The 273,018-nt window shown below is 41.8% G+C and overlaps 39 protein-coding genes, 1 long non-coding RNA gene, 1 other non-coding gene and 2 pseudogenes across 56 annotated transcripts; 21 read left to right on the top strand and 22 right to left on the bottom strand.

Moving 5' to 3' along the window:
- The first annotated feature begins 1,051 nt into the window (after positions 1-1,051).
- On the top strand, positions 1,052-5,362 carry LOC115683752 (asparagine synthetase [glutamine-hydrolyzing] 1). Its single transcript, XM_030608355.2, has 13 exons — positions 1,052-1,199; positions 2,023-2,161; positions 2,366-2,461; positions 2,765-2,906; positions 3,005-3,195; positions 3,274-3,435; positions 3,522-3,602; positions 3,725-3,946; positions 4,034-4,168; positions 4,270-4,350; positions 4,442-4,528; positions 4,649-4,756; positions 4,851-5,362. Exons 1-13 carry the CDS (start codon positions 1,120-1,122, stop codon positions 5,094-5,096), a joined length of 1,770 nt encoding a protein of 589 aa, XP_030464215.1. The 5' UTR covers positions 1,052-1,119; the 3' UTR covers positions 5,097-5,362.
- A 447-nt stretch (positions 5,363-5,809) lies between these two features.
- Positions 5,810-8,920, bottom strand: LOC115683931 (protein PMR5-like). Its single transcript, XM_030608594.2, has 5 exons — positions 8,518-8,920; positions 8,248-8,419; positions 7,656-7,834; positions 7,351-7,509; positions 5,810-6,306 (listed from the first exon to the last, which is right to left on the bottom strand). Exons 1-5 carry the CDS (start codon positions 8,856-8,858, stop codon positions 5,970-5,972), a joined length of 1,188 nt encoding a protein of 395 aa, XP_030464454.1. The 5' UTR covers positions 8,859-8,920; the 3' UTR covers positions 5,810-5,969.
- Positions 8,921-11,435: 2,515 nt separating this feature from the next.
- On the bottom strand, positions 11,436-20,731 carry LOC115683758 (uncharacterized). Of its 3 annotated transcripts, XR_004006047.2 has the most exons (12): positions 20,425-20,731; positions 17,300-19,939; positions 17,034-17,163; positions 16,859-16,947; positions 15,944-16,188; positions 15,523-15,609; positions 15,305-15,404; positions 14,228-14,435; positions 14,007-14,142; positions 13,360-13,426; positions 11,980-12,043; positions 11,831-11,892 (listed from the first exon to the last, which is right to left on the bottom strand). XR_004006047.2 is itself a non-coding variant. In XM_030608365.2 (11 exons), the coding sequence occupies exons 1-11, from the start codon at positions 20,530-20,532 to the stop codon at positions 11,749-11,751; spliced, it is 3,951 nt and encodes a 1,316-aa protein (XP_030464225.2). In that variant the 5' UTR covers positions 20,533-20,731; the 3' UTR covers positions 11,436-11,748. The 3 variants fall into 3 exon arrangements, 1 of the variants encoding a protein (XP_030464225.2); XM_030608365.2 differs by lacking the exon at positions 13,360-13,426 and having other exon boundaries at positions 11,436-11,892; XR_008816120.1 differs by lacking the exon at positions 11,831-11,892 and having other exon boundaries at positions 11,979-12,043; positions 13,360-13,487.
- A 17,075-nt stretch (positions 20,732-37,806) lies between these two features.
- Positions 37,807-39,926, bottom strand: LOC115683757 (gibberellin 2-beta-dioxygenase 6). Its single transcript, XM_030608364.2, has 3 exons — positions 39,392-39,926; positions 38,509-38,833; positions 37,807-38,413 (listed from the first exon to the last, which is right to left on the bottom strand). The coding sequence occupies exons 1-3, from the start codon at positions 39,880-39,882 to the stop codon at positions 38,192-38,194; spliced, it is 1,038 nt and encodes a 345-aa protein (XP_030464224.2). The 5' UTR covers positions 39,883-39,926; the 3' UTR covers positions 37,807-38,191.
- A 10,898-nt stretch (positions 39,927-50,824) lies between these two features.
- LOC115683908 (uncharacterized) lies at positions 50,825-52,683 on the top strand. Its single transcript, XM_030608558.2, has 2 exons — positions 50,825-51,025; positions 52,376-52,683. The coding sequence occupies exons 1-2, from the start codon at positions 50,911-50,913 to the stop codon at positions 52,519-52,521; spliced, it is 261 nt and encodes an 86-aa protein (XP_030464418.2). The 5' UTR covers positions 50,825-50,910; the 3' UTR covers positions 52,522-52,683.
- Positions 52,684-53,873: 1,190 nt separating this feature from the next.
- Positions 53,874-55,816, bottom strand: LOC115683918 (selT-like protein). Its single transcript, XM_030608570.2, has 4 exons — positions 55,570-55,816; positions 55,407-55,486; positions 54,560-54,878; positions 53,874-54,212 (listed from the first exon to the last, which is right to left on the bottom strand). Exons 1-4 carry the CDS (start codon positions 55,747-55,749, stop codon positions 54,096-54,098), a joined length of 696 nt encoding a protein of 231 aa, XP_030464430.1. The 5' UTR covers positions 55,750-55,816; the 3' UTR covers positions 53,874-54,095.
- Positions 55,817-60,759: 4,943 nt separating this feature from the next.
- Positions 60,760-62,001, bottom strand: LOC115683772 (uncharacterized). Its single transcript, XM_030608380.2, has one exon. The coding sequence runs from the start codon at positions 61,999-62,001 to the stop codon at positions 60,760-60,762; it is 1,242 nt and encodes a 413-aa protein (XP_030464240.2).
- Positions 62,002-66,457: 4,456 nt separating this feature from the next.
- On the top strand, positions 66,458-71,535 carry LOC115683790 (U-box domain-containing protein 43-like). Its single transcript, XM_030608397.2, has 5 exons — positions 66,458-67,127; positions 67,269-68,057; positions 68,697-69,003; positions 69,201-69,644; positions 70,229-71,535. Exons 1-5 carry the CDS (start codon positions 66,687-66,689, stop codon positions 71,338-71,340), a joined length of 3,093 nt encoding a protein of 1,030 aa, XP_030464257.2. The 5' UTR covers positions 66,458-66,686; the 3' UTR covers positions 71,341-71,535.
- Positions 71,536-73,768: 2,233 nt separating this feature from the next.
- LOC115683793 (uncharacterized) lies at positions 73,769-75,486 on the top strand. Its single transcript, XM_030608400.2, has 2 exons — positions 73,769-74,983; positions 75,087-75,486. The coding sequence occupies exons 1-2, from the start codon at positions 74,212-74,214 to the stop codon at positions 75,425-75,427; spliced, it is 1,113 nt and encodes a 370-aa protein (XP_030464260.2). The 5' UTR covers positions 73,769-74,211; the 3' UTR covers positions 75,428-75,486.
- A 6,986-nt stretch (positions 75,487-82,472) lies between these two features.
- Positions 82,473-84,905, top strand: LOC115683791 (putative serine/threonine-protein kinase-like protein CCR3). Its single transcript, XM_030608398.2, has one exon. The coding sequence runs from the start codon at positions 82,473-82,475 to the stop codon at positions 84,903-84,905; it is 2,433 nt and encodes an 810-aa protein (XP_030464258.2).
- A 2,277-nt stretch (positions 84,906-87,182) lies between these two features.
- Positions 87,183-92,458, bottom strand: LOC115683792 (phosphoinositide phospholipase C 4). The gene is made up of 9 exons (XM_030608399.2): positions 91,586-92,458; positions 90,814-91,010; positions 89,904-90,039; positions 89,594-89,827; positions 89,222-89,457; positions 88,957-89,074; positions 88,492-88,644; positions 88,298-88,384; positions 87,183-87,761 (listed from the first exon to the last, which is right to left on the bottom strand). The coding sequence occupies exons 1-9, from the start codon at positions 91,898-91,900 to the stop codon at positions 87,468-87,470; spliced, it is 1,770 nt and encodes a 589-aa protein (XP_030464259.2). The 5' UTR covers positions 91,901-92,458; the 3' UTR covers positions 87,183-87,467.
- Positions 92,459-93,776: 1,318 nt separating this feature from the next.
- Positions 93,777-95,292, top strand: LOC130137533 (uncharacterized). The gene is made up of 2 exons (XR_008815947.1): positions 93,777-94,302; positions 94,390-95,292. It is a non-coding gene; the product is annotated as an uncharacterized LOC130137533 (long non-coding RNA).
- A 1,357-nt stretch (positions 95,293-96,649) lies between these two features.
- On the bottom strand, positions 96,650-97,837 carry LOC115683928 (pyridoxal 5'-phosphate synthase subunit PDX1.3-like). The gene has a single exon (XM_030608591.2). It carries the CDS (start codon positions 97,721-97,723, stop codon positions 96,791-96,793), a length of 933 nt encoding a protein of 310 aa, XP_030464451.1. The 5' UTR covers positions 97,724-97,837; the 3' UTR covers positions 96,650-96,790.
- A 3,738-nt stretch (positions 97,838-101,575) lies between these two features.
- Positions 101,576-104,193, top strand: LOC115683878 (peptidyl-prolyl cis-trans isomerase CYP19-4-like). Its single transcript, XM_030608518.2, has 7 exons — positions 101,576-101,727; positions 102,347-102,422; positions 102,897-102,944; positions 103,051-103,074; positions 103,214-103,396; positions 103,498-103,573; positions 103,880-104,193. The coding sequence occupies exons 1-7, from the start codon at positions 101,590-101,592 to the stop codon at positions 104,016-104,018; spliced, it is 684 nt and encodes a 227-aa protein (XP_030464378.1). The 5' UTR covers positions 101,576-101,589; the 3' UTR covers positions 104,019-104,193.
- A 1,402-nt stretch (positions 104,194-105,595) lies between these two features.
- LOC115683877 (inositol 3-kinase) lies at positions 105,596-109,075 on the bottom strand. 2 transcript variants are annotated; one of them, XR_008815946.1, is made up of 3 exons: positions 107,975-109,075; positions 106,965-107,727; positions 106,040-106,885 (listed from the first exon to the last, which is right to left on the bottom strand). XR_008815946.1 is itself a non-coding variant. In XM_030608517.2 (2 exons), exons 1-2 carry the CDS (start codon positions 108,842-108,844, stop codon positions 105,843-105,845), a joined length of 1,089 nt encoding a protein of 362 aa, XP_030464377.2. In that variant the 5' UTR covers positions 108,845-109,075; the 3' UTR covers positions 105,596-105,842. The 2 variants fall into 2 exon arrangements, 1 of the variants encoding a protein (XP_030464377.2); XM_030608517.2 differs by lacking the exon at positions 106,965-107,727 and having other exon boundaries at positions 105,596-106,061.
- A 2,257-nt stretch (positions 109,076-111,332) lies between these two features.
- Positions 111,333-113,727, bottom strand: LOC115683880 (uncharacterized). Of its 2 annotated transcripts, none has more exons than XM_056309061.1 (5): positions 113,565-113,727; positions 113,284-113,432; positions 113,115-113,163; positions 112,696-112,838; positions 111,333-111,635 (listed from the first exon to the last, which is right to left on the bottom strand). In XM_056309061.1, exons 1-5 carry the CDS (start codon positions 113,611-113,613, stop codon positions 111,489-111,491), a joined length of 537 nt encoding a protein of 178 aa, XP_056165036.1. In that variant the 5' UTR covers positions 113,614-113,727; the 3' UTR covers positions 111,333-111,488. The 2 variants fall into 2 exon arrangements, with proteins under 2 accessions (XP_056165036.1, XP_030464380.1); XM_030608520.2 differs by having other exon boundaries at positions 111,333-111,618; positions 113,565-113,725.
- Positions 113,728-118,312: 4,585 nt separating this feature from the next.
- Positions 118,313-121,463, top strand: LOC115683875 (vacuolar cation/proton exchanger 3-like). 2 transcript variants are annotated; one of them, XM_056310240.1, is made up of 11 exons: positions 118,313-118,684; positions 118,858-118,925; positions 119,024-119,052; positions 119,182-119,378; positions 119,476-119,697; positions 120,204-120,317; positions 120,441-120,557; positions 120,692-120,745; positions 120,858-120,974; positions 121,078-121,168; positions 121,267-121,463. In XM_056310240.1, the coding sequence occupies exons 1-11, from the start codon at positions 118,394-118,396 to the stop codon at positions 121,323-121,325; spliced, it is 1,359 nt and encodes a 452-aa protein (XP_056166215.1). In that variant the 5' UTR covers positions 118,313-118,393; the 3' UTR covers positions 121,326-121,463. The 2 variants fall into 2 exon arrangements, with proteins under 2 accessions (XP_056166215.1, XP_030464374.2); XM_030608514.2 differs by having other exon boundaries at positions 118,314-118,684; positions 120,201-120,317.
- Positions 121,464-121,606: 143 nt separating this feature from the next.
- LOC115683876 ((S)-8-oxocitronellyl enol synthase CYC2) lies at positions 121,607-124,486 on the top strand. The gene has a single exon (XM_030608516.2). The coding sequence runs from the start codon at positions 123,019-123,021 to the stop codon at positions 124,138-124,140; it is 1,122 nt and encodes a 373-aa protein (XP_030464376.1). The 5' UTR covers positions 121,607-123,018; the 3' UTR covers positions 124,141-124,486.
- A 204-nt stretch (positions 124,487-124,690) lies between these two features.
- LOC115683872 (protein DAMAGED DNA-BINDING 2) lies at positions 124,691-129,960 on the bottom strand. 2 transcript variants are annotated; one of them, XM_030608510.2, is made up of 11 exons: positions 129,507-129,960; positions 129,298-129,388; positions 128,735-128,862; positions 127,961-128,083; positions 127,777-127,865; positions 127,574-127,694; positions 127,327-127,418; positions 126,438-126,567; positions 125,966-126,214; positions 125,682-125,878; positions 124,691-125,183 (listed from the first exon to the last, which is right to left on the bottom strand). In XM_030608510.2, the coding sequence occupies exons 1-11, from the start codon at positions 129,750-129,752 to the stop codon at positions 124,958-124,960; spliced, it is 1,692 nt and encodes a 563-aa protein (XP_030464370.1). In that variant the 5' UTR covers positions 129,753-129,960; the 3' UTR covers positions 124,691-124,957. The 2 variants fall into 2 exon arrangements, with proteins under 2 accessions (XP_030464370.1, XP_056166052.1); XM_056310077.1 differs by lacking the exons at positions 129,298-129,388; positions 129,507-129,960 and adding an exon at positions 128,954-129,289.
- Positions 129,961-131,123: 1,163 nt separating this feature from the next.
- LOC115683874 (non-specific phospholipase C1) lies at positions 131,124-134,382 on the bottom strand. Its single transcript, XM_030608511.2, has 3 exons — positions 133,184-134,382; positions 132,132-132,308; positions 131,124-131,683 (listed from the first exon to the last, which is right to left on the bottom strand). Exons 1-3 carry the CDS (start codon positions 134,280-134,282, stop codon positions 131,364-131,366), a joined length of 1,596 nt encoding a protein of 531 aa, XP_030464371.2. The 5' UTR covers positions 134,283-134,382; the 3' UTR covers positions 131,124-131,363.
- A 1,201-nt stretch (positions 134,383-135,583) lies between these two features.
- On the bottom strand, positions 135,584-146,424 carry LOC115683870 (villin-1). Of its 2 annotated transcripts, none has more exons than XM_056309709.1 (23): positions 146,206-146,424; positions 145,438-145,526; positions 145,060-145,159; positions 144,662-144,730; positions 144,022-144,258; positions 143,417-143,594; positions 143,197-143,329; positions 142,506-142,671; positions 141,949-142,099; positions 141,776-141,861; positions 141,509-141,664; positions 141,296-141,364; positions 140,920-140,988; positions 140,666-140,803; positions 139,753-139,881; positions 139,516-139,663; positions 139,370-139,380; positions 138,282-138,422; positions 137,824-137,949; positions 137,671-137,733; positions 137,273-137,393; positions 136,523-136,701; positions 135,584-136,127 (listed from the first exon to the last, which is right to left on the bottom strand). In XM_056309709.1, exons 2-23 carry the CDS (start codon positions 145,491-145,493, stop codon positions 136,014-136,016), a joined length of 2,640 nt encoding a protein of 879 aa, XP_056165684.1. In that variant the 5' UTR covers positions 145,494-145,526; positions 146,206-146,424; the 3' UTR covers positions 135,584-136,013. The 2 variants fall into 2 exon arrangements, with proteins under 2 accessions (XP_056165684.1, XP_056165683.1); XM_056309708.1 differs by having other exon boundaries at positions 137,174-137,393; positions 146,206-146,421.
- Positions 146,425-147,919: 1,495 nt separating this feature from the next.
- On the top strand, positions 147,920-151,288 carry LOC115666184 (zinc finger CCCH domain-containing protein 25). Of its 2 annotated transcripts, XM_056309694.1 has the most exons (5): positions 147,920-148,102; positions 148,263-148,567; positions 149,328-149,437; positions 149,567-149,754; positions 150,460-151,288. In XM_056309694.1, the coding sequence occupies exons 2-5, from the start codon at positions 148,395-148,397 to the stop codon at positions 151,033-151,035; spliced, it is 1,047 nt and encodes a 348-aa protein (XP_056165669.1). In that variant the 5' UTR covers positions 147,920-148,102; positions 148,263-148,394; the 3' UTR covers positions 151,036-151,288. The 2 variants fall into 2 exon arrangements, with proteins under 2 accessions (XP_056165669.1, XP_056165670.1); XM_056309695.1 differs by lacking the exon at positions 147,920-148,102 and having other exon boundaries at positions 148,165-148,567.
- Positions 151,289-153,423: 2,135 nt separating this feature from the next.
- On the top strand, positions 153,424-156,749 carry LOC115666185 (putative receptor-like protein kinase At3g47110; annotated as a pseudogene).
- Positions 156,750-157,106: 357 nt separating this feature from the next.
- Positions 157,107-159,962, top strand: LOC115666186 (zinc finger CCCH domain-containing protein 25-like; annotated as a pseudogene).
- Positions 159,963-162,301: 2,339 nt separating this feature from the next.
- LOC130134623 (LRR receptor-like serine/threonine-protein kinase EFR) lies at positions 162,302-163,511 on the top strand. Its single transcript, XM_056309657.1, has 2 exons — positions 162,302-163,415; positions 163,504-163,511. The coding sequence occupies exons 1-2, from the start codon at positions 162,302-162,304 to the stop codon at positions 163,509-163,511; spliced, it is 1,122 nt and encodes a 373-aa protein (XP_056165632.1).
- A 333-nt stretch (positions 163,512-163,844) lies between these two features.
- LOC115666183 (probable LRR receptor-like serine/threonine-protein kinase At3g47570) lies at positions 163,845-165,801 on the top strand. Its single transcript, XM_056310168.1, has 2 exons — positions 163,845-165,028; positions 165,176-165,801. The coding sequence occupies exons 1-2, from the start codon at positions 164,512-164,514 to the stop codon at positions 165,586-165,588; spliced, it is 930 nt and encodes a 309-aa protein (XP_056166143.1). The 5' UTR covers positions 163,845-164,511; the 3' UTR covers positions 165,589-165,801.
- Positions 165,802-166,281: 480 nt separating this feature from the next.
- Positions 166,282-166,990, bottom strand: LOC115683881 (pleckstrin homology domain-containing protein 1). Its single transcript, XM_030608521.2, has one exon. It carries the CDS (start codon positions 166,918-166,920, stop codon positions 166,489-166,491), a length of 432 nt encoding a protein of 143 aa, XP_030464381.2. The 5' UTR covers positions 166,921-166,990; the 3' UTR covers positions 166,282-166,488.
- Positions 166,991-168,389: 1,399 nt separating this feature from the next.
- Positions 168,390-170,651, bottom strand: LOC115683879 (probable NAD(P)H dehydrogenase (quinone) FQR1-like 3). 2 transcript variants are annotated; one of them, XM_056310286.1, is made up of 5 exons: positions 170,537-170,651; positions 169,591-169,618; positions 169,371-169,464; positions 169,022-169,287; positions 168,390-168,899 (listed from the first exon to the last, which is right to left on the bottom strand). In XM_056310286.1, exons 2-5 carry the CDS (start codon positions 169,614-169,616, stop codon positions 168,659-168,661), a joined length of 627 nt encoding a protein of 208 aa, XP_056166261.1. In that variant the 5' UTR covers positions 169,617-169,618; positions 170,537-170,651; the 3' UTR covers positions 168,390-168,658. The 2 variants fall into 2 exon arrangements, with proteins under 2 accessions (XP_056166261.1, XP_030464379.1); XM_030608519.2 differs by having other exon boundaries at positions 169,591-169,664; positions 170,537-170,646.
- A 1,494-nt stretch (positions 170,652-172,145) lies between these two features.
- On the bottom strand, positions 172,146-177,429 carry LOC115683871 (anthranilate synthase alpha subunit 2, chloroplastic). Its single transcript, XM_030608509.2, has 11 exons — positions 177,092-177,429; positions 176,395-176,579; positions 176,053-176,242; positions 175,650-175,801; positions 175,233-175,348; positions 174,865-175,111; positions 174,728-174,784; positions 174,454-174,606; positions 173,736-173,816; positions 173,131-173,217; positions 172,146-172,634 (listed from the first exon to the last, which is right to left on the bottom strand). The coding sequence occupies exons 1-11, from the start codon at positions 177,276-177,278 to the stop codon at positions 172,311-172,313; spliced, it is 1,779 nt and encodes a 592-aa protein (XP_030464369.1). The 5' UTR covers positions 177,279-177,429; the 3' UTR covers positions 172,146-172,310.
- Positions 177,430-180,064: 2,635 nt separating this feature from the next.
- Positions 180,065-186,507, bottom strand: LOC115683759 (cell division control protein 6 homolog B-like). The gene is made up of 17 exons (XM_030608366.2): positions 186,120-186,507; positions 185,608-185,710; positions 185,294-185,514; positions 184,699-184,773; positions 184,521-184,624; positions 184,221-184,327; positions 184,042-184,101; positions 183,636-183,709; positions 183,192-183,242; positions 183,033-183,082; positions 182,517-182,649; positions 181,809-181,898; positions 181,539-181,601; positions 181,365-181,460; positions 181,166-181,255; positions 180,916-181,039; positions 180,065-180,727 (listed from the first exon to the last, which is right to left on the bottom strand). The coding sequence occupies exons 1-16, from the start codon at positions 186,336-186,338 to the stop codon at positions 181,007-181,009; spliced, it is 1,569 nt and encodes a 522-aa protein (XP_030464226.2). The 5' UTR covers positions 186,339-186,507; the 3' UTR covers positions 180,065-180,727; positions 180,916-181,006.
- A 1,067-nt stretch (positions 186,508-187,574) lies between these two features.
- LOC115683778 (cytochrome P450 86A1-like) lies at positions 187,575-189,585 on the bottom strand. The gene has a single exon (XM_030608385.2). The coding sequence runs from the start codon at positions 189,311-189,313 to the stop codon at positions 187,769-187,771; it is 1,545 nt and encodes a 514-aa protein (XP_030464245.1). The 5' UTR covers positions 189,314-189,585; the 3' UTR covers positions 187,575-187,768.
- Positions 189,586-193,873: 4,288 nt separating this feature from the next.
- LOC115683754 (biogenesis of lysosome-related organelles complex 1 subunit 1-like) lies at positions 193,874-195,215 on the bottom strand. Its single transcript, XM_030608357.2, has 2 exons — positions 194,822-195,215; positions 193,874-194,728 (listed from the first exon to the last, which is right to left on the bottom strand). Exons 1-2 carry the CDS (start codon positions 195,200-195,202, stop codon positions 194,639-194,641), a joined length of 471 nt encoding a protein of 156 aa, XP_030464217.1. The 5' UTR covers positions 195,203-195,215; the 3' UTR covers positions 193,874-194,638.
- Positions 195,216-198,227: 3,012 nt separating this feature from the next.
- On the bottom strand, positions 198,228-199,685 carry LOC115683890 (formin-like protein 20). The gene has a single exon (XM_030608531.2). The coding sequence runs from the start codon at positions 199,599-199,601 to the stop codon at positions 198,471-198,473; it is 1,131 nt and encodes a 376-aa protein (XP_030464391.2). The 5' UTR covers positions 199,602-199,685; the 3' UTR covers positions 198,228-198,470.
- Positions 199,686-202,318: 2,633 nt separating this feature from the next.
- On the bottom strand, positions 202,319-216,017 carry LOC115683921 (phosphomethylpyrimidine synthase, chloroplastic). Of its 6 annotated transcripts, XM_056310199.1 has the most exons (15): positions 215,043-216,002; positions 214,188-214,253; positions 213,974-214,108; positions 213,794-213,859; positions 213,120-213,305; positions 212,949-213,035; positions 212,754-212,867; positions 212,552-212,676; positions 212,336-212,448; positions 207,196-207,505; positions 206,948-207,075; positions 205,487-206,313; positions 204,381-205,063; positions 204,137-204,240; positions 203,617-203,983 (listed from the first exon to the last, which is right to left on the bottom strand). In XM_056310199.1, exons 1-13 carry the CDS (start codon positions 215,904-215,906, stop codon positions 204,383-204,385), a joined length of 3,702 nt encoding a protein of 1,233 aa, XP_056166174.1. In that variant the 5' UTR covers positions 215,907-216,002; the 3' UTR covers positions 203,617-203,983; positions 204,137-204,240; positions 204,381-204,382. The 6 variants fall into 6 exon arrangements, with proteins under 6 accessions (XP_056166172.1, XP_056166174.1, XP_056166171.1 ...); XM_030608581.2 differs by lacking the exons at positions 203,617-203,983; positions 204,137-204,240; positions 204,381-205,063; ... (1 more) ...; positions 206,948-207,075; positions 207,196-207,505 and adding exons at positions 209,756-210,398; positions 210,588-210,711; positions 210,848-211,171; positions 211,834-211,959 and having other exon boundaries at positions 212,340-212,448; positions 215,043-216,017; XM_056310197.1 differs by lacking the exons at positions 212,336-212,448; positions 212,552-212,676; positions 212,754-212,867; ... (4 more) ...; positions 214,188-214,253; positions 215,043-216,002 and adding exons at positions 202,319-202,665; positions 207,771-207,835; positions 208,034-208,192 and having other exon boundaries at positions 203,757-203,983.
- Positions 216,018-218,736: 2,719 nt separating this feature from the next.
- Positions 218,737-221,349, top strand: LOC115683771 (sugar transport protein 6-like). Its single transcript, XM_030608379.2, has 4 exons — positions 218,737-218,973; positions 219,147-219,466; positions 219,938-220,564; positions 220,770-221,349. Exons 1-4 carry the CDS (start codon positions 218,841-218,843, stop codon positions 221,208-221,210), a joined length of 1,521 nt encoding a protein of 506 aa, XP_030464239.2. The 5' UTR covers positions 218,737-218,840; the 3' UTR covers positions 221,211-221,349.
- Positions 221,350-222,032: 683 nt separating this feature from the next.
- On the top strand, positions 222,033-226,908 carry LOC115683922 (uncharacterized). Its single transcript, XM_030608585.2, has 9 exons — positions 222,033-222,387; positions 222,615-222,819; positions 223,165-223,255; positions 223,760-223,905; positions 224,366-224,609; positions 224,806-224,910; positions 225,001-225,183; positions 225,471-225,672; positions 226,134-226,908. The coding sequence occupies exons 1-9, from the start codon at positions 222,219-222,221 to the stop codon at positions 226,616-226,618; spliced, it is 1,830 nt and encodes a 609-aa protein (XP_030464445.2). The 5' UTR covers positions 222,033-222,218; the 3' UTR covers positions 226,619-226,908.
- A 1,743-nt stretch (positions 226,909-228,651) lies between these two features.
- LOC115683925 (uncharacterized) lies at positions 228,652-229,687 on the top strand. The gene is made up of 2 exons (XM_030608587.2): positions 228,652-228,862; positions 229,060-229,687. The coding sequence occupies exons 1-2, from the start codon at positions 228,829-228,831 to the stop codon at positions 229,512-229,514; spliced, it is 489 nt and encodes a 162-aa protein (XP_030464447.2). The 5' UTR covers positions 228,652-228,828; the 3' UTR covers positions 229,515-229,687.
- A 2,247-nt stretch (positions 229,688-231,934) lies between these two features.
- Positions 231,935-233,536, bottom strand: LOC115683923 (protein OCTOPUS-like). The gene has a single exon (XM_030608586.2). The coding sequence runs from the start codon at positions 233,534-233,536 to the stop codon at positions 231,935-231,937; it is 1,602 nt and encodes a 533-aa protein (XP_030464446.1).
- Positions 233,537-238,412: 4,876 nt separating this feature from the next.
- On the top strand, positions 238,413-247,626 carry LOC115683920 (alpha-glucan phosphorylase, H isozyme). The gene is made up of 16 exons (XM_030608579.2): positions 238,413-238,648; positions 239,227-239,466; positions 239,744-239,923; positions 240,317-240,493; positions 240,579-240,664; positions 240,812-241,001; positions 241,205-241,297; positions 242,865-243,049; positions 243,204-243,321; positions 243,396-243,524; positions 244,127-244,345; positions 244,451-244,654; positions 245,235-245,393; positions 245,543-245,806; positions 246,503-246,693; positions 247,278-247,626. Exons 2-16 carry the CDS (start codon positions 239,254-239,256, stop codon positions 247,402-247,404), a joined length of 2,535 nt encoding a protein of 844 aa, XP_030464439.2. The 5' UTR covers positions 238,413-238,648; positions 239,227-239,253; the 3' UTR covers positions 247,405-247,626.
- Positions 247,627-248,514: 888 nt separating this feature from the next.
- LOC115683919 (DExH-box ATP-dependent RNA helicase DExH11) lies at positions 248,515-265,002 on the top strand. 2 transcript variants are annotated; one of them, XM_030608573.2, is made up of 23 exons: positions 248,515-248,863; positions 249,904-250,155; positions 250,370-250,630; positions 250,734-250,799; positions 251,051-251,129; positions 251,813-251,970; positions 252,104-252,211; positions 253,212-253,313; positions 253,579-253,779; positions 253,908-254,018; positions 254,232-254,299; positions 254,461-254,851; positions 255,638-255,793; positions 255,981-256,091; positions 256,312-256,365; positions 258,382-258,639; positions 259,676-259,785; positions 260,958-261,111; positions 261,564-262,026; positions 263,154-263,368; positions 263,480-263,718; positions 264,372-264,498; positions 264,580-265,002. In XM_030608573.2, the coding sequence occupies exons 1-23, from the start codon at positions 248,729-248,731 to the stop codon at positions 264,790-264,792; spliced, it is 4,032 nt and encodes a 1,343-aa protein (XP_030464433.2). In that variant the 5' UTR covers positions 248,515-248,728; the 3' UTR covers positions 264,793-265,002. The 2 variants fall into 2 exon arrangements, with proteins under 2 accessions (XP_030464433.2, XP_056165402.1); XM_056309427.1 differs by having other exon boundaries at positions 248,516-248,863; positions 261,570-262,032; positions 263,139-263,368.
- Positions 265,003-266,170: 1,168 nt separating this feature from the next.
- Positions 266,171-266,242, top strand: TRNAG-UCC (transfer RNA glycine (anticodon UCC)). Its single transcript has one exon. It is a non-coding gene; the product is annotated as a tRNA-Gly (tRNA).
- A 715-nt stretch (positions 266,243-266,957) lies between these two features.
- On the top strand, positions 266,958-269,023 carry LOC115683882 (protein GRAVITROPIC IN THE LIGHT 1). The gene is made up of 2 exons (XM_030608524.2): positions 266,958-267,964; positions 268,060-269,023. The coding sequence occupies exons 1-2, from the start codon at positions 267,271-267,273 to the stop codon at positions 268,827-268,829; spliced, it is 1,464 nt and encodes a 487-aa protein (XP_030464384.2). The 5' UTR covers positions 266,958-267,270; the 3' UTR covers positions 268,830-269,023.
- Positions 269,024-269,060: 37 nt separating this feature from the next.
- Positions 269,061-272,510, bottom strand: LOC115683883 (mitochondrial uncoupling protein 2). Its single transcript, XM_030608525.2, has 9 exons — positions 272,254-272,510; positions 271,228-271,446; positions 271,063-271,141; positions 270,804-270,937; positions 270,455-270,553; positions 270,245-270,349; positions 269,982-270,056; positions 269,561-269,647; positions 269,061-269,401 (listed from the first exon to the last, which is right to left on the bottom strand). Exons 1-9 carry the CDS (start codon positions 272,332-272,334, stop codon positions 269,372-269,374), a joined length of 909 nt encoding a protein of 302 aa, XP_030464385.1. The 5' UTR covers positions 272,335-272,510; the 3' UTR covers positions 269,061-269,371.
- Between the last annotated feature and the right edge of the window lie 508 nt (positions 272,511-273,018).

Raw genomic sequence — 273,018 nt, 5'->3', positions numbered from 1 at the left:
GGGACGAAAAGAAAATGCTATCGACCTTCCTCAATTACATACATTGCTTAAGCCTTTATGGCATGGTCATTAAGTAGACATTTCCCCACCACTCACGTCTCAATAACTTACTATCAAAAGAGGATTTTTTTTTCCTCTGTCCAAAAGCATCGAAACGAAACGTAACACCACCTTATCTTGAAGATTCTAAAACATTTAATGCTACTTCATGTCACGATACATTAAATATGCACATCGGTCATAGAACAAGCATTTAAATTCGACGTCTACCCCATATTTACAAAAATATCCTCGATTTTCCCGTCTTGTATTATTTGGTCCAAATCTATTTATGTAATCAAACTCTTATCACCCTTATCACCCGTGAAAACTGATCAAAACTTTAGAGAAATGCATGTGGCCTATCCAGTAATTCAAAACAAGGTAACTACCCACCCACGAATTTTATATCTGTTTATCGATTAATCAGCGCCTGTTATACACTAATTTTTACAAGATGATATTTGTACACCAGCAACCTCTAATTCGTCGTCATGGAAATTTAATTTGATTAATCGCGCTGACGAGAGTAATCATGCCCGCGCTATGGGGATCTTAATATAATACAAAATTTCGTACCGATTCCATCAAATCGATCGCCACGTGATGACGACGTGACAAAGAATCTCGTCATGCAGGACAAAAACGGAGGATCGACAGCGAACCAGGAGCGCGCACGTGTCGCGCGACGAAGCGACGCCGCTCGTTAGTGAGGAGGGGGGGCGCACAGGGCGCGCGCGAGCGCAGATGGCGCGGCGACTGGGCAGTATAAGTAGGCGGTGGGGGGAGGCGTGGGGAAGCGGCGTCGCCACCGATTTCCACCGTTCTTCTTCTTCTCCTCAACGCCGTTCCGCTTCCCCGCTCCTCCACCTCCATACGTGTTGCTCCCTCCCCTCATCTCGCTCCTCCACCACAACCACCACCACCACCACCACCACCACCACCACCACCTTTCCCTTCCCATCTTGGGAAAGATCTCTCCCCCGTCACCCTCCCCGCCGCTTCCTTTTTCTTCCCACCCCCCCTCTCTCTCTCTCTCTCTCTCTTTCGAATTCTCTCGGTCAAAGCCTGTAAGCCAGGATGTGTGGGATTCTTGCCGTTCTCGGTTTCTCCGGCGACTCTCAGGCCAAACGGGTTCGAGTGCTCGAGCTCTCTCGCAGGCAAATTCCTCCTTCCCTTCCTTCCTTCCTTTCACTTTCTTTTTGTCTTGTTTCCTTATTCGCACGTCACATCAGCAAATGCACGTCGGACTTTCGCTTCTTCTTTTTTGTCCCTTCTCCCGAAATCTCGCCTTTAAAACTCGGAGGAAAAGACCGACCGGTTCGCGTCGCGATCCGAATCTGTCCTTTTCATGTCGCACGGCGAGGACGGGCGAGGGTCCTGCGGTCAACGGGAGGATTTGTGGTTCCGATCAAATGCTTCGAGGGCGGCGGTGGGACATGATGCTGTACGAGCGCATCGGGTAGTGCGAGTCCTTTAATCTTGGTGATCGTGATACGGCGTGAACTCGATGGAACGAAGAGAATATTTCAGTCAATCCGGATATGTGTTAATTTTTCTCTGGCTTTTTTGGCTGATTAAAGAATTTTGAAAATAGACTCTGTTCTCACAGTCTCCCCCATCAGCGTCTGGATCTCCAACTTCGGAGATGCAGACGTGGCCGTGGGACCCCTTAACTTGACCAACGTTATCTGTAGTGTTGGTATTTTTATTCCTTGGATCTTTATTCCTCGTTGTTTGATTGATTGTTTCCATTACTGTTTGGTTTTTCAAAACTGTAACTTTCGGTGTAATTATTTAATATTAATATGGAAGATGATGAATTTTCTCTCTAGGCCGAGTCGTATTGCTTTGGCCCGCACACGGGATCGTGCTTTTTAATGAAGGAATCGGGACCCGGATTACGGGTGGTTGGTTCTTGAATGAATTTGGTTTCGATCACTGAATACGAGTTGTAACTTGAATTTTTTTTTACCTAAGCAGATTGAAGCATCGTGGTCCCGACTGGAGCGGGCTGTACCAGCATGGAGACTGCTATCTGGCCCATCAACGGCTGGCGGTCATCGATCCAGCTTCCGGCGATCAGCCTCTGAGCAACGAGGACGAGACGGTCGTTGTCACTGTACGTTAAGCTTACTGTTGCGCATAATTATGGCTTAGGAATAGACACGGTGCATGCTTCCAAATTTCTACCCTTTGAAGGAAATGTCCTAGACAAAATCAGTACTTTCATCACGACACCGGCGGTCGAACTCGATTTTTGGAATTACGGTCGCATTCTTTCTCTGGCTTTGCTAAAACCAAATATTTTCGATCTCAAATTCAGGTGAATGGAGAAATATACAACCATGAAAAGCTGAGGAAGCTCTTGCCTAACCACAAATTCAGAACTGGTAGCGATTGTGACGTAATTGCACATCTGGTGAGCCCCTTGGCAAACTTTCACTTCCTTTATCTTTTTTCCTAGAAAAGTAAGCTGTTATTTAATCTTTACCAGATATCTCCTTATCACTTAATTGTCTATGTTACCACGTTTAAATGTTGACTTATCCCTTTACCTAATTTTAAGGCTTTAAGAGCAGTTACCGGTGGTTGCACGAAACTCTTAGCCTAAAATTTTGTTTAACTTGATAGTTGAATATCTTAGCAGCCCCTAGTTTGATTCAATGTAATGCAATAACAGACCTAAAAAATTACCCTTTTTACTCTTTATTGCCTCTGATAGTATGAAGAATATGGGGAGGATTTTGTGGACATGCTAGACGGAATGTTCTCCTTTGTGCTGTTGGATAGGCGAGACAACAGCTTTATCGTTGCCCGTGATGCTATCGGGATCACTTCCCTCTATATCGGATGGGGACTCGACGGTAACACCTCATAGAGAGACCTTGCGATTTAGAAACGAGTAACAAAGCTTTCTAGAAATCTAAGTATGGTTAACATTTCTTTTGCTGTTCACTTTCAGGCTCGGTCTGGATATCATCAGAACTGAAAGGTCTGCATGACGATTGCGAGCACTTTGAGTGCTTTCCACCCGGTCATCTGTACTCAAGCAAGCAAGGAGGATTTAGGAGGTGGTATAATCCACCTTGGTTCTCAGAGGCAATCCCCTCGGTTCCTTATGATCCTCTTGTTCTCAGGCGTGCTTTTGAACATGTAAGTGATGTATTCTTTGTTCCTATCATCCAAATTGGAGATTTTGACGGGAGACCTAATCTGTGAGTGAATTCATAGGCTGTGATCAAAAGACTGATGACTGATGTACCCTTTGGAGTTTTGCTTTCTGGAGGCCTAGATTCTTCACTCGTTGCCTCTGTCACTTCACGTCATTTGGCAAGCACGAAAGCTGCCAAGCAATGGGGGGCACAACTTCATTCATTCTGTGTTGGTCTGGAGGTATTTCACAGATTATTATATCACGGAGATCAAAAATTGAGTAGATGCTTTTCTAGATGTTGTAAGTGCTTCAATCTGTTGAGCAGGGTTCACCCGATCTAAAGGCCGCAAAGGAAGTTGCGGATTATTTGGGCACAGTCCACCATGAATTTCACTTTACTGTGCAGGTACTTGCGCTAAACCTTGAATCCATTTCTATTTTTTTTCTTTTTGTTTTCTTTTTAAATTTCTTGACATGGTTGGATAATATCTTCACAACCTGAGATTTCCTCTGTATGACCTCCGACAGGATGGTATTGATGCCATCGAAGATGTTATATACCACATCGAGACATATGACGTGACGACAATTAGAGCAAGCACCCCTATGTTTCTAATGTCTCGTAAGATCAAGTCTCTTGGTGTGAAGATGGTGCTTTCTGGTGAAGGAGCTGATGAGATCTTTGGTGGATATCTATATTTCCACAAGGCACCCAACAAAGAAGAATTTCATCGTGAAACATGTCGCAAGGTGACAAAAAGTTTAATTAGAAAATCCTTGTCTATGTAAGTTTCGAGGAAAAGAATAGATAATTATACATGTTTTAATTGTCTGCAGATCAAAGCCCTCCACCAATATGATTGCTTGAGAGCCAACAAAGCTACTTCTGCGTGGGGTTTGGAAGCCCGTGTTCCCTTCTTGGATAAAGAGTTCATCAATGTTGCGATGTCAATCGACCCTAAATGGAAAATGGTAAATGACAATCCCATCAATCATGTTACTGTGGTTCTTGTCCGTATTGTTCTTGAGAATCAGTTGCGCACCGAGAGATTGTGATTGGAACACATATGCAGGTGAAACCTGAAGAAGGACGTATAGAGAAATGGGTGCTTAGGAAGGCCTTCGATGATGAGGAGCATCCATACTTGCCAAAGGTTTGAAAACTGTAGTCTGAAATTTGTTTCTACAAAATCTGTTAATGTCTTTGGACCCTTCAGTTGATGTGTTCCATATGATGCTCTGCAGCATATACTGTATAGGCAGAAAGAACAGTTTAGCGATGGTGTCGGCTACAGTTGGATAGATGGCCTTAAAGAACATGCGGCCCAACATGTATGTCTCTTCCAGCTAGTTTTGCAATGATTTTCTCTCTTCTCGACCTTTTCCCCATATTCAACATTGTATAGGATCACATTCAACTACTTACGATCGCCCACTTGATATTTTTGTCAGGTCACCGATAAAATGATGCAGAATGCTTCACATATCTACCCGCATAACACTCCCACAACAAAGGAAGGCTACTACTATAGGATGATTTTCGAGAGGTTCTTCCCACAGGTGTGCTTTCTGAACTTTCTTAAGTTCACTCATAAGCAGCTAGCCAGTCCATATTAGCTAATGTTGGCGAGATCATGTTTTTTTGATCATGCAGAACTCAGCAAGATTGTCTGTTCCCGGAGGGCCGACTATAGCATGCAGCACTGCAAAGGCTATAGAGTGGGACGCCGCGTGGTCGAATAACCTTGATCCTTCTGGCAGGGCTGCACTCGGGGTTCACCTTTCAGCTTATGACAAGCATGTGGCTGCCGTTAATACTGGAATGGTGCCATCGGAAATCGGAGGGGATGTTATGAGTATGATGGAAGTTACTGCTCCTGGACTCGCAATCCAGAGCTAGTATTTGCTTTCTACGGACGGCAGTCCTGCGTTAGCTTCATTTTGCAAAGCTTTGCTAGTCAAATCACGTCAGCATTGTGTGAATAGTTGTGTTCTAGTTCGGATTCAATGTAATAGAATTCGGTACGTGTTATATTCTCTAGCTTCTTCACGTTAGTTTCAAAATACTGTTAAGTTTGCTTTAAGCAAGAAATGACTTGTGTCATGGTATGGTCAAAGCTTGTATTTGAACTTCAGTATAAACTATATGGTTCCTGTTTACCCCGACTAGCTCACCAAATTATTTTTTCTTTTCGGCTAACCGTGTTCTTCCCCTCCTGAACATGTAGTTTTGCATAATGATTCCGCTCTTAAGTTTTGCTTTCCAATCTTCTGTGATTTTTCCTATATATATGTTTACTATTAACCAAGGATAAGAGAAGAGAAACTAGTTTCAGCTTGTAAATTCGAGTCCTACCAAAACCAACAAGCTGAAGACTCGCACCATGAAATTGTGGAACAGACAATATAATTCTTTCATCATAAAAAGGAAAATCTGCCAAAGATCCAACATAAACTAACTAGATAAAGGAAAATCTGACACTACAATTTTTTTTTCCAACCAAAAAAAAAAAAAACTAGGTAGATGCTAGTTAACTAGGTAGATGCTTTCGACCAAAAAAATACAAAAAACAAAAAACTAGGTAGATGCTAAGTAGAAATGAGTCGGCGCACTTCTCAGCAAAAACAGCTAAAACAATATAAGCTCTTAGCCTTCTTTACATGACAAAGGAGACATTTTCATCTTCGCACTCCCCCATAGAATTGTAGGCAGAGGCAGAGAGAAGTAAATTGTTACAATTGCCAATTAGTGGACATCATAACAACAGAAAAATTAGTAAAACAAAGCCGTATAAAAAAGTTGGTTCCAAGTATCAGGCAAGCCGGGAAGGCACCAATGGCTGCAATCAGCATAACGATCGGGGTGAGCCCTTTGCGCTTGACTCAGTTCGCCGCTGTAGATAGAAGGGTGTCCATCTTTTCGCAAAGCCGAGAGCATTGTTATGTCGAGAAGATATGCAGGGTTATGCATGTCTTTAAGTACTTCATCTATGACTCTCATCTGCTCTAGGTATTCACCTGGATATGCAGTTCCGCTCATAGGCACTGTCTCGCCATAACAGTTTTTGGTGGTTGTGATGGCTGTTGCTCCAGCGCTCCATTCAGCCGGGCTGTACATGTCATGCGGTCACTTGAGTCAATCATGTGTCTTACTCAAAGAAAATCTCAGTGTTCTTGTTTAGTTTTTGAACTAAGTTGATCTAAAGCCATCTCTTGGAGATAAGAGCAGTGTAGGCAAGAGTTACCTATATTCCTTCAAACACTAGCTAAGAAACACCGATTGCAAAAGGCACAAAAAGTAATGCAGGTCTGTCAAAAACATATATTTCTTCAGTGCAGGACTCTGCTGATGAGTCCACTGATTCTTATGCTAAAATTTTAGGTTAAAAAGCTCTATAATTGGCAGCAATCGATTGCTAATTTTTTAAGAAAAGAAACAGCTAAAAGGAGCTAGACAGATGTTCATGTTTTGCCAGTCACTTTTCCAGTTGGAATTTTTCATATCAAGATGGAGGAAGCTGGCCTTCAACCTTACCATGAATGAGTTTAATTCCTCACACTCACCAACATTTTTAAAGTACAATAAACCTCAAAATTAACGAGTTAGGTATGCAAACTCCGAAAGTTGATGAGCCGACTTATGTTAGGCAACAGATTATAGACTTATAGAAACGGGGAATGAGGGCTAGCCTTTTAGGACACAGACAAGCCTAATACAAGCTCATGCTCAACCAGCATAGCTTCCACTCACATCACTCCAATATCCAATAAGTTTTTCTAATGCTAGAAGCTATACTTTCTTCTCGGGTTATAAATAATGAGCTTAGAAGAGTTGCCCAGATTTTTGGACCCTTTCTTTTGCTTGCACATGCAGAGAACTGCTATTTCTTAAACAGAATGCCAAAACAAGAATTCCAGAAAACATAATAGATATACAGTTTTTGTACTTAGTAGTCACGCTCATGATCAGTAGACAGATGTTTGTCTTCCACACATGCTTGTACAACGAATTATCAACAATTGAGATGTTCTTTGCTAATTCCTTTTTTGGCATCAATTGCATAAGAACCAGTGGAATGGGTTATTCACCCACCGTATACAGAGAGAGAGAGAGAGAGAGAGAGAGAGAGAGAGAGAGAGAGAGAGAGAGTTACTTGTAGTGAGTGGGGGAGATGGCGAGAAAGAAGAGGCTGGTTCGAGTGCGGTCGACATTGGCATCAACCCACTTGGCCCATGTTCGAAGCGCTCTCTCCATGGCCACCCCACGATCCATGTCTTGGTAGTACGTTCCCCCTGATTCCATGACATCCCACCTGGGCCCATCCACCATTTCCAATCCCAGTCATTACTTAGTCCAATATAATCCATCCCCAAAAATTCTCCAGTCTTGCAACAATTCTAAAACAATGCACAATCATGAAACGGAAAAAGGGGAAGGGAAGAAGTTGCTTTTGCCTACTCTTGGAGAGATCCTGTATGGCTCCACCAGTGACCCGTGTTGAACGACAACACATCCGCCTCCCGCCAGGCGTTGCCGTTGCCGGAGATGTCGTCGAGCCGTAGAACTCTCCGCCCTTGCACCACGTCTATGTCCACTAAGTACCGGGCTTTGTAGAACGATATGGTCACGCCATAGTCCTGCCTTGTCGTTACCCCAAACTCCAATTAATAAAGTTGCACAAACTTTCTCACCAAACATGACATACAAGGGCGAAAAGCCAAAAAACATACTACTGCTAATAATAATAGTATTAGTAAAAGATCAAATCTTGATTTCCGAGGGAGGTTTTACTGTCAGGGTTCAGTCTTATGTATTGCAGCTGGCAACAACTGCTCTGAAAAGTGATGACCCCCAACGCAGCCTTTTGGGTCCCATGCGAGACATTTTATTTTGAAATGATTCATTGGACGAGATTGAACAATCCCATTTTCCGTTTTTCCCCAAGACCCTTCTGATTTTTCCAAACTAAAAGTGCAAATAAAGAATAAATCTTCAGATATGGGTCGGATGGAAATGGAAATGCAGGCGAGATCAGATTGAGGGACATTACCAAGAACTTGAGAGTAGAGAGAGGATCACCTCTGGCCATCTGCGTGGACGTCTGGGGAGCATCGGCATGGATCAGACAGACCAAAGACTCCCATTGATTCTTGCCCAGCGAGTCGCCCACAAACATCACACTCTTCCCTTTCATTCTCTCCAAGAACTCAACCCCGCTGAACCTTCACACATCTCAAACCAGACCCTCCATTCACTGACCACAGACAAGAGATCCAAAAAGAGAAAGGGAAACAATACGGGAAAGTGGTGAATGAAGTACCTAGGCAGCTCACAGTTGAGAGGCTTCCACCGGTACTTGAGATAGCCCGAGTCGGGCCGGCCGTACATCTGGCAGTTGAACTCCGGGTCGATGAATGGGCAGGTGTATTGGTAGAGCGGGAGCGAGTCGTCGCGGACCCATGCGCCGGAGAAGATCGGGCACGTGGTCTGGTTGGCCCGGAGCGTGGGGGCTCGGCTGTGGTGAGTGGTGCGCTGGTTCTTCAAGCTCATTATGATAGCCGGAGAAGACGTTCGCCATTGAAGCGAGACCAGAAGCAGGCGGAGGAGGAGGAGGAAAAGAGGAAGAAGAAGACGATGGGCTAACGAACAGGGAAGGGTCATTTCGGAAAATAACTCCCTGGACAGAGAAGGGAAAAAGCCTGAGAGAGAGAGAGAGAGAGAGAGAGAGAGTGGTGTTGCAGAAGAAAGAGGCTTGGGTGGCAGCAACCAAGGGGGTTAAAAAGGACAAGAAGTGATGGAATCTCGTCCGATCCCACTGTTGCTAACTTTAAATTCGTCAGTCACATATATAGAACCGATGAAAGAGGTTGCTTTGAGCGATACTTAATGAAACAATTTCATTATTCTTTTCGAGGCGCAACGAGGTTGGTTCATTTGCTTTTCTTAATGTGGTGCAATTGGATTTCGGATTTGGCAGGGGAAGGGTTCAAGGGGTTGGAACCCAATGGTTTTGACTTGGACTACTGTCGGACCCTTCAAAATACATGAGCCGGACAAATCTCCATTAAAAAAAATTAAAAAAGAATCATCCAGTTTTTCAGGGGAATTTTGGAGGGGGGAAAATCTTGGCTTGGTTTCTTTAGGGTGAATTCCCTAAAAAAGCCCAAACTTTAGGTAAAATCCTAAATCTGTCACGAACTCTTTTTTTTATGTCAGAAAAAATTTTAAACTTTAGGTCTAGTTCCAAATCTACCATGAACATTTTTTTGTCTCAGAAAAAAATCCCAAACTTTAAGTCCAGTCTCAAATCTACCCCGAATTTTATTTTATGTAAAAAAAAAATCAGCAAATTTCAATTTATTTTCAAAAATATACCCCGGTATTTTAGTCCCAACTTGACGTGGCACTTCCACGTCATAACAAATCCACATCAGTAAAGTAATGAGGTGATATATACATACCGACGTTGCATTTCCACTTCAACAACAAATCAAACCAAATAAAAATTGTTGAAATTCTCCAAAATAAAACCATTCTAGGATATGAAAGTTAGGGACGATAACAAATCCATCCCAATTTTTTTCTTAATTTGAAAAGAAAACTAATTTTTAGGTTTAGTCCAAATATGCTCTGAAATTTTCTTTATCTAAAAAAAAGCCCCATTACTTTATTGATGTGGATTTATTATCGACGTGGAAGTGCCACGTCAAGTTAGGGCTGGATCACCGGGATATATTTTTGAAATAAATTGAATTTTGGTGATTTTTTTACATAAAACAAAATTCGGGGCAGATTTGGGACTGGACTTAAAATTTGGGGTTTTTTCTAAGACAAAAAAAAGTTTGGGGCATATTTGGCACCGAACCTAAAGTTTGGGGTTTTTTCTGAGATATAAAAAATTCGGGGCAGATTTGGGACTTGACCTAAAATTGGGGATTTTTCAGGGAATTATGCCGATTTCTTTATGCATATAAACGAGGGATCTTTTCATATCTACATTTGTATAGAGAGAGTTCACTATTGTTCTTGGGTGTATATCGAATTCTAAAAGCGAGTCTTGTCAAATGTTTAGATATTTCCTGTTTAGGATTAGTACCATAAAAAACTTCAAACCGGTACACCCATGATAAATTTACCATAAATTAAATTTTTGACCACCACAACCCCCAAACCGGTACATCTATGATAAATTTACCATCCGTTAGTTTTTGTTAAATTTTACCATCAAATTACCGAATTAGATGATACGTAACGGTTGATAGTGTACAATTTTGGGATTTTATCTTCTATTTGTCACAGGTGTACCGGTTTGTGAATTTTTGTTGTATTAATCTAATTTAATGGAAACTAACGGAGGGTAAATTTGTCACGGGTGTACCGGTTTGGGGTTTTTGATGATCAAAAAATTACTTTGGGGTAAATTTATCACAGGTACGTCAATTTGGGGTTTTCGTGATATTAACCCTTTTGTGAATGATGTTTCCATATGAATGTTAGGATTGACATGAACCTAGTAGCTTAGTCGGTCTCTAATTTATCCAAATTAAGTTGTAAGATTTCGCAAAGTGGGGCTTTCCTAATGGCCCGGAGCCGTGCTTTCGATGCGGGATTGGGGACGAATGCCGAGAGTCGTGAGTCTCGTAGATTCGCATCCATGTTCTCCCTGGCACTAGAGAAAAGATTACTTGATGCTCGGGAAAAAAAGGTTAGGATTTTGAACTTTCTGTCCAAGGCGAAAAGGCACGTCTGGACCAAATGTTCTTTGCCTTTTCTTCACAAACATGCATAGCGTAAGTTATTCTTCATATAAGCATACGAGCAAACCCATCCTTGAGAAAAAAGGAGTCCCATTTAATACTCGACTGAGAAATTCATAACCTGGAAATCTTTCCGCAAGTGAAGCATATCCTTATTCCTTGCGGAACACCAGATGGCTTCGTGTCTAGTTCATGCTATAAAAGGTTGAGATTGAGCTTTAGATTCTGCACTCATCGAGAAGAAAACACGGAACCACTTCTGCCCAGATTCATGAGCCACTTCGTGTCAGCTATATCATAAACAATGTGCAGCTTCATGAACAAGCTGAGAGAAGGGAAACGAGCATTTGAACTAAGAATCTCCAGCAATTTAATGGGCAAGGAAGGCGGGTGTTCAGAAAACTATACTGTCCGTGAAGGATTAGAGGATTGCGCGCTTCAACTCAGATTAAATAAAAAACCGCAGCTCAATAGGTGAGGATGGTCGGTCAAAACAATGTAACACAGAGAAAAGGCAGTAATCAATGCTCATACTCTTTACACCGCATCGAATGTGAAAAATGAAACCTCCACCCTTCAAACCCAATAGAAAAAGAAGCAAACAACAGACTTCTGGGCTATGAGTTATACATAGGAATGACTAATGAAAGTAATCCCTCAACATCTATCTGTCGTTCCTGTTGAAAAAGGATGGCACTTTCTGCGCCAAAATTTGTATCCTCTCCACTCATCGTTTTTATCTTCACACTGAATCAATCAACAGGATAAACAATTTAACCGAGTCCCAGCTGACTTCAGCTTCTGCTTTCCAATTTTCTCCTTCTCTGGTAACACTTCAATCCTCCATCACTGTACTCTCCACTTTGTACTCCCAATGTATTCTCATCGGACAGTTTAGAACTGGCTTCAATACCACACTGTTCGCCGTCAAAATTATCCTATAAACATAAAATAAAATACATCAGCCTTTCCGGGCTATTAAGGAAATGATAGAGCTCAGTGAAACTAAAAACAAAACAACATACCAACAACAAAAATTTTTCCCAGCTGGAGCTTTTAGCATGGTCAACAACAGCGACAACAGCACAACTAGAAAAAAATAACAGTTAGAAGCAATAGAAGCGGAGCCACCAATATATATATATATGCATGCAACTTTTAAAAGGTAAGTTCCTAGATGAATAAAACGTTGAAAGAAATCATGGTCCCATATGTCATGCCGATAACAGATAGTTAACCCACTTAGTTAAAAGAATACACACTTAACAGGATTTGTTACCGGTGTCTCCAACACTAATCTTTGTCACTAGCTAAGAGTTTGTAAAAAGAACTCTACTCAGGCATTATATTTTTTCCTTCAAACTTCTATAGACTGCAGGGCAATCGGAAGAAAGTGATAATCTGACCTGATGGCTTAATAACTGAGTGAGGGTTAACTATGTATTGCTGTATGACATCTGGGAAAAACAGTATGTGCCTCAAGTGTACCTTTACCATTGATTAAAGATCCTTTACAAAATGCAAAACTATTTCTGCTGAGGACATCTCATTCGGAGAATGATAATTAAGATGAAGTAAGTGGAGTTATCACCACCTTTCACCCCAAGATGGTGATGACTCTTCAAAAAGAAAAAAAAGCTAAAAAGAATCTTACTTATGTCACACCTACGGAATTGTATCAAGCAGGATTCTGTATCACAATTCAAGCATGAAAGTCACAAATGATCTCTATGTTCTTAAGCAGTTCATCGATGTACAAGTCTCCATACATTTTGTACAACTTTGGCTTCCTTTGAGGGAGTACTCACTCATTGTGGTTTAGTCAAGAGAGATTCCACCATACTACTCGTTCACATCCTACTATACAAGTTTTCGTGGTTACGCATAATGCTTTATTTCATTAGTACAAGGACTTCACTAATAGCAGAAAATTACGAGATCATCATCGGATAAAATTTTCGTTACAGATCACAGGATCAAAATCAAGCAGAGCAAGGAAAAGCCTCAGCAAATCGACACCTAGAACTAGTCTATTGCAATCTACTGAATGCAGTCATAAACAAGTCACACCTCACACTGCATACAACTACACATCTATATTAAAATGCTAGTTCCTTTCTCTTCCATCTCATGTTGCACAGGGATGTGTTGAAGGATAAAACATTGCATCAAATTCACTTCTACTGGGAATTGCCCGGTTGAAATCTCCAAGTAATATCGTTGACAATTGATGAGGTAATCAAATATCAACCAAAATAAAGAGAAGAGAACTTCTGTTATTACTTGACATCCAGCACACATCAACTTTCAGTGCTTACTCAGCATCAAGTGGCCTCATTCACCTTTTTTTATATGAGAATATACAAATATAAATACGGCACCTTCAAAAGCCCAAGCAAGATCACCTTTAATAGAACACTTCAAGATTTTCATTCCTTTCTTCCTCCTCTTGATGCGATGGAAAGTGTCTTCCTAATTTACAACCAAGGATTCCAAATTTTACTAGATGGACAAATAGAGCATGAGTATTTATCTGCATCATTAGTCCTGGAAAGGTTAATCTATTGTCTTTGTTGTCGTAATCATGCATCAATAATTTAGGTTTAGACTATCTGTTAAAGTCAGATTACATGTTACCTTCATCATAATGTCTAACTGCTGCTGATGAACTTGCCTTAGAACTGTGGGCTGGTGCACATGCTTTAACCGGTCATTTACAAGGCACCAAAATACCGACTTTATATTTTTTTTCCCTTTTTTATCTCATGTCAATCATACTGGTAATTACAGTCTCTTGATTCAGTTTAGCCTTCCAAACTTAGGCCTTGATAACTGACTGTGCCTATTTAGTTATAATATTGTGTGTCATAGTGCATATAACTTCAAGAAACCATGCCAATATTTATAGATGTTTTCCATTTTTTAGATTACAAAGCATTGCGCATTCTTTTTCCTACAGATAAAGCATTTTTCCACAAAAACTTTTGTTTTTCCGTTTGATCCTTGAATCCTTCCAAGTTAGCTCAGTAGCAAAGTGAGAGGTGATGAGTACCTCAACTGGCCTTCAGCGACAGTTTCACTCCCGTCGGTGGTATCTTCTCGAAGAATATCGAAGACAGCACTGGAACCCACCAAATCAACTTCATCAAACTGATGGTTTGCATCATCTTCAAAATTATGCCAGCTCCCTGAAATAAGGTATGGATGATCAAATCACTGGCAGAAGTACGAAATTAACTGCTTTTTATTTGACTGAGATTCCTCAAACCTTACCTCCGGGTAAGTTTGATTCTGCCAATGTGATATCAATTAAACGTTTCTGACACATGACTGTTCCCTGGAAATCCAAGAAGGTGTAACCAAGATATTGTAATCTTTCACTATCTGTCATCTTCTTGAATCCAAACGAAGTGGTCCACGTGTTTAGCACACTAGAAACAGCAGGTAGAACCAGCGTTTCCACTCCTAATTCCTTCAGCTTCTGTAACGAGAAGCATATGGATCAGAACAGCAAATTCAGAAGGTAAGACAGTCAAGTTTCTATTCAGCCACTGAAAGTTCATCACGCTGGGCATCTCTCTTTTCAATTAAATGCTTGTCATAGAAGTTGTCCACTTGCCGAACATCAAAGCCACATTCAAAGTTAAACTAAGCAAAATAGAAATATCATCCAGATACCATCTACGAAGGGAAAAATCCCTGAAATGAAAAACAAACAATCTCATATATAATAGAAAGCCAGCTACACAAAATATATGAGCCTAAGACACATTTTCCAGTTGTCATATAATGACATATCCTTTATCACAACTCTGCAGATTGATTATGATTCATGAAAAGGTCAAGTCTCCTTACTTGCATCTTTCTGAACATGGGTTTTAGGATTTACACCCCTAAAAATTTATCTCGTTAATAGTCCCGCGAAATTGACAAAAGATAACAATAGGATCATAAAACAATTGAATCTTAACTAGTTTGGTTTATCTTGGGAGCCAGACCTCGACAAAATAAACAGAAAAGAAGGTTTACATGGCAGTCTCTTATATTGTTAGGAGACATATATTTTGCATGACAGAGTGACCTGATGTTGTTATTAACAACAGATAATCAACATGATCAATAAACAAACAATTTTAACGTTGAAATAAGATGGGTTGGAAACATCCTATTGAGAACGCACAGCATTAAAAAGAATCTATTTTCCAATCGCAAAGAAAAATGAAGGAAACTCAAACGCACAGGGAATGAAAAAACACAGACAAAATCCTAGAAAGAAAAAGAACCATTACGGAAGAATGAAAACAAAATAGCTTGACGCACAGCTTTAACATGGTGAACTTTAAGAAGTACCTTTTCAAGCTCATCCATTAAAATGCGACACATTCCAAGCCGACGATACTGGAACCTCGTCCCAATCAAAGGCACTTCAGCCACTTTTCCACCGTAGATCCTTTGTTTTGGGAAGAGAGAGAGAGATATTAGAATCATTTTGCGGTATGTAAAAAGTGAAAGTTGAAAGTAAAATGGACTTAAAAGCTGACAAACATTACGGTGTATTGAATGTATACCTTACAGTTGCCACGGTGATCAGCTCATCATCTTTTTCAAGAAGTACTGTATAAAATCCTTGGAAGTTTACACGATTCAACTCTGATCTGTGGAATGGAAAAACACAGGGATTTAAACGTTGGGATATTTATGGATGCTGAAGTAAGGAAGAATGAGGAATGCGTGAAAGGCTCCAAGCACATCCTACGAATGCTCCATATTTGGGGATACGTGTTTTCGACATCATTTGATCCGCATTTTCAACATCATTTTGCTAACATCTTCCCATAAAAAATTTAAGCATAAGATGCAACAGTTAGGAATGACATGTATAAAACAAAAGACTTTGGTTGGAGAAGTAAACTCCAAAAGTATGCTAGAGCACAGAGACTATCATTATGAAAATGAAGAACGACTACGGAGGAAATTAAGATGTTTCACCTCCTGTTGAAAATAAGATCCTCGATGAGATCACTACTAGTGTAAGGCTCTTTAACGGGCTCAAAGCATTCATGCATCACATCGAGAGCAAGGTTTAGCCTGATGTAATTTTCTGCAGCAGCTTCAATATCGAGAAAATTGACACCATTATGATCAGGCTTTACACACTTTAACAATGTCCAGGTCAAGTTATCAGTTCCCAATCTTCTTGGCTTTTCTAAGAGCTCGGACAGACCTACATATACCTGCCATTATAATATAATGCGAAACACAATTTCATGTCAGGCAACCTATATACACAAATTACTATATGATGATGGCAACCCTTTGAAATGAGCACGGAAAAGAAAAATGGAGTAGAGTGATTACTAGTCTAAAAGAAGGGATCAACTATGATTGTAATAATAGCTAGAAAATGTGAAATTGGACATAAGTCCCAAAACTCTTATACGTGTTTGGAAAAACTTTTGGGATTTGAAAAAAAGGAGTTCTGGAAAACTTCTAGGGTTTCTCTACATTCAATTTTCCATTCATAGAGTAAAAAAGTGTCATCAAATAGTAGTTTTCAACAAGAACTTGCCCCTCTAGAGCATTTAACACTTCATTGAGTACTAACATTAAATACTGAATCATCAAGTAAATTAATATTTATTTCCTTTAGCCCCTTGTTACAGGTCAATCGTCTGATTTAAAAGGAAAACAACTATATTCATTCTCAAGATTGGAAACAAATAAATTCTTATTGTCTGATTTAAATCTCATGTGAGAAGTATCGGTACTGAAATTATTTCTAGAAGACGAAGCCACCTGTGCCATCAAGTATCCACCTTAGCAGAGAGCACCGATCTAGTGATTCACTCCTTAAAATACCGGTGGAAACTCAAAAGGAAAAAAAAGAAAAGCAGTTTTACATACCTTTTCACACTCTTTACTACAAAACCAGTTCATCTTATGATCCCTTTCCAAGTTAGTTACCCCTCTGGTCCTCAGGCACCCAATGTGATCTACAGCATTAGATCAAGAAGAAAACACAGCAGTTACAAAAGGATTCAGTATTAAAATAGCAATTATATAGCGCTTATGTACATACATTTACGCTCGCATTGGTCACAACGTAAAACATGGTCATCCACAAAACAACCAGCATCTTCTCTGGACTTGCATTGGTTGCAAATTGCACAGCAACACGAGGGGCAAAACCAGTCCCCATCTGGTACATCCTATAGATGGCAACATAATCAGATGTTACTGTGTTGTCCTTTTAGAAGTTTGCTCGTACATCCAAAACAGACACACATTAATGGAGGCAAAATTGCATAAGCTCGCTGCAAAATAGTTAAAATGATCACGACCAACCTTTAGACCAAGGCAACCCTTATGAAAAGACGATGGGCACCCGTCACATAATATCAATTCACCGCCATAATGACAGACGGAGCATATGTAATCATTTTGGATGTCATGAAGACTACTCTTCCTTGTACTTCTTGTTTGTCTCATGATGCGACTCATGCCTTTAGCATGAAATGCCTGTAGCTGACAGTCTAACAGAGACCTGCCATCTCCCAGAAAAATTGTGGCAGCTGGCTTCATGTTGGTAATGTTGGCACCTCCAGCATGATTAATGAAACCGTTTAAAGTAAAAACATCGCCGCAACAACTGCAATTGATCCCATCACGTCTTAGACGCCCATTACCTAAACTATGCGAATGCGTCCTGCGGTGGTAGAATACCTTTTCTCTTGGTAAAACTACATTGTTGTCCATCAACCAGGACAATATAGTTTTTGGGTGATGCTGTGACAACCGGGGAACCATATGCCGAACTCTCTTTCTCGACACTAGAGTGGGAGATGGCTCACTAGCTTCTAAGTCATCTCCTGACTCGGACAAAGAACCAGAACACCTCGTTGATCCCTCTGTCATAGCATTTGAACTGACTTGCCCTAGACTACTACTAGTTTGAGATTCAGAATGCATTACTAGATCTTTCTTCGTTCGGAATCTTTTACTCCCTTTATAATTGACAACACTGAGGTTGCGAACTTTCCCCAACTCCAATCGGCTAGTATTTTCGTCACGCGACCTTTCAGAAAGGGCGTTTTCCGGCACCAAGGTTTTCTGAATGTCTGGACTGCCTACTAGAGGCGGAAGTTTGTTGCTCGGTGACTCACCTTCCATTTGCTTGCTGTTGTTTGCACTTTGCAGCCCAATATCGTTTATGCAACGTTTGCAGGCCATTCGAAGTGAAAAAAGACAGCTTCCACTGGGCGAAACATACTGCTTCTGATACCTTCCTCCCTTGTACACCCAACGGAATGTCCATCCAACTGCTGAGAGGTGCATCTTGACCTTCACTCTCAGGTCATTTGCAGCATTGTCACGGTAGCTACGACCGCCCTTCTCTTCTTGAAACGTGTAGTAGTCAACAACAGCTTGAGGACAGTAGAGAGGTTGAACGTCAAATACGACAGCAGAATTAGGCCCACAATTGTTCTGATATTGTGAAGGTAAAGACATTGTCAGATCTCTAGGTGAAGTGACCAAACTCTTGTCAGCATCTTCAGATGTTTGTGATAAAATCTCTCCATTCTTCTCCATTACATCCTGGCAGACTCGCAGAAGAGAATAGTAACACTTCCCATGAGGAGACATGTACCTCACCCTGAGCTGACCCCCTTTTCTCGTGCACTGCATTTCCCACCCCAAAGATGAAAGATGTTTTCTAACATCCATTACCAGAGAATCTGAACCATGTCCGCCTTTCTTCACGTAATTATCAACTGCATCGGGGCAGAGCTGAGCTCCTGGAAGCAAATCAGGACCAAGAGGTAGCCAGTTTCCAGAGTTTCTGCAGGTTGAATCGGATAGAGTGTTACTGTTTTGGTTGTAGTTCGTTGTAGAAGAAGCTTTAGCGGTGATTCGCAAACTGTTGCAAGAATTCCTTTCTGGATTAGAGGGTAAAAGGGGTAAAGCCTCAGGTAACACAGAAGGCCCTTTGCTGTCCCAAGACAGATCTTGTTCATCAGAAGGATTCATGATTGGGACACCATGTACCATAAAAGAATCCATTATTTCCAGATCACGCACCTCTTGACCCGGTTTAACACTGAAGCCTGAGCTATGAAATCTGGCAGCAGTTTCATCGACATCATCTACAACGCGATTTACCATGTCGGTCAAATTAGTGTCATGATCAGCTCTTGCCACAACTGATGGCTCATCAACAGGCAGAATAGAACGAGGTCTATCCACATCTCCCTTGGGAAGCATTTCAACGTTCAGAGCCGGTGCTGGTAGCTCGAAAACGGGACAGTCTTCTTCTATCAGGTCACCTGCAGAGTCCAAAAGGGGTAAAACATCCCTTAAGACTATTTCAAGATTTTCATTAATGACTTCAAGCACCAGCTTCTTCCACAGTGATTCATCACGAGAAGTCCAATCCATCATCATGTCAAGACCCCCTTTCTCTCGCAAGTCATACCAAATTTGCTTCACAGAAACAGGGAGGGGCCACTCTTCCTCAAGGGATTCTGTCACCTGAAGAAATGGCCAGAACCCACGAGTCCGCCAATGGTACGTGCTCTCATCCCAATCCTGAGTAATGCGTATGTCCCCAGTTGCGGCAAACTGTTCATCACCTAAATCTGGGAAGAAAACATTTCTTTTTTCTGCGCCATCCTCATGGTCAAAAACGACTCCCTCCCACCAAGCGTTCTTGTAATAAACATCCACGCACCGCCCATAAGGCAGGTCCCATGGACCAAATACCACAACCGGAGGTGAAGGCCTTATATTACCCCGACAACTGTTTTGGTCAACATCGCCAGGATTTAGACCATCAAGGAGCGGCGAAACGCGCAAAACTTCAGTGAGCTTACCGGAGCCATCATCATCCAAAATGCGATTGTACTGAACCTCCCGTATTTCATCCTCGCATCCGATGACCGTTGCCGAGTGCCAAGAACCCAGGAGGCCGTCTTCCTCGCTCCTTACCTGCACAAAAAGTCGACCGAAATTTACTCGTATGGCAAAAAGAAAAGTATTTTCGATCAATCAAAGGGTCCCAAAGAGAATTCCTTGCCCTTCGGAGGACAGAGAACAAACTCGATCACAAGCCCCCATGTGCGCTCCTGGACCTCACATGATATGTAAAAAACTACGGAACAACCACAACAAAGGCGCCGAACAGAGCAAACAGCAACCCATAACGTGGAAAACACGCAGAGCGCAGAACTCAACAAAGCGGCCATCGCGAAACATGCAAATCCTCGTCTACGACAAGAGACCCGATCAAAGAGCAATGCATATCGAAAACCGAAAAGACGGGTGGCACCGCAATCCATCAAACTCCACTTCATCAGGCCCATCGTGAAAAACACGGAAAATCCTTATCTACGACAAGACAAGAGACCCGACGAAAGAGCAAGCAATGCCTATCGAAAAGCCGAAAAAAGAGGGTCGTCGCCGCAACACATCACCTCCACTCTATCGCCGGCGACGAGCTTTCTCCTGGAGTCCGCCCTCCTGCGCTTTCTCCCCGTCCTCCCGCTGCCGCCACCCTGCTGCTCTGCCATCGTCATCGCCATCGACGCGGAGAGGGAACCCGCAGACAATTTGCCTGCCGGGCAGGCGGTGCGAGATCGCCAAGGAGATCTCCCCTCGCTCGCGGCACGACGAAAATCGGTGGCTCGCGAGAATGCCTTGCTCGCCAAGCAAATACGCAACACCCGAAACCCGAAGAGAAACACGCGCGGAGCGAGGGCCGCCTCTCTCAACAACAAAACAGTCGCCGAGACCCAAGAGCGACTGACTGACTGACTGACTGACCCAGTGGCATATTTGACTCTGGTCCCCCTCTCCTCTTGGAGAAATCCGAGCCGTCCGCTCGTGTTTTGGCGACTGGCGGGTACGTGTATCCAGCCGTCAGATATTACCTTCTTCCTTTTTAATTATTTTTTTTCGCCCAAAGTGAAAAGTCATGTTGTCCCAAGAAGGAAAGAATTAGCACTGTTCCGTGGAGAAAAGTGGAGCGGGGAAAATAGCCAGCATTTTTCCGAATTTGACAAAAAGGGTAATTTGACAAGACCAGCCCGTAGTATTATCTTAATTAAAAGATGATGCGACCGCGTCTTAAAAAGGTAAAATTAACGACCCAAGTGAAGCTACTCGCGATCATGGATGCGGGATGACCACATCGGGCTGCGGTTAAATAAGGATTTCGCGGAGACCGCCTATCGGGTTCGGTAATCCCGTTATTTATCTGGATTTGGAAATAGTAAAAGGAGTGTAACTTTAAGATCTTTATTTCCTAAGGGATGAGGTATCTAAGAAGATTATGAAAATAACTTGAATGAGATATCTCGCGATCTCCTTTTCCTCTTTTTTCACTGTCGTGCGTGCCCAGAAGGAACAAGAGATTATCTGCTCATGGTGCGAACTACGATGTGATGTCCAAATGACAATTCATTTCGAAACTTGGGAAAGAGAAAGAGCATTTAATTTGCAATGACTGGAGGAGATTACAATTCCCTTTTAAGTACGTTTGATTTGTTGTCTTTGTCTATTCCACATCATTCCTCGTTGATTTCCTAAATAGACATATTTCTCGCCGACCATGTCATGAGGAGTTTTCACAGATTTAGAGGGAGAGAACAGTCCGAAGAACTCAATGCGGAGGTGAGCATAGTAATTTAATTTTTTAGCTGCTGAACTCAACGTACACGTTCGACCAAAGAAAACAAAAACTCAACGCACATGTCGTCTAACAATGCGGAAACTAACTGATCTTGCAATTTAAATCTAACGTTATGAGAAGAAATTATCGAAGAAATCAACGAGGAATGATGAGGACATCGGAGGTTACGTGATTTGGTCCAAAATTAAACCTACTCGAACATTTACAATCGTCTCATAGATAACTCACTTGGAAAACCTAAAAAGAGAGAACTTTAATACTCGTCTTGTTTGCTTTAGTTTGGAATGATCGATTAAGAATTTCGCTCTTTTAAATGTTCTGAAGTGACATGCCGACCCAAATACTTGCTTTGATGTCAACCCCCAAGTCCTATTTGGACATTGGATTTCCACTTTTATAGATTCAAATTCAAAAAATGATATTGTTTCGTTGAAATTTACTCTTGCGAAGAAATATCTTTCACAAAAAGTCGTTTTTTCTGTTTTTATTAAAAGAAATAGGTTCTGCGCCAACTCCAAACAGAAAATATCTAGGCAAATAGAGAAATCAACAACTTCACTCTAGATGGAACTACACAAATACAAACCATGCCCAAATTTAATAGACGATAAGATCTGGAAGATACAGTTACCACAAACGAACCATACACCAACAAACTTTGTTGGAATTTAATCAATGACAAAGCCTGAGAACGTAAAGATATTACGTCGGATTTTAATTGACGATGCGGATCTAGTAACTATAGCTAAGAAACACGCGAAATTTAATTGACAACGCGAGTTTGGAAAGTAAAGGTACAGCACAGAAGGTAAAGATACTAAAAGACAGTTTGTTTGATTTGTGCGACGGTCCTCTAAAAAATACGATGTGGCTATTTAAAGCCTACAATCGGTGGCTGTCAATGGAGGTTACAAAGGGAAGTTGCAAAGGGAGGTTACAAACGATTACCGAACAATTACATTGACTTTACTTCCTTGACAGTTTCTTCAATTTCATTACTTTGGCGGTTGCTTTATTCCACTACATTGACGGTTATTTCTTTGACGGTTGCATCCGACATTATCGACTTCGCTTTTTGTTGATTCTTTCAAGCTGTCGGTTTATCAAGTTGTCGATGATTCTATTCATAAATGACGAAACTCTGCTCTCATTGATTGAATTTATCATATGTTGATAATGACCAAAAGTTGGTCATTCTTTTGTGCAAATAAACACCCTCTTTAAAAGAATTGAATGATTAATCAATCATATGATTCTTTTATATCAGATAACCAAGAGTCATAATGTGCCCCTTGTCATCGGCAAATTTGATTTTTTCTTGCTGAATTTAATTTTGCTCAAATTCATCATTTTGCTCGTACTTTTCCACGAAATGCACATAATCTGTAGAGTCTTCACGTGGTTCTTTATCTCTGTCCTTAAGTAAATGCTCATACTTAGACATTCTCGTTGCCAATTAGAATAAATTGGCAAAATTTGGCCTTGGATTTTTTTTTTCCGAGATTAAATTTCAATCCACCGAAAGCCAAATTTGTGAATTATTTCTTCGGGAATGAAGTAAGGCATCTATTCCTAGTCCTCTTGAATCAAGTAACAAACTAATCGATTGACTCATTATCGTATTGATAAATTTTGACCAAATCAGCAATTGATACTTCATGTATCGTTCTATAAAATTGAGAATGAAATTGTCTTTCAATCTTAGCCCAAGTATGGATTGAATTAGGAGATAAATTCGTATACCAAGTAAATGCAATTTTTGATAAAGACAAAGGGAATAACCTAAGTCTCAGGAATTCATTTGTTCCTACCTCTCCACATTGGGCAATAAATTGAACAATGTGTTCGACAGTTGACTCATCATCTTCGCCGGTGAAGACAACAAAGTCAGGAATTTTGAATTTTCTTGGGTAAGGTATAGTGTCAACCCAATCAGGATATAACTTCCTATATACTGGCCTGCCCACTCCTCTCTCGGCACTTAATTGTTATAATACAAGTTCAATCACTTGATCATGATTCACAAGTTGACACCTTTCCTACCCTCTAAGTTCAGAGTAGATAGGTCGATAGACTAGACCTTCCTGCCCCCTGCCCCCTAGGTTCAGGATAGATAGGATTTTTCATGCATTTGTAAAATCCTCATTGGTGGTGGGATCACTTAGCCTAAATTATTTCTGCCGTTCAATTGATTAATAGTTGGAGGAACATAGTCGGAAGTCCCGGTATTATGCAAATTACTTACATAGATCGGTATCGTTTCACTGATCTGGGTCGTACCAACAGTTTCAGCCCTATACAAAATCTTAGAAGGTGCAGGATTGGTAGGACTCGCTTGAATTTGAAATGAATAGCTCGGCGTTCTTGGCCTGTGCATGACTTCATGGAAGGTGTTAACGATCATGGGCTTGATCACGTCGATGAGGTATTTCATCACGCGATTCGTCATTTCCTTCTGGTGTTCGTAAAAAATCCTCCTCGCTGTGGCCAACATGAAAGAAATGGGTCCAACTGGCTTCTCAATTCATCGGTGAGTTGTTTTGGAATGTCGACATCTCCACCTTGTTCTTGTGTTGCCACCGGCTATGCAATCAATGACTCAAAACGTCCTACTCTGTTATTGCCAAGTTGCGGTGATGAGTTGTTAGTGATAGCATTGTTAGGATTGAGTTGATTCTTAGTACGCACCGTCGCATGTCCTCAAATCAATCACACTGGTTCCATTGGGTGTGCCAAAAAGATGTTTTGCCAGAATTTACTCCTGCGACGAAATATCTTTGACCGAAAAATCGAAAGTTGTTTTTTGGTTTTTATTAAAAAAGAAATCGGTTCTACACCAACTCCAGAAGGAAATATCCAAGCAAATATAGAAATCGACAACTTCACTCTAGATAGAACTATATGAACGGAAATCGTGCCGGAATTTAATCGACGACAAGGTCTGGAAGGTACAGTAAGCAAAAATGAACCAAACGTCAACAAATTCTACCGAAATTTAATTAAAGACAAAATCTGAGAACGTAAAGATATTACGCTGGAATTTAATCGACGACCTGAGTAGGGGTGATCGGTTCTAGGGTGGGTCGGTTCCAGACCTGGAACCTGAAACCGACCCTGTTATAACCAGTTCCTAGTTTTTGGAACCTGGAACCTACCCTGTTTGCCCTAGACCCTGTTTTGAAACCTACCCTGTTTTTTCGGTTCGGTTCTAGGGTCTACCCGAGAACCTTTTTTTTTTGTTCCTTTTTTTGGTTTCATTTTTTCCAAGTAGTAAATAGGAAAACTTATAACTCAAATCAAAGGTTATAAGTTTGATTGTGAAAACAATCTTAAGTATTCATACAAAAGCAGATTAGCTTAGTCCTAATAATTTAATGGTCGTGATAAAACAACACAGGTTCCAATTGGATATTTAGCTTCTTTGTTACAGAACAAAAATTTTAAGAAAAAGGAAATTGCTCCTTATAATGCTTACAAGCCCTTGAGTTAGACTATCTGCAAATAATGATCACTTCCCTCATCCTTCATGATATAATGGTTTAAATTCTGGCCATATAAAATTGGGCAAAAGAACACTACAAGTGCCATAACTTGTGTACGGCGCTCACTTTGGTGCCATAAGTTTTTTTGGATCACTTTAGTGCTAAAATTTTTGAAAAACGATCACTTAAGTGCCAATTCCGGTGCCGTACACAATTTTTCGCTGGAAATCCGACGTGGCACTTTTTTTTATTAATTTCGAAGCCGACGTGGCTCGCCGGAGATTGGCACTTAATTGATCGTTTTTCAAAAATTTTAGCACTTAAGTGATCGTTTTTCAAAATTTTAGCACAAGTGATCCAAAAAACTTATAACACTTAAGTGATCGTTTTCCCCGACTTGGCACCAAAGTGATCCGAAAAAAAGTTATGGCACCAAAGTGATCTCCGTACACAAGTTATGGCACTTATAGTGTCCTTTTGCCTATAAAATTGCAAATAGACTTTCATATAAAACCAGTTCTAAAATCGGTCCGGGTGGGTTTTCACTTGGAATAGGAAACCGGACCAGTTCTAACCGGTTCTTAAAAAATGAAACTAGTTCCCGGACCGGTTCCCGAACCTATTTTTCGGGTGGGCCGATTCGGTTTCCGAGTAAATCCGGTCCGGTTGTACACCCCTAGACGTGAGTCTGGAAAGTAAATGTAAAATGTAAGAAAGTAAAATTATTGAAAGATAGTAAATTAGTTTAATTTATGCGGGGGGGTCCTTCGAACGGTACGATGTAGCTATTTAAAGTTTACAATCGACGGTAATCAACGGATGTTACAAAATGAAGTTACAAAGAGAGGTTACAAACAAAGGTTGCAAATGGTTACCAAACGATTACATGAACTCCACTCCCTTGACGGTTTCTTCGACTCCACTATGTTGACGGTTTTTTTATCTCCACTATGTTAACGGTTGCTTTATTTCGCTATATTGATGGTTAATTTTTTATAATTGCATTCGAGATTGTTAACTCCACTTTTTGTTGATTTCTTTAAGCTGTCAGTTTATCAAGTTGTCTATTCTTTAAGTTTTCGATAATTCTGTTCATAAATGACTAAACTCTACTCTTATCGACTAAATCTATCATAAGGCAGTCTCTAAAGGGCTTGAAAAAGAGGTATGCAGGATAGCATACCTATTGCAAACTGACCTTGTTTTCCCTAATTCTCAGCATAGATCCCCTCATTGGTATCAGAGCGTGGTTTTATATCTAGCTTGGTTCGTTCAATGCGCTTAGCTGGTGGTTGTCCAGTGCTGTGAAGATCCCCTCTCTCTTCATCATGGCTAATCCAGATACAACTCCAATCACTCTTATTGCTTCTCTCACTCCATCATTTTCTTCATCATCTTTAACAGAGTTTCGTACTTCAAATGCTTCTAAGATAGATTATCTCTATGAAGTCTCTCTTAGAGATGAAACAAAAATTTCCGAAACGCAACTTCCTCTCATGAACCCATACTCTTCCTTTGCCAAACCCACTTTTTCCCCCATCAAGAATATAAGACATCTCATTCATCATACTCCTAAAGAGGTCAAAGAATACGTCCAGTCTTCCAAATTTGATCAACACCCAATTCCTGCCGCTGAAAAGGAGTACTTTGTTACTCTTCAAATTTCTCATGAATTTCCAAAACAGTGGATCCAACAAAGGTATTCGCATATTCACTATGGAGCAGTCTGTCTTGCTCTCACCTTTCATGGGAGAAAAAGGCTTACCTGTTGTGGCAAGAATGGCTCTTTTGGATACTAGGTTCCTAGAATACCAGCATGCTTGTATTGGTACTGTTCAAACTACCTTAAATGCTGGAACAGTCTTTGTAGCCTTTTATCCAAATGTTAATATTGCCCCTTCAGATCCTCAGCTACTTTCCTGCTTGAAAGTTTAACTTCATCTTACTGGAGCACCTCAAACTACCGATTCAATTGCTGCAACTCTTCATTATCAAATGATGTATAGAGTTCAAAATCATGCCCTAGATTTGAATTTCCAAAATGGAAATGAAGATGTACCGTTCATATCCATGTAAAATGATCAGGCCTCTTGCGTCCATGTTCCTCGGCAGATTCCAAAAGAAAAGTTAGCCAAACTTCTCCCTGAATCTTGGATAACAAATTATGAAAAGCTCCACCAAAATAGCAAACCTCTGCAGTCTTCAGATTTTGAATTCGTCAGGAAAAGAGATGGTACTGTAACCATCAAATTCAGCAAAGAAAACGAAGAAACTTCTTCCATCTTTCCTACTATTTTTATGATAGAATCTTGTGTTCCTAATCCAGTTCCTGGGGAACCATACACAAAAAAGTTGGTTCAATACTTCAAAATTGATGGACATCGTGTCCATCACTACAAAGACCCCTATGGTCATTGTTTCTAGGATCCTTTTTGCTAGTGTTCTTCATGTATAAATTTCCCAGATGAAGTAGATCCAGCTATCAGGCCAAGGCGAAAAACCAAAAAGGCCAAGGACAACTTCTATCAAAGATATTTGGATGGAGACTCAACCATTGATATCCTTGGAGAAAATAACGGATACCAGTTTATGGTTTCATATGGTTTGCCATCACTTCCATCACCTCCATCACCTCCATCACCACCATCACCTCTAGTTTCACCCCCATATAAAAAATCTGTTGTTTCCTGTTGACACCTAAATTTAAATTTTCTCACTTACTCATTTATTGCATAAAAAATTAGGAGTCGATTCGACTTCTAAACAAAAATATTATTGCAAGTTGGTTCAATATGTTTTATCAAGGACCTTGCTCAAATTTGGCCACCGATAATTGCGTACGTAGAGTCCATTCATGCACATATATTTGACCATTAAGAGATTCGGTTCCTACTGAGAGGATGAATAAAGGAAAGAAAGAGTTGAAGTGAAGAAATTTCCATGAAATATTCTCCTCAACTTTGGCAAAGATCTCCCACATTGGAAAGCTCATCCCCATCATATCACAGGGATTGTCTTTAGCATAACAAGGGGAGTTGTTTTCTAGCAGTGAGAATTGGACAGCTCAGTCAAAGAATTGGTCATGGAAAGATTGGGAGCTTGAAGTGATAAGAATGAACCAAATCCCCATTCTTTCGTGAGCACCTCCAAATTTCATGAAATTCTTTTTGGCAAGACACATTCTGGAGAGTTGAAATCGTGATAGGAATCAATGGAATTTGTCCAGCAATATGGAAAGAATTAACACTCAAGAAAAGCCGAATGGAAAGATTGAGCAGAGAGGAAATCAAGGAGATAATGCTGATCGTGAAATCGTAAATAATGGCGAGTGAATGTAGACACGTTCAAGGCAATATAAGTGGGAGCGGAAAAGCCAACCTGAAGATTTTGAGGAGAGGCGAGATTTGGAGCACTAATTCACAGCGACAAATCAAGTCTAAAATTCGGCAATCCCCACGATCATAGGATCACGGATTCAAACTTTCCACCGATATATGGAGGTCTTTTGCTATAAAAAAGGGGGCTGGTTGAGCCATTACAGAAGAGGGAGTGGAGCTCGAAATAGAGAGAGTTTAAAAATACGAGAAAAACAAGATAGTTCTTTTTGTGGCTATGGTTCCACCCCATCCTTCTTCTCGATAATTTGCAGCAAATTCCTTTGTTCTAGTGAGCCTAGTTGAGTCGCTCTTGCTATTCTTGATCCTGTGTCGCTGTTGCGTCGCTGCTGCTTGCTGTTGCTCGTCACTGCTGATCGATGTTGGTCATCGTTGTTGTTTGCTGCTGCGTCGCTGCTGCATCGTTGCTGTTTACTGCTGCTCGCTCTTCCTCATTCGCTGCTGCTTGCTGTTGCTCGTCGCTGCTGCTCATTGTTGTCTACTGTTGTTCGTCGTTGTTCGCTGATGTGTCGTTGCTGTTTGTTGTTGTTTGCTGCTGTTCGCTGCTGCTGCATCCTCGCTGCCGCTGTTCGTCATTATTGTTGCTGCTACTCATCGTCGCTGTTCGCTGCCATTTGCTGCATTGTTACTGCTCATCGTTGTTTGTTGTTCATCATTGCTGTTCGTCATTCGTAGTTGCTGTTGCGCCACTGTTGTCGCTGTTTGCTGCTGTTCGCTTCTACTGTCCGCTATTGTTTGTTGCCGTTCGTTGTTGTTCATTGTTGTTGCATACCTTCGATTGATTTCCGCGGTTCACTATCAATTTCTTGCGGTTAGCTCAAACCAAGATGAGGATGAGATTGGTTTAAATTTGTGGATTGTCAATACATGATTTTAACTGCATGTCATTTAGTCAATAAAACCTTAGCTTATCTAGTTACAGATTTTCTTTGCATTAACCAAGATATATTAGGGCGTTTTGACCTTTAGACTCTAAGGTCAAACCCTTAATATTATCTCGATGTAATTCTTTGATCCGTAAAAACATTTTTTTGAAATAAAGAGAAAAGGTACCGAGTCTCTAAATCCCTTGAATCTCTCGTTCGTGGAAGTAAAATACGCTCCCATATTTTACTTGGGTGTCTAATCGACCCATAACCGATTAGTGGCGACTCCAAAAGGTAAGATTAACTACATGATGGATTGAGTACCAAGTTGCGGTCAGATGGGCTTGGGAGAGTCCGCACTAAACTTGAACGATTGCCTCGTGAGAGAAACCTTCGTTCTCGTTTAGTAAGTCCATTAGCCTTCCCCTGGTGGTTCACCTCCGGGAAGGTCGCGACATTTCCCCTTTTTACAAACCAATCTATAAGTGAGTAAAGAAGAATTTTTATCCACTTGAAATCCTAGTCCTTCCTGAGAACCCAAGCACCAGACAACTTCTATCCATTTCCATGTTCAATGAAGCTAATTTCCCTCCTGTAAATCCATTTGAAAGTTCTCAGCTTTCTTTTCCTGCTACTGAGAAATTTACTAATCCACAGCGAAGATACCTTCATGCTCCAAAAATTCCTTCTTCTATTGATGTAGATGAACGTGAAAACCAAAAAGAACACATGTTGCTGAGGCTATTCTAAATTGGCAATCAGAAACTCTTCTGGCACAAAATCAAGCTTTCAAGACTATTAACTCCAAAATTATTGATGTGCAACAAGAAATCCGAAGATATGACGAGTCTATCAAAAAGATGCTTGTGGATTTCCAGAAAAGGCTTCATGCTCTGGAATCAGGACAGCATCTTGGATATCATTATCTTGAAAGTCTGAAAAATGAAATAGAGAAACTCAAAAGGCAAATCAGTCTCCTTAAAGAAGGAAAATTTAAGCCTACTGATTTTTTCTCTATTCCAAGAATAGGATACTCTCTTCCACTGCCATAAAACTTTCCAGTTTATGCTGCAGCTGCTCTTGCAGCCGAAACTTCTACCTAATGAGACAGAAGTGATATGACAGAAATGCGAAATCGCATTCGAGAAATGGAAAAGCTCCTAAAGGAAAGAATGAAGAAAAAAGCAAAATCTATTGCTGAGTCCACCGGAGAACCTGAAAAGAATTCTGACCAACAGATGATGATCTCAAACCCCTTGGAATCTTTTCTAAAGGATTTAAGCAAAGATCAACAAAAGAATCCATAAGCTGATTCAGAACAACATCCACAAGAGTGCACTTCTCAAGAAATAGCAAAGGCATCAAATTTGCTAAATTCAAACTTGAAATCTGACTCTTCATCTTCTTTCTCTTCCTCTACTTTTCCAATTCCTTCCATTGAATTTTTCCATATACCACCAACAACTCTTCCGATTTTCATGGCTGATCCACCAGAACAAGACATGGAACCAAATTCGTCTGGACCAGAGGTTATTCAAATTAGTAACCTATCTCAGATTTCCGTTTCCCCATCCAAACATTTTTTCACTATTGATGATACTCCTTATTCCAAATAGCCACAAAAATTGGATGAATTACATGCTTGGTTGAACACCAGAGCTCTTGTTGTTGAAAGCAAATATGATGTTCTTAGAATTTGCCATAAGGTTTACTGAAAGCCTTAAACATTGGTGGCAAGCAACTTTTGAGACAGATTAAATGACTTTTCTTCTTTTGCAAGACTTTTTCCAAGCCATTGGAATCATTTACCTATATTTCATAAGAAAATCTGCTGAGCTTCTTGAACTCAAAAGAAGAGAATACTTTGAAAGAAAATGCTGTTCTCTTAAAAAAAAAAAGCACCTAGATCGCCATTACAGAGAAATGATTAAACTCTTTTATGGCCTAGGAGCTGATCAGAATTTGAAACAACTCTTCTTAGCTTCCATTCCTAAAGAACTCTCCCGACAAGTTGAGAGATCTTTTCTCAACAAGCAAAGAAGAATTGTTGATCTCCCCTTTGGAAAGCTACAACAAGAAATCCATCTTTGTTTTGATGAACTTTGCCTCCAAAGATAGATGATGAAAAATTACATCAGAGACAATCGTGAACTTGATGGTGCTTGCTCCAAACAATATTTGAAGATCAAATGTTCAAAGAAAGATTGTGACGGTTCCTACGGAGAATATTCAAAGAAAAAACAAGCACTTCAAGAAGTATCGAGTAAAAAGATCTTAAGCACTTCAGAAGAAAGGAGAAATGGCGATTCCTACGGAAACGAAGAAACTTCACAGGACGCAAAAAACCAAACCATTACTGCATTTGCAACAAGAAGGGCCACTTTGCCAAAAATTGTCCTCAGGCAAAAAAAGGTCAGAATCATCTCATTCATAATATCGAACTAGAAACAAGAATCTCTCTTGACAATGATGACATCGAATCCCAGTTCTCTGTATATGAAAGTCCCACTACCAAATACTTTGTATCATTGCTTATTATTTCGCCCCCAGTGAAACAAACTCTGACTCAGAACCTGAAGAACTTTTCCATCTATCGTCACAGCTTGAAAATCTGGACCTCAATATACATTCCAGTCAACTTCATTGTCCCCATTTCCCATTCAAAATCTATTTCTCAAAGTTTGTCAAACCAATTTCAGTTATTGCCCTCATAGATACTGGTGCCAATGCTTCAAGTTTAGCTACTAAAGTTCTTCCTAAAGAATATTGGACTTCCTGTGTTTGGTATTTCAATTCTGCTTCAGGAGATATTTTTTCTACAAATGTTCGCACCACACCTGTGTCTATTCAGTTTTTCCCTCAGTGCTCCATTACTACTATAATTCTTGGATCTAGTCTTCCTAATAAAGACTTGATTATTGGGTGGGATATTATGACCCAATTTCCAGACTTGATAATTATTCCTGAAAAAGGACTTAGGTATAAAGACCAATTCTTTGAATTCGTCAATATCCAAAGGCTATTTTCCATCCATATGAGTATGTTAGATCTAATCATGCAGAAACTGTTGAAATCATTCTCAGAAAATCATTTCGAATTCTCCTAGAAATGTTCTCATCCTTTGTGGAAAAATCTAGAATTCTATGTTCGGCTCCCCTTTAAGAAAAATGAGGACATAAATCCTACTAAGGCAAGTCATTCGGGAATGAATCCAAAGCATTTGGCTCTTGTTAAAAAAGAATGCTCACAATTGTTACAACAAGGCCTTATTGAAACTTTAAATTCTCAATGGGCTTATGAAGTTTTCTGTGTCAATAAACGTGCTGAGCAAAATAGAGGTAAGATGAGATTGGTTATCAACTACCAGCCTCTTAATCTTTTCCTCCAAGATGAAAAATTCCCTTTGCCTTCCCGAAATTCCCTTTTTGCAGGAATCACTAAAGCCCATATTTATTCAAAGTTTGATTTTAAAGCCGGATTTTGACAATTGGGCATTCATCCCGATGACAGACCTAAAATGGGATTCTGTATCCCAAACCAACACTTCTAATGGAGAGTTCTTCCATTTGGTCTCAAGGTTGCTCCTTCCTTATTCCAAAAGGCTATGTGCCACATATTCCAGCCGATCTTGTCCAATGCTGTCGTCTATATTGACGACATATTACTTTATAGCCCAGAAAAAGAATCTCACTACCGACTTCTTGAGCAGTTTGCAAAAATTGTGAAGAAATATGGCATCATGCTTTCCTAGAAAAAGATGACCATTGCCCAAACAGAAGTTGAATTCCTAGGTATGCACCTTAACAAAGGTACATATTATCCAAGGTCGCATATCGCCAAAGAATTACTAAAATTTCCTGAAAAGGATTTTACAACCCAGCAAGTTCAACTGTAACATCCTCAATTTCAGTCCCTGGGAAATGGCTATGGTTTAAGTTTGGTAGCTTTTCAATCGGAACCAAAATTTTACTCTTGTTTTGGAAAATTCAGTTTCGGATCCTTTGTACTCCTTCATTTTGTTATTTTTGTGGAGACTTTTGTGATCCGAATTTCCAAACACTTCCTTCTTGAAAGTTTCTCCAAACATCTTAAAGTTTTACATACTTTAATTTCAGAATTTTTGGACTTGATATGAGTAGTACGACAGCCTAATGTCTGGATCATGTAAAATTGCCCAGAATGGGTGTTTCGGTGATGTTCACACTTCTTTATTTTATACAAGCTTTTTTGGGCCGATTTGGGAAAAGTTTCCTTCATAAAAGTTGTTGAGAACTTCTTTTGCTATAACATATATAAATTTGGGAATTTTTCGAGATTTTTATATGTGTTTTGTTGCGGAAACCCTCGGAAAATCTTGAGAACCAATCATGATGCGGGTTGTGATTTTAGTGCCAATGAGTCTATTTCGTGTGACTCGATTGGCCCGAATCAATTACGCAAGAAACCAGCAAATTTAGAAGGCTCTAGGGAGTCCACGGTTTCCACGGTCTGGAAAAATTTAGAAGAGGCTAGAAGATAAGGCTTTGACATGGTCAAAACTTCTCCTTCAAGCTTCCATTATTAAGGTTCATTAATGCCATTAAATGGCCCTTGACTTAGAAGCCCCTTTCATGATGACAAGCCTTAATTAGTTGGATTTTGGAGGCACCATCATTATGACATGCATTAATGGCTTTGAGTAGAGAGCAAGAAAAAACTTCTATAAATAGGGAAGCCCCACTTGAAGAAGACACGCACACCACCAATTGGCCAACCTTCTCTCTTGCTTCTTTGCTTCTTGTTCACGCCGAGAAAGAGAGAAAGAGAGAGAGAGAGCTCACCGACTAGCCCGTGTCTCTCCTTGTTGTTCGGTCAATAGAAAGCCACATCCAAGGCCCGTGTGTTCGTGTTCAAGCCCGAGATTCGCCGAGACTCCCGTGTTCCTTTCTTGTTCTAGTTTTATTTCATAGTGTAAGTAAACTTCCTAAAATCGGGAAAGGAAGTTGTGATACGTTGTGACAAGGTTTGCTTGGACCGTTTCTCGGTCGTTTGGTTGGTTGTAGTTGGTTCATTCCCTTGATTTGACCATATTTCATGTTTGATGTTTATCTTGAGATAGAACCGAGATTTGGCTGGTAAAGTGCACAAGTTATAGCTATGCGTGATGTTCTCTTGTATGAACTTTGCTATTGATTTGCCATTGATGCGAGTGCGGTAAGAGCCGACCTGTGCTAACGGTGATCCCCTTGTCCTCGCTTGATATTAGTAGATTTACTTGTTGAGTCTCCCCGACTCATCCCCCGTTATTTCCTTTTCAGGTCTGAAGAATGGCGTCTCCCCCGACCCGGTTCGGCAACCCTGTGGAAATGAGAGCCGAAGAGCTCAACGTGATAGATGTCCGAGAAGGCCGAGCCTACTGCAGGATCACGACGTATGTGATGGTCAATGAGGGCCTAACGGACTTGGTGCCTCACCCGTACGTAGCATGGCATGGCTACACTGACGGAGAATGGGTTGGACCCCTACGTGGGTTCAATGGACCTTTTTACGGCGCGGGCGGGCCGACTCCGGGGCATGCCACGGGTGGGGTGTAGATCGGCCATGCGAACGGGAAACGGGGAGGAGATGTGGATGGAGTGAGAAGCGAGAAGATGAAATAGAGGGGATAGGATCACCTAAGCCGAGTTTTGCTATTCATAGTCGGCTAGGAACGGATGAGCTTCTAAAATATGCGTGTGAAATATGTGATGTTTGCCATGGCCCGAAGGGCTTGTTAAAATATTTTTGCATGTACTGTAAATATAAGGTTTGCTCATGATGCTGCTTGTCTAAATTCCGCTGTTGTTCTGAATGTGATTGTCCCGAGTTTACGTTTCCGCTTGCGCTTATTAAAAAGATAACAATAAACGAGACGTCACGTTAATGACCCCGAGGTGGGGGCGTTACATCAACAATTTCTCGGGATAGTCAATTATCTTAGAGATTTTGTCCCAAACATTGCAAAGTTGTTAATTTCTTTGCAACTGACGTTAAAACAGCATCCGGTGCCGTGGGGAAAGGTACAAACAAGAGCAGTTGCGGAACTCAAAGAAATTATACAAAATCATCCTCCTTTGCAAATCGCATCCACAGGGAAAAGAATTTTGCAGACCGATGCCAGTGATGAATATTGGGCGGCCATATTGTTCGAAGATCTTTATGGTAAGCAACATCTTTGCACTTACAAAAGTGACAAGTTTTCTTAGGTAGAAATGCACTATCACTCTACCTTCAAGGAAATTTTGGCAGTAAAAAATGAAATAAAAAAGTTTGAGTTCCATCTTATTGGCCACTATTTTCTAGTAGAACTGGATATGGCTTCTTTTCCCTAGATGACCAAATTCAAACAGAAGCTGATTCCTCATCCTCAACTACTTAGATGGGCTGAATGGTTTTCGAAATACTCATTCGAAACCAAATATATTGCAGGAAAAAAGAATGTGCTTGTAGATTTTCTCTCCAGACTAAAAGCATCGGCAGAAATCAACATGTATATTCTTAGACATTCCTTCTCTCTTCAGCCAGACAAGTACAAAATTGAAAAATTTCGAGAATGGCCAAGCTTGGAATATCCTAAAAAAATAGTTGAGCAAATTCAAAAGGATAAGCTCACTGAAAATTTTGACAATCTCATATGGCAATGTCACATGGACCTTTTCAGACTACATAGAGGCTCTATTCTTAGCCCATCTGGATTACACTCGAGGTACCCTTTCATTCACCTATTAATTTGAAAAGAAAATGATTTTCCTGAAAAACTTAAATGGCTATTATGGTACATAACCAGTAAGTACTTAATAGCTATTGAGTTTCCCACCAAAAAATTTCTTCTCAAATTAACCAAATTGCTTATGGCTGATCACATTGAGCTAAATGAACATGAGAAAAACCTTTTGATAGTACTCAAATGGTTTTACCCTCCTATTTATTGGAAACGGCTCTTTCTCAAAGAGTTGTAAAAAGTCCAAGATAATTTAGAAAACTCACACTGTTGTACTCCTCCATCGTCTATGGACTTTTGTGTACAACAATGGCACAATCTCCGATACTCCTTTAGTAGTAGGTACTACTACCTACAAGCCCCAGTCACATCTTCAAGTTACACGTGTCTAGAATTCGTTTCCTAATCGCATTGGCTCTGTTGAATATAATTATAAGGAACTCCAAACGATCCTATGCTAAGAAAATCGTATTATCCCAGAAGAAGCATGGGATTACATTACACCTGTTTCATGGGATCACGAAGGATCTTCATCTGCAACGAGACAAACACTCAAAGAATGTGATCAGGCACAAGTACAGCTCGGATCATCACAAGATCAAGAAATATCAGATGCAAGAGATCCAGCACGAGCATCTCAGGACCCATGGGTGGACCACTCTCTCAAGATTCCTATGACTATAGACCATTGTCCTTATCCGTTGGACTTGACACCAGTACAAGTTCCTATTGCGCTTAAATAAGAAATTGACCCCAACTAATCATGCCTAAGAGAACCAGTTAAAACTTATCTCTTCCAGACTTTTCTACATATGCATCCTCTTCCTCGAACCAAACGCTAGTCATTACTGAAGACAATTTCGAACAAATTCTGGAACGGAGACAAATAGCAGAACATGAATGTGCAAACAGTTCAGACAGCTCGAACTATGATTACAACTCTGGATGGAGATAAACTGGTACTGTTTCACCTAACCGGCACTGTTCATTGAAACATATAATAGCCGGGTACTATTTCACGTAACCATATGAGTGTGTTTTAGGTGTCTTACGAGTGTGTTTTAGGTGTGTTTTGTTTTATCTGGACCGTCGTCCAACAATGTACTCCCCAGCGCCTATATAAGGCCATGTAATCCTTCAATTTGGAATAAGAGGAAAAGTTGTACAATTTTAGAGTTCTTATTTTTCATGTCTCTCTAAAAATCCTTTTCTTCAAAGCCTAGTATGATCCTCTAAGAAATGTAGCTCGGCCAGTTAAGCATAACATCATCCTAGTAACTCTGAGCGTCTCTATGCTCTGAATTAAATTTTCGGGTAGTTTTGCAGTTAAAAGGCTGTCCCTGAAGGGCTTGAATAAGAGGTTCGCCCATGCGGGATAGCATAACTATTGCAAACTGACCTTATTTTCCCTGATTCTCAGCATGGATCCTCTCATTGCTATCGATAATAAACAAAAGTTGATCATTTTTTGGTGCAAATATATATAACAATACAAGTGATTAAGTACCTCCGCGAAATTTCTAGTGAAGCAAGAAGATACTTGGTGCATTGCACCCCTAATGGACCTATCCGCGACAAATTTAAAATTAGGGACTATTGAATAAATATCGACAAGTATTACAAACACAAGAGAGAGGTCGCAACCAATTGATAATTGACAAAATTATTGCATTGTCCGCATCCTTAGGCAACAAAATTACCAAGATGAACTTAATTTCTTCTTTATCAATAGGGCACCAATTGACTGTCGGTGAATAAAAACACGAAGTGTTTATGGCAAGATAAACAATTATATGACCATATCTCTTCCATCAATAACGAGTAATAGACACCATTCATGTTGGATGAGAGAGTCCACGTTATATGACAAAAATCTACTGTTAATCGTAACATTAACCCGACAAATCGAAGCTATCAGTTGCATCACAGTCTTCTTTCTTCTCTCTTTTGCCTTGTTGCGTTACTGTTGCTTAACATGATCCTTTTGATAACTGTTCGTCACACGAGAGCCTCGCGGAGACATGTACAATTCATTAGTACTGACGGCAGACGAGAAAGGGACGATCCATTAATCGAGCTTGAACCGATGCAGCCCCACTTTGAACCCGAGGGTCTTGACATCTTGCTGCACTTGTGCCTGGAAGTCGCGGTATGTGAACGGCCTGTACTTTGAGCTTCGGATCACGCTGTCCTGGCCAGGGAACACGAAGTAACACACCGAGGTTCGATCCTGTGGTTTCTTTACCTTCACTCTGTGCTTCACACTTATGTACTCGTCATCGCTCATAGCCTGCCAACTCCGAAAAGAAAAGTAGAGGAAATCAAGTCTAACCAGTTTTAAGTTTATTGCGCAAAGAAGAACGCTCGAGATGGGTTATGGCAAACCTGCAACATATCGCCTACGTTTACGATAAGAGCGTCGGGGGCAGGTTGTACTTGTATCCATTGCTCGTCTTTGTAGAGCTCCAGCCCGCCCACCTCATCCTGGCACAAGATGGAGAGCACAGAGCTATCGCTGTGGGCTTCCATACCGGACGTGTCGCCGTCGGCTTTCGCGCAATGCGGGTAGCGATACAAGCGTAAAAATCCCGTTGGCTCCGATAGATAACTCTTCGAGTGTGTCGGATCAAGCCTAAGGTCTTCAGCCATGGCTCGAAATAAGAGCTTAGCGATTCTTGCTAAGTGAACTCCATACTCTTGTAGGAGATCCCTAGCCATACAGAGAGAGATGAACAAAAGTGGTTTACTTTTGGATTTCCAGTCTCGTAACTTTCTCGTTCACGGATGAAAAATCGCAAGAAAACCTATGGTAATTTAGTTTGAATTGCTCGGCAACATGGTAATCGATCCGAGGCGGCGCGTGAGCCTCAATCACTAACTTCTCTCGGCGGCGAAAATATATTCACGAGAATACCTTTCTTAACTTTTACCCTAGTTCTATTCCGTTTACGACATTGTGTCTTTCATTTCGGAAAAAAACCAGATCGATACTGTCGGGTCAAAGCATCGAGCGTTCACCCATCCAATCACAGTCTATTGATCACGGGACCTATTTGTGTATGTACAATCATTGGATGGGTTGAGCCTATACCGGTCTCTTTCAATTGCCATTCCTGGCGGGGGACCATCCAATGAGTAACATGACTTTCTCATCCTGAGAAAAGAAAAAGAAGGGCCCAAATCCAAGAGGCCCCACCGAACACGACCACAGCGATGAAACCAAAAATGCAATCGGACAACGAGATCGAAAAGACGTGCGATAGCGTACCTCAAACTAGCCAGCACAGTCACTTCCTCGTCATCACCGTCCCCGTCACCATCATCGTCGCCCAAGAGCGAGAGTTTACCGAGCGGGACGTTCAGGCCCTCCACCCAGTTCACGCCCTGAGCGCCACCCAGGAGGGCCGACCCGGACGGCGTCAGGATCGGGGTGCCCCAGAAGTAGGACACCGGGGTCGTGAATAGGGCCTGCTTGGACTCGAAGGGGAGCGAGAAGAGCCGCCTCGCATGGCTCCTGAGTCGGGTCAGCAGATCGAGAGGGACCCCGTGGTTGACCACCCGGAATATCCCCCACTCTCGACAGGCCTCCCCGAGCCGCTCCGGTTCGACGTCGAGGCGCTGGAGATCCACGACCGGGATCGGGTCCGGCTCGTGGATCGGGTTCGTCGCCGTCCGGGAGTCGCCGCCGTCTGGGTCGACGGCCGGGGCCGAGTCTCTCGGCTGGCGAAACAGAGGAGGATACGACGACTGCGGCTCCATGTTATTCTGCTCAGCAGGGGGCGGCTCAAGAAAGCTGGACCAGCTCGGGAATCGTGCAAATGCAAGTACTATAATCCGCGACCCTACTTTTGAGAGAGAGAGAGAGAGAGATATGGTCCAGTAAATTTCTGGGCTTAAGCCAACCGATCTCCATGATCCGACACGTGTCTGCAGTGTCGTATCCTTGGACATCTTTCTCTTTGGACGCGATGGATGAATTCCCTAAAAAATCCTTAATTTTATGTTCAGTCCCAAATCTGTCCGAACTTTTTTTTATCTAAAAAAATCCTCAAATTTTAAGTCCAGTGCCAAATCTGCCCAAACCTTTTTTGTCTCAAAAAAACTCCAAATTCTAAGTCCAATCCCAAATTTGCCACAAATTTTGTTTTGTGTAAAAAAAATCACCAAAATTCAATTTATTGTAAAAAAATATATCCCGTGATCCGGTCCCAACTTGACATGGCACTTCCACATCTATAACAAATTCACATCCGCAAAGTAATAGGGAAATAGGTACAGATCGACGTCGCATTTCCACTTCGATAACAAATCTAACTTAATAAAAATTGTTGAAATTCTCAAAAATAAAACCATTATAGGATATGAAAGTTAGAGACAATAACAAATCCACAAAAAAGAACTTTTTTTAATTTAAAAAAAAAAACTCAATTTTTAGGTTCAGTCCAAATTTGCCCGAACTTTTCTTTGTCTAAAAAAAAGCCCAATTATTTTGTTAACGTGGATTTATTATCGATGTGGAAGTGCCACGTTAAGTTAGGACTGGATCACGGGGTATATTTTTGACAATAAATTGAATTTTGATGATTTTTTTTACACAAAATAAAATTTGAGGCAGATTTGAGATTGAACTTAAAGTTTGGAGTTTTTTCGGAGATAAAAAAAAGTTCGAGTTAAATTTGGGATTTGACTTTAAATTGGGATTTTTTTTTAGGGAATTAGGCCCAGACGGGATTGCCATTTTGGCATTTCATATTCTCCTCGCGGACGCTACTGAGAAGTGAGAACTTGTCAGGCTCTCGAGCTGCTTCTCGCAATCGCAAAGCTACGTGGAAATGATCTCAGCCCAGTCGTATACAGGCCTCTGCCCTTCAACTTGAGTGCCTATCTTTGGATTGTTCTGCTTCCTTCTGCAAAAGATCTCACTCTTCTCCTGCGGTTCAGCTTCGCACTCCCTCTCGATCGCACGCAGGTTAGTGTTCCCCTCGCTCGCCCTTCCTCCTTTTTTATCTTTGTGATGAATTTCGTTTGTCCTGTTCCTTTGATCACGAATGCTGTTCCATTTCGGCAGTTTGAGCTTTGATTATGGTCATGAAGTTGGGAAAATTACCACACAAAAGTTTTAAACCTATTGTACATTTGTTAATTCAGTCCTAAAATCTTTTAATTGTGCCAATTGAACCCTAAATATTTTTATGTTTTGCCAATTGAGTTCATCCGGTCAATTTGGCTGGAAATCGTTCATATAGACATTGACCGTTTTACATAGCAAGGGCATTCAATGAAGAGAATTTTTAATAATATTTTTTTAAATTATTTTTTTATTTATTATTTTCTTTTCTTTTCCTTCTTTACTTTTTCTGGGTGAGGGCGTCGCAACCCTCACTAGTGGCCAGCGATGGCTTTGCTGCCTTCGCCGAGGGCTTGGCGGCCACAGTAAAAAGAAAAAAGAAAAGAAGGAAAAGAGAAGAAAAGAAAAAAGGAAAATTTTTTTTTTAAAATTGTCCATACCAGCACCGTATGCCATGTAAGATGGCTGGCGTTTACATTGGCGATTTCTGGCCAAAATTAGCTGAATAGACTCAATTGGCAAAACTTGAAAAAATTTATGACTTAATTGGCATAATTAAAAAATTTAGAACTGAATTGACAAAAATGTAATAAATTTATGACTTTTTTTGTCGTAATTTTCCCCGTCACGAAATACTTTGCAGATACCTTTCATGTTTTTGCTTTATTTTTGCAATCAATAGCTCTTGCTCTCTAGGTTATAGAACTGCTTTATGGTGAGAACTTGCTTATATGGATTAGAACAAAGCTTTCCATTCCCATTTTTTCAGTTTGTTAAGTACTCTTTCATGCGCCATTATTATCTCTGTCTGATGAACTTGCTTTGAGCTGGAAAACGATCCGCAACAAAGGCCACTGCCGTCGAAATTTCAATTCAACATGTTTTTTCTTTGTACTTAATGAGATTTGCTGGAATAATATCACGTCTCATGAGAACAGGTTTCAGACAAGGCTTTAATAGAGGCTTTGAAAGAAAGTCCTCATAGGGGGCTTGACACAGAGGGGTGTATGCGTTACGCAGATGCAGCCAAGTTGATGTGGGGTATAAGCGAGGATGTCTCTGTTGGGAATGAGGACTTTTGCAGAAGAGGCTGAACAAACATAATGAGAGAGAGATGGAGACTAATAACAGTGTTTACAGAACATTTATAGCCAAACCCCCGAGTCCCAACAAGGAAAAAAGAAAGGGATGCGAAGTGACTAATGACAATGTTTACAGAGCAGATATAGTTAAACCCGAGTACCAACTGGGAAAAAGGGATGCGAAGTGAGGGGGTGAACATAGGTAGCTGAATAACTTTTGAAGAGAGGATGTTTAAATTGGTCTAAGCGAATATACCCTCCGAATGTTTACATGTAGCCTGCTGGAATCCTAGAGAGGGAGATTATTGGACCGTTTTATGCAGTTTCGTGTTATGCAAAGGAGATTTACCTACTTTCCTTGTTGAATGAGTCAATTTCCTTCTTATTTTGTGCTTTCACGTGTTAGTAGTCTGTTGAGCAATTCTCCTATTTTATGGGGTTGTTGCTGCACTTAAGTTAGTGGGTTGTGGGTAGTTACCGGTTGGTGTAAAGCCTATATAAGACTATGGTGTCAGTTTAATAAATATGGAAGTAGAAAGCTCTTCTTCCTTCGTGTGTGTCCCTCATCCTTATATTTCAACAGTGGTATCAGAGCAAGGTTAGGAGGAAAAGTGTGTGTTTGCGTGTTGTAAAAAGGTGAGAACCAAAAGAGAGTTTTTTTGCAGCAAGCACTTTCGTTTGCAGCAGTAAAAAGAGAGTCTTGCAGCAGGCTATTTTTCGTGTGCAGCAGCAGTAATGGCCTCAGAAACATTCGTATAACCAGCTATTCCACACTTTGATGGTCACTATGATCATTGGAGCATGCTAATGGAGAATTTTCTCAAGTCCAAGGAGTATTGGGATGTTGTTACCTTAGGAGTTGCCGAACCTGAAGAAGGAGCTGTGTTAACTGTGTTGATGTTGATGTCTTGTATTCTGTTATCCAAGAGATTATGAGGCAGTTCCGAAAGGCCCCCTGACGACTGGACAGCACGGGGGTCCCGCCAGAGGTGTTTTATGTTCAGTCATAGAAGGATTTATATGGGAAAGTTAAATATTTTAAGCTATATGGGCAACTTTGTAATTTGTGCCATGTAGGGTTTCGTTATATATATTTAGGGCGAAACAGGTCTCTATAGAGAGAGCAGAGTGGGAGAAAGAGTGGCTGTACACTTTTCTACGTTATTAGTGAAACGGATCTCTTCTCCCCGTGGACGTAGGTAGGCGGAACATCTCCCCTGCTGAATCACGTAAATTCTTGTGTTGTGCGAATTTTCATTACTTTCTTGCATCGTTGATATGATCGAATTTAGATATTCGACAAACTACGGCACAAAGAACAGCTTTCGATGCATCAAAATTGAAGGATCTCAAGGCCAAAAACTACCTTTTCCAAGCAATTGACAGGTTCATTTTGGAGACAATTCTTTGCAAGGATACCTCCAAGAAAATATGGGATTCCATGAAGAGGAAGTATCAAGGCTCAGCAAGAGCAAAGAGGCAGCAACTTCAAACGCTTCGTTCGGAGTTCGAAATGCTACGAATGAAGTCGGGAGAGACAATCACAGATTTCTTCTCCCGGACAATGGCAATTGTCAATAAGATGCGGATTCATGGCGACAAGACGGAGGATGTCACCATCGTTGAAAAGATTCTTCGATCTTTGACACCAAAGTTCAACTTTGTTGTATGTTCCATAGAAGAAGCCAAGGATATTGAAGAACTCTCCATTGATGAGTTGCAAGGATCCTTGTTAGTTCATGAACAAAAACTTCTACAGCAAGAGACGGAAGAGCAAGCATTAAAGGCCTCAACTGGAGATCATTCTTTATCAGCAGCAAAGGCGAATAGAGGAAGAGGCAGAGGAAGAGGGAACAACGATCGCAGCAGCTTCAGCTTCGATCAAAAGCGTGAAAGCCATTCCTATCGTGATCCTCAAGGGAGAGGAAGAGGTCGTGGAGGACGACATTCAACTGGTTTTAGGTCAAGGTCAGCAGACAAATCCAAAGTGGAGTGTTTCAAATGCCACAGGTATGGGCATTACAAATTCGAATGTCGAACTAATTTGATTAGACAAAGTGCAGAAATAACTAACTTCGTAGAAAAAGAAGAAGAAGTGTCTCTTTTGATGGTGTCCCATGAGAATGAAGAAACTCAACCAAACATGTGGTATCTCGACATTGGTTGTAGCAACCACATGAGTGGAGACAAGAAGATGTTTTCCGATCTAGACGAATCGTTCCGCAACACCATGAAGTTTGGAGACAATTTTACTGTGCCTGTGATGGGAAAAGGAACGGTAGCAATTCATCCAAGAGGGACTTCGGTACAAACCATCTCAAATGTACTGTATGTCCCTGAATTGAAGAATAATCTGCTAAGTGCTGGTCAACTGCAAGAGAAGGGATATGAAATCTCTATCAAAGGTGGGATTTGCAGAATCCAAGATGAGAAATTGGGTTTAATTGCCCAAGTCAAAATGACAGACAATCGGATGTTTCCACTGTATCTCCACAACACTACAAATTCATGTTTCTCTGCAAGATTGAATGAGGAAGCTTGGCTATGGCATTTTCGCTATGGGCATCTCAATTTCGGTGGGCTGCGTACACTACATCAAAAAAGGATGGTGGAGGGTCTTCCTCAAATCTCTTCTCCTTCGGAAATCTGTGAAGATTGTGTTGTTAGCAAGCAACACCGTGCTCAATTTCCACAAGGAAAGTCATGGAGAGCAAAAAAGCCACTGGCGTTGGTCCATTCGGATATCTGCGGGCCAATATCTCCAATTTCCAATGGAGGTAAACGATATACCATTACCTTCATTGATGATTTTAGTCGGAAGATTTGGCTGTATTTCTTGCAAGAAAAATCTGAAGCTTTTGCAGCCTTCAAGAACTTCAAAGCACTTGTTGAAAAAGATGGAGGAAATCAAATAAAGAACCTCCGCACGGATCGTGCTGGAGAGTACAACTCACTTGAGTTTGTAGATTTTTGTGTGAAGCATGGCATCAAGAGACAACTTACAGCAGCCTATACACCACAACAAAATGGCGTATGTGAGAGGAAGAATCATACCATTCTGAATATGGTGCGAAGTCTCAAGGAGAAGTAGAATTCCAAAGAGTTTCTGGCCCGAAGCAGTCAATTGGAGCATTCATATTTTGAACAGAAGTCCCACTCTAGCTGCTCAAAATATGACACCAGAAGAAGCTTGGAGTGGCCAAAGGCCCGCGGTAGATCACTTCAGAATTTTTGGGTGTATTGCCTACGCCCATGTTCCAGACCAGAAGAGGAAGAAGTTAGATGACAAGGGAGTCAAATGTGTTTTTCTTGGCATTAATGATCAATCAAAAGCCTATAAGCTTTATGATCCTATAACCAAGAAAATTATCATCAGCCGTGATGTGATTTTTGATGAAGAACAAACTTGGCCGTAGGGTGAGCAAGGTGTCAGTAAGCAAATTCCAACGAATTTTGAAGATGAAGATGAGCTGGTGCAGCAACCCACAACAACCCAAATCATCACAGGCAGTGCCCAAAGTACGGCTGCAGTTGTAGAACCTGAAGATCGGCCTCATCATGTTCGACGGAGGCCTGCATGGATGAGCGACTATCAAGTAACATGAGTTGATCAATCTGATGATCCACTTACCCATTTTGCTTTGTTTTCAGATTGCGATCCAACAAACTTTGATGAAGCAGTACAAAAAGAAAATTGGAGGATAACAATGGATGAAGAAATTGTAGCTATTGAGAGGAATAACACTTGGGAGTTGACAGATCTTCCAAAAGGACACAAAACAATTGGGGTCAAGTGGGTGTACAAGACAAAATTGAACAAGAATGGCGAAGTTGACAAGTATAAGGCGCGCTTGGTGGCGAAAGGCTACAAACAAGAATTTGGAGTGGACTATAAAGAAGTATTTGCACCTGTAGCAAGACTGGACACAATCAGATTGGTGATTGCATTAACAGTGCAGAATTCATGGCCTATCTTCCAATTGGATGTGAAATCACCATTCTTGCATGGTGACCTCCAAGAAAAGGTATTTGTTGATCAACCTTCCGGTTATGTGAAGCTTGGTGGTGAACATAAAGTTTATAGATTGAAAAAGGCACTATATGAGTTAAAACAAGCTCCCCAAGCTTGGTATAGTCGTATTGATGCCTATTTTTTGAAGGAAGAATTTAGAAAATATCCATATGAGCATACACTCTTTATTAAAATTGGTGATGGTGGAAAGTTGCTTCTTGTATGCTTATATGTGGATGATCTTATTTTTACTGGGAATGATAGTGCCATGTTTGACAAATTCAAGAAGTCTATGATGGATGAATTTGAAATGACTGACCTTGGATTGATGTATTATTTTTTGGGCATAGAAGTGATTCAATCTGCAACTGAAATCTTTATATCCCAAAAGAAGCATGTTCAAGAGATTTTGGACAGGTTTCAAATGAAGAATTGCAACCTTGTGACTACTCCAACTGAATTTGGATTGAAGCTCTTGAAGGATCTTGATGGAAGCAAGGTAGATAGCACTCTCTACAAGCAAATTGTTGGAAGCCTAATGTATTTGACAGGGACAAGACCAGATATCATGCATGCCATGAGCCTTATAAGCAGATATATGGAGCACCCAACAGAGTTACATTTGCAAGCTGCAAAAAGGATTTTTCACTATTTGCAAGGAACTAAGAATTTTGGGCTATTTTATAAAAAGGGGGAAAAGTCAGATTTGTTTGGATTTACAGATAGCGATTATGTTGGAGATGTTGATGATAGAAGAAGTAATTCAGGGTATGTCTTCATGCTTGGTTCAGGGGCGGTTTCATGATCTTCAAAGAAGCAATCAATTGTCACTTTATCAACAATTGAAGTAGGATTCGTAGCTACAACTTCATGTGCCTGTCAAGTCGTATGGTTACGAAGGATTCTTGGAGAGCTTCAGTTCAAACAACAAGAAGCAACTACAATCTATTGTGACAACAGCTCAGCCATCAAACTCTCCAAAAATCTGGTTCTACATGGGAGGAGCAAGCATATAGATGTGAAGTGTCACTTCTTAAGGGATCTTACAAAGGACGAAGAAATTGAGCTAGTTTTCTGCAGAAGTGAAGATCAAGTGGCTGATATATTCACCAAGCCTCTAAAGTTGCCCACGTTTCAGAAGCTGAGAAAGCTCCTTGGTGTCTGCTTGTTGGATATTCCAAATTAAGGGAAGGTCATTTAAACTGATTGTTTGCAACATCAGTTTAAGGGAGGGAATGTTAAATGAGTCAATTTCCTTTTTATTTTGTGTTTTCACGTGTTAGTAGTCTGTTGAGCAGTTCTCCTATTTTATGGGGTTGTTGCTGCACATGTTAAGTTAGTGGGTTGTCGGTAGTTACCTGTTGGTGTAAAGCCTATATAAGGCTATGGTGTCAGTTTAATAAATATGGAAGTAGAAAGCTCTTCTTCTTTCGTGTGTGTCCCTCATCCTTATATTTCAAACTTCGTAGAAAAAGAAGAAGTGTCTCTTTTGATGGTGTGCCATGAGAATGAAGAAACTCAACCAAACATGTGGTATCTCGACACTGGCTGTAGCAACCACATGAGTGGAGACAAGAAGATGTTTTCCGATCTAGACGAATCGTTCCGCAACACCGTGAAGTTTGGAGACAATTCTGCTGTGTCTGTGATGGGAAAAGGAACGGTAGCAATTCATCCTAAAGGGACTTCGGTACAAACCATCTCAAATGTACTGTATGTCCCTGAATTGAAGAATAATCTGTGAATGTACTAATTTATTGTGTACCTTTCGTTGAACTGGGCTGTTGCGATGTACTGGGACAGGAAAGAAGGATTAGTAAGAACATCATTGCCTACCTAGACTCGCCTTCTGTTGATTTCGACATAGTTTGTCGTTGAATCCCTCTTCACACATATGTATGTATGTATGTGTACGTGTTTTGGCTGAATCCAGACAGCCACTTCACAGAGGCAATTATCTATCATGATTTGCAGTTGATCAACTCCATTGCTTGGTGATACAAGCAAGATTTTTGGCTTGTCACATCTGATCATTTTGGTTGTCTCGTTCTTTATTTGCTTAAATGTAATCTATTTTATTTTCTGGATTTTGTGTCTTGAGAGGTGCTATAATTGTTTCGGTAAAGAGGTAGCATGATTCTTATCTTTCTGTTTTTTCTTTTTAAATTGTGATTGTGAAGCGAAGGTCCTTGTGCTCAAGCCTAATTATAGATTCTATCGCAGCTTGAAGGCAGTTGGAGCTGAGCGCTATTAGGACGCCTTTATGAGAAGTGTGACGGGAAATGTGTCATCTGTGACTCTTATGTTCGTCCTCGCACCCTCGTTAGAGTCTGTGATGAGTGCAACTATGGCTCCTTTCAGGGTAGGCGTGTCATCTGTGGAGGAGTGGGATCTCCGATACCTACTACAGTAAGGAGTGTACGCAGCAGGAGAAGGATAGGGATGGGTGTCCCAAGATTGTCAATTTAGGAAGTGCCAAAACAGATCTATTGTATGAGCGGAAGACATATGGGTTTAAGAAAAGATGATCGATCGTATTCATTGTATCACTTAATCATGTTCCATTTGGTCGGCCTATGTACTTGAGCCCAGAAGTCTCTGTCCATGCCTGGATTTGTCAACCGTGCCTGTATCTGATAGAGTGTTGTGGTCAGGAGAGGAGGTATGGGTTTTTTTGTAGCTGAAGTGACCAGCATGATGTGCGGTTGCAATAGTTCTATTTTCAAACCACGTGTTTCCATCACCTTCCTTGTTCTTTGCTTAATGCTCTGTAAAGCAACTAGTGCATTAAGTTATTATGTTTCACCGCGATATGTGTTAAGGCATAGCTATTTTCCTTGCAAAGGTGAGTAGGAGTCAAAGCGCCCAATGACCCGGATGGAATATTTGTGCGCTAATGTGTCTTGAATTTTTATTGGGATTCAATGAATCGATTAGGCTTCTTCCGCATATCTACATTGCTTTCTATTGGGTTGTTTGTGTAGCTGTCTATGTTTCATCCCTCAGAAAACACGGTGCATGTATCCATTTTAGATTCTTGATGATGCGAAATTACCCGACATGGTTAGGGCCAGCATGATGAGGCACTTCTACCCTATGGTGGAGTTGATGCCGAAAGCTTTGGGTGCTTTGACCAGGGCACCAGCCGATTTAGCCGTGAGACCCAGTTAGCTTTTTTTCAGTGCTGCAAAATCAATGGCTGCATAGGCTGGGAAGATAGCATTGTGGCCAATAACTACTGCTTCAACGAGTCAACGGCGTCGGTAGTACTTAAAATAAAGTTCCCCCAGATTGAAGTGAATTATATATATTTGTAGGGCACGAATCCTAAAAGTAGAACGGTTTCATGCGTGATTTTCCGATTGAAAAGTTGGTATTTTTTTGGTCTACTAACAAATCGTGGGCTATGAGATAGGGTTTGGATCTTTACCAAAGCCTAAAAGGAGAAGGACATATAAATTATGGGGTTTGCTTTGCGACTGCTTTTATTGTTCTGTCGGTGAAGGAATGAGTCTGCATTGTTGGACAGAAAGAGAGAGGACGAGTCTTCATGAATCTACCTACCAAAGATGGGTACTGCAAGGGTATATAATGAGAGCTTTTCTTAAAAAAAATACATATAAAAGAAGAAACAACGTCCATAAATATGTCTATAATCATGCATGTGTGTGCAAGGACCAACATATATGTTTTTTCTTTGCCTCTGAATATGTGTTGGTGAATTAATAGTGTTATCCGTTCTTAACTTGCAAACCAGTTGGCAGGGCACTCATCTACCATAATTTAAGTCTTCTCAATCCTTGGAATGCCTTACCTACTCATAAATCATCCAAGAGACAAGATGAACCGGATGTCGGGTCAAAATAGAAGAGAATCGGGGACACCGAAACTTTCTAGGATAAACAAATTCATTTTCCAAGTTCCCTACGAGTAGTTCCTACAAATGATCGGACTAATGATGCATACAATACTAGTATTGTCGATGTAGTTGCTACGTAATGGGTCCTCATCCTTCAGAAACTACGAGTGTAAGAGGAACATCCCTCTACAAAAGGATCGCCTGAGAGGATCATTTCATGGTTATGACAGATAATTGAACAATAGTGCCTCTATTACCTGCACGGGAGCTTCAGGTAGGATAAGCCGCAGGAGAAAATTTACTAAATCCATGGACTATGATTGGCATCTTTTGTGAGGAAAAGCCCTCGACAATGTTTAGCATAAGCTGGTTCATACATCACCTGGGGTGGAGATGCAGCGTTGAAATGAGGTAGCCCCACAAAGGAGATCGCGTATAATAACGGCTCATCTCATCAAAGAACACAATTACGACTTTTGAATGTCAAAAGTTGCCTTTTTTCGTTGACAGCAAGCCTGTTGACCCAATGGAAATGGACGGCCAGGATGATTGGGGAGGAAGGAAAGGGGGGTTTGGGGTTTGTGTCCCTGGATCCCCAAAACGTGGCAGCCACCCCGAAGTTGGCAAACGTCAACTGCTAAAATCCCCACGTGCCCTGTCAGCTACAACTTAGCCTATAAGTAGTAGCCTGGTCTGGTCTATCTCTCGTGACCAACTTGCATAATCTTGTCCTGGTCAGGCGATCTCAGAGAGAGAGAGAGAGAAGATGTCGTTTAGAGGGAGCTTGTTCTTCTGCTTGCTGCTGCTGCTGCTGCTGCTGCTCCAAGATTCGGCGACGCTGTGTTGGGGACGGCCCACCGCTGCGCTTGGCATTGCATCAGGTAAGCCAACATGCATTGAATGAGCATGCTTTGATTTGATCCTTTTTATGGGTTCGAAACGCTGTTTGTTATGCCGGTTGAATGAAACAATCTTTTCTCGGGAGTTCATTTCTTTTCTTCCCAACCCGACGTTTCCTCTCTCTCTCTCTCTCTCTCTCTCTCTGTTGGTAAATAGAGAAACAGCTTGTTTGTTCTTCAGCAGACTGATCTGAGAAAATAAGTTGGCCAGTGGTCGAACGCAGCCATAAAATCTTGTGAAGAGCTTTTCAGTTTCGATTAAAAAACGTTTGTTTCTGGGGAAGTTGACAAGACGACGATGGTACGAAGCTCTCGACTGCAGGAAGAGCTTGACTGTTCATATGCGTACTGACTCAGTGAGAGCGAGGTTGCGTCTTGGATGATGTAGATGGCATGTGGGCATGTTCATTTTGAGAACTTAAATAAGAAAACTAGGCTGTAACCTATATTAAAGTAGACGGGTTCGATTGGGTCTCAAGTCATTTGAGTTTTTGTGCGTTCTTTGTTGCCATTGGGTCTTAAGTCACTTCCTCGAGCCGTGCTTCTTGGTATTAATCACTTCTTTATGCACTGCACACGGGTAGATGCATGGTTGGGCTTGGAGACGCTCTGCTAATTGCAGTCATATAAATTACACACTCTCTCTCTCTCTCTCTGTTACTTGTGGAGATGGCATGGTAAATACTGCGTGCATTACAGCTAGGTGAACCTGGAACGAACGATTAAATTATACAGGCCACGACAACATCGAAGCCTGTCTTGTCTCGTGCCTTGGGCACAGTGCTTTTTTCTTCTTTTTTTGGGGGAGGGCGTTACAGGGCTAAAATGTTTTCTTCTTCTTTTTGAATCACTCCTTTGACCAATTTATCTGATTGCTGCCATGGTTATTAGTGATTGTTATCCATCTTTTTTTCTGGGGCCTCAGTTTGGGTAAAGATTTTGAAACAATGAGGCGGAATCCAGCTCATTAAATGAAAGTGAATGGGCACACGAAACGGTTCTGGTAGAATCTGGCTTAAAAAGGAGAGAAAAAGATCAGTTGCAAGAGCTCGTTCAATTAAACAACACCAGAGCGGAAGACATCAACTGCACAAAATCATCACGAATGTAGTCGGTGGACCCATAATCTGAATATGCTAGTCGAATTTTCACAAGGAGCAAGTCGTGGCGTTTGTTGCAATCGATAGGACAGATTTCTACAAACATCATCTCCTAAAAATCTTTCTTGGGATCTTCTTTTTCACTCCAATGAGATTTTGTTTTGTCAGCAATAGCTATAACTTAAAAAGGCAACGGTTGGCCAAAAGGACTCAAATATCTTAATGATTGCAGATTATGAAGATGAATGGATGGTGGAAGGAAGATCTTTGAAAGTGAGATTGAACGACTATGATGTTCCATCGGCGAACCGTAACCATGACCCTCCAACTCCAGCTAAGAAGGTCAGCAGCGGCAATCGTGGCGGCAGGAGAGGCTGATAACGGCTGAACTCTTTCTTCCTTATTGACAGGAAATCAAACTTGTATAACCTTGGGTGTCAGTTTTCATACATACTTGAATCTTCTTCGTTCTACTGGGGGGTGAAATACATGATGCAGTGACTTGTTTGAAATGTTATCTTTATCATTTTATTGTTGCAACAGTATGCTCTGCAAGTACTAAACATCACACAGCCAGCACCACGCATGACAGATTCAACTCTGCGAGTTCAGTTGATTAGCTGGCGTTTTCAGTTAATGACGCATGGAAATGAATTTAAGCATTCACATGAAAAAGAAAAAAAAGACGGACCCAGTATGAACCGTCATAGCTTATAAATTTATCCAACAAACCGAAAAATTCCGAATCAGAAGCTTGGAGATTTACTAGTAGCAGTAGCTGTCTATATTGAAAGAGATGCTATTGTCATCATCAATGAAAACATGACTCTGTTCGTGGCATCTATACTGGAAAGCGATCCTAGATGCAGTTTGGTCAATGTTGCAATTTGTCTCCTTCAATGCTTGGGACAAGAAAACGTGCTGTTTCTCTGCGATTATTAGATCTTGCTTGTATCTTGTTGATGGAAACAGCTTAGATCCGCTACCCGGTGATGTTAAGGTGTCAATCTGGTCAGTAATCCAAGATTGATACTCGTCTGTTTCGTGCAAACCCATCGAGTCAAGGGTCGAAACACATAGTTCCATCTTTGACGGATTCGCTGGATATCAGAAAGAAATGCAACTTTCACGACTCCCAAAAATCTAATTCGAATTTCGCCTATCACCTACAACTTGCGCAAGCGTCAGACTATACTCGCAAAGAAGTATCTGCGTCTATTAATTTTGAGTGGGAACGGGACAGTGAGGTAATACTGAACTGAATGCAGTTTTGTTGATATCGCAATGTGGCCTGGCATATGCTCTACGAATCTGGCCAGATGAAATTGCCTTTTCAACAGTACCATCCTCTTTGTCTGGGTAAATGTCACAGATGAAATCGGCCATGGGGAAATTGGCCCTACTTGAAGTAAGCTTCAAAGAACAGATCACGATCTTTTATATTTCCAATTCCAGATACAGTTCCAATGCAAAGAAACTCCTGATTTCAATTCATTCGATTTACAACTCTGAATTCATGCGTGCCACCTTCACTATATGACTCTAGTTTTCTTCTATTCACATCATTTTCCTCGAGGCAAATGCATATCCAACTGCAAAATTGGCTCACAACGGAGCCTATGAAGGCTCGACCTTAATTTAAATTCGTCTTTTGGTGGGCAGAGGATCCCCACAGAGTGCTGTTTGTTCATTTTTGTTTCATTTGTTGTTCTAGAAAAAAACAACTGGAGTTAGTCCAGAAAAAAGGAAGTCACAATCCACTGTGATATATATGACACTAAGTGAAGGGTTCTAAGATTAGAAACATCGAACAAGTTACAGTAACTTTCAGAGGAAGATAACTTCAGTCGCTAAACATGCGTATAGTTGTACACAAAATGAAACCTGATGATAAACGGGAGTACCAACTGGTTCTTTAAGATTTGACCAGAACCGCAAATCAGCTTAAAGAACTAGGACCACATAGCCCCAAGGCCATCTGTAACTCTAGAATTTGCCAATCTTCTGCCAATCAGGTCTTTCAATTCGATCTCACCAGGAAACCTTCCCTCCTTCAATTTTGAGAAAACCTGGGAAAAACAAGAGAGAAGAGGAGTCAAGGTCAAAATAATTCATTGATAGATCGAATCATACAATGATACCAAAGCTAGACAACAAATGCCAATCAAAATGACGGCCTTTCTCGTGACTGTTATAGTACAACAATTCATCTCTGGATCTTAACAATCTCCAAGAAGAAGCCACAGAACTAGCAGGGCAACAGAGCCCCAAGAACTATAAGACAAATAGACAGCGGTGTTTTAGATAGCTCGTGTAAATTCAATTGCCAAACTCAAAAGTGAAGATCCACGACATCTATGTCCTGCAACAATATTTTTCAAAATAGATAAAGTAATTATAGATAGAAAAAACTAACCGGCTCATCATTGCAGTAAACTTCAAAAGCACCAGAGCTTTGCAGGAAGGACTGGAACACATTGCCGAGAAGCCAAGTTGAAGCAATCGTCCCAAACCTGTTTGCACGAAGAGAATAATACCAGGGTGGAGGCACTGCAATCCCAACCATCGGAAATATATGCTCTCCGGCCATGATGATAGCAAATACTCCTATCTGAGCGACCGGCACCAATTTACCCAAAATGCGCTTTGGCAATGCTGGAGGGTAGTTTGCAAGAACAACATCAATACCAGGAAACTGCGTCTCAAGCATCTTCTTCATTGTTACTGCAGTACCCCTGACATAAAAAATTCATAAGAGCAACGAAATGAAAACCTAATACTTGATACCAAAAGCAGGAATTGATTCAATCGACACTAGCAGTTCTGAGACCTAAGGACCCAAAGTTTAATGTGACTAAAACCGTCGTAAATCATATCACAGAAGTTACTCCACCAATTTCGTCTTTAAAGGCGATTGCAAACCCTCTACATCCACATGGATGAACAACTATGGCAAGCCATGGTTCTCAAGAAGCAATCAATTGGCATCATCCCAAGCTTGTTCCTTCCGAGCACAAACAGAACATATCCCACTAAAGGGAGCAATACGCACAATCGCCTCATACCAAACTTGTTACCAGAAGTGCGCGGACGATCATATCGCGACTAACAAACACATACACTGTACAGCGGCGGCATTGTTCTAGCACTAAAGCGGAAACGCGCATGCGACCAAATCCAGGCAATGCAGCGAAGCGTGAAGCAGGAGCAACCCATCATTACAGACTATAAATCCATATCTGAACGGAATAGACTGAAGGTACCTATACGAGCAAGACGAACAAAAATTGATGACGACCGTGCTCCCCAGACCGATTCCGCCAACAGCGCTCGGCTTCTGCACCTGGAAATCGGGAACGACGAAACGATTAGACAAACCAAACGAAGGCTCCGCCTTCGAAGCAATCGCGCGACGAGCTCAATCACCTCAGAAGGGAACTCTAGGACTTCGGGAGGGTTGTGGAGGTGGCGGTGGTGCTGCGGCGGCTGGGGGCGGAGGTGAGGGGGCGGAGGAGGCTTCGGAGGCGGAGGCGTGAACAGGTTGACGAGGTCGGTGCACAGCAGGAACAGCGGCAGCCCTAGCAGCAGAATCTGCCCTCGATCCATTTCCCGATTCTTGCAGAGGAACGGCGATGGCGATGGCGATGGCGATGGCGATGGAGGAGCGACTGAAAACTTCGTGCGATCGAATGATTCTTTTAGGGGGTCGACGCTGAGGCTCGACCCGTTTGGATGCTTGGATATGCTCCCTCCGGTCGCGGATCGACTTATCCTGAACCGGAATTAGATCGACTCGTCGTCCTTGCTGTATAAGTTATAATAATAGGACGTAGTCCCGCGGGGAAAAATCACGGAAATTTGATACATGTCGGACCAAAATCGCTCTACGTCCATCGATCTGACCATCAAGCAATTGAGAAGACAAATAGCAAGTTTGTTTTCGGGTTTTAGCTCGTGCAGAAAATGGCCAAATTCACTTAGAGTGCAATGTTTACACAAACGGTATAGTGATCCTTACAAAATCACGCTATAGATTACAAGCTCAATTTAAGCCAAAAACTACACTCAACATACATTTCGAAGGAAATTCAGGCAAAAAAATCGGTAGAGCTTCGGCACAAATTGAATGTGTCTGTTTTCCACCACATTTCTTCCACGCAAGTCTTCAATCTGTTTTTATGGTTCATACAATCTATGTCTCCTGCTTCACTTAACTGCTCTCGTGTATGCAAGATTTCCTCCATCTTCCTGTTATCTTAGCAAATTTCAAATCCTCAAGCATTTATTAATTACTCTTCCGTGCTCAGGCTTGCTCAAACTTTACGATTGTAATCCCGCTTAATTCGAATAGGTCGAAAACTTTCTCTCCCGTGCCTTGGTCACATCGCATGGACTCCCATGAGCATTTGATCGAGCTCAAACTTGATATAGCTCGATTCTCTTTAATGTGGACCTACTTTTTTTTTTGGTCGAAAACGAGACTTTTATTTATATCATATAAATTCTAACCAACGGGGCCCGCAGAGGGGGCATCCTTACATAGCAAAGCCCAAAGGGCTTGTGGGGGAAAAGAAATCCAGTCACGAGGAAGACACCGATTCTTATGAGATTTCGCAACCCAATCAGCCACCATATTTGAACTTCTTGGGCCGAATTCAAGCCTAACAGATGGAAGGCCCGCGAGAAGGGAAGTGCATTCCTTGATAAGCAAACGCGCGTCCCAGGGGAACTGATCTGCGGAGGTAAGAGCACGTATCAAATCTAGTCGGTCTGACTGAAGACAAACTCTACCCAAACTCCTCCTCTGTACGAACCGAAGACCTTCGAGCAAAGCTAGGGTTTCGACTTGCGCTGGAGTGGAGGCCTTTACCGATCTAGTGTGACCGGCAATGAGGCTCCCAGTGAAATCCCGACATATGCACGCAACGGCACTGTCAGTCGTTCCCTCCCCAAGAGCGCCGTCAACATTAATTTTCAGTTCGCCTTTCTCCGGCGCGACCCAGGTAAGAGAAGCTGATGGTTCCTTGTTTTTTCCATCTTTCGAAGCCTGAACATCCCATTTTTTGAAGTTTTCTTGCAAGATCTGTGCTGATTCAACAGTAACCTCTGCATTCGGGTCTTGGCCTCTGAATATTGCGGTGTTGCGAGCAACCCAAATGCACCACAGTATCGAAGCCACCTCTTCAAGGGAAGGAACTATGTTCTGATTTTCTTTTATACTCGCTATCCAGGCATCAAAACGGGTTATCCCCTGTAACATATTTTGCAATCGCAGGTTAGGGGCTGACCATATTTTCTGGGTCCAGGGACAGAGCAGGAAGATGTGTTCAACCGTTTCCACTTCGCATCGACAAAGACAACAGACAGGGTCCGGTAAGATTTTCCTCTTCCACAGATTCTCTCTTGTAGGAATTGCATTTTGGCATATGCTCCATAAAAAAATCTTCACTTTAGAGTGAGTTTTTAAGTTCCATATGGAAGTCCATAATGCTTTGGGTGGCTGAAATGAGGAGGAGGGTTGCTCTGTGTTTGGTTTGCTTGCAGTACCTTGTCTGAGTAGGTTATAGGCATTTTTCACCGTGTAGCAGCCAGACTTTGTACCTGTCCACATTAGTTCATCGTTTTCCTCACTAGGTTTGATTGGAATGGAAAGGATTTCCTGCTTGATCTGTTCATCAAAAAGGGCATCGAGTTTTTGCTCATCCCATTGATTTGCTTCTGGAAGAATCAATTCAGCTACTTTCCTTGGATCATTCAAGTTTGCAGGTCCCCCAATAAGACCTCTTTTCAGCCACCTATCTATCCTTATATCTACTTTTTCCCCATTTCCTATTGACCACATTGTCGAGTTGGATATTGCTTCCCGTCCCATAAGTAGGCTTTGCCAACCCCAAGATGGCCTAAATCCTTTCTCAGCATGCCAGAATTCCTTTCTATGAAAATAGATGCCTTTGAATATTCTACTCCATAAAAATTCTGGGGATTTGATTAAACGCCATGCCTGTTTGCCTAGCATAGCTTTGTTAACAGTGACTAAGTCCTTGAAGCCCATGCCTCCTTTGTCTTTCCTGGTTTTCAAAGTTTCCCACTTTTTCCAATGTAATCCAACCTTTGAATCACTGTTTTTCCACCAAAAATTGGCTATTTTCCGCTCAATAGCTTTACAAATAGTGACTGGGATTTTGAAGATGGACATTGCATATTGTGGTAAAGCTTGAACCACTGTTTTCAACAAAATTTCTTTCCCCGCCCTCGATATCAGTTGTTCTTTCCACCCTTCTAGTTTCATGTTTACTCTCCCCAAGATCCAAGAGAACATATGCTTCTTTGAGGCACCCCAGTCTGAAGGAATTCCTAGATATTTTCCTGTGTGACTAATCTCCGGGATCCTTAACTCCCTAGCCATGTTATCCCTCAATGATTGAGGGCATCCTTTACTGAAAAATATACCTGATTTGTTCAGGTTGACAGCTTGTCCTGAGGCAAAACAGTATTGATTGAGGATAGCTGAGAAATTCTGGCATTCAATAAGAGATCCATCTAGAAAAAATATTGAATCATCCGCAAATAGTAAGTGGGAGAGGGTTGGGCAAAATCTGTTTAGTGTAATCCCCTTAATGCTCCGATTCTCCACTGCTGTATCTATCAGCGATGACAAGCAATTCGCCACTAATATGAATAGATAGGGTGATAATGGGTCTCCCTGTCTGATGCCTCTCGTCGGTATGAAGTAAGGAAGTGGTTCTCCATTTAACTTTACACTGAACGTTACTGTGGTAACACACTGCATCACCCAATTAACCCATTTTTCACAAAAACCCATTTTGAGCATGCATGCTTTAAGAAAATCCCATTCCACTCTATCATATGCCTTTTGCATATCAAGTTTAAGAACAGCCTGGAACTTTTTCTTTCTATTTCGAATCCTCAATTGATGTAGGACCTCCTGCACAATCAGAATGTTGTCCTGAATTTGTCTACCACTAACAAATGCGCTTTGCTCCTCAGAAATCAGTTCTGGCAACCAGGGCTTTAATCTATTAGCCATTGTCTTTGAGATGATTTTATAAATGAAGTTGCACAGACTAATGGGGCGAAACTATTCCAGTTTTTCTGGATTGGGTATTTTTGGGACCAGTGAGATGTATGTTCTGTTTAAAGCTGGTTCCATGACACCCGACTGGAAGAACTCTTTAACAGCCATAAGAACATCTTGTTTAATAATATCCCAATAATGTTGGAAAAACATTCCATTTAAACCATCTGGTCCTGGGGCCTTTGCTGCACCTAGCTGGAAAACCGCTGCTTTAACCTCCTCCATTGTTACATCAGCCACTAACAACTCATTCATTTCAACTCCAACCTTTCTGGGGCATAAATCCAGAACCGGGGTTATGTTTCTTTGGCCCATCGATGTGTAAAGGTCTCGGAAAAAATTTTCCGTCATCAGCTGAATCTGGTTTCTCTCCCTAATCCACTCACCTTCTGAAGATTTCAGCATGTAAATTCTATTCCTCTACCTCCTTTGGATAGTGGTCGCATGAAAATATTTAGTATTTTTGTCCCCCCACTTTAACCAATTTATTCTCGACCTCATACTCCAATACATTTCTTCCCGTCTCCACAAAAACTCAATCTCCTCTTTTATACTTTGAGACCTGGATTTGTCATGAGTGAGACTAGTACTATTTGTTAAAACCAACAGTTCCTTTTTAAGGGCCTCAATTTTTCAATGGTTGTTTGAAAACTTCCTTTTACTCCAAGAAATCAAGGCCTTAATAACCTCCTGAAGTTTCTTCAGTATACTGGCATTTTCCGGTAGGACAGATTGCCATGCATGATGAACAATCTTTTTACATTCAGCATCTTCAATCCAATAGGCCTCGAATTTAAATTCCTTTCTCCTTTTAACTGGGGCTGGTGAACATACCAGCAGCAAAGGGCTATGGTCTGAGCCAATGGCGAGTAGAGCTAAGGCTGCAGCTTCCGGGAATGAAAGTCTCCATTCTAGGTTACATAATACCCTATCTAATTTCTCCTTAACAAGATTTTCCCCTTCTCTATTATTTGCCCAAGTGTAAGCGCAGCCCTTACTTTCAATTTCCATCAAAGAGCAATCCTTCAAACATTCTCGAAATGCATTAAGACGGTAGTGTTCAGTCATTCGTCTACCCACTTTCTCCCAATTATATAATACTTCATTAAAATCCCCCAAACACAACCAAGGAAGGGTGTCTATCAAGCTAATCTGTCTCAACTTATCCCAAAGCTGCAATCTCCCTTGATATACATTCAGCGCATGTATTAGTGTGATTCTCATTCTATTCATTCAATTTGCCCCCATACAAATCATATTGATATACTCTTGAGAAGCTTCCTCAATGTGCACAGTAATCGAGTCATTCCACATTACAGCTAGTCCCCCCGCAATCCCTACTGGATTCACCACAAAACTATTTTGATAATTCAGCCGTCTCCTAACTCGATAGATGACAGATTCTTGGTTCTTTGTTTCCATTAAGAGTACCAAATTGGGCCTATCTTGAGCCACGCAGGCTCGTAGAGCTTGAACTATCAAGGGTGTGCCCAACCCCTGACAGTTCCAGCACATGACATTCATTTGTAACCCGGTGGCTTGTTCGGGCTAGCCACCAAAGCCCATTCAGCAGATTCATCAGAAATCCTAATTGGGGTATCTTGTAGCTGTGTTTCTTCCAACAAGTTGAGCTCCTGAGGAAGTGAGCTATAGGGGTTGTTCCTCTTTAACTTCTTAGTCAAAGGTCCTTTGAGGGTCTTGTTCAGATTCGAAGGATTATTCAGTTTGGACCAATCTGTAGCTTGCCCAAAACAATCACACTCATCAGTCCTCACCTCCTTGCTACGTAAAGCCAGCTGCTTCCCCCGAGCACTTGCTGTTGCCACAGCAAAAGGAGGTTCCTGGCCACTTCTAGCCCCTTTTTCAATCTCAACATTCTTTTCTTTCTCAGGACAGACATTTTGGGTGCTTTGCAGTGGGGTTTCTGGTAGTATTTCATCCTCCTCCATGCCCTCAAAGACATCCCCAGCCTCATCATAGAAGATGTTCCAGAAAGGGCTCGATTCCCGTGCTTCTGCTTTGAGCCAAAGCCCAAATTTACTTGAGCAATGGTCACCATTCTTTGCTTCATCGTAGGGAATAACAGGACAATTAGTTGTATAATGCCCTATTTTACCACAAGAGTAACAAAACCGAGGCAGCCGCTCGTATTTAAAGTCCAGCCAGATTTTCTCCTCTTCTAGCGTAATAAAAATCCCTGGACTTAACGGCGAGTCCAGGTTCAAGACCACTTTTGCTCTGCCCACTCTATGAAATGCAGCTCCTTTCTTCTCTATTTTCACCTCTTGAACAACGCCCAGAATCTGGGTAACATAAGAGACCATCTCCATCGAACACCATTCCATTGGAAGTCCATGAACTTGGACCCAGAACGCACACGAAGTAAATTTATAACAGTGAGGGGGTTTGTTGGGTACCCAGGGGGTGAGAATCAAGAGGTTGCTTGCAAAGGACCACGGGCTATTTTCTAGAACTCTGTTTTTGTCCAAGTCGTTACTGAAAGTAAAGGACAGGATACCCGATTCATATTGAGTAAGAGAAACTGAATCTACCTTCCACGCTTTCTTCATTGTTGTAAGGAACGCCTGATAGTTGATATTGGAGCTTGTGTAAAGCTTTCCAAAAACTGAGAGGCTGCATTCAGTCAGCTTTTCCTTTGACACCATTAAATCTTTCTGTGGAGCTTCTATTTCAGTCCGTAGATTACCCAGGCGTCTGCATAACAGCGCTAGTCTTGCCTCAGGATTTACATTCTCAGCCATGTTTTTCAGGGGGGAGGTCTAGCACGAAGCCTGGAGCCACAGAAGCCCCAAACTGCACTATTTAGGAAAGGTGGGATCTCGAAGGAAGGAACCGTAGAAGACTAAGGGCCCGTTTGGTAACGTGCCAAATAGTGAAAATTTCTGTTCTTTTGTTCCCAGAAATAGTTTGGGAGCAGAAATGCGTTTGGTAAACTTTTTGTTCCTCGGCACATTTTGCAAAAATTTGTGAGAAACAGATTTTGGAAGAAGAAACAAGTAAGTAAAAGTTGCTTCTTGTTTCTAGCCAATTTTGAGAATCGAGTTTTGTTCTTTTTTTCTTTTTTATTTCTTATTTTGTGTTGTTCTTCTGGTGGCCGGGCCGGTCTCCGGCGGCCGCATGTGCTCCAGACCCGGGCGGCGAGGCGTCACGGCCCTCGCCGGCAGCCGGCGGAGGCGAGGTCGCCCTCGCCGGGCAGGCGAGGCGGACCCTCGCCGCCGGGCGGCGGCGCCTCGCCCGGATCGGCGAGGCCGAGCCTCGCCCGTCCGTCGCGACGGCGAGGGTCGGCCTCGCCCCGGAGACGGCGAGGCTCGGCCTCGCCGGATACTGGCGAGGCCGAGCCTCGCCAGTCTCTGGCAGAGGCCGCCTCGCCAGCGCGGCGAGCGACCCTCGCCTCCGACGGCCGCCGGCGAGGTCCGTGATGCCCTCGCCCTCGCCAGACGGGCGACCCTCGCCTCTCGCGCCAGGCGAGGTCCGTGATGCCCTCGCCGACCACTGGGTGGCCGGTCGCCGCGGCGGCCATGGCCAAAGAAGAAAGTAGAAAAAAAAATAAACAATTCAAAATATTATTAAAATATTATTTGGGAACAGAAATTTTGTGTAGTTACCAAACGCATTTGCATTCTTTCTCTACTCTAGGAATAGAAATTTTGGACATTTATCAAACGCCTTTAAATACTCGAAATTGTTTCAGGGCATAGAATAAAAAAAATCATTTACTGTTGAAAATAGCGCGGCACGGAATGGTATTCATGCGCACCCTAATAGTGGTGAAGAAGAGAAGGCTTTCAATGGAACAGTAGCTAATATTTTATGGTTTATGAAAAACTCACATTCTTGAAGCAGATGGATGTATGCGTAGATGCGAGTAGAATAAAAGGTCAAGCTCGAACAGAAGAAAGGGTGCAAACAAGTATTGCAGGTAAGGAAAGGATTTATGGGTTTTATGGTGGAAATTCCATTAGTGCGTTTGAGCTGACGAAGGGCAAAGGACCCATGAAGATTTTGTGGGACATGTGTGTACAAAGCATCAAGACGATGACGATGGAATAGGTTAGAGATAGAAAATCTGGAAAAGGGCTTGAGAATTAGGGTTTGTTACCATTAAAGGTAGGGGAAAGCTCTACCAACGAGAGAGATGGACAGCAGGCTTGAGAATTAGGGTTTGCTACCATTAAAGGTAGGGGAAAGCTCTTGTGGACCTACTTCATTAGCTTTCTTTCGTCTTTGAATCCAACCTTACATTTGAACTGCCATTTTGTGCCACCAACAATCTCATAAATATAATTAAAGTTTGTTTCAATACATTGTTGGTTTAGTGAAATTTGAATATTTACTTGAGTTCATTAAAATTACAAGGGCACGTTAATACATAAAAGATAATTTTCTATCTATTGCTTATTTTTCAATTACTTTCTATGGTTGCATTTGACGAATTCTTTGACAATGTCCATAAAATTTGATATCATATGTACGTGAAATCAAGCTTTTTGACTCCTTCCATGGCCACTGAAACGCGGTGCTCCTCCGGGCCCATACTCAGCAGTCAGCACAAGAACCGTGTAAGACATCCTCAAAAGCAAAGAAGATTACCGGAAATGTCAACTGCTAACCACCACCACCACCACTTAAGTAATCCTCTGATGATAAATTCTGACAATTCAAGTCTTATGTGGCTTTTTAAATTAAAATTTAACTTTGACGTGACTTTTTTAAAAAGAATTAAAATTCAAGTGAAAATTTCTTGGTCCGACGTGACAAAGTGAACAAAATAACAATGCTTCATTTAAAGTTGAGGAAAACTCTCTCTCTTTCTCTCTCTGGAGCTGAAAGAGCAAAGGTCTATTTTCTCGATGGAGAAACATCTCATTCACCCTCATGATACTCCAATTCTTGTTCGCCGCAGCTCACAGGATGACGACATCCGAAGAATGGACGAAGAAGGGATGCATTCTTCTTTGAGGAGGAAGATGAGGCATTGCAATAAAGACGAGGCCAATAGTGGAGGATTGAGGACAAAGCCTTGCGGTGAAGACGAAGACGAGGCCGGTGAGACACAACAATTGAAGCCACATCCTTGCAGGACCTCGAGAAGAGCTATGACACGCTAGACCCAAACAAGAAGAAGGGCAACGACAAAGGCGTCGACCGATTCCTGGAGCCGAGGATCATGGACAAAATGCATCATGCTCGAGATCTTGAAGACCGCAACACGGTCGATGGACGATATATGTGTCCGACAACCCCATCTTCAACAACCACGAGAAGCTTTAGATAGTGCCTCGCCGCTTGCTCTACTTCAAGAATCACCTTGGACTTGAAGACCAATTACTCAATTCTTGATTTTTTAGTGCCGCAAATGAAAGGACAAAAACCAGGATGAGCTACAATTTCTTGGATTACTTAGCATCTATAGGGAGTCCTTAAAGATCATCCTCGCTTGGAGGAAGATCTTTCACCCAAATCACATTCCCCCCTCTCTCTGCGTCATCTTCCTTGCCCACTCCAAGGTCACAACTCCCCTTCTTCAGTGACCTCGACTCTGCTTCTTCCGGGGCTCTCCCTCACTCTCCTGGAGTAATCACTTGTAATTTTACTAGTAATTTCAATGGATTAGGGTTAGGATTTGCTTCTTGGCCCTAATTTAGCCCAAATTTGTAAATTTGGGGAAAGGGGAAATAACAAGGGACATGCAACCTTACATATATATATTTCGTCATTATTTCAACCTTATATTTGAACCGTCATTTTAGATCGTCGACAATCTCACAAAAATAATTAAAGTTGATTTCAATACATTGCTAGTTTGGTGATATCTGAATATTTACTTGACTTCAACGATATTTTATGAGTACATTGATTCATAGAGATAATCATATATCTAATTAGTTATTAATTTTAATTACTTTCTATTGTTGCATTTGAACAATTCCTGCCAATATGCATAAAATTCAAATCAAATGCATGTGAAATAAGTTGAGGCTCTTATTTTCTCCAATAAGAGCACGCAAAGTCGAGATATCAAAGGATTGACTATACGAATCGAAAGATGTGATATGTGGCCGTTTCATATTTAAAAAAGTAAGTACGTACTTGTTAATGGATAGCAATTATACATCATTGAATGTAGTAGGTCAACAGGGAGAAGACTAGTGCCTTTTTCCAAAGTCACAAATTTGAAGCACGATATACTCGAGATCCAATCCTCGTGTGATATTATTGCGTTGACAACCTCGCCTTTCTCGATCCTTGAATCTTGGAGAAGTTGTCGTATATGGGCTTCACAACGAGTCTCGTTTAATCAATGGTAGAGATGAATTTGATTTGTAAATAGTAATCCCTTCTAGGGTCGAGACTTTGCGGACTAGTCACCCCGGGTCTCCTTATGTTGTTTTTCCTATAAAAGAAAATAATTGTAATATTTGCTTAGTAACTTTGAATTGAGAAGGACAATTTTCATCTTATCTATGATTAATAACTCCCCAAAAACGGTACCTTGTCCGACAGTAAAGTGACCACTCAGCATAAAAAAAATTAGGGAAAATGACACAAACAGTCCTTGAACTTTGACTGAATGTGCAATTTGGTCCATGAACTTTTAATTTGTTCAATGTAGTCTATGAACTTTAACCCAATGTTCAATGTGGTCCCTGAACTTTCAATTTGTTCAATATGGTTCTTGAACTTTTGGTACATGTTCAATTTAGTCCATGAACTTTATAAAAATGTTCAATGTAGTCCTTCCATGAATTCAAATTCAAGGATTATATTGTACATTTTCATATAGTTTAGGGACTAAATTGAACATATTAAAAGTTTATGATCTACATTAAACATTAGGCTAAAGTTCAGAGATTATATTGAATAAATTAAAAGTTCAAGGACCAAATTACCTATTGAGCCAAAGTTCGGGAATTATTTGTGTCATTATCCCAAAAAATTAATCATGTATAAATTAGTATTTACAGTAACTTTTTCATTGACCGGTAAGCACCAAACTTTTTTAGGATTTGGTCCCGGATAATAATGTTTTCTTTTTTCCCCCCCAAAAAAAAACAGAAGAAGTTAAATCCGTTAGGACAGTTTTTTTACGAGACCATTGCCGGGAAAAAAAAAGGGGAAAAAGGAAAAACAAATTGGACGTTGAAAAGTCAAAGTGAAAAAGAACCGTTAATTTTTAACTGTTGAAGCTTCTCTGCCGCAACAGTAGAGATGGCAAGTCTGCGCAAAGTCAACCTTTGGACTCCTTCTTCTTCTTCCATGGCCGCGGAAACGCGGTGCTCCTCAGGACCCATGCTCAGCCCAAGAACCGAGTGAGACCTCCTCTTATAATGCGAATGAGATTCCCGGCAATGTCGACCGTTGCCCCCCGCCGCCGCCGCCGCCGCTGCCTCTCTCTCCCTCCTCTGCCGGCCGTCCCCGCCTCCAGATGACGTTACCCGCCGCCACGGCCGACGCGGTGGAGTCCGTCCGCCGATCGCTCGCCCGCCTCAACTCCTCCGATCGCCACCACCAGTTCGAGAACTCGAAGCGGTTCTGCGCCTTCGCCCAGCGGCTCCAGCTCCTCGTCGACCAGCTCCTCCTCCTACGTTCGCCGCCGTCGCCGGAGGACCTCCCCGCGTCCGCGCAGACCGCCCTCCGGGGGATCGCCGTCGATCTGGAGGGCGCAGCCGAGACGGTGTCAGCGTACGTGAGCAAGAGCAAGATCTTCGTGCTCATCAACTGCAAGTCGCTTCTAGCATCGGTTCAGGAGCGGACGGCGGCGATTGCAGGATGGCTCGCGTTGCTGGAGTCGGCTATTCACGAAAATCCTGATCTCAGGAAGAAAATTGCCGATCTCTCCAGAGACATGAAGCAGGCTATATTCATAGTACGACCCCGATTTCAGTATCACTCTCTCTTACATTAAGTAGCGCAGTAAAATCAACATTCTTCCAGTCCTGACTGATGTATATCATATTTTGCCGACGTAAAATTAGTTAAAAAAGTCGAAACTCCATGGCATTGGCAGGTGACTGAGAATGAAGAGAGAGTGCATCTTAGTCTGCAGAAGGAAGGAGAAGGGAGAAGAGCAAGCAAAGGAGTGCAAAGTGCTATTGTGATGGAGCTAGCTAGGGCATTAGGGATCGAATCGCATAACTACACAGAATTATCTGCTCAAGTTAAGCTCCTGAAGAACGACTTAGTTCGCTCAAATTCGATGACGGAGAGGCGGATCCTGATCTCTCTGGAGAAGATTCTGGATAACTGGTCTGTGGAACCCGACATTCAGACTGGCCACATGGATCTCGATTTTGAGGAAGGCGCCCAAATCTCGCCTTTCAAGAACTTTCTCTGTCCCTTGACTAAGGAAGTCATGAAGGAGCCCGTGGTGCTGGAGTCGTCTCAGACGTATGAGCGGAACGCAATCGAGTACTGGTTTGACCGGTGCATAGAGGATGCCCAGGACCCGACGTGCCCTGTCACAGGTCAAGTGCTCAAGTCCTTAGAGCTCAAACCGAACATTGGACTGGCCGGGGCAATTGAGGAGTGGGTTAATAGGAACATAGAAATTCAGGTAAAATCAGCAGTGCAGTGTCTTAGCGAACAACCTCTTAAGGTAGATGGAGTTGAGAGAGTACTGGACAGTATATATAAGATAGCAGAAGATCATCCCTCTAGCAGATACAGAGTGAGGAATGCCGGTCTGGTTCTTATCATCATAAAGTTGCTTAAGAACTCTTCAAAGAGTATTGGAACACACTTGAGAAGCAAAACCCTTCTTGCCTTGCTCGGCATGGCAAAGGATGAAGAAAGCAAGGTTAGATTCTTTCCTCTCATTGTATAACTCTAGTGTGATTGTGTTGTTTCACTTGATTCGAGCTTGATTTTTTTCCAAAGAATTCTAGGTACATTAAGGATATTTTATACCCATGCTTGAATGTGTCAGTATTCACATTTCATAGTGATGATCAAGTTCGGGGAAAATAAGTGCCAATGTTGCAGTGGAAATTATTCTGATATTTGCTTGGTCTAAGTTGTCTCAAACATGATCTTGTCCAAAATTAGAGGATATTTGTCAACTCAGACTATCGATGTTTCTCGAACTGAGGAAATGGAGGCAGAGGGCATAATCTGCAACTAACTGTTTCAAGCGATTAGGCAAGACATGTTGTTCAGTGGGCATGCCTTTATTAGACATTTCTTGTTATGGGCAACTCAATATTGTATTATGCATGTACCCCGAGGAAGAGACTACAGCTCCTTGAAAGTTCCATAATCGCGGTTTCATGACATGGTTAGATTATATTGTGCCACAACTTCTTGCAAGCTTTTTCTCCTTCAATTGGAAGTTGATTTCTCCATGAGCTCGATTGCTTCTGCAATGTCACTTGAATGCCAGATAGTGTCGAACATTAAAACTGCTGTAATTTCTGATAGAGTATGTCTACTTTTTCAGAAAATAATGCTTGAGGAGGGGATGACTAGATTGGCAATACATAGTCTCACTGGGAGCTCTGAAAAGGAAAGAGAGCATGCTATTAAGCTGTTGCTCGAGTTCTCAAATGATGAAGCTTATTGCAGAAAGATTGCATTGGAGAAAGGGGCATTAGTTCTCCTCACTAGCTTGGCAGGAACTCTTGAGCATCCCACTTTATCCAATCTAGCAGAGGAGGTCTTAACACGAATCGAGACCGTCGAGGAGAACATCCAATATTTAGCAGCAGCTGGAAGATTTGAACCGCTACTCAGCCGGCTCTGTGAAGGTACATCCTTCTATGAAGCATGTCTCCTTTTTAATCATCTATGAAGAGTAAATCCGAAAGAAGAAAAATGAACTGTGGGAATTGCTTACTTTTAATAGTGAGAGACTTCTAACATTTAAACTTTCGCTTGTCCATTTGAGTGACAATTTTTCCTGTTGTGAAGACCTGAGCTGTAATCTCTGGATCTCTGGGAACAGGTAGTGATGAGGTCAGAATAAGGATGGCTTCCATGTTGGGAAGCATGGCCATGACAAGTAACTGCAAATTGCTTGTTGCCAGGCAAAGTGCCAAAATACTTGTCCAAATGTTGGCAAAGGAAGAAGGAAAGGCGCCTAGCTTGCTGGCATTGCATAACCTATCGGGTGTCGAAGATAATGCTATCATACTCGTTAATTCTTCCATGCTCCCATCTCTTACATACATCCTCTTTGAGGATCAGGATGCCTCACCGGAACTGAAGGAATTAGCAGCCTCGACAATGGCTAACGTAGTCTTGAATCCTGGGCACTGGGAATTAGCAGTTGGTGACAAGGAACCAATTATTGCGAAACTTTTGGGGCTCTTATCTTCTGCATCTTCTAAATGCCAAGCTTCCGCACTTCGCATTTTGTATGGTATGGCATCGTCTCCACAAGCATCAGGTAAGTTTGCTTTTACATGCTTTGATTCAGTGACTTTTATGCCGTTTTTCTTTTTGGATCATACCCTCATTTGATTTTATCTTCTGAATGATTTACTGCATACTCACACATCTCTGAACATGCCTCGTGCTGTATTCATATTCGGATATATTATAATTTCTTACTGAAAGATGTGTAGAATTTTAGGATGTGCTGCTGGTAACCCTGCCTATACTAGGAGTACTTTGAATATTACTAGGGAAATGACTTTCGTGAGGCTTTCAAGTTCGACTATATACACACGGAGTTCTTTTATATAGAATGAACTGCCTTCATATAGTTACTGCTCAGCTAACTTCTGTGTCAGAAGATTGCTACCAAATTTGCTGCTTTTCATTAACTGGGCACAAAGTCACCTGCATTTATGTGTTTTCATGTCCTGGAACATGAAGAGGCAACTCTGAAACCAGTGACTGTTTATCCATAATGGTTAAAGCCGTCTTCATTTCATCACCTCAATATTTGTGTCAACCAAGTATGACTGTAAATGGGTTCCCAAATCTTTTACGATTAATTATGCCAGCTTATTCCTCTCCATTTTGCAGAGGCTGTAGCTTCTAACATAAAGGATGGGCAGGGACTCGAAAAGACCATATCATTTCTTGATCATGCAGAAGTCGAACACAGACTTAATGCTTGCAAACTTACTAGACTGCTCTCTGAACGATTTCGTGAAGATGTAGCGAGTCATCTGAGATCGTCCGACAAGATTCCTCTGCTTAAAGAGAAAATTTTAGATACCCAAACAATTGAAAGTGAAAGGTCTGATACAGCATGCATTCTTGCTAATCTTCCGCTATCTGAACATGAAGTGACAACACTCCTTGGAGCTACTTTTTTGAGATGGACAGTTGCTACGATAAAGGATTATCATCTGAAGTCCAGGGGGAGAATTTTCAAATCTTCGCCAAGCATGGTTGAAGGAATTCTTGGCCTCTTACTTCAATTTACAAGATCCACCGACCCAGAGATTCTTTCTGTGATTAGAGAGTTGCACCTGATGAACGTATTCTGTGATCAACTTAACTTCCCTTCAAAACCCAGAATGAAGCAACTCGCTGCGCTTGGATTGAAGAATCTGTCGGAAACTGGAAAGGCGGTTGCCGCTGGAGATTTAGAACCATCACCACCTCAGGGTTTGTGCTCTTACTTGGTATTCATGTGTGGCCGAGGTCCACCAGAACCTGCTCGATGCCCCATACACCACTCTTTGTGCGAAGAGCATACTCATTTGTGTTTGCTACAGTGCAACTGTATCAAGCCTCTAGTTGATCTCCTTAAGGATGAGGACACTGATGTCCAAGTCGCTGCAGTGGAGGCACTTTCCACTCTCATTTTAGGAAGTTCCGGGAGTTTGAAGAGAGCTGTCGAGGAGCTTGAGAGGCAAGACGCCGTTGATGCTTTAATTAACCTTTTCTCTGAAGTTCAAGCTGGTGAACTTCAGGAGAGGACAGCTTGGATGATAGAAAAAATAATTAGAGTGGAAAGCCAATCCTCGCGCCACTCGCTCAATCAGAATCTAGTTAGGGCCTTGATAGAAGCCTTGAGGCATGGCAATGCTAACACAAAGAGGCATGCTCAAGATGCTCTGACCAATCTAAGACAGATATCAGGAGTTAGTGGAAATTCCTCGAGTCAGATTCAGTCAAGAAGGTAGTTTTTTTAGTGACGGAGATTGTATTTAGATGCTATGCGTTTCTATTTTTGTAATCTAGAAATATGTTCTTGTTGTATAGTAGATATTGCCAAAATTTGACATTCAATTCTACAGTTGATTAATGAACGCTGCAATGCTGAAGGAAATGGAAATGTACCAACAGCAAGATATTCTAATACAGGAAATGATTGTACACGTTCTCGTCCATGGTCTAATTAGAAGTTTCATATGCGAAAATGTCGAAATCCGTATTGACAAGCAAGGAGATTAAGTGCGAAGCAGTAGGTGTAAGTGATGCACCAGTAATTTTCCAGGAACTACATTTACTACAGTCAGAGTAAGAACTGACGTTTCATATTAGTACTTACTGCTTAACTCACCGTATTTAGTTGATTTTGAGAGAAGTTTTCTGAATTTAATTCCATGACTAGAATAAACGGAGAATTGAAACATGCTATCCCATGCAAGTTCAATGCAGTCCTTATGACGATGGAATATATGAGACCTCGAAAGGGGTAACAATGGTTACTCTGATAAGATCTTCTACAAGTTCATGCGCATTATACTTGACAAGTATTCCTGCCCTTGTCGCAGATTTCGAAGGGTCAATCCTATACCATTTAGCCCATCAATCCCATCATAAAGTTTTCATTTTGCATTTAACTTTGTTTAAAGAAATCAGAATAAGTTATTTTCACAAGGAGGGTCGAGTGTGATGTGCATAGAGTTTCCAAATTCTTTTTTACTTGCATTTCACTTAGCGCACTTGATTGTGCATTTTTAGATGCCTTTGTTTTTTTCATGTGGGAGGTCCTGTGAAAGGCAAGCTACGCCACAAGCAGAGACCATAGAGTCATACAAAGTGTACTGAAATTGATTTGCAAAATTGGTATATAATACGATCTAACTCCACATGAGACCATTAAAAATGAGTCGCGTGCAATATTTTATAAATGTGCGTCACATCATTTGATGCATCAATTTCGCATGGGATTGTCCGATGAAAGGTTTGATTGAAGCTATGTAGCTCTCATGGATGTGAGATACATGAGATAGGATTGAGGAACCACCCCAGCTTATTTAATGGGACGAAACCCCACGTAGCCCTGCCCTGCCCTCTACAGGCAAACAGGGACTCCTCAATTCAATCACTCATCATCCTTGAACAAAGCAGAAATTCCCACTGACAAATTAAATAAAGTCCAGGCAGTTTCTTATTAAAATGGGGTGAATTTCCTAAAAAACCCCAAACTTTAGGTCAAGTTCTAAATTTACTCAGAATTTTTTTTTGTCTAAGAAAAAATCTCAAACTTTATATCCAATCCTAAATCTGCCCTGAACTTTTTTTTGTATCAGAAAAAACCCTAAACTTTAAGTTCAGTCCCAAATCTACCCCGAATTTTGTTTTGTGTAAAAAAAATCAGCAAATTTCAATTTATTTTAAAAAATATATCCCCGTGATCTAGTTCCAACTTGATATGACACTTCCACGTCGATAACAAATCCACATCAGTAATGGGGCAATAGATACAAACCGACGTCGCATTTCCACTTTGATAACAAATCCAACTCAATAAATTTTTTTGGAATTCTCCAAAATAAAACCATTATAGGATATGAAAGTTAGGAACGATAACAAATCCACCCCAAAAAAAAATTTTATTTTAAAAAAAAAAAACCTAATTTTTAGGTTCAGTTCAAATTTGCTCCGAACTTTTCTTTGTCTAAAAAAAAGCCCCATTACTTTGTTGATGTGCTTTTGTTATTGACGTGAAAGTGCCACATCAAGTTGAGACTGAGTCACGGGGGTATATTTTTTAAAATAAATTGAATTTTTGTGATTTTTTTTACACAAAACAAAATTCGGGGCAGATTTGAGACTGGACCTAAAGTTTTGGGTTTTTTCTAAGACGAAAAAAAGTTTAGGATAGATTTGAGATTTGACCTAAAGTTTGGAATTTTTTCTGAGACAAAAAAAGTTCGAAGCAGATTTAGGACTTGACCTAAAATTTGGGATTTTTTAGGGAATTCGGCCTATTAAAATGTAACAAAATAACCAAATTTCCCGCGTAACCAGTTACCCACCAAGTAAATACTCGCAGCAAGTTGAAAGTGCTGCTTTCATTTTCAATGCCCAACAGGAAAGCAGATGGAATCTGCAAATGGCAGTCTGGTCAGTAGGGAGCATTGCATTCATCTCTTGGCCCTATCTCTCTGTTCCCCGACTCCTTTTCTTTTTCGTTCCAATTATCTTCTGTGGTTTTTGTTTAATTCCATCTTCATTCTCCTATATCTTCTATCCTAGTGTGTCTCGGCCATGTAAACAGAGACAGAGTCAGTGTTTTCGGCAGTAAGTAGTGCAAATCAAATCCCACAAGAATTTCACTCCTTTTAAGACAGTCTCCGACTCACTCCTGACACACTTGAACTCGCAGTCACACATCCTCTTCTATGTCCCCTCCACACCATGTCCAATCAACCTCAGACACTTTAGCATCTTTTCTTCCCCGGCGCATCCTCAAATCTCAAAAGAGAAACCAGCTTCTGTGCTTATTGGGACTTTGGACCATTGCCACACCACACACCGCAACCACACAAGACAATCTGCTCAAAATTGACTTCACACAAGCGCGTGGAGACATGTTCTCTGCAACAACTCTTACCAGTTTCATCCGCTTGACCACATTTTGAATACGAATCCCGCCACCTCTCTCTCTCTCTCTCTCTCATCAACTTTTTCTAACTTTAGATCGTCACAACATTCAAAACCTCTCCTTTCCCCCCCTGTTCACTGTTCCTTTTTCAGGTCCAAAGCAGAATTGCAATAACTACAACTCGACCCTCTCTCTCTCTCTCTCTCTCTCGTCAACAATGAAGTTACTATCATCATCGCCTTCCTTTTCTTCCTCCACTATTTCCACCTCCTCTGATGCATACTTGTGCAGTCCGAAGGGTGCCACAAGTGGTGGATGCATCGCGGGAGTCTTACGCAGAATTCTCTGCTCTCGCAGCCTCCCTACTCATCCATTTGAGTGTGACAACGACAGAGATCACTCCAAGCCTAAAGAGCAGAACGAGCCGAACACAACTCCAGGAATCGTCGCGAGGCTCATGGGCTTGGAATCTTTACCAAACACCAGCTCAATGCACATTCACCAATCCCCCAATTCAATTTCAAGAAGCCGGTCCCTAAATTACTTGGACTTCAAAGAAGAGGAGTTCGACGACGAAATGAAATGGCAGCATCTCCAAGTCAGTTCGACGCTATCGTTCCGGGAGATGCCAACGTACCTCGAAGTAGAAAACGAAGAGTTCTTGGTTTTGAACTTCGGAAACGGCAGTGAAAAAGAAGGGAGGAAGAGAAGATCAAGCAGAAGCAAAATTCAAGAGAGGCGGACAGGGGAGAGATGTGAAAAACCGAACAGGGAAAATGAAAGAGGCAGAGCTACAGAGTCAAGCTCAAGCGATTCAGTTTTGGCGAATAATGATCTGGGAACACCTCAAACATCACGTTCTCAGGTTGTGAAGATGTGTCAAAGTGTTCGTAGCTTGGAAGCCGTGTGCGGCTCCGAAGAAGATTCGAGCCCAGTTTCAGTTCTTGATTTTGGCGAATTCATTAGTGACCCTCAAGTGTCCACATCAGGTTCGTGTCATTCACATCAACTTCTCACTTTTTTTTTTGTCCCATCATAACTCGCTTGTTCAAATTATTCGTGGGTTGTTTAAAAGGAAGTTTTTCTCAACAGATGACTCGAGATTGGAACGTCCAAGCTCGAGAAAGAAATTGGCACCGGAGCTTGAAAGCAATGAGCACTCCTCTCCACGCAGCGACATTGATCTCCTTGATGATCAGCCGAAGCAAAGCGAAGGCAAGTGTCTTGGATCAAGGAAACAAAGACAGAGCTACTCAGAAATGTGCAGCGAGATCTGCAAGATTAGCGAGAAAGAGACGATAGAACTCGATTGGTTGGACCCAAGAATGGTGAAGCGTGAAGATATTGAAGGCATCGGCCAAGATCTGGAACGGCAGATCTTTTGTGAGTTGTTAGATGAGCTACTAGATCATATATTTCCAACTTCAGAATGAAGTATTTTGAAACTTGACTTTGTACATTGACAATAGATAATGTAATAAAATATACTGCATCAACTTTCTACAACTGGAGTTCTTCCCCCAAAGCAAAAGAGAGAAGAAAAAGCAGCCGAATTCTGGAATTACCACCATGCTTTGGTTAACCAGAACGGAGGACTTTGGATTTCAAATATCCAGGGTCGGCCGGTCGGTCAAAGGAAGGGCATATTTTTAAAGCGATTTCAAACGAATGTCCTTTTTTTCACTTTCATGTAGCTAAAGCCGGAGTGGAGCTAGTGTTGCTGGAGATGGAGAGATTCGAGACTACTCGGCACCTCTGGCTGGATGCCATGAGAAAGTGCTGCTAAAGCATTCTTCGAACTCACTTTCCTGGTGGCACATTCAAACTCTTTTTTGACTTTTGGTGTCCAACAATGATTGCATCGAATTATAGTCACTTAATTAATGAACAATGTCATGATGTATGGTTTCTCATCGCCGGATGCGTCACGTGGCTTCAGAACAAGAAAAGACGAGGAAACAAACTGCTGACTTTAAAGCCTAGTGTCGAGGCTTTTTGTCGTTCGTACTTCACAGGAATCGTCTCGCCATTAGGAATTCACCGAAGAGCACTTGCGCTGGAGCAACCAATAGTCGAAGATGTGATACAGACGCGGTGCAAAATAAATTTATAAGGGTCATTTTGTACATCATGTTCGTTTAGAAATACATGTGTTACTTCAACTGATATAATTTGTCATTACCTTGTTGACAGATCTTCGTTTCCCGATAATGACTCAGTGGTTCTCATTTTCTCATGCTTCTTTTAATTGGTAACCAATTACTTCTTTTCCACCCTTAACATAAACTCAAAGATTCTAAAAGAATTGACCCATCGCTTCCCGGGGAGAGAGAGAGCCTGTTGCATTGCTAATGTTGTTTAGCAACCATTGAAAATAATGATGACTTTCAGCTAACATTGCTTTGAACTCCCAAGAATATATAATAGATTAGCTTACTTCTCCATTTATCATTACCTGTCATATTATCAATACATCAACTGTTAAAGTAACTTACTATTTTATTTATTTACCATCTTAAATTTTTAGAATAGTCGGCAATGGTCCTGCAAGATTTTACATAAACCACCTCCTTCTGAATAGGGAAGATGTTGCCGAATGCCGAGGCAACAATATGTCACGCAATTACCTTGTTGAGATTTTATTAACTTACCTTTTGTATTAGTCATTTCCATGTTATAATACAGATGCATCGGAATATCTTCTCCTTTCTCAATGTTGAAAGAGTTAAAAGAGCTAGAGTTACAGGGGACTGAGTGCTCATAGCAAGTTTTCAGTCAATGGGATTTGGGAAAGTTGTTGGGGGAGTATCCCAGGCTACTGCTTGTATACATAATAGATCGGCTGGTTTAGGTCAATCCTAAACGGATGATTATGAATTGCTTCCCTATTTAATAGATTAATAAAATATTATTAAATCCAGTAATAAGTAAGAAAAGAAAATCTCAAATTGGCGATTATCGTAAACTTACTGTTAATGTGTTGTTTTGGTTTTGTGACCTAATCAGAACTATGATCTTTGGCTCTGGACCTGAATCATTTCCTTGTATCTGAGAAGAACTTCGAGATTAATAGGAAGGAGCTTAATCGAAGGTGCTATATTGGATTTGAATCAAATTTCGGATTCTTTATGTAAAACATGCTTGATTTAGATCGGGAAAATCGTACAATTTTATGAAACCATGTGCTATGGCTCGAATCCTTATTCAATCCTATGTCCGATAGGAGCAGGTTATATCTAAAATGTTCACGATATAACAAGGATGACGTTTCAAATATCACACATGGGTTACTGGACATGCTGATTTGAATTCTTGTTCATATTGAAATGAATCAGAATTTATAAGGAGTTGGTCAATGACACCCGAACTTGTACTTGTTTTGAGTGCCTATTTATTTTCTATTGGTATCTACGGATTGATCACATGTCAAAATATGATTACGGCTCTTATGTGTCATAATATCCGTATAAAACTCTGTCAGATCCTTTGTGAAACATAACCTAAAAATTAGATCTTCATTATCGAAAAACCCCAGCGTACATACCATTGAGAAGGAGAAGTGATTCATTAACTAAATCGCTTATTGGTAGAGTGATTGGCTATTAACTGATTGGTGTTAGGTCCCCCCTTGACTAAGCATACAGTAGCAAGTACACATCTTTGCAGTCTTTAGTTTATTAAGCCAGTGTCAGCCTTTAGGGTACATTCTACCCTAATATGAGGAATTGTCCATATGTAAAATCATAATTATTGATATGGGCCCTTTCATATAAAAGGGTAATATTTTGTTACAATAAAAGTAGAAGTGACGTGGATTATTCAATATTTGAAGTCGAATGAGAGATATGAGCAAGAGGCTTTGAGAAAACTAGTCAAGCCCATAGATCGAAACTTATAACATGTGAACCTCTATCCGGATTCCTTTCAATCGAAACCTAATCCCCTTTGCTCAGACAACCACACAACGAAATAAAATGAGGGATTTATATATGTTCCGAACTTCCCGCTAGCACAACTCACTCCTAATTGCATAAGAAATCGAATCCGAAACAAAGGTTGTCGAGGGCTTTCTAAGAAGGGCTTGGGAAAAAAGCAAATAAGTAAGAAAAATCTCTTTCTCTTTCCATACGCAATTTCGAAAAGAGTCTAGTCAGCTCATGAATTCAAAATCTTTCGCGATCATATTGAAATATGATTTTGGGAATAAGGAATAAATAAACCATGGAAAAATCCAAGCGATCTTTTCGTAGGCATTTGTCCCTGATCCAATCGATGAACCTAGAAAAAAGAAATGAGAGTTGAAACGAGAAAACTGATTTGGAATTGTCTTTCATTTCAAGGCATAACCTATATCCATGCACTTCATATTCGTCTAGAGTTCGCTCTCGAAAATATAGCTATCCCTACCCCCTCACGTCAATTCAACGAGTCTCTTATCCATTCTCATTCGATCAAAGCAAGGGAGTAAGTCAAAATAGAAAAACTAGTACTAGTTTTATGGATAATCAGGCTTGAACTGATGATGTCCACCACGTCAAGGTGGCGCTATACCGCTGAGTTATATCCCTTCCCTGCTCCCATACCCAGACGGAAATTAAGTTCCCACTCACGACCCATGTAACGAGCTCCACCAAGTAAGAAGTGTAGAACAATTAACTCATAAGGATCATCGTTATATAACCATTCATCAACTTATGCCGCTCACCTTTTCAAATAAATTTCTTGATTTTATCTACTTCCACTTCATCCGAAAAAGAATTGGTTTTCAAAAAGAAGTCCGCCTCCTTGATCAAACACTCTCTTTCCTTCGGTGTCTCCTTCTTTAGATAGCAATAACCGTAGAGTTAGAACATCAACCCTAACTATTTCATCAGACACACGAGTCTCACTCTAGAAGTGTAATTTCTTTCTCATAGATATCAACTATTCATTTGAAAACTAATGGCACATCCTCCTCCTCAATAGGAACTTCACTTCGACTTCCCTCCTAGTCTGGACTGCATTGTCATACTCTTTTGCTTTTTCGAGATAAAGGCTAGTGCTCTAATAATGATTCATGCATAACTATATGAATCTATTCATAGAAAAAAAATCAAGAGCTTCGAGCCAATAAAGGTTGAGAAGATTGACTCAAGAACAAATTTCATGGGGGGTTCCACGGTAGATTTCAAACCGGGAAGGTAGAGTAGAAATTAGTATGATAAAGAGAATATGATAAAGTCGCTCAATGTCCAATATCCAATAAAAAAAATTCTTGGGTATGTGATGTAACCCCTATGCCACATAAAAAAAGACGTTTGTAGAAACCAAAATGAAAGAGATTTTAAAAGAAATAAACGATTCAATGTTCTGATCGACCGCTATTCACCGGGGCTTGAGTCGCCGGCTCCCTTGTCATCAAGTCACCAACTTCCTTGACCTTTCGACACTGGGCAAGCATTAGTCCCCTCTCCAAAAAGCAACTCTTCTCAAAATATCAAAGGGTGCTTAGGGACCGATATGATGATTGGTTTAGGTAGGGCGCCGGCCTACTATGGGAACCTGTATGATCAGTACATGAGACCACGATCCACAAATTGACGCGTGGGACTGCCTCATTAGACCGTACATCTTTCTTGGTATATCCAATATCGATATCATCAACAAGAAAACATTTAGACTTATTATCCAAGAACTTACATTACGATAGGAACTCCCAATTATCTGGCAAATACAACCCTTTTAATCATTTCTTTGCATGTACCTGCAGTAGCATTCAAGTAATGCCATTGATTTCACCTATCTCAGCTTGTGCTTTAATAATGGCTTTGGCACAAAATAATAAACGGTCTCTCCAACACATAAATGGGTGTGATTTCACGTTCTCATCATCTTTCTTAACATCAAATCCGCCACGGAGACATTCATAAACTGCTCTACTGGGGCCCAACATGATAAGCTTACTTCCAAGGTTGCCTGCTGCAATATGATGAGAGGCTACTCCTCCCTGAGCAAAAGGATCAAAACCTTCTACACCCCACTCTATATTTACAGGTTGTACCTTTCCAGTTAATCCTAAAGGACATTTAGGGTGCGCATGGAATGCATTCCGGAATAAAAATTCTATTCCGGAACAGAATGGCGTTTGTTAAAAAAATTTCGGAATGCATTCTGGAGCGATTTTTGCATTCTGGAATAAAAATGCGTTTGTTAAAAATACTTGACTCCAGAATGCATTTTTGATTCCGGAATGAGTTTTTGGCAAGAAAAAAAGAAGCTACTTTTTGTAGCTTCTTGATTCCGAAATGCATTCTCCCTATTTTCTCACAATTTTTTTTTTTCAGAAAATGCATAAAAATTGAAAAATTCTAGAAAAATTCATAAAAATTTCCAGAAAATAAAAAAAAGTCAGATTTCGGGAAAATATGAAATTTGGTGAATTTTTTTTAAAAAAATAAAAAAAATCAAAAATTTCAAAACTTCACATAATAGCTTAAAACACATGTGGCCACCCACTTTGAGTGAAATTTAAATTTTTTGAGGTGCCCAAAAAAAATCAAAAATTTCAAAACTTCACAAAATGGCTTAAAATACCTGTGGCCACCTACTTTGAGTGAAATTTAAATTTTTTGAGGTGCCCAAAAAAAAAGAAAAATAATAAAAAAATAAAAATTTTCAAAACTTCACAAAATGGCTTAAAATACCTGTGGCCACCCACTTTGAGTGAAATTTAAATTTTTTGAGGTGCCCAAAAAAATAAAAAAAATAAAAAATTTCAAAACTTCACAGAATGGCTTAGAATATCTGTAGCCACCCACTTTGAGTAAAATTTAAATTTTTTGAGGTGCCCAAAAAAATAAAAAAATAAAAAAATTCAAAACTTCACAAAATGGCTTAGAATACCTGTGGCCACCCACTTTGAGTGAAATTTAAATTTTTTTAGGTGCCCAAAAAAAATTAAAAAAATCAAAAATTTCAAAACTTTACAGAATGGCTTATAATACATGTGGCCACCCACTTTGAGTAAAATTTTAATTTTTTTAGGTGAAAAAAAATCAACAAATCAAAACAGATTGCCCAGAAATCAATTTCTGAGCATTAATTAGTATGTTTTACCAAACAGATTTCTCCTCCAGAAATCAATTTCTGGCAAGAATTTCAGAAATCAATTTCTGGCAAGAATTTAATTTCTGAAGCAGAATGGTTACCATTCGCACCCTTAAAGGGCAATTTGATTTCTTTTCAGTCCAACTTATGTCAGCTAATCAAGAGCCAACTTTAGAGCGGAATGTAAATGGGTAGTTTGAATCAAGCAAGTGGGTCTGGAAATTTTGAGGCTCTTTAGCACATTCTGTTACTATTCATCAGGATAAGGATATGGATATTGCAGTGCATGAAAGCGAATGGGCCATTGCTTTGCTTGGGAGTTTGAGATGGGCCCTCATCAAAAGAAGTGGCTGTTTGGTTGGGGAGCTACGATCGGAGCCCATCTTAAATTAAGAAATCTCTGCTGATGACCTATATCTATTTTGGGCCTAAGGCACGCAGAAGACTAAATTCAGCTCTGACTTTCAGATTCACAGCGAATCAGTCCTACGAATGCGGAAATGATGGTGCTTTACATTCGACCACGACTGACGACATGGGACAGTGTCGCCTCGCGGGAATCCTTTTCAAATAGAGCGAGTACCAATGGATGAAAATGAGTCCGGGGAGAGTTCGCTTTCCTGCGAGCATTCAAACTCCCGAGAACCACCGAATCCGATACCCACGAAGGGAGGGGAGGCCAAATTGCTGCAAAAGCGTCACGGGTCTAGAACAATAAAAGAAAGGGGGGAGGAAATCCAAGACGTTATATGATTAGCATCGAGTGTAGTGCGCGTAAAGGAACAGGTGGGGTGGGATCCTATGGCCATGTTACGCTCACATTCGTGTTCATCATTGAACTTAGAAAGAAGGCGTCGGGCATTTTTCCCCCGTGACTCAACAGTAACAGGAGCAGAGACTGTCCGAAACCAATCGCCTGAACTGAACCCAATCGAAAGCACACACGTGTCGAGTCCATTCTTTCTCTCCTCGCTGTATGTTGGTCTTTTCCCCGCTACTTTGGATCGAGAGCATCCTGTTAAAGATCTTACCTCTTTCTGGCCAGAAAGCTAGAAAACCCCGCCATGTTGCCATGAAACTTGCTTGGTCCTCCAGGGTCAAATCCATCATGGTTAGGGAGTCACGGAGAACTCTCGCTGTCTCACACTGTGAAGTGTGAACCCCTGAAACTCGAACATATAAAAAAGATTTGAGTAATACCCAGTTCCTTCAACTTCATCAAGATCGCCAATTCTCACGGGACCACGCTCCGCATATATAGAGAGCTACTCGTTATATTTCGCTCCCTTATTCTCCTGTCATTCCCCTCGTGCTCTGTCTCTCTCTCTCGATGAAGAAGATTGCAGAGCCAGGCACACCCCTCTGCTCCCGCTCCGAGCCTTCCCCTTCACAATGACATTCCCACCCTCCTTTCTTACCCTCGCCTTCGCCTTCCTCCTCGCCGCATCCGTCGCGCCTCTGTTGCGCCCGGCGGTCAACGCCCTCGGCTCCTCCTCCACCACCGCCGTCGTCTCCGGCACGTCCACCGTCTGCGGCATCGTCGCCGGCCAGGCCACCCAGAGGATCGAGTGCTACCAAGACAACCGCCTCGTCTCCGTCGAGCCCAACGCCTCCTTCGAAGCCATCTCCGGCGGCTCCACCTTCTTCTGCGGCCTCCTCTCCGGCGGCTCTGCCGTCCTCTGCTGGGATACGACCGCCACGAGCTTCCCGCCGAAGCGTATCTACTACAGCGAGACGGTCAAGCTGATCGATCTGACCGTGGGCGACGATCATGTTTGCGCATTGGAGGTCAACACGAGCATCGCCAGATGCTGGAGAGGAGAGAGAAACGGGTCGAAGTTTCCGTCGCCACCAGAGGCGTGGCGGTTCCGTGCAATCACCTCTGGGAGTGGTTACGCGTGCGGGATTCTGAAGAACAACAGCAGAGTCGTGTGCTGGGGGGACAATGCAGCTGGAGCTGAGATTCAGGGGCAATTCGGTGATCTGACAATGTCGACATTAGTCGCCGGAGTTTCGCACGCCTGCGGATTAACGTCGAACGGGACTCTAGTTTGCAAGGGGAACAACGACCACGGACAGTTGGTCGTTCCTTTCAACTCGGCTTTCGAGTTCTCTGGCATCGCATTGGGGGCGAATTTTAGCTGCGCAGTCCGGCGAACCAACGGCCTCGTCATATGTTGGGGAGGAGAGACCGACAGATTTGAGTATGATATCGATTCGGTGGAGAGCGTGTCGTTTGAGACAATTGTGGCAGGATCAGATGTAATTTGCGGGCTGATCACCTGGAACTTGACCATGACATGCTGGGGACCAGGTTGGTCCAATAAGTCGAGCAATATTCTCGGAAGCGATCTTCCTCTAGGAATGATCATTCCCGGCCCCTGTGTGAAGACTCCGTGCAGCATCTGCGGTACGTATCCAAATTCCGAAACGTTGTGTCACGGGTCCGGAACCATTTGCAGATCTTGTCAGGTCGAGCTTCCAATTGCATTGCCGCTTCCGCCAGTGGAATCGCCACCTTCCCAAAATCTGCGGCCGCCTTCTCATCCCGGAAGATCCCTGAACCGGCTCTCTCTGGCATTCGTGATCGTTGGGTCGGTTGGGGTTTTCGTCGGAGCCTGCACGATTCTCTACTGCTTGTGGGCTGGAGTTTGTGGTTACGTTGGCAAGAAGTTGAACTACCCCGTGCAAGCGCAACAAGAAGTTCCCGAGACTTCTTTGGATTCAATGGCTAATGTCGATCCTAGTGCCCAACATTCGAGATCGGTTTCCTACAAGGGGCAGAGCTCCGGTTCTTTGAACCGCGACATAGGCAGATCATGGCCGTCGAAGCAAATAGACAAGACCGAAGTTTTTTCCCTTTCGGAACTCGTGGCTGCCACGAACAGCTTCTCATCAGAGAACAAGATTGGCAGCGGCAGCTTTGGTGCGGTCTATATAGGGAAACTCGCGGATGGTCGCCTAGTGGCGATCAAGAGGGGCGAAACTTATATGAGGACGGAGAAGGCCCGGGAGAAAGAAAGCGCATTCGTCTCGGAACTAGCGCTCCTGCCGCGCTTGAACCACAAGCACTTGGTGGGCCTAGTAGGATTTTGCCAGGAAGAGGACGAGAGGCTTCTTGTTTACGACTACATGGGCAACGGTTCGCTTCATGACCACTTGCATAAAACCGAGGCCATCGGAGCGAGCAGCAAGATTTTGAATTCCTGGAAATTGAGGATTAAAGTAGCTTTAGATGCCGCTAGGGGAATCGAGTATCTTCACAACTACGCTGTGCCACCCATAATCCACAGAGACATCAAGTCATCCAACATTCTTTTAGATTCAAATTGGACTGCCAGAGTGTCCGATTTCGGGTTATCTCTAATGAGGCCGGAATCGGACCAAAAATACGTGTCGAGCAAAGCGGTCGGGACAGTTGGGTACATCGACCCTGAGTACTACGTGACGAATGTCTTGACGACGAAAAGCGATGTGTATGGCTTAGGAGTAGTGTTATTGGAGCTCTTGACAGGAAAGCGGTCCGTCTTCAGAAACGAAGACGGGTCGGGACCGATTGGATTGGTGGAGTGCGTGAGGCCAGAGATGTTAGCCGGAGAGTTAATGGCAGTGCTCGACAGGAGGGGGGCGCCACCGACGACGAATGAGGCTAGAGCAGTCGAGCTGGTGGCTCGCACTGCCGTTCGGTGTGTGAGCCTGGAGGGCACAGAGAGGCCTAACATGACACAGGTTGTCACCGATTTGGAGAGAGCATACTCTCTCTGTGAAGAAAGCCACGGTAGCCTTAGCTTCACAAATCCAACATTATCCATTTCTTCGGAATGAATGAACTTCCATTTTTTGCGAGACAAATTTTGATTAAATCCCAAAGGGAGAATCGCGATTCTTTCAATTTCTTTCTCTGCAGCTCATCTAACTTTTTCAGGATTCTTTTCCCGAGCTGCAATGTCAATACTCTATAGATTTATCATCTTTCTTTCTTCCACTGGACGTAATATTCAAAAGGCAATTTCTCGAAAACAGCTTAGTTTAGAGTCATTCTCACTCTGAGTTTGACACGAGTTCTTCCCTAGAATGCCGTCGAATAGATTATCCATGGATGGAGATGGGAAAATAATCTATCGAAGAAGATAATCGAGTCAGATCAGATGAAGCGCGTTAAGTGTCTCCGTCCATTCGATCCCGTTCATTTTGTCAGCAGAATTTTAAATTTGTTTAAAGATCATGGTCGCTGGACGGGTTCAACTAAATTAATCCCATAATTATTGGTGGTCTGGTCTTATGGACTGGAGACAGTTGGGATCTCTTGACCGATACGAAGCAAATAAAATTACGTCGGAGCCCGCGTTAAGTGCTGAGGATGATGGGTATCGCCGTTCACGTTCTTGCAAGCGATTAACGAGCGCAAGTTGGGTGGCGGGTTGGTTTGTTTTTTGCCAAACGGAAGTACGAAGCTGTCCGTATGCAAAGGAAAGGTCTGTCCGTCCTAGATAGATGCACATTCAATGCAGATGCAGCCATGTCGGTTCGGTTCCAAATCCTATAAGCATCTCGGAGTAAACTAACGAGCACGATGCCGCAATCTGCTGATCCATACATGATGGTGATCCACGAGACCAGGAAGTCTGCAGAGTCCTGAATTCGGAATCGATCAAGTAAAAAGAAACCAACCCGGTTATTTTGCATCAAGGAGGAAAGATCGTCTCCAGGATTCGTTCCTGTTTAATCAGTTATAATAAAGAGAGAGAGAGAGAGAGAGAGAAAAGACGACATTTGGGATGCGTGTATCATTTATTGAGGTGGGCTTACCAATTCAGTGAAACGTTTTCATTATATATCAGATTGCAACAAGCAAGAATAAGGAATTAATTGTTCAATCACGCAGCGTCAACAGGTCATGTGCGGAGGCATCATAGGATATGGTCCTTACTTACTTTCTTGAGTGCTGTCCAAGGTAAAGAAGGACTCCCTGTCCGTGGGGAGGGGGGGACTATGATTGGAAGAGGCCACTCCTGAACGTGAGGTGAGATGAGGTGAGGTCCGCTGTCTGATTACTCCAGCCTGTTCAAACTATCCTTATACTCCAAAGACATGTTGATCGACTTTGGCCCAAAACCTGACGGATAGGGACATGAGATTTTCTTCTTTTTCGGGAAAATGTCATAAATGATCTTTGAACTTTGGCCCAATATGTAATGTGACCCTTGAACTTTTAATTTATTTAATATAATCTCTGAACTTTAGTCCAATATGCAATGCCGTCCCTGAACTTTCAATTTGTTCAATGTAGCTATATAAATTAAATAGGGATAAGATCGCTATAATATTAGAGTTCGAGTCATGCGCTAATTGTTGTATAGGAAACACAGAGAACATCTCCACATGTATAGTATCCGAAGAAAGTGACATTTTCAGAAAGAATGAACAATTGAAAGAGAAGGAAAAGCATAAAAACCAGAATGAAAATACATAAAATATGCATTAATCAATGAAAAATATAATAATAGAGAGAAAAAAATTAAGAAACAAAAGTTAGAAGGAGAAAGATGTACGGAGTGGAAAATGATGGCGTCAGTGAGATGGTGGAGAAACGGGTTCTCGAAAGAAAGGGGAGGACACAAAACAAAAAGTTCTGCTGATGTCCTGATGCAATTTATGTACATCCTGATTTAACGGGAGCATGAATACATGGATTTCCCTTCAGCAAACAGTATTTTGGTAACGTTTGAACTTCTCCACGCAAGTTCCACGCAAGTCTTTTTCTCTGCATTCACGTATTAACGATCCTCATGTCTGTTTCACCGCATCATGTGTTTACCCTTGAACCTTGAAGTCCTGATATCATGGTGTATCTTGCACAATAATGGAGAGAAGACTGGATCAGATAGGGAGGTGGTTGGCCTAAGCACAACTTTGGTTCGACAACTGAAAGATAGCTTACACCTCTTGCTTCCCTGTGACCTTCTTACATTACCCCATCTTGCTAATTCTTACGTTCTTACATATGCAGAATGCAGAGCCAGTTACCATTCGGTGTTCCGATCATGGGGTTCCAAACTTGTCTGTACTAATTCAATGAAGAGCATAACAGAACAGAATATATACATCTGAGTGCCCTTTTTTATTTCAATCTTTCAAAATAGATACATCTCAACCATACACGTTTCTACTCGGTTTTCGAGATCACACATAAGGAGAAACGCACAACAGGATCACAAAAGCTGAGTTCCCACCACCCAGCTTCGAGTGGGTGGAACAAAACAACGGACACATGAATAAAACCACATCAAAGGATGATGAAAAGACAAAACTCGTAGAGAAGCAAACGGAAATTTGAAGACTATATAAGTTACATGAAGACGATGTGAATTGAACGGGGGAGAGTATTCAAACAAAGTCAAAGCGCATAAGCAGCCTCGCTGAGTCGAACTTCTCCCCCTTGCGGTCATGGAGCGGGATGGCTCGTATCCCCGATTTCAACTCAGAAACTGGCAAACAAGTCTGGCCAGCAAAATCATCCTTGTCAGACATGTCGTACTCATGGACTACGACCCGCAAAAAAGCCAGCTCGGGAACAGTCAACGGAAATGAAAACTCCTGATTCCAAACAGGAGTCCAATCGTCTTCTATTTTCTTAGTTTGCTTCATTACTGTATCAGCCGGCACTCCTGCTATGCCAACCTGCACCAAAATGGACGTAAGAATTAATCCCAACTCCCCACTCACCACACCAAACTGAGAGGGAATATACAAAAAGAAAGGCCCTTTTATATTGTGCCTGTCTCTAAGTCCTATTAGTCTTGCAAGATCTGTACCACCACTTATCAACAGATATGTTCTTGAGAAAGCAACATTACAGAAAACATAGGCCACAAAAACAAAAAGGAGCTTTGGTAAGAAGCCTGGTATGAGATATTTAGACAGGAAAATCACCAATATGCACTAGAGTCCACTTTTACACCACAGTGTTTTAACATATTCAAAGTTTAATTTACTTTTATGTTGTCCCAAGAGTGGATGATGTTCGATATGCTCCAGTGAAAGCAGCTTGTCTATCTTTAGAACTTGCTTAGGAACCAATTTCATTTGGGAACAAATATATTGCCCCCTACAGGCTCCAAGTCTAGTTTGCCTCATGAAGATGCATGTTAAATGACCAGCTTAACAAAGCATTTTAGATACAGGAATATCTCATTAACCAAGATAAAAAGGCTTACGCGAGCGTAAAAATCTGGTGGTGAATACAAATCGAAGTGCGTTTGTGTGAAGTCTAAATGCCATCCATCTCCCATGTACACTCTCACCTGTGAACAAAAGATTGCAGTATTTTTTATCCAAAAAAACAGAACAATATGTGGACAAAGACCAAGGTATAAGGGTTGAAACAAGGAGGAGATCTTTGCTACAGTACTTTCAGAGTTTTCTTCACATCCAGTTTTGCTTTGGGATCAAAAACTTGATTATCTGGACCCACTCTCATCAGAAAGTCGGGCTTCTTGACATAGCCACACCCCCCATTGGCTCTAAACATACCATGCATCAACCAAAGAAATCTTCCGTAACCCTGCAATTGTCGATTAACATGTAGTAAGCAATCGCTCTTGAAGCCAATGAGTTATAACCCCGTTGAATTAAGAGTTTAATTTAATTTAAAACCAAACCAGCTTATATTTCCCTCTCACTACAGAATTTGCACTACTAGCTTTTTGCTAGTGGAACCAATTCAGCAATTGATTTTTGTCCTATAAGCAGCCTCGCAACAAAGCCAACTACTCCTATTACAATTTATGGCAAGACCTTTCCCCTATATAATGCTGGGAGCCACCTGAAACACATTCCACCTATGCTCAAAGAAATTTGAATTACTGAAGCAAACCTGCATGTTAAATGCAACCATCTGAGCTCCATGCATCCAACCAACTAGCGGCTTGTAATTGGAGGAGTTGAATCGAGTACCCTTGGGGTAAACTCTCAAGAAATTCTTCTGAGTAAATCTGCAATTAACAGGCAGAAACATCATATGCAGTAGACTTTGATATATTTACCCCCCCCCAAAAAAAAAAAAAACATGGACATCAGCAGAATGGCCAATAATCTGTACAAAAAGATCCACTCAACAATGTTATCTTGGATATAAGTACCTCACAACGTCTGTTGCATGAGACTCGGTGGCCTTTTCAAGTGCTTGTTCACTCAGACTGAGGCGTCTAACCTTATCAATCTCTACTTTTAGTGCTTCCTTTAACCCACCCTTTGGTTTCCCAGCATGTATAGCAATCAGACGCTTGTAAGTAGGTCCTCCTGGTTGACATGATTCAGTTTCACAGTCATCGCTTTCTTCAGCTTCATGACTGTGTTCATTAGTTTCACCCTCATTCTGCATAGAATTTATTACAGGGAAAACAGAAAAAGTAGCAATTAATCTAAAAGCTAGGAAGTTGAGTATTTCAGCACCATTAAGAAGATATGAAAAATTGCATATGGGTAAGTGTTGTACTGAAAGCCCAGCGGACCTTATCATCTTCCTGTTGAGTAAGCGAAACATCCAATGGATCATTTCCCCATATATCATCCTCAGAATCCTTCTTCTCCAAATGACTGCTCTCTTTTATACTTTTAGCTTCAAGGTACTCTTTCGGTGGTTTGGTTGATATAATTATGCGATACTTCAAGTCTTCAGGTGAGAGAAATTCCTTCAATTCAGCTTCAGGGTAATAAAGCATATCTCCAAATGTTTCGGTGACCATCTGAGAATACAGATTTTATTACTAAAGTGTGAGCAAGAAAGGGTAATGGGAGTACAAGAGACTGACGAGAACTCACCTCAGCTACTTTAGACTGGAGCATTGAAGTTAGGTGGTCCTCGAGTGTTATTATAACAGGATAAGGAGATGTTGCAAAAGCATTCTCTTTTATAGATTTTAAACATTTGATGAGTTCCACCGGAGTTGTCAAGGTTCTGCATCCATACAGAAAACATACTCAGACAAGATTTGGAAAGGCTAGGTGATGGAACCTGCCCTGGAGTTGTAATGCTTCATTAGTAATGGATGAACCAATCAGATAACCTTTTCACTTCTCCATCTTAGATAAAAGAGTTGATATACTCGAACATTGAAAAAATGGGGTTGAGAATATAGATTATGTTGTCAACTCTAATACAGCACAAGGTGCTGAACTGATACATACCCAGGGCTAGAATAGCCTGATAACCCCCTATAACTCTGCTATGATACAAGAGATTGCAAAATTCGGCATTCCCTGTGAAAGTGAAGTCATTTTTCAAGTTGAGCTTTTCTTGCCAGAAGAAAAACTATCCTACACATTATATGCTCTATTACAAAAGTGCGGATGTTTGGATTCTGTAGTAATGGCTCTGCAACTGCAAGCAATTTGAAAGGGCTAAACTCGGAACATGCGCCCCAGGCATTAGATTGTAGAACTTCTATGGAGAAAGGGCATTTTTAGAATGACAGACATGACGCTGGATACACAGGTGGATCATGATTTTTCCATTATAGTTTCTTGTTTCGGTTGGACAAGTGAAATAGCATCTTTTATTTGTGGAATATGTATAGATTAGTACTTTACCAATGGAGAGTACTTTAAACTACTAAATTGAAAATATCTCGTTTCGCAATCGGAGGGTATAAAAAGAAGAGGCCCATCTCAAGAAGTAGAGGCAAAAGATTATTGTCGGGCAAAGAAAGAAGCCAAGGAATTAGATGCAAACCTTCCATGGAGAACGTGCACATCATCCTTTGCTGAGTTCGGCCATATATCAAGTTCCACCACTCTCACCCCTCGCTTCAGTGCCTTGATGATCGGGACATCACTGCAATCGCTGCTTAGCTGGTTTCCCGTGAGGTACGAGTTGTGGCTCGTGTATATGAAATAATGGGACAAGGGAGCTGTCATATCTTGGTGAACCTGAAAGAAAGACGAATTGAGTTTGTTGACCACAAAGATCTCACCTTCATGATACAGTTGGTCCTTATGGGTCATTACATCTATTAGAAATGAACACATGGTTCAAGAGTGAATGAGCAGAGAAATACTCATACGGATGCACTGCTAATTCAAATGGATATGGAAACTAGTAAATTCGAGATCTTTCTTAGTTCACAACATAGCGGACCGCACATTAGTATTGAGAAGAGCACAATATACAAACACGATCGAATGGTGATTTACTAAAAGCAGCAAACTTCACAGCTCCTCTTTAATTCCAACATTCAAACTATAATAAGTGCCCAACACCCATAAAAAAAAAAAAAGCATTTCATTCCACTTATGTCCATTCCGATGCAGATGTATAAACTCTCGCGATCTTCACTCACCAAAACCAGGAAAGCTCCATTTGAGGAACGAGTTAAACCACTTGCAATAAAGAGCTCGCTTTTAGTAGGAAACCGTACAACTGATGGTCAACACAAGGCCGAAGACTCAGGTTGACAGCTTCATTCAGCTCAAATCAAACCAGAGCAAGAAGGAGCTGAATATACCTCAGATCCAATAGGCGGGTTGAGATCAGCGGAGAAGAGAAAATGGTGGAAATCATCGAGGGTGAGAGCGTGCCTCGCGAACTTGGCAATGTGGTGGCGCTTCTGGAGGACCTGATCCACGACCCTCTGCGCGTCGGCGACCGAGGCGCCGCCCTCCCCCTGCACCTCCTCCAGGAAACGCCGGAGCTGCTCCGCCGACATGGTGGCGCCGCCATCGGCGTACTTCTCGAAGGCCTGCTTCACGTCCTCCGGCGGCTCCGCCTCCTTCACCTTGAACTTCCTGGTGAAGCACAGGCAGAATCTGTAGCTCCCCATTCCAAGAACCAAACGATCAGACCAAGTGGGCTGCCGGCTCGATCTGCGCCTTCTTGTTCTTGGGAGACGAACACAACGGTCGGAGAAGAGAGAGAGAGAGACGGAGAAACCCAAAGGGTAGAAGCAGAGGAACGGACAGGAACAGTAAAGAATTAGCAGGACGACGGAGTTTAATATGTGTAAAGAAAACGTGGATTAGGTGCTCATAATCGCCATGAATTCATGCTAAGAGAGAGAGAGAGAGAGAGAGAGAGAGAGAGAGAGAGAGAGAGATGTGTTTAAATTAATGATTGAAGACAATAAATTATTGGATAGTGCTCGCTCGTCTCCTTCGCTCGGCACATAATATAATCAACGTTCTTCCTTTTGTCGGCCCTTCTGCTTTTTCCGGATATATTATCTGATCCTTTGCTCGTTGTACGCCGAGCTCTGTGGACATGATTAAAGTCCATCGCCTTTGTTGCTGATAAAGACCTTAATGGAAAGCTAAGCTCACTCTAAGCTGCTAAAAGCTGGGAAATTGCTCATTTTGCAAAAATGGGTATTTGCATATTCGATAGGAATCGTCGTCTGTGCTTTCCAATGCATGAAATTAGTAAAGATTTGTACGACAGTTCGAGACCCTCCAAGGGAAAGGTGACCCCACGGCATGTCTCTCGTTCGTAGTGGCTGTCCCCATCCGTATTTTGCATGTTGACCTCCATCAGGTTGACTCGAAGGTCTCCCTCTTATCTCCCACGTGGGTAATTTAGATCTTATTTTCCTCTGTCAAGAAAAGAAAAAAGAGAAGGGTTCCTGCATCTGCACGGAATTCAGACAAGTATGGTCGAAGCCTCTCTTGTTCACTTTCACACATCTACATGATTGATTTGGTGGACTTGGAGGAACTACTCCAGAAAAATATTGGAGTTGGCTCGCCCCTTAAAGCTGACCCTGCTCGAAGTAATGCTATTCCCATTCACGTATCGTGATGCGATTTGCAAAGAATGTTTACGCTTACAAAATATAAGACCAAGAAGATTCGAAGTAGTTGTTAATGTCCTAATCAAAATTTCTAGGTGCTTACCAACATAGAAAAACTTCGGCTAAAACTCTCGGGAGCTAGAAAATTAGAATTCATTTTTCTTTAAGGAACGGTTAAGAGCCTCTCACAAGGTTACCTATCTCGATATTATTCACATATGCAAAAGTGTAACACTAAATTTTCGATGTTAAATTATGCATTGATTTCGGTTTCGCATTGTATATTTCAGGAGCACTATTTCCCGTCCATTTCTACTCGAATCGTTATCTCGAAAGCATATCAAGAATCGGTTTTGTCCGAAACTCCTTGTTTGCTTCGGTGGGTCCGAACTTTTCTTGCGTTATAAAAGAAGTCACCGTAAAAAGAACTGAAAAAGCAAGTGACCTTTGAATGCCTCCAATGTACACGCTCGAAGGGCAGTGAAGAGCGTCATAACGCTGACGATGCAAGCGGGGCCAATTGCCACCGCGCAATATAAATTTCCTAAGGACAGTACGATTACCGATTACTTAATAGACACATACTGCTTACGTTGTCGTGTCATTTGATATTCACCTCGGAAGTAAAAAAGTTTTTACAGCGTAAACCAGTGCTTCTTCCTGTGTGCTTTCTGGAAGTTTGCACGGATCTGTAGATTTTTTTAGCTTTCTGGCATCGGCAATGTGAACACTTTCAATATCCCAACGCATGTGAACTCATTGATTTCTGAATCCTGCCCTCAACTAACTGGCATTGATTAGTTGTACGTGCGCTGTCTTCGATTAATAATTGTCAAAGAAAAACCAAATATAAGGACCGTTGCACCAAGAAATCAATCTTGATCTTGTATTATTAACATTATAAGACACGTCTACATCACTCGATGCCGTCGGGTGCAAAGCAAGACCTCTTTCGCATGACAAGTGCACCTAAAGCCATGTTCCCATGGCAGCCGTCGCATGATTCGCATCATAGGCCTGAACATCATTCGGCCGAGTCTCTGTTGTTTGGCCCAATTGACAATCTCGGGCTGGTCTATAGTCCCAATTCGCCCAAGCCCAACCATCTCTTTTGAGCTCCTTTGTTGGTCACTCTGCCGCATGACTCTGCTTCTTGACGTGACATTGCCGGCGCATTTGCTTGAGAAGCCATAGTTTATGTATTCGGAGTTTAAGCTAAAGCCGTGGTCGTTCTACTTAATATTCTGCTTTTGATGTTTTTTACTACTACAGTTTTGTGCTGTTTCCCAGATAGGTCCAGCAGTACTCCAGTCTGAATGCAGGAACTGCTCGACTAGTTGTATCAGTACAGGGCCTTACCGCGATCAATATGCATAAACGAGCACACGGGGACACAATGATATATGCCATGGAGGCTTTTCTTCAGTGGTTCTGCAACGGTAGGAGTTCGTTTGCAGAGTCTTCTTTCAGAGAAGCTAGACTTTTGAATTGTGCTCAAAACTTGATCAGTACATGATTTTCCCCAGATATCGCAAAATCGCATATGATTGTCCAAGCTTCATCAATTAAAGCCGATCAGCACAGTATCTAAGAATGCGTTTGGCAACACCTTTGCAAAGCCTTTTAGGCCTTTTAGAGAGTTTTGGGGAAAAGATCTCCAAAGGACCGTAGCTCAATGCAGGATGGAGGAGCTTTGAGAAGTAGCATTTTCTGCGTGCTCTCAGCCAAAGTTTTAATGAAAATGTCAATTTCCCATCTTCACTCACAGCGTTACCTCTTCTTCCTCGCGCTTCAAGCTCTTCTGATTGACGCTTCTCTCAACTTCGTCGCTTGTTGCTGAAGAAAGCGGCTTCGCCAAACCAAGGCAAGGATATCTCTCTCAACAAATGTGGAAGAAGAGTAGATGGGTTGTGTTCTTCGAGGCAAAGAAACGAACTTTCCTCCATTTTCTCTCTTCTCACTTCCTTTCTCGCTAGGTTCGTTTTGGTCTTCGCCTTCACACTTAAACACACAGTTTTTCTTTTATAGTATGTAGATTAAGATACTAGATAGAGTTGCATTTAGTGTTGCTTCTCAATCTAGAATCTCTTGTCTATTTTGGGTCTCTAGTTTTGTGTGAAGACAAAAGTCATTTGAAGAAGTGGAGGCTGTTGAGGATTCAATGGATAGTGTTCTCTTTTGATATGCTCCGGTGGGATTATGTCAGACCAAAGTTAGTCATTTTGGATCTTGCTCTGTTTTGATCTTACTCTCTAGTTTTGGGAATATACCTCTATAGATATGTTTCCGTTTTCTGTAAGGTTTGGTTTTATCAGCTTCGAATATTCTGGAACCGAGGCAGAGTAGATATAGGACAATTTGTTTTCTTTGTATACTCTTTTACGCTGGCTTGGTGATAGTTAAGTTATGGCATTTTCTCCGTGGTTTTACTTTTCGGTTTTCTGCATCTGAGTGGGCTGAAATTAAATTGATTTCGTGTTTTTGCCGATCTCCAATGAATTCGCATAAATTTTTTACTGAATCCTTTATGTGACCGAGACAAAATGCCTCTTCTTTTAGTGGATTCCTGATATGCCATGAAGGCAGTTTGATGCAGTGTACTCAGTAAATTGCTGCCTTTTGGTGCTTCTTCTAAGTTCTATCAGTTCTACTGGTTTTTTGGGAAGTTGCTTATTTGGGTTGTAATTGCGTATGTACTTATGTAAATAGTAGTTTGCTGGGCATGCCTTGCATTCTGGTACGTCCAATTAACTCGATCCTCCTATTGTCCTCATCATCATCGCTATCATGATGATTTTGAAGCAAATGATTGTGACAATGCTTTTGATTGTGAGGATAATATAATTCTGTAGATTAACGATGACAAGTTCATGTTTGTGGATGAGTTTGATGGTGTTGACAAGAGGGAAAAAGGAGGATCAGATCCCTTGGGCGCTGGTGAAGAGGAAAGGAAACTGCTCAATAGTAACGATCCTAGTAGTGTATTGATTAAATGGTGAAGCGATTAAATTAAAGTTGTGATTTTGTGTAACATATGAATTTCAAGAGGAAATAGAGACAACAAATCGAGGATTTTGACAAAATTCAGAAACATACCTTGTAGTTTTTGATAAATATAGGGTCTAGCTTGTGTATGGGTACTTGTAGAAATCAGTAGGAGTATTTCTGTTTCTACGTTTGATGAAAGATAAGATTTATCCTTGGTCGAATGTTTTAGTGAAGCAATTTAAATAAATCTGGAAATTGTTGCTGGAGGAAATGGATTCTGAATTTTGAAGCTGGTGTCTTGATTATTTCTGGGATAACAGGCGTGCAGATGGATGCTAAAGCTGTGTTGAAGAACCCCAGCATGCCAAAGTCACCCATGGACAGAGCACTAAAATCACCGGTAATGGGGTCTCCAAAATTCTGCAGGAATTCAGTTCAGAATGCGAGTTTGCCCCTCGACGCATTCATCAACCTCGGTGAAAGTGTGATGACCTACCGAAGCAGCGAAGTATGCTTGGTCCTTAGTCTTTAGCACATAACAAGGTTTCAAATGCTTGTTGCTTCTGATTCCTGTAATGCTTTTGGTCTTTGCAGTTTAATCGAGGCTCTCACGGTGTACAAAATTGAATAATCGACGAAACATTAGGCTTTGGTGTATTATGAAGAGTGTGAATTTATGGGACACTACAGACCGCACCTGAACTTCGGGAAAAATTCCCCGGCATCAATGAAAAGAACAGAGAGATGCCAAGATACATGTATAAAGGCTTCTAGTGTTGTGTCAAACCAAAACCAGTATGGCTGAAACTGGAAAGTTGAAACTTTGGAAAGATTTCACAGCATCGATGAAAAGAAAAGAGAGCGCTGAAATCCACTACACAATTATGGGAATAGACACGATGCTAAGCGCTAAAAGCCAGAAGCAATCCAATGCTAATTTCACTCCGATCGATTCGCGTACCTCTCGACCTTATCATCGTTCAGATTAATGCCCACCATAGCCTCCCCCAACCCACAGCTCACCTCCGCCAGCAGCTCCGGGTCGGTGTAGTGCGTCACCGCCTGCACGATCGCCTTCGCCCTCTTGGCCGGGTCACCGCTCTTGAACACCCCCGACCCCACGAACACCCCGTCGCACCCCAGCTGCATCATCAGCGCCGCGTCGGCCGGGGTCGCCACCCCTCCCGCCGCGAACTGCACCACCGGCAGCCTCCCCAGCTGCTTGGTCTGCATCACCAGGTCGTAGGGCGCCGCGATCTTCTTGGCGAACGCGAAGACCTCGTCGTCGTCCATGTTCCGCAGCACCCTTATGTCCCCCATGACCGACCTCACGTGCCTCACCGCCTCCACGACGTTCCCCGTCCCGGCCTCGCCCTTGGTCCTGATCATGGCCGCCCCCTCGCGGATCCGCCGCAGCGCCTCCCCGAGGTTCCGGCAGCCGCAGACGAAGGGGATCCGGAAGTTGTGCTTGTTGATGTGGTTGTCCTCGTCGGCGACGGTGAGGACCTCGCTCTCGTCCACGTAGTCGATGCCCAGCGCCTCCAGGATCTGGGCCTCCACGAAGTGCCCGATGCGGGCCTTGGCCATGACCGGGATGGTGACGGCGTTCTTGATCTCCTTGATGAGCTGGGGGTCGCTCATGCGGGCCACGCCGCCCTGGGCGCGGATGTCGGCGGGCACGCGCTCCAGGGCCATGACGGCGCACGCCCCGGCTTCCTCGGCGATGCGGGCCTGCTCGGCGTTGACGACGTCCATGATGACGCCGCCGCGGAGCATCTGGGCGAGGCCCACCTTGACGGAGAAGGTGGACTTCTTGGTGGCCTCGGCTATGGCGCCGTTGCCGTACACGGTGACTACGCCTGAACCCTCCATCGGGTACGGACGACGAGGATAACGTTCACAGTAGATGATGAAGATGAGGATTGCTCGGAAAAAAACAGAGAGAGACAGAGGAGAGGAAACGAATGGAAGGGAGAGAGAGATGAGACGAGAGATTGGGGGGAGAGGGGTGAGCAATAATAAGTAGGGAGGGCGAACAAGTTGGCTTGGAAGGGAGATTATGGAAGTTTGTGTGGTCATTTCTGGAGATTGTGTCCCACGGGCAGAGCAGAACCGCGAAATATCGACATCTTTCTATATTTGGCAGGAAAATCTGAAGGTGTTGATTGTGCCCTGGATTCTGGTTTAATGATGGCTACTTTAATTCCAGATGTTTTTTTCTCTATGTCAGAAACTTTAATTCCAGGTTACATGCCTCTTTTTTTTTTTGGGGGGTCGAAACAAAAAATCTCTGGGAAATATCATTGAAATTTAAAAAGATCACAGAAATTATATGAGAATCTCAGTGTCCACAACCACAAGTATCAGGAAAATTTTAGGAGTTTCCGATTAGGAAAAATCAAATTAGGCGAGCATGCATTTTGCCAAAAGATAGTGGCATCATTTTCACTTGATTTCTTACGAGTGGCATGTCATGGTTTTGAGGAAATAAATATCGAAAATCATGCTTGAAAAGATAGTACCATTCTTTTCTAACTTTAATTAACTCGTGCTTTTGCCTTTTTGATAAGAAATGAATTTAATTTCGACTTGATAATCCGTTGAAATTTTCGTTTAATTTGGTTCATTTTCATGTTCACAATGAAAAGCATCCTTCTTTTATAAAAAAAGATTTTGACTTTTGACTTTATATGTTCCAAAATCGATCTCTTCAATATACGTGGAGACTTTCTTATCGAAATTAACTTTTTTTTTATTACGTGTCGAATGATCAATGGATCCTCTATAAAACGAATTTTCCACTATAGAGGACCTAACATGTACTTGGCTCCATCGTCATTAGGAGCTTTTTCGTTTTTCTGTTTGCTTAAAAGAAAATAGTATGGACAGAGCTGAGTCATAGCTCATCCGCCGCTCTCGCTAGAAGCTATTTTGCTCTTACATGTATATGACGAATTTTCGAGGTCCATTATTCATTCACAATTGTTTTAAATATAGAAAATTTACTTATATCGGTATGAATAAACTTTTTTAGGTGAGTAAGTAAGTAGTCAGTCTAACCTTCGGTAAGATGCGGGAGCGTTGAGATGCACACTTGTTGATAATTGAATTTCGCTGACTCGTAAGCGTATATTTATAAAGAAAATCACTTCGGTGCTCGAGATTTCTGATTGCGACAGAGCTCGATCCTCACACGAAAAAAATAATCAATTTATCAAATTCTGCATTCATTGCATTTTACGAACCATTTCATAAATAAATAAAAATGTTCACTTTTTTCGATCAAAACTAGAAATTTGTCCTTTGACCAAAAACGTCGTCGTTTCATCATCCTATGTTAATTTTCGTTAGATTTTTTCTGTAGTTAGTTACTAGGGACATTATAATTTTCGGATATCAGACTCGATGGTGAAAAATTCAATCGCTGAGAACACCGAAGCTCCCAGATCAATTGAATTCACATTAAGCTCGACTCTTCAATCTCGTTTTTGTCCCTGCCGATAAACACCCGCTTAATCCCACATCTTTGCACACCCTAAGCATCATAGAATCGGCCATCCTCTGGTCAAAATTAGGCTGGAAATCGAGCTAAAAAGAACTAGATATGAACTAGAGTAAGAGAACCAAGCTTAGCTCCCAAACTGGTGCAAATGCTTGGTGAGCTCCAGCTGTAATGGCCTGAAGATGGGGCTGCAACAAGGAGGCTTTTTAGATTTCAGAAAAGTGGAAGCAATCACACATTGCTGCATTGTGGCAGCATTTATAGTTGACAAAACCCAAGACAACTTGCACCACCGCCAGCCGAGCTCGCCTCCGCCACCTACCGACCGTTGTTTGTTGCCATTCGCCCGCCGGCCACCTCTCGCCGCCATCTCCCGTTGCCCGCCGTCTACCTTCCTTCGCCGCCTCAATGCCGCGGCAACCACCTCCTCACCGTCGGTCCGCCTTCTTTGGCCAACGACTACCGCCTCGCGTCCTCCGCCATCGGCCGCCTTGCCGCCGCCCAACACCGGTCACCTCCCGCCGCCGCCGCCCAACATCGCCCACCTCTCACTGCTGCTCACCCGCCGACCGCCTCCCGTCATCATCCTCCGCCGCCGGCCACCTCCTGTCGCCGTCCTCCTTCACCACCCAATGCCGGCCACCTCCCACTACCGCCGCCTCCCCATCGCTAGGCCGCCTCCCACAATATCCGCCGGAGTCCGTCGCCTTTTGTGTTGTACAAATGAATTTATATTTCAGAAATATAATTTTTGTGTCGTTATCAAACGCATAATTTGGCTCAGAAACTTGTCCATGGAATAGAAATAGAAAAAATCTTTTTTTTGGCCAAAAATTGATTTCTGGAACAGAATGATTATTATTCGCGCCTGAAATGACTGAATTGGGCAGCAATCTTGATTGAAAAATGGACTATTGCATCAAAGGACCCCTTCTACAATGACCAAAAAGGACTAGTTCACATAATGGGTCGTTGCATTCCATACGGCTCATAGTCCTTGCATGTTTAGCTTATGGTAGAAGCTCATAGGAATCATGGTCTAGGTTCATAACGAGGTCTTGTAATATTCTTTACCCTATATCGTATCGGGTTACTTTCCGCACTTTTATTCTTTCTTGCCCATTTAATGTGTGATAGTGATTTCTTCATATTGTCTTTTGTGTCGTGATTCTTTTCCTTAGATTGATGGATAGGTCATTTATAGGAGCCATAATCAATATGAAAATATTACATGGACACTTAGTGGACAAAAACTCTAGGGTTCATAATTGGACAAAAGATTGTATGAGACACTTAGATGACAAATGATCAACTTAAGGTATTGAAGGGATATCAATTAGAAAATTAGTGTAACCAAATCTCTAAAGTTAGATCTCTGATTGTGTAAGAAGCAAGATATTCTCTCGTGCCTCACTTGGCTCCTAGCTGGCCCCAATAGGCTAATGGTGACTCCTTCACGTGATAGAATCCTCATAGAATTAATCAAATTGAAATGCAAATCCTAACGTCACGCAAAGTAAGTGTTTGAGAGAACTCACGCCAATTGAGATCGTTAGTCTATTTTGACATTATCTCAAAAGCCGTCTTCCCTTTGGTTTTCGAAGTCTTACCCTCTCAAACTTTTTGTAACAGGACAAATAATAGTAGTTGTTCTTTAATAACTTGATTCCCCTAATTTTCTAGAATTTCCGTGTTTACTCTGAGATTTCTCTTAAAAAGTTATGTAGAGTAATAAAGAAACCGAGTCCAATTTAAAACGGTGAAAGATATTTACTCCTTGTAGCGTAATCCTATGCAGCCAACTGTGGTCGTTTGTGAGATACACCTCCTTGTCGGCCGACGAGTTAATTATTTGAGGTTAAATGATCGCTTCGAGACCTTATTTTAGATAAAGTTTACTTCAGACACTCTTTCGAGAAAACGATATCACTTCATGTCCCTATTTAGAATTTTTCTATCATATCGTGTTATTTTCTCAACAACTCAGTCTATTTATTTAAAATGAAAATGAAGATAAATCAACATATTTGGGCTAATCAATTTTCAGCTAACGGCTAATTAAATTTTAATCTCGATTAAAATTTTGGCGTAGTGGGGTGGATGGGGAGTGTAGGGGGGCTAATGATCATATTTGACGTCCACGCCTCCCGAGCCAATAGGATCCAAGCAGAGCCACGTGTCCTTCTCCTATTGGCGGTACTTTGTTCACTAATTAGGTCTGTGTTTTCCACGCTCAATGTATTTGTTACAACCATCGGCCTCTCTACTCGACATTCTTCAAGCGTGCTCGGAGATCGTGGAGATGGCGACGGCGACGGCGAGATCGTTTTTCCTCTGTGCTCTGCTCCTCTTTGCAACCCTAGCTCTCGCTCAGGTACTTCGGATTCGAGCGGCTGGCTCTTAGCATCCGTAGATCGTCGCGATTCTCCTCCATTTTTTATTCCGATTGAATCGCATGGAACTTGGCTTGCCACGAAGCGGGAGGTGAAGTTGATAAGAGACAGCTGAATCTCTTTTCAATCGTGAATCGGGATCAATCCTAATTTTTAGACGCGATATCATCGACGTTTTCTTGGCGTGTAGCGATGCGCTTCGCATTGATCAGTAGGAAATTAGTGATTTGGGGATGCCGTGAGCTGCTCAATGGATCTGTTTGGCGTAATTGATTGAATCCGTTTGGTGTAGATAGTCGCAATTCTTCTCTATTCGGAACTCGAATTGAATCGCATTAACCCTATCATGCCGTGAAGGCGTTCAAAGTCGACCCGAGATAATCGAGATTTGTTTGTCAGATGTAAACTCACGAGGCCGTGTGATTATCTTCACTCTTGAATCGTGATCGATCTTAATTGTTAGATGCAGCGATATGGAAGTTATTAGGTATGTAGTGATGCGCTTCGGGTTGCTCAGTAGGAAACGGAGTAATTATGGAATGCCGTGAGCTACTTACAGTATCTTCTTGGTGTAAATTTTTGAATTGTGTGCTTTTTCAGGCGAAGCAGTCTGAGGATTTGAAAGACGTGACTCACAAAGTTTATTTTGATGTGGAGATAGCTGGAAAACCAGCAGGTACGCACTGCTTCACTTGGATAGCCTGGACGGCGACGTGGGATTAATTACCTCGAAACCCATACATTCTCATACTCTTGCTTTAATCTTTGTAGTTTTAGCTTTTACACTTGCCTTACTTGTTGGGATCAAGAGAAGTCAATTTGGAGTGTGATGTAACACATGAATTGCAATTATCCTAGTGGAGATCACTGATAAAAGCTTCTTTCTTAGTGTGAAGCGAAACTTGCGATTCTGCATTGACCAATAATGCTCCTCTGATTTTCTATACCTGTTAGCCAGTTGTGCCCTCTAACTTGTTCTATTGGAGAGGAAGGTGTTGTTTTCTGTCCATTATTGGAAACCATAAGAAATCTAAATGATGGTGCTGTCTGCAAATACCGTTGCACGTGATTTGTCAATGTTTTGTCGGAATTTTCTGCATAAAGGATAGTTCTGGCTTGCGATTGCTGATGTATCTTCATCTGTTTCTAGGTCGAATTGTCATGGGTCTATTTGGAAAAACAGTTCCAAAGACTGCTGGTACGTAATGGACGCCATTTTTGCTTATAAGAGAAGCATATTTATATTTTCTTTGTAACGGATGTTTAATCCTGCTGTTGACTTCAACCTATTATTTCTTTTCCAGAAAACTTCAGAGCGCTGTGTACTGGTAAATGGCTCGTTCTGTCCCGATCTTTGGCATTCGTACATGCTTTGGTCCCCTTCTCATAGTCTACCACAGTGTCAGATTCAGTTTGATGCTTCAGTCCTTTTTGAAATGTAAATCATTTCATTCCTAATGATTTCAGGTGAGAAAGGAGTTGGAAAGAGTGGGAAACCTCTTCACTACAAGGGAAGCAGTTTCCACCGGATCATTCCAAGCTTCATGCTACAGGGTGGTGACTTTACTCATGGTGATGGCAGAGGTGGTGAGTCCATATACGGAGAGAAGTTTGCTGATGAGAACTTTAAGTTGAAGCACACTGGACCAGGTAGGTTTGATATTATCTTACTTGGATTGTAGGTTAAGGGAGAGTTTCCTTTGTCAGTGATTTCGGTTAGCTGAAAGATAGTTTCACATCTCTCTCTTCAGGGCTTTTGTCTATGGCGAACGCCGGATCTGACACAAATGGTTCACAGTTTTTCATCACAACTGTGACGACTAGTTGGTATGTGAAATCCTTAACAAAAAGTTTCCATACTTCCATGTAGAAAAGAACTAGCTATAGATGTAGCAATGCACTTGCTGTGGTTAATGTGAATCATTTGGCTAGTGATTGGTTAGGTCATTGAAACACGGCTGAATAATAATTCCTCGTGTTGGTTGGATTAAAAGGGGGCAGAGTTCTTCATTTTCTCTCAATTTCAACCATGTTCAGGAAATTTTGTCTAGTGTTTTGGCTTTTGGATACTTCTGTGGGGGTCAATACACAGTGGGTACCTGCCGACAGTCTTAACTTTTAATTTTGTTACAGGCTTGATGGGAGACACGTTGTGTTCGGGAAAGTGTTGTCTGGAATGGACGTGGTTTACAAGATTGAAGCTGAGGGAAGGCAAAGTGGCACCCCCAAAAGCAAAGTCGTGATTGCAGACAGTGGTGAACTCCCACTGTAGATGGAACTGATGCCAACATGTTTACAATGACTAGCTCTTACGCAGCAGTTAGGAGAGAGATGCAAAAACAGAGTAAATTATGTGAAACCGGTAACTGAATTTGGAACTGAAGCTGTACTCTTTCCTTTATGGTTTTTCAGTTGTTCTAATGTGTCTGGAGTCGGGATTTTTCCAACTCGATGCCTCATTTTAGTTACATATGCCTCTGTATCAAGTGATGTTGCCATCAGACTTGTGATGTCAAAAGAGGCGGGTTGTTTTGGGCCTTCTTTGGGCCAACGAAGCCCAAATGTGGCCCATCTTCAGTGAGCATTGATGGGCTAATAAGGCCAATTTCAGGGCCCAGGGAGGCTTATGGGCTGGCCTTTAGCCTTAATGGCCCAAGGCCCATGTTCTGGGCTAAGGGTGTGCAATGGGAACCACCCGAACTGGGAACCGCCCAGACCGGACCGGACCAACCAGTTCTGGGCGTTTCCCAAGGGCAACGGCCATAAAGTTGGAACCGATGATTGGCGATCCGGTTCCCGATTCCAAGGTGGGAACTGAACCGCCCGATCCAAACATCAGCAATATTTGATGGTTGAAGCCAGAAAGTCCCTAGCCTTTTTCCCTTCATTTTTGCTAGTATCTTGTCCATTGTTAATCCACATAAGCATCGGATATCTATCAACTCGAAAATGAAGAGAGTAGACACAAAACCCGGAGAGAAAAATTGAAACGATTCATTCATGCCATGGGTTGGACTCTGTTGTCGTCCAAAACTAAAACGGATGATGAGAGCATTTGCTGGAACGAAAGACGAGTGCGAACGCAAGGGAAGAAGGAAGAAAGAAGTGAAGGAGGCGGGGGGAGAGAGACCAAAGCAAATCAGAATTAACGCAACCTAGACTTGGCCAACAAGCTCAGCGTCCACCGATTCCGTTGGACTGCCCGGGTTCAGTTTGGTTCTAGGACTAACTGGTTGGTTCCCAGTTCCTAGGTGGGACCGGATTAGATCGGGAACCAATCACCTTATTCTGGGCCCAGTTAAGACCCAAAGTTTTGGTCCTTAACTAGGCTCAAAAAGTGGGCCAATTTCTATGAAGAGGTATTGGGCCTTAATGGGCCTATAAGACCGTTTCCCTGGGCCCACGAAGGCCCAACATCCTCATCAATGAGCCTTATTAATAGGCAAGGGCCCATTGACAAGGCATTCGAGGGTCAGTTTTGGTCCAATCTTGGTCAGCGGGCTTTGTTAAGGCCCAAAATAATACTCAACTTTCCGAAGGTCATGAGGCGGGCACGAGTTTGGCCTACATTAACAGCCGGGCTGCCAGATACACCTTTCCATTGTTTTGGTGATTGTGCATTTTCCTTTAACTTAATGAAGAAGGTGGTTTAGACACATCGTTCTCATTCCTGGCCTTTTGCAAGCATTCAGTGAACCTACAGATGAATGGATGATGCCTCTTTCTCCTTAAAGAAGTGCAGCTTCCAACAAAATGCTTAACTCAGTCTTGATGTCGGCCTTCGCCCATTGACTCGGGGTGCTGGACAGTTCTCATTGTCTAGAGTTAAAAAGAATATGACCAGTACCATCACAAAACAACTTTGCATGATAACCGAGACAATAAGCGGCCTCTCAATCAGAACAATGTTGACAACCATATCAGCGAAATATACAGTTGCGCATCGTGGGTCTCTCGGAGGCCTCATTGCTAGAGTTAGTAATCTAACACCTCAGACTAAATTGTACTCATAGCACCTGTTCAAAAAGAAACGGTTCTTTGTTTAGCCACGTTAGTTTCAACTAAATTAGTTGGAGAGGTCGAAGATGGAATAATTCTAGGCTGAGAGTGGTCTGGGATGTTCGGTTCCTTCGCCGGGACTCGACAGCTCCCTTGGACAATCGTGGATCGGGTACTTGGATTGAAGTTTCAATGCACTAAGGGATGCATGGAACTGATCATGTCCTGCCGGCTCCAGAAACTTTGGCTCATCATTTATTCCATTGAGACAATGCATGCATTGCATCTTCTGCCTTTCTACTTCATCCTTGACACCCTATTAAAATATTTACAGAAATAAAGTTTCGTCAACTCATGGAAACAGAGCATGGCCAGGTCAACGAGGTCATGGGGTGAGCATTGTGATTGCAGAAGGTGAGAAAATGCAAATACCGAGAACAAAATTGGTAAAATATGAAAACAACAGTGTCCGAAACTTCTCTTAAGGAAAGCCTAGATGATGCTTAATTACTCTAGGGTAGGTGGATGCCAAAGCATGCATCGTCCCACAAAGTTCCACCATCGACACAGCATACGAGAAATTCCTGACTATGTAACCTCCCATTCTAGTAAATGCTCTTACATTGTAACCAGGTAATTGTATGCGACAACAACAGAATTAGAGCTTGCTAGCCTAAGGGATATCTAATTGACATTTATCCAAGTCATGGCTTGATCAACCAAAGCAACTAGAATGCCGTCCAATGACAATGAAGTGTTTTTCGATTAAGTGGAACCCTAACTGAAGCGAACAAACCTAAACCAATAAACTATCCCCCACGAACCAGGCAAAGAACAATGCCATGTGACGCTTTGATGGGATATTTACCAGCCTTAAGCCTTAAGCCTTGTCAAATTCCCTTTTCAATTCAACCATATCATTGCTGACCAAAAAAACTAACTAGAATGAAACTCTCAGTCGAATGAATGTTCACAAATTCATCAGGGAAAGATGCGCCTCCCTTACCAAGTTCAGCTAACATTACCAGGTTCAGCTAACAAAGTTGCAGAATTCAGGGGAGTCCTCTCTTTGACATTTAATTAATCGTATGACAGACATCAACGTATAGAAGCTTACCTACCGCTGACAAGACAGCATATCTGGTAAATTACGTGGGAAAATCTACATTAAGTACAAGTGCAGTAGCACGAACTCACAAAACTCGTGTGATTCCAAAACCATGTCCATTTGCTTGATCTTAGGATGAAACAATTATCAAACAACTGTATGGAGTCCTAAAATTGTCAAAGGACAAATGTTGCTGCAACAATTATGCAAGGTTGTCTGTCTAATTATCATGGCAACAGAGCAATCTTTCCCAGCAAGATTGCTAGAATTAAAAAGGGATAATAACACGGATAGTCTCTGAACTTTGGTCCAATATGTAACGTGGTCCCTAAACTTTTGATTTATGCAATATGATCCCTGAACTTCCGCTCAATGTGCTATATCGTCCCTAGACTTTTAGTTCATTTAATATGGTCCCTAATATATTGGTAAATGTTCAACGTAGTCTTTAGACTTTATGAAAATGTTTAAAAGTTTAGGAACCACATTGAACATTGGACCAAAGTGCAGGGACCACATTGAACAAGTTAAAATATCAATAATAACATTGCATAGTGGATCAAAGTTCAGGAACTACGTTAAAACAAAAAAAATAAAAAGTTTAGGGACCACATTACAATTTGGACCAAAGTTGAAGGACCATTTGTGTCATTTTCCTATTTATAAAGGATCTATCATTTTCGAGAAAGTATCCGATGTATCCCCCACACGTCATTGGCATTTAATGAAAACAAAATATCAAGGTACAAGGTGGTTTCTTTCTGCCACACACATAGTTGGGAACTGGATGACATTGCTTCGTCCTGCAAGCACCATAACTAATACATGGAATACTATCCACCCCCTTTTTTAGTATGTTCCAAGAACTCTACTGCTACAGCACACAACAGGTGTCATAAGAATGAGCAAACTAACAAGATCCATTGCATCAATCTTTAAGTTCCAATGTTCTCACAGAGACATAGCATGCAAGCACAATCCGAAATCAATGCTTAGCATGGAAACAAAATCTTTATGATCCCCTGCATTCAGTATCTCATTCCTCTTATATGCAGAAAATCACCCCCACCCACGAGCAACATGCCAATTGTAAGCAAAAAAACAAAGCCAAGAAAACAAACCTGCAAGAGTCTCAACTCAAATTTGGGAAGCCCAACTTGCCCAACTGTCAGTGAACCAAACAAATTCCCCAAAAGAGCTGCATCAGGAACAGTCAATCCCTGCACAAGCCCAGCAACCAACCCACCCAAAAAGCTATCGCCAGCACCTGTTGGATCAACCTGACTAGCGACAAAGGGTTCGATCTTCATCTCTCCATCTTTCCAGTACAAAGTACACCCATCCTTCCCATTTGTGACCACAACACAGCACCAGTTCCTCACCTCCTCCACGTCCATATAAGCCGCTTCTTCGGATGATGCCTTGATGAACCCAATTCGAGGCAGGAGATGATAAAACCCACTCTCCTTCAACTCCACAAGCCTCACTGTTCCATCGACACCATCGAAGACCCGAATCAGGGCCTGAATATCTACAAACACCACGTCACACATCTCGATCATTTTCTCGAGCGTCTCCACCAATATCTCGCCCCCGACCCCAACCGCCATCCCAAAATTAAATTTTCCTCCGGGGAGATCCGAAGGTGCGATCGGGTCGCAAGAGCCGACCCGTTTCAGGACGCGGTCCACATGCCCGCTCTCGCCCGAGCCCGAATCGAAGTATGCATGGAAGAGGGTGGTCACGCAATCGGGCGCCACGATCGAGCAGCGAGCCGCCGTCGAGTACTTGAAATCCGGACCCACCTTCGACACCGAGTCGAAGGGGACCGAGAGGCCGTCGAGCACGGCGGAGATGAAGGAGACGGCGCCGCCGAGGGACTCGGCCACGGCGGCGCCGTCCCGGAAGAGGACGTCGTGGCAGTAGTTCCCGGCGACGAGGCCGCGGGTGGGGGCGGGGGGTTGGGATTGCTTGGGCGAGCCCCTCGCCATGGGGAGGTTGACGGGCAAGAGGGGAGAACGACCGGAGGAGCGTCGGACTGCTGGGATCTAGCGACGATCATGGGTGTGGGGGAGGGGAGAGGTGAAGAATTGCAGAGCAGAGGAGGAGGACAAAAGAGGGGAGCAGCGGAAAATATTTGAATACAAAGCGTAGACAACAAGGAATGATGTTGCACGGAAGCTCCACCTCGCGCCACAGGGGAGATTTGCAGAGCAAAGGGAGGGGGGGACCATGTACCAACATTTTCCATTTTCCCACGGTTAAAACTTGGTGAAGAAAGCGGGTCTGTCTCGGGGAATCATACGTGGGGGAGTTGCGAAAACTTATGGAAGACGTGCGTAGAAATCAAAATAAAAGAGATTTCAAGAGAAGTAAACGATTGAAATGATCTCATCAAATAATATTATTATAGTTCGGAACTATTATATGTCCAAGGTTCAATATTGAAATAATTTCAGAGGTTTTTCCTGACTTTGTCCGTGTCATTCTTCCATTTCTAAGAAGTTTCACGATACATCAGAACAGTCGTTTCGAGGATTTAATGATTTCTAAAAGTGGATTCATACTTTTTCAATGAAAACTGTTTTCTTTTCCGGAAATAATTCTTAGCCAAAATCTATTTCTATTTCCCGAACAAGTTCCTGAACAGAAGGAAACGTTTGATCCTGGAACAGAAATTAGTTTGATTGCGTCAATGTAGAATTCGTACATCATCAGACGGGCTGCGAGCGCGAGCTCTTAGAAGAATCGTTATTTCTGTTACTATTCCAGAAATAGAAAGGTAAAAAAAATCATATTTCTCATTTTTGTTCCGAACCTATTTCTGAGCTAAAACTTTGTTCCGAAAATTAAAAAAAATGAAATTGCATTGCCAAACAAATTTCTATTCCAAACATATTCCCGAAAAAAAAAAAAAATTCAAAAATAAAATAAATATAATTTGGACCCCTAATTTCCCTTTTTTTCACATTTTATGGCAAAACATGCGAGATTTAAAAACCTTGTCGAGTCATACATATATTTATCATAATTTTTTTAAAATCAGAACTATTCTTCTTATTTTGAAAATTAAAGCAATCGAAGCTCATTAAGAAAAAAATTTTTTAATTTAAAAGTGCGTAAGCGCCACAATAAGAAGAATAATGAGTTGCATCATCTGCATACATTGAATTCAAAAATTTTCCTAATTAATTACATGACACTCTTTAACAAAAAGCTTATAATTTTCTTCTTTCTTAGCCGGACAATAAGAATCTTAAAATCAAAAGATTCCGGAGTTCACTTGTGGGCGGACGATCTTTGCTTTTTTGCTCGCGAAAGCGAGTAAATTACTTGCAAATATTTGGGGGCTGAAAGGACGCACGCACGCCCCCCGTCGAGAATAATGCTGATAGATGGCATTCCGTGGAGAGAACAAATATGACAAGCAACGGAGGAGGAGGAGGAGGAGGAAGAGAATATGACAAGAACAAATGCTCTCTATAAATCGAGCGTCTCCAAAGAAAACTGATTCTTTTGACGTGACAGGGTTGATTCTTGATTCCCACTCACTCTCTGCTTTTTGTTCTTCAGCAGCCAAGGGCTAAGCAAAAATCAATCATGTAATATGGTGAATTCTATAGTCAGACGTCAGCCAGGGGAATGGAACAAAGACAGCAAAAGACCAAGAATCCACAGCTTAGATCTACTTAGTTGTAATCCAAATCACTCGGGGAGCAATTCCAACCCATTCTGTCTCACATCTCTGTTTCATACTCCCCATCTGCCAATTTTCTCCATGCCCGAAGTAGGCAGCATTTGGAGACACATAGACAGATTCAAACCCCCCTGAGAACTCGTCTCCGCGATACAATTCTTACATCACAAGCTCTACGAAAGAAATTCTTCTACACTTCAAAAACATATCTAAACACTGTCTACTTGAATCTGATTGTGGTCCAGGTTCGCTTATTAGGCTTAATTAACCTTCTCTGATATTCTCTATTTTAAGAGTTGGCATCAGTAGAAGTTCCTTGATCCTACGCAGATTGAGATTTACTTGGAGAAAAGGATGATTACCATCCTTTCCTGAGAAAAGCAGCAAACATAAACCCATGACCATCCTAAACCTTTTTAAGTCAATTTCCAAACCAAAACATAAATTCAGTCTCTTCTCTTAAAACCAGAGAGCACCATCCTTAATGCACCAGAGTTCTCCAAAAAGATTTCTTTATAAGAAAGGGGGAAAAATCAAGACACCAATCCGTCTATAAAGGAAACAATCAAATAACCACTCTAATAACAGGATGACGTCTTCGACCAAAATAAAAAAAAAAACAGGATGACGTAGAGTACAACAGGTTAGTCAGAGCTTACCATGATAGCAGGAGCATGATTTGTCGTCGCTGCAAGTGCAAGAGGCAGCAGAGACCGACAGGTGAAAGACACACTTTGTCACTTACTAATTATTTATGCATAGAGGTAAATAAAGACAGAAGATGGATAGAGGAGTTTCACCCAGCTTTATCACTCACTAATTGTCTCCAAGTATAATTACACTTGACGGAAGACATAATACAAAACATTTGCGAATTATCCAAGCGCTACAGTTGGAAACGGCGCGTGATCCATTTTATATACCAGACTGTTAGAAGTTCATATGGAAGCTAATGATGTAACCACCATGGCAAAAAGATAGTCAATCAGACCGAATACCACCCATAAAGGTCCTCGGATCGGGACAGTTGCCAGTGAATTGAGCTTGAGAGAAGTCAAATCCTGGATTCTGCATAAAGAGATCACCTTCATCAAGGAATAGTTCAGTAGAAAAATCTTTGACTATAGAGTCAAGCAGTAAAAAAGGGGCAAAGCACCAAAAAACGAAGTTGGTCAACCAACACCTCATCATTAACTAACTGCATGTAGTAGTATAAAGAACAACGTCACAGGTAAAGTAGACGATGCTTATAGAAAATTAAAGGAGTCCCGGAAAAATGAACTCATTCCACTCGGAGGGTCCATGATTTGTTACTCGGAGACAAGGCTAAGCAAACATGAAATTCTTGAGCTCATTGTAATCGCAATTTTCATGATTCACCTTAACGACAGCAGTCAGCAGAATCACAGAAATCCTCTCAGAAAAGTACAGTAATAACTAAATGCACCCTATTGGATCGAAAAACTTATATTATCTTTGGGCTCTTAAGGAATGACAAAACTGGTAGGCTGAAAAGGGAGGAATAACAACCATCGATCTTTTCAGCCCAATTATACAATTTTCAAGCAGGGTATCAGTCACAAGACAGAACAAAGGAGCAGAAAGATTTCCTAGAAGATTGTCAAAAAAAGGAAGATAGCAACAGAGATTTCTCCTGATGAAAGACAGGAATAGATACACTTCAACTATTTGCTGGCAAGCTCACTAGTATTGGACCATCCAGTCCTTTTCTTTGGGGCTACAGGTGCTAAGGTAACGCATCATCTGTGGAGGGGAAAGGGAAGGGGGTGGCGTACAACGTCCTGCTAAACATTATGAGATCATTGAGATGCTTCACACGAGGAAAAGGATACGCGAATCAGACAAACAAAAGCACATCCAATTCTCAGTGATCTACAGTTCTTGCCATCTTAAACTTCAACATGCATATGAAACTAGTATAGATGAGCATGTTTGACCAATCACCTTCTTTTGCTAAAACACCATGCCAATCAAACACTCACAGCAAACTCATCAAGTAAATATTTACCACAGAATGCCCTATTCTGCAAAACTTCTATCCGTAACATAAATAGAATATGTAGGAATAACAACAACCTATAAGACAATGGAAAGCTAATTTTATTCCAAAAACATAACTATCACCTCTTCTTGAAATCTCTGAAGCATGAGCCGCTTTTGCTCCATGTCAGACACATACGGATCTAGCTGACCCTGGCCTTGTATTGGAGAAGACCACGTTTGACCTTTGTCCCTCTTCTGAAGAGTTATATGCATTATATCGTCCTCTGCAACAGAAGAACATACAACTAATCAACGCAACACGCAATAATAAAACGATTGTAAGCTCGTCCGCACCTGCTCCTGCACTCTAGCAAAATTCCAATCACAACAGCACTTCAATCGTGCGCAGCCACACGAATACATACTGAAGAGAAATACTTTTGTGGGTTTCTTCTGCAACGAGCAGCAACCAAAAGCTGGGCTTGACATAAACTTTCCCATTATGCTCATTTCGCAGACAAGCAGAAAACCGTGCTCGAGTAAGAGAAAAAGAGCAGTACCCAGAGTCCAGAAAGAACAATCCGTCTTCACGGGGCTCGTCAGGTCGTGCTAACAAAGCAGGAAACAAACAGGGCCATCAACAGAACAGCACAATCCTACTCCAGAATCCCTCTAAAAACGGGGGACAACGAAAGGAGCGTGAGAATTGAGGAAAGCAAAATGGCTGACATTAAGATACGGAGGGTTGCCTTTGATCCCAACTTCGACGTGCTTGGACTGAACCTTGCAGTAGAACTGCTTGGGATGAACATTCGGAGGCAATTTTATGTAAATGTTCACCTCTTCCAGGGTCTGATCCCACTCGAACACCGTTTGACCTGCGGAATGCAAATGCAAACGCGCCGCGGAGCAATCAAAAAATCGAAATCTCCGGCCACCCCAACATCCCCCAAATGAAGAACACAGAGAGAGAGAGAGAGAGAGAGGGAGAGAGACAAAGCGGAACGCACCGTTGTGGGAGAAGATGTGGCGCTTCTCGGGAGCCAATTTCTCCGCCATGATCGAGCCTTAAAGAGCTTCGGTTGCTTGTCGCCTCCGCGCTCTTTTTCCTGATTTGCGCTATTCTGTCGTGTCGGGATCGATTTTGCTCGTTGCCGTTTCATCTGGAAGAATCGCCCATGCTCATGCCTCTGTCCCGAACTCCGATGGATCTCTGTCGGGCCAACTTTCGACTCTATATTGGGCCGGCCCATGGCTTGCAGATCCGAACTATCTTGGGCTTCGACAGATTTGAGACCGCGATCCACGACAATATGGCCCGGATTTAGCAAAATTGTCCAAAAAGTCCTCAATCTATTGCACTTTTGCTAATTTAACCATAAACATTTCAATTTTATTAATTGAGTCCTAAATATTTCCATATTTTGTCAATTTAGGACTTTTTGGACAATTTCCCCGCCCGGATTTGAGTGGTTGAACCCATTGACAATTTAATCGATCTTAATTTTATTCAGAAGTTTAAGTTATGGTCCCAACCAAGTATATTGAGTGTCACTCTTAGCTCTCGAAATCTGATGGGAGTTTTCTTTCTGTCACACCTCTCATACGTGCACTCAACACATCCTAGCTTCAATGACTCACAAAAAATCAATGGCTAATGTCCGGTATACTTATGAAAAATGAGTTTCGAAGCGCAACACAATTCATCTGTCGATGGTCCCTCGGCCTTCTACTTGCTTAATCAATCTATCTATCTGCTTGTTGAAGTGTTCGACACTTGCCCATGTGGTCACGTCAGTCGTCTTAGCTATTCGGAGGATACAAAGAAAGAAAGTACGCAAAAAGCTTGTGAAATCTCTCGTGACTCCAATGTTGATATTTCCCAGCACAAGCAATTCATTAAGATTAGAGAAGGATCTAGTGACAAGCTCCTACAACCGATACATTTATCATGTATTAACGTTGTTCACTAATTTCAGAAAAATTTCTCCCCTAATCTCACGACAAGTACTTTATCCTCGAATTGCCATGCAATTCACTTCAGTCAAAGAAGTTGCTTTGCGAAGGTTTTGCGTACTAGATTGAGGAAACGGGATACCCAAGCAAGAGCTCGCTAGAAGCGTGAACATAATGCTTAACTTAATGCTGCTGATTAATAAGGCAACATGAGATTAGCGCTGGCAATTTACTCGAAATGAAGGATGGAAATGAGAGATTTCGCGAGGAAACTTCGTCCGACCATCAACCTCTCTTCTCCTTGCAAGTGCACAACAACCAGAATGGCAGCTTGTGCATGCCCTTTTTCGTACTTCGTTTTCTTAACCAGTATGTGGGATAAAGAAGAGAACAAAACAAAGGGAGTAAGTCTCTACCGCGTTGGATTCGCTTGGACGAAGCCGCCTGAAAATTCCGAGAAAGTCCTACATCTGGTGTACGACCAAGGCCTGCGTGATTCTTCCCCCGCATAAGCTCTCAAAATAGGCACTTTCGCTTCACAAGAAAATACACCTCTCTCTCTCTCTCTCTCTCTCTCTCTCTCTCTCTCTATATATATATATATATATATATATATATATATCAACAAGATAGATTAGGGTCGCGCATGCTGAACTAATATGTTCATTTTCCTACGTGTTAGGCTTCCAACACTAGAATCAACCCTTCACCTTATACCTGCAGCACATGCAAAAGTAGATTATCTATATTCTATACTCGTTTTTCCTTTTTCGATAATACGTACGTACTCTCGAACCGAAGTATATCAATAGAAGATATCGTGCTTCTTATAGCTGTGACCTGAAGCACACCCAAGTTAAAGTATTTGGATCTTTTGGTTCTTGCGCTCTATCTCTCTCTTGTAATATAATACCGATGCTTTCGTTAATGCCAGAGAGGAATTCAAAGTCATTTCTGTATTGATCTACGTTCGGTGAATGCAGGAGACCTTTATATTTTTTGTTCAATGACTCTTTCGCAAGATAGACGTTGCCAATTATTGCACATGCACACCTCATCATTCTGATCAAGGGTTCGAAAGAACCCTGATGTGACCATCGAACGAGTTTTACTAGTTGAATTAGTTTGCACAACGGATTCTGAAGTATTCTTGCCCTTTGCCAAAATCCTGCATGGATATCATGCTGCAACAATAGCTTGATCACCGTCTTTTATGACTCTCGGGATCTTATATCGGTGGTTCGTAAGTTTCCTGTTGATGAAGTATCCTGCCAACCTCACAGACCGATTTAAACACATGCCAAAACTTGGGTTAGGTGGTCTACACAAAGGATTGTTTCCATTTGGTGACGTAAAGAATTGAATATGTGCCGTGCGCCTAATCTACACATATGTTTGTTCCTTAACCACTAAGTCACCTTTGAATGATTTAAGTCTAACTTTTTTCATGATTGTGCATGTGTATACATTTGCACGTCATAGACATATCTATGTCTATATACACGATACGTATAAATATTTTCAGCACACCGAAGGAAGAGATTTTGAGGAAAAAGCAGACAATGTAAATCGCGATCACTATGATGATAAAATAGTTTTTAGAACTGTTGTAGTTTCAGATGGGGTATTAAACAGTCAACTTTCTCAGGGTAGAAAGATTTTGTACATCTAGTTGTGGCTTCCCGTGCAGAGTGAGTTCACTCGCGAGGCAATCACTATCCTTCCAAAGTAGTTGTCTACTTTGATATGTGGCACCATTGAAAAGAACAACGTGAGGATAGACAGTACTCATATATGAAAGTGATACTTGACATAATATTAAGGGAAAATTGTCCAAAAAGTCCTCAACTTATTGCACTTTTGCCAATTAAGTCCTAAACATTCCAACTTTGCCAATTAAGTCATAAACATTTTCATTTCTTGCCAATTGAGTCCGTCTAATCAAAATCGCTGACGTGAACGCCGAACGGCCATATGGCACTGAAGTTGACATTTTAAAATAATATTTTAATAATTTATGATTTTTTTTTTATGTTTTTTTCTCTCTTTTTTTGTGAGGGCTGGCGAGGGTGGCCGGCCGACCCTCGCCGGCTTTGGTCGAGGGCGTCACGGCCCTCACCAGCCAAAGCGAGGGCGTGCTAGCCCTTGCCCAGATCCAGTGAGGGTCGCAACACCCTCGCTGGCCCCAGGCAAGGCACTTGGCGGCCTCACTTTAGCCCCATGCCCTCGCCTGGCCAAATCTGGCGAGGGCGTCATGACCCTCGCCGGATCTAGGCGAGGGCTCGCACGCCCTCGCTTTGGCCAGCGAGGGCATAGCGGCCCTCACCCAAAGCCGGCGAGGGTCTGCCGGCCACCCTCACCAGCCCTAATTTCAAAACCCAGAAAAAAAAAGAAGAAGAAAAAAACATTAAAAAAAATCATGAATTATTAAAATATTATTTTAAAATGTCCACGTCAGGGCCACATGGCCGTCCGGCGTCCACGTCAGCGATTTCCGACCAAAATTAGCCAGATGGACTCAATTGGCAAAAAACGAAAAGGTTTAGAACTCAATTGTCAAAGTTGAAAGGTTTAAGACTGAATTGATAAAAGTATAATAGGTTTAGGATTTTTTGGACAATTTTTCCTAATATTAATATTAATGAGTGCTTCAACATGCAGTAGTACACAAATATTGTGGATACAAGCCGATTCATAAAGTTTATTGGCTAGACGGCCCGCCAAAAAACGGTTTACACCAGCTTTGTTGGATTGACGACACGTCTCATATGCAATAATTATTTGAACTTAAAGTGATGCATGCTATGCATCTACGCAATAATTTGTATAAATATACTTTACACTAGTTGTTGCGTAGCATATAGAAGCCTTTATTTAGACGTGCACTAATAAGTTGTTTGTGAATAAATTTGCAAATCGGGTTTTTCTAAATCTCAAGCGTCGCTCTTGTTTTACATTTCTATGCATTACTTCGTAAATCAAATTCTGTATTTGTCACTCTTTGTAAATCAATCATGAAGGCTCCTTTGGAAATACAGTTCATGGAGTTCTGAAGCTATTAGGGTTGATGGAATTACCTGATAATGGCCTTGTCTTTACCTGGACGGGGGTTACCCATGTCCAATCCCCAACCTCTCATCGACCCTCCAGGCAAAAATATCAAGGAGTGCACTTTGTCTCAGCTAGAACGCTTTCGACAGAGCGTCTCAGTACGAGATAATTCAGTGTAATGGAGGTTGAAAAGAAGCAACCGGAGGTTCTGTTTGGTTCCACTCTAGCTTGGTTTAGTTTGAAAGCTACGAGTTTACGGATTAAGATGTTAATAATACCTTAAATCTGGAAGCATCCTCAGCTCATAATTTAGCATATATGTTAAGTACAGTAATTACTGATATTAACGAAGACCGTCCGTAAAGTTCCTTACGTGTCAATGTGTGAATGGTAGTTATACTATTAAAAGTTGGTAAATTCCAATTCTCTCCAAGACCAACTAATTATTTTCGCCAAATTGCAACCATAGTAGAGCATTGATTGATTTGGTGGTTTTAAATCTTCTTGTGTGCTACAAGTGTAACGCTTAAAACACGTAAATGACCCATATAATATGGCCAACTTCATGTGTGTACACTACCAACAGTCCAGCACCTGCACGCCTTCATCCTTAAGTACGTGTAAATTCATGCAAGAAAGAAAACAAGAGTGGAAAATTCCAGGAAGCTGCTCTCTCTGAATGGTACTTCGATCCTTCTTTCCTGAGAGAGCACTCGTGGCCTATCTCTATATATGACCACCTCAGCATTTCGTGCCACAGAAGAGCCTCTTGGCATTTAATTCCTCTCCTTTCATACTAATTAAGTTCATATAAGGGCTACGTATTATTCCCATGGATTCTCAAGAGCCATGGAACTTGGAAAACGGTGGCACTAATGGCGCTGACATGAAGGGTTTGGACAAGGAAGCATCCTTTGCTGATCGACGTGCGCCGCATAATACCTCGGCTTCTTCAGTCCTAAGGAAGAAGTCCGATCCGATGCTTGTGCCGGCCAAGGTTCGATTCCTGGTGCTTAGACAGGTGCTCGCCAATTTGCAAGAGGTGATCCTCGGGACCAAGCTCGCGATACTCTTCCCGGCAATCCCGCTAGCAGTTGTGGCAGACCTTTACAAGTTTGGAAGAGTGAGTGCAATGTTCATGAAAATGGTTGTTAATCATTGAAAAGAACAAGAAGCCACTATCTCGATGGTCTCCACTGCGAAGATTGGCAGTGCATTACAATGTCTCTCAATACATCTATCGCTAGATAAAAAGAAACTGCTTACTGATAACAATGCATTTTCCATCTCTCCTAGGCTTGGATATTTGCTCTGAGCTTGCTTGGCCTCACCCCGCTCGCCGAACGCGTCAGCTTCCTAACCGAGTGAGTGCATCTTTACATAAAGCGCTTACATGTAAAAATATTGATAATCGACACTACACACGTGTATCTAACATTGTTCTTCATGTTTCTCCTTTCAGACAAATTGCATATTTCACAGGCCCAACAGGTACATGTTTCTCTGTTACCAACGGTTGATTAGTGAATTGTAGCAATTTCTTCTTTCTTCTTCCTAAATAATTATTTTGGCTTCTAAAGTGAGGGACAACAACTGACATAAATTTGATTGGTGGGCTAGTTGGGGGGCTTCTGAATGCAACATGTGGGAACGCAACGGAGCTGATCATAGCGTTATTTGCGCTTCACGAAAACAAAATACATGTGGTGAAGTACTCTCTTCTGGGCTCGGTTCTCTCTAACCTCCTCCTCGTGTTGGGGTCATCTCTTCTTTGTGGGGGCTTGGCCAACATCAAGAAGGAACAGAGATACGATAGAGTACGTAACACCCACATTGCCTGCATTAATTTAATCAAGAAGATAAATTTGGCTTATCAATAATTCTTTTTGCTCCTTGGATTGATTGTATAAACAGAAGCAGGCTGATGTGAACTCGCTCCTTCTGTTACTGGGATTGCTGTGCCATTTGTTGCCGTTGATGTTCAGATATGGAGGAAGTGGCGGACCAGGCGCTGCCTCGATTGCTGAATACACGCTTCAGCTTTCGAGAGCCAGCAGCATTGTGATGCTTCTCGCATACGTGGCTTACATTGTCTTCCAGCTTAAAACTCACCGGCAGTTGTTCGAGTCCCCAGAGGTGACTCACAATAAAACATTTCATCCCATTTAAAGGGAGCAAGTATCATATGGTATCGATCAAGCATAATTTATATGGATCGTCAGATCACGTGGGTCTCACGTGAGGCTCATATGATCCAATTCATGAGAATTGGACTCACATCGCATGAAATAGCCCTCAAGGAAAAGCCATTTTCAACGTGCATATATGCGCATGTGCATGCAACTAAGTTCTTAGCTATGTACTAGAAAAACACATCTATTATAGGCTTTAGGTAAGCTCTTGTTGGTTGTATATGTACATTCTTGGCCAAACATTATGGTAGCGGGAAAACTATGATCCCAAAAATTAACAAAAACGCGTACTAAGTTGTAGCCATAATTCCATTTCCGCTGAACTTGTCCATACATAGTTTTTATTTTGTAATTAAGATACGTACTTCAAATGCATAATCCTTCTTAATATTCTTTGAATTAATGTGCCATAATGTTCCAATAGTTAATTTTAGTTATCATGATCAGGAGGAAGAGGAGGACGGAGAGAAGGCGGTGATAGGATTTTGGAGCGCATTTTGTTGGCTGGTCGGCATGACCATGATCATAGCCTTATTATCCGAATACGTCGTAGGCACAATCGAGGTAATCATACATCATAAAAGGGAAACCTATTTAGGACATTTCATACATTAGTCGCCTTCCTGTATCAAACTTTTCCATCTTATTCCTGTTGACCCTCGCAAACGCGATCGTTTGCAACCGCAGGCCGCGTCCAGTTCCTGGGGGATTTCAGTCAGTTTCATCAGCGTGATATTGCTACCGATCGTTGGCAATGCTGCAGAACATGCTGGTTCTATTATATTTGCCCTCAAGAACAAGTTGGTATGTTTAAAATGTCGCCAAGTTGGAAATTCATCTCTAAGTATATGGTCAAGTTGGCAGCATAAGTGTATTGGTGTGCACGTCTTTTGACTATTCTTTTACCTTTTGTTTATTGGTTTGTTGTTTCGTGGCAGGATATATCTTTGGGAGTGGCTCTAGGATCGGCAACTCAGATCTCCATGTTTGTCGTAAGCGGTGAAAAAATCCTAGTTTCAAACGATTGGAGGACTAAATAGGATTTCAGAAATCCTAATTATTTGCAAATTAGGCTAACAAAATCGTTGTCATTGAAATTCTCAGGTGCCCTTCTGTGTAATTGTGTCCTGGATCATGGGCACTCTCATGGATCTTGATTTCAGCCTCATCGAAACTGGTTGCCTGGCTTTTACGATCTTGATCACCTCCTTCGCTTTACAGGTTTTCTTAATCTGCTCCACCTTCGGCTTTGGTTAAAACAAAAATTAGTGACTTGGTCATCGATTAAAACATAAAAGTGACCATCTTGGTTCTGTTTTCACAGGATGGAACATCACATTACATGAAGGGAGTGGTCCTGTTCTTTTGTTACATCATCATCGCGGCATGCTTTTTCGTCCAGAAAATTCCACTGAGTAATTTCCTAGCTGAAATCTCGCCTTGGCCAACATAGTTTCTAGAGTTTTACTCGTCAAGCAATGACGATTTCGTCTTCCAAATTCTAATGATGCAGGTCAAATGAATATCGCGAACTTCGGAGTCGAAGCACCAGCTGGAGTCTCTTCGGCTTAGTCGTATTTAGTATGAGTATGATTTTGGACCACGAAATAAACTGGCGCATTTATCTCGTAAATTTTGTTAATTGATCCAACCATTTTCGAACCAACATTGTCATTGTCTATCTCTTGAATGAATTTGAGGAGTATTCTGCGAGAGTTTCGAGTGCGTCCCCCCGTCCTTGACCTCGATAGCAGAAAGACCGAAGGACAGACGCGACGCATCGCAGGTATATCCCGGGAAAAGGATCACTCTAGTGAAGAGAGCTCCATTGGAGATGTACATAGGATCTGTCATCTGGCAATAAAAATAGATCCTGATTTGCAATAACTAGATGAAATTGATGCCAAGTTGGACATGTTCTATTTCAATCCGTACCGATTGACAGCTTTCAGAGTACCAAATCTTCTCTCTTCCTCTATATATTTTAATGACTCTGGCCAATCAATCAAAAATACATTCATATGTTCTAAAGATTCTGAGATGAAGTCATTGGGAGAGTTCTTCGGTGCAACTAAGAAAATAAAATAGGCGAATCATTTGCATTTAAGAATGTATTAATGGAGATTACGCAGTGTGCAAAGAATCACTGAAGCTTATCAAGCAAAAAAAGGAGACCACATGGGTCCAGGATAGCTTCCTTCAGGAACAGGGATTCGGTCTTTCTATACAATCCACGATGCCCACGCACATATATTTTACTGCACAAAGATTCATCAGTTCATCTCATAATGCATCAGATTCGGACTCTTCATATGTGTATTCATTTCCTCCTTTCATAAGATTACGACCCAACAGCATAAATCGTTTATTAAAGCGAACGCTAGTTTCACATGTATTAAAGAAATGTACTTGTTCTTGAGGCGATACATGTGTCAGCATCATCCGAGATTACAAACTGTCTAAAACTCCAATTTTTCAGGAGATCGTTTTAAGCAAGATACTGTTCTTTTGGTTCTCTTTTCTAGGAAATAAGACGAAAATGAGGTTCTGTGCAACGGTGTGGCTGCAGTTATTGCCAGATCCTCCATGAAAGACACCCCTACATAGGTATGTTGACCCTAGAAGCATGCTGACTCAATATGATTACAGCTTTTACTTATTTTAAAATTCTTTTGCAACCATAAAGCCAGCAAGTTCGCGGCCATCCTCACTTTCTGCCAGCAAACGTTTGATCGTCTTAGAATAAGCTCTTCAAAGATTGTCGAGATTTAGTCAATCATATCAGTTTATTTGCACGCGAACCAGGATGCGCATCAAAAAACTAGGCCTAGCTTACGTACGAAATTATGATTGACTAGTTCATCCCACCACACCAGGAAAGAGCTTGCCTTCGAAAGTTTTTCTCCTAAGATGAGTAATATTGGTCTCTGCAATTGAATAAACTGGCACGCATGAGAGTTCCCGATTAGAATATTCATAGGGAATGATGAATGAACAAAGATGTCGCTCATCTTAGCAACAACTAGCATCTTATTTTAATTGCAATGTCAACAGTGTAATGGACAATTCTGGAAACAATCCGTAAAACCCTGCCTCAAAAGAAGTAAACTTTTGTAAACTTTGGACCCTCCCACAAGGACACTCTAACAGGCAGGTCCTAAGCGCCTATAAATGTTCACGTCCCTTGGTCTCTCCATGTAAACAAAGCTCCTAAGCTCAGATTAAACCCAAGTGTTGTGCCCTTTCTGAACCAGTTGCTACACTAATGGCAGCCAATAAATCTCAAAGAAAACAATCAGTGGCCATCATCTTTGGAGTCACTGGGCTTGTGGGTAAAGAACTTGCCAAGAGATTGATCTCCAAACCCAAATGGAGAGTCTACGGCGTGGCTCGCCGGCCGGAGATCGCGCCCATACAGAGTTGCAATTACCGCTTCATCTCTTGCGATCTCCTGAATCCCTCAGACACCCTACAGAGGCTGTCGAATTTGGGGGATGTGACTCATGTCTTTTGGGTCACTTGGGCTAGTCAGTTCCCACTGGACAGCTCAGAATGCTGTGACCAGAACAAGGCCATGATGTGCAATGCCTTGGAAGCGATCCTCCCAAATTCTCCCTCACTCAGGCACTTCTCACTTCAGACAGGGATGAAGCATTATGTGTCCCTGCAAAACCCGTTCAATGGCCAACAAGTTTACTACTACAACGAGGATTGCCCGAGAGCAAGTGCAAGATACAATTTCTATTACCATTTAGAAGATTTGCTCAAGGAGAAGTTAGCTGGCAAGGCGGGTTGGTCCGTGCACCGGCCCGGTCTACTGATAGGCAGTTCGAGGAGGACCTTATATAATTTCATGGGATGTTTGGGTGTGTATGGCTCTATTTGTAAGCACCTTGAGCTACCCTTTGTTTTTGGAGGGACGAGAGAGTGTTGGGAAGAGGTGTGCATTGATGGGTCCGATGCTGGTCTGGTAGCTGAACAGCAAATATGGGCAGCTACAAATGAAAGTATTTCTTTAACCAATGGTCAGGCATTTAATTCCATTAACGGGCCAAGCTTCACATGGAAAGAGATCTGGCCTGCTCTCGCCGAGAAGTTCGGGGTGCAAGTTGCTGAAGAGATGTTCTTGCAGGATCATTGGTACTCCAAAGTCATGGCCGATAAGAAAGAGGTATGGAGGGCCATCGTGGAGAAAGAAGGGCTGGTACAAACGGAAATGGAGGATTTAGCAAACTGGGATTTCTTGGATATCTTGTTCCGGTGCCCGGTTAAACTGCTCGGGACGCGGGACAAAGTCGACCGGCTTGGATTCACCAGGCAGTGTAAAACATTGGATTCAATCTTGAATTGTGTTGATTGCATGAGGCACGAAAAGCTGATCCCTTAGGCTTGCTTTGGTCCTTGGCACGTAGGGGAGAATGAGGCGCACCAGTAACTGTGCTTCAAAATGAATCTATAAACAAGTTCAAAAGCCACTCACGATGTGCAGTTGACCGCCCAAAGGTGTTCCTTGACAAAGTTGGTGTCTTTTATTTAACTTGGCTAAACATGCTTGTCCTGATATATTGTTAAGACGGGTACCTAGTGGGTCCGGTATCATATGATTGTAATTTGTTAATCCCACATCCTCTTTGGATGATTGTTTCACCCCGCATGGGTGAAACCAGCCTTAATGTTTTATATAAGGAATCTTCTATATTCATGCTAGTGACGGCTGATTCATTAGAAGACCATACACATATCGCTTTATAACTAGTGTTGTGGAACACGAGTGATCGAACATAATGTTATTCCCTCCTCCTCATGAAGTAGGTCAGGCCAACTGTTTATCGCAACAATATGTATCTTTATTTAGATGTTACCGTGATACTAATTAAACATCACACCAAATTAGAGAGAGAGAGAGAGAGAGAGAGAGAGAGAGAGAGAGTCGAAAATATCAAATTGGGTGGCATAAATATGAACATATAAGAACACCATCAGAATACTACTGTCCCTCAAGATCAAAATTACAAGTAGCCAAAGCAAAACAGAATAAGTCAAATATTTATCTGGAGTGAGGAAGGTAATGAGCTAAGCTACTTGCGTTAGGAGTGGGACACCTGATAAAAACCGAACAATCACAGTCACCAAGTTAAACAGACTCTCTGAGGATGGATTTCGGCTGACAAAACATCGGAAATCAGCCCCAGGAAATCTTGAGCTTAACGTTTAACTTTCCGCTTGCTCTTACCTATCAACTCTTTCTTACTGAACTTGGATCGTTTTCCCTTAGAGCTGAATCCACCGCAATCAGAATCGTCATCACTTTCATCACCAACATTCTTCCCCGGCTTCTTCCTCTCCGCCTTGCCACAGAAAAGAATTTTCCTTTCTTCTTTCTTTTCCACAAAATCGGATTTTTCCTTTGGTCTCCAAATAAAAAGAGACCTGCAAATTCACCACAAATTGTGTTAAAGCAATTATACACTTCAAGGAGATATATTTCACATAAGGCCTCCCAATGGAAGGAAAAGGGGAGATAAATTGGTACAAAACAGTGTATCAGTTTTAAACTTCTACAATCCTATTAAAAAGATAACAAGGGCTGTGCATGTACAGACAACATAAAAATTTGACGAGGGAACCATGACATCAAAAGGACTGATGTAATGATTCCAAGTCCATCTAATTTGGTTCATTGTGCATAATGAAAAGCGTAGATGATGAATAGACTCAACACCAACCGGAAAAGGAAAAAGAGATCACAATAAGACGCCAATGCAGACAAACCCGGAAAGCATGAGAAGATTTTAAACTGATCATCTTTAAACATGGCAAGACAAGTCTCACACCCTTTCCTAAAATAAGCCAAACCATAAGTTGATGTGAACCACACTTTTTGGAGAATTATTTTCTACAAGTAAATTTGGGAACTTGAATCCAAACCTTGAACTACCCGAAGCCAAAACATCATCCCGGGGATGGAGCTTGTTCACAGGACTAATAGTTGTTATATTTGGATCCATGACCTCGGCAACTAGTTGTCCTGTGCCGGTATCAATGAAATCAATGGGGTGAAGAGCAGTTCCATTAAAATTCTCACTTATATAGCGGCCAATGACTGCGAGAGTCTCCGATGAATCCTGCATGATGAAGTTATCTCAATCTCAACCTTGGGCTGAAAGTGAATAATGTTATTAATAAGTACTCTGAAATTAAAGATGACGCACCTTTGGATCCCATTCAGCTCGAAATGGAGTCAAATGTCTGTTGAAGTCATGACTATGCACTATTTCTCTGCTTGGGGAATCCATATCACCAAAAATTGAATCCCATATCCGGAGTCGATTATCCTGGGCAGTAGTGAGGATTTTGGTTCCAGAAATAGGAGAGAAATACGCAGAGTTGACAACGCGTTTGTGGGCGAGGTCGTAGAGTGAACCCCCTGCTTCTAATTTGCGCATGTCCCATATACGAGCCTGATGTGAAGAAGCCATATATCATGAAGAGACCACATACCAAATGACATAAACCTATAAAATATCATATTGCAAGTAGTCTAGGATCTCAAGTTCCTAATCCAATTTGGCAGGTCTTTTACAATACTCCGATCATAACATGTTTCAATCAAATCAAAGAGAACGAGTTTGCTTGTTAGGAGAAGAGAGCAACATCAACAAAATGAATAGAGTATGAACTCACAAAATGATCATTTCCGCAACTCAACAAAAGATCTGGTTGAACAGGATTACAATGCAGTCCAACAACTTTGCTGCCTTTCTTGTGTATCAGAACTGCCTTTCCAGTCTCGTTGTTGGAACGGGTATCCACCCTATTTATGGCATAAGAAGAAGAAAACCAAGTTCATGCATGTGGTATAGGAGGAAAAATATCACATCATAAACTACAGTACTCATATTCCTCAAGTGTCATAGAGTGTGATCTATTTCTTTGATTTGTAACCGTTTCCTTCTCAATTTGTCTTATCTGTCAGTGACCATAAATATTATCACTATATGAGACCAGCCCTATTAACTAAAATTAGTATTTAAGCACACATATACATGTGTACAACGAAAGAAAGAGAGACTGGTGCAAGGAGGAGGTGAGAGAGGCGGGAGTGGTGGAGAAACCAGAGAAAAGTTACTCATTCAATTACTACAATAACCTTTAATTGAAAAACTTCAGATGAGTTATAATAAAGGGGTAATGTAGGAGATTTCATGGACAACTTCCATCATAAGTAACCGCTTACGGTTCTTTCAATAAAGATAAGGACACACTACCAGCGTGATTCAAAGAGAAGTCAAAATTTAAAAACTGAAATCCCCCTACTGATTAACAGACCACCAGGGACCCTAAAGTGCTTGTAATACATAACTACGCTGTCATATCTGGACAACAAACATAACTACGCTGTCATATCTGGACCTTCCAGGGACCCTAAAGTGCTTGTAATACATAACGGTACAGATATGCAGAAGGACACAATAGGAGCACATGGAGACAACTTAGCAATGCAAGTACCCACTGTACACTGTAATAAGAACAATACTTACAATTTTAGCCAAAAAAAAAGAACAATACTTACAAATACAGGAGACCGACATTATCAGCAACAAGCACAAGACCTCTCTCTGCATTCACATCCATTCCATAAAGCATCCTCCAACTGCTTGGACCCTACAGCGAAAAATCCCTCTTAACTTCCATGTTTCACACCAATTGTTTCAAAGTTTAAGCTTCCTAAGATCCATTTCTCTTCCCTCATCTATTGTTTCTTGAGAACGTGCTAAATCAACCTGAAAAATTCACAAATAAACGAGCTGACAATTCACCTGCCATCCATCGGGGTTAAGGTTCATCAAAGATGATGAAATTCCAGTCTCAAGATCAGTGTAACTTATAGTTCCATCTGAAGATGAAGAATAGATCATACCATCATTTGTGGGATTAAACCTGTCAACATTAAGCCAGTCAGTATCTTGGTTAAGGTACCGGAGAGAAGAATAAATATTAAACAGGAACAGATAAAAAAAACCTCATGTTGTTGAGTATACAGGAGTGAATGGTCCCATAAACTACTTTCTCAGACACTTCATCGAAATCCCAAACTCCCAGTTGTCCTTTCTTTCACAATGAACAATTAAAAGAAGGAATTAACGTCAGCTAGAGAAAACCGTCCAGAATGCAAACAATCATATCTTACTCAAAATTAAACTGACCTTGTCTCCAGATAAAAGAAGGTTATTGTTTCTCGGGTGAAACTCCAAACATGTGACACGTCTGCTGTGGTATCTGATAACTGCACAACTCACTTGATCGGGGATTACATAAGCTGGTTTGCACTGTGGCAGCACATAATTGGACATGCAAAATAGTTATCAGAAGTAAATGGCGAGACACCCAAACAATTGTGAATATGATATGAAATATAAACCACCAAAGGCAAAAATATAAGAAAATATTGCATTGTGTTCAGATGGCAAATAACCTAAACAAATCTCAGTTCACACTCAATATCTAGCTATTAACTTATCCCCACACTCACTTAAAGAAAGGCCAAAAGCAGAGGGAAGCAGATCATTTTGGCCAGGGGAAAAATTGGACTAGTACACAAAAGCCAGGCAGATGAAAAGAAGGTATCATTACTGCCTTTACTTGCCAGATTGAAAACAGTTGTGAAACCACCAAGACAACACCAGCTCAAATACAATAAAATTTGAAGACGCTAATTGGCATAGATAATTAGGCTATTTCTACTGAGGCTACTTCTGAAGCTGTACCGTTCCAAATAGTGCCCAATCATACCTTTCTCACCGATAAACTCGTGAATCAAACTTAATAGAAGACCACATAACTTACTGCATCGATTGTATCCAATGTTACACGAAAAAGAACAATTCAGTACAAAGAATCACAATTGCTGTATTGTTGCTATTGATTGCAATTCCAGAACTAAAAACTGTTAGAAGCGTACACGACATCTCATTACTTACTTGACGGATTCTCGGAACAAGCTGGCGCTCGAAGACATATTCCGCAGGATTTTGGGTATTTCTGTGGGGTGCTGGGACAACCCCATGCTCAGAAGCCACTTTATGGGGGCATGTCATCGTAGTGTGGCCTTCAATTAATCCAGTTTGGAAAAATTACAACACAGAAATTGCACACGAAGTGCATCACCACATACAAAGATAGAAGCTTTTGTTAATTACGTAAGCACTTGATTCTTTGCCGCCCAGAAAACTCTACAAACTTGTCAGGGAGAGTCATACAGAAAAATTCACTCTAAGCATCCACACAATTGTCTCGACAATCCGCTGTGGCCGGGTGCTCAATTTTAATGACTCGTCAATAACAAATGACCGTGAAAATATTAAGACAGGACAACCAACATGAATGGCTAAAGAGAAAGTGAAAGAAACCATTTCACTAGTAACGAAAAGACGAAGCACACTGCACTGACTTCTACATCAATAGATGATCTTGGCACTACACAATCCGATAGAGATTAGAGAGATTAAAACAATATGCAAATACAGGAAGGAGAACCAATCACCTGGCATTTTGCAAAGGAAACACGGTTTCATAGGACAATCAATGTAAGTAGCGCCCTTGAATCCTGCCTCGTGACCCGGCCTCTTGCAAACCTAATCACACCACACGCAAGAGAACGGACACGATCGTGCGACAATCAAAAGCAGTGATTAACCGGGAAATACAGACAAACGATAAACGAGCAAGGAAAAGGCAAAAAAGGGGGCTCACTTTGCAAACTTTCTTGAGACTAATGGTGATGGGCGCTTTCCTTTTCTCCTTGGCATCCGTCAAAGCCTCTTCCTTTTTGTCTCCATTTCCACACTCCGGAAGTTCTTCTCCTTCCTCTTCGGAAGTCTCTGGTTCAGGGCCATCTTCGCCTTCGTCGTCGTCGTCGGAGGAGGAGCTCTCTTCAGAGTCGGCGTCCCTCTCGATCACCACCTTGGGAAACGCAGAATTTCTCCTTCTCGTCATCATCTTTTTTCGCGAAATCAATGCCAGCGAGAAGAACGAGCGATGATGCGTCGACGCGATGGGCAACAAGGGTAAGCGAGACGGTCGCAGATTTTGAGGGGATAAACTGCAAGGATGCGCGCGCGCGAGAGAGAAAGGGAGAGAGAGAGAGAGAGAGAGAGAGAGAGAGTGCTCGCTTTTTGATCGATGGCCGACGAGCAGGGGAGGGAGGAACACGGCGGGACGGTGACGTGGCCTTTCGTGCGCCGCTGCTTTCTCGTTTATGCCCCTCCCGGTGCAGTGTCACGACCATAATAAGTGAGATGTAATAAAGAGAGTCTTCGATGGGCGCCCGTGTAAATTTGACTCCAGTCAAATGACGGTTTGATATGACCATGCTCTTCAAAATGACTGGAGTTTGACTGGAGTTTGTTCCGAGGGCACTCGTTTTTACTCGAGAAAAGGAAGGTGGGAAGTTCGAATCCCCACTTTTTCACCTTTTCAAAGGAAGTTAGGAATAGAGATATGTAGTTTCAAATGTGAATTTCGATTATTACGCTTTATAAAAGGCATGATAAAAATTTGAAAGTGAATTAAGAGTTAGAGTAGGACATACCAAAAAAATAAATGCTCTTCACAAAGAGCAGAAATGGCGGCAATGAAACGACACGAAACTCTGGAAAACACAGAACGGCATTCGTTTCTTTTTTTCCCCTTTATCCCATAACCTATGACTAACTTTGGAATCGAAACAACCCAACATGGTGTAATTCTCGAATCGAAATGTGAAACTACGAAAAGAACAGAGCAATCTCATATCTCTTAGATTCATCTATTCGCCGAATATTCATAGTTATGTTTCATCTATTCATCGGATATTTGTTGGAATAAATTTATTACAAAAGTACAATTGAATTCAACAATTTTCAAAAAATACAATTTCTCAAACTAGTTAAATTAGCGTAACCAAGTTTGTCCGTTAATTTCAATCAATTTAATTAACGAAAAACGTTGACGTGATTTTTTTTATTATTTTCTTTAAAAGTTTCTCTCTTATAAGGACAACTAAAACAACATCCTTTTGATCCAAATCAAATATTTCAATCTAAATATTATTTAAATTAATCACATCAACAACACGTTAATCAAAGAAAATAATAAAAAAAATCCAAATTAGCATTTTCTATTAACCAAATTTAACGAAATTAACCAAAGAACTTAATTACATCAATTTAACAAATTTTAATACATAATTGTACTTTTTAAAAATTTTAGCACTCAATTATATTTTCATAACAAATTTTAAAACTTTCAATGCCCTTATTTAAGATTGGAGTACTCGTCATCTGAACATGCTGCTAACCAAGTACGGATAATTCGACTCATGCCCTGATGTCACTAAACCTGCACTGCCACTATGATTTATAGGGTACATAAAATGCCAACTGCAATTTCTTGAGAGTCTTTCATGGTCTCCATTTGCCAGTCTCTAACTATACTTCACCTGAATCTATTAGTGCCCAATAATGAGCAGATCCCATAGTAGCAGGATCTCATTGAACTTAATACATACAACAGAAGCATCACTATTGATCTGGTGGTTATATACAGACAGCGATGGCAAGAAAAATCCCTTCATAGCTCTTCGCACCAGCTCTGATGTCCTCCCGCGCTTCGGCTTGTGAGGGATGGCCTCATCTTGATGATCGCAGACTCGTTGGCTCCAGCTCTTAGAGCAGCCCTTCCAGCTTCCAGGAACCTCTTCACCGCGTCCTCCGCATATCTGTTGGCTCGGCGTACTGTCATGGTTTTGCCAAGGTCCGGATAGGTGTTAAGCACGTAGTCGCCGTTCAGCTGTTGCGCGAGTTGGATCATTTCAACTTGGAACTCGGAGAGTTTAGCATCTTCCCTTGGCCCAAATGGCCGAAGTTGTGTGGTAACCTCTGGAAGGGTTTCTGCATAGATAAGTCCGGGTTAGATCGGCCTTCGATCATTTGTTCTCTCGAAATAAGAACATCACAAGTACAGTTTTACAATGGACTGTCAGGATGTGACAAAGGCTTATTCCCAAGAAATACAAAGAATAGCCTCAAAGCTGAAACTCTTTTCTTATTACAACAATCATCTAGGAATGTCACTTACATGAGCAACTCACAGTCCTAAGAGCAACAACTAATTAAAGTAGAAAGCCAGTGGACATAGGTATCTTAAGATGCAATAGAAAAGGGCTGAATGGAGTTGCATTATCTTCTGGTTAAGCATGCTAAAAAATGTGTAAAAGCTGTTCTCTAAGAGACGTGGAAATATGGAATAGCCAACAAAATCTGAAAAAGAAATAAAATCATGCTTGTGACAGATGTGCGATCCACTCAAAGAACTACGAGCAAAGGAAATAAAACATACCTGGACAATCGTCTCGCGGAGTGTCACGCAGGTAGAAGTACCTCTCAAACGTGCCAGCCCATGCATCTCTCTTTGTCAAGAAGTTTGACTTAAGATTGAAAAGCTTCTTGACAGTTGCAGGGATGGATGAGTGTTCAAACTGTGAATGTGCTGTCGGCCCCTGAGGCTCATGTATCACTGCACCAACCACCAAACAATTAATTCAAATCCTCAAAGGAGCAAAACTCCAACATAGAGAAAAAAAAAGTCGAACAATCTAACATTGCATGATCAAGTTCAATCTTGGCAGTCTCAAAGGAGATATGCAGCTTAACCAGACAGTTCTCACCCAAGGGAGCTCGTAGCTAAAGTTACTTAATTATGTGATGTGCAAACTTACTCATCGAATCACACATCATCCTCACTCAAGCCTCGTGAAAAGAAAAGGCAAATATTTTCAGAGCACTGTTGCAATTTACAAACCCCTGAGTACAGCGATAAAGATTCAACTCCAACACTGCAACTATGCAAAAACCAAATAACATGCTTCAGCAACAATTACTAGTTCTATTACAGTTCAGCTATCTATGGTGGAAACAAGTACATAACTACCACACAATCTTGAAATGACACCATCGAAATGACCCTGAGCATCAATATAGATCAGAGAGGCTCGGGATGATCACTGAAGGTCAAGCTGTTATGATCAGAACCAGCTCATGAAGACCAAAATCCGAGGTCAATTACAAAGAATAGGCAACATGAAAAGTGAGGATGACATAAATCCAACAACATCTGTTCAGGACAAACAATGAGCTATTCAGCATCTCATCCACTTTTGCTCAAAAATGAAGTCTCAGTAGATCTTGTATACCTGTCTTCTCTTCCACGGGATTGCTTAAGCTTTTGATTAAAATCTTTTTTTATGGTATTGATTAAAGTTCTTTAACTAACGCCTCAAGCAACATATAATCCACAAGAGCTCATCTTTCAATGAAAAGAAAACCAACACCACATTCCTGATTCCGCCACACAGAACGAACGCCGAAGCAACTCCAGTCACGAAAACTCACCAGTACCCTTGTCGACCCACGGAGAGACCAATATTGTCGGGACCCGAATGCCCAGCCGGTCGAAATGGAAGTAAAACGGGTCGGGCCCGACGATGCCGTCGGGGCTAGGCACGTGAGAGACCGGCGTGGGCACGTGATCATAGAACCCGCCGTGCTCATCATAAGTAATCAACAGGGCCATCTCTTTCCACTGCGGGCTCGCCCTCAGCGTCTCGTACACCTCCTTCACGAACCTCTGTCCGAGCGCCACGTCGTGCGACGGGTGATCATCGTTCGCCGGAAAGACATTCATATCGAAGTAACGTTGCTCCACCACCACGTAATTAGGCAACTTGCCCAATTTGGCGTGCGATTTGAACTTCAACGAGTAGCTATGGAACTTGGTTACGTGCTTCAGCTTCCTCAGGCCGCTGAAGAACAGGGTAGCGGGGATATTCTGGTAATATATCCCAAAGCTGAGCCCATTCTCGTCCAGAGAATCAAATATCGTCTTTTGAGGGAACCCGTGAACCAAGTCCTTGCGGACATTGCTGGTGGCGCCATGAGAGGTCGCCGAGTGCACGTAGAACCGGTTCGGCTGGGTCGAGGACGGCATGGAAGCGAACCACCGGTCGAACACCGCGAACTCGTTCGCCAGCTCGGTGTAAACCGGCAGGAGGTGGGGCTTGAACCCGCTCATGACGGTCCTGGACTTGCCCTCCTCCATGCTCTCCGCCTGCTGCGCGAACCCGTTCATGTTCGGGTCGGAGGAGCTGTCGTTGGACCCGAATATCTGCTCCCGGATCGCCTGGAAGGAGTGCCCCGGGTCCCAATCGACGAAGACGGCGTCGTCGGTGACCCGGACGGAGGGCGAGCTCGGGTCCGACACGTTGAGGGGATTCGACTCCTGGCCCGTCAGGCCGTCGATGTCGGGCCGGGTGGACTTGAGCCACCCCAGGAGGTGGTCAAAGGAGCGGTTCTCCATGACGATGACGACGAGGGTTTTGATGGGCCCATCGATCTTGTGCTTCCTCTGGCGATTCAGGTGGAGAGACTGGGAGGAGGCGACGAGGAAGAGGAAGAACAGCGGGGCGAGCGCCGATCGCCGCAGGGACCTCATACTTCCGACCAACGGAGAAACGAAGGGAAATGGAACAAGGGAAAAAGGTACAGGCGATCGTATCGCCGGCCGAGGAATAATGAAAGGGCGTCCGGGCCAAGAACTTTTATAACGTAGACGACAAGAATACAAACTGCACTCATCGGAAAAGTCAATTTCAAAGTGACACGTGGCAGTTGGTGCAACAACTGGGCCCCACACTCTGCTGACAAAACCATGTTCCTTTCCTTGCGATTTTTCTCTTCTTCTTCGCACGGCACGCTCCACATTAATTTGGCGCAGAAAAAGAAGGCCACGTCACGGTCGCCGGGGGAGCTGAGCTGAAGATAAAGCTGTGATGACGCAGCAAGATCTGGACCGTAGGAGTTGGACGGTGACGGAGAAGGTGGGCCAATTTTTGCTCGGGATGGAGCCCCCCAACTTGAAAGCAGAAAGATCGTATTTCGGGGGGAGCATATTCTGGGGGATGCTTTTCCTTGGGAACTAGAATGATTCCCCTACCAAATCAAAAGTCAAAAACACTGCGCCAGTGATTGGGGAAGGTTTGTCCAGTACGCAATTTGTTTAAAATTGAGGAGTGTCTCACATGCGATCCTCATTGCTTGTCAGATACGACAACCACTAGCATGCGCCGTATGCGGATGTCGGGTCTAGGTCTATATAAAAGTCTTCCTCCCAGTTCCAGGTTATGGTTCAAGTGGAGAAGAAGATAGGGCACACCCATAGGCATGGTGGTACAACCACGAAAAACTGGCCAAGTCATTGGAGTCAATTTCTTCTTCTCTGGTACTGCTTGGTAACAACACAGTTACAACATAAGCATTCAAAAATCTAGCTCCCGGATGGAGCCATAAGAGATGAAAGGAATCGTGCACGTCAAGCAACAGCATCTGAGAAAGACGCTTATGGTCCAGCTTTAGCCTATGTCCTGATCTCTTTTACAATCGTGCGAGTTCACTGCCAGGGTTTCGTAAAATTCCACATCAAATGTCATGTCATGGATGACGAAATGCATGCAGGACCCTCGCACCTTAATTGGGACTTGCCGTGAAGTTTGCAGCTCGGGATCTCTTGTTTGATATCAGTGTCTTTCAGCTGCTCTTGGCATTCAAAAGCTTCATCTCTGAACTGGAACCCAAAATGGAGCAATCCAGCATCACCAATCACAATCCCTCCAATATGTACCAATAAAAGGACACGGTTGTTGAGTCAAGACCAAAAGAATGCAACACATCGTTTCGGATATTAAAGTCTTAAAAAGATAACCATGCTAAGGAGGGCTTATCTCGGCAGATTAAAAATTATTAAGAGAAGTAAACACCAAACCAATCAGGACCAACATCGTTCTCCATCCATAGTTAATTCATCTAATTAGACAAATCTGTGGGCCAAACAATTCAGCATCTCAGGTTATAATCCTCTAATGTACTGCAAAAAGAAAAGAATATTTCGACGGCATAAGAAAATCTGCCTTTCATGTCGATCTCAACTAACTGTCCCCTGCTAGTGTCACCTAAAAGTAAATGAGAGGCTCTTCCATCCAACATTCAACTACATAGGGACCATTAAATGTTCATGACACATTGATCCTCAAGCTTAATTCCAGACTCAAATGAGTGAACCATTTGATACTATAACCTGGAAGCAGCCCCACCACTCATATCAGAAATATACTCCGTTATATCTGCAACAGTTAGAAGACCTGCAAAGGGCGCATCTAATGTTTGCTGTCTAAAACAGATGGAGAGACATTTTCAGCTTATTTTGTCTCCACTTAGGAAGCTGATAGAAAGCCTGTTTCGTGATTCCAAATATCTCTCGAAACTCGTCTTCAGATAAATATGCCTGAAAATCACCAGAAAGATGACCATGCTTCAGTTCTCAGACTAGATTGATTCATACATAATAGCAAAACGACATAGATATTAGAAAACCGACGTGTCAAGCCATGAGATTGAGAGTAGTAGAGACACGAATAACTGCTCCTGATAGGATATTGTCATGTTTCAGATGATACAGACAGAAAATCACAACAGTTGTGAAACTATGTTTAATTTCTCAAAACAGAGCATCCGAGTGAATGCCCAAAAGGCCAATAAGTTTAATAATAGCTCCAGCCCAAAGGAACTAAATTGAGGAGCAAAACTTCTGTATCTTATAGCTTGGTCAAGAATAAGAAAGTAGGATAGAGGTGACAATGGATTAACTGTTTTTGTGCCATTGCGTAGGGCAGACTATACCTCTCTTCTTGTGATATCAATGCCCGTAACTGGGTCCATTGATCTCACTTTCAGTCGTTCATATGGGTATATTGACAAATTGTTGGAAGCATCACTTCCTTCAACCTGGTCAGCACTAACATTGTCAGGAGGCACCATTGGCTGTAATGCAGGAGACCAAGCAAATGCCGATGAATCATCTGCCCAGACATGTGGAGAAGCTTATCAATACTTAAAAAAAACAAAGGGACAAAAACAAGTAGATTCCAGTTCCAACTAATGAAAATGCGGAAAAAGAAGAAGTAAATCTGGCCCAGCTCTAAATATTGCATACTCTAAATATTGCAAGTGGGCGATTTGAAATCACAGTGAAGAGACCACTTGGATAAAGATTATCAGATCAAGTGATTAAAGGGTCATAAGCATTCACTTCTGGTGGGAGTTAATAGGTCAAAAATCATTAAGAGGGATCCATCTAAACTCATGGCAGGTCATGGACAGGTTAAGGCCTTTTCTTTCCTTTCATTTAGTGAATATCTATTAATCTTTAGTAAAATGCATATTCATGATCCTTTCTTGGACTACGTCACAATTGATGCGCTGTCATGTACTTCAAAAAGTATAGCTACTACTAAGCTTCATGATGCAGAGGGTGCCGAAGCTTTTAAGTACCAGAACTTCCATTCTGAGGAGAAGATCCTGTGAACAGCTTCACCTCAACTGGACTAGGGCTGTGAGGAAGCTGGTTTTCTGAAGCCCAACTTTTAGTACCTAGAACATTAAGAGGAGGCGATGCACTTTTCCCCCGCCCATTAGAACTGATTGAATTTCTTCTAGAACCTTCCAGGGTGCCCCCTCTGGAGCCTGCAGGCCATGAATTTCTCACAGATACCTATACAATGTAGAAGAATCGATGGAAATGAAACTCTCAACTGCAACTGTTGGCACAGAATTTGAAGACTATTCTTTGTCAAGCATAGTCTGTAAGCTTCAGTGATTTCCTTAAGCTGATTAATGCCCCAAGCTATATTAGCTAATTGCAAGTAATCCCAGCTTTAAAAACAGCGTCGTTATTCTTGTATTTAGTTCCTGCTCCAGAGAAAGAACAATTTGCGCATACAAAAAGTTGCAGGCAGCATAAATTGCAACAGGTCTCGTAACAGACGTACTTCAGAATGTTGTGATCCACGCTTGAGTAGAGCAAGTTTCCGCTCAAATGAGTTGCCATGCATCTATGGAAGACATTAGTTAAAAGCTGGAAAGCGACTATGAACATCTTATGATGAAAAAGTTGAGTTTTCTAATGTGACAAAATCACCAACATTTGCTTGTGACGGATCCCATGAGAAGTAGCGAGTGAAGAATGGAGGCTCCTGTCCTTCAACAACCATGTACATCGGAGTCTCCTGACGAAGTCCTTCAGACAAAATGTCCATCTCAAGAAATTTCTGCCATTTCCAAGTGAGAGGCTGGTGATGAAAAGAACCAGAACATGCAATATGCCATTACTATAGAAAACAAGTCATAATCTTGGAGTCCTTCCAATGTGCTAGAAGCACAAAAGCAAGATACGAATTACACAATCCAAAAGCACTGTCACAACCAGTTACATCTAGGCTGAATTGCGCAGCAGTTTCTCAACATAATGAATCAATGTATGAAAGCTAGAAATCCAATTAGTTGGCAGAATGCACCATGGTGAACATGGGCCTAACACATTACAACTAAATAACGTTACAGTTGAGATTATCTGCAAGAAAGTAATTACGAAGCAGCAAACCTGGCCAAGAGTATGAGCTTCTTCTTTTGATGTAACACTAGACAGGCGCCCAATCCAAACATAAAGTTCACTTTGGCAGTCCAATATGAGAACATCCTCAGTGGTCAAATCACCTTGTGCGAAGTTGTATATTTCTTTTAGCTGAAGTAGAAAGTGCAAATTGAAGGTTATTCACAATGTTAACAGAATCTGTGTGTGTCAAGATAAAGCAATTCTATCTTTCTGCGAAAATTAAAATCAATGTTTAACTAGAATGAAAATCACATAATCATTTTGGCATCTGCTGGCTCACCTAGAAATTTCCTAGGCAACCTAAGATGCTCTGATCTTCAGGAGAAAATGTCACCTATGAGATTTTCTCGACTATATATGTAGCAGCGATTTCCGAATATTTTTCCTACCGTGTTCTGATAATAAGTCATAACTACAAATGAAATACTTATTTTGTATTTGTTTATTCACTTAGCAGCCACTGGCCAGAACTTGAAAATATCCTTCAAGCTCTGAAAGAGTATCGGAAAATACCATAGAATAATGTACTCCAAAATATGCCAATATTGAATTTGGATATGTCGTGCTCCAACTCAAAAGCCACGTAGTAAGGGTGTCTAGCTTCTAAGATGCAAAGATCTCTAATTAATATGTCAAACACGTTTAAGAATATTACACTAATCAAAGAAAAACAACTTGTTCATTGTTTAAGCTTCAGTTATTTGGTTCCCACAATAGAGCTGTCAGCTGCACCTTTTATCATTTTCAAATAGATATTAATATCTGATTCTGATAGTTTCTGAAGCTAGATGAGTTCGCAGGACCAGTTGCAATTTCCTTTAGGTCATCATTGAACTCATAAACTGACAAGTTGTGGTTGATATAATTAATCAGGTTGTGTTCAGATAGGAACCAGAGATGATTACCCAAAGGCCTAAAGACCAAAGTCTCTAATGTAATCTGTAAAACAATTTTTCTTTACTTTCTTCTTTTTCTTTAATGAGGTTTCATGTGCAAAATACATAATCTAAGAAGGGAAATGGCTCAATGAACTATTTAATAGATTACACATTTTTAGAGACATACAGCTTGCATACCTTGATATCACCTGCGAGGAGATTTTGCGTCCAAGCAGCCCAGAACCATAAATGCAATTAGACATGACAGCCAATGCCAGGATAATCATCTGAATAGCTTTTCTACTTTATCTTTACAAGAAATGAGAGAACAATGCGCTGCCTACCCTCAATTAGAGTCACTGCGAACAAGTGTGGATCTTCTATGTATTGCTTCACCTTTTTTTCCCTTGGATATTCAGTCTTTCCCCCTAATGCTTGCCAAAATATATCTGGTTCACTTCCTTCCCTTATAGACACAGGTTGCCATGTGGGCTGCAAATGAAAGCAGTATAAATGGAAGAGAGCATGTCTTAACTAGCATTATTTGAGCATCAGAGAACACAGAAAGAACATCTGCCTACATTTATGATTTCAATCATTCGGTCTAGGAGTTCATGATCTTCAGTTGAAGATAAATTTCCAATCCAAGCGAAGACAGAAAATCCAGTCTGGAGGATGTAACAATAAGATGAATTGAGGGAGCTTGAAACCTGCTAAGGCACATGTCATCAATACATAACACTCACAAAACAAGATCAAATGCAGCTTCATGTACTAAATTACAAAAGAAAAGTAACTAATGATCAATATGAGGGCCAAGAGGCCTGGATATGACACATACACGAATCTTAAAGAAAATCACAATTCCATTGCAGTCCACATTCAAAAGCAAGATCAATTTGTTTGTGTATCCTCAATTCAGAAAGTAAATTTAAAGACGAAACCAAAAGAAAAAAGAGAGCCAAAATCATTGCACAATATTAGGTTAAGTTGTATAACATTATTTTCACATAACTGCTGCTTTTACAGAGCCAATCATAAAAACAGAAAAAAAAAAAAAAAAAAAAAGGAAGCAGTGAAATCTTAGACATGGTAGGTAATTGAATACATTAACAGGATGCAGCAATCACAAGCTCTCATGCTTCAGAAGTGTATGCGGAATGTTAGAGAACCTGCTGTTAAAAGAAAGGAGCATCATATACTTTACATTTACCATTATTTTCGCTATACATATAAATGTTTGTTTGCAAGGAAGACAGAAATACACACACACACACATTTAAAGAACGGGCATACCCCTCATCACACTACAGGCATCGACTACATGAACTAGTCTCTGACGCCATCAGAAAACTTCAAAGGATTAAATTTACCTGATCAACTTGGATGGCTTGCATGTTATTCGATATATATATTTCAAAAGAGCACTAAAGGCATGGATTACAGGAAACTGGTCTCTGACGCCATCAGAAAACTTCAAAAGATTAAATTTACCTGATCAACTTGGATGGCTTGCATGTTATTTGGATTCTTTCCTTGGACACGGAATAGTGCTGTCTTTGTCTCATCAAAAGTTTCATCAGGCATGCCTGTTTCAGCTATTAGCTTCCTATACCTTGAACTTTTACCTCCCTAGTGAAAAGCCAACAGGTCAATAACAGAAACTGATGATTATAGCTTATATAGAAAGCCAACCTCAAAGAATGTATTATGCAATCTAACAATATAAAAGACACAGGTGTCCTAACCTTGAAAACAATTAATGTTTGGAAAATCGAGAAAAATTGTTCTGGCTCATTATCCTGATAAACCTGAGCCTGTCACATAAAAGCAAGTTAGAGGTGAATACATGACCTAAAAGAACTATGTAAGAACTGATCCAAATCTGGGGGTCGTGAAACTTGTGATACTTTACGAAAGGCTCAAAATCCATATTCATTAAGGGTACTATATAAAGTAGATTGGTGGGAGAGGTAAATCTGGCTAATATTTGAATTTCCCTCCACCTCACATCACATAAATTTGACAATTTCTCCTATATTTTTAGTCCACTTTCATTCCCCGCATTTTTCCCATCTTCCCAAACAGAGGCTAAGGATGCGAGAATGAAGAATTAAAACTAACCAAAGTTGGAAACCCCCTGGTTGAATCAGCAATGGCATACATATGAGAAAGAGCATCAACTCTATCCTCCTACAAGCAGCAGAAACAGTTAATTCAGGAAGTAAAGGTACGTTATTTGTACTTAAGGACAGAGAACAAAAGCTCTTGTATAGAAACTTCAAATAAAGGATGAGACAGTCTCTAACACCAAAAGTTAAGCAAAAAAATGCTCACCAATTGACTAGCACGCCCAAACCAAGCATAGAATAGATTCTCGTCCCTTCCTTTTCCAGGGTAAGTGTACTGCACAATATAGCAATCACCACTGAAAAGTTTTGACTGATCTGGAAGCGGAATAAGGGATGCCTCACCGCTATTGACCTGCAGGACCTGAAGTATACAGCAACAGAAAAGGTCATTGAAAGAAAACATGTTGAACCATGTCAAGTTTGTGTTCACAATCAACAGGGGCAGTCAAGCTTTTCTAAACCCAAAACTTACTTTAATTGTCCCTCTGCAGTTTAGAAGTGGCTCATGGTCATCTTCTAAAAGCTCCTTTACATCATAACCGTGTTGCTTGAACATTGCTGAACAGGAAAAATTAGAGTAAAGGTTGGTATATCTGAAGAGCTTGAATGCTTCTGCAAAACAATTTCTTTCATCAGGTACTTAACCTGCTACTTTCCCTCGACCTTCTTCATACAACTTCAGTTCCTCTTTCTTAGGCCAATTTACAAAGTGTGACTTGAACCTGGCAGTTTCTAATCCTTCAGTTAATAAGGTCACATGAGTCCTTGTTGATCTGCCCTCATTTTGGAGAAAATCCTAAAACACGCATTCACAGATGAGTTGCCTCAGCACAAAAAATATGGGGATAATTGTTAGCAAGCATCTTTTAGTAGTTTCCCAACCAAAAGAGTTTCTGTCTGAAGAACAGCCCTGGCTTGCTAAAGGAATTTTACTTTAAATTGATCAAATATATCAGCTGATCAATGGTGCGATGATTAGGTTGGTATGAGGGAATGGAAGATACAACTAGAAATCTGATTATTTGGAAGTTTTATGCACAAGAAATCAAAGCGTCTTATATTTTTAATCCTAAGTCCATTTTGAATTTTCATCTGCACTCGTCAAATTTCAGATTTCTATAGCTTCCAGAGATTTTTTTTTTCTTTTCTTTTTTGTTTTGGAGGGGGGGGGGGGGGGGTTGGAATCAGACTTAGAGACTAACTTCTGTAGCTGAAATCGATGACTTCCGTTCCATCATTGAGGTGCACCTGCCCATCCATACAAAAATCTCGGTGTGACAGTCCAACAAATAGCACTTATCTGTGTCGAGCAATTCTTGGCTCAATAGCTCCTTTGCTACTTCAAATAGTTTCCCCCGAGTCATTATCCTGCACTAGGATGCATGAGCACCACGTAGGGAGTTAAAAATGACAAGAATGACAATCACAAATAATTTAGTGCAGATGACGCAACGGTATGCTTTTTGCCCACATATGTATATCTCTATGTTTCTTTTCATACTTAATGATAATTCACATAAGATATTCCCATTACAGCAATCTGCTTCAAATTACAACACTTTACATGTATATTTTTATTTCAGTGGATTTTATGAACATATGGATAAGGATATCTCCTTCTTAGCATGCTCATGCTATCTACTTTGTAGTTATGGCCCAACCTACACATGACTTCCATTTTGTTCAAATTAATTCATCTCATCCTTCATGAAGACTAAAAGCTCAAAATGACTGAGTACTTAAGCAGAAATTGTTTGCACACTTAGCTAGTAAATTCAGATGATTCTTATACTATTGCTCTCAGTTACAGATTTTGCGCTATTATTTGAACCAAATATACAAGAGCAGAAATCAGTCATGGCAAAATATTTTCAACATTATTGCACTAGTCACCTGAATAATTTTACAGATTGAACAATTTCCTGCTTCTGGAATGCAGATGGTGAATCTCGAGGAATAGGAGCATAGCCACCAAAGAAACTCCAGAACTCGCCGACGTCAGCATCACCAACAAACTTCCCATCCTCTGCAGCATTAAATCAGCTCATGCTGGCAGATCATTCTGTGAGAGAGAGAGAGAGAGAGAGAGAGAGAGATAGTAAGTAGATCTAACCTATGGTTGCCACCTCACAGTTTCCATGATGCTTATTTTCTTTAATGTAGTGAACAACTTCCAGAGCTCTAGCTCGTTCTTGTATGCTAGAGTTGCACCCACTGAAAAGAAATATTTTTGAAGCGGTGTCCAATATAAACACATCATAGTGATTCAAGGATGACCGACCAAATGCAACCTGCTCAAAAAGTGAACCAAGAGAGAGTTCTTAACTTAAGAGTATATACGGGTCAATGGTCACTGCACACAATGGAAGCATAAATTCAACACTAGAGTGCACTGCACATCGGAGAATATTTGCATCTACCCAGGATGAAACATGACGGTAAAATCCTGCAACAATCAAAATTGGTCAATTCTTCTACTGTCCATGTCCCACTAGTCCCTTATTGTGAGCATACTATCACCTAATACGCTAGATAATTTACATGGCCCTTGGGATATTCTAGCTGTCATTTTCCAAGGACATCTCTTTTATAACATAACACTACTAGTTTTTGCTGTAGCTTATTTCTCATCAAATGAAGAAGAATGACTTAAATCTTAGGCCAGTGCAGCTACCGAGAATTTTACTGTAACTGTTCACCAATTTCAACAGAGCTTACCTCTTTAACATGAACAACATGCTCTCCCTTGCATGCAAACAAGCTGATGCAGTACTTTTCCCCATTCGAAATTCCTGTTTCTGACTTGTACACTCCTTCGATGGGTATAATGCACGGTTTGAAGAAGGACAAGAACTTCTCTGTTTCTTGGCCTTGAACTTCCCTATATTGCACAGCACAAGACCCTAGGGCTTCATCTAATTCAAGGGCTTTATCTGATGCCAGAGCCAGATCATCCTGCAAAGTTGTAAGGAAAAACATGACACAAAACAGGGATATGAGAACGGAAAAACTACGCCTGTTTTTGGTTTGCACGTGCATCTTCTAACAGTGCCATATAGTAGAGGTACATGAACTCAGATACTTTCCCGTCATTCCCCACTTCTAGAGATGGTTATAGCCCACAGACCAGGTCGTGGAGTTTCGGAGCAGTTCCTCTCACATTCACACAACCTCTTCTCTTTCACTTGGAAAAAGGCAGGGGAAAACAGCTGGCCTACTCAAAATATCATACTTTCATGACCTTTAAGGGTGATTGGCATTTCTTCTATGCACCCTAAATTTCTCTACCAGCACATGGTAATAAAAAACCAAAAGTGAGGTTTCTGAAACTTTCGACACGTAAGAAAGTTAGTAGTACCTCCTTAACGTCGGTTCCTAGCCAGTAGTGAATGCTATGCTGAGGAGAGCCACTCTTTCCCACAACTGTCTGTCTCGAATGAAGGGGGGAAATTGAACTGTCAATCTCATGATGTACAAACAAAGAAGATGAATGAATAGCCATGTTGATGCCAGGCTTCTTGCAGTTGCACATGGCAGGGGTATAGCATTTCAAAATAAATATGTGTATATAGTCAAATAAGGGAATTATTTTTTCTTGACGACTTTGCATACTACGAGGGAAAGCTGCTTAAGTCCTCAAAACTTTGAAAGGAAAGGAGGAAATTAGGTTCCATCCTTTGTTCTATCCTCAATGCCAGTGGTCAAAAATTTGAAATAACTTGCAGAAGAGCAGGCTCAAGAGGGCAAAAGGCTTACCTCCAATACTATGTACGCACTCCCAGAATAGAATTTCCCATGTGAAGCCCTTGGGATGCGAACTAAGTGAAGATTCTCGATGCACCAGATCTCTAAACCACTGAATATATAACGCCATTAAGGATGATACCAACTATTCAAACGAAAAACATGATCACAAGACATTAAAACAAATCTGTGGAATAAGAAATTCCGGTGTCCCTGAAGAATTATATTACAACGACGAAACTAGTGACACCGATAGGTATTAATCGAGCAAACTGAAAAGGAAAATCAACCAGCAAAATGCCTCGAATCAGCAATATCGTAAATTTGTAAGGAGAAACTGCGCATGTTATATGTAAGGAACTTGCAAAACTAAATTGTTTGTAAGGATACCCCTTCGTTCCTGCACCTTGGAATGCCGGATCGATGTCCTTAGACAAACGAGACATTTTCTCTCATTAGAGAGCACTCCAGAAAATTACCTGGCATAGGCAGTATATCGTGCAATCAGTATACTTACCCACATTGGTGCCACAGTCAACATAAAACTCGTGCGGTCATCCATAATTCAATCTCTGTATCTAAAAAAAAGGAATTCGCCCTCAAACAACAAGCATCGCGTAATTCACCGTTTGCATTAGGATGAAATTAGGTGGCCGAAGTTTTTTCGTCGTAGATATGATTGTTTTTGACAGTTTAGTATCGTAAAAATGGAAGGGGTCCTACGTCGCTCTCCCGGGGGCCAGGAACATGCACAAAGTGCAGCTCACTTGGCAGTGGGATGAAGCCAATCTGAATGGCACCGACGTCTACACTAAACCGGGCTCGAGCAATGACACGGTTACCCTGACACATGCGGATCATAGCGTCCACAACCAAAATCATCTGAGAACCATAACTAAGGAGCACAAGTAAAGGAACGCGCTGGCAAATACGTATAGCATAACCCTTTAAAGCGCCCGGTCAACGATGCTTGTCTGACCAAACGGAGCACAAATAGGAGGAGAGCCCCACAGCTCGGATTACCTGCCCTCGGACAATTCTCCCATCCCGCAAAACGGCATTTCTTACAACATCCAACTCTCTCTCTCGTACACACACAGGCATGCGCACTCGCGAAACCGGAGACAAGAAGCGTAAAAAATGGAGGACGGAGCTCACGAGAATCCTGTCGGAGTACAGCGAGGAAAAACGCCGGGCCGACCGCGACGGCGGAGCTCGGTATCGGAACTTGAATCGAACGGAGAAACGCGTCTCCGAATCTGGAAGTAGCGAGAGCGAACGGCAAAGTGAAAAGAAGAGAGAGAGAGAGAGAGAGTGGAGGGAAACAGGAGGGTGAGCGTGTCGCGTCATTATTAGGTACGGATAGAGAGAGAGAGAGAGAGAGAGAGAGAGAGAGAGAGACTTTTTTTTGGTGGTACAGCTCAGTGGAGGGCCGACCTCGTGATGATGTTGATGATATCGCTGAAAAAACGAGCACCCAAGAAGATGACAAAGAAAACCGAAGCCTGCCATTACCATTTCCATTGTCTTTCGCTTTCCTGCCCCGAGAAGAAGAAGTGAAAAGAAATTGAAAATTGAAAATTGAAAATTGAAAAAAAAAAACAAAAAGCGATCGTGTTTTTTTGGCTGTTCCCGCCGGATCGGCTCCTTGGATTTTTTTTTTCAAGTTTTTCAAACGGACCCGCAATTGTTGGGTCCATCCTCGGCCCCAGGCCCGCCCACGTGACGGTAAATTGAAAATGGAGGTGCCCAGACTTTCCTTGGGCCGGCCGCCATCGGGGCGAGGAGAAGAATTTCCGGTTTCACTTTTGAAATCTTGGGTCGAGGGGATCCGGGAACCCCGTTCCGGACCGATCCGAATGCGTTCGGCTTCTTCGTTCTCCTGGGGCAGCTCTAGAGGTCCCCGGGGTTCCTCAGCTTCTTTCCACCGGCTGCGGCCCGGAGCGTCCCATTTCGACCAAACAAGATAAGCGAATGCAACTCGATTGGAGATCAAATTTCTAAAGTACACACACATATATACATGTATATGAAGTGACAAAAAGGACGAGGATTTTGGTCGTTCGTTACTTGTTTAAGCTAGACGGTGGTAAGTTTGTTAGAATTAATCATAAGAAATTGTACAGTGCATTGTAATTGAACCCATTTATATTATAATACGAATAGAAAATGTAGTATCGCGCAAGGACATGTTGTTTATCGTAATTAAGTTGATTTGGTCACGTCACAATTCGATTTGTCGTGGCAATTTTGTGTTTTTTTGTAATGCATTGCGCTTTAACAAGTCGGAACATAATTCATTTGTTGTAACGCGGTGGACAAGCCATAATGAGTTATTCAATGGTTCATTTTATCGTAACAAAGTTGTAATAAGTTAAATTTGTCTGTAGTATAGATCGTTTATCAATTATTTCTAGGTCAATCAGGTCTTTACTCGTGCACGCTCTTAATTGAAAATATCCACGATCCCTTTGGAGTTGAGAGAAATTTCAAATAAATTTGTCAAGTTGGTACAATCAAGACATTCCCTTAACTTCGTCCAACTTGACTAAGGAAAATATTAACAAATTTCAAAACTTTATTATACTTTTTGAAAGTTTTAGAACTTAACTGTATTTTCGTATTGATCGCACTTTTTAAAAATTTTAAAATTCAATTGCACGACAAATTTTAGTACTTTCAACGTGTTTATTTATTTGTTCTTCAAACGATCCGAATTTTTATTTTTAAATTATTTATTTTTTACAAAATAAACAGAGCTTAAATTCTTTCTTCGTTATCCGTCGCCACATAATTCCTCGTTGCTGATCTTTTATCTCGAAATGTTTAAACCCCGTAATGTTGGCGTATCTCTTCTAAAGGCATATAAGTGTCACGCGTCGGAGAGCCTGAGCTCCCTCTTCTCTCCCCTTTCCTTTTGGCTCGCACCGCCTTCTCTCGCGCGCGAGCCTCCGCCGAATCGGTGCGCGTTCGGCCTTCGTACACGAGCCGAGATCGGTGGTTTTATGGCCGTCGCGCCTCACTACTAGCGGCGGCAGCTCGGCAACCTCGCACCGTAAGTCCTCAACTTTTTTTCTTTGCGCCCATTTCGAACCCTAAATTCCACCCCCGGGGGAACTGATCGTGCTGTCCTCTAGTCCATTTCAATCCGAATCTCGCAGTCCGTCGGTCCTTTTTCTCATCCTCGCTTCGTGTTCTGTTACGTTCCGCTGTAGCTTTGCTGCTTCTCGTGATCAATTCGTTCGATCGGCGTATTCAGTGAACTCGACGGTGAAGGATTTGGCCGTAGAGCTGAGAGCGGGAGATAGAACCGCTGCTCGTTCCTCAGACATCGCAAGAGAAGCGACATGAATCCACTGACCTTAGTGAAACGCATCCAGAAGATAAACAGCAGAGAAGCGGCCTTGGGGATATCGGACGAAGCCTCGTGGCATGCCAAATACAAGGACTCTGCTTACGTGTTCGTCGGCGGCATTCCCTTCGATCTCACCGAAGGCGATCTCCTCGCGGTTTTTGCCCAGTAAGTTTGCCTCTTACTTTGGCTGCTTCTTTTGTGGAGTCAAAGATCCTCGATGACCTTCGAAACGGAACAAGAAAATCTAGTTATTTTTTACAAACTGTGATAAGAAGGTGACTTGAAACGACCCAATTCAAGTAAATGACTCGACTTTGCCACTTTGTGAGGTGTCGAGAGGACCAGAATTTCGGACTTGCATGATGACATTTTGCCCAATCATCTCTAATTTTTTTTTTCATGAGCACTTAGACATTTCACATCGCATGTTATAGATCTGTCCTGCATTCTTAGCTGATTTCCAGGCTTTAATATGTGGAGTTCTGATATGTGTGGGTTGGGAAATCACCAGCTGCTGCAATGTTTCGATTCTTTGTATTAGTTGGCATACTCAGTCCAGGCTGCGGAGAGTGTGGAGTGGAGAAATTTTTTAGCATTGGTGACAGCCTAGGGCCTCGAATATTTTGGTTTCCCAAGTAGTGTAGTATTTACAGTTTTTGAAGATTTAATCATATTTTTTTTGAATTGATGTCTTGCAATATGTGAAATCAAGTTTTTAGTGGAACTGTGATTGATATTTGCTTTTCTTCAGTTCCTTTATCAAGGGCCAGATAAAGCTGTTTCAATGTGATCTCTTGCCTCATCATCTTATTAATGGATACAGATATTCACGTCATGCATGTTTATTTTTAGTCTTCATTACAGCTTTTGAAAATGATTTTGACGTTTCTTTTTCATTAATTAGTCTCCTGATTGGTTTCTGAAGGTACGGAGAGATCGTCGATGTAAACCTAGTTAGAGACAAGGGTACTGGTAAATCAAAAGGCTTTGCATTCATTGCATACGAGGATCAACGGAGTACAAACCTTGCCGTAGGTTGGTCTCTCTCTCTCTCTCTCTCTCTCTCTCCACCAATGTACATGCACGGTTGTGCTTACTGGCTGGTTATCTTGAGTTTGGTTTAGACTGATTGTTTAAGCTCTCGTGATTCTGATTGATGGTTAGATAATCTGAATGGAGCATCAGTACTGGGTAGAATTATAAGAGTAGACCATGTCAGCAGCTATAAGAAGAAGGAAGAAGAGGATGAGGAGGAAGAGCAGAGAAAGAGGGCAGAACGGGGCGTGTGCCGTGCTTTCCAAAGAGGCGAGTGCACTCGCGGAGCTGGGTGCAAATTTTCACATGATGAGCAAGTAAGATGCTTTAATGTCAGTTTGATGTTACCATTATCATGCTTTCTTGGAACATATAATGGATGCACTTGAGATGCTTATTCTTCTGGAATCTGGCCGAGGAAATACGCTTGAAGCACCTTGAATTCAAGTCTGTTGGTTCAGACTTTCTTTTCACTGGAGAAGATGTAGATAGTATAATCTCTTTTGTGATCCCTTTGCTGCAATACCAAATTTACTGGCTGGAGCTAGAAAGTATCGGAATTTTCTAGTCTTTCTTGTTTCTTCTGGTTTGGTTTAGGAGGCAAGGAAATGGATGGCTTGAGTTGAAAGGTTTTTCTTCCTTCCTTTTCTGATTGTCAAATTGCAATGATCTTGTTTTTAAATTTAACGAGTTACGGTCTGATCGAACATATATATACATATCTATGAGAGTTCATGGATTTTCTCTGTATATAATATATTCAGTTGGCAATTTACACATTGGTGGATAAAATTTTTATGGGGCTCCTGATTCTGAACAATGTTAAACACCTTTTTGTGACTGCTGTTCGTGCCAAGCTGGGAACCATTAATCTGTCTATTTAATCAGAACGCTAGTAGAGATGTTAACTTATCTGTTGTGTTGTGTTGAGTTTTCTATTTGGAAGCAAATTCTATGTATTTTCAAGCATGTTTACTGTCTATCATTTGACGGATTCGTTTTTTGTGATCTTCTATTAACAGAGAGCTGCTAACACTGGCTGGGGTGCCAAGGATGAGGATGGGCAGTGGGGTCATGACAAGTTTGATGGTCCAGAAAGGGGAGAGAAAAGGTCTAGGGGTCTCTCACGCAACGGTCTTCCTGAATCTAGAGCGCGAGATGGCCATAAGTCGCGAAGTATGGATTCGAGTTTCACTGCTAAGGAGAGGGAGGCAGACCGTGAAGGCGAGGAGCACAGAAAATCAAGAAGGCACGATCCTGATGATTTTGAACAAAAGTCAAGAGGGAGGTTTGATAGGAGGGAGGATAAGAACTTCAGGAGGGACGGGAATAATGACAATGTTGAGCGAGGTATGAAAGACCGGGACAGGAAAGAAGAAAGGACTAAAAGGTATGATGATGATCACGAGCCCAGAAGGAGAGAAGATTACGACAGGAGAGAAGAAAAGAGATCGAGACGGCATGATGACGATGATACGAAGCCTAGATCAAGAGACGATTATGAGAGGAAGGAAGAGAGTCGATCCAAGAAGCACGAATCAGATAGTAGGTCAACATATGATAGAGAACTATCTTCTCGTCATCGGAGGGAGAGATGATTATTCTCTTAGGGAGGTTATCAGACAGGCGACTTCCCTTCTATGAATGAACCTTGTTCTTGTAGTCTTCTGAGAGTTCTGAGAGAGATGGATCCCTATCCAGTTGCTGTGGAGTGGACGAGGATTTTTCCTAGTGCTTGCATTAGCTAAACCAGGATATTCGACGGCTCAGTTTATTCATATCAGAAGGCAAATTTGATGGAAGAGTCGAGAGATGATTACTTGCGCATATAAAGAGTTACTGAATTCTGCATGGATAGACTAGTATCAGAAACTTACTAATTCATTTTAGAAATCAAAATGCTAGTTACTATGCTCTTTTGTCATCGAAAAAATTATCTCAAACTGTATTCCACTCTGTTCACCCGCCGAGTAGGCAAAAACCGTGAGAATCCTAACAAAAGAAGAAGCATACTCAGGAGAATTATTCATCTACCTTGAGCTCTTAATAAACTCGGCATTTAGCTCGTTCGTGTTCATTTCTTACTTTCGGAGATCCAATGTTGAATAAACCACCCCACTTTATTCAATCAGAAAAGTACACCCCTTTGCATCTTCATCCTTATAGCCTGGACATGTGAATTGCACATTTACTAATATTTACTTGTCTATAGTAACGATATTTATTGCAAAAATGAGAACCTTATTCTGACTGAGAGACTAATCCTTGAGGGCATAACATACCTTTTACTCGAGACATTGATCACCTCCAGTTCTCAATTTCCAGATGCCGAAGCACGATTGCCAAACCATTTTGAATGGCAATGCGGAAAACTTTCGATTATCGAAAATTCGTCTCAGCACTGAAATTTGCATGTTGATTATTGAAAAAAATTTCACAGAATTTGATTTTTTGCCAACTCAGCTCGTTCTTGAGCATGTCAGTTCAAAGTTCACTCTTCCTAGTTTATGCTTAAAGCTGAGTTCTAAGAAGATAAAGAAGTCATTTTAAGCCGTTACGTCCATCTTTGTAAAAAGGGTACTTTTGATTCAGATCCAGGCCAGATCACACCCATCGATCACGTACCACCCATATATGCGGCTCATATAGCGCTCGCATGATCGACGATTGTGGTTGATCCGATCTAGTGGGCACCAAACGAGCAAGGAATTGCCTCGGAAAAGAGCGGAAAGCATCACGAATCGTGCGAAACTGGTGACTGAGGAAACAAGATCCTTCTTCCTTGGGAAAAGCCTGCTTAATTCTTTCCTAGCAAAGGATTGACTATGGCTTACATGAATAAAGTCGATGCCCCGCCTAGTGCTGCACAATTGCGAGTGGGACGCATTCTAGTCGAAAAAGCTCCAGTGAGTGACAAATACCGTGGGGACAATCTTAAATAAACAAACACGTTCCTCCAGTGTGCCATGGCATTTCAAAGGAATCTTGACTTACTGTGGATGGAGAATATCTCAGAAGACCCGAGCAACTTGAATCGACGGTCGACCGTAAAATAAGCACGTCATTCATTCCTACACGAGTTCTAGATTGGAGACTAAACTACCACCACCGAAGAAAGCGTAGGGAGATTATAACCACACCCACCCCTTTCGCATGTCCGTGTGTGATCTAACATTGCCTCAAGTGATGCAATAATTCACTCATCCCAGTTTACACGGTGCGATGACTCGTTTTTGGCGGAGCACGATGCGACAGATACAAGAATTCGCAACCTTTTAAGTTGCCATCTATCGAAACGGTGGACCACGTCACTCACATGCTGAAGCCACGGCTTTTCGATTGTTTCTAGCGTGTAGAATAGAGCGATGATATTGACTATGTATCCTAATGTAATTTCTATAAGAGCGAGTCCCGTATCTCACGAAATTCTTAAGATAGAATAGTGTACTGTATATTACCGTCATCCAACGGCTGAGATTTGTTAACCAATTGATTCCACACGGTATAAAGTTGTAATAAGAAAGGTCCCTGTATCACCTAATCACATTCACACTAGCAAAGTCATGCCTCACCTCTTTCATACAAATTTGACTAAGACTAGTAAGTCCTGGAGCGCATTGATTGATAGTACTAGAATGACATGAACAGTACGTGACGGCAGCAAAATTTCCCGCAAAATTTTGTTATTTTCCGAGTCATCAAACTGCAGTCAGACAATCAAGTCTCCGATGTGGATGTTTCTATCGCTGTCAGGGCAGCGCATGCGAGGAAATTGCGCTATTTTCAGTTCCCTGTGATGCCCTTGGCAGATCCAATATCAATATGCCAATGCAATTCCATCGTCCCACACTAGACCTTAAACTTCCTCCTCTATCGCAATCTTGTAATTCCTCACAATGAGAGCACTTTGTTCACAAGCCTGCACCAGTTCATGCATTCCCATATTTCTGAGCATTCTGACATGCATGCTGATGCCCCCGAGATAAATGTCTTCCCCGGCAACGGCGGCGTACTCCGAAGATGCACCCGACAAAGTCGCATTGATCTCCCTCAAGAACCATATAGCTTACGATCCATTCAGGGTGATGAGCTCGTGGAATGACTCTCTGCCTTTCTGTAATTGGACTGGTGTAAGATGTAGCCGCCGGCACAAAGAAAGGGTCACCGCTCTGAACCTAATGGATCATCAGTTGGTCGGCACGATACCACCATCCATAGGAAATCTCTCCTTCCTCCAATATCTTTACCTCGCCAGCAATGGCTTCCGGGGTCAGATCCCTCCGGAGGTTTGTCGTTTATACCGACTTAAGTTCCTCAACCTCAGCTATAACGCTATTGAGGGAGAGATACCTATCAATTTGACTTCTTGTTCAGAACTTCTGGGCATTGATTTGACAAGCAACAAGTTAACAGGTAAGATCCTAGTCGAACCGAAGAATATGCTAATCAAACTGATTAGTTTTCTAGTTCCCGAAAACAACCTGACAGGAAATTTTCCAGAATGGTTAGGAAATTTAAGTTCACTGCTTGAAGTTGACATCTCAGATAACCATCTACAAGGTACCATTCCCGCTGCCGTTGGGACTATTCCCCCATCAGTTTATAATCTTACTTCTCTCTCAATTCTTGATGTGGGAAACAATAGACTGCATGGTGAAATTCAGCCTGATATTGGCTTCACTCTTCCTAATCTAGAAGGGCTTTATGTTGGAAGAAATAGCTTCACAGGCAAAATACCTGTTTCGCTACCCAATGCAACAGGACTGGTAGAACTCGACTTCGCCGACAATAGTTTCTCTGGAACCCTACCTCTAAACCTTGGAAACTTAGAGAGGCTTGGCAGATTAGTTTTCTCTACGAACAAGTTGACAAATTTGAAGGACGACGGCTTCAGTTTTATAACTTCTTTAACCAACTGTAGCGGACTCCAAATATTGGATATAGGCAGGAATTAATTTGAAGGTGAATTACCTCCTTCAGTTTCCAACTTCTCAAGTGAGCTCGGATGGCTATTATTGGGATCAAACCAGATATCTGGCAAAATTCCAAGTGGAATAGAAAGCTTGAAAGGTATAACTCGCTTGGATATGTCTAGGAACTTCATTATAGGTGTAATTCCTGAAAACATTGGAAAGCTTCACAAATTATTAGAAGTCGACCTCTCCCACAACAAAATCTCTGGAGCAATTCCCCCCTCATTTGGAAACATTAGCCAGTTGACAAGACTGTTCTTGCAAGAAAATAGTTTACAAGGCAATATACCTTCTAGTATAGGAAGCTGTCAACGACTCGAAACACTTAACCTGTCCAGTAACAACCTCACTGGCACAATACCAGCAGAGGCCGTCACCTTTCCTTTCATGTCCATTTCATTTAATATGGCTAGAAATCTCTTGAACGGACCGCTGCCCCAAGAGCTGGGTAATATGAGCAACCTTGTAGAATTGGATGTTTCTGACAATAGGTTGTCGGGAGTCATTCCTACTACATTGGGGGAATGCACAATGCTAGAGCGTCTTGATCTGGGAAACAACCTCTTTGAAGGAAGCATCCCTTCCTCTCTCAGTGCTTTAAAAGGCCTTCACCTTCTTGACCTAGGAAGGAACAAGTTATCCGGTCAAATTCCGAAGTACCTACAGAACTTCACTCTCCTGCAGGATCTAAACTTATCATTCAATAACCTCGAAGGAGAAGTACCGCATGATGGGTTATTTTGGAACGTCAGTGCCATAACAGTTACTGGGAACAGCCGCCTCTGTGGGGGTACAGAGGAACTAGGACTACCTCCATGCAAAATCCACAGAAAGAAGAAGCAGAGAACTCTTAAATTAGTGATTCCATAGACCGTTTTGTGCTTCCTCCTTTTAGCGTGCTTCGTGATTAGTCTGACCAGGCCGAGGAAATCTGGAAGGAAACGATCTTCAGAACCATCCATCAAAGAACACTTTCCAAAAGTTTCGTATCTTCAGATCCAGCAAGCCACCAATAACTTCTCATCTTCGAATTTGATTGGAGAAGGAAGTTATGGCTCTGTGTACAAAGGAATTCTTGGAGAAGAAAGGATGATGGTAGCAGTCAAGGTACTCAATCTCAGACGAAAGGGAGCTTTCAAGAGTTTCATTGCAGAATGCGAGGCATTGCGAAGTGTCCGTCCCCGCAATCTCGTCAAGATCATCACCACATGCTCAAGCATTGACTTTCAGGGTGCCGATTTCAAAGCTCTAGTGTATGAGTTTATGCACAATGGAAGTTTGGACGAGTGGTTGCACCAAAAAGAAGATCAACCTGAAGTAACAAAGTCTGAAGTCCGACCTGATTTGAGGAATTATGAGCCTTGTCCAAAGACTGAATGCAGCCCTTGATATGGCCTTGGCAATCGACTATCTTCACAACCAATGCGAAACTTCAGTAGTTCACGGTGATTTAAAGCCGAGCAACATTCTGTTTGATCATGATATGACAGCTCATCTAGGAGATTTTGGGCTAGCAAAATTTCTACCAAGTGCCTTACCAGATAACTGCTCACCGAATCAAAGCAGCTCAACAGGAGTGAAGGGAACAGTCGGCTATGTTCCTCCAGGTAATAACTTCACCATCTTCCTCTATATTGACCCTCCATGGATAGAAATGCCGAAACCTTTGGATTTATAAATAGTAAGCAGAAAATCACTTTTGCGTATATCAAAACATCTCTATGTTTGATTGAGTTTCGTTGCATTTTGTTAAGAGTATGGCATGGGTGGCAAAGCATCCATGCCTGGAGATGTCTACAGTTTCGGAGTTCTGCTACTGGAGATGTTCACTGGAAAACGCCCTACAGATGGCATGTTTAAGGATGGGATGACCCTCCAAGAATATGCTAAGATAGCTTTGCATGGAAGAGTGGAAGAGATTGTTGAACCTTCACTGCTACAAGAAGCACAAGCTCATCAGAGTCACAGAGATGTTGAGAGCAGCAGAGCCCATTTTGATGAAGAATATGTCGAGAGCAGTAGAGCCACAACGAGCAAAATCGATTGCTTGATTGCTCTCTTCAGGCTTGGAGTCCTATGCTCAATGGAAAGTCCTAATGAGCGCATGAAGATGAAAGATGTTGTGACAGAACTTTCTGAAATCAGGGCAAAGTTCCTTGGCTAGAGAACACGATCATGATGCACGGTTCCTACAGCTTGACTAAGAGTAGCCTTCAGTTCTTGGCTAAGCAACAATTGCATCAGAGATTTCACCATAGCAAGTACCTTTGTGACTACTGTACTATTTATGATAATATATGGCGGAATGCACTCGTTCCTTGGTGGCTTCTTCAACGTTGCCCACTTTATCTATCCCCTTCCTTTAGATTTGCCGATGAAGTCTAAACCATAAATTAGCTCGCACGAAAAACATGTCGATTGTTTGTCACTGGGATGTCCTAATACATCTCCAAACGCTCAGACCGACCCAGATACCTAACTCAATACTTCCTAAGATCATCGGTAAAGCATAGATGGTAGCATGATTTACTCCAATTGATCAATCCACAAGATACCTAAATAGCTATTATGTCAGTCGGGATGAACCATCCATGACAAGTAAACTCCAGTTGATCAATTCAACATTCAGTGAATTCTAGCTGCTATCGTGAAATCAAGGAGCTTGAATACTCAACTTTACCCCAAACTGATAATGGATGAATGGCCGGAAACACAGGCAAAATCAGGGATCTATTAAGAGAAAGTTAAAGAAGACGCTCCTTTCATTGACGGCAATCAGAAGGTAATCACCATATCTTCATTCAGAGGGGGCCAAAGAGACCAACTGAATTGCAGTAAATTCAACAGAAATAGCAATAAAAAATGCGATATATCAATACATGACATGCAAAATCGACACCTTACATTGCACGTGTGATAATCCGGGTTTCTGCACGAAGCAGTCAGTAACAAGAGCCACCGACTATAAACACGCACATTCCTGAAATGGATCGCATAAGCCTATACCTAATGTACAAAGCAAAGGGCGGGGAATGGAACGAGCACAGGCACTACCGCTTGCTATCGTAGTCAACTACCTCCGATTCGGTCACCGACGGCGAGTGCTGCACGATCGACCGGCCTATCGAGTTGATCCACTCCTCCTTCTCCTTCTCCGAATCGGCGATGAAGAACACGAAACTCTAGTTATTTTTTACAAACTGTGATCAGAAGGTGACTTGAAACGACCCAATTCAAGTAAATGACTCGACTTTGCCACTTTGCGAGGTGTCGGGAGGACCAGAATTTCGGACTTGCATACTGACATTTTGCTCAATCATCTCTATTTTTTTTTCTGAGCATCTACACATTTCACATGCATGTTATAGACCCGTCCTGCATTCTTAGCTGATTTCCAGGCTTTAAGATGTGGAGTTCTGATCTGTGGGTTGGGAAATCACCAGCTGCTCCAATGTTTCGATTCTCTGTGTTAGTTGGCATACTCAGTCCAGGTTGTGGAGACTGTGGAGTAGAGAAAGTTTTAGCATTGGGTGCATATTTAGACAGCCTAAGTTCTCGAATATTTTGGTTTCCCAAGTAGTGTAGTATGTACAGTTCTTGAAGATTAAATCATATTTTTGTGGAATTGATGTCTTGCGATTTGTGAAACCAAGTTTTTAGTAGAACTGTGATTGATACTTGGTTTTCTTCAGTTACTTTATCAAGGGGTACGATAAAGCCGTTTCAATGTGATCTCTTGCCTCATCATCTATTTAATGGATACAAAAATTCACATCATTCATGTTTATTTTTAGCCTTCATGGCGGCTTTTGAAAATGATTAATTAGTCTCCTAATTGGTTTCTGAAGGTACGGAGAGATCGTCGATGTAAACCTAGTTAGAGACAAGGGTACTGGTAAATCAAAAGGCTTTGCATTCATTGCGTACGAGGATCAGCGGAGTACAAACCTTGCCGTAGGTTGCTCTCTCTCTCTCTCTCTCTCTCTCTCTCTCCATGTACATGCAACGTGTTGTGCTTTGTGGCTGGTTATCTTGAGTTTGGTTTATACTGATTGTTTAAGCTCTCGTGATTCTGATTGATGGTTAGATAATCTGAATGGAGCATCAGTACTGGGTAGAATTATAAGAGTAGACCATGTCAACAACTATAAGAAGAAGGAAGAAGAGGATGAGGAGGAAGAGCAGCGAAAGAGTGCCGTGCTTTCCAAAGAGGCGAGTGCACTCGAGGAGCTGGGTGCAAATTTTCACATGATGAGCAAGTAAGATGCTTTAATGTCAGCTTGATGTTACCGTTATTAGTGCTTTCTTGGAACATATAATGGATGCACTTGAGATGCTTATTCTTCTGGAATCTGGACTAGGAAATACGCTTGAAGCACCTCGAATTCAAGTCTGTGTTAGCATTTCTTTTCTGCACTTAAGTTGGTTCAGACTTTCTTTTCACTGGAGAAGGTGTAGATAGTATAATCTCTTTTGTGATCCCTTTGATGTAATACCAAATTTACTGGCTGGAGCTAGAAAGTATTGGAATTTTCTAGTCTTTCTTGTTTCTTCTGGTTTGGTTTAGGAGGCAAGGGAACGGATGGCTTGAATTGAAAGGTTTTTCTTCCTTACTTTTCTGCTTGTTAAATTGCAATGATCGTCCTTTTAAATGCAACGAGTTACGGTCTGATTGAACATATATATACATTTCTATGAGAGTTCATGGATTGTCTCTGTATATAGTATATTCAGTTGGCAATTTACGCATTGGTTGATAAAAATTTTATAGGGCTCTTGATTCTGAACAGTGTTAAACACCTTTAAGTGACTGCCGTTCGTGCCAAGCTGGGAACCATTAATCTATATAATCAGAACACTAGTAGAGATATTAACTTGTCTGTTGTGTTGTGTTGAGCATTCTATTTGAAAGTAAATTGAATGTTTTTTTTTTTCAAGCCTGCTTATGGTCTATTAATTGATGGGTTCGTTTTTGGTGATCTTCTATGAACAGAGAGCTGCTAACACTGGCTGGGGTGCCAAGGATGAGGATGGGCAGTGGGGCCATGACAAGTTTCATGGTCCAGAAAGGGGAGAGAAAAGGTCTAGTGGTCTCTCACGCAACGGTCTTCCTGAATCTAGAGCGCGAGATGGCCATAAGTCACGAAGTATGGATTCGAGTTTCACTGCAAAGGAGAGGGAGGCAGGCCGTGAAGGCGAGGAGCACAGAAAATCAAGAAGGCACGATCCTGATGATTTTGAACAAAAGTCAAGAGGGAGGTTTGATAGGAGGGAGGATAAGAACTTCAGGAGGGACGGGAATAATGACAATGTTGAGCGAGGTATGAAAGACCGGGACAGGAAAGAAGAAAGGACTAAAAGGTATGATGATGATCATGAGCCCAGAAGGAGAGAAGAAAAGAGATCGAGACGGCATGATGATGACGATACGAAGCCTAGATCGAGAGACTGTTATGAGAGGAAGGAAGAGAGTCGATCCAAGAAGCGCGAATTGGATAGTAGGTCTACATATGACAGAAAACCATCTTCTCGTCATCGGAAGGAGAGATGATAATTCTGCATAGAGGGGTGACTTTCCTGCTATGAACGAACCTTGTTTTCGTAGTCTTCTCAGAGAGATGGATCCCTATCCAGTTGCTGTGGAGTGGACGAGGATTTTTCCTAGTGCTTGCATTAGCTAAACCAGGGTATTCGATGGCTTGGTTTTTTCATATCAGAAAGCAAATTTGATGGAAGAGGCAAGAGATGATTACTTACACATATAAAAAGTTACTGAACTCTGCATGGATGGACTAGTGTCAGAAACTTACTAATTCATTTAAGAAATCAAAATGATAGTTACCATGCGCTTTTGTGATTGACAAAATTATCCGAACTATTTTCCACTCTATTCACCCGCCGAGTAGGCACAAGCCGTGAGAATCCTAACAAAAAAGAAGCATACTCAGGAGAATTATTCATCTACCTTGAATCTAGGTAGCTCGTTCGTGTTCATTTCTTACTTTCGGAGATCCGATATTGAATAAACCTCCCCACTGTATTCACTCAGATAAGTACACCCCTTTGCATGTTCGTCCTTATAGCCTGGACATGTCAATTGCACATTTACTAGTATTTACCTGTCTATATTAACAATATTTATTGCAGAAATTAGAAACTTATTCTGAGCGAGAGACTAATCCTTGAGGGCATGACATAGCTTTTACTCGAGGCATTAATCACCTCTCGTTCTCAGTTTCCTGCTGCCGAAGCATGAATGACAAACTATTTTGAGTGGCAACGTGGAAAACTTTCGATAAGATTATTAACTAGTACCCATACTTTTAAAATTCATTTCAGCACCGGAATTTGCACGTTGATTATCGATAAAGTTTCGCAAAATTTGATTTCTTCCAATTCAGCTCGTTCTTGAGCATATCAGTTCAGACTTCACTCTTCCTAATGCCTGCTTAATTAAAGCTGAGTTCTAAGACAATAAGGAAGCCCTTTTAAGCCGTTACGTCCATCCTTAGATACAGGGCAATTCTGATTCAGATTCGGACCAGATCACACCCATCGATCACATACCACCCATATATGCGGCTCATATATATAGCACTCGCATGATCAACCGTTGTGGTCGATCCGATTCAGTGGGCCCCAAATGAGCAAGGAATCGCCTCGGAAAAGCACAGAAAGCATCATGAATCGTGCGAAACTGGTGACCAAGGAGACAATAATAGTCTTCTTCCGTTGGACGAGCCTGCTTAATTCCTTCCTAGCAAAGGGTTGACTGACTATGACTTTTACATGAATAAAGTCGATGCCCCGCCTAGTGCTGCACAATTGCGAGTGGGACGCATTCTAGTCGAAAAAGCTCCAATGAATAACAAATATCGTGGGGGACAATCTGAAATAAACAAATATGTCCCTCCAGTGTGCCATGGCATTTCAAAGGAATCTTGACTTACTGTGGGTGGAGAATATCTCAGAAGACTCGAGCAACTTGAAGCGACAGTCGACCGTAAAATAAGCACAACATTCATTCCTACATGAGTCCTAGATTGGAGACTAACCTACCACTACCCAAAAAAGCGCACGGAAATTATAACCATACCCATCCCTTTCGCATGTCCATGTGAGATCTAACATTACTTGAAGTGATGCAGTAATTCACTCTTCCCAGTTTACACAGTGCGACGACTCGTTTTTGGCGGAGCACGATGCAACACGTTTGCCGACACGGAAGAACTAGAAAGCGTGTACGTAACTACAAGAATTCGCAACCTGCTAGTAAGTTGCCATCTATCAAAAGGGGGGACCGTGTCACCTACATGCTGAAGCCACAGCTTTCGATTGTTTGTAGGTGTAGAATAGAGCACTGATATTGACTATGGATCCTCATGTAATTTCTATAAAAGCTAGTCCTATATCTCACGAAATTCTTAAGATAGAATAGTGTGCCATACGTTACCGTCATCCAACGGCTGAGATTTATTAACCAATTGATCCCACACGGTACAAAGTTGTAATAAGAAAGGTCCCTGTATCACCTAATCACATTCACACTAGCAAAGTCATGCCTCACCTCGTTCATACAAACTTGACTATGACTAGTAAGTCCTCGAGCGCAATGATTGATAGCGCTGGAATGACATGCACAGAACTGGCGGGAACAAAATTTCTCGCAAAATTTTACTTTCTTCCGAGTCATGAACGTGCAGTCAGACCATCAAGTCTTCCGATGTGGATGTTTCTATCGCTGTCAGGGCAGCGCATGCAAGGAAATTACGCTATTTTGCAGTTCCCCGTGATATCCTTGGCAGATCCAATATCAATATGCCAATGCAATTCATTGTCCCACGCTAGACCTTAAACTTCCTCCTCTATCGCAATCTTGTAATTCCTCGCAATGAGAGCACTTTGTTCACAGGACTGCACCAGTCTATGCATTCCCATATTTCTGAGCATTCTGACATGCATGATGCCCCCGAGATGCATGTCTTTCCCAGCAACGGCGGCGTACTCTGAAGATGCACCCGACAAAGTCACATTGATCTCCCTCAAGAACCACATAGCTTACGATCCATTCGGGGTGATGAGTTCATGGAATGATTCTCTGCCTTTCTGTAATTGGACTGGTGTAAGACGTAGCCGCCGGCACAAAGAAAGGATCACCTTTCTGAACCTAATGGATCATCAGTTGGTCGGCACGATACCACCATCCATAGGAAATCTCTCCTTCCTCCAATATCTTTACCTCGCCAGCAATGGCTTCCGGGGTCAGATCCCTCCGGAGGTTTGTCGTTTATACCGACTTAAGTTCCTCAACCTCAGCTATAACGCTATTGAGGGAGAGATACCTATCAATTTGACTTCTTGTTCAGAACTTCTGGGCATTGATTTGACAAGCAACAAGTTAACAGGTAAGATCCTAGTCGAACCGAAGAGTATGCTAATCAAACTGATTAGTTTTCTAGTTCCCGATAACAACCTGACAGGAAATTTTCCAGAATGGTTAGGAAATTTAAGTTCACTGCTTGAAGTTGCCATCTCAGATAACCATCTACAAGGTACCATCCCCGCTGCCGTTGGGAAAATGTCAAGATTAAATTTTCTGAAGATTTCTGGAAACAATTTCTCCGGGACTATTCCCCCATCAGTTTATAATCTTACTTCTCTCTCAATTCTTGATGTGGGAAACAATAGACTGCATGGTGAAATTCAGCCTGATATTGGCTTCACTCTTCCTAATCTAGAAGGGCTTTATGTTGGAAGAAATAGCTTCACAGGCAAAATACCTGTTTCGCTACCCAATGCAACAGGACTGGTAGAACTCGACTTCGCCGACAATAGTTTCTCTGGAACCCTACCTCTAAACCTTGGAAACTTAGAGAGGCTTGGCAGATTAGTTTTCCATGAGAATGAGTTGACAAATTTGAAGGACGACGGCTTCAGTTTTATGAATTCTTTAACCAACTGTAGCGGACTCCAAATATTGGATATAAGCACGAACCAATTTGAAGGTGAATTACCTCCTTCAGTTTCCAACTTCTCAAGTGAGCTCGGATGGCTATTATTGGGATCAAACCAGATATCTGGCAAAATTCCAAGTGGACTAGAAAGCTTGAAAGGTATAACTCGCTTGGACATGTCTAGGAACTTTGTTACAGGTGTAATTTCTGAAAACATTGGAAAGCTTCACAAATTATTAGAAGTCGACCTCTCCCACAACAATATCTCTGGAGCAATTCCTCCCTCGTTTGGAAACATTAGCCAGTTGACAAGACTGTTCTTGCAAGAAAATAGTTTACAAGGCAATATACCTTCTAGTATAGGAAGCTGTCGACTCAAAACACTTAACCAGTCCAGTAACAACCTCACTGGCACAATACCAGCAGAGGCCGTTACCCTTCCTTTCATGTCCATTTCATTTAATTTGGCTAGAAATCTCTTAAATGGACCGCTGCCCCAAGAGCTGGGTAATATGAGCAACCTTGTAGAATTGGATGTTTCTGACAATAGGTTGTCGGGAGTCATTCCTACTACATTGGGGGAATGCACAATGCTAGAGCGTCTTGATCTGGGAAACAACCTCTTTGAAGGAAGCATCCCTTCCTCTCTCAGTGCTTTAAAAAGCTTTCAACTTCTTGACCTAGGAAGGAACAAGTTATCTGGTCAAATTCTGAAGTACCACAGAACTTCACTCTCCTACAGGATCTAAACTTATCATTCAATAACCTCGAAGGAGAAGTACCGCATGATGGGTTATTTCGGAATGTCAGTGTTATAACAGTTACTGGGAACAGCCGCCTCTGTGGGGGTACAGAGGAACTAGGACTACCTCCATGCAAAATCCACAGAAAGAAGAAGCAGAGAACTCTTAAATTAGTGATTCCATAGACCGTTTTGTGCTTCCTCCTTTTAGCGTGCTTCGTGATTAGTCTGACCAGGCCGAGGAAATCTGGAAGGAAACGATCTTCAGAACCATCCATCAAAGAACACTTTCCAAAAGTTTCGTATCTTCAGATCCAGCAAGCCACCGATAACTTCTCATCTTCGAATTTGATTGGAGAAGGAAGTTATGGCTCTGTGTACAAAGGAATTCTTGGAGAAGAAAGGATGATGGTAGCAGTCAAGGTACTCAATCTCAGACGAAAGGGAGCTTTCAAGAGTTTCATTGCAGAATGCGAGGCATTGCGAAGTGTCCGTCACCGCAATCTCGTCAAGATCATCACCACATGCTCAAGCATTGACTTTCAGTGTGCCAATTTCAAAGCTCTAGTGTATGAGTTTATGCACAATGGAAGTTTGGACGAGTGGTTGCACCAAAAAGAAGATCAACCTGAAGTAACAAAGTCTGAAGTCCGACCTGATTTGAGGAATCTTAGCCTTGTCCAAAGACTGAATGCAGCCCTTGATATGGCCTTGGCAATCGACTATCTTCACAACCAATGCGAAACTTCAGTAGTTCACGGTGATTTAAAGCCGAGCAACTTTCTGTTTGATCATGATATGACAGCTCATCTAGGAGATTTTGGGCTAGCAAAATTTCTACCAAGTGCCTTACCAGATAACTGCTCACCGAATCAAAGCAGCTCAACAGGAGTGAAGGGAACAGTCGGCTATGTTCCTCCAGGTAATAACTTCACCATCTTCCTCCATATTGACCCTCCATGGATAGAAATGCCTCAACCTTATGATTTATAAATAGCAAGCACAGAATGACTTTTGCATATATCAAAACATCTCTATGTCTGATCGAGTTTCGTTGCATTTTGTTAAGAGTATGGCATGGGTGGCAAAGCATCCATGCCTGGAGATGTCTACAGTTTCGGAGTTCTGCTACTGGAGATGTTCACTGGAAAACGCCCTACAGATGGCATGTTTAAGGATGGGATGACCCTCCAAGAATATGCTAAGATAGCTTTGCATGGAAGAGTGGAAGAGATTGTTGAACCTTCACTGCTACAAGAAGCACAAGCTCATCGGAGTCACAGAGAGATTGTTGAGAGCAGCAGAGCCCATTTTGATGAAGAATATGTCGAGAGCAGTAGAGCCACAACGAGCAAAATCGATTGCTTGATTGCTCTCTTCAGGCTTGGAGTCCTATGCTCAATGGAAAGTCCTAATGAGCGCATGAAGATGAAAGATGTTGTGACAGAACTTTCTGAAATCAGGGCAAAGTTCCTTGGCTAGAGAACACGTACGATCATGATGCACGGTTCCTACAGCTTGACTAAGAGTAGCCTTCAGTTCTTGGCTAAGCAACAATTGCATCAGAGATTTCACCATAGCGAGTACCTTTGTGACTACTGTACTATTTATGATAATATATGGCGGAGTGCACTCGTTCCTTGGTGGCTTCTTCAACGTTGCCCACTTTATCTATCCCCTTCCTTTAGATTTGCCGATGAAGTCTAAACCATAAATTAGCTCGCACGAAAAACATGTCGATTGTTTGTCACTGGGATGTCCTAATACATCTACAAACGCTCAGACCGACCCAGATACCTAACTCAATACTTCCTAAGATCATCGGTAAAGCATAGATGGTAGCATGATTTACTCCAATTGATCAATCCACAAGATACCTAAATAGCTATTATGTCAGTCGGGATGAACCATCCATGACAAGTAAACTCCAGTTGATCAATTCAACATTCAGTGAATTCTAGCTGCTACCGTGAAATCAAGAAGCTCGAAATACTCAACTTCACCACAAACTGATGATGGATGAATGGGCGGAAACACAGGCAAAATCAGGGATTTATTAAGAGAAAGTTAAAAAAAAAAAATCCTTTCATTGGCAGCAATCAGAAGGTAATCACCATATCTTCATTCAGAGGGGGCCAAAGAGACCAACTGAATTGCAGCAAAATTCAACAGAAATAGCAATAAAAAATGCGATATATCAATACAAGACATGCAAAATCGACACCTTACATTGTACGCCTGATAATCCGGGTTTCTGCACAGAGCAGTCAGTAACAAGAACCACCGGCTATAAACACACACATTCCTGAAACGGATCGCATAAACGTATACCTAATGTACAAAGCAAAGGGCGGCGGGCGGGGAATGGAACGAGCACAGGCACTACCGCTTGCTATCGTAGTCAACTACCTCCGATTCGGTCACCGACCGCGAGTGCTGCACGATCGACCGGCCGATCGAGTTGATCCACTCCTCCTTCTCCTTCTCCGAATCGGCGATGAAGAACATGGTGTCCTGATTGGTGGAGACCTCGAAGGCGAAGGGCTTGTTGAGGACGTCCTCGGCGCCCTTGACGGTGAGGCAGCGGCCGACGGAGACGACGCCGCGCGGCTCGGAGAGGCGGGTGACGCTGGGGTCCTTGAACCAGAGGAGCTTCCCCTGCTTGAGCACGAACCAGCGGCGGCGCCACGTCTTGATGTAGTCGCCTTGCTTGCTGAGCCAGCCCGCGCGCTCCGGCTCGGCCCAGAACTCGACTCCGGCGTAGTCGTCGGGGTCCGGCGCTTGGAAAGTCGCCGCTCGCCAGAGGCTCTCCATCCTCGCGACGGTCAACGGAGAGAGAGAGAGAAGAGAGATTTGCAGAAGGGTTGTTCGATCCGAGGTGCTACGTTGTCCTTGCGCAGAATTGTTAGTTGATCTGAGGTCAGCTCAGCCGCGGGAACGACGTCGTTCGTCGCTGAAGAAAACAGTAAAAAAAACTCACGTGCGAGTTTTTATTGAAAACCGTGCTTAGGAATTATATATATATATATATATATATATATATATATATATCGATCAATAAATTTTTTAATTTAGTTAAACTTTGCACGGAAAAATAAAACTAAATTTTCCACCGCTCAGCGATTAGTAACTTTTCCGCACCACGCTATTTGGTAGTAACATTTCCCATGGAACAAAAAGTAATTAAGTATGATAGACAATTTCATTGCCGTGGTTAATAACTTTTTTTGCGTTGAAAAGTTACATTTTCCTCGAATATATTTCGTGAAATTAGCAGCTTACTGCAATGATGCATAACTTTCAACCCAAATATAGCAAATAGCTTCTCCACGTCATAACTAATGACTTTAATATGGAGAAGTAAATTTGACAAATCCGAAACTCGTAATTTCTTTATCAAGCTAATAATTTGTTTACAATAGAAGAATTAGAAGTATACGTGATTACTAATTTTTTAATGTATATAGTAAATTCCCCAAATAAAAAGTGACTGTTTATACAATTGTAGTTTGTAGTTTTCTTTCACATAATTAGTGGCTTTTGTGCATTGAGGCCATAGTCATTCAAGTAAGAACAGCATAAAAAATATGATCTTTTTTTTTAATGTTCCCCTGACCATAGTATATATAATCTCCTTGCAAAGTTAGCATCAAGATACACTAATCCGTGAAGACCCACGACTTTCCTATTCAACACTACCACCTCTTGATCATGTACAGTTGTCCCCGGCGCAGGTAGATTAGCGTTTTGTTCATGGTGGAGTTGCGATGATGAAGGAACTGGTCACATGGTTTGTTCCCAAGAAACTTTTCCCAGAGGAGATGTTAGCACTTGGAAGTCCAATCCATTTATCAGAACTGAAATGGGAGAAGATGTTCACCTACCCCAATCTGCTTTGTGAATCAGACTCAGTTTTCTTTCGTTCTATCTTTTTTTTCGGACTATGATCTGATTTAATTGGATCATGTTCTTCTTTATAAGCCGGAACATCCATTCGAAATGGCGAAGTTGTTCCCTCGGCTTTAAGTACATTGATCTAAGCCCTCGCGTTGATTGAATGACTAATATCCCCCAGACTTGTTGAAGAAGCAATAAGGAATCCATGGCAATAGGCGGCCTGGACATGTTCAAATCGCGTCCTCGCGAATTAGGTAATCCTGTCTGAACCAGGAACTGCTCCTAAATCAATTATATCGACTGATCATTCAATCAAACAAACCCAAAAACTATGAGACTACTTAATCATGATTCTGATCGAAATCAGGGAAAGGGTAGAACAATGATAAATGGTTAGAAGTGGAGCTTTTTCTTCACATCTTGTGCATTCAAAACAACCTTTCTGAAATCCCCCGCATTGTCGCTGAGTTACTTCACATGCTTCTTTTCCGGCAACTATACCACCACGTCGGTATCCACGTAAGGGACAAAATGGCGGGTCTTGTACTTAAATCACTATGAAATGTCACACTTACCAGTTTATATCAACTATACTCTGTAGTTGAATTTTCGAAATAATTTCCACCATTCAAATGTACAACTACTTGCTTTGTCGTTAGGTCTGGGGGTTTGGGCGTTTGAGCTTCCTAGCTATTTCAGCAACATACTTACCCTGGTGAAAAGCCTGTTTAAGTTCCAGTTCCGTGGGTTGCCGTGACCCATCGGCTGCATAGGTTCCAGCACCGTAAGAAGAGCCGCCTTTGACCTCGTTCATCTCGAACATGCCACTACCGAACGTGTATCCAAGAGGGACAAATATCATTCCATGATGCGCTAGTTGCGTAACAGCAGTTAATCTGCAAACTCCAAACATACCTGCATTAGCTAGGTGCTCAAGATTTAAGGCTGTATGCAGAAATTATAAAGATGGCTGCATCATCAAATTCTCATGAAGTGAATCGGAAGAAGAAATGCTCACGCGGTAAGCTCCTGGCCACCTCCATGAAAACCAGTGCTCCAGAAAATTCCTGCAGGCTTGCCCGCAAGTGCTTGAGTCTCCCATATTTCGTGAGTGGCGTCAAAGAACGCCTTAAATTGTGCCGCCATGACTCCGAATCGAGAAGGAAACCCGAATATGAAGCCATCAGCCTCCAAAAGCTGTTCTGGCCTGATCTCTGCCACATCATCTGCTTTAGCGGGGGCCTTCATCTTTTGCAATATCACATCAGAGAGCGTTTCGGGTACCTGTTTCATTCCATCAGTTGAAAGATTGGCAGAAAATGGACATTCAGTATTTTCGAGGCGATCATTAGCTGATTGACAAATACCTGCCAAAGTGTTGCTTCAACATCTTGAACAGTATTTGCTCCTCGCTGCACTTCTCGTGCCATAGTCTCCACGTGCCCATATAAGGAGTAGAACCTTCAATAAACATTCATAGTTAAGGGAAGGAAGGAAAGATAAAATAGACAAGTCAAAACTCATTACATGTAATTTCACTAATATGAATCTGTGCAAAGGAGAGGGCAGAGAGATTGACACACTTACACGACATAAATCTTCACAGTTGACATGCCTGTAAGCCAGATACCCCGTCAGCCAGCGAGTAGCCCAAAAAAAAACTGCAAGAACATAAACATCTGTCTTTATATAGCATGTTAAGCATCTGTCTTCAACAATAATCGGAAGACAAGCAGCATTATATATGAAGTCCGAAACCAATTGGTTAACTGAAGACAAATTTGCGGTGCAAGGTTTCGTTTCGTTAAGAAAGAAGCCTGATCAAATTGACAAAGGGGCAACAGTTGAATGCAGAGTCCTCCACAAGACAACTTAAGGCAGTAAGATTCCCCTGCACGCTCTCGCCTAGATCTCCTTCAAGCCTCAAATCAATGCACCATTATCTTATAAAGATTGTCGCCACATACTACGAACAAGTATCCCACACCATACCATACCATAGAGTGAGAATGGCTCAACACATGATAAGGTCAAAACTCATTTCCAAGAACAGGATCAGACTCAAACCACTTCATCATTGAAAGCAGCTGTGGCCTGTGGCGAATACTTAAGTAGGACTCATTACGTATCCATTCTATGAAAGAAACTCGGACAACTAATCAAAGACAAAACTGAACTCCGAGATGTTAAGGTAAACATTCCAACGATCGCTCCACCCACTACAAAGGAAAGGAGAGAAAAACACATTGAGGTATGATCCCAGACGGCACAAGCCGACAGTAGTCAACCAAAGTCCATAACAGTTTGTTCTTTATAAGCAGTCGCGGCACACACGACATATCATCAATCAAGGACATTCAAGTTTCTGAACTGGGAAGCCTCCAGAACTTGAAGGCGAAAGAGGGTATTATCAAATCATCCAGAACCGAACGAGATTCGCAAATTCGAGAAAATCGTAACTTTGATTAGAAGAATGCATGCACGTCAAGAATTCATCGGAGACACCAACAGGTGGTGGAAGAGGAGGAGATACCCGGTTTTGAGGTTCCAGGGAGGGTCGCCTGCCAATGCTCTTGGGATGAAGATGGTGAATGCAAATGGCCTAAACGGGTTATGAGTCGCTCCCTCTCTCTCTCTCGCTCTCTCTCTCTCTCTCTCTCGCTTTTGGATGGCTTTGGGAGGCGGCTAGTCTTGTCCTTTTTTGTCCTTGCGAGCGTGGCAGCAGAAGCAAAGAGAGGTCTTATCCAAAACAAAGGAAAATGACGCAAATACTATGTGCGACCAACCAATAAAAGATCATTCAACTATTATTTATTGCAATAGGATCTGTAAACTTTCAATTTAATCAATATGATCCATGCACTTTAATTCAATATGTATTATCGTCCTTGAACTTTTAATTTATTCGATACGATCCAAACTAGTGATGTTCGATGTTTTCCCATAACTCAACTTAATGGAAGAATAACATTGATTCTTTTCATAGTCTATTGACTGGTTCGAACATTTACCAAAAGTTCATGGATCGCATTAAATAAATTAAAATTGCACGTTTGGCTAAAGTGCATGAACCACATTGAATAAATTGAAATTTTGGAGACTGCATTGCATATTAGGTTAAAATTCAATGACCATTTATGTCATTATTCTCTAAAATAACAGTGATGTCTAAACAACCTTTTACAGTTCACAAGTTGCTTGTGCTTGTAAGGCATTGTTATTTACTCTCGTCGTCAGGGCAATACTGTGTCGTGTTGCATTTCCTTGGAAAGCAGTTCCTCAGAAAATAAGCGGTTCTATCGAGAAATAAATGTGAATTTTATTTACTTAGATCTTCTCTTTGGCCGGATGTTATTGACATTAGAGTTAAGACTTGCTTGGATCTGGGCCGATAAACTCAAACACACCCTGGTTGTCGATTGTGTGGAGTCAACGTAATCGACGGTCATGATGGACTTGATTCGTTTGCATCCCGGATCCGGGCGAATAATTGCCTTGATATTGGCTGACTTGGGCTAAAACAATTGGGATCCTCCCGCTCAACGCATTATTTTCGAATGCGTCCGAGATAACTTTCTCGTGTCTATCATATGATTCGTAACTCCTAGTTCAAATGCTTGCTGACAGAATTGCCTTCCGTTGGTAAAGTCGGTTGGCTCCATGACATTACTTGAACTTCAACATCACAAGAGTCAACACCGGGAACGCGCCAAAGAAGTAAGAAAGTTGTTGATCCAATGTAGGTCCCCCAACGACCTCAAATTAACAAGTTAAAGTTGGTTTCCTTTGCGGTCAAAGCACAGTGTGGGAGGCCATCAACAACTTTAATGTAAAATTACTTATCCTCAGCTATCCCAACTATGTCTTTTCGGCCAAGTTCGATTTTCTAGTTGGTAGCATGACTAGTTCTATCGGAACTCTGTGTTTGATCCATCTCATATGTTGATTTGTAGTGGATTTATCCCGCACAGCTCGGTATTGCGATGAAATCTGAGTTACCTATAAAAAAAATTGGCTCGGTATTGGCAAGAAAATTCTTTTTATCGGCTTCTAACATATTAATCGCCCGAGCCGACGCTTATGAGAGCTCGAGTTCAATAATTGAGTTTGGGAGATTCAGATTCAAGAAGCAGGCACCACAGTGTCAAACCACTTCGTTTTTTAATAGCATTGAGCCCCTGTTCCCGAAATTGAGATTTAGATGAACATCTATCTTGAGGTCGATTAAGACCGTTCCCAAAATCTCGTCGATACAGCAACCAAAAGTGCCCCACCCTACAAATTTTGCTTGAGTAGCACTCTAAAAGTCAGTTACCAACAAAAGACGACTCTGCGAGATCAATGGCACGGGCAAGAGCAGCAGCCTTGTTCTCGCACTCTCTCTGCTCATCAGCCGGGTCACTGTCAGCCACAACACCTGCACCGGCCTGAAGGTGAGCAATCCATTCCCGACGCTTGTTCATGTCCTTGTATGAGTACATTGTGTCGTAGCGGATTCCTGTTGGGAAAACAATGGTTCTCAAAGCAAGCGCAATGTCCATATCACCCGAAAACGAAATGCCTCCAAATCCACCACTATAAGGCCCCCGCCTGGTGACCTCCAACTGATCAATCAACTCCATGGCTTTCACCTATACGTAAATAAAATGAGCAACAGAGTAACATGAATTCTGGCAGAGAGAAGGCCCGGGTAGGTACACGGACTGATATATACTGTGTTTTTTCCCCTTTTCTAGTACACAGGAATTGAGACCATACTTGCACGATATCCTGCAAATATACCGAGATGCCTCTATCTGAAAAGATATATTTAACTTTTAGCACATGGAATATTATGCTTTCTTGACATCAACCTGCAATGCTACTGCTCCAATTGTAATGTCCACGCAGGTCTATTAAAGCAACGCATCAAGAGTAGAGTCCCCTAACAGTTCATTATGTGAAAGTAGTCAATAGATCATTATGTAGCTCGTGCTCAATCAAGTCAGTTTACTTTCAATTTCTCATCTCAACTTATGCATAAAGATAGACTACACCTTTGTAAGCAAACTGAACGGTTGAAATCCGACATGGTAGTATGGAAAAGCAACCTGGATATTAAAAACTACCGATAGGTCAGAAAAAAACCTTTGGTGCACCACTAACAGTTCCAACAGGTAATGCTGCACGCAAAGCATCCCAGCTGGACAGATTCTCAAGCAACTCCCCAGTGACCTGAAATGGTAAGCATGCAACTATATGAGGCACAAGTCAATAAATAATGATTTATTCCTTTGCTTCCAAGGTGTGGAAGAAGTACCCCGTATACGATATTATAATCATAAGAGTAAATTATCACGGTGTGATAAAAATAAGCGGGAGAAAAGAGCAGAAGTTCAGTTAAAATTGCAGAATGTATCCACTGTAATTCTAACAGCAAGTTGCATATTGACTTTCCCACATATAGAAATTTAAATTAATGTTGATAAATTCCGGAAAAACTTGACATGATTGCAATTGACCACAAATCTTCAAAGCAATGGGTTTCTAAAAGCTTGGGGTGTTCGGTACTAGATAAAATTAAATTTCAAACGCTTAAAACCAATAAGTTAAGAGTGAAAGACACTGCAAACAGACAAAGAAAACAATGACAAAAATGATGTTTAACTGGTTCCTTGTGTTAATTGCATAAAAAAATTGGAGGACTTTTTCTTCAGCAATCCTCTAGGATACAAACTAAAAAGAACAATTACCGTAGAGCTTATGTGCATCACATGAGAATAGCGCTCGATATTCATGAGCTTCTCAACCTTGACAGAACCAGGTTTCGATACCTGAAAAAACAAGGGTGTCATCTCCATGCATAAATAAGCTACAGTATATAGATCAGGAAATTCATCACCATAAACAGTAGGATCAAGGTAAAAAAATTTCCTCTTTTCCGTTCCCATTACATGTCACCCATGAAATTCACTAAGCAGCACACTAGCTAACTGTCTAGCAAACAAAACCTACCAAGTAGACATGCATGAGAAATATCTTGGAAAGCAATAGGAATGACATGTTCAACATAGGTTAATATGTTATAACCCAACCAATAAAAGCCAAATGGCGCTTCAACATAGGCCTGGGTATGGAAACTAACTTCCTCAGATTTTTGAGTAGATCAGACACAAATCATGAACATGAGTGAGAGAACTCAAGAGGCAGTATATGCCAGAAGTTTGCAAATCTCATCCATGGTGAAAGGTGTTGAGAAAATGAAGATTAGTGCTCCCATGGGCACTAATTACACAAGTCCACTATGGGGAGCAAACACTAAGCGTGCATTGTCACAACACACTAAGTATGCATAGTTGACAAACCAGAAGGATCACCAAAGAAAGGAGTAATATCTGGACACTAGAATGCCTTATCATGTAGAAAAAGAAAATACGAGAATAAAACAACAGCGAAGGTGAAGCATCGAACCTTTCCAACATCATTTCTACCTAAGTCCACCAGCATAATGTGCTCAGCACACTGCTTCTCATCATTCAAAAGCTCTTTTTCTAACATCAAATCTTCCTTCGGTGTCTTTCCTCTTCTGACAGTCCCAGCAAGAGGTCTATTAGTAACCCTTTTCTGTCATGAACGAAAAATCACCAGGAAACTCTTAAATTCCAAATGCAGCAAAAAGAGGGTATGAAAGAAGATGCTGACTAAAACCTCTGAAGGCAAATTCTTTAGCTATTCTCATATTTACCTTCTTCACCCATGTAAGAATTTCTGGACTTGAAGCAACAAGTATACAACCCCTAGCCTGAACCAAATGAAAAATAATTATTCAGCTTCCACAATAACTCTGTAATATTAAACAAGCGCAGGGAAAGGAAGGCAGACTTGTAAATATGCCATATATGGGCTTGGATTAACAATCCTCAATGCTCTATAGACTTCAAAAGGGTCTGCAAATGTTCTTCGTTCAAAGCGCTGGCTCAACACAATCTGAAAGATATCACCAGCCAGAATATGTTCTTTAGCCTGTAGTACCGCCTTCTTGTATTCCTCACTTGTCATACTTGACATCTCCAACTTTGGACCAAACAGGCGAGTGAACAGCTGTATTGAACCGGCTGGCAGTCTTGGACTGAAATTTGAATTCACCAATAGATCGAGCTTTAGCAGGGCCAATTAATAGTGCATTACTTTCTAATTGATCATAATAAAAAGCACTTACTTCATTAGCATGTAAAAAGAAGATTACTCACAGATCTATATCATGTACTCTAGATACTAAAGTCTCCAATCGATTCATTCCATCATCGAATGCCTCGTCAACTGAAGGATATTGATCTAATCGAACCCAATGAATAATGTAAGCTTTCTGGAGGCAAGGAAACAAAATGAAGAATCAAGTACATTAAATCAGTGACAGAATCATCAGTTGTACATCATTATGCACATGATCTATCACATCTTTCATAGAGTATCACTTATTTGACCATGATTTCAGAGGAAAAAAACTCAACAAATTGAACTCTTACATCAAAAGCCACCATGCATGAATATTTTCATGTTCATGTCTTCGGATTTCTTTATTCAGAATTTTCAGCTACAGAAGGTGCTTTCTCGCCAAAAGAGTCAAACTTTGACTCAAACATGCTTCATGAACAAAGTGAATATACCTTCTCCACGTGATCAAATACAATAATGTCATCATAAAGGCCTAGATGAACATCAGGTAGGTTTCTGTCATCTAATGGGGCACTAGAGAATGGTAGTTTTCTCTTCTCCACGTAGCGCACCGTATCATATGAAAAATAACCAACCCATCCACCTGGTCCAAGAGGAGTTTGTTATTTGCAGACAAAAGATGAAAACTTGTTCTGAAATTATTAAAAGAAATAGGACTTTGATATCATGAAATAGTTGAACAGTCCAATTCACAAAATATTATCACTTGAGACAAATTATTTTCATAATGATGACACCACTGTTTAGTAAGTTTTGCATGAAAGAAACGAAGCTGCAATAAAGCAAATCAATATGAATATCAGCAGATTAAAGCCACCGTATCAAGTTTCTTACCGCAAAATGCTTCTGGAAGCTCATCAATCATCTGGGGTTTCCATCCCTCCATAATTCTACGGGGAACAACCATTGGATCCTCCACGATTTCCTCTGTCCTGGATCCCTCCTCGTGGTCCATGATTGTTACAATATTCTCTTTAGCCACAATCTCGATCGTTGGCTGAGCTCCAACAAAACTGTACCTCCCCTAAAACAATATTACAGCAGAATGAGCTCCAAACAGGAAAAAAATTATGCTCTCCTCACATAGATAATAGCTAACTGCAAACAAAATCCAAAGGTCGTGCATTTTACGTGGATCAGAATAAGTGAATTGAAGAAAAAGTGAAGAAGACTTACAATGCTAGAAACCTGCAAACCCGGCTCAACAGACTCGAACAAAAAACTAGGAGCATCTCTGTCATCCTCCTTCACCAAACACCGGTAAGCAAGCACTGGAGTGAGGTGATCAGAGAAAATACATCTGTATAGGGGAACCAAATTGCCCTTCTTGGCAGCTTCTTGGAACTTCGCTGACTGGTCGACTAGAAATTAAACGTCAAAAATCACAAAGTGCAGAACAAAAATATATTTCTCTTTCCTTACGCAGAAAAAACCTATCAGTACTGAGCCACTATCTAATTTCGCCAAATCAAATAAGCAGATCACCTCATTTGAGAGTAAAGTAGTCAACCGGATTCAATTAGTCGAGCAATTCAGTTGCTAATAATTCATACATAAAGGATCCACAGTTCCAAAACCTCTTGTCACATTCTACCTAAATTTGCATTTCAAGGAACAAAGCTCGAGCTCATTCAAGTTTCGACTCACGGATCCATTTCTCAGCTATTCACAATCACTTCCAGCGACGGAAATCGTCGGCAGAAGATAAACACGTGCGCAACCACGTTCTTCCATTACCTCCGCCTACCGATTCCCAAGCAATCAGTGCACGTGCAAGTCGGCTCCCGAATTCATCTCTACAGCTTCCTAATACAAAAACGATCGCAATAGACAAACTGCTTCTCCCACGAACGCGAAAGGAATGAAGACGGACCTGATGATGGAGAGTGCTGAGCCGAGCATCTCAGAGTGGGGAAGCGCCAGCGCGAGTGCGAGCGCGAGCGGGAGCTGAGCAGAGCGAGAGAGCTCGAGACTCCGCCGCCAAAATCAACGGAGGCCGCATTGGGGCGCAACCTGGGAAGCGAAGGGAGCTGGGGAGGCGCAACGGCTAGGGTTTCCATGGGAGGCTTTCACAGCATCCGGTTTCAGCGAGAGTGAACAGAAAAAGACGAGAGAGGCGTGGAATTCAAACGGACACGCAGAATTTTCTCTATATATATATGTACAGTCTTTCTCGCTGTTTCGCGTGCAGTCAAGTCTGTAAAACTCAACAGTGTGGAGAGTGTGGAGGCTGTTATCGAACGGACTGATGATCTCGTCTTGTCCGGCGTGACGTGGTGTTTGATGGCGGCGATCGTGGGAACACCATCTACGGGCCCACCGTTTGGAACTTTGGGCTGGGCTGGCTTCGGGTGCGAATGGTAACCATTCTGTTCCAGAAATCAAATTCTTACCAAAAATTGATTTCTGGAATTCTTGCCAGAAATTGATTTCTGGAGGAGAAATCTGTTTGGTAAAACATGACTAATTCTACTTCAGAAATTGATTTCGGAATAAACTGTTTTGATTTGTTGATTTTTTTGTACCTAAAAAATTTAAATTTTACTTCAAAGTGGGTGGCCAGGTATTATAAAGCATTCTGTAAATTTTTGAAATTTTTGATTTTTTTAATTTTTTTTTTGGACACCTAAAAAAATTTAAATTTCACTTAAAGTGGGTGGCCACAGGTATTCTAAGTCATTTTGTGACGTTTTGAATTTTGTATTTATTTTATTTATTTTTATTTATTTTATTTTTTTAGGCACCTCAAAAAATTTAAATTTTACTTAAAGTGGGTGGCTACAGGTATTCTAAGCAATTTTGTAAAGTTTTAAAATTTTTTATTTTTTTAAATTTTTTTTGGGCACCTCAAAAAATTTAAATTTCACTCAAAGTGGGTGGCCACAGGTATTTTAAGCCATTTTGTGAAGTTTTGAAAATTTTTATTTTATTTTATTTTTTTTTGGTTCCTCAAAAAATATAAATTTCACTCAAAGTAGGTAGCCACAGGTATTTTAAGCCATTCTGTGAAGTTTTGAAATTTTTGATTTTTTTTGGGCACCTCAAAAAAATTAAATTTCACTCAAAGTGGGTGGCCACATGTGTTTTAAGCTATTCTGTGAAGTTTTGAAATTTTTTATTTTTTTATTTTTTTTAAAAAAAATTCACCAAATTTCATATTTTCCCGAAATCTGACTTTTTTTTATTTTCTGGAAATTTTTATGATTTTTTCTAGAATTTTTCAATTTTTATGCATTTTTTGAAAAAAAATTTTATGAGAAAATAAGGAGAATGCATTCCGGAATCAAGAAGCTACAAAAAGTAGCTTCTCTTTTTCTGCCAAAAACTCATTCTCGAATCAAAATGCATTTCGGAATCAAAATGCGTTCTAATCAAGTATTTTTAACAAACGCATTTTTATTCCGTAATACAAAAATCGCTCCAGAATGCATTCCGGAAATTTTTTAACAAACGCCATTCTGTTCCGGAACGCATTCCGGAATAGAATTTTTATTCCGGAATGCATTCCATGCGCACCCTTCTTGTCTCGGCGTGAAAATGATGTCAGGGCAGAACCGGATATTGCAGAACCGAACCAGTTTCAGACTCTTGTGGGATTTGGTCAGATTCCAGATTCCATAATTTTTGGAACCTGTGCTATGCGGAACCGAACCGGAACCATAGAACCGGACCGAGCACCGGTTTTGCCTCCGTTGACCTGATGTCTGTTATTGCAATTTGAAGATTGCTGCCATTCGAGTGCTCAAGAAAGCCGGTTGCCCTTCAGAACGTCTTGTTAGCCATGAGAACTGCACATTCAAGAAGGCAATGCAACATGAATGTGTGCATCTTCGTGAGATAACCGAGGCCGAAGGAACAGAAGAGGCGGAGGCAGGTGCCGAGTATGACAATGCTCTTAATGAAGCCATCAGAGGCTTGCGGGATGCTGTGAGAGGCTGCGAGGGATGATAACCTGCAGAACTGCGTCTTTGGGTTGTTCCTGCATCAGAGCCAAGCGAACATTCCGGAGGGAAAGTAATGGCCGGTGCGTAAAAAATAATGTCTGTTAACTGTTAAGTGAGCTGTTGAGAGGTTAGCCAATTTTCTCCTTCGTTATGGATTCATTTGTTCAGTCTTATTTTCACATCAACGCTTGTCTTTTTAGCTGTTTATGCATTTAGCATTTTATTCGTGCAAGTGTCCTGTGTTGGGTCGATGTTTAGGAGTCACTGTCTTTATCCCTCCCGTTTGGTATCATGCACTCTAAATTTCTCTCCGAAACCCTTTCGGTTCCAACCTGGAAAGAATGTTGGACTAGGCAAGGACCGCGCCATCTTCTCTCTCACTGGCGGACTAGTCAAGCGTGTGAAGTTCGGGCCCAATAAGAAGGTTGACTCAAAGACAAGCTTCACATTATGCACTTGAGAGACGCTGAAGTTCATACGACTGACATGTTCTTGCTCTTGTCTGAGTCAAAGGTAAGCGTATATCCAAGAGAAGCTCAGCCGAGAACCCGAATAGCTACAGAGCACAAAAGAGAGTACTTCAGGGATGCAGCATGAACGTAAAAAAAAGCAAAGCAGGAAGGCATTGTAGCTGAACCCCAGCTAGTGTTAGCTTTAGCTGATGATGCGGCAGAAAAGTAATCCAAATGGTTGATACCGGGACACTTTTCCCCCCATACTCTACATCAAATTCGTTCACTTATGATCCTTCCATGATCATGAACAGTCTCTGCTCTGACTATTTGTGTTAGTATTAGAATTTTTATTTATGCTTAGATAAGCAAACTCACGAATTATCAATGGTAGAGTGTCTTTTGTTCGTTCTTGGATTTCCTCTTGCAACACGAGAGAGAGCGCGCGACAGAGAGAGAGAGTCTCCATCAAAATATATAACCAATATCATGGGGACCTCTTATAACATAACAAACTCATCGAAAGTTTTAAATTCAACCAATAGATCCCAGAACAATATGACAACTTGAGAAGCTTGATGCATCACTTCCATAAGTGCAATTGATGGTGAATCTGCATGTAGAACTGTAGATCATGACTATTATGAATCAGGAAGCTCTTCCAGAAGCTCTCAAGTGGTCATGACTAGTATACAATCAGAATGGTAGATCATGACTAGTATACAATCATGCAGAACTGAATAGCTCGAGAGACAAACGGCAAGCCTCATGTGTGTGGCGACAACCAAAGCTGATGGACAGAGGAGAGAGTCTGAAGTGCTTGATTTGGAAACTGACGAAACAAGTTCACGGCTTCCTTTTCTGCTTCCATTGCACTTGGAGCTACCTCTTATGAGTAGCCTGCGTATGTAGGTTCTTCTGCCTCTGCTTCTTGGATGGGTGAGCCTTTATGGAAACACTAACAGGAAGGGGGGAACTTATGCTTTTTATAGATGCTGTTATCGAAATAACTTATATACACAATCTGTTCGAGCTCCACTTGATGCTTTTCCGTTGAACTTCTTAATGGTGGAAACACTAGTAACAGTGATGCTCAAAGGGGAGAGAAGACACCTGTCAAAATTTTTAAATACAAAGAATTTACGAGTTACTTCATCGTCGAATAAAAGATGACTGAAGGAGTGGTGACTTGTGCACACAAATTTCTAAATTATAGACACTATATGTTAAGATCACTACCAATAACTCGACTAGTAGAAATTTCTGTTTCTCGTAACACAGCCTGAAGAGCTGATGCTAACCTTAAAATCAGAGTGACCAGATAAGTGAAGAGCGACAGAGCCTTGAGTTGCAAGATGAGGAATAATGAGTTTGTGGCCACCGTTTGTAGCACTACTGAAGACAATTTCGGAAGAAACGAACTCCCTGTTCAGAATATAGTAAATTGTGAAAGTTGGACTTTGGAGATATCATAAGGAAAAAGCTATAGGTAGGATGATCAGGAAAGCAAGCTATAGGTACAATGATGAGGAGAGCATCTTGTTCCAATACCTGCAATGCAAATGTAATATCTGCTTCATCGACTTTTAATGCTATTCTTCGTAATTTATCTTCTCGAGATTGACCTACTTTGAGAAGACCCTGCAATATCAGCGATGACCATCAATTAAGCAGATAGTATTTGATTTTAAAAACCAATCTCCAAGGTAAGAACAAAAAAAAGATTGCGCATTTGGCGATGGTATATTACCTGATCGTTAAGGACTCTGCACATACTAGAAAACTCCAGAAATCCAGTTGCAGGTATTTGTGTTGACTTGCAGACATCCAGGTAACTTTTGTATAACTGTATTTCTATAGCAAGTTAGCTAGCAATAGCAACTACAAAATACTTCTGCAGTCAGAAGTCGAAATTTAGACGCACCTCTCCGACAGTTGTATCCTTCTGCCGACCACGGAAAAGTTTCACAGCAGAACAAAGTATAATCTGCAGTCCAGTTGTTAAGAAAGTAACAAAAGTTTTAATAGCGTGGCCAGCTAAGGATCAGTAAGGAAACAATGAAAAGCCATGGATATAAATGGCTAAAGCACTGAAAACATCAGAATACACGAAACTGTCGTTTTTTATACCTGTATATCGAGCTGCTAGATATACAACATAATTTGATGCTACTCGATATTCGCTTAAACATACCTGTTGATGTTGGGGAAGAATCTGAATGGTGTCCACCACTGGTGATCTGAATGTTCTGGATAATGCAAGAACCATGTGATCTATCGTGACCTGTCAAAAGTTTTAGAACTCAGAAATGGCTAAAGAGGAGACGGACAAAAATATTCTTTAGCAATTTTAGATAATATAGTATTTCAACCTGAAAAAGTTAAAGATGATAAAATGACATCGCAACAATTATAAAAGTAAATCTGATACGGGTACATTTCCACTCTCTAGACAGACAAAATGCTTCAATAAAGACAAATTAAAACCACTGCATTTGATAAACTAATTCTAAAGATGGCAAAATCTTCATGAAGAGTATTACGGCATACTTTCCAGTTGCACATATTACTTAGTTTTTCTGCTAAAGTTTATCTGCTTGATGTTCTTACAGTTTATATATATTATCAGTTGAGTTGCATTACAACAATTTTATGAACGAGCTAATCGTAGGACAACTCCCAATGGTTTTAATGTGTCTGAGTGGCTGACGAGAGAATGATACTTTTGATGAACATAATCCTAATTCAGATATGCAGAAGGAAATCTCTTTCTGAAACACTTGCCATCAATTGGCAGATGTCAAAAGGCCTTCCTTCATTTTAATGGGTATGTATGACTGGAGCCAATTAGAGAGGTCACAGCTTGGAAGAGGAATGCGAAGCCACTACAGCAGACACTTACAGCAACTATTTCTTGCAGTTTTGTGAATTCAGGCACTGTGACTGCTTGCTGACCCTTGTCCTCATTATGCATTGACAAATATGGGTTCCTTGTTGACTCTTGAAGCTCCGCCTCTAGCATATCAATTGCACCCCTGCAACAATACCTAACTTCAATTACTGCTTATGGGATGGAGACAACTTATATCAGAAATCATATAATCTATTGCAATAACTGGTAAATTCCTTCACTGGCGAAGCGGAGAAGTTGACAGACTGAGAAGTCAATTTGCCAAAACAAGGAAAAAAATCCTCATTAAAGAGTAGTAATTCCTACAGTGATGACTACTGTATGGAGGCTTTTGTTTCTCAGATATAGAGCTCACAAAGAGTATCTATTTCTGCATTTCTAATAATAATATCAATGGTTATGCTCTTAAAAAATACAGTAACAGGAAGAAATCATGGCATGAATGCTGGCAAATCTAACAATCTAGTATAGGTAACAAGTGAACTTGTCTTGTGTTAAGTTACAAACCTGCAAATACAAAGAGCTTTCCGCATGTCTCCAGATGCGGCTGCAACTTTCTGTTATTTCTCTTTCGCTCAGTATCCATAAATACAAATAATTAAGGAAACAGTGGACATGATGCAAAAGTTTCATACTCAGGAGGAAAAAAATTACTATTGGACTCACTCTGGCACAGAGTTCCAGGGCATGTGGTTGAAAGACAGGATAAGGGAGCACCTGTCAAACGAACAGCCATAAACATCAATGGCTCTTAATTACAATATTGTGATTTCAGCAAAGTCTACTCATTAAAGTCCTTAAAAAGAATTCCTCCAGAATTTGTCTCCCTTAAGAAAAAATTTGTTTGAACTTGACCTGTAAGTTTCAAGGTGATAGGTAAAATGTCCCATTTTCACAGCCCCCAAATCTTCAATTGAAGGAAAAATGGAAAAAGAAGACGACACGTCTCGTGAAATGACACGTGGAGGTAGATTAGGCATCATGATATTGAAGTTCAAATAACCCTTATACTCAAATTCAAAAAGGCAACAGATTCAGGGTTTAGTATTCAGATGTTGCATGGTACTGAGAACACGAGAAAGATACTAATAGGGCAAAGCGCATAACTACCTTGAGTCTCTCTTGAAGAATCCTGATGATCTGCTCTGGGGAGTAAGCCCGAAAAGTTACAATGGTAGGCTTGCCTAACAGGAATGAAAAGACAGAGACAGGAGTAAGCGTTATATCCAGATCAGAGAAACACTAAGAGCTTGTTTGTTTGAGATTCAGCAAAAGCAAAAAGTAACTTTTGCTTCCTGCCAAAATTGAGAATATCATTCGAAATTTGAAATTTTTTTGAAGGAATTGCATGTGAATATGTGTGTTGATATTTATATGTTGTGAAAGCTTCGAGTATTTTAGATTTAAAGAAAATGAAAGCGCGTGAGCCGCAAAATTTAGGATAAGCAAGAAGTAAAATATAAATTCTATCAAGACAAACATTTGTATCTTTTCAAGTCAAGAAAAGATGGCTCACAATTTAAGGATTGAAGCCTGGGTAGAAAACGATCTGCCAAGTCTATAGCATTTGCTACTCCTGCAAGCAGGAATACGGCAAAACTGATGTCAAATTGCATGTAGCATATTGCTTTATACGACCATAAAAAGAAAGTAAAGATATAGTATCCAAGAGATATAGCGAGCAACGATAAGTACCTACTAATATACATTTAGAGAACGGGAAAGTGGTAAGCATAAAAAGATCATGAAGCACAGCACGGTCTTTTGTGATCAAATAATCCAACTCGTCTGCAATAATTAGCCTGCAGGAGGAAAAATTAGTTCAGTAGAAGCATAGACTCATATACTCCTACTGCCATAAATGTGAGCAACTTAAAAGAATTAGCATCTTCTTGCAACATGTTGAACCGTATCAGGATCTCTACATGACTTTGGGCCAATATTGCCTTATGGTGCGAAGTGTTTGTAAGTACAGTCGATGAAATTACTCCTTACATCATCTTTGTGGATTGTTGCTTCTCCGAATATAATTTCTGAAGCAGTTGCAAAGCTGAGGTACGATCATTTGTCATTTTCGGCAATTGGTACTTGGATAATATCTGTCAGCAAACATGGCAGGTAAGGATGTGCAGTGTCTAACATGCAAAAGTACATGCTGTTCCATTATAAGTACCCTGCCAAAGATCTCTGATGTGCTGGATAAAGAAGTGCAGTTTAAAGCTAAAACTTCTGGCTGCTGAAGACCTGCCTGGAAACATTCGAAGCATTTTTGTAAAGAGAGATCCCAAACAGATCAAAAGTTGTGAGATATATTAGAAGAAATCAGAAACCATTGTGACTTCTGTTTCTGAATTCTACTAGCAAACAAGTCAAAAGATAAAATTGACTCGATCAATTTCTAAGATGAGCACAAAAAACTCCTCCTATAATCTACTTCGGAAATCTGAATTCTACATGCTGATATTCAATAAAGGTAACTTCTCAATTATGAAACTAACCTTGTGGAAGACGTAATTGATTAATAACTTTCAAGGAAATATGAGCACAAATAACATCGAGGTCCTTTTGGGAAGCACTGAGACATTTTCATCATCTATGAAGCATGTCCTTCCTATTAAAGGAAGGTGTTTAACTTACGATAGCTGTACCAAAGTATATCATATCTTCTTATCTAAAATGATGAATGGTGGTTCTTGGGATCCTATACACAGACAGGGATAATAAATATAACCACAGCTTCATCAGGCAGTAAAGAATGAAAAGCTAACCTCCTGCGTCCAATGCCATAAGAGCCCCTTCACTTTTTCCATGGATAAGGACTTTCCGGTCCCAGGGCATCCACAGATGTATAGGCTGCCGGCTTTGCCCTGCTTGATGCATCCCTTGCAAAAATCCACAATCGTCTTTTGTTCATTTTCTCGGCAAGAGACAGATGGTGGCAGCGTCGACACATGAAGCGCTTCCTTCGCCGCACTCATCTGCTGAGGATCTATCGTCACATTACATAAACATTAATTTCCTTCGTCGCAATTAAAGTCTGTGCTGCTATTGTGTTCAATGTATCATGATAGGTTCTACTTGCCTCTTGGATTCCATTTGCTATCGGCGACAAGACTATCAGGCAATCTTTTAGCCGGCGATCTATTCGGTTTCATGGGCTTATCGGCAACCACTTTCTCAATTCTCTGCGGATAATTTTAGATTAGCAAAACCAATGGAATTTCCAAACTTCCTAGTAAGGCGTGCACCAAAATTTGCATGACCGAACCTCAATACAGTGTAAACGCAGAAATAGTACAAAATCTATGGCTGATCCTAATCAATTGAATCTTACATAATGGCATAACTACGTGATTTTCCTTAGATGACACGGTATCGAATTCGCCACAACCGATCCGCTATCTAAATCGCCTTTCCACTTCCTAAGTGGTCGCAATAAACGCACAATCAATTCGACGAGTACGGAATCTAAGAACGCGATCTCGCCATCAGCAATTCAGTATCCATTCGGTTGTGGCAACGAACCAACGGCGACGCTGACTCCAACAACGGCAAAACTGCAGAGTACAAAGAGAAGCCCGAGCTCTCACTCACTTTTGGAGGAGTATTCGGGCTCTGATTCAGGCACCGGCGAGGCGACACTCTCCTCGCCGGATCGGCGGCTCCGTCATCGCGGAGAGCCGCCAGCGCATCGGATCTGAGCTTCCGCTTCTGAGGAGTAGAATCGCCGCCGGATCCGGCGAGAGGCTCCGGGAGAGCCACCGCGTCAGCGGCCGAGATCGGGGAGCCACCTCGTTTGACGATGGAAGGCATCGTGCGTGAGGATTGCTCAGGAATCAAACGGCGAATCGGTAGGGTTTCTCGGGATTTGAGGGAGGACGGACAGGAATGCGGGGGGGGATGATATAGCCTCGGTTCGTTTTCGCGGGAAGGAATGAGCGCGACCGCTTCGTTTCGCGCCAGTACGCCTTCAGGCTATTTGCTTTTAAAATCACTCTTTCAGACTTCTTGACTGTCGCTGACCTAAACCCTTCCTTTTTAAATCTTTACCTGTGTTTTTGGCTCAAAAAAAAATCTTTGCTTTTGTTTTTTCACTTTTTCAAAAAACAAAAATTTACGAAATGGGGAGTTCATATCCCTCCCAATCTATGATCCCTTCAAAAAATTTGAGAAGAAAAAGAAAAGGATTTGTAAAATTTTGAAAGGAAAATGACGCGGACGGTCCCTGAACTTTAGTTCAATATGCAATGTGATCCCTGAACTTTTAATTTGTTCAATGTTGCACTTGAACTTTTTGTACATGTTTAATCTAGTCCTAAAACTATATGAAAATATTCAGTGTAATCCTTCCATTAATTCAAGTTCAAAGATTACATTGAACATTTTCATGCAATTCAAAAAATACATTGAACATGTACCAAAAAAGTTCATGAACCATATTGAACATATTAGGCTAGAGTTCAAGGACTACATTGAACAGATTAAAAGTTCATGGACCATATTACACATTTGATAAAAATTCAAGGACTGTTTGTATTATTATACCAATTATAAAACTGCTTCATCTATATATATATTTGATTCAACTTTTAATATTAAATTGTCAATTTTTGTTTAGTTGTTTGCTCATTGCAAACGGTTCCAACAAAATTACCAACTTCTATCTACTGAAATTCAAGGCGTTGAAGTTACCAACTTTATAGAAATCAAATTACCAACTTTTCCATCGAGTTTCCGCTTGTATTCATGTTACAACTCTTAGTTGACTCGATTTTAGCCAAAAAAAAAAAACTCTTAGTTGACTCGTTTACTAACACTTATTTGGTCAAATTTCAATTACCAAACTTTTTATATAATTTACTCACTTTTATTGAAATTATGAAATCACTAATTTCTTTTTTTTTTCCGTTAAAATATCTCTCTCATTAAACGGATGACATTCAGAATTAGGACACGGATTTGTGTGAAGACAAACATTTTCAACGAGTTGCGCACAGATTTACGATTTATCCGTTAAACGAAGCTAGAATTTCTGAGTATATAAAAGCATAACAAATAAATGGTTTTATATTTATATATATTTCACTTTTTTTTCAGGTAAGACAAATACAAACTCATTACAAGAAAATAAACCGATTACATGCATCATCGTCCCCATCATGCACACTAATCCTTAAGACCAATGCACACACTCTTTCTCGATCGCAACACCTATTGATCATCTTCCTTTGCTTATATCTTCATCATGCGGACTCTGCAAGATCCCGCGGATGCAGATTGACGCGAAGCCCGTTCTTCATGAACAGCGTGAGCGACATCTTCTGCTCCACGCGGTGACCCGGCACCAGCGACAGCCGGTAGCGGAGGAGCACCGCCGACGCCACGGACTTCATCTGGAGGTAGGCCAGGTCCTTCCCCAAGCAGGTCCTCGGCCCCGCGTTGAAGGCCACGAACTTGTACCCGTCTTTCGGCATCTCAAACTGGCCCTCGCTCTCCGAGAGCCATCGCTCCGGCCTGAACTCCATGCAGTCCTCGCCCCATATCGACTTCGTCCTCCCCACAGAGTATATCGAGTACGTGACCGTCGATCCGGCCGGCACGTGGGTCCCGTCGGGCAGGACGTCGTCCGCGACCACGTACTTGAAGTCCTCCGGCACCGAGGGGTATAGGCGCAGCGTCTCGGCGAGCGCCGCCTTGAGATAGACCAGCCTGTCGGCCTCGTCGAACACCAGCGGCGATTCCAGCCATTTCATGTGATCGTCGCCGCGGGTGTCCTTGAGGACCCTTGCTATCTCGTGCACGATCTTCCGCTCGACTCGCGGGTCGTTCATGACGAGCCAGAAAAACCAGCTCAGTGCAACGGATGACGTGTCGCGCCCCGCGAGGACGAAGTTCAACGCGATCCGCTGGAGGACGGAGCTTTGGAAGAGGTTGCCATCGACGTCCCGCTTTTTCAGGAAGCGCGAAAGGAGGTCGTCAGAGGGAGTCGCTTTGCGCGCGTTGATGGCATCGTTCATGTAGTTCTCGACGACCTGGAGGCTCTTCTTTAACCGCTGCTCCGCTCCGACACCGAATATCTTCTTGAGCCTCCATAGAAAACCGGGATAGAGCAGGCGCTGAAGGGTGGCTTCGGTAGCCGTGTCGAAAGCCATAGCGAAAGGGTTTTCTGGTAACTCCGGCGAGAGGGTCTCCGGGTCTTTCCCGAATGTGAGCCCGCAGATGTTGTCGAACGTCAAGCGAAGCAAGAGGTCTTGCAAGTCGACAGGGATGCGCTCGCTCGCGGCCTTGTCGAGGATCTTCCAGAACCGGTTCTTGATAGTCCGGTTCACCCACCGGTCCATGGCCTGCCTCAGCGTCCGGGTCGTGAACTCGAGGGCCGCCGTCTTGCGCTGCAGGAGCCAAGTCTCGCCGTCGCTGTTGAAAATCCCCTGGCCGAGCAGGTCGTGGAAGGCAGTCTGCCACGTGGGGCCCTTAGGGTAGTTGTCGAACCGCGTCCGAAGCACATGCTCGATGTTCTTCGGGTGGCACGTGACGGTGTAGAACCCTTGCTTGCGGGCCAAGAAAGGGAGGGCGATGGTGCACGTCTGGTAGGTGGCGGCGCCGCCGGTGGCCCGGAGGTGGCCGGCGATCCAGTCGTGGAGCCTCCTCCGGTTCGCAAAGAGGGCCGGCAGGCTGCCCACGACCGGCCACGCCTTTGGGCCGGTGAGTTTCCTGACCAAGAGATAGAACCAAATCAGGTAGGCACAAGTAAGTGCTGCCAAGTTGAAGAGGAGGAATGATGTTTCCATGGTGTGGTGTGTGGACCGAGGGTCACTAGTGAATACGAGAGAGAAGGTGTTGAGTTGTTGTCAATATATCGTTGGGATATACGTGAGGAAGATGTAGGAGGAGTTGTTAGGAAAAATCTTTTGAGTCGCAGGGGTTGATAGGAACCAAGTGAAAGCAGTGAATGCAAGAAAGCTTCCCTGAAAATTTTTATGGGGTTTGAGTCATGCACGGAGTCGCCTGAGTAGTTGCAAGGGTACATCGTGAAATTAGGGTCATTTATGTATTTTTTTAATTGAGTTGATGGAGTGTGATTTTGGTGCATCAACTCATAAATAGTGAAATTTTGCGCACCATTAGGGTTGCCACCAATATTTGCAGTTACATGGCAGCTGCGAATGATTGGAACTGAGAAGTCAATTAGAGAAAAATTTAGCTTTGAGAACACATACAATATAAAATGCCACATAGACGCCCCTTTTTTTAATCTTAAACTTGTTCGTAACTTATCACGTTATCTAGCAAATAAATACGATGAAATAGTTTTGGTATCTAGTGTTTGTTTATCGAAGCGATAATAAAATTGGTCATTCGACAGCTTCAGCCTATATAAGCAATTCACATGTCACCGTAAATTCGGAGTTGTACGACTTTCATGCGTGATTAAAAGGAATATATACAGAGAGAGAGACATGGGAAAACGTTAGAATGTGTTTAGCACATTGCTAATGTGAAAAATATGGTCAGACATCAATGTCACTTTGAAATCACCTCACGCTCTTTGTTATTACTTATTAGCCGAATCCACCTTTTCTTTTTTTGGGGAGGTAAAGCAGTATGCTCACCCGAACGGGATTGGGGAGTCTATCATTTAGACTCCAGCTTCATACTGCTCTTCCTTCTTCTTCCTCCTCCTTTTTTTATCTTTCCGCGCTGTTGCTGTTTACCTATAGCAGTCATTTTCACAATTGTTAAGATGTCGCTTCAATTGCTTTCTTAGGACACGGGGATTAGATAAATCCAGGGCCTGTGGACACGTAATCTGTGGGTTTGGGTTTCAGATCATCTGTCTAAGCAGCTGCTGCACGAGTAAATGTGGTGTGCAGTGCTAACTTGGCTTGAACCTGTCGACCACCTAATCAAAGGGCCAACAATACACAGCTAAAACCTACAGTGGAAGACTTCTTGCTCCACGTACCCAACAAAATTAAGGGCATCTCTTTTCTTGGCAAGTCTTGCCTCTTTTCTTGGCAAGTCTTGCTGTACAATCTATAGAGAGAGAGAGAGAGAGAGAGAGTTCAGTGGTTAGAGACGGTTCACCGGCAATGGGAAAATGGCGTCAGATGTGAGGGAGAGAACCCAAACGTGCGTGAGAAGGAGAAGAGCAGGAAGCGATCCCAGCAAAAGTCTGCACTGATTTTTCTTTGGGGAAAGTATAAAGAATTAGTAGACCTTTCTTGACCATGTGGACTTGTGATGAGCGATTTTCTAGGAAAATGATTAAGTAACGTCAGGCACACCTTTTTGTGGACGAAACAGGGGGTCATGTTCCACCGGTCTGAAAGAGAAATCTTACAGATCCCCAGTAAGGGGATACTATTCCACCAAAGAAAGGATTGAAGTAGACTCAAAAGTTTTAAATTGCAACTTTTAATATAGTAGATATTATTTTCAAGCCAAAGAAAAGATTTGAGGATATTGTTTTCAAATAAAATAAACTTAATAACTCAAAACAATATTTTCATCCAAATAAAAAAAAACTCAAAACAATAAGAACGTGAATATCAAATATACTTTACACATCCGATTATTTTAGGATTTGAGACCGATGAACACATAACCATGGATAAAGGTTTATTTACTCTCTGTTTCTTTTATTGCAAAAAAAAATAAGAGATATTTGTTGACGTCGAATTTTAGTTGGTATCCATTAATATATATACATATTATAAATATATACACGTTATATATATAAATTCAAGATCTAATTTGCAATGAAAGAAGAATCGTGGATTTTCTATCATTAGCGGTACTTTTTGTTATTTTGTTTTGAAATAAAATACTTTAATATAAATTGACTTTTTATCTATATGACATGATATAGGGTCATGTGTGACATGGTCACGTGAATCTTCTCAATGAATCAAAAGTTGGAGCTATATTAGGTAAGATTTGTATGGAATTCGATCAAATTTTTTTTAGCTCCAGCTTTGACTTATGTGATCCTAAGATTGATATCGTAATGTTTTAGGTGCTTGCACATCTTCATCTACTAGATTTGAATGAATGGGGTTATTTTTTTGTCATCTAAATTATTATTCATATTTTGATATTTTCTTTAATTCATCTGTTTTTATGCATAATCAATATCACTAGTCTTTGATTTTTTCTAGAGCAATTTGTTTGAGCAAAAAGAATGAGGAGTCATTTCATTTGCGCGACGATTTCGTTATCAGTTGTAAAGCCAACATTTTAAGTATTGTTTTCATCTTTAAAATATAATAGATTATACTAGCTATTTTTAGTTAGTAAAAATATTTTACTTGTGATTATCTATATTTCGGTATTTAATTTATTTTTTCATTCTTCATATTAAAAAAAAAAAGTTACACTACCTAGGATTTGTGAGATTTCCCTTTCAAATTAGTGCTTCTTGGGCCTTTTTAAATCCTCTAATCTAACTAAGTTAAGTTAAGAAATAGGAAGCCATGAAAAGTAAAATAAAAAATTGGAACCGCTGGAGCCAGTCTCCCCGTTTCGGCCAGTTCTCCCCGTTTCGGCCACCTTTTATGTCTCCTCTTTTTTTCTTTTTCATTGCCAAGACTCTTTCGCCTTCCCTCCTCCTTCTCCCTTCAACTTTTCCTTTTTTTTTTTGTCTTTTCGCGTGGCCACGATGGCTCGCTTTTTATAAGTACCGGGGAAGATGATTGAATGCAGCTAAGGCATCCTAACAAAACGATAGATTTGTTGATCTTTTTAGGTGGACTCAATGACCATAGATCGAACCTATCCAATGTTTACTTCCGTCGTGGATAATGTATTTGGGTTCAATGACCAAGCCATGCGAGATAAATGTCTCATGCATGGTTCTCGATCCAATCTCTCAGTCCCTGTGAAAAGGAATGACCACTCGGTGATAAAGAAGATAGAGGTGTAGAGCTTCTACATCAGTTGATTTAGACCTCCACTTTGTTTCACGCACAAACTGACTTCCGAATAACTAAATATAGATACTGGAATATTTTCTTAATAATGAAATGACCAATACCCATTCCATCCCAATCAGCCCCTCTCACGGTGGACGCACGGATAAATAAACCGATCCGGGCTGATTCATCGGATTATGATATTGTGGGACAGCTCGTGATTCATATCATATATGGCCGGACTCCGAAGCAGAGCTCTCACAACCATGGCAATGCTCTGGGGCTAGTCGTGGCCCTCGTGAGCACGAGGCCCACATGGCATGGGTTGTGGCGTCCATGAGCTTGACACCTGCCACGATGCACAAGTAGAGACAAGGGCATAGGGAGAGGCGTGAAGGGCAGCTCGGGCGTCGACGGTAGCTCAGGCTACTGCATGGAGGCCGGCCTCGAGGCAGCAACTCAACGGTACGTGATGTCTTGAGCTATGTATGAGAGAGAGAGAGATTCTTAAAAAAAAAAATAAGAGCAAACAATCCCATTTGGTGCAATCGTAGACCAATATCTTGAATCAACAAATCAGAGCCAGCGGCTCCAGCAGCAGCTAGTTTTAGTCCTTTCATAAATCAACCAGCAAAATTAGCTACTCTTTCCAAAAAAAAAAAGTCGAGCTATGCTCACTCGTCGCTCGGACAGAATCCTAAAACTTCGGCTTGCGCCTGTCTTTACTTATTTCAATCGAATTAGTTTTTGGGCCCAAAAAAATTGCAATCCATAAACTTCACATAAGCAGCTAGATCTCCCGGGCTTTTGCCCTTCACATAAGCAGTTAGATCTTCCGGACTTTTGGGCAAAAGCCTAGTCCCCCCGTAACAAAAGCACTACAAAAAAAAACTCTGATCCACTCAAGTTATCACCAATTCAATGAAAATGTTTCGCCAAAGATGATTTAGCTGGTGGATCGATCACGATGATCATGTAGACAATATATACCAAACCACAAAACATAAAGAATATGGAAGTCTAGAATTTGGATTAACATTCAAAAGGAGAGACAGAAAAACTTGGATTGGTTCTCGGTTAACTGGTCCGACTGTTGATCAATTTAGGAAGCACAAGATCGTATTATTGATGTGTTCCCTTCTTTTGCAGTCCATACCGAACCTTAGCAAGTACATCTCTGCAATCTCAGCTCCCCCTCCTTACTCCACACACAATCTAGGCTAGGTTCAAACAGTAGCCCAATTACCAGGCATTCGACCAACAGAGCATGGCAATAAAAGCTTCTTCCAAACCTGGGAAGAGAAGCTGCAGGCCAAAAACGATGATCTCGGTTTTCATCAGCCTGAATACATAAGAAGCACACGGGAGATGTAGCCGAGGTCGATGCCCAAGCATCAATGCTGTCCAAAGTTGGAAGCCTATTCAAGAGAGCCATCCGGGAAACCACAGCAAACTTAGGTACATTAGGGAAGAACCAGATCAACCTATGCCAGTCCACTTAAATACCTTTCTATCTCACAAGATTCCAAGCAGTAGCAGAATGCAAAGTGCCACAGTTAGAAACAGTACACAATACTCCATTATCAATAACAGAGCTAGGAGTCAAAGGGCCACATAGAGCAGCTTGGATAGCTACCAAATCATCCCATCTAACATCAAACCAATGCCAGTCACTGCCTTGAATAATCTCAGCTACTTTTAGCATTAGAAGGTAGAGCGTCACGTCGTAAAGAACTCTTCAAGAATAAGCCTCCAACAAGACACCGCGAGGTGTGCCAATTGTCATTCCACAAGTATGTCGACTTACCATTCCAATGAAGTGTACAATACGAGGTTTCAGCACATTCGCGAGCTTTTCTTGACTCCCTCCATGCAGTAGCAGAGTTCGTTCCGGCTTTATTAGCCCAGAAACTATCCTGACTGGAAGGATAACTGCAGAGCCAGCGTTCCAAAGAGAACCAGACTTTAACTATAGCTTCCATGCATATTTCAATCTACAAGCAATATCTCAAAGATCAAATTTCCTAATGCCAGCCAGGTACACCTTCCTGCTTAGGAGGGCGCATTTGGTCCCAGCTGACTCTAGCACCTCCGGCATCACCCAAAAGAAAAGAAGTCGTCTTTCCCTAACAAAATGTGTGGATAGATGACGACAGGCGAATAGAGAGAATGGGGATGGATCCCATTTCCGAGTGCTGGAAATCAAGCTTGATGAATGTTGCGGATGGCTGCATTGATGCTCTTGCAATCGAAATCCATTATCTTCATCCAGTTCTCGAAGTCCCCAATTTCCTGTGCCGCGAATATTACTAACAACATATCAAGACATGTTCGTTCGCTTTAGTTTGGTAAAGCAATCTAAACTTGCCAAGGGCATGAAAAGACCTTGATGGCGGAGTTAAGAGGACGAGTGGAGGCGAGCCAGTGATCGGTCTGCTTCGCGAAGCGGGAGACGGTGGCGGCCAAAGCTCGAGTCTCGAGCTCGATGCGCTTCTGGTTGACGAAGGCATCCTCCACCCCTCCGTTCACCGCCTCCACCAGCAGATCCGACGCCGCCACCGCGCTCCTGATCGCGTCTCTCTTGGCTTTCTCAGCGCGGTCTCGGAGGGCGACCGACCGGCGGTGGTGATGGTGGGTTAGGCCGACCAGAGAGGCTTCCAAGCCGCCGCCGCCGCCGCCGACGGGATGGCTATCGGCCGGAGATTTCTCCGATTCGGAGGGAGACAACACGCGCGTCCGACCAAGTGGCAGCTGCGGTGAATTCATTCTGTCCCCCTCTCTCTCTGTGCGCGTCGCACCATCTCGCTTTCTTGTGTTGGGTGGTGGGTGGGTTGGGCTTGGTGTGGGCAGTCGGGGCAGTCCACTTCCAAGTGTTAAGGCCCAAACAATGAGAAAATATTAGGTGAGTTGAATATGCCACGTGGGATGGTATAACACTCCATCCAATAAATGCCACGTGGCAAGGTGGGTCCCACTATAAACTTTTACTCTCTCCCATCTGTCTCTCTCTTCTCCGTTACTTCTCTCCTGCACATTATCTCCCGGCCGTTAACCTCTCCGTCTCACCCACTTTTCACCATCTTCTTCTTCTTCTGGTACACATACCAGAAGCACACCACCGCCATTATGGACACACAATGCAGAAGTAGAACTTCATTTTTGTTTCTTCTTTTATTTTTGGGGCCATAATCTCTGCATTGTGGCCGCGAGCGACGAGCGGCCATGGCTCCAGATCTGGCCAAACTTCCAGATCGAGCCGTCCCGTCCGGCGTTGCTCGATGCCAACGACGACCATGAACATGGATGAGCGTCGTCCATGGCTGGCCGCGAGCGTCGTCCATGGTGGATGGGAAAGATGGATACCCAAGGAAAAAAATAGCATGCCCGAATGATGCAGACAACGGCCATGGATGAGCGTCGGCGTGCTCGTGAGCGGTCGTCAATGGTTGGCTGGTGACACTGCAATTCAAGCGCGAGCGTCGTCCATGGTCTTGAAACAAAATCAGAAAAATTTATAAAAATTCGAAAAAATATTAAAATATTATTAAAAATTATTTATGAACGCTGCAATCTGACCGGTGGGCCCTGTCGCCACGTGTCATCAGTCGAATGTTTCAAGCATCCGGGAGGTAACTCACCTAATTTCCCAACCAAAATAAAAAAGACAATTGTCATAAATCATACTCAATTGCCAAAATGTGACAAGATTTATCGGTCAATTGACAAAATCGAGAGGTTTAAAACCGAATTGACAAAAATGTAATAAGCTTATTTGAACAATTTTTCCAAAAACTATGCCGTTTCAAGATGGGCACAATTTCCTTTTAGAACAGATGGCGACTGTGCCCGTTTCATTGGCTATGACAAATGCATTGTTTCTAGTAGGACACAATTTCCTTTTAGAACAGATGGCGACTGTGCCCGTTTCATTGGCTATGACAAATGCATTGTTTCTAGTAGGAGTGATCGGTTCCCGGACCAGTTCAAGGTGGAATCATCTTCTTTGATTTTCTTTCTTAGCAGCTGTGTAAGGATTGACACCAATCACGGAATCACCTCTTCTTCCCCTTCTTATCTTTTATACGCTGATTCTCTTAAGCTCAGAATTTGACTGTCTATTAGCCAAGATCTCAGTTATACACTCGTCTCTAATACAATGAGTAATTGGTCCGAACTCGGACATTGTGGATGCACGCGAAGATTTAGGCACATGCGTAATAGCAGCTGCATCGATCTTTTGCAGAAAGCTTGGATGAAGAGAAAAAAAAATCAGCTATAGCTGCACAAGGATCTTCTCCAATGACAGACAAAGCACAGAAGTATAGACGGAAACAGAAGAGCTATCAGGTCCTGAGACTCTATCCCCATTCAAGGGGAAAGATCACCGATACTTCGGCCATCTTTTTTCTCAAGTAACTCAGAAATATCGTCTGCTGTTGTAATAGCTGCCGATATAGAGGCTTTTGCAGCCTATCGTTAAGCATGGGGGCTGTTTCAGCCATCTATTTGGTTGATGTACAGAGCAACGCAAAGATATGAAATGGTTGATCGTGCAATGACAAGCCACTACATCATCGACTTCATTTAATTGACAAGCAACAACTAAACTCCTTGTAATTACGGTTTCTCCAGTATTTCTTCGATCTTTAAGAGAGTAGATTGCAGGAGTCTGCTGTGCTACAGACTTCAAGACAGAAGAAAAAAACTACTAAGTAGGCGGTTTCTCTGTCAAACAAATGTATCAGTTCCTCCTAGACTATATCTTTTTGTTACTCTAGGAGAGATTGGAATTCTCCACTTCAATTTTTGTGTGGATTCCTGCACCTTTCTATTTCATGTCCAAGCATAGTGGACGCATATCCTGCTCCAAACACTTTAAACAGCATGACCGAAAGTCCCTTTCTTCCTTGCAGTATTCCACAGCTTTCATTTCATCCCCAGATACGATCACATTGGTAATCTTTACAGGAAGTTCAATCAAAATCGCATGTCAATCTTTCTCCAGAATTCAGTCTGGTTTCTTCAATCTTGGTCCTAAAAGACTAAATACCCCCCTCCCTTCCTGGCGGTAACTCAGTTTTCCCTCCAGAAAATCTAGCTTCAACATAGAATTTTACCAACTATTCCGATCTCGGGTTTTGGCCAAGAACCCACTGTTCATTCTTTCAGTCTTTAGGGATTTTGACAGACAATAAACTTCTATCTTTAAGCCTAAGAAACTCATTGATTTTCCTAAGTAAATATGAAGAAACATTTAATAAAGGCAGCAGGGTTCTACACGCATATTAAAAAAGAGATCAGGGACAAACACAGAATTCTTTTACAACACTGTGTCTCCAATGTCAATCAATTCATATACATCCACAAAGAATTTTCTGCTCCACCAAAAACTGTAAAAGTTCGAAGCAATTTTTAGTAAATACGGAAACAAGAGACTCCTCTCCTTCTAAGGCTCTCTTATTCAATTCTTTCCAAATGGACCAAAAATCTGCAATAGGAATTTCAACGAATAACGAAACCATAACATACAGTGATGTAGGTAAGGGGATTGGTTCGCGTCAAGCTATTAAAACCAAGGCCAAGGTAACCCACATTAAGGCAAGGGGATAAGCCTGGTGACCCCAAGGTTTGTTACAGTTGAAACAGTAAAACTCTCTAAATTAGCACCACAAATCTCAAGCACATCAATCAATCTGCGCATCAATACGAGTGTGCCACAATCACACCTTTCTCCAAACAAGCAATTGGAACTAACCATTTCACATATCACAGAATAGCATCCTAAAGAAAGTGCAGGGCAATAGCATAGTATTTCATTAAAGATGCATACTTTCATCGTGCCTTGGAGCTTCAAGTAGAACAATGTAGGAGAAAACAAAGCCAAACAATATGTAAATAAAGTCGGGTGGCAGCTTCATACAGAATATGACAGCATATACACAAGTATATTACGAGAATCTACATATCAGAGCTTATCTTATTAGCCACATTTACCCTCTTTGTAGAGCTCAAAAACCCCAGGCATCAAGGTGCTTCAACAACCACTTTGGTAATGGCCATAGACGGGAGCATTCCTCACCGCATGATCAGTCTTGTGGGCGTTTCCTTCCTCCAAATTCAACCCTCCCAATGCACTAGCAACATCTTCATAGCGTGGCAAGGGCCTCCGCTCAGACCGTGAAGAATCAAATGGTGCTGCAGGCTCGTTTGGGACAACATTGTCCGAGCTGTGGCTGTTTGACGATGCGGGATAGACAGGAGCTGATGCCCTGTGATTGAAGATCCAGCGTGGCGTAGGAATCATATGCTCACTGCTCAAGGACTCACCAGGAGCCGACGTGATGTGATCGGAAACCCAGCGAGGCGGAGGAATCCGCCGATGCTGCTCTTGCACAGGATAGGAAAAATCGACTGGGGCGGACGGGCAATATGGGGAACTGGAACCGCTGGGCACCTTCAGCTTATGATCGACAGCATAAGAGGAGAAATCAATTGGAGCTGAAGGGACACTTGGAGCTCCATAATTCGAGGCGTGATCAGAGAAAGGCCGCATCGGCGGGGCTTGCGGCGGCGGCGGAGGCCGAGCATAATAATAGTGGCCATAAGAATAGCCAGACCACGGAACCGAGTTATTGAATTGCGAAAAAGCAGGTGGAGTGAAGTAATTACCGCGATCCTCCGGGGCAAAGTCGTGATACCGAGGCGGCGGCGGCGGCGGAGGAGGACGAGGCCGCTCTCGGACGGCGAGCTTCACGCGGAGCTTCCCCTGCGGCCGACCAGAAGGGCGATAGAGGTCGAGCGCGTAAACCCTAGGGGCGTCGCCGTCCGAGTCGATCAGCTGAGAGAGGGCGAACCTCGAAGAGCCGACCAAGGGTTTGGGGGTCTCGGAGGGCTTGGAGTGGAAGACCTCGACGGTGAGGGTCGCGTCGCGCGGCGATGCGGCGGCGGCGGCGGCGGGGGGTGGGAGCGGGATCGTGAGGATCTCGTTCCAGACGGGGCGGGTGGAGCCGGAGTCGTCGGGGCGGGTGGAGAGGCGGAGGTGGGGGTCGTGGTCGAGGGAGAAGGCGGCGTAGGGCTTGAGGTCGCCGTTGCGCCAGTTGACGTTCTTCAGGTGCTTGGCCGATATGACCGTGATCTCGAGGTCGAGAGGTGCGGGGGAGTACATGGCTGGCGGCGGCGGAGGAGGCGGAGGCGGCGGAGGAGGGAGGCGCGTGGGGTGTGGTGGAAGGGCAGGGTGGAGGGATTAGCATTTAATGTAGGGACGGAGGCAATGTTGACGACGCGGGGGTGGAAAACGTAGCCCAATTGCGGAAAGTGGATTTGTCGCTATCTGACACATGTGGGTCCACGATGGCGGAGCAGACGCTTTTTAATTCCTTTTTATTTTATTTTTTTATTTGACGGAAAAAGGAAAAGGAAACGGGTGGATTAGCCTGTTTGAACTTTTATACTCTGCTGGTCCTTACATGGCCTGTTTGGTTCAGTATTTGAATGTTGTTTTGGGGGGCTAAAGTCCTTGAGTAAATATAAAGTTATTTAGCAAATTTTTTGGCAAGTTTTGAGTAGATGCAATTGCATCTCCAAAGCTTTCCAAGGGCCTTTGGCTGAATGGAGCTCATGAGGAGCCTTGGCAAGTTGCATTTTCGGAATGTAATCGGGTACTGTTCATGCTCTTCCCAAGCAGCTGGTCCGATGGCCGGCGACCATCGCCTGGGGGTCGCGTGACCTCAGGCCGCCTCGCCTGAGGTCAGGCGAGGCTGGCCGGCGAGCGACTAGATCTGGTAGTCGGCGGTTGGCCGGCGACCAGATCTGACCGGCGGTGGTGGTTGGTGGCTAGCTTTTTTTTTTTTTTTAAATATCAGCAAAAGTCTTTTACAAATAATTTTTACCAAACGGTATTTAGGGCAAAGTTGCTTTCAAATGTGATTTTAAAATACACATTACCAAACACTACTTGCATTTCGAAAAACCATTTTAGCTCAAAGTAGACATGGCCACGGGCGGTTTGGCCTGAACCGGGACCGGCCCGTTGGCCGGCTGCGGTTGAGACCGGAACAGGCCCGTGGCCTACGGGCCCGGTTCGATTCAAAAAAAAAAAAAAACCCACCTCCTCCCAGTCCTCCCACGCCTCCTCTCCCACTCAGGTGACCGGTCCCTCATCTGTCACTTCCGCTCCACCCTCTCCTCCTCCGTCCACACCCCTCTCGCCACTCCCACCCCCTCTCCGCCGCCCCCTCCGCCTCCCTCCTCCTCATGCCCTCTTGGTCCTCCCACCCTTCCCTCCCTTACATCGGCGTCAAGCTCGTGACCCACTTCCTCGGCAACTCCTCCGCGCCGAACTTGCTTGGGGTCCACGCCGTCTTCGTTCTCTTCGGCTCCCTCACCGGCTAGCCCCTCGCCACCGCGGACGCCACCGTGTTGACCTGTGCATCGTATCGCTGCGACTCGGGTCTCGCCTCCGAGCTCCTCTCGCGGACCGACAGCAAGGTCCTCATCATGGTCGATCCCTCCTTTCCCCCTCTCCCCTACGCCTCCTCTGGTCCTCCCCTTTTCTCCTCCGCCCGCCCCCCGTCTTCCCAGGATCCGACCCTGTAGCCTTCGTCCCGCCCATGGCCGTAGCCGCCGATGCAGACGCCCCCTCCTCCTCCCCCCCTCGCTACCTGCGCCTCCTCCCCTTTTCTCCTCCTCCCCCTCGAATCGGACCAGGAACCGCCCACAGCGGTTCCGGTTCCATTCCTCCCATGGCCACGAACCGGAACCGTGGCCATGTCTAGCTCAAAGGTCTTTGCATTTTGCCAAATACATTTCCCAAAAGCTGAACCAAACAGGCCCATAATCTGACGGAAACTTAATTTTTAGGGAAAAAAGTACTAAAACTTTTCATAAAAGTACAGTTGAGTCCTAAATTCGTTATAAAAGTGTAATTAAATTCTAAAACTTGTTAAATTGGTTCAATCAAGTCTTAAAGTTAACACCGTTAATTTGTTTTACGGAAAATGCTGACATGGCATTTTTAAATGAATTTGTCTCTTATACGTGACATTTTTTTTTCAAATCTTATTTAAATTAAATTAAAAAACTAAAAAGTTTAAAAATTTAGAAAAATGAAAAAAAGAGAGAGAAGGAGCTTTGCCGATGGGGTGCCGCCGCCCATTGCTGGAGGGGTTGGCGGAGGTCACCGGCCTTGGGCGAGGATGGCCGACCCTTCTAGGCCTAGGTGAGGCATCGTCGGTCCTTGTATGGGGCTGGCGAGGCTTCCATAGATCTAGGCAATGCCTAGCCTTCACCTGGGCCAGCAACCGTCACTAGGCCTAGGCGAGTGCTGGCGTCACCCAAATATAGGCCCTTGCCTAGGCCTATAGAGGGTCGTCGGCCCTCACCCGAGGTGGCCGGCCCAACACCGGCCCCTCCGGCGATGGGCAGCAATTGCAACTCCCACCTACGAGAATGAGCCTTAGTATTTTTTTTTCAGTTTTTTTAAAGTAAAATTTAGATTTTTTTAGTTTTAAATTTAATTTAAATAAGATTTGAATAAAATAAAATAAAAAGCCACGTAGGAGAGAGAAATTCATTTAAAAATGCAACGTCAGCATTTTCCGTTAGACAAATTGACGGTGTTTACTTTAGGACTTGATTGACTCAATTGGACAAGTTTTAGAACTTAATTGCGCTTTTGCAACGAGTTTTAGGACTTCTAGTGAACGTACATCTTTTTTAAAAAAGATTTTGTCGCACATAAGACGAATTATGGAAGCAATTTTGATACCTAAACTCAAGTGCCGATTTTCCTATAAGGTGTGCAAAAAATTTCTTTAATTGATTTCGCTTGATAATTGCCATCGAGGATCTTGCTTGCGACTTGGATTACAAATGTCCGAACCAATCTGAAAATGCCCGCATGAATTTACTCTTCTCTTAATTAATGCAAAAAACTTGAATTGTAGAAAGTATTTGTGTAAAAACATTAGTCGAAATGAGCTAAAAGAAATACTATGTCAAGTTGCGTTCACATGGATTTAGCAAGCGTAGCAGTAGGACGAAAAAACCCCTTTTAATGTTGTCTTTTTGACGTTGGTGGAGTTGTGACATGAGAGGCTTTAATCTTTTTGGGCGTGTACATCGAACGATTCCTGTTTTGTCGACGCCCACCGATTCGATTGTCGTGGGCACCCCGCCGACGTTTTCGAGGGGAGTGAAAACACTCCTTGCAGAAGAAAAGCATCTTTTGGCTAAAAATAGAAAAAGAAAGAGAATGGTTATCAGAATGCGGAATTTTGCTCCATGATGATAAACTTCAATGGTGGTTTTACCATGGAGTTCCGACCCGTGGGATAAGGAAAGTAAGTCTTTTCCTAGGTTGAAATTTGTGCGTGTAGAACTTTCAGCATATGAAATATTAGTGAACAAAACGTTCACTCTATCAGCAAAAATTCAATTTCCTGGAAGTTGGAAGCCATAGGCGCAGGAAAGAGCCAAGGATGCCCCCAAAGGAGAAGCCAGTTTCAAAGAAGTTAGAGACATGGCCTTATGGACAATTGACATCAGCACACCAACTACTCTGAATTATTGGGCGCTATACTCGTGATAGAGATACAAGGGGCAACCTTTGAAACTGAGGTGGTTCACGAGAGTCGAGTCCAAGCCCGGATTGCACGGAACTTGTAATTCGTCACTTCCACAAGCTCAAAGTTTACCAACTTTGGGTTTCCAGCAACCAAAAAAGAAGAAGAGAGTACCACTTTGGAACTTTTGGGTGTCACTAAATCAGGATCGATTTCTTTAGCAGGAGGGTTATGATACTCTTTCTGTCCATATCCCCAATTCAAGACCTAAAGCATCCTCATTTATAATCTCTGTATAGTTGCCTGATGATGGAAGACCCATCCACCACCTAGAAAGCGAAATCAAGGATATAGATGTCTGCCTGGACTGTTGCGCCAGCCAGAACACGAAGCTCGGCTTGAGACATCGGAATTACTGTGGATGGGTATATAATCACAGCATACCACAATTTCCAACACGAGGCCGTGTTGTAAATAAGGCACAATTATGAATTATCACCAGTGCGACCCACCAATTCCCTTGGATAGAAGGAAAACTTCTTCTGCCCATCACTAGCAAGCAACTATAAGTGGACTTCAACCCACCTTTTCTAGAGTCTTGTTCTTTTTATCTTGACATTGAAACAATGCGTTCTTACCTCAATAAAGTCAGTTATTTGGCAGATGAAAAAAGTATCCCCAAGATAATTAGCTCTTGTGGGCTTATTAATCTCAGGTTGAAGCAGTGAACATTGTGGTATTTCCTGTTATATAACTACCTGCTCACGGGAATGATGAGCGAGCTATTCTGCGGAAGTTCATCTCGCACGGTTCAACTTGTCCCCAACCATTTCTAAAGGCTCTGTCCCTGTGGAAGCATGCAAAAAAACGAAAAGAAATTGCACACTCCCTACGCAGGTATTACCCTGTTCAGGTTCAAAGGGACTTTCTCAGCCTGATCCACCCCATCCCAGCAACAGCTAGGCTAGAGCAGATTCAGACACCCCTGGTGCTTTTCTTTGTCAATGGAACAGTCCAGGAAATAAATTAAAGAAAGAAGTGCTAAAGGGAACAATCGGCAGAAAGTTTCTTATTGACCGAGACAGATGAAACAAGCAGTAAATATCCAGAAAGATGCTTGACCAAACTACATACTCACCAACAGCATGAAACTAAAACTGCATATCGCGATCCTCAATAAGTCTATTTTGCTGCATTTTCAATTACTTGAAGTTCCCCAAACATATCGCCTATCACATGATCCTGCAAGGAGTTCCCATAAAACATCATAAGAGAGATGATTTAATCACATACAAAATTAGTGTCGTAAAGATGGAAAGTATGCTGCGCTTAGCTTAATTTGTTACAACAGGGAATGCAGAAAAGATTGTGGGGATTCCTACCTTCATCTCTCGGCGGACTTTACATAGTCAGCTGGCAAGTAAATTTCTCCACCTACTTCACCATGTTGCTCCCCACTGACAGTTTTCTTAGCGGCAAGAAATTCAGCACTCATAGTATCCATTCCATGCTTAATGGCTTCTTCGGCGGTCCCATAGCCATGCTCTTCAGCATACTTCCTCACATCCTCTGTTATCTTCATAGAGCAGAATTTAGGTCCACACATCGAGCAAAAATGTGCAACTTTAGCTCCATCTGACGGCAGAGTTTCGTCATGAAAAGACATGGCAGTCATGGGGTCCAATGACAAAGCAAACTGATCCATCCACCGAAATTCAAATCTTGCCTTGCTCAATGCATCGTCCCAGGCTTGAGCTTGCGGGTGACCTTTAGCTAAATCGGCTGCATGGGCAGCTATCTTATAAGCAATAACTCCCGTCTTGACATCATCCCTATTGGGAAGTCCAAGGTGTTCCTTCGGCGTCACATAACACAGAAGTGCAGTACCAAGAGCCCCAATATTGGCAGCACCAATTGCGGAGGTGATATGATCATACCCAGGAGCAATATCAGTTGTTAAGGGACCGAGAGTGTAGAAAGGAGCTTCATTACACCATTCGAGTTGCTTTTGCATGTTCTCAGGGATCTTATGCATCGGGATATGACCAGGACCTTCATTCATTACCTGAAAAAACAAGACAGGGAAGTTTGCAATTTAAAATGTCAACCGAGATTAAAAAGTGAAAAGAACAGCCATCGCAAGTTAGAACTCCAAAGCCAGTTTATCTAGTGCTACATGAAAGAAATGACGAGCTTCATAGCCAATATGCATTCATCCTTATGTTTGGATTGTGCGTAAAAGATCTATATATCTTTCATTGAAAGAATAAAAAAACGGTATAAGCTTAGAGGTTTACAAATAAAGTGCCAACTCCCAAAGGAACGTTGAAGTGACTGTTTTGCAAGATCATATGAAACAAGAAAGAGATTTCCCATGCATATAGGTCTTAGGGGTGTCTTAAAGTTAAGCAGTCCAGCATATTAAAATCTGTTCTCAGAGAATACTTTTTTAACCGAGGATCCTTCCTTCCAGCGTGTATCATCTTACCTGGACATCCTTTTCCCAAGCTCTACGAGTCAGTTCCCCTTGGGTCAGAAGCTCAGCAAACTGTGCAGCGTCATTAGCATCATATATTGATCCAGGTCTCAGACCATCACCTATGGACAGTGCAACATCATATTGATTGCAGATATCCAGTATGTCATCCCAGTGCTCATAAGCAAAATTCTCCCTGTGATAAGCCAAGCACCACTTTGCGTGGATAGATCCTCCACGAGAAACGATCCCTGTCATGCGCTTCGCTGTCAAAGGAATGTACCTGAGTAGAACCCCGGCATGGATAGTGAAATAATCAACCCCTTGCTCAGCTTGTTCAATCAAGGTATCCCTGAAAACCTCCCAGTTAAGATCTTCCGCAATTCCATTCACCTTTTCAAGTGCTTGATAAATGGGTACTGTCCCCACTGGCACAGAAGAGTTACGGAGTATCCACTCACGGGTCTCGTGGATGTGGCGACCTGTGGAGAGATCCATCACCGTATCTGCACCCCACATGGTTGCCCACTGAACCTTATATACTTCTTCCTCGATGGAACTTGCGACAGCAGAATTTCCAATATTAGCATTAACCTTTACAAGAAAATTTCTTCCGACAACCATTGGCTCCAGCTCTAAGTGCTTCTTGTTGGATGGAATGATCGCCCGTCCTCGAGCAACCTCAGACCTAACAAACTCTGGGTCTAGATTCTCACGAGTGGCGCAATACAACATTTCCTCAGTTATGATTCCCTGCTTAGCATAATACATCTGGGTGTATCTTGGTCCACCGAGCTTCTCCCGCCGGTCAATCCAATCTTTCCGCAACTTGGGCAGCCCTGTTTGTCAGTAAAAGTCACGTCCACATATGAATAAACAAAGCAAAGTTCTTAGATATTTAAGCACCAAATATAGAGAACTGACATGACAGCCAAGATGTAATGCTATAACTTTAGTGAGAAAGTCTATCTACATGCCACCCATAAGGTAGGCCAGGTCCAGTTCAGAAAAAGAAAAAATGCAGGCATAACCAAACTTCCAGCTCAGCATGACTCAATGAAATCCCATTCTGACAAAGGGTCGCGACCTTTCCTGGTAAAAAATGGTGCCTTACAGGAATGAACTACCCAAATAAAGATATTCCCAAGTTTATATTTTCGGAGCTCAGCCTGACCTACGGTGCAATAACGACATAAAGACCATCATGTACATGATACGAGCACTTCCCTATTCTTTGTTCTATGGAAATGGCGAGAGCAACCAAATAAAAACATCTTGATCAAAGATAATTATACTCACATTTACGAAGTGAAACCTTCCAACAAAACCATGTAAATCATAAAACAAAGGGGGAAAAAAGTAGATGTCTTATGATAAGAAATTAGCTTATGTCCATCTCATGGGATTTCGACAGCAGATAGGAACGAGGTCCTAGCGAGAAGCGTGAAGTAAGGCAAAATGCCATATACATACCAACACGAGGGCTAATGTTTTGAGGTCCACTTGTGTCATAAGTGTCAAAGTCTGGTTCATTTCCACTGAGGTGAACCCGTCGGAAAGGAACTTTCAGTACATGACTAGTTTGCTCATGAATGACTTCCCTACAAAGCAAATAATACATATGTAAATGTCCATGTTACTTCATGCATCAGAATGCAAACCCACACTTTATATTTTAAGGTGACTGAATTTCCCAGCAGCAAGAACTGAAAGCAACAAACCTGTATTCTTTTGAGCTCTTTGGAAAACACTGATCAAAGGAAGGAAGGGGCAAAAAATCAGGAGCGGCAGGGTCAAGTGTATGCTTCTTTTGTTTGGTTCTCTCAGAATTCGATGCTGGTGGATCAAAGGTCAATGTGGCTTTGGGACCCGAGCTTCTCGAAGGAGGACAGAATTCCTTCTTGCAAGCACTCGAAGAACGGCCCCAGGCATCGAATCCCGGCAGGAAGGCAGAGCTCGGAAACTTTACAGCAGAGTGACCGCCGTTGTTGCACAAGACCGACGCGAAGGTAGCATTTACTGATGCCATATCTGCACGACAAATAGCCAAATTGCCAAGGATTCAAACAGTCATCTGAACAAGCAACAGAAAATGCAGTATATCTACTCGAGGCATCCGGGACAAAAAGAGATCTCTGTTTGCGAAACCCAGCATCATCAGGACGGGAGCAAAAAATTCACACATCATCTCCCATCAGAAACTAGTTATGTGAAAAGGCCACAAACAGTCCCAAAGTAGGCAGAGAATAATAAATAAGAGATGCGGAATCACTATCGTCTGAAGGAACGAACGTACCGGAGCGAATCTCAGACCAAAAGTTGAACTGAACTTCCCCTGAATCTCAAATTTCACGATGATGTCTGCATCTCCGAGGAGGCAAACATCAACACACAGATCGTGCGATAAAAAAAAAACAAAACCAACACGCAAAACAAATCTGAAGAACATAACCTCCACGCATCAAAATGCATACATGCGAAACGATCCTGAAACAGCGAAAGCATCGAATTCCTGGAAAGAGAGAGAGAGAGAGAGAGAGAGAGAGAGAGAGAGAGAACCTGGTTGAAGAAGAAGCTCGTCTTATCTCTTCACGATCTCACGCACCCCTGAGAGCTCTAGTTGGGAGAGACAAGTTCACGAGTGCGAGTGACTTTATAGGAAGCCGAGAAGGTTTTACCAAAAAAGCGAATGCCCGCGTGGCAGTCCGGGCCAAAAGATATTTTCGTGGAATCGCCCAGGGAAACAGTCAAAAAACGGCATCTAATTTAATCACTTGCCGACGTTGAATTCCGCCTCGTATAAGGAAAAGGGAAGGACAATCGCTCGCTGGTTTCCCATGTCTGGACCTGCCAGTTCATGGGTGAGAAATGTTTTGCTCTCTACGAGCTTCGTCTGTGACTCGGCATTGCTGCCTCATTTGGCTGGTGCATCATGCAGTACGCATGCACCACCTCACTGCCTCGTCATCAGAAACTACTTACCTAGTTCCAAATTGATCGAAACCGAGCCCATTTGAACCGTCGATTATTTCGAATGGGTTCTGGGTGGATCGCAGGCTGTGAATTGTGACGTACTTAGACGAATAGATCGAGCTCTAGACATGGATCAAAACGCCAACTTTCTCTCTTTTGCTCTTCCTTTTTTTATCTGCTTAGCTTTGACATGTAGAAGTCCTCATTAAATGGTCGAACTGCGTGATTATAGGAGAAAAAGCGAACCGATAAACGAGAGGGAAGATTGAGAGAAATGAAGAGAGCGGAAGACTTCAACCATACATTCTGCTAATATTGAATGAAAAGAATGGATGGAGCAATTGAGATGGTTGCATTATGGAAAACGAACCCCAAAGAGGAATCCCTTTCCATTCTCTCCTTTTTTGGTAGTACATAGAATTTGCGCGCACGAGAGAATATTTCTTTTCATCAATTGACGACATAATTGCTATGCGAGCATTTGCTTGAAATTGCAATTCGAGATTTCACTAATTCTCTCTCTATGAAATCAGTTTCGCTAGCTGTAATACAACATGGTGTCGTAAAACATTACGACGCTAGTCGTAATTCTTTGCGAACATTAAAAAAAGTGTATCTTTTGTTTAAAGACATCGCAACATCCCACGTGTAACCAAATATAAAAACATCTTCCAAAAAGAGTTGTATGGTATAAAATGTATACCATATAACTCTGAGACGAGGAATTTCTCCAGCCACTCAAGCCCAACGACGGCTAGATACTTTCCTCGCAGATGAAAATTGCTGCAATATAGACCAGTCGACTCTGCACAAGCCTAGTGGTCCTCCCCAAGCCACCCATTTCAGGTTGATCGTGTCATTTTGTTCCGATAGCAGAAAAAGAACTGTTGGCTAGCGTCGTTTTCAGAGAGCAACACAGATATTTTAGTCCCGCATGCAAAAATATCAATCAATCATATGCAATCGACCATAGAGGACAATCGTGTGCCTTCGCGAAATCCCCGTAAGATGTCCTTTGCATGATAAGCATGGACGTGGCTCCTTCCTTCCTAGTGCCCACCAATACAGGATCCTACACTTCGCCCATGGACAAAAAACAGATTCCAATGAACATTAGAAAAGAGAGTCTAGTCCACTCTAGTCCCTGACTATCGAGCTTTTTATTGCGTTCGCACTTTCAAAAGCTACAAAATTAACAAACACTAAGAGGACAATGTGATGAGTCCGTCAAACATAACCCCACCTAGCCTCGACTCTGTAAAACGACCTCCAAATAGTTTCAATATCCAATTCATGACAAATTGCATATCCATCCAAAATCTGCTCTCTATGATTAGACATTCGCAAACAAGTCTGTATGGAAGTATGTATATACATCACATATCTACATATAGCCTCTATCAACACACCGAATGCCTATTGACAGAACATATCAGGTATACATCTAAGAAGGCATGAATTGCAACAGCCATGACAGTAAAAAATACCCAAGTACACAACAGCCATCGCACCTCGACCACCACCAGCCAAATAAAGATCTGGGATGTGGCCGTTCCTTTACTTTCTTGATGGCAAGGCACTGCAGACTGCTCACAGAGCATCCCGTCTTCAACTTCATTGCTGCCAATAACATTAGACACTCATGGAGAGTTGAAAACCAAAGAATATACTGGCCTGTGTCAAATTGACTCGAAAACTTAAGGTTACTCCGATGTGTATGTAGTTGCAAGGTTACGTCGTCTCTCTGACCACTCAGGCGTGGAAACGAAGATCTGCATCTTCTGCATTTGGGTTGCAATAGAAGAGCAGATAGACTGTCATCAAGACCCCATCTCCATCTGCAAAGGCAGTAAAGACTCTTGCTTGCACTGGATGAAAGCGGTAAGCTCAGCTGGTGCAACCACTGCTTTCAGCCATTCTTGTAGATCTTCACCCTCTACTTTTTCTTTCTCTGAAGAAACGCAAATAGTATATAACCAATAAGAGATAGTTAGACACCAAAGAGCCGAACCTCAATTGATTCTCAATATAACCATCATGGTGGAGACATGCAATAACTAACTAACAGATATGACAAGGTAGCATAAAAAGGCAGAATGCACAGAAAAGGGCAAAGGAGTCAGGTGGCGGGAGTAATTACCTTCCAAATGTGCACCAAGACCCTCCAATACTGTACGATTAGCACGAATCACAGAGAGTGCTACATCCATTGCAGATTGCAGCAATGCTTTAACCTCTCTTTGTACAAGATCAACAAGATGCCCCTGTCATTACAATAGCAGATCAATCACACTGCAAAAGCACATACTATTCCTGCACCAGGGTTATTGGGACTGGTTTCTTGTCCTAAAATGAGTCACTAAGAACAGTGCGAGATAGAAGAGAAATAATGTACAAGACCTGATCTCTTCCCCAGGGAGCTCCTCCGCCGGATTCATCAATCCCACCCCCAGAAAGTGTTGCCAAAGATACCGGTCCTATTGTCTGATTAAGGCCATACTCAGCTATTGCCTTGTATGCCATGTCAGTTGCTCGCCGTATATCATCAAGTGCACCTGTTGATACCCGTCCTGAATAAACAATCTCTTCTGCTGCACGTCCTCCAAGAAGAGTGACCAAGCGACCACGTAGCTCGTCTATGAAGAGTAGATATCTATCTTCATTTGTTGGAGGAGTATAAGTAAATCCAAGTGCACCACCTGATCTAGGCAAAATGCTCAACTTCTGAAAGAACATGAACGATGCATGTTATTGTGCCATATATGTCTTCAATACAAAATATGTTCAGCAAAATATGTACATCAATCAAAATATCATTAGGATGTTTGGAGCTATGATTCAATAGAATGTGGTAAAGAAATCTTAGCTTATTTTCAAAAATTGACAGCAAGTATCCACATCAACCATAACTTCATTTATAGTTCCCAAACAATAACAGCTGAGATCTAACTAGTAACAGAAAGGATGATGCAAAGTCAATCAGCACAATGCATCCACTATATAAATGCAGGAAAGGTAAATAAAAGAAACAAGCAAAACCACCATAAAGAAAAGAAAAAAGACAAGGTGAAGGGCAAAAACAGAAACATACAGCCTATATAACCCATTAGCAACCAGCAAAACATGATCTCAAAATATTGGGTAAGGCAAATACTGCAATTCCATTAAAAATAAGCTAGGAATTATAACTCCATTCTGAAAAAACCATCATTTTAAATTTTCGCTAAAAATTTCACTTGAAAAAACTGAACAATATTAAGAAAGAAAACCCACTGCGTGTGCAGTACAATCAAATTCTTAGGCACCACATATAACCATGCTATTTTCATGACAGCAAAGGCCTTGACAAAAAGACCAGGACTAGCTAAGTCATAGCTAGAATATACCTCAACCCGTGGCTGTCCAGGAAGCAGATTTGCTACAGCAGTGCCTACCACTGCATGACCAGCTTCATGGCGTGCAACAACTGCCTTCTCGCTTCCTTGCAACTTCACAGTTTTCTTCTCGATGCCCTGGTACAGGTTAACAAAGAGACCATTTATCTTACCAAACAACTACAAGCTTCTACACGCTTGTTGGTTCATTATCCAACATTATTGGAACCAAGAGACGTCTATTGAATCATTTGCAATCTCAGAGGAAATGAAGTATGAAAGCCATGATTATAATAAAGCAATAAATCTAATAAAAAAATTAATTTAAGACAAGTAATAGCTCGAGTGGGTGCATACTCCACTGTAAAAGTGTTTACACGTGAAAGTAGAAAAACACACATAATCATCTAGAGATACATTAAACCACAGACTAGTAATTCGGCAAGCAATTCCACACAATAGGAGGCAAAAGATGTTAGATATGATCAAATAACTGCACCAGAGAGAGAGAGACTTACGGCTATTGATCTTTCTACCGCTTGAATGAAGTCAGCCTTCTGCACAACAAGTTTGTTCTGTCTACCTGCCAACAAAGCTGCCTCATTCACTAAATTTGCAAGGTCAGCCCTGCACAAAATTCAAAAGACATTTTAATAAGTTAGGCCATGATTACAAGTCGCGCCGTTCCATAGATTGGCACACCATGAGGAGAGTTGAGATTGAAAATTACCCAGTAAAACCAGTTGTCATAGAAGCAATGACAGTGAGGTCAACATCTTCTCCAAGAGGAAGTTCTTTCTTGGAAACGTGAACTTTAAGGATGGCTTCCCTGCCTGTTCTATCGGGTGCTTCCACCTAAAGAGTCCCAGAAAAAGTCATTTCTTGAACGTAAATATTTATCACTTTTTGGATTAGGGGATAGAATAACCAACCGTAACCACACGATCAAATCTCCCAGGTCGACGAAGAGCAGGATCCAGGACATCTGAGCGATTGGTTGCTCCAAGAACAATAACAGCAGAACTGCTGTCAAACCCATCCATCTCCTGCAATGAGATTAACGATAACTTATCCTCCATATGATCTTAATATATACTTCCAAAAGGAACTTCTCAAATGAAGCTTACAGTCAGCAGCTGGTTCAAGGTTTGCTCTCTTTCATCATTGCTGACAATGCGAAATTTACCATCACGACTTTTTGCCACAGCATCTATCTGCAAGACAGAAAATGTTTCGTGACAACCGACCAAAGAGAAGAGGCTCGAAGATGTTCGTGCAGGAAATATGTAGACATTCACCTCATCTATGAAAATAATAGATGGAGCCTCCTTCTTTGCCCGTGCAAAAAGATCTCTCACACGAGAGGCACCCATGCCAACATACAACTCAACGAACTCGCTAGCGGAACAACTTATGAAAGGCACTTCAGCCTCACCAGCCACAGCCTTAGCTAGAAGTGTTTTACCAGTCCCTGGAAGACCTACCTGTTCAATAAACAAAGCCCTAAAAATCATCCACCGAAATTCAGATTAAAAGAATGCATAACTATCTCCCCAAACATAGAGAAAATAATACCAACAACAATGTAATTCCGCATGAAAAGTACTGGTTAAAAAGATGTTGTGATACCAGAACAAATATCAACAAATTTTCCTAAAAGTTGCAAGTTATTCGCAAAGAACAAATCATAAACACTTGTTGAGGAGTTAATGACTCAAAATGACATGAGGCTTCAGGTCCAATGGACTAATAGCGATCCCGGTCAGTAATCACAGCTGCTGCCCATCATATGCGTGAAGTAGTATTGACCATCAAGTCCTTCGAAGAGGCATACAACTATCATAACTGCATACAGCATCCACACTAAAAGGAAGCAACTTCAATCTCATATATGATGAAATGTGTTGGACATCAGTTGATCCAATTTTCCAGAAGTAATCATGGACATCGATTATATTCCGTAAAAACTCACCAAAAGGACACCTCGGGGAGGCCGAGCACCAACCCGCACGTATCTGTCTGGATTCCTGAGAAATTCCTGAGCAGTAAAGAACAGCAGTAAATAACATTTCCTGAATAAACATGAAGCCTTCAGGATTATGACTAGATTTTGATTGTAGTACCATAATGAACCGAAGGAGGCCTGACATACCACAATTTCTTCCAATTCCTCCTTAGCCTCATCGACACCTGCAACATCCGCAAAAGTTATTGTTTCACCCTGATCGGACATTTTTGTGCCAGCACCACCCCCAGATTTGCGGCTCCTAAGCTGACCAGCAGTATGCTGCATCAAAAAAGTACCCAATTAAAAATTATTACAGCCTTAAATTCAAGGTATGGAAACAATAGGGAGCTGGCACAACCTGAGAGAAGCTCACAGGAAACCGGTGTAGAAGACCAGCAAGCACTGCTGCGTAGAATAGAGTTATCTGCAGAAGCAAAGTAAAATAAATGAGGAGACTCTGTCTCATTCTGTACTAAAAAGAGCAAAAAAATTAATATAAACTCCGCTATGCAATTAAGTAATTTGATTCAAAGGTAACATTTAGCCTTCTGCACAGTTTCCTAAAGCATATATCATCCATCCATACTCTCTTCAACAAAATCCACATCTTTAAAAGACCGGAACTTTTCGGAAGATCTACATTGGTACGTCTCAAAAGAGAGAACATCCCTTCACTATAGTAGAACAGAGAACATTGTTAACTTCTTTTAGAATAGAAGAGAAGGAGAGTAGAAGGCCTGTCCAATAGGTCAAGCTTAACACTAACAGCGATAAAATGTTAAGACCATTCGACGGATACTTACTCTAACAGGTTGATCGACGACAGATCGCAGAGCACTCATTCTATTCACTAATAATTATACGCATTCTTCATCCATAAAATACACTGCAACATACATGCAATTAATCTACAAGAGCACGAGTCGCGTGTCATGGAAAAATAGATAGAAAAATAGATCAAGTCTCAAACCTCATAATCTACGGAACAGAAAACAAATTTTCCATCCAAAGAAGCAGTCAGAACAATCAAATCATTCCATGAACACTAGTTAGCGAGATATAACAAAAGTATTCAGGGTGCAGAACATCAATGAAAGAAGGTGACCTTTTACTGAAAAAAAAAAACAAATTCATGCTAATCATCTACCTCAATCATAATTCGACAACTTCATGGAATTGCAAAGCGACGGGAAATCATCCGCCTAAAACTTACCAATGCCGAGTTTAAGAATCCGCCAGACCTCTTATCAGGTGACCCAAACTCGACCTGATTCTCGAGCATTTTTTCATAAGGAGTTTTAATATCCGTAGGCCTTGTCGTAGTGTAAATGATTCTCCTAGTTGGAGCCACACTTCTTATCAATGACTCCGACTCCTGCAACCTACTCACACTTCCCACCTCACTCTCTCCACTGCTAGCCTCGGACTTCAGTTTAAACAATATGTGCACTCCATCGACCTCCACCTTTTTCACCTGATCAGTATTAATTTTGCTCAGGAACTCACTGTACGGAACGCTAACGTAAGCCACCGGGGCTTTCGGGTCCGAACCGGGCAACGGGATCCCCGGCCTAAGCAACCGCATGACGAACATAACTATCCCTAATTGCAAAAGCAAGACCCCAATCTCCTGCGCCTGGATTATCGGCTGCCACCGCCACTTCCCGCCTTTAGACCACCACCACCACCAGTTCCCCTTCCCTTGCTTCTCCCTCCTCTTGTTCGAACCCGTCCCCGGGTTCTGATTAACATTGACTCCGGCCCCGTCCCCGGCCTTGGCCTCGCTCTTCTCGCTCGGGCTCGCGGTCGAGTCGCCGTCCTGAGTGCTGGCCAGGATTCTGGAATCCCTCAGCCCGTGACTGCGCAGGGAAGAAGCTCCCCACAGGCTCGACTTGCCGGAGCCGGCCGGGGCAATCGAAAGGTGCCCGCAATTCAAGGAGGCGACGGGCGGGGGATTGGAGGCGGAGCGATTCGAATCGTGATAGAACCTCCGGGATTGATGCAGGAACAAGCTCAATCCGCGGGAGCAGTGAAATCTTCCATGGATTGCGGGATGGAAGGACTCGACAGCGATCATCTCGAAACCCTAGAAAAGGGAAGAGAAAAAGATGGAAACGTTTTTCAGTTCGGATGCGAGGGCGGGATTAATCTATCTGGGCGTTTTTGTGTGATCAACGAAGCTCTGCGACACACAGAGAGGGGAAAGAGAGGGAGAGACGAGAGAGAAGGAGAAGAGGGAGGGAGGTGGGGTCGAGGTGAGAATTGCAGCTTGAAATCTGGGCCGTCCGATGGAACGGACGGATGAGGGTGGTGGGGAAATCCAGTAGCGGCGCGTTGCTGTTCTTATTTTCTGGTGTCAGTTGCTCCATTCCGTGGGCTTTTCTCGATTTGATTTCGATACGTTTTTTTATTTGGGTCGGAAAAAAAAAGAATCGCTCACTCCGTTGGCCGTCGTTGTCCTAGGGAAGATACAAATAGAGAATGGATAACGACACAAACAGTCATTGAATTTTGGCTCAATATACAGTTTGATTCCTGAAATTTTAATTTATTCAATGTAGTCTCTGAACTTTAATCCAATGTTCAATGTGGTCCCTGAACTTTTAATTTATTTAATGTGGTCTTTAAACTTTTGGTGCATGTTCAATATAGTCCCTGAACTTTATAAAAATGTTCAATATAGTCCTATGGAAAGACTACATTGAACATTGGGTTAAAGTTCAGGGACTACATTGAACAAATTAAAAGTTTATGGATCAAATTGCGCATTGGACTAAAGTTCATGGATTATTTGTGTCATTTTCCCAATAGAGAATATGGTTTTTGCCCCCATCAATCCTCCTGAGCAAGAGGTAAAACTGTTTCGCAAGAGAATATTCCCTCCTTCTGGAAAAGACAAAGATATAGGAGATTAGGAAAAGCAGGATGTGCGAACATCGGCACGCAAAAATGAGGAATGGAGTCTAGCAGTATGCCACATTAGCGAACAATAGGAAACTACCCCAATTATAGAAACTAAAACATCTAATTGGCTAATAAAGGAGAAAATTGGATTGCCAATGCCAACACTTCTAAGGCTGTGTTTGGTTTAGCTTTTTCAGAGGATGCTTGCGGTGTTCGGTAATTTTTTTTTAGATCCCTTTAATCAAATGCTGATCTTAGGAAAAATTTTCAGTAATTTCGAAAAGGCCATTTCCCAGGATTAATAATTTTTTTTCTTTCAAAACTACCATCACCAATTTTTTCTTTTTCCAGTTTTGCCCTTGTAAGTAAGTGTTCATCTTCTCCGGACATAGATCACCGGCGAAGCTCGGTCAAGAGTTGCAAAGGCTGGCTGATGGTCGCCAACGTTCACACGACCCCGTGCGAGGGCCGCCTGGGTTCACACGATCTTAGGCAATCCTCGCCTAGGTCACATGCCCTCGTCGGGGGCCACCTAAGGTGTTGTAATTTCAGACGACGGCGGCTGACACTAAATCAGATTTGGTGGTCATCGAAGGAGGCGAATGGTTTGAGTTTTTTTTTTTCCTTTTTTTAATTAAAAATAGAAAAAGTCCTTTATAAGAAGAATTTTACACTATTTTATCCAAAAATGCTTTATAAATGACTTTTAAGTTATAATTTTACAAACGCAATTTGCATTTCGAAAAACTTCTTTTTTTTTTAACTTAAAGTCCTGTTGGTGCACTTTTCTTGTCGGATTAAGGGAAAAAGGGAAACGATTACAAAAATGTGTAAGTGCGTGCAACATGAATTGGGTTGTTGAATCATGAATGTACAATAAGTTCACAATGAATGCAAAAGAAAGGGAGAAACGGTCAACCGATATAGTCGGGGTTTTGAACAAGGGCCGGTCCTAAGTAGAGCCGATCATCGGTGGGTTGGTGGCCCATTGGGCTTGCTAAGCCGGCCCAGCTCATGTTGCAACCGAGTAGGTTTGTCAAGAGATAATAATCTCCTATGAGATTTGCGTCACTCTGTGAAATAAAGTAAATAAATAAATCCAACCTTGTAATTACACAGTACAACACATGTTATAAAACCTCCCCCAGACAAGAATATAAGTATATACGTATTGACTGGAAAAACCCTCAACAGCAAAGAGAGCTTGCATCCAAGGAAAAGAAAAGAAAAGAAAACTCCCTCTCACTCTTTTTCTATGCGATTTCATTTACGAAAAAGTTGATAAGGGTAAAAAAGTTACCTGTCACATGATTTTCAATATATTGTCGATAAACAAAAACATCAATATTTCATGTCATTTAGTGGCTTTTATTATTATTATTTTTTTTTTACAAATGTGTCAAATTTATCAACTCTTAAATAACCTTATCAGAATCTATTTGAGTGACTCATCGGCTTTCGATTAAATTACCTACTAATCTTATATTAGCGGTCCTCATTTGAATTACTACTTGCCAACGTTTATTTGATTTTATTGGAGTTACCGACTTTTGTTGTCGTTTACCAACTTTTATTTATCTCTCTCACAAAAATTCTAGATCTCATGTTTACTAATTTTCATTCGCTTGACTAACCAATTTTCCCACCATTAGATTATCAACCAATTTTGCTTTATTAAGTTTATTTGAGGTGCTTATCAACAAAACAAAAAATTTCCTAAAATCTGTCAACTTTCATCAAATGCGCACGGTCACAGTTTAGCAGAGCGCGAAAATATCAGTTGCAGAGAAACGGGGAAGAAAGGTCAAACAGCAGATGAATATCAGCTAAGAAGCGAGTGATTTCAGGATCTCGTCGAGTCACCGCATCCGAGCCCGAGTTTTCGACAAGCAATCCTATCCAGATATGATTCATTTCATCACGTTTCAGATGATCCCGAAAATCCTGAAACTGATTTCTCTGCGTGTAAGCCTGTCATTGGTCTCCGTCCAAGTATTTATTGCCTCCATGCCAAGCAGGGATTTCTGCCTATCAGCGACGCCAGTGATAACAAACGAGCGAAGTTTGTTTTAGAGACGATTGCTAGTGAAGTGGGGTTGCTGAGAAAATGCCTGCCATGGCGGTGGTCGGTTCCGGCGGCGGCTCGGTCGACGGGGGCAAGCTCACGGGCCAGGTCTTGATCTGCAGCATAATCGCTGCGTTTGGTGGTCTCATGTTCGGCTACGACATTGGCATTTCAGGTAGAGTTAATGCGATCAGTTCGACTTTTGTTAGGCCTGTCTGACCCGTGTTTACATTGCCAATTCAAGTTTACCTAGTCACGTCGATCCGTGCCATTTCAAGATATTGTTTTCTGTAAACGCGTCAGATTGTGTCAGGAACGACCTGACTTTTGCTGCTGTGGTGGTTGCAGGGGGAGTAACTTCCATGGACGATTTTCTGATCAAGTTCTTTCCGGGCGTTTATGTGAAGAAGCACCGCGCCAAGGAGAACAACTATTGCAAGTTCAACGACCAGTATCTTCAGCTCTTCACGTCGTCGCTGTACCTGGCGGCCATTGTGGCTAGCTTGATTGCTTCGATGTTTTGCAAAAAGTTGGGCCGGAGGCCAACAATGCGGACTGCTTCCGTTTTCTTCCTGGTCGGCGCCATTATAAATGCTGCTGCTAGGGACTTGGCCATGCTGATCATTGGGAGGCTGTTACTAGGTGCAGGAGTGGGATTTGGCAACCAGGTGAATGAATATCTCCTCATTTGTTAGATGAAAACAAAAGAGATTTAATTAAGTTGACCAAACTGGGGACATGAAGATCATGATTCTCATATACACAGTAGTATGCATAATAGGAGTCCATCCACGTTTCTCCACGAGTCCGTCGTCGAATTCGATTGAGTTCGTTAACTCGAATCTATGCAAAATTTCTCAAGAATGAATTTGTGCGATACACTGAATTCTAAAGCTGGGTTTCTCTAGTCTAACTTGATTAAAAACGTATTTAGGATATTACTTTGCTATGATCTTTTCTGTTAAATGGTCTGATAGTACCAGCTATGCTCCCTACATTTTCCAAGTGCCTTTGAGGAATTTTCTTTTAACACATTGTACAAAGCTTCTCCATGATGGAATCCTTGTGACCCATTTTGACATTATTTTTTTGAGATTTCACAACCAACAATAATGCCTCCAGTCCTGTTGAACATACAGGCAGTACCACTGTTTATATCAGAAATCGCTCCTGCCAACTACCGAGGAGGCCTCAATATATGTTTTCAGCTACTGATCACTGTCGGGATTTTGATCGCCAATGTCATCAACTATGGAACGTCTCGGTTGCATCCCAACGGATGGCGGGTATCGCTAGGCGGAGCAGCGGTTCCTGCCGCTGCTCTTTTGATTGGCTCCCTCACTATAGTGGAAACTCCAACTAGCCTTATAGAGCGTGGGAAGTTAGATGAAGGAATTCGGGCACTTAAGAAAATTCGGGGGACGGATAACGTTGACACAGAATATGAAGAAATCTTGCACGCCACGGAGATGGCCAAAAAGGTGGACAGCTCATTCCAAAGTCTCATGAATCGCTCGAGTAGGCCTCAATTGATTTGTGGAACCATCCTCCAAATCTTCCAGCAATTCACTGGTATCAATGTGATCATGTTTTATGCTCCAGTTCTGTTCCAAACCATGGGTTTTGGCAGTGATGCCTCGCTTCTATCTGCTGTGGTCACGGGTCTTGTAAATGTGGTGTCCACCTTGGTCGCAATTTTTACTGTGGATAGATGTGGGAGAAAGGTATTGCTCATCGAGGCAGCTATTCAGATGCTTGTTGCCCAGGTCAGTTCAGGCCGTCCAGAACAGTTAGATTTAGATTTCAAAATTTCATCTCATCACCTCGCTAACTCGTTTGAGTTACAAAATAGAAACATCATTTGTCAGTTTCCACTATTTGAGATCATTGCTTCCTTATCTATGGCATGTAGTTCCTTAAGTTTGTGTTTGGCATGATGAGCATGATCTTTTCTTTTTCGGTTGCTTACAGTGTACCATGGGCGCCACACTCGCAATACACCTGAAATCCACCAATGAGATTCCAAAAGGGTATGCCCTTTTCGTGGTCTTCTTGGTCTGCTTCTTTGTCGCCGGCTTTGCGTGGTCATGGGGTCCTTTAGGTTGGCTCATCCCCAGCGAGATATTCCCGCTGGAGACACGAAATGCCGGTTTCTTCTTCGCAGTTGGCATGAACATGCTCTGCACTTTCCTCATCGCTCAAGTGTTCCTGACCATGCTCTGCACCATGAGATCTGCGACTTTCTTCTTCTTCTCCGCATGGATCGTTGTGATGGGCTGTTTTGCAACCTTCATGCTTCCTGAGACAAAGGGCATACCCATTGATGAAATGAACGAGAGGGCATGGAAGAAGCACTGGTTCTGGAAGAGGTACTTCAGCGACGAAGATGATAACCAAAAAGTTAGGATTTAAAGTCATGTACTCGTCTGTTAAGGTTCTAGTGTTGGTTCTGAGAGCAATGCAAGGTCGCTCAGGTTCCCTAGTCTTTAGTCCTTCAATTGTACATTTTGGATTGAAGAATAATCATGCGGCCTCGACATAATCCCTCCAACCGAACTCTCTTTGTTCACAATTTAGCTCAGATAACTGAATACCAAGTTCAGTGGGACACTGCTATTGCTAGGTGAAGATGAAGTTTGACGCTATTCGTCAAAAGACAGTGCATTGTAATTGGCAGTCCCATAATCATCTCAGGCTTCATTCGCCGAGATAGAGAGGAGACTATGGAGTGCCGTGAATGGTTTTTGCATTATTTCGTGCAATGGTGTCGGCTTAATCACCGTCGCTACTCTTACACATTCGTGCAATGATTCCTAAACGCACCTTAACTTTCGGGCATGGAGGGGATACGTGTTCTTTCCTACAGCCAACAGCGAGCGAAAATGGTCTCTCGCCGCGGGTCCGAAGTTGTCCGGAAAACCGTGGCAATCAGCAGAAATCGGACAACCGCAGCAGCGGCAGATCGCACGTCCCATTCAATCATCAATGTGTGTAGTCCCTGAATATACTGCCGCACAGAATCGTTGACATTCCGAAGGGCAAAGGGACGTAACACAGAGCACACGTGCATAACTAGCAGTCTCCCACAAAGCATCTGCCAGAGTTAAAAAGCCACGCGCGATTTTGACTTGGAACTACCAGCGCGAACGTTAGTTAGCCACATTGTTTGTCTGCTGCGCTTTCTTTGTCTGTGGGTCTCTCTCTCTGTTCCATCTACCGTCTTCTCCCGCTACTTAAAAAACATGTCTTTCTCAGTGTCATTGTCACAACATTTTCGTGCATTATTGCTTCTGCACTTCGCTTCACGACCTAATCCTCCCACGCGAAACGCGCCGGTCTTGGTCCCTCCAATCGGGTTAGTTTCAGAGCTCTGTTTCTAGGTCGATCGAATTCGCGGGTTGGTTTTGCTGGAGCTGCAAGATGAGCTCGGTTGAGGAAGCGAAGTGCGTGTACAAGAACCCCGACGCGGCCATCGAGGATCGAATCAGCGACTTGCTCTCTCGGATGACCCTGAAGGAGAAGGTCGGGCAGATGACCCAAATCGAGAGGTGCGTCGCCACTCCCTCCGTGCTCTCCGGCTTCGCCATCGGTAAACCTCCTCTTTTTGGCTTTAATTCGCTGTGCCCAGTTTGAATCCCCTATTCATTGCATGCATGCGCATTTGTAGCCAACTAGCCAACTTCATGAGCTTAGAGTGGTCCTGGGTCTGGGTCAATCTGAACCATCCACCGATGCATGGCGTTTCTGTTGTCGAAAGTTGGTTTTTTGGTCCGGTTTCGCTTAAAAATTCAAGCGAATGATGAGGATTTGGTTCAGGGAGTATACTTAGCGCTGGAGGCAGTGGGCCATGTGATCAACCGGTGTCCTCCGATTGGGCTGACATGGTTGATGAATTCCAAAAGGCGGCACTGGAGTCGCGCCTGGGAATACCGCTTATTTATGGGATTGATGCAGTTCATGGCAACAATAATATATATGGCGCAACGATATTCCCTCACAACATTGGCCTTGGAGCCACTAGGTCAGTTTCATTTACTTTCTTTCTGAGGCCTAGAGTAAAGATTTGGACTCACTGTCCTCTCCAATGTTACTACTCTTTCGGTCAATAGTCTCTAAGGATTTGCTTAGGGATGGATGGAAGGGAGAGGAAGGGCTGGCAGTTTAAAGAACAAAATGACAGTAGATATGCTGGGGCATTGACAGAAAAATGGGTTATAAAGGAACTAAACTATCGTTTTACAGTGGTAAATTGGTTATTGATATGTTATGGTCACAACTGGAATCCACGTTATCATTTTGTTATTGTTTTTTTTTTGTCATAATCATTTTGTTGTTGAACAACGTAATTTTTTGAAACAATTGATAGAGATGCAGAGCTGGCTCGGAGGATTGGGGTCGCAACAGCACTTGAAGTCAGAGCAAGTGGCATTCCTTATACTTTTGCTCCATGTGTGGCCGTAAGTGATTTCTTCTGCTTTGTTTCTACTCTCTAGCGTTCATCTCTCTATAACAAGGCTCACCAGCCAGATGACAAATTCTTGTTTAGGGGGTAAAACCATGACATAGATGATTTTTTTAGAGAGCTCACTACTCTAGCCTATTGAAGTTCACGTGGATGAATTGAAAAAAGGAATGTTGCAAATTTGTTTTTCAATTACCATAATGGCTCAATTATGTTAACCCAAGATCTTTGTTATGCGGATATTTTACTAATATTCAAATGAGCGAGTTGCAGTATTTCTATGGTAAGATTTGGTTCCATTTTAAGTGGAATGGATCAGTTGCACAGTCAAGCTGTTTGACGATAATTCACAAATACATATGACATCAAGTTCAAGCTATTTGATTTGGTTCCAATTTTATAATGATTACCTCCTCTTTTCGTAAATCTTCTGTTCTCATCATTTTTTTCACTGTTAATCCTAGCTTGTTGAGAATTTTAGTTGAATGGCTTCTGGCAGGTGCTGAAAGATCCCAGATGGGGAAGATCTTATGAGAGCTTCAGTGAAGACACTGATGTAGTTAGAAAGATGACTGCTGTAATAACAGGTTTGCAGGGCCAGCCACCCCAAGGGCACCCAAAGGGCTATCCTTTCGTAGCTGGAAGGTAAAGCTAGACCTTATCTGGTATCTGAACCTTTCCAGTTTACATGATGATCTACCTATGTCATATCAGTTTGGAAAGGCAATATAGACCTTTTATAGATGCTTTTTTGTAATTCCTCATTTTTGATTGGCTCGTGATAGCATTCTAAGATTTTGCTTAAAATGTGGAAGTTGAGGGATGAGGTGTCGTTCGTCTAAACTTTACTGAGTTGAAGTATGTCTGCCAGTATGCTGTATGCCGCTTTAACTATTGTGTATTCTTAAGCATGTGGAGGAGTGGTGTTAAGCACTAAATATTTCATGTGCTTTTCTCTCTCAACCACCTTTTCTCGTCCCAGCCATAATTTCCTGTAGTTATTATTGTCAATATGCTCTTTAGTTCTCTCACTTCTTAGTCTCTCAAAACTTACTATATCTCTAAATCTGAACAAAGTCATCATCTCTTGCTTATTTGACACTAGAAACAATGTTATTGCTTGTGCCAAGCATTTTGTTGGAGATGGAGGAACTGAAAGAGGTGTAAATGAGGGGAACACTGTAACATCTTACGATGATCTAGAAAGGATACATATGGCTCCCTATCTGGATTGTATCTCCCAAGGTGTTTCCACAGTCATGGCATCCTACTCTAGCTGGAATGGGCGCAGGCTGCATTCTGACCATTTTCTCCTGACGGAGGTTTTGAAAAATAAGTTAGGTTTTAAGGTGAGCAATTCCTGTAAATCATCTACTGAAATTTTTTCAATTTGATGGCTAAGCTTGTCAATCAACACAAATAAATCGGAAGATTGTATGTGGCTGGATTCTGTTGGAACAATATGGCAATTCCTCTATTTTCTTTTACCACATTGAGATTCATAAATGTTGTCACTCAACTGACACAACGGAAATGTTGATGCAGGGTTTTGTCATTTCAGACTGGCAAGCACTTGACCGACTTAGTCAACCCAAAGGCTCAAACTACCGTCATTGTATTTCTCTCGCAGTTAATGCTGGCATTGACGTGGTAAAGACCGATTAGTAACTATGATACTTCTTTAGTGAGACCCATAATGCCGGATTTATATGCTAACTCGTACATCCTTTTTTCTTTCAGATTATGGTGCCATTTAGATATGAACAATTTGCAGAGGATTTGATAGCGTTGGCTGAATCAGGGGTAGTACCATTGTCGAGAATAGATGATGCTGTTCAACGGATACTGAGAGTCAAGTTTGTATCTGGTCTATTTGAGCATCCTTTTTCTGATAGATCATTGCTCCAGATTGTTGGTTGCAAGGTAAACTTGGGAGGAGTTTTCAAGTTAGACAAATACTTTAGCTGTCACGAAATATGGAGATGTGTTCAACTGTCTCATCAAGGCCAAGTTTTGGGCACTTTAGTATAGTTCACATACTTTACAACAGCTGCATATTAAATGAAATTCTAGGACACTTCCTCAAAATGGATCCTTTTGCTTTTTAAGATTTCCGATGATATATTAAAAACTGTTCAGCCTGGATGTATTAATAAGGATATGTTACTTTGGCCTGGACAAACAGTCTAACCTTAATCGTCTTTTGGCAGTCGCATAGAGAATTAGCGCGTGAAGCAGTTAGAAAGTCATTGGTATTGTTAAAGAATGGGAAGGATCCTAAGAAACCCTTTCTCCCATTAGATAAAAATGCCAAGAAAATTCTTGTTGCGGGAAGCCATGCTGATGATTTAGGTTATCAATGCGGAGGGTGGACCGCCACTTGGCATGGAAGCAGTGGCAGGATCACAATCGGTATGCATCCTTACCTTTATTAAAATTGCACTCCATATTTGCTTTGAGTGAAAGAGATTTACTTTGGCATTGGGTGAAATGGGATGCATGATACATGGAAACAGGAGTACATATAGTCTCTAAATATCAACAGACTTGTGTATGAGAACAGAACTCGTGATACTCTTCAGTATCTTTACTGCATTCAAGCTTTCTTTTCTTCACAATGTTGAGCTCTCTTTAGGTTTTAGTGATACGATATGCTATTTTGGCTCTCTTTAGGTCCTAGCTGTATATTGAATCCACTTTTAGCTTTATGCTTGAGAAGCATGAGGAAGATATAAATCACTAATTGTGTAGAGCTGTGTCCTAAAAATTTTGAACCTGCCAACTGTATTTCAGACATCTATTGTTCATAATGCCTTCATTCAAAGTGATGTTACAATTATTACTGGTGAACATGAAACATTTTCTTTTTGTAGGCACGACTATCTTAGATGCAATCAAGGAAGCAGTTGGAGTCAATACAGAAGTGATTTACGAGCAAAATCCATCTCCTTCCACATTAGCAAGTCATGATTTCAGTTTCGCTATTGTTGCTGTTGGTGAAGTTCCTTATGCAGAAAATCTTGGCGATAACGCTGAACTTGTGATCCCATTCAATGGGATGGATGTGATAAAGTCAGTCGCCGAGAGAATACCTACCCTCGTACTTGTCATCTCTGGAAGACCCCTGGTCATAGAACCGCAGGTCTTGGAGAAGATAGATGCTCTTGTCGCCGCCTGGTTACCTGGAACCGAGGGTACGGGCATCACAGACGTGGTCTTCGGCAACTATGATTTCGAAGGTCAATTGCCTGTCTCATGGTTTAGAACGACTGAACAACTGCCCATGGATGCTAAAGCTAACTCTTATGATCCTTTGTTCCCCTTGGGTTTCGGATTGAAATGCAAGAAAGAAGACTGATGACGTGGCAATCCGACGAGCAATGCGGAAGTTAATGACCGGGGGAGAAGTAGCTGGTCCGGTCGAAAAATGCCCTCTGAACTAGATACTAGTGCGCACTTGCATGAATAATTGCTTCAGATCCAATGCCCCCTAAATTCCTGTTGAAATTCAGGAAGCGTCAAAGCGGAAAGGGGAATTGTATAATTTGTATGCTCTTTTTCCAGAACTGCGAATTCCTTATGTTGAATGATTGTAACATTGGCATGAATAATGATAAGCAGCAGTTAATGCAGTATGGTTGCTGTAAATGTTAGATTCACTCTACTTGACTACGACGTGAACTTGCAATCTTTACAGGCCATAACATCACATGGTCCGGTGAGGAAATGCTAACAAAGGGACCAGACTTTGACAAAGCCCGAGTTTATGTTGCCGTAGGTTTAATAATTCTAGATATGAAGATGACACGAGGAGACGACACGAACTTATCGAGAGAAACTTAAACTCGATTTTGACACGATTCTTTTTAAGTCGAAATTGGTAGGGAAATGTACCAAAAAAAGTTTTAAACATATTGTATTAATATCATTAAGTTATAAATCTTTGAATTGAATTTAAGTTTTTCACATTGACATAAATATTTGAATTGGAATTATTACCAATCCAATCCTAAGTGGCACGATCAATAATGACGTGAACAATTCTTTTATAATTTTTAATAAATTTGTGAATTTTTTATTAATTTTAAAAAATTCTTTTTTTCCCTTCCTTTGGCCAATTTAGGCGCCCGCCGACCAATTTAGGCGCCTAAGATATTAAGATGAACCTTACTTGTAGCGGCCTATCCATCTTACGACCAAAGACAACCAACAAAGAAAAAAGAAGATATAAATCGATAAAATGCAATTTATTAAAAATTTTAATTTTTTAATAAATTTGTGAATTTTTTATATTAATTTTTAAACTTTTTCTTCTTTTTTTTTTTTTTTTCCCTTTGTCTTCCTTTGGCTTGTGGCCGGTGAGGACTCGACCCTCCTCCATCCTCCGTCATCCGCAAACTAGCCTCAAAGCACCGATCCTAGGTCCCATTCTCACGGAAATAATAAAAAATTAATTAAATTATAAAAAATTAAAAATTCCAAAATTCATAAAAATCAGAAAATTCTCAGAAAATCCATAAAAATTAGAAAAACTCGGAAAACCCATAAAAATTTGCAAAATTCCAAAATTGAAAAAATTAAAAAATTCATAAAAAGCTTTACGGAAAATAAAAAGAGACAAATTTGGGAAAGTAAAAAGTTTTAATAAACTTTTCCCAAAAAAAACAAAAATAAAAATTCACATATAGCTTAGAATAAATTAAAAAATTTCAAAAATTCATAAAAATTAGAAAAATTTCAGAAAAATCCCATAAAAATTAGAAAATTAAAAAATTCCGAAAATTCATATAAATCAGAAAAATTCTCAGAAAATCCATAAAAATCAGAAAAACTCAGAAAACCCTTAAATATTTGCAAAATTTTGAAATTGAAAAATTAAAAATTCCATAAAAATTTTCGAAAAATAAAAGAAACAGATTTAGGGAAAGTAAAAATTTGAATAAATTTTACCCCAAAAAATATAAAAAATTCACATAATGGCTTAGATATTTGAGCCACTCACTTTGAGTGAAATTTAAATTTTTGAGGTGCTAAATGGTATTTTTGAAGATTCCTTAGTTTAGGGATTAAAAGGGGTTTTAAACCCCTAAAAGGATTAGACAAACCAATAAATCATGCTTATTGGTTTTTTCACTATAACTTGTACTTATAGTTAAATAAAAGATATAGATTTGAATGTAAAAAATTGGGAATAGAAATTTTTGCATTCAAAACGTTTCATTCTTTTCTATTCATGAAATATAAATTTTGTGCATTCTAAAACATTTCATTCAGAAATAAAATTTTGTCGATTGCATTTATTTTTCTCATTGGTATTCATTCCTAATGAAAAACACTCATTGGTATTCATTCCTAATGAAAAACACTTGTTGGATTCATTTTTGCGCTGCCGCAATGCCGATGGACATGCCAACTGGGCCATCAAAAGACCGATACTCTGCAATTTCCCACCATCTTCACTTGTTTATCTCTCCCTCCCTCCTCTCTCTCTCCCGCCTCGTCGTAGGAGCAAGCCATTCCAGCACAACCGAGCTCCGTTGAAGACTCTAATAAGCTGCGCTCCTGGAAATGGTTCGTAAACGGTTCCATGAAGCCAAAACAGGTGAGCTCACAAAAATTCGATTCCTTTATCGCGAGATTCAGAGCAGATTCCGGTCTGATTTGAGCGTCTTCCTTCCGCGCGCACACCACGCGCCCCATAGATGTTCGAGGAAATGCTCGAATGAGTCTATTTTGTTTGGACAATCGATATTTACAAACTTCTTGCTTTCCGACGTGACCATACGATTGATTGTCCAGGGCTTCAGTACATCAAATATCTCGATGCCGAGAAGGTGCTGAGCAAAATAGGAATGGGCAAAGAAGACCGCTACTTCTGGAAGCAGATAGGCAAGGGGTTGCTAGCCACATCCTCTCTCATGGGCGCCGCGTGGCTCTACAACGAAACCTCGCCCCTAGGGTGGTGGACGCTGAAGCCTCGGCCAAAGGAAGAGAAAGAGCTCGCGCACTTGTACGAGCGGCGGCAGTTTCCGTACCCGGGCGACAAAGAAGCCATGGAAGAGTTCATTGCCAAGGGGGGCATGATCGGCACAACCATCGGGCCCAAGGGGGTTGTTGAAACCGATAAAGATGCTTACAACTACCAGAAGGAGTTGCAGAACAAGAAGTTCGAGCAAGAAGCTCAGAAGCTGTGGCTTCGGATGAGGAATGAGGTTATTGCGGACCTGCAAGAAAAAGGGTACGATATTGAGTGAACTAGGAGTATTTCAGAACATGTTATGAAGTAAAAAGGCACTATATGAGCAAATTGGGAGTGTTGAATTTGCTGACAAAGTTTGAGCACAATGTGGTTGGCCTCTTATCTGGCTTTTCACATTTTTCGCTTTGTTTGAAACCCCTCGCTCTCAATAAAATTTCGTCGGTGTCATTTGGATCCTGATTTATCGGGCTACAGCCTTGCCGACTGCATGTCGGATCCTGGGAGAGGATTGAGGAAGCTTTCGTAAAATTAAACAAATAAAAAGAGACTAGTGAACCCTGAGGAGGCAATAGTGAATCAGTGAACATCCACAGAAGCGAGTCTCCTTCTGACCCATTACGGGAGAGCGGAGACCCTTCAGCATGCAGCTCCCAGAGATCGTCTTGAGCCTGAGTTGATATCTCGATCGACTCGCTGTCTTTTGGTTGACCTTTTCTACCTCTTATTTTGAAACATGACTAGCTTACAAGATGGGCTTCAGCCAGTAGCCAGTATGTTGAGCTTCAACCCTGCAGATTTATACAATTATAGCGTAGACTTGCACACTTAATAAAAGAAAACATCCCCAGTCTCGGGCTAGAGACCTCCGTAGGAGAACAATGTTCCACTTTTTCGAAGTCGATTTTCCTCTTGATTCAGCCTCGGTGTTTGCTCCTGCCAAACGCTGCATTTGTAATCTCGTCTTTGCTTTCAGTAGGACTTAATGTACTTCATCAAAGTGCGATTGTGTCCCTTTTCTCGTGCCCTCCACCCACTTTTGAACCTTATTATAGGTACCTAGCATGCGATCACGGTCCTTTTCGTCAAGCACCTTAAGTAGAAAAACAGCACTGTTAACTTCCTTAACAACCTCATGTCCTTTGGGCAACTGCGCCTACCAAAGCCTCACACAACCCATCTGGTACCGTTCAAATTTTTCTTGAGGAGGAACTATTTTCTGGAAAGCATAGCACAAAACTATTCTCTTACAAACTAGTTTTGCTAAGCTTTGATTGCTATATTTAATCTTTTAACAACTTAGCTTACATATAATTGAATGCATGTTCATATTCAACCTGAACTGATTAATTGTGTATTACCAAAAGAAAATGCAATTACAAGTTGGGCCCTAGCCCAATCCCACTTTCCTTCGATTCACAATATAACAATATTCCCACTCAATCAAATGGATTATTTCCCTAATACATAATAATTAAAGAGAGAACAAGGAGCTCCATTCTGGAATTTTGCTCTTGGGAAGAAATAGGCCATCGGTTATATGACAAGACTAAACCGATACATAATTCAAAAGATAGAATTAGGAAAAAAGCACAATATGCACTGAAGGCAAGCAGCTGCCTCCTTGTCAGCAAGCTAAAATTTTCAGTAAAGTGATGCAATAAATTCGTCCCTGATAACAAAGAAGGCACAATAACTTGTTTAGCTATATTAGCTTTTTTGGCCTTCATCTTCTAACATAATAAGGACCTTATACTGCCTTATTTTACCCTGTCATCACATATTGTCTCACTCCAGATTTTTTTCTTAGTAAGAAGAGTATTGCTTGGGGCAGAATTTACCTCTAATAGCATAATTTCACGTACTAAGCTGAGGTCAGCGATATATGGCTGAAAGCCACCTAACAAAAATGACCATTGCCGTAGAGCCAAATCGACTCTATCTTCAACAAATATGAGTACAGAAGTTTCTCACCCTCAGCAGCAGCAACTGGTTCAATGGGAGTCCAAGCGCGAGTACTATTTAGTACATAGGTAGCTGAAACAAACAGTAGATAGGTAATGTTCGATTGCAGTGTCTGAAGCAAGAATATATGTAAACTATAGAAACAGTTCTCCAAAGTCTGCACATCATGCAAAGAGTCACAACACAAGCAAAATAAAGTAAAAAATATTATATGTGAAATGTTCTATGCTTGATGGCTCTGCAAGGATCACAAAATTCAGAGGCATAATACTTCATCTCAGCTGTTTCGAAATCAGCCAATTGGATTTTCTGTCCTGAGAATATTTGGTTCAGCGAGAAGTTCGATAACCGACATTACATTTATGCGATATAACAAATTCAACAAACTATTAGAAAGCATTCATGTCAAGTGCCCTGGAGGCCAGAAAAGCTCGGACCACTGGTGCAAACCACAATATCGAACCAGACGGTTGTTTTCAACTGGTAGTGATTATCAGCAACTGTTAAATCCTGTTCTCAGCAAAAGGACAATGCTGTAGCTAATGCTTCATCAGCAAACGAACTATGAGATTTGTACTAAACATTGATTTTTTCTCTTTGAGACAATGAATTCCAGAGAACAAGAGAGACAATCAACTGCATATAATCAACTCAAGCTTTACATGTTTGAGAAAAAGTGCAGTTTGACACTGTTACAGTAACTGGTGACAGCTCCATAGGCCGGCAGACAGCCTACATCCTTTCTGATTTACTTCTAGAAGTCCTCAACGGAGCAAGATAGACGGGTTGCAGGCCATTGTCGATGTTATGCCCATATGATTGTGCACTCTTGCTCCTAGCAGTAACACTATTTCTCAGCTTAAGCCTCTGGCTAATATTACCAATTGGTTCATCTTCTTTGGCAACATCATTCTGCTCTTGCCGAGACTCAGTAACCACCAACTTGTTATCCAACTCTCCAGCAATGCAACTGATCCCTCTATCGACATCCGTTCTCTCGCCTCTAGAGTGCATCAAACTCCACGTATTCCAGGCCTTCCGCCAACCCAGCAACTGCAATTTCTTGCACCGTTTTTGGTCCTGCCTGCCAGCAAAAGGAGCAGCATTCTGAAAAGCGGAGTCAAGCGTTGCCAGATCATCTTGTTTGACTGACTTAAGCCTCCAATCCATTAACTCTTGCTCGGTGATCAGCAATTTTGTGCCATAGAACAATTCTGTTGCAGTGGGCGACGGTTTCAACCTCGGCAACAGCTTCACCTCATCGACATCAAATTCAGGATTGGCCCTCTTGTGTGAATTCGATCTTTCGAAGCTCCTCCTTCGCCTTTGCAATGCCGGTGGCTCCTTGTAGTAATACTTAGTCTGGAGACACCCACCTGGACTCTTGCCATTCTCATCTACACAGCTCGACTTCTCCTCAACCGACACCCCATCCTCATGTTGATCATCAACCAACTGCACATCATTAACTGCAGAAACCACTGGATTCAGATGCTGATACATGGAACTCCTACCAATCATATGGCCATCCAGAGAAGCCCTAGGCACATCGTAAGAAATCTTACAACCATTAACCCGTTTCGAATCAAAAGATCTCCTCCCAATTCCACATTCTCCAACCTCAGTTCTCAATTCTCCTAATCCCCCCAGATTGACCTTATCCTTATCTACACCTTCCTCTCCAATTGCCACATTGCTGCCATTGACAAGTCCTACTGGACCTGCATTCGCTATCTTCTCCTTCCTTCTCCATTTCCTCAATTTGCCGGTCAAAACCGCAGCGACCCCCCAAAACCCTCTCAAATTATTGTCCCTGCGCTTCTTCCTCTCCCACTCGAGATCTATGAACTCCCTCACCGTCCTTAACTCAGCTCCTCCTTCGAATTCATCGCGGACTCCTCCACTATCGACCTCCTCGTTCTGCTCAACATCGCTATCGCAGATCCGAATCTCTATTTCTTCGTTCACTTCCCCGAACCCAGAACTCCCATGCCGACCGCTCGGTCCATCGTCTAGATTGAAGAGGCCGATCAGGCTGGTCCCGGCGACCACTTCGCACGATCTACGCCGCGGTTCGGCCGAGCTGCCCGCGGCGGCGCCGCGACCGAACTCCCGGTGAGATATGCTGCGGTGCAGATTGTCGGCTACAGAGCGAGGGATCGAACGATTGGAGTTGCCGCGGCAGCTGGCGGTGTCGAAGCCGGCGAGGCGCTCCCGGAGGCACGAGGCGCAGAGGCCGGCGGCCGACCTGGCCGTACGGCGGTGGCGGCACGGGGAAGGACGGTGGCGGGAATAGAGGGTCGTTGACGGTGATGGAGGCGATAGCGTTTGCATGGCGATTTGAGCGAAGAGCGAGTGAGCGTGTGAGGGGAGAGAGGAGCAGCAGCGAAGTGCAAGTGACACTGGGAGACAGGCTCGGGTGGGAAAGCTGTGGCAGTTGACGTTGATCCCCGCCCTAAGAAAAATCAATTAAAAAAATTAAATTGAAACGGAAAAACCCAATATAAACCCCCTCTAACTCTCAAATTATTGCTAAAAATTGATTTTATTTTTAGCAATGAATTTGAAAATGATCATTCTAATTTCTTATTTTTCCTGAGAAAATTCCATTTTCATCTTGGGTTACCGCAATGGTACAAGTACACCTGTATTTTTCTTCCAGGAAGAGAATTGGAATACCTTTTTATTTATACATCCCGAAGTCCGAACGAAACTCTCAATTTACCGGTAAACTGCTTTAATTCTAAGATCTTTTTATGTTTGTACTTGTACCATTGCGATATCCCGAGATGAAAATGAATTTTTCTCAGGAAAAATAAGAAATTATAATGATTATTTTCAAATTCATTCGTAGAAATAAATCAATTTTTAACTTTTGATGGTTTGGATGTGGCAATACTTAATGCTACATTACTTTCATAAAAGTTGTTATTGATTGGTCAACTATGGAATTTCCGGATAAGTAATGTTCTAAAAATATTATCAAGTTATTTTGTACTCCGGTAGATAGAGAACCGTTCACACTATTAACATATTAAACTCAAGATTGATAAATATCTAGGAAATCAATTGTCTGACATTATGCTAGATTGGTCAATAAAGAGAAGACAAGATCTTCTTTTAGGCACAAGAGAAAAATTGCATCCATGATTATAAGATTAAACGATTGCAGTTTAGGCGCCCTCGAAATTCGGATTTTAATCCTTCTAAATTAAGGCTCTGGTTGTTTCATGAAAAATAACTTTCAAAATTTTTTTTTTTCGGATTTTTCGGCGTTTGGTTCATAAAAAATAAACTAGTCAAAGAAAACATTTTTGATCAATGAAAAAAACACTTTCAAAAAATCTTTTTCCCACGAGATAATTCTCTCTTCTCTCTCTATCGCCACCATCTTCGCCTTCTCCCGCCAACAACCCACCCCCTGTAGTCCCGCCACCCCCATGAGCTTCGATCCTTTAGAAATGACTCCGTCACCATCTTCGGGGCTTCGTCTTACCAAAACTTAAAGATTCTGTGCCAAATCTACAAACTAAAAGCCCAAGGTCGCATCCATTAAAATATTCTCTCTCCCCTATGTGGCATTACCTGACTGAAACACAGTATATAAAACTAAAGCGACGTCTTTGTAATTCACTCATTGCTTGCAACCGTATCGTAGGCTTTAACTGGCTACATTATACTCTTTGCAAATCTCCAATCAATCACAGAATTCGATATTCACTTTTCTGCAATTTAAATGGCAAGCAGCGATTGCTTCCAATCTTCGTACCTTTAAATTTCTTGTCGTTTACTTTCCTATCCAAAATCAATAAGGACCCTTCGTAACCTTTGCCGATTCACTCGTCGATTCGTATATATTCGAAAGGTATTTCATCGGCAATTCAATTTCGAAAAAACATTTTTTTGATATATTGAAAGGTGTTTCATCGTCAACTCAATTCCAGTGAAACCATTTTTTTGGCGCCCGGTGGGATGCATTTTGTTGATTTGAGTGTACTACAATGGCAAGAACTAGAAACAAGAGTCAGATAATGTTGCTGGCAACAATAACCCAATCATAAACTGGTGACGAAGTTGCTGCGCACTCCAAATCTTCAACCGTTAACTGAGCGGTAGAAGTAAGGGGGCAAACCTTCCACAACATGTCTCTAAAGAACAATAGAGAGATGTTATGCCAAATCCTCGTATGTTGGCCACTATGAAAGGTTATTTGAAGAGTAGCGAAAAAATATGACCAACTATATTATGATTCACATGTCAGACGTAATCAAACCGATCGTCATTAATGCTGAGAATGATGCTCTCTTGATACTAGGATCTTCCAATCAACCGCCACTAGTCAATACAATGGTAACGGATTTATTGATATTAATAATGTTGGTCAAAACAACCAAATATGTGATAATAATTTGGTAAATCAAATATTCCTATTGGGCTTAACATACATATTAACGTAGATAATTTGGCAAGACTACTAGCAGTACTGCGTAAGGCGCAATATGGCCAACCGAATCCACAATTGCACCTAGTAGAGTTGTCAAAGAAGTTCAACAGCAATTAGGGTTAGACAGGAGTATTATCATATCTGTTTATAAGAAACCACATCACAAATGGGACGATACTAAGCCTTTTTCAAGAGGCTTGAAAACCACCGACTTTGCCATTTTTATTGGCAAAGATGAACAATCGACTATCGAATACATTGGTTGACTTGATAACTTAGTGTGGGGAAGCAAGGACAAATGACTTTTTAATGCTTAAGTTATTTCCTTTATATTTGTCAAAAACTACTTTCATTTGGTACACTAACTTGCCAACCAATTCGGTTGGAATCTGGGCTAAAATGGAAAGACAATTCCATTCTCAATTCTATAGAATGATACTTGAGGTATTGACTGCTGATTTGCTTAGGCTCTATCAATATAGCAATGAGTCACTTGGTCAGTTTGTTGGTCGATTTAAGAATGCTATAAATGGATGTCTTACTTTACTCTCAGGAAAACAGTTCACTAATCAATGGGTTGAAATTTAATCTTACAGAAAACTTCGAATTCCAAGATTTGCCGATTTTTTTCAATTCACAACGAGAGTGTCTAAGTATGGTAACTACTTATAAGACAGAGCATAGAGGCCCACATGAAGACTTTTCACAAAACATAGTTTTAATGGAGACATGAGTCAAATGATGAATTTGACTAAGATAAAATTTGGCAAGAAAAAATCGAATTTTTTTGTGACAATGTGGCATATGATGACTCTTGATTATCTAATTTAAAAGAATCGAATGAGTGATAAATTATTCAATTCTTTTAAAAATGGCATATGTTGATACCAAAATATGACTAACTTTTGGTGAAAATAAACAAGTGACAGATTTAGTCGATATTAGCGGACTTTAATGAATAACAAAAGTCATCGATGAAATAAACGGTTGCCAACTTGAAGAGCATTGACAACTTGCCAATGGAGTCATTTACAGCAAACATAAGTTATTTGGTGATCATATTCAACATATAACTATCGAGTAGCGATAGTTTCGGATTTATAACTTTCTTATGGATAAGTGTTGTTGTAACTTTTTATAATCGCGTATAGGATTATGAAGTTATTTGTTTTGAAGATAGGATTAGCAAGTTATCCTTTTATATTCAATAACTGTTTATAACCGATTGTAGGTTTTATATAGCCACATCGTACTTTTCGTAAACCCACAATCAATCATACAACTCGACTTTCTTTGTGAATTTATCATTATCTTTACTTTTCCACACTTTAAATGGTTGGCCGTGACCGCCTCTAGTTTTTGTATCATTGAATTTCTTGCTATTTACCTTTCTATCCAAAATAAACAAATGACCCTTTGCAACCTTTGTCGATTCACTCGTCGATCCACATATATTGGAAAGGTATTTCGTCGTCGATTCAATTCTAGCGAAACAGATACTTAACAAAATATATCATCTATCCAACAAATCCCCTTTCATAATTTTAATAAGAAGGATCGCATTAGTTGATACTGTTTTAGTTTGTGGATCATATTTGTAAAAGTAAAAGCTTGGGGATCGTTTAGTAAAAGTTCAGACATTAACGGTGTCATTATGCCAAAAGCATATGCTTTTCATAATATGTAGAGTATAGACTACTAAATGCAGCCTTTCTAGCTCACTCATAAAGGTGAAAAATCACATATTGACCCCGACTCGAAAGAGAAAAAAAGGAGAAAAGGAAACTCAGGTAATTGCAATCAGGAAACCGATTGGTCAAATATTACTTTTAGATTCACAAGTCAATTTCAGTCGTGCAGCTGGATGAATCGCTTCAATCCAAGTCCAGCTTCTTTGCTTCTAAGCAATTGAATTCGAAATATGTGGACCCAGACAAACTATTTGCGCCACAGAGGCAACGAGACAAGACATACGGTGAAATTGAGAATTTTCAGAAATATGGAAAGCTTATGTAACTGATTTTTCTCTACCGTTCACGTCAGTATCCGATGCAAAAAGGAGGACCCAATTTGTCCTAGTTCAGACTTGATGGGTGCCGAATAGGAACAAGCGATGAAATGAGTGTTTTCCCCCCAAAATTGAATGATGGAACTAGAGTAGGGGGGCGATCAATTCAACTACCTAAAGTCGTCGCGCAATCTCCTCTTATCAAGAATTATACAATTTGAGCCACAATTACTTACTATCATTGTTGATTAGAAAAGTTCGAGATTAATAAGTCCGTCGCTACATCCCACCATCGGGACACCAGACTCAGAAGTCCATCTTCATTCGTCCAGAATGGTAATGCAATAAAAGCAGCATTAGGCCTCATTACCTTAATGGGTTTTCCTGGCCTGCTAGGGATCGATTCTCTGTCATGTACGGTCGTAGACTCGTATTCGTGTGTTTTTTTATCTTCTGATGTGGTATACCGATGAATGCGTCACGCGGTTCCCGTCTCGTCCCAACCTCCCTCGAAGCAAAATATCACCCGGAAAATTAAAAATAGGAAAAAATCTTAATCGAAAGCGTTCGAAGGAATCAAAATATCCAATCCCGATGCCGAGCTCGCAAGTGCCAATGTGACAATGTCCACCGCCCCGCTCCCTCCCTCCCACACTTTCCCACACCCCCAGTCACGTGAACCCCATTCGTCTCCTCGTTCACTTTCGAAGCTCAAGCTTTAGAACTCACTCGGTCTCTCTGGTATTTTTCGCTCCAAATCATCTCATCATCTTCTCTCTCTCTCCCTCTGCAACTTCTCCATCGCCTTTGGCTTTTTTTTTTTCCCAAAGAAGCTCCAGTTACGTCCCTCTCATCAGCCTCGCCCATCCTTTGTCCCTTCTCGCTTTTCCCTTAATATCAACCCCCATACTCTCTCTCGCTCGCTCGCTCCCTCGCTCGCTGCTCGAGAAAGTATCTCCTTCTCTCTCTCTTTGCGATTTTTTCCTGCTTTAAGGTAGCCAGACCCGTCTCGGACTTTTGCCATTCGTCCGAGCTCCTCGCTTTGGTTATCTCTGCCTTCTCTCTCTGTTTTCGCTCGGTGCGCGGTCGCACATTCGAAGGTGACTCGCCTCGCCTGAGCTCTTCGGCACCGTCGTTCGGCGAAGCCGTCGCATGCGTATTCCTGCGTTGTGTTCTATCGAACTTGACTTCCGGCTCGCCGTCGAATCGACTCGTCGGCGTCTTTCGAAACTTTTGATTCGGAACCGGCGGAGATATCGGCACCGGAGGTGTCTCCGGCGATCAATCTTCGCTCGTTTAGCCGCTTGCGGCATTGTTTCGTTATTCTTCTTTACAGTTAGGTCGGCTGATCGGGGATTGGAGCTCATTCCCTTTTTCAAAATGTAGAGAACCAATCAGCATGATTTGTTCCTCGTTTTTCAAAATTAAAGTTATTCGGTGAAGCTTTTTTCGGAAGATTTCGCTGTGTAAAGTTACTCGGTTCCGAGATGATATTCGTTAGCAAGTTTAGGGAGCACCGATTCCAAGATGGAAGTATGCTGATGCTTTAATCTTTTTCTAATCTCTTTGCAGCACAGAGAGAGTAAGGAAGGACTCGGTATGGCAGCCGCTACAGAGACTAATGGAGCGACGGCGTATGGCGTTTCTGCTAAAGTACCTGCATCTGCGTGTCCATTGGCCGACGAGCCGGCTGATATAGCGTCGAATATCAATTACCATGCTAAGTATAGCCCCCATTTTTCTCCTTTCAAGTTCGAGCCAGAGCAAGCATACTGCGCAACAGCTGAAAGCGTCCGCGATCGCCTCATCCAAGTTTGTACCCTTGATGACTTTCCGTTAATTACTCTGTTCCGGAACATTTTTACAAAGGAAAGCGAAAGCTCTTATTTTCACTCCAGTTTGGCTGCTTGGGATTGTGCTTATTTCGCGGTTCGTAATTACTTGTAGACTCGTAGGCGAAACTAAACGCTAAGTAAAAATTCCTGCTGATTTTAAGCACGACTGTTTGTGCTGATGTTTAGATGTTCAGATGTCTATTACATTCTTTATCGAATAATTGTCACATTCTGCTTAATTTGGTATTCCTCAGCAATGGAACGAGACCTACTTTCACTATCACAAAACTGATCCAAAACAAATATATTACCTGTCAATGGAATATCTTCAAGGAAGGGCATTAACTAATGCGATTGGGAATCTCGACATCCAAGATGCATATGGTGATGCCTTGAAAAAGTTGGGACATGATCTAGAGGAGATTGTTGAGCAGGTAATTGATTTTGCTTTGAGTTGCCTCATGTCTTCGAGTACTGTTTTTGAGGATTCCAGTTGATGTAACTATCCTCTTTGGCGTCAGAGCTTTGTCGCTTGAGATTGAACTCTGATCCTTTAAAAGAAATATTGTACATGGCAACCTCTACAGCTTACTTGACTGTTTATATAGCAGATTGATCTTGATCAGATCATAATTATTTAACCTCAATAAATAATCAAATACAATTTCTTTAAGGTGATTGTATTTGACTCGAAGATTATTGTTTTCGATCTGACATTTTGCCCTTTCCTTTGAATTGGATTGTGGATTGTGGCCTATGTAAGCTGGGTCTTTTCATGGGTATCTATGCTCTTGCAAAAGAGAGCTTTCTAATGAACCTGTTTTTAGGAAAAAGATGCTGCACTTGGCAATGGTGGCCTGGGGAGGCTTGCTTCCTGCTTCCTGGATTCTATGGCAACATTGAATCTCCCTGCATGGGGATATGGTTTGCGATACAGATATGGCTTATTCAAGCAGCTGATTACTAAGGACGGACAAGAAGAAATTGCTGAGGATTGGCTGGAGGTTCTTTTTTGTGCAGTCGATAAATTTTTTAATATTGTTTGTTCCATGGAATTTCGTTGAGATCTGTTTTTGCAAATTACTGCAGAAGTTCAGTCCTTGGGAAATTGTTAGGCATGATGTGGTTTTCCCTGTAAGATTTTTTGGCCAAGTGGAGGTTAATCCAAATGGATTGTAAGTGTAACTTCTTGACTTCATTTTGGGGTTGATTGAGGCATGCATGACAATTTCTTTGATGTACCTGCAAGTAGCGATGGCAATATAAATTCATAAGCAAGTTAGAGGTTCCTAAAGCATTCACTTAGTATATGTGCATTGCAGCCGAAAATGGGTGGGTGGAGAAGTTATACAGGCTCTAGCATATGATGTCCCAATTCCCGGCTACAAGACCAAGAACACTAATAGTCTTCGCCTCTGGGAAGCAAAAGCCTCTTCTGCGGATTTCAACCTATTCCAATTCAATGATGGACAGTATGAATCCTCTGGACAGTTGCACTCTCGAGCAGGACAAGTGAGTGACGTTTCGAAAGTGTTAGTCTTGTTTCATTATGCAAAAAGCACCTCTCTTTGATTTGGTATAATTTATATGCATTGGCACAAGATTCTACCATCTCTATTTCCCTATTGGGATTATTTTATTAAAGATTCTGTCCTATAAGATGCTGTAAGCAGTTCACAATTCTAAAGCTATGGATATGAACAATCTTTTTGCAGATTTGTGCTGTTTTATATCCTGGAGATGCAACAGAGAGTGGAAAGCTTTTGCGGCTGAAGCAACAATTCTTTCTCTGTAGTGCATCACTGCAGGTTTTCTTTCTTCTTTCTTCTCCTTTTTTGTAGATTGAATTATTATTTGTGGCTGCACTTTCTAACCATATGATAAATCCAAACCTACATTCTTCTGTTCAACAAATGTTCTAGCTTGATTAGTAACAGTATATTTATGTGGTGGTAGAGTTTCATTTTTCTTCTGATGGTATTGGCCTTTGGAGGAAGAGCCAAAGACAAGTTGATCCAGCTGGTAATTCAATCTTTTAGGTTGTGAGGACAGCTATCTCCTAGACTAATATATAAACATGCACAACTTTTCAAAAGTACCAGAATTACTTTTACAGTGACAATCCTGATCGATTGACGTAGGATTCTGACTTTTCTGACTCTCTTGTCTATCTTTTATTAAGAAAATTAGACCTCTACGTGCCATTTACGTTAGATTGGGCTGGTGCCACCCATTACAAATTTTCAAATGATAAATACTTCCCTCTTTAAAAAGATGCAATAACCTTTCTTTTTTTTGACAATTGACTAACTACATTTAGATAGTGGAGAGTAGTGGAGACTGCAGGGTGGTGGTTAAGTGGTGGTTTTCACTTTTAAGAGTTAAATGAAGAAAATAGCCCTTGGATTCATTTAAAATTAATTCAAGTTACTATCGTAACTTGGTTTTGAGGTAATTTAGGTTGAGAGACCGAAAGAATGAATCTCTCCCTTAAAGAATAGTACGTATATTGATGTTAGCGATTAGGCTGGAAAAGTTTTCAACCTTTAGTTCTCATATTTTTCATTCTGGTAATGGTTTGTTATATATCTTCTTTTGTCATGTTCATATTTAAAAAAAAATGCTCGATATCTGTTTCATCAAGGGTGCAGAATTATGTAATTCGGTGTTTTTCCTACATCATTTTCACCTTGTAAATTACTAGTATTGAGTCTGGCCAAAAAAAGAAATTACTAATGTTCAGCATACACCATGCGCATGTGCCAATTTAAATAGATATGTCAAAAAGTAGATCGTGAGTTAATTCAAAAAAGGAAAACGATTGTTGTTTTTGAGTGGATGCATGGGTGGGAATAATTATTATTTCAGTGGAGAAAGTGGGTGTGTGGGTGGTGGATGGGTTTATTTGTTAACTTTTGCTTATTATTTTACGAAGGGTTAAGAAGTCAGACAGAAAGAAGCTTTCCAGTAATAAATTAGATATTAGATGTTAGAAAGTCCACCCCAAAAGCTTAAGCTGATCGGTGGAGGAGACCACATGGATATAAAGAGCATTTGTCAATCGATGTGAGATAATACTTCAATATCCCCACTCACGTGCAAGCCGGATTACGGGCGGCACATGAAATGGGATATTTACTGGCTCTGATACCATGTTAGAAAGTTCAACCCAAAAGTTTAAGCTGATAGGTGGAGGAGACCACATGAATATATAGAGCATTTAGCACCCGTTATCAATCTATGTGGGATAATACTTCAACATTAGATGATTGTATTGGTTTGCTGTTTTAATTTTCTTCTAGTGGGGATCATCTTAATGCCAAGTCCACTTTCTTTAATTTCAAAGTTCTTTCTTTTAATACCAGTCACTTGCAGGATATAATCTTCAGGTTCAAGGAGAGGAAAGGTGGAAGAGGCTCATGGCAGTGGGCTGACTTCCCAACCAAAGTTGCAGTACAGCTGAATGACACTCATCCCACTCTTGCGATTCCAGAGTTAATGCGTCTGTTAATGGATGATGAAGGACTTGGGTGGGATGAGGCATGGGATATTACGACAAGGTGAAGCATAACTTTACTTTGTACTGCCAATGATTTGCATTATGAGTCTATTGCACCATGTTCTGGTAATTTTAGCTCTGCAACATCTAGTTTTTTCTCCATTTTTTTTGTTTTATGACCAACTCACATATGGAAAATATTGTTATTGGTGCAGGACAATTGCCTATACTAATCACACAGTCCTTCCTGAAGCTCTTGAGAAGTGGTCACAAGCTGTAATGTGGAAGCTTCTTCCTCGACATATGGAGATCATTGATGAAATAGATAAGAGGGTATGCCTTATCTGTTTATTATGTTCCTGATATATGTGCACAGTACCTGAGATTGGATGATGACTATTTCCCAGTTCATGGAAATGGTGCGCACCCAACGAAAAGACCTTGAGAACAAGCTCTCCACCCTGCGAATCTTGGATAACAACCCCCAAAAGCCAGTTGTCAGGATGGCAAACTTATGTGTGGTATCTGGACACACGGTAAGAGCTCCATTAAGACTAGTCCTTTTAAAGCTCGCTTGATGAATACTACTCCCTTCCTAAAACCACCATTTTGTGAGCATCAGAAATATTTATTTGACTACTTATCCATGGGGTCAATGTGTTTAAGTCTACTTGTCACGTGGTCCATACAAGATTTCTCTTTAGAGGCTCCATCGGCCAAACAGGAATATTTCATATCCCATTTAGTGGCAGTTCCTTCCATTACTGTGTATCTGCTTTCATTAGAGGTCACAAGCTTTTGCATGCACTAAAAGAGGAGGAGCACATATGTCTATTGAGTATTTCCTTTCATATTAGATAGAAATCTTAAACAATTTGCTTTCTGATGAAAATAATCACCATAAGCTACAAGATGTGTTCTATTGTTTGATTAGATTGCCCTGAAAGCTATGGCTTTTACTGCTCTTCATATTTATTATCAGTGAGATACCTGTTGTATTTTCATCTTCCATGTAACCTTATGCCTTTTTTTGTAAGATTTGGCGATTTTCCCCTTGTGTATGTTATGTTTCCCATGCAGAGATTTGAACTGATTCTTGTAAGATGATGAACTTAATGTAAGTGTGACGTTTCTGTAGGTTAATGGAGTTGCTCAATTACACAGTGACATCTTGAAGTCCGAGTTATTCGCAGACTATGTTTCCATCTGGCCATCCAAGTTCCAGAATAAGACTAACGGTATTACTCCTCGACGGTGGCTTCGATTTTGCAGTCCAGAACTCAGTGGCATTATCACCAAATGGTTAAAAACTGATCAGTGGGTGAAGAACTTAGACATCCTTGTTGGTCTTCGTCAAGTAGGTGCCACAGACTATATTTATATGACATAAGCTTAAATTCTCAAGGAGGCTAGCTTCTTTTGATTCTGTAGGAAGTTCCATCACTTATTCTTGCTGCGACAGTTTGCTGATAATGCAGATCTCCAAGATGAATGGGCATCTGCAAAAATGGCTAATAAGCAGCGGTTGGCACAGTACATATTGCGGGTGACGGGTGTCAGTATTGACCCAAACAGTCTATTTGACATTCAAGTGAAGCGCATTCATGAATACAAGAGACAATTGCTGAATATTCTGGGTGTGATCTATAGGTATAAGAAACTTAAGGTAAGGAGCAGACTCCATCTCTTCTTACTTTCATATTGTGAACAGGGAGTACTTATCTTTTTTGTTTCTCTTTTGGAGTAAGATACAAGTGCAAGAAGAGTGCCAGAATGCAATTACTTTTTCGATCATTAGGCATGATGATGCATATCAAAGTGATGAAATTGAAGATTCCTTTCGTTGTCTGTCTTCTGCACCAATATCTTTTCCCCGTATCATACTGAGACTAAGTATCCAAGTGATGCGAAATTATATATTTTTTTTGCCTTGTTCAGTCAGATTCAACTTTGCTCCCTCTTTTTCTCTTAAACACCAAATTAATGAAAGATGAAGAAGTGTAATGCAATTTGTCGTATTTATTAATCCAAGATTCTTCTTAATTAACTTTTGTTACTCTATGCAGATTAATTACTTATATATTACTTTTTGTCATCTTATGCATTTTCTGATTTCACAGAGTAGAGGCTTCTGTATTAAACAGACATATATTACTTTTTTGGATTATTATATGGCTATTTCCTGCAATTATTATGGATTATGAATTGCCGTGCATCAAAGAACTTCTTAATAAAAAACCATGCAGGAGATGAGTCCTGAAGAGAGGAAAAAGACAACTTCGCGGACAGTTATGATTGGTGGAAAGGCATTTGCAACATATACGAATGCTAAAAGAATAGTCAAGCTTGTGACTGATGTTGGTAATGTTGTCAACAGTGATCCTGAGGTCAATGACTACTTGAAGGTAATTCAAACTACCAAAACACAGAAACACGAAATTTTGGTTTTCCAGAAACAGTCATGAAGCTTGCACCGCTTTTTAGCATGCATGTTAAATATCAGAAATTAAATTCGTTATTTATGTTCCATTTATGTAATTTTTGCATATTGCAGGTTATATTTGTTCCAAACTACAATGTCTCAGTAGCAGAGATGCTTATTCCTGGAAGTGAGCTATCTCAACACATCAGCACTGCAGGAATGGAGGCAAGTGGCACAAGCAATATGAAATTCGCACTGAATGGCTGCCTCATTATAGGAACATTGGATGGGGCCAACGTGGAAATCAGGGAAGAAATTGGGGAACAGAATTTCTTCCTCTTTGGCGCAACAGCTGATGAGGTCCCTAGGCTACGGAAGGATAGGGAAAATGGACTGGTACGAAATATGAGTTTCCTAAAAGATGGCTGGTATAGCTTGAATGATAATAAATCTGCATTGATCTTACATGTAGATAGAAAAAACTAGGATTGTGAAGTGAGAATCAAATTCACAAGTTCTCAAATAAATTCAAATGCAAGTAGTAGCTGTTGCAACTAGCAAGACTGCATAGTTAAGGGGTTCTGCAATGATCTTGAATGAAAACAAATAGAAAAGGTTCTGCAATGGCGCCGACTGGTATATTGCTAGTTCAAGTTTTAACAGGGATCAATTGAGCGAAATTCATGGATGACTGAGTCCTCAAACTGCATTTAATGCAGCGACTCCCTTTTAAGTTTGTCCGATTTTGTGATTTTAGGGTCTTTTTTTTATGCTGATGATTTCTTCTTTCTACCAAAGATAAAAGTTGATCTGCATTTACTCGTCTTTTCTAAATCCACCTTTCCAGTCCTCGACGAAACGTGAGGCTTTTCTGCCACCTGAAAAACTGAGCTTGAAGATAAAACAATTACAGTACAATAGAAAGCAATGTCGTTAGGCAATATTTATGAAACACCATGCTAAAATTGCCTCTAAACAGTAGCATTTGCCCCTTTACCTCATTTTCGTACCAGCAGTTTTTCTTTGTCTGAGAGTTTCACACCATGCTGTTAAGGCAAAGCTTCTGTTGTTTTAATTTCTCCTTGCTTGCAGTTCAAACCAGATCCCCGCTTTGAAGAGGCTAAGCAATTTATAAGAAGCGGAGCATTTGGAAGCTATGACTACAATCCACTCCTTGATTCTCTGGAGGGAAACTCTGGATATGGTCGTGGAGATTATTTTCTTGTTGGCCATGACTTCGCCAGTTATATGGAAGCCCAAGCAAGAGTAGATGAGGCCTACAAGTAAGCCATCAGTACTCCATATACTTATGTTACGAATTACTTGTGCTTGAACATTTTTCTGCACCTGAAATGACTGCTTGAGCCCAATAAATACAAGTTGTCTAAGGAATCCATGTGTACCATGCCCCGAGACAATATAGTTACAATTAGAAATTGGTTTTTCAGCCAGAAAGTAGATAAGCCACCAGAAGGTGCTTCTTGTTAGGCCAAAACCAGAAGATGGATACCTAATCAATGAGCTATCGATTAAGTAGAATCGTCATCTGCGGCCACTTCAAATAGCTACCTTTGAGAGATGTTGAGTCTAAAAGAACCTCATTTAGTACCCTACTTTTTGATATGTTATGTATAATTTAGTCTTTTGGATCCCAAGTTGTGAAAATCACTTAAAATTTTGAAATTTACTAGCCAAATCATCGAGCTTTGTAACATCAGCGCCAAGCTATAGGAGCATTGTGATACTCAGCAGTGCCATCTCAGATCTCAGTAGTGTCGTTTCTCAAGCATCCTTTACTGGGTTATTAGTGTTAAAACATCTTCTCATTTCCATCGAAGCAATTGTAACAGAATCATTCGTATTGCAGGGACAGAAGAAGATGGCTAAAGATGTCTATTTTGAGCACTGCTGGAAGTGGCAAATTTAGCAGTGACCGAACAATTGCTCAGTACGCCAAAGATATCTGGAACGTAGAGGCGTGCTGTCTACCATGAAAAGCAATTTGAAACGAGACCTGCTTCTAGCTTCCCTCCCTCCCTCCTCTCTTCCTCTCGCTTTTATATTGCGATACAGGGACAACCATATGCAGTAATTTATGCTTGTACAACTAGATTCATTACGCAAATGTATTTCGCCTGACTGAGGATGAGAAATAAGCGTGGATGTAATAATATACAGTGTAACTTTCCTTTATACATTGATGTTTCTCTGTAGTAGCCGAATTCTTGCACTCAAAGATGGAACGGCGAGCTTCTTTAATGGAATTTATATCGAGCGTCGTAGGAAGAGGCAGATCACTAATCCGAATCCAAAGCAAAGCCCGACGCGTAAGTTAAAATAGCCGGTTTACTACGTTAAGTGGGAGTAGATATTGCCTTTTGAGTAGCTATAGCTCTCCGGAGAGTATTCTGGGATTAGGCAAACGTTGTTTTAGAAATGTGCCTTTTGATTCGTAGTGAATAACCGTGTCGCGTGGTCAGTGACCAATGCTGTTAAAAACTGTTTGGAGACCAGACATACACCAAGAAAAACTGTTAGCTGAAGGTACACGTGCCATCGACATGGTCTGTCAGCAGCTTGCACTCATGCACACGCTCCCGTATCCTCGTGCCTCTAAAGTGAGTCCTCCTGCTTTGCAAATATTACATGAATTAATTTAACAGGGAAGCCGACAAAAATAACATGACAGCACACGATATGACATATGACATTATTTATAACGTTAATTTTACTAAGGTAAATATGATTATAACTAGTTTTTCTTTTCTACACTAGCTTTTTCTTGGAATTTCATATTTCCTATCGTAAAACACGATATAATGCATCTAACGTGGCATGTTTCCGAGCTTGTAGTTTTATCTTATCGAGCGTGAATTTTGTAACTTTTAATTCGCATAAAATCTTTTCTTTGGGTAAGATTCGACGTCAAGCTTATCGTAATAAAGGTTTAATGAACTATTGCAAAAGCGGATTGAAACCTAAAGATGTCTTGCCTCGGTACAATACTTGTTCCATGAGCAAATTATAAAGTATCCTTGAATAATGAGTTAGCTTATGCAGTAAGTAATGCCTGATTTGGAATGCCGCGATTCGTTACCTATCCAGGCAAAAAGAGCCCATCACTCGTTAGCTTTTGGAGTCTTCTTCTCCCTCAGTGAGCTCTCTCGCTCGCTCCCGACACCGGCATTCTTCTCAGTTCGCTTCGCGCGAAAACTTAAAAACCCCTCTTCGAAAAAAATCAATGAGAACGGGCTCTCGCAGAACCAAGCCGAGAATCCCGAGGAACGAGTTGGAGAGCAGCAGCAGGGGCGGCGGCAGATGGATCCGATCGAGGCGGCGAACGGGTTCTCGTTCCGGGTCGGCTTCACCGGGCACGGCGGCCACCTCAGGGTCGAGCCTCTCTCGACCGTCGAGCGCGGCAACCCGCTCAAATCGGTCCCCGATTTCATCTCCGTCAGTTCTCCGCTTCCCTACTCCACCTTTCCGTCTCGAATTTCGGCACTCAATGCAGTAGTAGGATCAACTCGCTGATCCTAGTGCGCTGTCGTTTGTTCTTGTTTGAGGGTTCGGTGAGGACGCTGTGGTGGTGCGGGATGATCGCCTTGTTTATCTTGTCTCCGTGGCTCTGCGTTTGAGTTCTGACTGAGGTTTCGAACGAAATGAGTTCCGACTCTCTGCGTGTGTGCGCCTTCATTGTTCCAGCTAGAAAGGAACTGGAATTCTCAAGGAACGAAAGTCTATATTTCGAGTCTCGATCTTTCCATTCTTTGCAATCGCTTAGCATCGTGCAGGTAGAGGAGAAAGGTGAGATTTTGAGTAGGGTAGGATATGAAGAATCAGCAGGGGCTTCTTATGTTGGCTCTAGCCTCTTGTGGGTTGGCTTCTATATGAATTGGAATTGAGGAGTGTGTTTGGCTGTCAATCTTTGCGATTTTGTTGAATATTAATAAATACTGCATCCTGCGGATAATTCGTATCGAAGTGACCCGTTTTTTGTCTTTTGGGAGATTGAGGATGTCTTTTTCTGTTTGATTGCTGAGAACATACAGGCACAGGTGGCAACTACTAGAGTAGCGGGAATGGTTAGGATAGTCGAAAGCAAGAGTTTTTATGCAACATGAAGTTGGTTGAGCGAGGATTTTGTTTTCGGTAGTTAATTAATTAAGGAATCTCATATTTAGGAGCCAGTTGTTGATTTTTATCTTTTTTACGGCAACTTTGCCTTTTCGGGTTTATGTGTTTCCTTCTGAAGATAGAAAGTCAACACAATTAAAACATTCAATACAGTAGATGTTGAATTCTTGCAACTGTATCACGGGTTTTGGAAGCTGTTTAGTTTTCTGGAAGAATAGAAGGGCTGGGTTTGGCTCCATTCTTTTCCTTTTGCAGCACATGCTTGATTGTAATATGATCATTATTTTCTTATTTAATATGAGCCTCAATGCCTCATACTTAGAAGCACCATATTTACGTCCGTTCAGTAATTATTTCAGCCGCCTGCTTTTGCCGAGGAAACTCCTGAATCAATAACGGAGTATATAGAGGAGAACTACCTAATGCCCACACTTGATGTTGACGAATTTTCACCGGAAAAGGCTGGAAGGCATTGGGACTTTAACTGGTTTGATGAGGCAAAAGTACCATTAGAACCATCATTACCGAGATCTGTTGTGGTTCCTGTGTGGGAGTTGCCATTTAGGCGCCAAAAAAGCAAATCAGGAGTATGGGAGCCTAAATCTGTGGAGGTAGATTTTTCTTTTTCAAATCATATCTTTTTGGCATAAATTTTTTGTCTTTCTGATGTCAATGTTGTGGTTCACTGGGATTTGACAAACTTACGCCAACTGATACTCTAAAAAATAAGGCGGCAATTGTCCTGTGGAAGTAGAACTCATAGTTTTTCTATTACCCTTTTCTCCTTGTTATTTTCCCAACTTTACCTCTACCCGTGTGCTTTAGGTGGATGTATCGGAGATAATGGTGGATGCTCAAGATACTGGTTCATTGCCACGAATGGCTGGGCCCACAAAAGACTTTTTGCGTGGAAGCATCAACAAACGTCCCTTTCGTCCAGGTGGTCTGGATGACGCCCAATCTCCGGAGAGGATTGTACCTGATGGTGCTTCTAGTGGTGAATGGGTTTGTGAATTGTTGAATGGGGGTTCTCCACAGGTCACTCCTCCAAGCTTCAAGCAAGGTGTGGATCTTGGGGATCTCCAGGTAAGCTTAATTGATTATCATCTTTTAGATTGCATTAAGCAAAGTAAAGGTCAATGAGGTTTTTGAACGTACATTTATTTTATTCATCAACGTGTCTTCTTAGGCTTACCCATGCTCATGGAATGTGTCCAAGGACTGGAATTCTGTCAAGAGCTTGTCAGACAACAAGGTAGTATGTTTTTGCAGTTAATTAGATTTTAGTTATCATTTCATTGTATTGGATGCATTCTTGGCGCTTTTAATAGATTTTCAGAAATTCTGAATACCATAATTTTCTAGGGAAGACTTTGCTACTGCACTATGTAAACTTAACTTCGTCTGAATAGTTTGAGTCACGAGAGTTCTTGAAGACCTTTTTCAGTACTGAACTCTTAAGAACGTTCTGTGTGAGTAAGTTTTCATTTATCACCGGCACTGCAGGTGGAGCTCTCTGTACAGTTTGATGACTTGTTCAAGAGAGCTTGGGAAGAGGGAACTGTTGCAGATTACGAGACTGAAGGTTTTGTCCTCCTACGTTTACTTTTCTTTGGCTTAGTTTTTTTTCTTGTGCTATAGAGTTATAGGGCTTCAATGGAAAATGAAGCTTTAGCAGATTTCCACTGTGGAACTATATTTGTCTTTGCGAATGGTGGAGAATGTTATAGTTGCTTTGACTTGATGAGCTGCTTACCTTTTGATGTTTAATTGATATATGATCATTGTATGATCTGCCCAAACAATCGAACTGACTTGATCTAAGTGGACTGTTTAGTGGTCAATGTTCTTGGATTTTCTTCCTGTGAAACAATTAACGTTATTTATTACCTCCTAATCTAAGCCCGGTACATGGCTTATTGTGTTAAGCCTCCTTTTAAAGATGATAGAACTAAGTTGATGATGTATGCCTTTCCATCTATAGGGTTGGGGTGATGCTTTTAGAAGCTTGCATGGATGGCTGTTGACCTGCCCCTTTTTGTCTTGATGCTTAGTTTGAAAACTTCTAGGATGCTTGAGATCACCTAAGATATGTTATGCTTCCTTAAATTAAAATTCCACTTCAGGACCTGGGAAGCTCTAGCATGCCAATATTGCTGAGTTTACGCAGGGAATTGGCTTTTGGAAGCCTGTTTTCTTTTATTGGATTTCTTGTCAATTTTCCCCCATTTCATACTGCTAATAGTCATGATCATTATGTCTGTGAAGGTCATATATCAGAATCAGAGTCCCTTATCCCAGAAGCTGAATCTAGCAGGGTGGCAGAAGATGAACTACCCATGCTGGATGAAATTTTGTCTGTTGAGACAGGAATATCAACCTCTCAACCAGATGCAGTGAAGAACAACGATGGACAACAGCCGGAGGTGAATTATTCTTGAAGCTGAACTTAACAACTCTCTTACTTGCAATTAGCAATAGCTTTCTCGTTGTAGTCTGCATGTACCACTGCTTGGCAACGTGCCTGACGCGATCGTCTGAAATCATCTAAATTGGCAGGTCTGGGCTGTTAGAGCAGACAATGATGGGATTGCTGATCGCTTTCATGAACTTGTACCCGACATGGCACTTGATTTTCCATTTGAGTTGGATAAGTTCCAAAAGGAGGTACAAGCGAACTTACATATATTTTGATAATGAGGGAAGGAACTGACCATGATATAAACACATCCAAATATCTCTGTCTCGCTGATCATGTTCCTTTCATCTATTTCAATTTTGTAGGTGCGGCTCTGAACACTCAGTTTGATTGAATCCGATTGTGATTCTGTGCATTCATTATATCCGTTATGATGTCTCTTTATTACAATCCCTCCTTTCAAATGAGTGCTCCCTGCTGTTTGTTATAATTAAGTGGTTTGGTTAAAGAGTACTCTTAGGGCACTTGTCAAGTAACCAAACAAAAAAGGTCATAGCTGTTGATGCACTGGCTTTTCTCATGATACACATAATTGATATTTTTGGAAAGCAAATCGTTCCTTAATAATTATTCTAGCAGCGTCGGTGGGGCTCTAGTTAAAATGAATGTGATCTTTTGTAAATCGAGTTTGAACCACTGCGTTGAGGGCATTTGCCAAGGCTTACTGCCAGTTAGTGATAGGCTTATTTTTCTGATTGGTGATGTTATTCTAATGGTGTCTCTGAGTTGAATATATGGATGTGTGAGTTGAATCAGGACTTATTTTGCAAAGGTATTTTCTTAAATTAGCATATCTCCAGTTTGCTTGGTCAATTTTTTAATTGAATTCTCTGACTGGATGGAAGCTGTTGAGAATTACACTCAGTTTCTGACCAGAGTGCTGCTTGAATCATCTATTTGAAAATTCTATCGATGAGGATCCTCAACATCTCGCCAAAGACTTGAAGTCCAAGTGAATTATGTATCAAGAAAATTTATTTCATCGTTCTTCTTTGAGCCAAATGAATTTTCTTTATATTTTTACTGAATCAGTTGGTGCTTGATGAGCTGGCATTTAATTCCTTCGTTCGCTGGCATCATTTGTGATTCTCCAGAAATTATTCATATTTTTACTGTAATTTTTTACTAAAAATCGTCAGATCCTGTTAATTGTATTTAAACTATCCATCCTGGCTTGTGGTACCACAGGCTATACATTATCTTGAAAAAGGGGACTCAGTTTTCGTATCGGCTCACACATCCGCTGGAAAGACAGTTGTTGCAGAATATGCATTTGCTTTGGCTTCAAAGGTACGGCTTCAATATTAAAACAGTGTCTCACTTTCATCTTCCTCCTTCCCTTTTTTTTTTGAATTCTTCTCCTTCCTTTAGACTTAAATATTGGATCACATGTCTCATTACCTGAATTGTCAGTTAGAAAAGGATCGATTAGACCCTGTGGGGGTGTGAAGGGGCTTTAATTAGCGTGCAGGCGTCGCAATTCATCTAGAAGAATGCCTTTATTCAATGTATTTTCAACAATTACTTGAGTTTCAATTTAAGTTTCTAAATGCAGCATTGTACCAGAGCAGTTTACACAGCTCCTATCAAGACGATCAGCAATCAAAAGTACAGAGATTTCTGTGGGAAGTTTGATGTTGGACTTCTTACTGGTGATGTCAGCTTAAGGCCAGAGGCATCCTGTCTGATAATGACCACTGAAATTTTAAGGTCAATGCTCTATCGAGGTGCCGATATCATTCGTGACATTGAATGGGTAAGGACTCAAAAAGCATTTTTTCCACACGTAACGCCTCTGTCATTATAAGATGACCTTCTATTTCTTTTGTTTCACTATGTGATCTTGTTAAGCTACTAATCAATTGTTTGTCTATGATGAGATAGGTCATATTCGATGAAGTGCATTATGTCAATGATGTTGAAAGAGGGGTTGTTTGGGAAGAAGTAATTATTATGCTACCAAGACATGTGAATATCATTCTTCTCTCAGCCACGGTACTTCTCATTCCTACTATACATTAATCACAATGTTGCAATTCTCGTATACCACTGTAAAATATAAGCACACAATCTGATAGTTTCTACTAAGCTGACAACTTTCTGACAGCTATTCTGATTTTGCTGCGGGAGCCTTGTAATTTCTTGAAGCAAAAAGTCTTTTTAGCTGAAATGACTAAATCTTCTCTTATTTCGCCTGGTATTCGGCAGGTACCTAACACAATGGAGTTTGCAGACTGGATTGGCCGGACCAAGCGGAAAAAAATTCGTGTGACTGGGTAAATGGCATACCTGAGATGATGCTTGAATTGTGCTTTCTGAAGTAAATAGAGACTGATGCTTAGGAGACTTTTCCTCAGACTAATACTGTCCCTTCACTAAATAGAGATTGTTTTCTTGTAGAATCAACATCTCGTAATGCCCTTCTTCTAATTTTCAGGACCACTGAAAGACCAGTCCCGTTAGAGCATTGCCTATTTTACTCCGGAGAACTTTATAGAGTATGTGAAAGTGAAAAGTTTATTTCCCAGGGACTGAAATCTGCCAGAGATGCTCATAAGAAAAAAAGTTCACTTCCACATGGAGGTTCTAGTGGATCATATGCGGGGCATTCATCGAATCATGAAGGGGTTCGAGGTGAGAAACGTGAAAACTTTAGTCGAGGGAAGCAGAATAAGCATTCTAGCTCCCAAAATCTGGGGAAACATACTGGAAATGGAGGCGGTTATCAGAGCAATGGCAGCAGTCAAAACAACTGGGGTATGAGAAGATCAGAAGCTTCTGTGTGGCTGCAGCTTATCAACAAGCTCTCCAATAAATCACTGTTACCTGTAAGTTTGAATCTCCAATGCTGATGTTTCCATGGAATGACTGATAACCATATATAAGACTTAGAGTGTATATCAAACTTAAAGATAGAACTGCTGTGCAAATTGAAAAGTGGATGTGAAACTGAAAACATAGAGCCATCACAATTCACAAACCAATAAATTGCTCTTAGTAGAGCTTGGTTTGGCTTGAAAGTCAAATGGAAAAGCCATTTTTGAAATTCCTGCCAAAATCTGGAACTTTAGTTGAAAATTTTGAAAAGAAGTGTGTGGTCCACATAAAATGCAAGATTTTAATATGCTTACAAAAAACAAAAGCCACATAAAATTCCCTCTTAATCTCTGAAAATATCATTTGAACTATGCGGTAGTTCCTCAAATATTTCTAAGTAGAGACCTGTCAGTACTCTGGGGGAAGCAACTTGTAAAATGCATTTTCTTAATTTTTCTTCCTTGTTTCCTTAGGTAGCACTGAATTGCCATGTAGAAGTCTGTAACTTGGTGCATCCCTCTTAGTAAACGGCGTCCTGTACGGTCCTTGCAGATAACATCACTTAAGTATTACATGGATGTCTTGGCCATGACAGGTTCCTTTTAGTAACCTTAGTTTATCTTCCATATTAGGTTTTTACAAATATGCTAAATAAAGATAAACAAACTCATTCCTTTGATTGGTAAAATTGTATTCGATTATTTTAAGGAATGCTGTCGCAATGTATCAAATATAAATTTTGTGCTTTTGCTGCAGATTTTGTTTTCTTCACATCTTCACTTTGCTTTTGTTTTTAGGTGGTTATTTTTTGCTTCTCTAAGAATCGTTGTGACAAGTCAGCTGATAGCCTATCAGGAACAGACCTCACAAGCAGCTCCGAAAAAAGTGAGATTCATGTTTTCTGTGACAAAGCATTCTCACGGCTAAAGGGATCTGACAGGAGATTACCACAGGTTTGACTTCTTTAATGATAACTGTGAGAGGAAAAAGGTGTTGAATTATTCAAAAAAGTTCAATATATACATCAAAATAACCCTGAGGTCTTAAAGACCACTTTACCCTTTATACTTCTAGCAATAACATGAACACACGCCATACATATGGTAGTCCTAAAATCAGTGTAAATGATGCGGTACACAGATTGTCAGAGTTCAGAGCCTTCTCCGCAGAGGAATCGGCGTGCATCATGCTGGGTTGCTTCCTATTGTTAAGGAGGTTGTTGAAATGCTTTTTTGCCGTGGTGTAATCAAGGTAAAGACAAGTAGACTGTCATCATTTTGTATCTGATAATCATATTGATATAATTTATGACCATCTGTTGTGCTCTTCCTGAATGGAAAGGAAAAATTCTGAAGTTATTGCATGATACCATGTACATCAAAGGATTGATTGGTTAACAACTAGTTGATTTGACATAAATGCAATGTTTCGATAGCTAATACTGGTTGACATTTATCACCTGGTGGTGTAGGTTCTGTTCTCAACTGAGACATTTGCAATGGGAGTCAACGCCCCGGCAAGAACGGTGAGCCTCATATATAGGCTTGTCCTCCTAGCTCTGTTTGCATGTTTGAAACTCACAATTTGATATATTTTTGTGGGCTTTGAATTTTGACCTACTTGAATAATATGATGTTTTCGGAGAGGCAATCGCTAAGTAGTAGTTTAATCTGATTTCCTTAATTTTTAGTGGATAGCAGCTTTGAAATCAGTTTCATTAATTTTTACTTACCGTGTATATTCTCACCAGCGATGTCAATGAGCAGTCTGGATGTATTGCTCAATTGAGTTTGGAGAAGTTTGACTCTAAAGCTTTGTTTATGGAACAATGTGTGGGAGGAAAATTGGGGGATTGGAGAAGAAAAATACTAAAGATATGAATTTTCCTCTTTGTCACCTTCCTGCAATAAACTTAAAATCATCTCGAATTCACACACCTACTTTCGTTCCTCCCCCTTCTCCTTTCTTCATCATGGATGGGCCAGTCCAGCTATTTAAAAATCCTATGCCCTAGCCGGACTCAGTGGACCAAAGTCCTTTAACCAAGCCCGTCTGTATTATGGCGCCTGGCTCATTCAGGTCTATCTATCTATCCTAGAAGTGGGTGACCCTCTAACCTGCATGGACTGACCGAGGCATAGAAAAGTTAATATTGCAGTAATCTACTCCATTGCATCAAAGCCAATTGTGTTGAGGAGCACATTTTGGCTCTCAGAACTCCAAACTTACTCCAGCAAGCTTTTGAGCATTTCTTTTCTTATCATGGTTTTATTGGTTCTTCGCTCAACCAGTCCGAGAAGGTAGGAGGCCTTTCCACTTCAGGCTTTTCGAGTGTGATGGCACAGTGAAGATCTTGGTTTTTCAGAGGCAGTTCACATCTGATTGTTTAAGACCGTGGCATCGGATTTCAAATATGTTGGTTGTAAGTAGTAGTCCTGATGGAAATTCTCTAGGAGATTTCTACTAAATCATAAAGGCTGTAACAACTAGAGTTAGATATGAACAAAAGTGCAAACATTTCATCCTAAGACAAAAAGGGTATGCAACGGACATCATTAGATAAGGAAAATAGGCTGTATTGGGAAGATAATCTCTGATCTTTTTCCTTTTAGGGTTGCGATTTGGTTTTATGTTACTGCTTGTGGGAGCCATATGAACAGAAGATGGGTTCGGTCTTAAATGAGCTTACAAAATATGAGCGACATGCTGACTTAGCAATTTAAGGAGAGTATGAGTAAGATTATCATAACTTTTATCTACTTCACCGAAAATGAGTCTGATAACCAACATTGTCCACATTTTCTAACTTTCCAATTTTTTAGTTAAAAAAAACCTGAAGTGATTTGTCTTTTTTCCTTTTTGAAGAAAGTAGAAATATTAAGCTAACTTTAGTGCTTTTCTTTTCATTTCTTTTCTTTCTTATTCTTTGGGAGGTGGGAGTGTAAAGTGTATGCTTTCACAATTTTAATAGCTATCTCTATCTTCAATTTGTAGTGATTTATTTTGTAGCTTTCCTAATGTTTTGAATTGGAAAAACATAAGTACTGCTATGCTCCACTAAAACACAAGTTGGTTGCATAGCAGTTGCCTCTGAATTAACAGCTTCCTTTTGTCTACCTCCCGTGATGGGTATGTTTTTCTTAGAATGCCAGATAGCCTATTCAAGAAATTACCTGACGGGAGATCTGCTTGCTTACCTGCAACATTGTCCACAGATGCTATGTAGAACTTGTTTAGTAATGAAGATATTTTCATTGTGTTTAACTGCAAATATAGAGGATAATTTGTACTTTGTCTCAAGATAATGCTCTCGTAGATTTTAAATCAGTGTGGGTGTTGTTTCTACTTCGATGGAAAACAATATAGAATTACCTTTTTTATTTTTCTGGAAGTCTACTCATACATGCTGTGACTTTTTAGATGCATGTCTAAGCATACATGTAATTTGACGATATTATTTAGTTTTTGCCACTGAAGTTTTTGTTCTACATGGTGTCTCCAGGAAGCATCACAAAGTTTAGATCTGTTTGACATATTGCAGGTTGTTTTTGATACATTGAGGAAGTTTGATGGAAAGGAATTCAGACAATTGCTTCCTGGTGAATACACTCAGATGGCAGGACGTGCAGGCAGAAGAGGACTTGATAGAATTGGTACAGTTATTGTAATGTGTCGTGACGAGATCCCAGAGGAGAGCGATCTGAAGCACGTTATCGTGGGAAATGCCACCAAGCTGGAATCACAGTTTCGCCTGACCTATATTATGATTCTGCATCTCCTACGAGTTGAAGAATTGAAGGTATTACTTGATAAGACGTTGTAGCCAACTGAATTGGCTGGTGTTCGACACTTATGGTGGTCATACACATATTCAGCTATGAAGTTGTGTTACAATCGTTGTCTTTCCTACCATGCTTTCATTTATATCTTATATTTCTGATTTAGGACATGTGTGACTTGTGTTAGATGAAAGTTACTTGTATTGTTCAAAATATGTGAATCTTATGTAGTAGTCCTCAATGATGATGACAAAATTGATGTTGGGGGCTTAGGTGAAAAAATTAATATCCTGAAATTTAGTGAAAATGGGGGAAGAAACAAGGTTTATGAGTGCGCTATTTGAACATTTGGTGGCCAAGTAGGGTGGCTGTCCCTGCCAGTCCCGTGGGTTTCGGAATTTGATGGAATGACGTAGAGCCATTCTTTTACTGTGCCTGTCTTGTGTATTATGGAGGAAAATATTAACAAAAATTTTTCTCGTACCCCTCTGTTTTGTTCTTTTTTTTGGAAGGAAAGAAACAATGCATCTTTTTCACACTTTTACTAATTTGTATTCTATTGACTTTACAATATCATTTATTTTTTTAGAGCTCTTCTTAAGGGCTGGTGGTGGTAGTGCAGTCTTCTGCATGACTTTTGTCTATTTCTCGAGAATTAAGCATTCTAGGTTCAAGTTTCTATTTTGTAGGTAAGCCTCTCCTCTTTCACTGTGAATTGGTTGTCAAATGACTGATTATTGTTGCCATATAATTGTTTCTTGAGAAATGTTGGAAGATTTCATCGAGTTTGTTTCACAGGCTCGTTCTTATTTGAGTTTGTTAAAGCCCATATTGTCACCTAATAGCATTTTTTGAAGAAGCCTTCAAAGCATATGCATTTGAAATATGCATGCTTATGATGTAATGTTTCCAATATGTGATCTAATCTTTCTTTTGAAGTTGCGGACTCAAAAATTATGTACATCTTTCTTTCAAAGCTGGGGACTTAAAATTTATGTACAACAGTTATCTTTGAAATGATTTATTACTTATAAGAGTTTATTGCGGTATCTGCAGGTGGAGGATATGCTAAAAAGAAGTTTTGCTGAATTTCATGCTCAGAAAAAATTGCCAGAAAACCAACAGCTTCTAATGAGAAAGCTTGCTCAGCCTAGAAAATCTATAGAGTATGTTGAGGACAGTATCTTCTCCCTGGAACTTCTGCATTGGGTCTAACTCCGTATCAGTTTGTGTCTTTCACTTTTGTCATCTTAGAACAGTATACATGCTCTGTCTCTTCTAATCAAACAAACCGTAACACCTCAAGTCCTACAAGGGGAAAAGTGCTTGTGAAGTTGTATAACGCCTACCAAGGTTGCTAGGCAATGGGGGACCGAGAATTGTCGGTTTTGGGTGGTGAGATAAAAACCAAACCTATGATATTGAATATAAATTCTTGTACTTGTTTCACTTCTATTTAAAAGAAATAGAGTGGGTCCTTTGCAGTGTGGGGTGTGGCACCGCCATCGCCCCCCTCTGTAGGTTCAACAATGTTGCTAGGTCCGAGTGTTTTATTTCGGTTCAGCAGACAAGTACTTATGGGCTATTTTCATGCATATATTTGTTGTGGTGCTCTTGGAAAATGGTTAATATCTGTATATTTATCACTCGACATTACTTTACTGACTGTTTAACCTGGCAAGATATTCCATTGACTAGGATGGTTACTCTCTGCTTCTTGTCAAACTAAAGTAGTGCCTACTATCAGTGACCTACTACGGCAGGTTTTGGTGGCATTTTGCACTAGTTGAATTGCTCATTCTGGTTTCTTCAGTGTCCAAAAGGAATTTTATTTGCACGGAAAGGAGGTTGTAAATGATTTTTAATCAGATTAATGAGAGGAGCTTGTTGTTGTTATGTCTGATGAAGGTAAACTAGCTATGTTTGCCTTTATGCACTAGCTAATTTCCTTAAATTATCGTGTTTCAGATGTGAACCACTGCTATTGTCTCAGTTATGGCCTTCTGGTCCTTTTGTCTTTTGCGATTATAATCTTCTCAATCCTGGCCCATGATTAGCTATCCTTCATGGCTGTTCTCATTTTCAACTGGAATAAAGAACTGGGACATCGTTCTGGCATATTGTTGCGTTGATGACAGTGTGCCCCATTTTTTGCTAAATGAAGAGGATCCGACCCTTGATATGGCCCCTGTTGTTGGATGTGTCTGCGTCTGTCTATTGCATTGCACCCATTTTTTCTTCAGTAGTATTGAATTGCCCCTTGCGGGGCAAGGACTAACTCCAATAGCTAAACAGTTTGATCTGACTTAGATGTCGCTCATGCACTGTATGCATGCAGATGTATAAAAGGTGAACCGGCAATTGAGGAATACTATGATATGCGCTTAGAAGTGGAGAAGCATCACATACAGATTTCCGAGACTGTCATGACCTCCTCAGTTGCCCAAAAATATCTTGTACCTGGAAGGGTGGTGGTTGTCAAATCGCAATCAGTAAGTTTGTTTCCTCGATTGGAGCATGTGGATCTTTTACCATCTCCTGCCAAAATGTAAATAAGGTACTCATGATATTAGTAAATCTTGGTCAAGGAGTAGCTTCCTGGTAAGTAGTGATGAAATGGAGCTAAGGGAGCTATATGTTATGACCACTTTCAATTTGAGCAAAGAAAAAAATTACAGACCAAAAAAAAATGTGAGCAAAATTTCCTCTATCAGCTAGGTGAGAGTTTGCACTACAGCTCGTTAGGTGAGGTGATTTTGTGATTCTGCTAAGTGGTATTTCATCGACATTACTGCTTACTGCGTGTATGCATGTCCTGTTGTCTGCTGTTAGCTGATATATACATATTTTTCAGGGGTTCATATCTGTGTCGAATACATTTATTTTTGTCTTCGAATTCTGAAGATTGTTTATGTCCTTAGAGGTTCTAACTTTGTGCTGGCAGGCTCAGGACCACTTACTTGGAGCTGTTGTCAGACCAGTCTCTGGGAAAAGGCAATATATAGTATTACTTCTGAAACCTAACTCTCCATCAGCCACACAGGATTCTCCAAGTAACAAGAGCATCGGAGACAAGAAAGCATTTGATTTTGCACCAGGTTCTTTTCTGGTGCCAAAATCAAAACGTGCTCTCAATGATGAATATTATTCGGTTTCTACTTCGCGCAAAGGATCAGGTAGCATCAAAATAACATTTCCGCATTATGGTACTGCTGCTGGGATGACTTATGAGGTGAGCGAAGTTGATATGAAAGAATTCTTATGCATCTGCAATTGCGAGATAAAGATAGACCAGGTAGGACTTCTTGAAGACTGTAGCACCGCTGCTTACTCCAAAACAGTTCAACAGCTTTTGAATCTGAAATCTGATGGGCATAAGTACCCTCCTGCGCTAGATCCAGTGAGAGGTATTGCTTATTCTCTTGAAGTTTCTTGAAAAGTGTTGTTGAGTTGATGACCCCTCAAAGCTATATTATTGGACTACTCATCTTCCTCTGATCTAGTTAACTGAGAGCCTAATTGATTTCCAAATGGTGTTGAAGCAGAGGGGAGTATATCGCGCCTCGCTGACTGATAGTGGATCGTTTATCTTCATTGTTAGCATCATAGGATGTCTTAGTGGCTTTAAGAGACTGCTTCACATGTCAAAAGAGTTGTGTACTTCTGACGTATTTTTAAGTAGAAGGAAAAGGATATATGAATGCATCATTTACATAATCCATTTTGAGTACACATGTGATCTGCTATGTATAAGAAAACAAATTAATAATGATGGAGTCCATGGCTATTAGGAAAAGTAGTTAGTTGGGTACACATGCTAGTCGCCTAGAGGAAGCACAAGCTCTTACTTTGAACAGCCATGGGAATTGTTGATACCATACACGTGTTGTAACTTGTATGTGCATTGTAGTGTAGATAACCTTTGGATTTTTTTTAATTGGCTCATACAAAAAGTCTTGGTGAGAGGAATCTATCTCATACTTTAATTGACGGTCCATTTGTTTGAAGGAACATTGTTTCCGGCAAACTTGTTTTCCAACTTTCCAGTATTTGGATGGCGCAAACCTAATTGATTTACGGAAAAATGTTTTTCATGGACAGAAAACAACAAGCTTAGATTTGGGGAAAATGGCTTGCCCTTTGGCAAGAAGGAAATTACTTTCCCTAAACCACTAAACAAATGAAAACTAACCGTTTTCCTTGAAAATGATTTCCATGGAAATGATATTCCTTTATCATAAAGTATTAGTGAACAAAACGCACCCTTACTTGTGTTGTAACTCAAAGGTGCATTACATATCACCTTGTAGTGGGGGAACTTTTAAATTGCTCAAGTAAAAAGTCTTGGTGAGAGGATAGCTTTTATGATAAAGTGGTCTGTTCAGACAAGTTTGCTGAAATGTGAAGCAGTTGTTCTCCTGGAGCTGCATTACTGACAAGGCTCAAGTTGCTTACTTTATCAAATTGCTGCTGCCTGTAATCTAGGGTATATTTTTATTGGTTATTCTCACATGATTACAACCTTATATTTCAGACTTAAAGTTGAGAGATTTGGATCTTGTGGAGATCTATCGCAAATGTGATTCCCTACTGCAAAACATGGCGGAGAATAAGTGTCATGGTTGTATTAAATTGGAGGAGCATATGAAGTTGGCAAAAGAAATAAAGGGGCGTAACGAAGAGGTTAAGGCTCTTGAGTTTGAAATGTCTGATGAAGCACTTCAACAGATGCCAGAGTTTCAGGGCCGGGTAATATTGTGACGATATTAGTGTCTATCATCATCATTTTTTAAGTTTAGGGCAAATTGAAGTTTTGTGCTTTGTGAGACTTCTCATTGGTATATTTTGTTCAATATGCAGGTAGATGTTCTGAAAGAAATTGGATGCATTGATACTGACCTTGTTGTTCAAATAAAAGGCCGTGTAGCCTGCGAAATGAATTCTGGGGAGGAGTTGATATGCACAGAGTGTCTATTTGAGAATCAGCTAGATGACTTGGAACCAGAGGAAGCAGTGGCTATAATGTCTGCCTTTGTGTTCCAGCAGAGAAATACTTCTGAACCTTCTCTTACCCCCAAGCTACTTCAGGCTAAGCAAAGGTTACTCTTTCCTCCAGCCTATTCCTTTTAACTTTTCCCCTCCTTGTTCGCTTAGGACCAATAATGAAAAGCTTTCATATTCTCTGATTGAACCTGCTGCCAGCAGTGTGTTGCACCTGTCATCTGGCGTGCCTCTGTCAAGGGCCTGTGCAGATAGGGAGCCATAGGACATGTATGCTTAGGTTTACTTGACCTCACACAAATGGTCTCTGATTTTAAGTCCAACTGCGGAACTTGGTGTTTAGGTTCTTGGGGATCTCTAATCATGTTTTGGCTGTATACTTGGTTTCATCTATCTTTCCATGCTTGTCTTTGTTCGTTTTCACTGTCCTTTTTGTATCTTTAAGGAAAATTATATATGGGATGTAGACTACACCATTTTTTTTTTCTGATCTCTTCCTAGTGATCTGTAGGAGAATCTTCCAACATGACCTGTGCCTATAAGCAATCATAAAAGATAAATGAGTCTATAAGGTCGAACTTGTCAGTTGTGAATTCTCATTCTCGGTCACCTAATGTGTCAAATCCTGAAAATTTCTTTGCCATGTGAAAAGAAAAAAAAAAAGCAGTGGCCATTGAATTACTTGCTTCAATATGCATTGCTGTATCCATAACATCATATGCATTCTCATTGAACATGTACTCTTATACAGATTATATGAAACAGCAATAAGACTTGGTGAGCTCCAAGCCCAATGCAACCTACAGATTAACCCCGAGAAATATGCTCGAGAAAATCTAAAGTTTGGTCTGGTCGAAGTGGTTTATGAATGGGCAAAGGTTTCATTTTTTAAACACTCTGAGCTTGACCTATTGCTATGTTCTTGAATGGCTGATCAATTCAAGGTCTTCCTCATGCAGGGCACTCCATTTGCTGATATTTGTGAGCTCACTGATGTTCCCGAAGGCCTTATAGTACGGACCATTGTCAGACTGGATGAGACATGTCGGGAATTAAAAAATGCAGCGTCGATAATGGGTAATTCTGCATTATACAAGAAAATGGAATCGGCTTCCAATGCCATAAAGCGTGATATTGTCTTTGCTGCTAGCTTGTATGTTACTGGAGTATGAGAAACTTGATGTACCTTTTGGGATCTGGGGATGCGAGCAGGTCGAACTACACTTGGTTATTTTTTTGGGGGGGTCCAAATTTTATACATGTTCGCCATGAGATTGGTCTGAGCAGTCGAAGGATGTGCTTGGTCCTGCCTTTTTGTTTTCAGTAGCCAACTCATCCAGACTTGCTTCATAGTTAATATAAAGATACAAGTGTTGCTCTCTCGCTAAGGCACGAAAATGTCCACGAATCAGCGCTTTCGACGGAAATAGAACGTTATTGTCGCTCGACATCGTAACGAGTAAGGAGGTATTTCCTTCCTCATAAGCATCATCTAGTACATTACTTCAACGAAACCCGCCTTTGACTCTCGGGCACGGTGCTTGGACCGATCTTTCTAGCAGAATTTTCCATAATGGGTACAGATGACAGGACTAATGCATTTCCAGGACCTCGAGGATTGCCACAATCAATTGAGGCCATCGGGCACGATATGGCACGCTATACTCACGTAAGGCTTCTTAGCACGGTTACTTTTAGGGGTGTGTAAAAGAATCGAAAACTGGTATGATCGCTCAAAGCCGGACCGAATTGGCCTAGAATCGGCGGTTCTCACGGGGATTGGTCTGGTTTCCATTTTTTGTTTTCAAAAATTCCTAATTCCTGAAATTATGAGATCCTCTCACGCTCCTGTCCTTAATCCTCACGCTCTTTAGCCAGTTTTCATTTCCTCCTCCTCCTCCACCGCTTCGATTACATCAATCGGTACTTGCCATGACTCTTAAGCTTCTTCTTTTGCTGTAAGCATGCCGCCCTTCGCATCGTGTCTCTGCCGCTCCCGTACCGGCACTATCGTTCGAGCCAAAGGTATGGGACTCGTTGTCATTCTCTTCGTTTTCTGTTTACGTGGTTTGGGATCAGCGAAGGGGAGAGTAATTGCGGATTTCATGCTCGGAGCATTGGTTTTCTTGTGATTCGTTTAGGCAGTTCGGCTTGTGCGTCGCGGTATTGCTCCATGTTCAATCGGATAGTTATCCGCATAAGATGAGCTTCATAGTTTTACTATTTTTCGGTTGCAATTGGCGCATTCGTGCTTTGAGCTTCGTTTTTCTCTGGCGTGAGGTCGCTAAATTCAGAACATTGGCCTTATGACCTGAGGATTTGAAGTGTTTCTCTTTTTTTTTTTTTTCCAATCTTCGTCGATATATAAATCACAGAATGCCTTCTAGGATGATTTACAAACTTCATCATATTCTGTGTTTATTGTCCCGGCCGATCTTTCAGTTCTGCTTACAAATTTGTGCAACCGGCCCTTTGCGCGTGTTCTGGTTGGGAAAATGACCTTTCATTGTTAAGTTAAATTTGTAAGCGTGACGTACAGAAGCATATCGAGCGTTTGTAGTCCAACGGTTAGGATAATTGCCTTCCAAGCACTAGACCCGGGTTCGACTCCCGGCAAACGCACCTTCCCTTGATGTTTTTGCTCTTTCTCTTTTGTCAAAAATTGCATGTGTTACAGACGTACTGTAGGATCCATTGAGATAATATATGCTCACTGAGGCCAAGAGAAGTAAAATCCACGACAACATTGTCTGGCGCACTGGAAATTAGGCCAATGTAAATTAGCGTTAAAATTTGCACATATGGGGCCTGGAAACGGCAAGTGCGAACTGGATTGAAAATTGCACACGAAATCAATGAGCGTGGAGCCTCACGTGCGAAATAAATACGGGGCACATTAATCTGAATCTGATACCATGTCTGGACAAATCATTTTTTCCAAAATTTCAAAACGAAGAAAAAAAAAAAGGGAGGGGGTCGACAATATATATTTTTAGCGTACTGTTTCTAACATTTCCATCCCCCAAGTCAGTAGAGAAGCACACATTCCACTTTTCACGGCAATTGCCTTTTAATCTTCCCCTTGTTTTTTTTTTTCAGCGAGACGGAAAAAAAAAAAGCAGCTTTCCGACAGCGCAAAGAATAGAGCCCAGGAGCCGATAAAAAACCAAAAGGGGGGATTTGATCTGGTGTGTCTTCCGTGATGCTGCTGCCTTATATGCAAAAACCTTAAAGCCCACAAACAAAACCCTCGTTTTTCTTCGAACACTCACCTTTATCGTTTGGCAGAAGTAACTACTACCGTTCGGTGCTCATACGTAACATCTGCATTGCCCTGACTTTCCGTTGACTTCCCTCTCCAGTACACAAATACTCGCCATGAATGTGTCGGGCTCCTTGCTATCGTCAACGGGTGTGGCGCCTCCTCTATCCTGCGCACCCCCACTTTCCCCGGGGTGGTCAGACATTAAGAGAGAGAGAGAGAGAGGTGTCATGTCAAGGCTCGAGAATCTATGTCCCATTAAAGAATTGACCGAGCTCAGTGATCAAGCCTCACGGATGATGGCGGTGGAGGTGCATCTGATCTGAACACCCCTTCCATCCTCTTCCCTCCACATACTCGACGGACGGACGGACGGACGGAGGAAGGAATGGCCGGCAAAGTCTCCAACTTCTCCGATCTGATACAGCGGGTGACCGCCTCCTGCTTGCTCCATCCGCTGGCCGCGACGCGGCACTACTCCGGAGAGCTGGTGAGCGACCCCGACGAAGGGGAGAAAGAATGCGACCCTCGACGGGGAATTGAAGAGGACCCAGAGGAGGAAGAAGACGACGAAGTGGAGGAGGAGAGTGAAGAGAAGGGAGGAGCTGAGGAGGTTTGGGAGCGGAGCAAGAGGGAGATGAGGGCGGAGAGGCTGGTGGTGGAGATGGAGGTGATAATGAACGACGTGTTCGACACGGTGTCGGCCATGAAGAGAGCCTACGTGAGCTTGCAGGATGCGCATTGCCCCTGGGACGCCGAGAAGATGCGGGTCGCCGACGTGGCGGTGGTGGCGGAGCTCAGGAGGCTGGCGGTCCTGAGGGAGAGGTACCGTCGGAGCCTGATTTGCCACGGGGGAGCCGGCGGCGGCGGCGGCTGTGGTAGGGGGCTGGGGAGCCGACCGGCGGAGGTGAGGGAGGTGGTGGCGCCGTACGAGGCGGCGCTGGAGGAGATGAAGAGGGAGGTGAAGGCCAGGGAAGCGGAGGTCGACAGCTTGAAGGAGAAGCTCCGGAGCTCGACCAGTCTCAACGGGAAGAAAGGACGGTCTCTGTCGAAGAGGAGACTCAGTTGCAGCCAATCTCTCGGTCTCTCTCTCTCTCTCTCTCTCTCTCTCCCTCCCTCATTTTCCGATCTCGCATATTCTGCTGCCCGCTCACGTTTGGTGAACCGTTTCCTGCAGTCGCTGCGTCGCCGGCGCCGGAGCTCTTCGAAGCGACGATGAGCCAAGTCCGGGAGGCGTCCAAGTCCTTCACCTCCCTCCTCCTCTCGCTGATGCGCGCCGCGCACTGGGACATCGCCTCCGCGGTCCGCTCGATCGAGGCCGCCGGCGGCGCGGGGGCGGCGGCCGCGAACGCGTCGATCGTCGGGGTCCACCACGCCAAGTACGCGCTGGAGTCCTACATCTCGCGCAAGGTCTTCCAAGGGTTCGACCACGAGACGTTCTACATGGACGGGAGCCTCTCGTCGCTGCTGAACCCCGGCCAGTACCGGCGAGACTGCTTCGCGCGGTACCGGGACATGAAGGCCATGGACCCGGTGGAGCTGCTCGGGGTGCTGCCGAGCTGCGACTTCGGCAAGTTCTGCTCCAAGAAGTACCTGGCCATCGTGCACGCCAAGATGGAGGAGTCCTTCTTCGGGAGCCTGGAGCACCGGAGCCTGGTGGCCGGCGGGAGCCACCCGAGGACGGAGTTCTACGGCGAGTTCCTGAAGCTGGCCAAGGCGGTGTGGCTGCTCCACTTGCTGGCCTTCTCGCTGGACCCGGCGCCGAGCTTGTTCGAGGCGAGCCGAGGGGCCGAGCTGCACCCGCAGTACATGGAGAGCGTGGTCAAGTTCTCGGGCCGGGGGCAGGTGCCGGCGGGTCACGTGGTCGGTTTCCCGGTGAGCCCCGGGTTCAAGCTAGGGAACGGGTCGGTGGTCAAGGCTAGGGTTTATCTGGTGTCCAGAGCGTGATATTGGAGCTGCATTTTCCTAATTATAGTGGTCGAGGCTAGGGTTTCTGCTTTTTCTTTTTTTTTTGGTAGTGCACTAATAATAATTTATGCTTAGAGCTTAGGTGTGTATCTGTTATGGGGATGCGGTGGGAAGGCTTTGAGCCAGCAAGGCTCGAAAGACACTCTTTTTAGCGTGAATGGATACATTCAAAAGAAGCAGCACAAGCAACAAATGCGAGTCCTGCAAGCAAATCTTGCCCCTAAACTCTGGCACAATAAATTAACAAATTATGCGGGTATCACATCAGTTGGTCCATGGCTTACAGTCTCTCCGTAGAAAGAATTGACGCCCCATAAATATGCTCTTGGCATGGGAAATTACGCCACTAGTTCTTTATTCATGAAGTTGATAAATGCAATAGAGCATCGGCTGAGGGGGACACGACTCTTTCCCATGACAGCCTCTTCGGCGATTGCGCGGCAGCGGTACATACTCGGCAAAGCTCCGGGACAATGCTGCATCCTCCTGCTTACCCCATACGTGAATGAGCAAGACTTCTCTCATGCAGCTCCGACAAAAAATCTCTTTGCCTATCATGACCATACAGAAAAGTTATGCAATTTACCCCCAGAAAAAATAACAGGGTACTCCTGCTTAGTCGGTTCACAACGAGATCGACAATCAGTACTCTTTTCATCTCAGAAATCAACATGCCCAGTCAATAAAGAGAATGTAATCTATGCTCTTACTTGCTCGAAGGTAAGAAACATAATGGCGTTCCACGATCCCAGACGACCGAAATTTGGGAGGAAACCCTTGTAGAAGGCAAAAATACCCTGCCAGTAAATCAGTGTAAATTAGAGACCTGTCGAAGTTGAAGGCTCTTGCATAAGATTATAAACTAGGCGAGGCATAGGTGTACTCCATCATCTAAGTCAGTTGACTCGAAGAATAGATAAGAAAAAAGGTGGCCACAGAATCCATTCTGTTTATTCAGGTCCAAAATCTACAGAATTGACAGTGCATTGGAATTTGGAACAGAAACGAAAATCTACAACATGGCAAGAGCAGAGAGATAGCATTCGCTTGTTAACGTACAGCATCTTCAGAGTGGTTTAGTGTGCAGTGCAGTCACTGGACAATGATTAAATTTGATAGAAGCTAATGTACCTCGTACTTTAGAGTCTTTATGAAACAATCAAGAGTACTTCTGTATGTCGAATCGCCCATCATTCTTGACTTAACCTGAAAATGCGCAGCATTACAGCCACGTAATGATGATGTAAGGGTGCTGATCAAGAGTTCCAATCATCACAGATAGATGAAACTAGATTCATGCACCAACCAAGGAGAAGGACAAAAATCATGTAATGGGATGACAAACATTATGAAGACTTCTTGATTTAATTTTTGTTGATTACACAAGAGCTTACCACATCAATAGGAGAACCTATGCAGACAGCAAAGAACCCTGCGCCTAGACCTGCCAGGAGTTGAGTAAACACATTGTCTATAAACCCTGGAATTTTCAAAATCATCTGCATAAGTTCAGAGAAATTAGGACAAGATAAAATAGAAGCAGCAAGTAAGACTAGCTTATGATCATTACAAAACATATAGGACATTAACAAACCCAGCGCTACCTGTTTCACTTGATCATAGCTTGCCAGCTCAGCTGCATTTATAATAGCATTCCGTGCTATATTTGGTCCAAGACCCGTCCAAAGAGCCGCCAACCCTTCCTGAGTATAAAATCGATTTGTTAACAGAAGATACATCTAAACAGAATCCATTCGGTGTGATTTTTATCTGGAGCACATCCCCCTTCCTCAAGAAATAGATACCTAAACCCTGAACCCAAAAATAGTTGACTCGGGTTGGTCAATGATCAAAGTTTTCTTGGTTGGGTCCTTGAGATTGGATCGATCTGCTTAGAAAGTAACATCCACGGGGACATGCCACAGTTTGAATGGGAACTAATTGTTAGCTAACCTGTTTCATAATTGTAAAATAAGCATTCAAAGCTCCAGAATAACGACCTGGCACCCCAGGTGGCAGTTTCCCTTCAGCCTGAAGTCGAATTTTAACAAGATCCGTAGGATTAGCCACTGCAATTGCAATCGCACCTGTTTGACAATGGGAAACGCAATCAGATAAAGGGAAGTAGAGCAACAGGCGTCTACCTTCATCGTACAAATTGACAGAAACTTAACTAGTGGAAGTAGTTTGATTAGTCACATGAGATACTTACCTGTCAATAATGCAGCAAGTATTTTCTGGAACAAATAAGTGTCTTCAACAGAGTCACTGCCAACTAAAAATGATTTGACCTATTTAACAAAAAACCTCTGTAATGCCCAGTTTACCCACAGCAATCATCAATTTAGATAGTTGTGAGAACCCATTGGAGACTCACAGGACCATATAATCCAATCCTCAAGCCGCCATATATACATTGACGATGTAACCCTGGGATAATGCCATTCCAAAGTGCCGGTAGTCCTTCTTCCCTAGCAATGGTAGCAACAGTACCCAACAAGCCCCTGTATTTAGGTACCTGGCCTCCTTCTCCGGCCGGTGCTTTCTTCTGAAGCTGTAGCCTGACTTTAGCCGTGTCCATAGGAATGGTGCAGAACTTCGCAAAGTAATAAAGTAAGATTCAGGGCGATCAATTGGTCAGAAAAATAAAACCGATCAAAAAATACGTGAATTCGGATCAGAAAGTAGAAGCCATGAGCAGATAAAACCAATAACTAGTCACGAAAGTTACGAGGAGAACATCCATGAGGAAGGCTCCACAAAAAGGAGGGGAAAATGTCTCTGATAATTTACATCTGATTAGCAGCTGATGAGAACAAATGTGCACAAAAGGGAAATCGTGCGCCTCTGACCCTTTGACCACTTGTCGATTCGGAACAAGAGATGATAATGCTAATTCCGAAGCCCATATTTCCTATGATCGTGTGCCCCCAGAATATCTAGCATCCAATCCAACAAGCTAAAAGCAGAGCCAACTCCAATTTTGTCTTCTTAGGGGTCAAACCATACAAGAAATGACGAAAATTACCAATTACACCCCAAGAGCGACTTGTAGTGAGGAATCCGTATACAAGGCAAGAGTTGTTCATACAGCTATAGAGAACTTCAGCTGCGCTGCCGTGCCTTTCTATTACTTTTCTTGGCCACCTGAGGACAGTTGTGAGCCGAATGAAGCACGACAAGAGCAGGATATAATTCGAGCCCTCATTCACAAAGACAAGATCGGTTCCAACCAAGTTCATCTTCAACGACATCAATCAACAAGATCCCACGCAGTAGCTAAAACACAGTACATAAGCGAAGACCGAACGGCGGACACAAAATTTGGCAGCATTACAGTCGCGCGCGAGGCTCGGATTCGTCCAGGAAAAAAACACAAAACGGAGCGGCGATCGGCGATTACCTCGGCGAAGCAAGCGGCGAGGGCGCTGCAGAAGAAGGTCTCGACGAACGAAATCTCGGACCTGGGCTTGAGATCCGCCATCGGTGAAGGACGCGGGGCTGTCGCGGCGGAGACGGCGGGGCGGAGGGGAGGCGATCAGGGGGGGTTTTCGGGGATCGGGAGGTGGACGGGCTGGTGAAGGCGAACGAACAGTGGCGGAGGAGGAGGAGCGAGGGAGGAGGGAAGGTCCCTCCAACAAGCATGTGCTCCGTTCGCTCCTGCTGTCGCCATCGTATTTTGAATTGGAGTGGTTGATCTTTTTTTTTTTTTTTTTTTTTTGGGTCAAAAGGCGTGGTTGATCTGATGAGGTGGAATATCATATGATTGTATTTCTTGCTCGCATCCCAAAGTTCTTATAATATTTCTCGACCAAAAAAAGTTCATATTATACTTGTTGACCCAAAAATTCCGCATGGTATTATGTATTTCATTGGATCTTACATTCTTCGTTCACATGTACTTTTTAGAAAATAAGGGGTAAGTGCATTGAAAATCCCGAAACTCGTCACGAGAAAGTACAGTCAAGTCTTAGAACTTCTCGAATTTGTATAATCAAGTATTTTCATTAATTTCGTTTAAATTGTCTAATTAAAAATGTTGACGTGGCTTTTGTTTAATATTTTCTCTCGATGTGACTAAATCATAAAACATAGAGAAAATTCTAAATAAAGGTCCAAATTGTCCTTATTTTTTCAAATAAAGACCTGAAGTAGATCTTGTTTCAAA

Source organism: Syzygium oleosum, unplaced genomic scaffold (assembly GCF_021117445.2).
Source record: "Syzygium oleosum isolate NSW1041296 unplaced genomic scaffold, Sole_v2.1 Sole_v2.03, whole genome shotgun sequence".
NCBI classification, from domain to species: Eukaryota; Viridiplantae; Streptophyta; class Magnoliopsida; order Myrtales; family Myrtaceae; genus Syzygium; species Syzygium oleosum.
This window is presented reverse-complemented; position numbering and strand designations above follow the sequence as displayed.

Bases quoted from the DNA above. Each gene is read 5' to 3' on its own strand.
- LOC115683754 (XM_030608357.2), bottom strand. From the start codon at position 195,202: ATGAATTCACCGCAGCTGCCACTTGGTCGGACGCGCGTGTTGTCTCCC. The intron at 194,729-194,821 runs GTCTTTTCATGC...TTCGCGGCACAG, and splicing joins CTCTTAACTCCGCCATCAAG to GAAATTGGGGACTTCGAGAA.
- LOC115683908 (XM_030608558.2), top strand. From the start codon at position 50,911: ATGTCGTTTAGAGGGAGCTTGTTCTTCTGCTTGCTGCTGCTGCTGCTG. The intron at 51,026-52,375 runs GTAAGCCAACAT...TAATGATTGCAG, and splicing joins TGCGCTTGGCATTGCATCAG to ATTATGAAGATGAATGGATG.
- LOC115683922 (XM_030608585.2), top strand. From the start codon at position 222,219: ATGAGCTCGGTTGAGGAAGCGAAGTGCGTGTACAAGAACCCCGACGCG. The intron at 222,388-222,614 runs GTAAACCTCCTC...GATTTGGTTCAG, and splicing joins GCTCTCCGGCTTCGCCATCG to GGAGTATACTTAGCGCTGGA. The intron at 222,820-223,164 runs GTCAGTTTCATT...AACAATTGATAG, and splicing joins ATTGGCCTTGGAGCCACTAG to AGATGCAGAGCTGGCTCGGA.
- LOC115683870 (XM_056309708.1), bottom strand. From the start codon at position 145,493: ATGTCTCGTTTGTCTAAGGACATCGATCCGGCATTCCAAGGTGCAGGA. The intron at 141,862-141,948 runs GTTAAGTACCTG...TTTCCTGTTCAG, and splicing joins AGGTCGAGGGAAAGTAGCAG to CAATGTTCAAGCAACACGGT. The intron at 137,734-137,823 runs GTTGGTGATTTT...TGTCTTCCATAG, and splicing joins GGGATCCGTCACAAGCAAAT to ATGCATGGCAACTCATTTGA.
- LOC115683918 (XM_030608570.2), bottom strand. From the start codon at position 55,749: ATGGATCGAGGGCAGATTCTGCTGCTAGGGCTGCCGCTGTTCCTGCTG. The intron at 55,487-55,569 runs GTGATTGAGCTC...CCCGATTTCCAG, and splicing joins TCCTAGAGTTCCCTTCTGAG to GTGCAGAAGCCGAGCGCTGT. The intron at 54,213-54,559 runs GTTAGTTTTTTC...TGTTTTTCCCAG, and splicing joins TTTACTGCAATGATGAGCCG to GTTTTCTCAAAATTGAAGGA.
- LOC115683771 (XM_030608379.2), top strand. From the start codon at position 218,841: ATGCCTGCCATGGCGGTGGTCGGTTCCGGCGGCGGCTCGGTCGACGGG. The intron at 218,974-219,146 runs GTAGAGTTAATG...TGGTGGTTGCAG, and splicing joins CTACGACATTGGCATTTCAG to GGGGAGTAACTTCCATGGAC. The intron at 220,565-220,769 runs GTCAGTTCAGGC...GGTTGCTTACAG, and splicing joins TTCAGATGCTTGTTGCCCAG to TGTACCATGGGCGCCACACT.
- LOC115683925 (XM_030608587.2), top strand. From the start codon at position 228,829: ATGGTTCGTAAACGGTTCCATGAAGCCAAAACAG. The intron at 228,863-229,059 runs GTGAGCTCACAA...TTGATTGTCCAG, and splicing joins GTTCCATGAAGCCAAAACAG to GGCTTCAGTACATCAAATAT.
- LOC115666184 (XM_056309694.1), top strand. From the start codon at position 148,395: ATGAATCCACTGACCTTAGTGAAACGCATCCAGAAGATAAACAGCAGA. The intron at 149,438-149,566 runs GTTGGTCTCTCT...ATTGATGGTTAG, and splicing joins GAGTACAAACCTTGCCGTAG to ATAATCTGAATGGAGCATCA. The intron at 149,755-150,459 runs GTAAGATGCTTT...TTCTATTAACAG, and splicing joins AATTTTCACATGATGAGCAA to AGAGCTGCTAACACTGGCTG.
- LOC115666183 (XM_056310168.1), top strand. From the start codon at position 164,512: ATGATGGTAGCAGTCAAGGTACTCAATCTCAGACGAAAGGGAGCTTTC. The intron at 165,029-165,175 runs GTAATAACTTCA...CATTTTGTTAAG, and splicing joins AGTCGGCTATGTTCCTCCAG to AGTATGGCATGGGTGGCAAA.
- LOC115683791 (XM_030608398.2), top strand. From the start codon at position 82,473: ATGACATTCCCACCCTCCTTTCTTACCCTCGCCTTCGCCTTCCTCCTC.
- LOC115683881 (XM_030608521.2), bottom strand. From the start codon at position 166,920: ATGGAGAGCCTCTGGCGAGCGGCGACTTTCCAAGCGCCGGACCCCGAC.
- LOC115683792 (XM_030608399.2), bottom strand. From the start codon at position 91,900: ATGGGGAGCTACAGATTCTGCCTGTGCTTCACCAGGAAGTTCAAGGTG. The intron at 89,828-89,903 runs GTGAGTTCTCGT...CTGTATTCTCAG, and splicing joins TCCAGTCTAAAGTAGCTGAG to ATGGTCACCGAAACATTTGG. The intron at 88,645-88,956 runs GTTTGCTTCAGT...CGACAATTGCAG, and splicing joins TGGTTGCATTTAACATGCAG to GGTTACGGAAGATTTCTTTG.
- LOC115683882 (XM_030608524.2), top strand. From the start codon at position 267,271: ATGGCCGGCAAAGTCTCCAACTTCTCCGATCTGATACAGCGGGTGACC. The intron at 267,965-268,059 runs GTCTCTCTCTCT...CGTTTCCTGCAG, and splicing joins CAGTTGCAGCCAATCTCTCG to TCGCTGCGTCGCCGGCGCCG.
- LOC115683875 (XM_030608514.2), top strand. From the start codon at position 118,394: ATGGATTCTCAAGAGCCATGGAACTTGGAAAACGGTGGCACTAATGGC. The intron at 119,053-119,181 runs GTACATGTTTCT...TTGGTGGGCTAG, and splicing joins ATATTTCACAGGCCCAACAG to TTGGGGGGCTTCTGAATGCA. The intron at 121,169-121,266 runs GTAATTTCCTAG...CTAATGATGCAG, and splicing joins CGTCCAGAAAATTCCACTGA to GTCAAATGAATATCGCGAAC.
- LOC115683878 (XM_030608518.2), top strand. From the start codon at position 101,590: ATGTATTTGTTACAACCATCGGCCTCTCTACTCGACATTCTTCAAGCG. The intron at 102,423-102,896 runs GTACGCACTGCT...ATCTGTTTCTAG, and splicing joins GATAGCTGGAAAACCAGCAG to GTCGAATTGTCATGGGTCTA. The intron at 103,397-103,497 runs GTAGGTTTGATA...CTCTCTCTTCAG, and splicing joins GTTGAAGCACACTGGACCAG to GGCTTTTGTCTATGGCGAAC.
- LOC115683931 (XM_030608594.2), bottom strand. From the start codon at position 8,858: ATGACCCTTCCCTGTTCGTTAGCCCATCGTCTTCTTCTTCCTCTTTTC. The intron at 7,835-8,247 runs GTAATGTCCCTC...ACGACAAGGCAG, and splicing joins TCTCTACTCTCAAGTTCTTG to GACTATGGCGTGACCATATC. The intron at 7,510-7,655 runs GTAGGCAAAAGC...GGATGGGCCCAG, and splicing joins CATACAGGATCTCTCCAAGA to GTGGGATGTCATGGAATCAG.
- LOC115683758 (XM_030608365.2), bottom strand. From the start codon at position 20,532: ATGGCGATGACGATGGCAGAGCAGCAGGGTGGCGGCAGCGGGAGGACG. The intron at 17,164-17,299 runs GTTGGTCGTGAT...TGCCATCTATAG, and splicing joins AGGGTTGCCTTGGTCTAAAG to GATGTACCAGATGGGGACTG. The intron at 14,143-14,227 runs GTAAGGTTTGAG...ACCTTATTTCAG, and splicing joins AGAATCAAACTTACCCGGAG to GGAGCTGGCATAATTTTGAA.
- LOC115683879 (XM_056310286.1), bottom strand. From the start codon at position 169,616: ATGTCAACTGTGAAGATTTATGTCGT. The intron at 169,465-169,590 runs GTAAGTGTGTCA...TGTTTATTGAAG, and splicing joins ACTGTGAAGATTTATGTCGT to GTTCTACTCCTTATATGGGC. The intron at 168,900-169,021 runs GTGAGCATTTCT...TGGAGTTTGCAG, and splicing joins GGTGGCCAGGAGCTTACCGC to ATTAACTGCTGTTACGCAAC.
- LOC115683752 (XM_030608355.2), top strand. From the start codon at position 1,120: ATGTGTGGGATTCTTGCCGTTCTCGGTTTCTCCGGCGACTCTCAGGCC. The intron at 3,603-3,724 runs GTACTTGCGCTA...GACCTCCGACAG, and splicing joins AATTTCACTTTACTGTGCAG to GATGGTATTGATGCCATCGA. The intron at 4,529-4,648 runs GTATGTCTCTTC...TATTTTTGTCAG, and splicing joins AAGAACATGCGGCCCAACAT to GTCACCGATAAAATGATGCA.
- LOC115683778 (XM_030608385.2), bottom strand. From the start codon at position 189,313: ATGGAAACATCATTCCTCCTCTTCAACTTGGCAGCACTTACTTGTGCC.
- LOC115683790 (XM_030608397.2), top strand. From the start codon at position 66,687: ATGACGTTACCCGCCGCCACGGCCGACGCGGTGGAGTCCGTCCGCCGA. The intron at 68,058-68,696 runs GTTAGATTCTTT...CTACTTTTTCAG, and splicing joins CAAAGGATGAAGAAAGCAAG to AAAATAATGCTTGAGGAGGG. The intron at 69,004-69,200 runs GTACATCCTTCT...CTCTGGGAACAG, and splicing joins ACTCAGCCGGCTCTGTGAAG to GTAGTGATGAGGTCAGAATA.
- LOC115683919 (XM_056309427.1), top strand. From the start codon at position 248,729: ATGGATCCGATCGAGGCGGCGAACGGGTTCTCGTTCCGGGTCGGCTTC. The intron at 254,852-255,637 runs GTAAGTTTGAAT...TTTTGTTTTTAG, and splicing joins CCAATAAATCACTGTTACCT to GTGGTTATTTTTTGCTTCTC. The intron at 263,719-264,371 runs GTTACTCTTTCC...ACTCTTATACAG, and splicing joins CTACTTCAGGCTAAGCAAAG to ATTATATGAAACAGCAATAA.
- LOC115683880 (XM_056309061.1), bottom strand. From the start codon at position 113,613: ATGGCGGAGAAATTGGCTCCCGAGAAGCGCCACATCTTCTCCCACAAC. The intron at 113,164-113,283 runs GTCAGCCATTTT...CTGCTTTGTTAG, and splicing joins GCAACCCTCCGTATCTTAAT to CACGACCTGACGAGCCCCGT. The intron at 112,839-113,114 runs GTACTGCTCTTT...CTTCTGTTGCAG, and splicing joins TTGTTCTTTCTGGACTCTGG to AGGACGATATAATGCATATA.
- LOC115683757 (XM_030608364.2), bottom strand. From the start codon at position 39,882: ATGGAGCCGCAGTCGTCGTATCCTCCTCTGTTTCGCCAGCCGAGAGAC. The intron at 38,834-39,391 runs GTACGCTATCGC...CTGTATGGCTAG, and splicing joins ACTGTGCTGGCTAGTTTGAG to GGATCTCCTACAAGAGTATG. The intron at 38,414-38,508 runs GTTTGCCATAAC...CGGAGTTGGCAG, and splicing joins ACGTAGGCGATATGTTGCAG to GCTATGAGCGATGACGAGTA.
- LOC115683883 (XM_030608525.2), bottom strand. From the start codon at position 272,334: ATGGCGGATCTCAAGCCCAGGTCCGAGATTTCGTTCGTCGAGACCTTC. The intron at 270,938-271,062 runs GTAAGTATCTCA...ATTGTCAAACAG, and splicing joins ACTTGCTGCATTATTGACAG to GTGCGATTGCAATTGCAGTG. The intron at 269,402-269,560 runs GTAAGAGCATAG...TGGTCATGATAG, and splicing joins TGTTTCTTACCTTCGAGCAA to GCAAAGAGATTTTTTGTCGG.
- LOC115683928 (XM_030608591.2), bottom strand. From the start codon at position 97,723: ATGGAGGGTTCAGGCGTAGTCACCGTGTACGGCAACGGCGCCATAGCC.
- LOC115683759 (XM_030608366.2), bottom strand. From the start codon at position 186,338: ATGCCTTCCATCGTCAAACGAGGTGGCTCCCCGATCTCGGCCGCTGAC. The intron at 184,102-184,220 runs GTACTTATCGTT...TCCTGCTTGCAG, and splicing joins CTCTAAATGTATATTAGTAG to GAGTAGCAAATGCTATAGAC. The intron at 181,256-181,364 runs GTAATATACCAT...CTGATATTGCAG, and splicing joins GCAGAGTCCTTAACGATCAG to GGTCTTCTCAAAGTAGGTCA.
- LOC115683793 (XM_030608400.2), top strand. From the start codon at position 74,212: ATGAAGTTACTATCATCATCGCCTTCCTTTTCTTCCTCCACTATTTCC. The intron at 74,984-75,086 runs GTTCGTGTCATT...TTTTCTCAACAG, and splicing joins CCCTCAAGTGTCCACATCAG to ATGACTCGAGATTGGAACGT.
- LOC130134623 (XM_056309657.1), top strand. From the start codon at position 162,302: ATGAGAGCACTTTGTTCACAGGACTGCACCAGTCTATGCATTCCCATA.
- LOC115683772 (XM_030608380.2), bottom strand. From the start codon at position 62,001: ATGGCTGAGAATGTAAATCCTGAGGCAAGACTAGCGCTGTTATGCAGA.
- LOC115683874 (XM_030608511.2), bottom strand. From the start codon at position 134,282: ATGAGGTCCCTGCGGCGATCGGCGCTCGCCCCGCTGTTCTTCCTCTTC. The intron at 132,309-133,183 runs GTGAGTTTTCGT...TGGTTGGTGCAG, and splicing joins GTGGGTCGACAAGGGTACTG to TGATACATGAGCCTCAGGGG. The intron at 131,684-132,131 runs GTATGTTTTATT...TTATCTATGCAG, and splicing joins TCCGCGAGACGATTGTCCAG to AAACCCTTCCAGAGGTTACC.
- LOC115683872 (XM_030608510.2), bottom strand. From the start codon at position 129,752: ATGATGACGAGAAGGAGAAATTCTGCGTTTCCCAAGGTGGTGATCGAG. The intron at 128,084-128,734 runs GTAAGTAATGAG...GTGCTGCCACAG, and splicing joins TTGTTCCGAGAATCCGTCAA to TGCAAACCAGCTTATGTAAT. The intron at 127,866-127,960 runs GTCAGTTTAATT...TCATTGTGAAAG, and splicing joins TTCTTTTATCTGGAGACAAG to AAAGGACAACTGGGAGTTTG.
- LOC115683877 (XM_030608517.2), bottom strand. From the start codon at position 108,844: ATGGCGAGGGGCTCGCCCAAGCAATCCCAACCCCCCGCCCCCACCCGC. The intron at 106,062-107,974 runs GTTTGTTTTCTT...ATATTTTAATAG, and splicing joins TTGAGTTGAGACTCTTGCAG to GGTGTCAAGGATGAAGTAGA.
- LOC115683923 (XM_030608586.2), bottom strand. From the start codon at position 233,536: ATGCAAACGCTATCGCCTCCATCACCGTCAACGACCCTCTATTCCCGC.
- LOC115683920 (XM_030608579.2), top strand. From the start codon at position 239,254: ATGGCAGCCGCTACAGAGACTAATGGAGCGACGGCGTATGGCGTTTCT. The intron at 241,002-241,204 runs GTGAGTGACGTT...ATCTTTTTGCAG, and splicing joins TGCACTCTCGAGCAGGACAA to ATTTGTGCTGTTTTATATCC. The intron at 244,655-245,234 runs GTAAGGAGCAGA...AAAACCATGCAG, and splicing joins ATAGGTATAAGAAACTTAAG to GAGATGAGTCCTGAAGAGAG.
- LOC115683876 (XM_030608516.2), top strand. From the start codon at position 123,019: ATGGCAGCCAATAAATCTCAAAGAAAACAATCAGTGGCCATCATCTTT.
- LOC115683890 (XM_030608531.2), bottom strand. From the start codon at position 199,601: ATGTACTCCCCCGCACCTCTCGACCTCGAGATCACGGTCATATCGGCC.
- LOC115683871 (XM_030608509.2), bottom strand. From the start codon at position 177,278: ATGGAAACCCTAGCCGTTGCGCCTCCCCAGCTCCCTTCGCTTCCCAGG. The intron at 175,349-175,649 runs GTATATTCACTT...CCTTGCCTCCAG, and splicing joins TATTTGATCACGTGGAGAAG to AAAGCTTACATTATTCATTG. The intron at 175,112-175,232 runs GTGAGTAATCTT...TTCAAATTTCAG, and splicing joins AGAGTACATGATATAGATCT to TCCAAGACTGCCAGCCGGTT.
- LOC115683921 (XM_056310199.1), bottom strand. From the start codon at position 215,906: ATGATCGCTGTCGAGTCCTTCCATCCCGCAATCCATGGAAGATTTCAC. The intron at 212,868-212,948 runs GTAAGCTTCATT...ATCTCATTGCAG, and splicing joins CCTTGAACCAGCTGCTGACT to GAGATGGATGGGTTTGACAG. The intron at 205,064-205,486 runs GTAAGATGATAC...TTGTTTTTTCAG, and splicing joins CTTGGGAAAAGGATGTCCAG to GTAATGAATGAAGGTCCTGG.